The sequence below is a fragment of the Macaca fascicularis genome, chromosome 6 (assembly GCF_037993035.2).
Source record: "Macaca fascicularis isolate 582-1 chromosome 6, T2T-MFA8v1.1".
Classification (NCBI taxonomy): Eukaryota; Metazoa; Chordata; class Mammalia; order Primates; family Cercopithecidae; genus Macaca; species Macaca fascicularis.
The window spans coordinates 82,233,521-82,477,313 of record NC_088380.1 but is presented as its reverse complement, the minus strand read 5'-3'; the positions used below and the strand labels follow the sequence as shown (position 1 = coordinate 82,477,313).

General features: G+C 38.6%; 2 protein-coding genes and 1 non-coding gene across 9 annotated transcripts in view; 2 read left to right on the top strand and 1 right to left on the bottom strand.

Moving 5' to 3' along the window:
- Positions 1 to 884: 884 nt before the first annotated feature.
- SCAMP1 (secretory carrier membrane protein 1) lies at positions 885 to 123,733 on the bottom strand. 3 transcript variants are annotated; one of them, XM_065546396.1, is made up of 9 exons: positions 123,535 to 123,733; positions 92,144 to 92,326; positions 68,378 to 68,476; positions 67,051 to 67,159; positions 64,773 to 64,901; positions 60,147 to 60,306; positions 23,722 to 23,823; positions 20,429 to 20,546; positions 885 to 5,800 (listed from the first exon to the last, which is right to left on the bottom strand). In XM_065546396.1, exons 3-9 carry the CDS (start codon positions 68,453 to 68,455, stop codon positions 5,636 to 5,638), a joined length of 861 nt encoding a protein of 286 aa, XP_065402468.1. In that variant the 5' UTR covers positions 68,456 to 68,476; positions 92,144 to 92,326; positions 123,535 to 123,733; the 3' UTR covers positions 885 to 5,635. The 3 variants fall into 3 exon arrangements, with proteins under 3 accessions (XP_065402468.1, XP_005557284.1, XP_005557285.1); XM_005557227.4 differs by having other exon boundaries at positions 92,144 to 92,221; XM_005557228.4 differs by lacking the exon at positions 92,144 to 92,326.
- Positions 123,734 to 190,214: 66,481 nt separating this feature from the next.
- Positions 190,215 to 190,324, top strand: LOC123574205 (U6 spliceosomal RNA). Its single transcript, XR_006699100.2, has one exon. It is a non-coding gene; the product is annotated as a U6 spliceosomal RNA (small nuclear RNA).
- A 23,393-nt stretch (positions 190,325 to 213,717) lies between these two features.
- The window catches only part of AP3B1 (adaptor related protein complex 3 subunit beta 1), a 297,879-nt gene continuing 267,803 nt past the window's right edge, over positions 213,718 to 243,793 (top strand). For all 5 annotated transcript variants that reach the window (XM_073993667.1, XM_045393910.2, XM_045393911.3 and 2 more), the window contains exon 1: positions 213,718 to 213,964. Coding sequence is in view for 4 of the 5 variants with exons in the window: in XM_045393910.2 (XP_045249845.2) it covers positions 213,837 to 213,964 (128 nt within the window). In the remaining variant the exon portion in view is untranslated. The remainder of the gene's footprint in view (positions 213,965 to 243,793) is intronic.

Genomic DNA, 243,793 nt, shown 5'->3' with positions numbered 1-243,793 from the left:
AGCTATACTAAATGTTACAGAAATATATTCAGGGATATTAAAATTGTCAATACATATTTATATCATAACTGAAATAAGATAAACTGTTGTGTTAGTTAAGATCCTCCAGTTAAAAGTAATAAGAAACCAATTCAAGATAGCTGAGGGAGAAAAAGCGGTAAGATTATGAGGATAATGGGATAAGGGTGAGCAGTAGGGCTCTGTAAAGGAAAAGGAAAGCCACTAGATCTTTTCTATGTCATTCATTTTACATCTCCTGTTATGTCGATTTCATTCTTCACTTTCATTGCAGACCAGCTTTCTTGGTGATTCCTTCCTCATGGCAGAAAATGGCTACCTCTTATGTTCCATATCCAACAGATACGTCTGCAACAGTAGCGTTCTAGACATATCTACATTCAGAATAAAAAACTGATGAGCCAGGAATGAGTCCACTATGGCCAGATGACATCCAGTACCAGTGTGGACTTTGAGGACCCAAAGAAATGTGGCTTTTGAGAACTAGGTAAATATCCCTAAAGGATGTACAAGGATGTACGGGGTCATCTCATTTTTAATATTAGGAAGTTTTCTTCCTAGAAAAATTAATAGAAAGATATAAACCAGATTTTAATAGAAGTTATTCATGGATGTAAAATTATGAGAATTTTAGTTATTTCTTTTGCTTATAAATATTTTCTATAATTTATACTGAAATGTATATTGATTTTATAAATTAGGTTAATTTAAAAAACTAAACTATCAGGCCATTATGACATAAAGCTAAGTGAGGGGAAAATAAGGTTTTTAAAAATCCATATTGCTTATATATCTTAACTCTACAAAATATATATGCATAGAAAAAGATTAGAAGACAATAAAATATTAGCAGAGGTACCCCAAGATGACAGAATTAAGGATTTATTTTTATTTTCGCATTTATCACTTTCTGAATTTTTAATTGTTCTACAACACATATGTATTGCTTTTATACTAGAAAAAAAATGTGAGGGATGCATAGGCCCAGTGGGTTCAGTTTTTGTGCAGGAGACTAGAATACTGTAGACACCAAAGTGATCACCAGATAAAAGACACTGATTTTTGGTGTTTTCCCCCATCCCCAAATACCTGAATATTACGACAAACTGCCAACAGTAACAACTACTACAACCATGATTTATCTTGAGAATCACTGGCATACAAAATATTAAAAGTTGTGGAGGAATTCTAGAATTACATTTAAGTAAGCACTGAAAATAACTCGAAATTAAAAATAAAACTTGTATGGTATAGAACTGTTTTAATGTATAGAAGATAATATTCAGAGTAATTTTATATTACTAGGTGGTGATTAACTATTTTCTGCTCCTATTAGAGAAAAGATTAAATGGCTTTTAGTGTTAGGAGCGTTTCAGCTACACCATCAGCCATGTCAAGCCCAGAAAGATATGAACTGGAAAATAAATCAGGATTTGGACAAACACAAAGTTTAACACTCACTACATTGCCACATGACAGTTCCCATGTTCCCTTGCCATTTGAAACATGGCCAGTACTAATCAAAATTATATACATTAAATGTCTTACCCAAACCCCAAAGTTAAATTGCAAATATAAAACCCACGGCGGGGGCAGGGGGGGTTGGGGTGAGAAAACTGGAGAGCAGTCTTTTCCCTATTTTCCTACAACCTTCAAGTAAGAGAGATCTGCTTATATAAGATAGATTAGTGGCAATACCTGGCTTAGAAAGTTTCTAGATTTATTTCTAGCTCTCTACATACTGTGACAAAGTCCTAAAGTTGAAAAATACCCACCAATATTACAGGCATGCTGCTTTATAAAATGTGCCCTAAAATTCTAGCCAAAATACTTCACTTTCTGTAATACTTAATATGTGAGATAAAACTTTTTAGCTTAATAAAAAAGTATTTAAAACAACTCATGTTTTAAACACATTATTCTACTCTAAATAAATGTATACTATTGTACTTTAAAATGTATCAAAGTAAGGTGTTTTCTATTTTTTAACCATCCTCAATTTTTTAAAATTAACCAATCTTTTTTCACCTCTAAAGGGCTTAATCACATGAAATGAACAAATTCCTCTGGACATTTTCCTTAAGGAAAAACTGAAAGGAGATATAGTGAAATGGTATATGACAGCCATGGTAATTCTAAGGTATACATAAGCAGGGGGAAAAAATGCTCAAAATATAACAAAATTCTGTATATAAACAGTCATGCTAAACACAGATTTGTACCAATAAGGGTACCAAATCAGATGTTAACAACAGTGTTTTCAGAAAAAGATACAGTAATGAGTAAAAAGCGCTATTACAAATGATTTACAGAAACGACTAATTAACCTAACATAAATCCCCTTAAAATGCAAACCATACATTATCTTAACATGAATTACAGAATATTTTCCAAGTAAATTAGGTGTAAAAATCCAAACTCGCTTTTTAAAATACAACAACCAGAAAATAATACCGTTCCTTTTTTAACATGTATTTCTCAAAAGAAGATTCACCATGAACATTATTTTAGATATTTTTACATCTTCTTTAGCTAACCAAGTGAAAAATCCAATATACACAAATAAGTACTTTCATCAGTACATAAAACAGCAATAGGTAGCAAAGTTAGAAATCAGAATACAATTGAATAAATACAATACTAGTACAGAGACACCCATTTTTAATCCACAATGAAATATCTGAGCCACGAATAGGTTTTCCATTTTGAATCTAACTTCTAGATGATCTGTATTTTGACCTTAAAGGGGCCAAACTATTTAATATGGATGAAACTCCTGTTCTACTACCTGTAAAGGTCTAATGCAACAGAAAAATGGTCATTTTATGTTGCTCAGAGTTTTTAACTAGGTCTTTCATATTATTTTGTTTAGCACATGACAGACTTATACACATATTTTTAAAAAATCAAACATGGAATTTCTATATACATCAAACCTTTAACAATGTCTGTCTCTGAATTGCTATTATAATGTTCAAAATTATACAAACAAACATCCAGTAAACAGCATTTTATTTTATGACACTCTGTGTTAATACAATAAATATACAAAACTTCTAACCCACTGAAACATGCAACATTAGAGGGACACATGGAGGGCATTTCTGTAGAACCATGACAGTCACCATGATGGCAGCGCAATATTAGTTACTGACAAAATATACAAACATCTCTAGATAAATAATCCAAGTCCCAAATTACAAATCACTGAGTAATGATTTTCCAGTGTTCAAACTTTAGTTTGAAATAAAATTGCCATAATTTAATATTACAAACTGAAAAATAACACGGATGACTACTATGTGAAGACCATTTATGACTATGATTTCATGACTGTGATTTTAGTATTAAATATAAAACACTAACAAATGCCAATCTTTTGCTGAGTGAAAATTTAACAATTTACTGATAGAGAAAAGTAAATATAAGAATTTAAAGCTCCTTTCATACTTGATCATACTATAAGCATTGCCATCATTTCAATGCATATGTATATTTTTAAAAAACAATTTTCTCTCTCAAACTGGTATTAAATAACTGAATTTTAAAACATTTTCTCCATCCACACAAAAAAAGATGTGGGTTCTAATTATTCTTTGCTATTTAATAATGCTACCTTTGAGGATTTCTATGTAATATAAACATTCCAATTCTGAAGCAAAGTATTTCAGCATTTTTCTAAAGTTTCTAATATATCTTTTGTTTGTAGTGTGTAGAAAAAAATGGACTTGGGATGTAAGTTAATAGTGAATATAGGGGCTCTTGCTGTATTCTGTGGTTAATGTTTTGAATGTGTGCAAAATCTACACTCAATAAAGCATACTGATAAAAAAGATTTCCAATAACACTACAAGCTCTAAAAAACAAACTGGCTAAGTTGGTTGAGAATGTAGGTAGAAATTATCGCTGATTCGAAATATTTACAAAAACAGCTTTAAATTCATATGCTGAAGAGTAAAAGAAATGTCTTCCAAGTATACCTGATGTCAATAAGATCCCAAATAAATCAAATGTAAACACCATCTGGATGGATCTGCGTTACCTAGTAACACACAGCGCTGCTTCATGGATAGTGAGAACTTGGCATCCCACCTCTAGCATGAAACTTTTTCTGTAACTCCAGGTTTGGGGAGAATGAAAGCAATTTAACTATTTATGCCTATCCGATTTTTTAAAAAATAAGGATTTCCAGCCTCTAATATCACAATCCTTACTTAAAATCTAATTGAAAAATCACCATCTATCATTCTGCAATCTTAAATTAGCTAGACTTTCAAAACACAGTAGCATGACTTACAAATGTCTTTGAGTCACTTAATCAGTGTTAAAATTGATTCAAAGTTTGAACCCAAGAATACTATAAGAACGAAGTTCTGTGCTGCATAGTAACAATTTTAATGTGATTATCTTAATGCATTTAACTGTATTTATATTTTCTTGCTTGGTGCAAGTTAAATGCTTTTTTTTTTTTCTATTGCTGGAAATTTTAGGTATATTCAGTCTGTCTCAAAAAGTGAAAGACAGGTGCATTTAGGGATTCAAGTATATGAAAAAATGCCAGGGTCTTTTTAGGTTTAATGCCACTGGAGATTAAAAGCTAAAAGGAAAATCCCTTAAATACTGTACATTCTTTTTAGACAACAGTTAGACTAGCCTTTAATACCTCTGTTAAAAATCACACACACACATCCCCCAAAAAGAGCTGCCAGACACAATCTTAGTTGTAACCACAGAATATACCAAAGTTTTCATATAGCAAAATGTTACTATATGACTACCGAAATTTTTTTTTTAAAAGGAATTATTACCACTACTTTCTACTGCATTAACTACCTTCTCTTTTGGATAATGTACTGCATATTATATAAAATTCTTATATTGCACCCCCAAACTTTTCATTTAAAAGAAACTTGCAGAAAACCATTTCTGTGATTCCATTAACCCCTGAATCCTACAACCACAAGCAGTACAGAAGCCAAAATACTAATTCTCTTAATATAAGAAATGTAGTGCCCATGCAAATCAGAGATTGTTATCAAAATATCAGCTACTCTAAAAAAAAAAAAAAAGAAAAGAAAAAGATGACAAATACTACATTATCTACTACAAAATGCAAATAGGCTCTTCACTGGTGACTGAAACAGCTAAAAAGCAAGCCAATTTAAAATCCCTAAGTCTCTGCTGGCCTATTTCTTTCAATATAAATAGGGAAAAAGGAATGAAACATAGTTTACTTTTCCAATGCGCAATCCTTATCTCTAAAGATTCTTGAAAGAACTACTGCAGTTAGTATTAAATGTGTTTTTAATCATAAGTACCATTATTAATTTTCAGTGGGTCACCACTGAAATAATTCACTGAACATCATCCCCCAAAAAATATGGAGAATATTTATTTAGCATGTAATATTTTTTCTGCAAGGGGCACTGAAATATTAAGAAACTATTAGGTAAAGTAATAAGACAAGGAAGTTTTCCTGGTTTTAGCCCATGCACAAGTGAACAGGAAATATCCATGCTGTCTGTACTCTGTGTTTCGAACATAAAAATATTTGTAGAATACAGTAACTGGAGAAAAAAGTACAGTCAAAAGGTAACAATGTATTGTTTGAAGATTCTTAAATTTGGTTACCCTTGAAAGCATTCTGAGCTGCACTAGATGCTGCAGTTGAAGCTGCATTTGCAGCTGCGGTCTGGACAGTTTTGTTGGACATCACACCTGTTGCAAACTCTTGTTGGGCCTTCTCAAAACTCGCACCTGTTGTGCGATATAGTCCATGTACCTACAGAGGCACAAAAAAGTGGGAGAAGGTAAGTAGCAACCTACACATTCATTTCCAGCAGCTCTTAATCTCAACATTAATCAAACAAAAAAGACTAGATTGTGGTCATGTTTCCTAAGATCAAGAATATTAGCCACCAAACTGACACACAATAATTGTATTTAAACATTTTTCTTAAAACAGGTTTTCCTTTTCTTCTCCAAGCTGAAGAGATAATTATGCTAATTCAAACCAAAAATAAAGAACTTCTTAGCTAACTGCAAAAAGTTGTATTTTCCTCTGCACCCAATTAGTCAAGTGAAATTATTACAGCATTACAATGAAATGGTATAAACATAGTAACAAGAAACAATACATTAATTTATTACCCCAAACTATTCAGAGAGAACATTACCTTATCTATATCCATTTTAGCTATATATACACCACAGGCTCTGTTATAATCAAATGAGATCATTTTATCATTTAATGTACCAAGCACTATTTACGTCCTTCAACATATTGCTGCTATGCACTCTGTATACAATTTAACATTTTGTGTATGGTCAAGTCCTAAAGAATGCACAAAGAAACACTTCTGGGAATTGTTTTGCCATACTGATTCATCACTCAAATCTTGGAATTTATTTTCAGGAGTAGGGTTCAAAATTTTTCTATCAATATATGCTTTAAAAGCTGCATAATTAAACTATGAGTCCATCAATACATAACATCAGCCACTTATTTTAACACAAATTTGAAGAAGGAAATAACAAACCAACATTTATTAATTATATGCCCACAAACTTCACACAGTGGGGAGAGAAAGATACTGGTAATTACACTGCACTGTGACTGGATCTAAATTAGAAGCTTGACTGAAATGCAATCAAAGCAGGCTTAGGGAAGGGGCCAATGCATCCAAGTCAGTCTTTTTTCCAAACCTGGATAGGAATTGGTAACTGTGGAGTAAGAAAAAGGATAATGAGTCAAAGACTCTCAAAGCAAGCTTGTATTTGGGGAAGTAGTTTCAAGAAGAGAGAAAAGAGAGGATAGCTGGTTTGGGGAGAAGAGAGAATGGAGAAGATAAGTTCTAAACATTTTTTCATTCGTTCCAGATAGTAAGTTCTAAACATTTGTTCATTCATTCCAAGGCTATTGACAACCTACTCTAGGCCTGCCACAACAGGCAGGTAAAGGTTTGATTCAAAGCTTGGGAGAGGAATGGGCTAAAGACATGGACTTGGAAACCAGTGGCATATGTTATGGACTGAATGTTTATGTTCCCTCCACAAATTCTTATGTTAAAATCCCAACCATCAATATGATGGTATTAGCAGGTGGGCCTTTTGGGGGGTGATTTTGCCATGAAGGTGAAGTTTTCATTAATGGAATAAATGCCCTTATAAAAGAGACCCCAAGGCCCAGTGTGGTGGCACACACCTATGGTCCCAGACTTCCACTCTAATCTGGGCAATATACGTCTCTAAAAAAAACTTTTTTTTTTTTTTTTAAGAGATGCCAGAGAGCTCTCTGACAACCTTCCATCACATAAGGACACAGAAACTGTCTAAGAACCAGGAAGTTGCCCCCCGCCTCCGAGACACTGAATTTATCAGTGCCTTATCTTGGACTTCCCAGCCTCGAGAACTGTGAGAAATCATTATCTGTTGTTTAAGCTACCTAATCTATGGTATTTTTGTTATAGCAGCCCTAAGGGACTAAAACAACATATAAATGATAGCTGAAACCTTGGCATTTATGAAACTGTCTATGGAGAACCCAGAGTAGAAAGAGAAGAAAATCAAGTACACAACCTAATTAATGCAGAAACAGAAAACCAAGTATCACATGTTCTCACTTATAAGTGGGAGCTAAACACTGGGTACACATGGCCATAAAGATGGCAACGATAGACACCGGGGATATAAACATAGGGGAGGGTGGGAGGGGGAGAAGAGCTGAAAAACTACCAATTGGGTACTATGCTCACTACCTGGATGACAGGCTCAACTGTTCCCCAAACCTCAGCATCACATAATATACCCTTATAACAAACCTGCACATGTATCCCCTGAATCTGAAATGAAAATTGCAATTGTTTTAAAAAGACACTATTTAAGAGGCATCCACAAGAAGAAGGAATGACTGGGAGAGGAATGGGAAGAACCAGATACAGATACTTCTCACTGATGCCAAGAGAAGAGAGCATGTTAACACATGAAAAGCTATCAGAAAAGCTATCAAGAAAGCATGTTAATGCATGAAAATCTATCAGGATACAAGATAAAAATAACCCAGACAGCCCTGAGTGCTTCTGATATAGTGGTAAAAGCAAACGCCACATTACTACTGATCAAAGTGTCAAATGGTCAAGAATAAAAAGAGAGCACTGACAAATACATATACTGGTAAATCCGAAGATTCCTTTTTCCTAGTACCTTAGCACTACCATAAGTATAAAAGTAATTATTTTTATTCCCTTTTAAAACCAAGTTTTCTATGGAAAATTAAAGATACAGATAAATCACTACTCCTATGTTCTAGACACTTATCTCACAGTGAGTACAAATGATTGGATCCTAGAAAATGAAGTGTATTATAGAAATCTTATCAACCTTTACTTACTAGGCCCAATCAGAGCAATGCAATTACAGATTCACTTGTCTCTCTCTTCCCCCAACTTTGTGAGCATGTAATAAATAAATGTTAATTATTATTTGCTTTATTATTTCCTTTTTCAAACTTGCACTAAATTGAGTGGCTGATACTATGTGTTCACGGGCTTCACAGTTTACTAAAATGTAATTAACAGTCCCACAGAACACAGAAGCAAAATAAAGGTAGGAATAGCCACATTTCTCAACAGTTTGTATCTATACAGACCCAGAGAGCCACCTAGAGGGAAAAGACCACATACATATATACAGTGCACAATGCTCAAATACTGTATCAAATCCATTATATCCATGTGAAAAGGGTGAATTCTTGATTTCAGGGCCCCGTGAAAGACAGGCTAATCATCAGGATCTTTAAAAGCTTATTACTTCCCTCCAGGGTTTCAGATGGTATCTACTGATAATTCACACTGCTGATATCAGGGAGAAGATTTTGACACCAAGTACTATAATTTTTTTAAAAAATTACACAACTTGGGAGTGGGGGGCAAGGGGAGGGATCGCATTAGGAGAAATACCTAATGTAGATGATGGGTTGATGGGTGCAGCAAACCACCATGGCACATGTATACCCATGTAACAAACCTGCATGTTCTGCACATGTATCCCAGAACTTAAAGTATCAAAAAAAAAAAAAAAAAAAAAAAAGATTTCCATTTTGATAAAATACAATTTATCTTAAAAAAAAAAAAAATGTACCAGTTGATGGTTTGCTTAAATGGAGCACAATTATCACCAAGTTGCACAGCCTTTTTATCTGTACTGTCACTTTAGGAAATCTCACTGTGTATGTGACCTGAATGCATATTACCTAGTGGAAAATTCCATAAATGCAGAATAGTCTAGAGAATTAAAAAAAAATTAAGCAACTTAAATACTATCTTTTCTACTTATGGGAACTGCATTACTCCTAAAATAATACTTCGTTCTAGGAAAATCACAGAAAAGGCACTAAATTTGGTTTCTACTAATTCCAGCTGGCTGGCTACCACTCAAAACTTCAAGTCTGCTTCCCATAAAACAAGAATATTTGTTACCCTATGTGCTCCTCAGAGTTTTCCTAAAGATCAAATCGGAATGTATATAAATGAGTTACACTAACATAAATTAATTTTTAAGTATCTGCAGAATGTAGATGTGATTTCATCAAGGAGTCCTGCCTCCTTAATGCAGCTTCAGAGACAGTACATGCTGTGGTGGTGTATGACACAGAAAAACTATATCATATGGGAAGTAAAGAATAATGGCCCTTTATTTAAATAATCCAAACATATGTCTTCATTAAAACATACAGAATACCATTTCAAGAAACTGTGCTTTTATTAAGATCCCTGTCAGGCCAAAATTATTTCAACTTTTATAAAAGCTGGGAAAATAAAAACAAATGAATTTTTTAAATATATATTTTTTAAATTCTTGTTTTGAGTTTTTAAAAAAGTATGGACCTCTAAGCCTAACATTTTCAGTTTGAAATTTCTGGAAACCCTCTACTAACCCTCCTGCCCACAGATGGGTCAGATATCCCTTCTGTAAGCCCTTGAATTGACGCTCTAGTTTCACCATGTTGAAATCACGCACCCTTTAAGCACTCTCTCAAATAATGCTCTGTCCGCTCTTTTGTGCCTGAACTAGCCATGGCTTTCCCTATTGAGAGTACCTCCAATCCTTTGTACATCTGGGGAGGCACGTATGTACTTCTTCTTTTATAGGGTTTATGTCCATGTCGTATTATATCCCACCTGCTTTTACTTGCCTAAGGGCAACAACTAATTCTACTCATTGTTACACCCCCTAAAAGACACAGCTTAGTAATCTGCAGTAGAAGCCACTGAATAATTATTTGTCTACCTGCTGGGGATTAAGTGTTCCAAAACTGTCCTCATTAATAATAATTTTTACCAAATAAGTACAATACGGCTTAAGGAGACTACACCTGTGTTACAAAGTAAAATGCTTAGTTTGCAGTCACCTCAGAGGTTAAATGTTTTAAAAGCAGACATACTACTTCACACCTGCTAGGATGGCTGGAATGAGAAAAATGGGAAATCACAAGTGTTGGCAAGGATGTAGAGAAAGTGCTGGTGGGAATGTAAAATGATACAGTCCTTGCAGAAAAGAGTTTGGAGGTGCCTCAAAAAGCTAAACATAGAATTACTATAAGACTACATAGGAATTCCACACCTGGGTATATATGTACACAAGAGAGGTGAAAACAAAGACTCAAACAGATACCTGTATACCAATGTTCACGGCAGCACTATTCACAATAGCCAAAAGGTGGGAAAATCTCAAGTGCCCATCAACAGATAAACACAATGTGGTATACAGATACAATGGAATATTATTCAGTCTTAAAAAGGAATGCATTTCTGATACATGCTGCAACATGGATGAACCTTGAAAACATTATGGTAATGAAATAAGCCAGGTACAGAAGGAAAATATTGTATAACTCCATTTATATGAAATATCTAAAACAGGCAATTCATAGCAAATCAGAGGCTGCCAGAGGCTGAGAATAGGGAGGAATAAAATTATTGCTTAATGACTAGAGTTTCTGTTTGGGGTGATACAAAGTTCTGGAAACAGACGTTAGTGATGGTTGCGCAACACTGTGACTGTAATTGATGCCACTGAATTGTACACCTAAATATAATTAAAACGACAAAGTTTATGTTATACATATTTTTCCACAATTAAAACAAATACAATACACCAAAAGCCATTAAAGTGTATACTTTAGGGTTTTTTTTTTTTTCAATTATTTTGTATTTTTTAGAGACAAGGTCTCACTCAGTTGCCCAGGCTGGAGTGTAGTGGTATGCAATCACAGCTCACTGCAGCCTCAAACTCCTGGGTTCAAGTGATCCTCCCACCTCAGTCTCTCCAACAGCTAGGACAATGAACTCACACCACCATGTCTGGATAAGTTTTTTTTTTTAAATGTCTTGTAAGGGGTTGGAGGGTGGTCTCATTATGTTGCCCAGGCTGATCTCAAACTCCTCGGCCTCCCAAAGCTTCCCAAAGTGCTAGAATTACAGGTGTGAACCACCATGCATGGTCTAAACTGTATATTTTAAATGGATGAATTGTATGCTAATTATATTTCAATAAAGCTGATAAAAAAATGCAAAGATTACTTAGATGAAAGTGCCATATTTACAGCATTATAAATACTCACCAATCTACCAAATCTACCAAATTTGAAGATGCCTAAGATAATAATAATTTAGTTACAGTAACCTAGATTTGGGATCTACTAAGTAGCTAGCTTAGTACTTACTGAAAAAGATAACAAAATAAAAATTGGGGGTAAAGTTTTTTTTTAGGTGAATAAACTAAGAGTATCAACCGAGGACAGGATATAAACAATCTGCTCAAGAGTGCCATTTTTTTCTAGGAATTCAAAAGTACTACTCTATCTGTGTCCCTTAGAAGAAGGTGACAAGTAAATGGATGAGCATTTTAATAGACGATGTGAACCATCCAGAATTGATTCCTAGTCAGCAAAGACGACAGTGCTGAATGGTTCTGACAGAGAAGTAGCATGCCTATCTGTGACTACAGAAAAACAGCACAGTGGAATTATCAGCTTTCTATCCTAGGTCATAAATAAAGTCACAAAGTGGGAGAGACAAGGGGGAGAGGTGAACGATAGCAATGCTTTCAAAGAAAGTACAGATGATGATCCTTGAACGGGGCAGGTCCACTTATAATATGTGATTTTTTTTCCCAACCAAACTCAGAAAGAAAATACAGTATTCATGGGATTTAAAACCCGAGTACACGGAAGCCTTTTTATATACATGGGTTCCGCAGGGTTGACTCCAAGACTTGGGTATGCATAGATTTGGTATATGGATGGGTGGGTTCTGAAACCAATCCCCTGCATGTAGAGGGATAACTCTAAGAGTCACTTTTCACCTAAGAAAAATATCGCTTTATATATAATAGGATATCTTCACAAAGCATTTACCATAAAACACCAATTAGTGAGACTTAATCACAGCGTTCTGTATCACAGACCCAATTCAATGCTCCCACAAAAATGAGTATCTGCAGAATAGATATTGTAGTAAATAAACAAAATTTGAAACACTTCAGAAAACTTGTCTTTTAAAGAGGTAAAATAACTTTTTTCTAAAATTCTTTCAAAATCCAAAAAATTCACTATTAAAAACTATTTAACATGAACATGACAGTCTATCAACAAATTTCATGGAAGTGATAATCATGCAAAACCAGGTCCCAAAAGGAATACAAATGATATATTATCTATTAATTACTTCCATATTAAGTTATTCTAGCTCTTATACCAATTGACAGAAGGAAAAAATTTTGGATTCCCCTGATCCATAGTCTCCTGTGATGCATTCATTTACTGTTATTTGACACATTTATAACATCTCCCCGCTTAGCCCAAAACCATTACTCAATTCTTTCTAATAGTTCTAATAGAAAGAGGACCTTTTGAAAAAACACCATTTGGAAATAATCTGAGAGAAAACAAGAAATCTATTTGTGAAACGTCAGGACTAAACTAGACTCTTCTCCATGTAGATGTACAGAAGACATATATTCTTTCAATATTTGAAATGTGGAGTATAAAACGACACTGTAGGGGAAACCAACAGCACAATCTCATATTGGGCACTGCAGCACCAATGATGACCTACTTCAGTTATGCGAGACAACAGAAAGCCAACGAAATTACCAAAATCCTATTCACTTCAATGAGGATAAATATATAGAACAGAGCACATTTACCTTAAGAGAAGAACAGCTTAATAAAACCCAACAATTCTAGAGTCAAAACTGTGCATAGAGTACAGTTACAGGGCATTAACTGTTCTTGAAAAGCCTGACCCCTAGTGGTTATAAATACTGCTACATACCTGCAAAGGATTTTTTGTCATTAAACTGCCAGTTTTGATCAAGTGTGAAACAGAAAATTAAAAAAGAAAAATTAGGTTTTTAAAATTGGATCTTAATTTCTATTACAGAAAGAGAAATGCCTGCTATTAAAATATGAAAGCTGGTGCAAATTATATTTTAGCTTACAGTATCCCTATTGTACTTCATAAAATCATACAGAAAATCATCTCATCTAAACTTCTTATTTCACAGATAAAGAATCTGAGACTCAGAGAAGTTTAGGAACTTGTGAACACATAGAAAGAGAGGTTCTGGTAACTTTTTTATGAGGTAAAAAACAACAACAACAACAAAATATCAGAGTATGCTGCATGATATCCATATCAATGCTTTTATTTTATTTGAGAAAGTCATATTTCTTTTCAATGCCTGGCATATGAGCACCGTTCTATAACTTTTCCTTTGTGTGGTGGATCCTGAAAAACTGTATACCTGGAAAATGGAAAGGAAAAAAACTGATGGTCAAAGAATTCAGAGCGTGCACAGGGTAGTCCATCATGGAACAGCTACAGAATAAACACTTCCTCCACACCCTGGCTCTAGTGACCATCTGTGCCACACATTCCCCAACCACGGCCAGTGCTGGTTAAAGTTCGCTTCATACTCCACCCACAGCAGAGTCTTCATTGTTGTGAGTATTCTCCTCAAGGCCCTCTTCTAACTCCACACACTTTCTAGGCTTCACTCACTTCAATAAGTCAATACTTTCCAGTCTAGAAATCCAGCCTAAAGCTCTTCCCTTGCTCCTGACTTGTATATACAAAAGCCTACTCAATATTTATATTTTAATGCACCACCAGTTAATTTAAACTCCCCAAATTCAACATCAATGTGGAAAACATCTTGATCCCCAAACCATTTTTCTTGTACTCTCTTCCTGAATGGTCCATCATCTAAAAACCTGGGCGTCATCCTTGAGTCTCACCTTGTCCCCTACTTCCAGGCCCAAGTTGGATTAATCGTTACCTGCTCATTTTCTCTTTACTACATTTTCTTCACATTTCCTTAGTTCAGGCCACCATCATTACTAATCAGCTTCCTAGCCTGTCTCCTAAGTGTTTCCAAGTACCACTGCTCGGCCCCACAAATCCCAAATGTATTTCGGAATAACGCTTCTAAAATTTAAATCTAATCAATTCAATTACTCTTCTCCTTAAAACTCTTCTATGGCTCACTACCACTTTTTGGAGAAGATATAAACTTCTTAACAAGACACTGTAGGATATAAGTATGCTTATGTGTTCAATTTCATCTTCCAATACCAACACCATACAATTCTCCTAGCCCCAGCTCACACAACATGTTTTATCTCCCATCCATTCTGAGCTACATTTAATTCCCTGAATTTGCCATGTTATTTCCTACAACTAGATGTGAACGTGGTATTCCCACTCTCTGGTACCTACTTATCCCTCTTATCCTCTTCCCTGTCCCTTATTCTTTTGCTTAGATAACTATAATGATGAGCAGCCATCATTATATCTCAGCTGAAGCAATACTTTAAAAGACCTCCAAAACTTGATTAGGTGTCCCTCTGCTCCCTATACTTACCTCTATCATGGCCATTAAATCACTGAATTGGGAGGCCCACCAATTTATTTCTCTTCCTCACCAACAGGTGATCTCTCTGAGCTCATGCACAGGTCAGTGCCTGGCACATAATATATGCTCAATAACAGCTCTTTAACAAATGAGTGAAAACTGCCACACACCACAAAACCCTCTACTATACTCTAAATGTATTACATTTCTAGTTCTATAGAACACCCTCAGTGATACATGTGAAATAATAAAGGAATTCTCCAACACTGACTGTAATGGTCAGTGTTATGTGTTAATTTGGCTAGGCCATAGTCTCCACTTATTCAATCAAACACTAACCTAGGTGTTGTTGTGAAGGTATTTTGTAGATGTAATAGGCATCTACCATCAGTTGACTTTAAGAAGTGTTCTAAATTATCTGGGTATGCCCCATCCAATCTGTTGAAAGGCCTTAAGAACAGAACTGGAGTTCCTCTGAGGAAGAAGAAATCTCACTTGTGGACTAGAGTTTCAGCTTCTGCCTGAGAGTTCCGGCCTGCCCTCTTGATATCAGACTGACCTCACCAGCCAATTCCCTGCAATTAACCTCATCATTCTTTCTGTTTCTGATAGCATGCTGACTTGATAAAGGCATTTACTAAACAAAAGTAGACACTAAACCAGACCCTGAATATAAAATGATAAAGAGGTCAAGATTAGAAAGGAAAACTATTAACTGAGAAGGCCCTGTTCTGTGCAGTTTACATTCACTGTTTCATTTAACGCTCACACCAACCCTATAAAAATGGTTACTCTTCCCATTCCTCCTTTTATTCAACAAATATCTGAGTGCATATCACATGCTAATCACTGCATGTCACTGTTCCAGATGTGAGGAATACAACCTGAAAGCATACAGAACAGGCCTCCACTCTCACGCAGCTTGGAGTACAGTTCAGGACACTAAACCTGAGTGGTTACAGAAGCCTGTCTCAGGTCACACAGCTGTAAGTGAAGTTGCCAAAATTTCAACCTGAGTTGTATGGTTCCAAAGCAAAACTCTTGCTCTTCTCATCTAATTCCAATGCTAAAAGACTTGTTCACGCTGGGGGTGCTTAACAGGTGGGTACCCAGAATACATGCACCATAAGGCATATAAACTGGCTTATGCCTAGGTCCCACAGTGAGCAATATAGACAGTTAAATTTCCCCAAGAAAATAGAGAATGACATGGTCCCTAAGATACAAGGCAACAAAAAACATTCTGGGAGACACAGCAAGATCAGAGCTGGGTCTTGAAAGAACACTAATAGGTCTTCAACTAGCCGAGAAGACGAATTAATGCATGGATTTAAAAACATCATATAAACAAAATCTGGAACAAAGGAATGTACATGATGTATCTGAAGAAACTGAGCAGTACAGTTTGACTAGGAAAAAAGTGTTAATCACGGAGCTGTGAGATGTCACCACTAGCCCTTCTTCCCACCACCACTATAATGCCAACCTGGGATTCCTTGAGAGGACAAAATGGCATAATACTGGTAAAGTGTTCTGTGTAGGGCCCAGAGTATCGCTGAGCACAATAAAAGTGATTTCATCATTAGGTTATTAAGGCCCATTTGCTGACTAAATTTATGGCATGTAGTGTGTTTTTACAACCTTAGCGATGCTGGTGTTTCTGAATGTAGCCCTTCTTCGCACTGCCACCAAAATCCCATTCCCAATCCCAGATCCACATCAAAAACCTGCAGAGTGATTTTTGGGGTTTTTTTTAAGGTTAATATGGTAATTATATATTAAATATATAAGGTAATTATATATTAACCTTTTTTAAGGTTAATATGGTAATTATATATTAAATGAACTGCGAGAAGGATGAGGGAATGTAAGTAACCTGTAAAAACAAATTTCGGGATTAGCTGAGGTTGGAAATGGAAAAGAAGAGAAAGATGGAAAAGATACTAAAAAGGGATCTAAGAAAGTGAATTAAAAAGTAATGGAAGCAGCTGGGCATGGTGGCTCATGCCTATAATCCCAGTAGGTGGATCATGAGGTCAGGAGATCAAGACCATCCTGGCCAACATGGTAAAACCCTGTCTCAACTAAAAATACAAAAATTAGCTGGGCATGGTGGCGCACGCCTGTAATTCCAGCTACTCAGGAGGCTGAGGCAGGAGAATTGCTTGAACCAGGGAGCTGGAGGTTGCAGTGAGCAGAGATCGTGCCACTGCACTTCAGCCTGGTGACAGAGCAAGACTCCATTTCAAAAAAAAAAAAAAAAAGCTAAGTGTGGTGGTGCATGCCTGTAATCCCAGCTACTTGGGAGGCTGAGTCAGGAGAATTGCTTGAACCTGGGAGGCAGGGGCTGCAGTGAGCCGAGATCACGCCATTGCACTTCAGCCTGGCGACAGAGCAAGATTCTGCCTCAAAAAAAAAAAAAAAAGGTAATGGAAGCACTGACAGAAGCAATCACAGCACTGACAAAAATGTTCAATGGAATTACATAAAGTGCTTATTGCCATCTCATTCATAGTAGGTATTCAATAAGTGTTTCTTAAAAAAAAAAAAAAAAAAAAGCTTCAGTAAGATAAAATCTGTATACTATGCAATTTACCCTTTAAAGTGTATAATTCAATGATTTTTAGTATAGTCATAGAGTTGTGACTATAACATCTACACAACCTAATTTTAGAATACTTTCATTACCCCCACTCCCCACCCCACCCATAAGCCACAGTCAAGCTGTAATATATTTTCTGTCTCTATATATTTGCCCATTTTAGATATTTCATAATAACTGAATCTATACAATATATGGTCTTAATAAACGCTTCTTGAATATTAATCAGAACATTCAAAAGGAACATCTAGCACTAAGAAACTGAAGAGTTTATGATGCATTACTGTGAAAAGATGACATCAATCAACAACTGGAGATGAAAATGACAAACTGAAGATGCAACTAAAGGTTTATGCAAAGCATTATCTTTTCCAATTCCAAGATTCTAGGTCACCTAGGTAGAGAAGAAACTGAAAAAAATAAGGGAAGATGAAATTCCCAAAGAAAATGACTGCACAGCACAAAGAGCCGATTACATTTAAGACCTTATTATGAACTGGATAAAGACATGGATGAGAAAGAATAGCCACAGAGGCAGGAGAATTAGAACATCATTGCAAAGTCTTAGCAGAGGAGCCACCTGTGGTATAGAAAGCTACAGAGGTTAAGGAGGAGGAAAACTGGAAAAGGAAACTGGAAAAGGAAAACTGGAAAAGTAACATTAGAAAGCTGAGTGTCAATGGTATGTGTGTTTGGTGCAGAAGAGAAGTTAAAAATTTCAAATGGAGAAAATATGGAAGAACAGACACGGTTTAACCTTCATAGGGTTTTGAGAAGGATAAAAGGCAAATATCTGAGTAAAGTACTGAAAGAGTACAAAGTGGTTTTAAATATAAGGTAAAATTATTTCTATGCATTTCTCATACATATCCTCAAGAAATAAAATAGTAAAAAAATTATAAGTACTTATTTTCTTTAAAGTGAGAACTATCAAAAAGTCTTTATCATTTAAAACATAGGTGTTATTCCCAAGGTCTCAATATCATGTTTGAATACGTATAAAATATATCAAAATTATATATATGCAAGACAAAACAAAACTTTAAATAAACAAATAAAAACACTAATGATTTTTTTATTTAAGGATGTGAAAATAGACTTGGGAATTCTCCAGGAAGAAGTGTAGCTAAAACAACTGGGCAGTTACAAATCCTAACGATTCCTCCAAATGACTCCTAAACCTGATAAATAACTTGAGTAAAGTTTCAAGATATAGGCCGGGTGCGGTGGCTCACGCCTGTACTCCCAAACTTTGGGAAGCCAAGGCAAGTGGATCACTTCAGGTCAGGAGTTAGAGACTAGACTGGCCAACATGGCAAAATCATCTCTATAACAAATACAAAAAAATTAGCCGGGTGCCACACCTGTAATCCCAGCTACTCAGGAGGCTAAAACGTGAGAACTGCTTGAACCCAGGAGGCAGAGGCTGCAGTGAGCCAACATCACACCACTACACTCCAGCCTAGGCAACAGAAAGAAAGACAGGAAGACAGAGACAGAGGAAAGACAGAAAGAAAGAAAGAAAGAAAGAAAGAGCGAGAATAAACAGAGTAAACAGACAATCTAAAGAATGGGAGAAAATATGTGCAAACTATGCATCTGACAAAGGACTAACAATCAGAATTTATAAAGGACTTAAATCAACAAGAAAAAAAACAACCCCATTAAAAAGTAGGCAAAGGACATCAACAGACGATTCTTGAATAAAGACATACAAACAGCCAACAAACATAAGAAATCTCAACATCACCAATCAGAGAAATGCAAATCAAAACCACAATAATTACCATTTCACACCAGTCAAAATGGCTATTATTAAAAAGTCAAAAAATAGCAGATGTTGGCAAGGATGCAGAGAAAATGGAATGCTTATATACCATTGATGGGAATGTACATTTCTTCAACTTCTATGGAAAACAGTATGGAGATTTCTCAAAGAAGTAAAAATAGAACTTCCACTCAACCCAGCAATCCCCCTACTGGGTATCTAACCAAAGGAAAAGAAATCCTTTTATCAAAAAGACACCTGCACTCATATGCTTATTGCAGCACTATTCACAATAGCAAAGTCATAGAATCAACCAAAGTGTCCATAAATAGTAGACTGAATAAAGAAAATGTGATACATATACACCATGAAATACTATACCACATAAAAAAATGAAATTACGTCCTTCATAGCAACATAGATGCAGCTGGAGGCCATTATCCTAAGTGAATTAACACATAAACAGAAAATCAAATACTGCATGTTCTCACTCAGAAGCGGGAGCTAAACAAAGGGTTCACACAGACATAAAGATGGATACAACAGACACTGGGGACTCCAAAAGGGAGGGAGAAGAGCAAAGCTTGAAAAACTATCAGGTACTATGTTCACTATTTGGGTGATGGGTTCAATAGAAGCCCAAACCCCAGCATTATGCAACATAACCATGTAACAAACTTGCACGTTTCCTCTGAATTTATAATAAAAAATTTTAAAAAACCAAAAAAACCAAACCTAAGAAGTATATATGAATGAACAGTACACACCATATAACAGTTTTGCTTCTATTCATTAATCAGGCTAATATGCTTCATATTAAAAAAAAGAAATTTAGCATATATTTAAAAATCCAAATTTTAAAAATGAGGCTGACTCTTTAACTCATGAAAGCTTTCAGTTAAAATGATTTTAAAATACTCCCTTTTTACTGAAGTTTAAAAAGTGATGCAATTTTCTAAAATGTACCTATGTATAACTTTTAATTGTAAAAAGTAATCCTCAGAAAGCAAGCTTGTACAATAACGATAAAATGGCTTCAGGTTACACCAAATTACAGCAAAATGGGAAAATGAAAACTTTACATCAGGTTCACTATAAAAATTTAGACATAACATTTCACTTACTTTTTTGAACATAACTAGTGAGATGACTGCTGACGCTGTGAAAAGTGCTGCTATGATTATCATCATGATTCCAACAGGAATATTTTGGTTGAGACCAGTAAGGGATGAAATCCAACCACTACAAAGTAATAAAAAGTGTAATTAGGCAAAAGTTAATGTAAACTTTTTAAAAATAGCATAATATCTAACACATATTCAACACTTACCAGTCAAGCAATGTTCAAGTTCTTTATGTGTATTAGCGCATTTAACTCTCACAACCCACCCAATAGGACAGATGCGTTTTAAATCCCTAATTTTACAAATGAGGAACTGAGATATTCAGTAACTTGCCTGAAGTCATACAGCTTATAAATGGCATAGTCTGAATTCGAAAGCAAACCAAACTCCAGAGGCTCAAGTGTTTAATTCCAGACTGTACATTTTTTAAGCTGTACATTTTTTAAGCTTACGAGTTTTGAGTTTATTACTTTTTTTGAGACAAAGTCTCGCTCTGTCGCCTAAGCTAGAGTGTAGTGGCATGATCTCGGCTCACTGTAACCTCCACCTCCTGGGTTCAAGCGATTCTCCTGCCTTAGCCTCCTGAGTTGCTGGGATTACAGGTGTGCGCCACCACGCCTGGCTACTTTTTGTATTTTTAGTAGAGATGGGGTTTCGCCATGTTGGTCAGACTGGTCTCAAACTCCTGACCTCATGATCCACCTGACTTGGCCTCCCAAAGCACTGGGATTACAGGCGTGAGCCACCGTGCCTGGCCTACTACTACATTTTTAAAAATGTTTATTTTCAATTCTGCTGAATTATGGAAGAAGGTATTTACAAACCATATATCCAACAACGGATTCACATCTAGAATATACATAACTTTCAAAGCTCAACAGAACAAAAAAATTATTAAGAAAATGGATAAAAGACATGAAGAGACATTTTAGCAAGAGGACATAAAGACAACAAATAAGCACATGAAAAGATGTTCAAAACCACAATGAGATATCACCTATTAGGATGGCTAAAAGAAAAAGTTATAACCACCAAATGCTGGTGAGGAAGTGGAGACTAAATTGCTCATACTTGTTGGTAGGAGTGTAAAATAGTACAGCCACTCTAGAAAACAGTTTGTTTCTTTAAAAAACTAAATATACAACGTCCATATAACCCAATAATTACACTCTTGGCATGTATCACAGAGAAATGAAAATTATGTTCACACAAAAATCTATTCACAAATTTCGTGGCAGCTTTATTTGTAATAGTCCAAAACTGGACACAATACTGATGTCCTTCAACTGGTGAACCGTTAAATAACCTGTGATACATCCGTATCATAGAACACTACTCAAAAATAAAAAGGAGCCCAGACATGGTAGGTCATGCTTGTAATCCCAGCATTTTGGATGGCTGAGGTGGGCAGATCACATGAGGCCAGGAGTTCAAGACCTAACTGGCAACATGGTGAAATCCTGTCTCTACTAAAAACAGAAAACTTAGCTGGGCTGGGTGGGAGGTGCCTGTAATCCCAGCTAGTAACTGGGAGGCTGAGGCATGAGAATCACTTGAACCGAGGAGGTGGAGGCAGTGAGCTGAGATCACCCCACTGCACTACAGCCTGGGTGACAGGGTGAGACTCTGTCTCAACCAACCAACCAATTGGAATAAACTACAGATACACATAACAACCTGGATAAATCTCCAGAAAATAACACTGAGTGAAAAAAGCCAAAGGCTATAGACTATGATTCCACATCTATAACCTTCTTGAAATGACAAAACAACAGAAATGAAGAACACATTAGGGATTGCCAGGGGTTAAGGAGTGAGGGGGAAAAGGGAGGTTTTGAGTGTGGCTATGAAAAAGCGACATGAGGAATCCGCTGGTGATGAAAATGTGCTGTATCTTTACTATCAACGTCAAGATCTTGGTTTTTATATTTTACCATAGTTCTGCAAGATTAGTACCATTGGGAGAAACTAGATAAAGGGTACCTGAGATCTCTGCATTATTTCTTACGATTGTATGTGAATCTACAATTACCTAAAAGTAAAAAGTTTAACCTAAAAAATCTGAATTACATGTGGGTCTATCTTAAAACAGGTCAATTCTATATGCACCCTCATTAGCAGACTCTTTGTACGCTATTTAGTCACATACATGCTGTTATGCTCAATTTTAGCATTTTCCCTATGTCTGTGCTAAAAAGCAAAAGAAATTACCTCAATTTCGCAAGAATAAAAAAAACCTTGTACTGTTAAAGTAAGCAGTATATTTTTAATTAAACATTTAAAACACTTCCTTTCCCTAAAATACCAAAAACTAGATACTATTTAAAATAATAATAAAAACTACTTTTTCTGAGAACTGATTTAAAATATCTATATAAATTCTCTGCATATATTTATGACCATTAGGAGCTCTGCAGAACTGCTAAGAGTTGTCTGACTGCCAATCACTACTCCACTTCAGTAGCAGCATACTAAATTTAAGTCCTCAACACACTCTAATTAAACGCTAATTTCAATTTTGGTTTATGTACACAGTGGAACAAAGTTGCATCACATATGCTTCTGGCATGTAAGAATACAGCTGAATGCAAGTCAGTATAAAAGAAAGAAAAGAGGAACAGATACTTTTAGAGATGTGTACTCTTCCACTCACCATTTCACTCAAGGAATGTTTGCATCAGAGTGTAAAGAGAGACCTAAATCTGCTATTACCTCCTAGCCTGGGTCCAGATAGTCTCCATTTCTGAGGGTCCCCCACTGAATGAGCCATGAGAATGATTCGATTGTTTAAAGATGTATGTATATACGTATGTGCAGTGATTCTACCTTTCAAAGACAAGTGTCCATGTATACTCATATATAAAAAGATATCTGTTTGTACACCTAAAATAGGGCTTTACACATAATAGGTATCCTTTTCCTTAAAATCCCTGAAATTCTTTCCTGCCCCTTCTACATTCCTTGGTCCCTCTATCTCTCTGACCACCTCAGTCTCTTCTGCAGTCTTCCTCTTAGTGCCCCTTACATACATATATTTATTTAAACTAGATAAAATGTGCTGTTTTTAAAGATGGGAACATAATCTTCAAAGAGACAAGCTTGTCCAAAGTTTATGCCTTATGACATTTTAAAATTGCATTTTTAAAACAATTTTTGCTTTTATTTTTTCTAATCTGGTTTTTCTGTGTTAACTAGGTTAGGAAGCCAAAAATTATAATACAATATTAAAGCTGAAAACTAGTAAAAAAAAAAAAAAAAAGAAAAAGAAAAAGAAAAACAAAAAAACAACTTACCAATTGCCCCAATTATGAAATCCTGCAGCTTGGAGTACATGTACAGCAAACTGACAAATATAGACGAAGAAGAATACAAAGAATCTAAATGAACTGTCACTCCTTTAAAAAAAAAAAAAAAAGAAAGAAAAAAGGGGGTTAGAAAGAAAAAAGGAAATGTCATTCCCAAAAAAGGGAAAATGTCATTTTTCTCATTATCTTTACACTCACCTGCAGAATGACATTCAAACCTTAAAAGCATAAACAAAAAAAAAAAGTGGCAACAACCTGAGGCCTCAAGTTAACAATATGGTAATAACTTGTGTGAACTCGTCATACTAACATTAGATATCGTTATTCTAACCTCACTTTGTCCTTTCAATTTCCAACTGCACCACAATCCCTCTTGACAAAAAAACTTATTCATTTTCTTCTTTTATTAAACAGCATTTAGAATTATAATCAACATACAATGAATTGTAAATGTTTAAAATATCGCTTTAATAAGTTTTGACACGTTTATATACCTGATTCCCCAATCACTACGGTGAGCATATCCCCAAAGTTCCTTGAAACCCTTGGTAGCCCTACCCTACCCACTCCTTTTCTGTTACCATAGTTTGACTATTTTAGAGTTTTATATAAATGGGATCATATATTATATAGTCTTTTTTTCTTGTCTGGCTCATTTTACTCAGTACCACTATTCTGAGATTCACCCAGTTTTGTGGCATGTATCAAAAGTTCATTCCTTTTCATTGTTGAGTAGTATTCCATTGTGTAAATATACCACAGTTTATTCATTCACTGTTGGACATTTAGGTTGTTTCTAGTTTTTTATTATTACAAATAAAGTTATTATTGTTATTATTGATAATAAAGCTATTATTAATAGTCATGTACAAGTCTTCCCATGAACATATATTTCCTTCTTCTCTTAGGTAAATACCTACAAGTGGGAAAGGCTGGAACATATCATAGGTATAACTTTTTAAGAAACAGCCAAACTGTTTTACAAACAGGTTGTTCTATTTTTCTTCTTTTTTTTTTTTTGAGATGGAGTTTTGCTCTTGTTGCCCAGGCTGGAGTGCAATGGCGTGATCTCGGCTCACCGCAACCGCCTCCCAGGTTCAAGCGATTCTCCTGTCTCAGCCTCCCGAGTAGCTGGGATTACAGGCGTGGGCCACCATGCCCAGCTAATTTTGTACTTTTAGTACAGACAGGGTTTGTCCATGCTGGTCAGGCTGGTCTCGAACTCCTAACCTCAAGTGATCTGCCCACCTCAGCCTCCCAAAGTGCTGGGATTACCGGTGTGAGCCACCGCGCCCGGCCTAGTTGTTCTATTTTTCATCCCCACTGGCAGTACATGAGTATTTCAGCTTCTCCACATCTCACTAACACTTGTTATGGTCTTCTTAATTCTAGCTATTCTAATAGATGTATAGTGATATCTTATGTGGTTTTAATTTGCATCTTCCTAATAAGTAATATTGTTGAGCATCTTTTTATGTGCTTTTTGTCATATACAGATCTTCTTTCATGAACTAGTGAAAATCTTTTTCTGATGTTGTAATTAGATTGCTTTTTCCCTTATCATTGAGTTGTGACAGTTTTTAATACTATATTCTAGAAGTACAAGTCCTCTTTCAGATATACGCTTGACAAAGGAGTCTGTTGCTTGTCTTTTCATTCTTTTAAGAGTGTCTTTTGGGAGCTGGCGTAATGGCTCACACCTGTAATCTCAGCTATTCAGGCCCTGAGGCAAGAGGATTGCTTGAGGCCAGGAGTTTGACACCAGCCTGGGCAACATAGCAGACACCCATCTTCATTTAAAAAAGGGGGGGGGGGGGGAGAGGAAGAGGAGAAAGAGGAGGAAGAGGAAGAAGAAGTAGTAGTAGTAGTATTGGACGAGGAGGGAGAGGAGGGAGGAAGGAGAAGAGGGAGGAGGGGGAGGAGGTAGGGGGAGAGGGGAGGAGGGAGGAAGGGGAGGAGGGAGGAGGGGGAGGAGGTAGGGGGAGAGGGAAGGAGGGGGACAGGGAGAGGGGGGAGGGGAAGAGAGGGGGAGGGGAAGAGAGGGAGAGGGGAGGAGGAGAGGAGTGGAAGGAGGGAGGAAGAGGAGGAGGGAGGAAGAGGAGGAGGGGAAGGAGGGAGGAGGAGGAGGGAGGAAGAGGAGAAAGGAGGAAGAGGAGGAGGGAGGAAGAGGAGGAGGACAAGGGGGGAAGAGGGAGGAATGAGAGGAGGGGAAGGAGGGGGGAAGAGGGAGGAGGGGAAGGAGGAGGGAAGAGGGAGGAATGGGAGGAGTGGAAGAGCGAGGAATAGGAGGAGGGGAAGAGGGAGGAATGGGAGGAGGGGAAGAGGGAGAAATGGGAGGAGGGGAAGAGGGAGAAATGGGAGGAGGGGGGAAGCGAGAGAAACAGGAGGAGGGGAAGGGGGGGAGGAGGAAGAAGAAAGTTTCTTTGAAGAGGAGTTTTGCCTTTTTATGAACTACAGTATATTCACACTTGTTCTTTTATATATCTTGATTTTACTGTTATTTCTGAGAAAGCTGCCAAGCCAAGGATGTAAAGATTTTTTTTTCCTCTTTTTTTCTAGTTTTCTATTTTCAGTTTTACATTCAAGTCTATGTTCTTTTTTGAGCTAATTTTTTAAAATATCACATCAAGTATGAAGTTCTTTTTTGGTTATCCAATTGTTCTAACATCATTTCTTAAAAAGACTGTCCTTTCTGTATTGCATTCCCTTTGTACCTTTCTCAAAATTAGTAGTTTGTCTATGGGTGGGTTTATTTCTGGGCTCGCCATTCTCTCCCACTCTTCTATTTGTCTACCTTTTCGTCAATATTATACTATTTTGATTTTGAAGTTTTCTAGTAAGACTTCTAATTAGATAGTGTTAGTCCATCAACTTTATTGTTCTTTTTCAAAGTTGTCTTGACTATTTTAAGTTTTTTACATTTCTATAACCAGTGTACAAACATGGCAATGAGTTAACATGAATACAGTAAAGCAGCGGTCCCCAGCCTTTTTGGCACCAGGGACCTGTTTCGTGGAAAACAATTTTTCTATGTATGGTGGGGTGGGATGGTTTCAGGATGAAACTGTCTCAGATCATCAGCATTAGATTCTCATAAGGAGCCTGCAACCTAGATCCCTTGTACACACAGTTCACAATAGGGTTTGTGCTCCTATGAGAATCTAATGCCACTGCTGATCTGACAGGAGGCGGAGACCGGGTGGTAAGGCTAGCTAGCTGCTCACTTCCTGCTATGTGGCCTGGTTCCTAACAGGCCACGGACCAGTACAAGCCTGCAGCCCAGGGGTTGGAGACCCCTGCTCTAGAATCAGCCATTTCCCCCAAGGTACAAAAGAGCAAATTTTAATGGTTCATTAATAATGTTTTCTATGTCAGTCAGATTTAAATTAAATGGTTCCACATCTTATAGTAATTGTATCAGTACTATATTACACCAAAGTTGGTATTAATGACCATACGGCTGAGAAAAATTATTAATGAAAAATAACCAACATCAAAATCTACAATTTAAAATGCTATTTTTATAATATTGAATAGAAATCCTATGTATGACTCATCTCTCTAGGGTCACTATACAAAACATCACTTCTAATAATCATTTTTCTTTTACTATTTTGAAACAGACACTTCTAAAGTATATTTCTATTTCCCTGTCCCTCTGGCAAAGAATGAAGAATATAACTTAATATTCTGTTTGTTTCACTTAGAGTTTTTACTTCTATTTTGTGTGCCAAGAAACCAGACTATTAAAATGTTTTACATTATAAATATATAAAATATGTGCTCTAAAAAGGGGTTGAATAATGTCTACAGGCTTCACAACAGCTATGTCCACTCCCTTGGTTCCAAATTCATAGACACATTCTAGAAGCTAAAAATGCCTAATTATAATTTCTAGTTAGGAAATCTATTAGAAGATACTGAATACGTTTTAAAAATTAAGAAGTCCTACTCAAAAACTATTTCTAAAACATTGCTTTCAAATACAAATGGAACTATGTTAAAACTAGTCCACCTTCCTCTATCTGTATCTATAGTTAGTACAAACAAATGCACAGTGTACAAAACTGATCAAATGAAAACCTCAAAGTCTACTTTTGTCTAGTTTTACTTTAAATGAAGCTAAATGCAGGTTAAATATCATTCTCAATAGATTTTATTTACTTCATTTTACCAACTTTTCTATTTCTGAATAAGGAGACAATAAAACTCATTTTATTGTACACTGACCATGAATATGAATGATTATTTTAAAACACTTCAAAGCTCTCTAAGACATAAACTCCATATCCCAGCACTTACTTAACTACCTAGATTCTCATCTCCAAGAGAGCACAAATCTTCCCTTACCTAAGCTGTCCAAACTACTGCAAATGCAAAATCAGTCAAATTCAAAACAATCTGAAGCAATACAATCATCATGTGAATATCAAGTTCCTTTCAGATGCTTGAGGGAAGGGCAAGGAAAAGCTGAGGAGCTCTGGAAGAGACAGAAGACCCCCAGGAGGGCTGTACCTTAGCCAGAATCAGAAAAGGTCCGGGGGGGGGGGGGGAAATCATCAGGGGAAGAAGAACTTCTATTGGCATTCAGAACCTAAGGTGGTCTTGTGGGCAGGAACAGATTAGAAAGCAGACTGTTTAAATCAGCTTGAACATAGCTATTTTAAACCAAACAAAGAACAGAAATATAGATTTTTTTAAAAAAACACTATACACTGATTTAAGCTATGTGGCTTAAATTGTAATCAGCCTCAGTTTATGATAAAGTATTTATGGTATCATGGATATTTATTCATAATAAATCCACCTAAGTAATGTATTTCCTCATCAGAATACATAAATAAAAGCTCTCTACTACTTGCCATCCTGGCTCTTTCAGATCAAAGCCTACTGGAAAACTGAACTTCAAATAAGCAAGTAGTTTTTGGTTTAATGACTTCTACAGCCAAGTTGCAGCACAATTTTAATAGAAAAGTTCTTCCCTAAAGTATGATAATAAATTTCAGAAAATAAGCTTATTTGATCTTATAAAGTTTATTTCACATGCCAAATCAATACCAGAGATATTAATTACAACTACCATTTGGTGTGACAGGAAAAGAGAAAGTATTTCATTATTTCAAAGGGCTAAGATGTGGAGACACAAGTTAACTAAAGCACAGCACTAAATGTCTTTAACTCTGGCAACTCCACATAGCAGATATGAGAACACAAATTTACACACTTGGGTTTGAATCCAGACTCTCCCACTTAAAGTTGTGTGACTTTGGGCAAAGTATTAAGCCTGAGATTTTCCATTTGCTAAATGGGGTAATAGTGAAACATGCTTTTATACAAATAAAATAATGCAGGTAAAGTGCTTAGCTGGGAATGCATAGGCACATAGAAAGCAACTGATAAATATTACTTGTTGATACCTCTATTACACTCTAGTAGTACTGTATCAAAATAAACTGTTTTGCTCACAGAAGTAATATCCTACTCTCAGAAGTGGCATTAGGCAGTGATAAGACACTGAAAATTTCTCGAACATGGTTGCTAACAATCACGACTACTAGAATCAAGTAATACAAGAAATTATTGATGGTATACAGGCATTAGAATAAAAAGAAACTGACATGGTTTGGCTGTGTCCCCACTCAAATCTCATCTTGAATTGCAGCTCCCATAATCCTCACATGTCATGGGAGGGACCTAGTGGCAGGTAAATGAATCAAGGGGGCAGGTTTTCCTGCGCTATTCTTACGAAAGTGAGTAAGTCTCACAAGATTGGATGGTTTTATAAAGGGCAGTTTCCCTGCACACACTCTCTTGCCTGCCGCCATGTAAGACATACCTTTGCTCCTCCTTCACCTTCTGCCATGATTGTGAGGCCTCCCCAGCCATGTGGAACTGTGAGTCCATTAAACATCTTTTTCTTTATAAGTTACCCAGTCTTGAGCATTTCTTCATAACGGTATGAAAATGGACTAATACAGAAACCTAACAACTACAGGTGCTTTTCTTGTCTTATTTGGGGGCTCCAAGACTGTCTAAACCAGCCCCATACTCCCTCTTTAGTAACTTTATGCTGAAATGAATTCTTTCTCCAGAACAGGGAGTCTATAAGTAGGCTTGAAAGGCAGCACCATGAACTGTCCCTCACCACAATAGTGCAAAAAAATTTGCATATGTGTTTCTATGGGAGAAGATTCAAAGATTTTAAACTTACAATAGAGTCTATCTCTTAAAATCTATTAAGAGCTGGGCACAGTGGTTGATGCCTGTAATCCTAGAACTTTGGGAGTCAAGGTGGGAAGATTGCTTGAGCTCAGGAGTTGAAGAACAGCCTGGGCAATACAGTAAGACCTCATCTCTATTAAAAATAAAAAAAGTTAGGTGCAGTGGCACATGCCTGTCGTCCTGCCTATCTGGGAGGCTGAGGCAGGAGGATCATTTGAGCCCGGAAAATAAAGCAGCAATGAACAATGGTCATGCTATTGCATTCCAGCCTGGGTGACAAAGTGAGATCCTATCTCTGGGAAAAAAAAAAAAAAGCAACCCACTTGCTAGTCTGGCTAAAAAAGCACAGAACTGGAATGAAAGAGACTCTGAACCCTCTTCTTCCCACCTATGTTCTGTCAAAAGCAGAGGGGACAATGAAAAAGCTCATATTAAATGAAGTTTCAAACCTGAATAATATCAAACCTAGACCACAACCTTGGTGTAAACTCTGAATCCTTTATACTTAACTGACTTAATAATAGCTAACATTTGTTGAACATTATTCGCCAAGGACTATATCAAACACATGTATTGCCCATTCAATCCTTACAACACCCCCATGAGGCACAATAATATTGACTCTATTTTACTGATGTGCAAACAGATTTAAAGAGGTCAAATAATCCAAATACACAGCTGGTAACACAAAAGATGCAACCTATCTGTGCATCTATTAAGCTAAAATTCTTTTTTTATTTTTTATTTTTTGAGACGGAGTCTAGATCTGTCACCCAGGCTGGAGTGCAGTGGTGTGATCTTGGCTCACTGCAAGCTCTGCCTCCGGGGTTCATACCATTCTCCTGCCTCAGCCTCCCGAGTAGCTGGGACCACAGGCACCCACCACCACACCTGGCTAATTGTTTTGTTTTTGTATTTTTAGCAGAGATGGGGTTTCACCGTGTTAGCCAGGATGGTCTCGAACTCTTGACCTCATGATCCACCCACCTCAGCCTCCCAAAGTGCTGGGATTACAGGCGTGAGTCACAGCGCCCGGCCTTAAGCTAAAATTCTTAACCAAGTGATAAAACTACCTCTAAGATATTATTTCAATTCCATGATCTCCAAGAAATTTAATTATCAAGGAATAGAACACCACTAGCTAAAGTAAATTAACCCTAAATGCTCAATGCAGTGTTTCTTATATACAGGAGAATATAAAGACTAAAATCTCACATATGTATTGATACTCAATGTAGAAAGCTTAAACAGCTTAAAAGCTTTAAAGCTTAAAAAGACAAAATCAGCCAGTAGCTAACCATTTTCAAATTACCTCTGAACAATAAAACTAATTTAAAGGAAAACAGAAGTCAACATTGATTAGATCCTAGGTCACAAATGGACTGTTTTCAAGCTATTACACAGGCTACGCTCTTATAAAACAGAAAACTCGGCCAGGCGCGCGGCTCACACCTGTAATCCCAGCCCTTTGGGAGGCAAAGCTGGGCAGATCACCTGAGGTCAGGAGTTCGAGGCCAGCCTGACCAACATGGTGAAACTCTGCCTCTACTAAAAATATAAAAATTAACCAGGCATGGTGGTGGGCACCCGTAATCTCAGCTACTCGGGAGGCTGAGACAGGAGAATCGCTTGAACCCAGGAGGCGGAGGTTGCAGTGAGCAGAGATCCTAGCTTGGGCAACAAAGTGAGACTCTGTCTCAAAAAAAAACAAAAACAAAAAACACAAAAACTCAAACATTTTTCTGCAAATAAGCTCCATGACACCTATATGAACAGAGAATACTAAAGAGTAAAAGTTTGAGTTTTGAAACATCTAGAATACCACATCATGAAACTATTTATCATACCTTTTTTTTTCCTTTTTGCTTTTGCCGAGAGGATCTTACTGTGTCACCCAGTCTAGAGTGCAGCAGCATGATCACAGCTCACTGCAGCCTCAACCTCTTGGGCTCAATCAATCCTTCCACCTCAGCCTCCCAAGTAGCTGGGACTAAAGGCACATGCCATGACAACTGACTAATTTTTGTATTTTTTGTAGAGATGAGGTTTCACCATGTTGCCCAGACTGGTCTCGAGCCCTGAGCTCAAGCAATCCTCTCCTCTCGGCCTCCCAAAATGCTGGGATTATACACATGAGCCACCACACCCAGTCACCGTTTTTCTTTGAGACGGAGCCTCACTCTGTCACCCAGGCTGGAGTGCAGTGGCTCAAACTTGGCTCACTGATCTCGGCTCACTCCGCCTCCCAGGTTCAGGCAATTCTCTTGCCTCAGTCTCCCGAGTAGCTGGGATTACAGGCACATGCCACCATGCCTGGCTAATTTCTTTTTTTTTGTTTTTTGGTTTTTTGTACTTTTAGTAGAGACGGGGTTTTGCCACATTGGTCAGACTGGTCTCAAACTCCTGACATCAGGTAATCTGCCTGCCTTGGCCTCCTGAAGTGCTGGGATTATGGGCATGAGCCACCATGCCCTGCCCCAGCCACCTTTTTACTTATGCCACTTGAAAAGTTTAATATTAATTCTCTTGATGGTCCTATCACTCTTACACTTGAAATTTCCTATTTTAATCATATGCTTTGAAACATCATTTTCCCCACTAAACTCTTCACTGAAGTATTAACAAACTTCAAACCCTAAATCAACTATCAAAACTTTATATTGATCCATTCCAAGATGGCCAAATAGGAACGGCTCCAGTCTGCAACTCCCAATGTGATCAACACAGAAGATGGGTGATTTCTGCATTTCCAACTGAGGTACCTGGTTTTTCTCACTGGGACTGGTTGGACAGTGGGTGCAGCCCATGAAGGGTAAGCTGAAGCAGGGTGGGGAGTCACCTCACCTGGGAAGTGCAAGGGGTTGGGGGATTTCCTTTTCCTAGCCAAGGGAAGCCGGGACAGACTTTACCTGGAAAAACGGGACACTCCTGCCTAAATACTGTGCTTTTCCCAAGGTCTTAGCAACAGCAGACAAGGAGATTCTCTCCTGTGCCTGGCTCCAGGGAGTCCCACGCCCACAGAGCCTTGCTAGCGCAGCAGTCTGAGATCAAACTGCAAGGTGGCAACCTGGCTCGGGGAGCAGTGTCCACCGTTGCTTAAGCTTGAGGAGGTAAACAAAGTGGCCTGGAAGCTCGAACTGGGCGGAGCCCACCACAGCTCAGCACAGTCTACTGCCTGTATAGACTCTACCTCTGTGGGCAGGGCATAGCTGAACAAAAGAGAGCAACTGCTACAAACTTAAACATTCCTGTCTGACGGCTTTGAAGAGAGCAGTGGTTACCCCAGCATGGCGGTTGAGCTCTGAAAACAGACAGACTGCCTCCTCAAGTGGGTACCTGACCCCCATGTGTCCTAACAGGGAGACACCTCCTAGCAGGGGCCCACAGACGCCTCATATAGGCAGGCAGCTGCCCGTCTGGGATGAAGCTTCCAGAGGAAGGATAAGGCAGTAATATTTGCTCTTCTGCAATACTTGCTGTTCTACAGCCTCCGCTGGTGATACCCAGGCAAACAGGGTCTAGAGTGGAACTCCAGCAAACTTCAACAGACTTGCAGTTGAGGGACCTGTTAGAAGGAAAACTAACAAACAGGAAGGAACAGCACCCACATCAACAAAAAAAAAATCTACACCAAAACCCCACATATAGGTCACCAACATCAAAGACCAAAGGTAGATAAAACCACAAAGATGGGGAGAAACCAGAGCAGAAAAGCTGAAAATTCCAAAAACTACAGTGCCTCTTCTCCTCTGAAGGATTGCAGCTCCTCACCAGCAATGGAACAAAGTTGGATGGAGAATGACTTCCATGAGTTGACAGAGTAGGCTTCAGAAGCTCAGTAATAACGAACTTCTCTGAGTTAAAGGACTATGTTTGAACCCATTGCAAGAAGCTAAAAACCTTGAAAAAAGGTTAGACGAATGGCTAACTAGAATAAACAATGCAGAGAAGACCTTAAATGACCTGATGGAGCTGAGAAACATGGCACGAGGGAGGTTCCAAGATGGCCCAATAAGAACAGCTCCAGTCTACAGCTCGCAGTGTGAGCGACGCAGAAGACAAGCGATTTCTGCATTTCCAACTGAGGTACCAGGTTACCCTCACTAGGGCTTGTTGGACAGTGTGTGCAGTCTGTGGAGCATGAGCCAAAGCAGGGCGGGGCATCGCCTAACCCAGGAAGTGCAAGGGGTAGGGGAATTCCCTTTCCTAGCCAAGGGAAGCCGTGACAGAAGGTACCTGGACAATCAGGACACTCCCACCCTAATACTGAGCTTTTCCCAACAGTCTTACCAAATGGCACACCAGGAGATTATATCCTGCACCTGGCTCGTAAGGTATCACGCCCATGGAGCCTCACTCACCACTAGCACAGCAGTCTGAGATCGAAATGCAGGGCGGCAGCGAGGCTGGGAGAGGGGCGTCAGCCATTGCTGAGGCTTGAGTAGGTAAACAAAGCGGTCGGGAAGGTCGAACAGGGTGGAGCCCACCACAGCTCAAGGACGCCTGCCTGCCTCAGTAGACTACACCTCTGGGGGCAGGACATAGCTGAACAAAGGGCAGCAGAAACTTCTGCAGACTTAAACGTCCCTGTCTGACAGCTTTGAAGAGAGTAGTGGTTCTCCTAGCATGGAGTTTGAGATCTGAGAATAGACACACTGCCTCCTCAAGTGGGTCCCTGACCACTGAGTAGCCTAACTGGGAGGCACCTCCCAGTAAGGGCCGAATGACACCTCATATGGTCAGGTGCCCCTCTGAGACGAAGCTTCCAGAGGAAGGATCAGGCAGCAACATTAGCCATTCTGCAATATTTGCTGTTCTGCAGCCTCCGCTGCTGATATCCAGGCAAACAGGGTCTGGAGTGGACCTCCAGCAAACTCCAACAGACCTGCAACTGTGGGTCCTGACTGTTAGAAGAAAAACTAACAAACAGAAAGGACACCCACACCACAATACCATCTGTATGTCACCATCACCAAAGACTAAAGGTAGATAAAACCACAAAGATGGGGAGAAACCAGAGAAGGAAAGCTGAAAATTCTAAAAATCAGAGCACTTCTTCTCCGCCAAAGGAACGCAGCTCCTTGACAGCAACAGAACAAAGCTAGACAGAGAATGACTTTGACGAATTGAGAGAAGAAGACGTCAGACGATAGGTAATAACAAACTTCTCTGAGCTAAAGGAGGATGTTGAAACCTATCGCAAAGAAGCTAAAAACCTTGAAAACTGATTAGACAAATGGCTCACCAGAATAAACAGCATAGAGAAGACCTTCAATGACCTGGTGGAACTGAACCATCAACTGACCATGGCACAAGAACTATATGATGCACGCACAAGTTTCAGTAGCCGATTCGATCAGGTGGAAGAAAGGGTATCAGTGATTGAAGATTAAATTAATGAAATGAAGCAAGAAGAGAAGTTTAGAGAAAAAAAGAGTAAAAATAAATGAACAAAGCCTCCAAGAAATATGGGACTATGTGAAGAGACCAAATCTACATCTGACTGGTGTACCTGAAAGTGATGGGGAGAATGGAATCAAACTGGAAAACACTATGCAGGATATTCCAGGAGAACTTCCCCAACCTACCAAGGCAGGCCAACATTCAAATTCAGAAAATACCACAAAGATACTCCTCGACAAGAGCAACCCCAAGACACATAATTGTCAGATTGACCAAGGTTGAAATGAAGAAAAAATATGTTAAAGGCAGCCAGAGAGAAAGGTCGGTTTACACACAAAGGGAAGCCCATCAAACTAACAGCAGATCTCTCGGCAGAAACTCTACAAGCCAGAAGAGAGTGGGGGCCAATACTCAACATTCTTAAAGGAAACAATTTTCAACCCAGAATTTCATATCCAGCCAAACTAAGCTTCATAAGTGAAACAGAAATAAAATCCCTTACAGACAAGAAAATGCTGACAGATTTTGTCACCACTAGGCCTGTCTTAGAAGAGTTCCTGAAAGAAGCACTAAACATGGAAAGAAACAACCAGTACCAGCCACTGCAAAAACAGACCAAATTGTAAAGACCATTGAAGCTATGAAGAAACTGCATCAATTAATGGGCAAAATAACCAGCTAACATCATAATGACAGGATCAAATTCACACATAACAATATTAATATTAAATGTAAATGGACTAAATGTCCCAATTAAAAGACACAGACTGGCAAATAGGATAAAGAATCAAGACCCATCAACGTGCTGTATTCAGGAGATCCATCTCACCTGCAGAGACACACACAGGCTCAAAATAAAGGGATGGAGGAAGATCTACCAAATAAATTGAAAGCAAAAAAAAAGAAAAAAGCAGGGGTTGCAATCCTAGTTTCTGATAAAATAGACTTCAAATCAACAAAGATCAGGAGAGAAAGAAGGCCATTACCTAATGGTAAAGGGATCAATTCAACAAGAAGAGCTAACTATCCTAAATATATATGCACCTAATCTAGGAGTACCGAGATTCATAAAGCAAGTCCTTAGAGACCTACAAAGAGACTCAGACTCCCACACAATAGTAATGAGAGACTTTAATACCCCATTGTCATTATCAGACAGATCGAGACAGAAGGTTAACAAGGATATCCAGGACTTGAACTCAGCTCTGCACCAAGCAGACCAGATAGACATCTACAGAACTCTCCACCCCAAATCAACAGAATATACATTCTTCTCAGGACCACATCGCACTTATTCTAAAATTGACCACATAATTAGAACTAAAGCAGTCCTCGGCAAATGTAAAAGAACAGATATCACAACAAACGGTCTCTCAGACCACCATGCAATCAAATTAGAACTCAGGATTAAGAAACTCATTCAAAACCACACAACTTCATGGAAACGGAACAACCTGCTCCTGAATGACTGCTGGGTACATAATGAAGTGAAGGCTGAAATAAAGACGTTCTTTGAAACCAGTGAGAACAAAGACATAACATACCAGAATCTCTGGGACACATTGTTTAAAGCAGAGTGTAGAGGGAAATTTACAGCACTAAATGCCCACAAGAGAAAGCAGGAGAGATCTAAAATTGACACCCTAACATCACAATTAAAAGAACTAGAGAAGCAAGAGCAAACACATTCAAAAGCTAGCAGAAGGCAAGAAATAACAAAGATCAGAGCAGAACTGAAGGAGACAGAGACACAAAAAACCCTTCAAAAAAATCAATGAATCCAGGAGCTGATATTTTGAAAAGATCAACAAAATTGATAGATCGCTAGCAAGACTGATAAAGAAAAGAGAGAAGAATCAAATAGACACAATAAGAAAATTATAAAGGGGATATTACCACCGATCCCATAGAAATACAAACTACCATCAGAGAATACTATAAATACCTCTAGGCAAATAAACTATAAAATCTAGAAGAAGTGGATAAATAGCTAGACACATACACACTCCCAAGACTAAACCAGGAAGAAGCCGAATGTCTGAATAGACCAATAACAGGCTATGAAATTGAGGCAATAATTAACAGCCTATCAACCAAATAAAGTCCAGGACCTGACGAATTCACAGCAGAATTCTACCAGAGGTACAAAGAGGAGCTAGTACCATTCCCTCTGAAACTATTCCTATTAGTAGAAAGAGAGGGAATCACCCCTAACTCATTTTATGAGGCCAGAATCATCCTGATACCAAAGCCTGGCAGAGACACAACAACAAAAAAGATAATTTTAGACCAATATCCTTGATGAACATCAATGCAAAAATCCTCAATAAAATATTGGCAAACCGAATCCAGAAGAACATCAAAAAGCTTATCCACCATGATCAAGATGGCTTCATCCCTGGGATGCAACACTGGTTCAACATGTGCAAATCAATAAATGTAATCTATCACATAAATAGAATCAAAGACAAAAACCACATGATTATCATGATTATCTCAATAGATGCAGAAAAGACCTTTGACAAAATTCAACAGCCTTCATGGTAAAAACTCTCAATAAACTAGGTATTCATGGAACATATTTCAAAATAATAAGAGCTATTTATCACAAACCCACAGCCAATATCATAATGAATGGACAAAAACTAGAAGTATTTCCTCTGAAAACTGGCACAAAACAAGGATGCCCTCTCTCACCACTCCTATTCAACGTAGTGTTGGAAGTTCTGACCAGGGCAATCAGGCAAGAGAAAGAAAGAAACGGTATTCAATTAGGAAAAGAGGAAGTCAAATTGTCCCTGTTTGCAGATGACATGATTGTATATTTAGAAAACCCCATGGTCTCAGCCCAAAATCTCCTGAAGCTGATAAGCAAATTCAGCAAAGTCTCAGGATACAAAATCAAGGTGCAAAAATCACAGGCATTCCTCTACACCAATAACAGACAGAGAGCCAAATAATGAGTGAACTCCCATTCACAACTGCTACAAAGAGAATAAAATACCTAGGAATCCAACTTACAAGGGATGTGAAGGACCTCTTCAAGGAGAACTACAAACCACTGCTCAACGAAATAAAAGAGGGCACAAACAAATGGAAGAACATTCCATGCTCATGGATAGGAAGAAAAGGTAATGTATAGATTCAATGCCATCCCCATCAAGCTACCAATGACTCTTCACAGAATTGGAAAAAGCTACTGTAAAGTTCATATGCAACCAAAAAAGAGCCCGCGTTGCCAAGACAATCCTAAGTCAAAAGAACAAAGCTGGAGGCATCATGCTACCTGACTTCAAACTATACTACAAGGCTACAGTAACCAAAACAGCATGGTACTGATACCAAAACAGATATACAGACCAATGGAACAGAACAGAGGTCTCAGAAATAACACCACACATCTACAACCACCTGATCTTTGACAAACCTGACAAAAACAAGAAATGGGGAAAGGATTCCCTATTTAAAAAATGGTGATGGGAAAACTGGCTAGCCATATGTAGAAAGTTGAAACTGGATCCCTTCCTTACAACTTCTACAAAAATTAATTCGAGAGGGATTAAAGACTTAAATGTTAGACCTAAAATTATAAAAACCCTAGAAGAAAACCTAGGTAATTCAGGACATAGGCATGGGCAAGGACTTCATGACTAAAACACCAACAGCAGTAGCAATGAAAGCCAAAATAGACAAATGGGATCTCATTAAACTAAAGAGCTTCTGCACAGCAAAAGAAACTACCATCAGAGTGAACAGGCAACCTACAGAATGGGAGAAAAGTTTTGCAATTTACCAATCTAACAAAGGGCTAATATCCAGAATCTACAAAAATCTCAAACAAATTCACAAGAAAAAAACAACCCCATCAAAAAGTGGGCAAAGGATATGAACAGACACTTCTCAAAAGAAGACATTTATGCAGCCAACAGACACATGAAAAAAATGCTCATCAATGGTCATCAGAGAAATGCAAATCAAAACCATAATGAGATACCATCTGACACCAGTTAGAATGGCAATCATTCAAAAGTCAGGAAACAACAGATGCTGGAGAGGATGTGGAGAAATAAGAACACTTTTATACTGTTGATGGGAGTGTAAATTAGTTCAACCATTGTGGAAGACAGTGTGGCAATTCCTCAAGGATCTAGATCCAGAAATACCATTTGACCCAGTGATCCCTTACTGAGTGTATACCCAGAGGATTATAAATCATGCTACTATAAAGACACATGCACTCGTATGTTTATTGCGGCACTATTCACAATAGTAAAGACTTGGAACACACCCAAATGTCCATCAATGATAGACTGGATTAAGAAAATGTGGCACATTCAGCAAACTATCGCAAGAACAGAAAACCAAACACCGCATGTTCTCACTCATAGGTGGGAACTGAACAATGAGATCACTTGGACTGGGGAAGGGGAACATCACACACCGGGGCCTATTATGGGGAGTGGGGAAGGGGGAGGGATTGCATTCTGAGTTTTACCTGATGTAAATGACGAGTTGATGGGTGCTGATGAGTTGATGGGTACAGCACACCAACATAGCACAAGTATACATATGTAACAAACCTGCACGTTATGCACATGTACCCTAGAACTTAAAGTATAATAATAACAATAAATAAATAAAAAGAAAATGTGGCACATATACACCATGGAATACTATGCAGCCATAAAAAAAGGATGAGTTCATGTCCTTTGCAGGGACATGGATGCAGCTGGAAACCATTATTCTCAGAAACTATCACAAAGACAGAAAACCAAACACCATATGTTCTCTCTCACAGGTGGGAACTGAACAATGAGAACCCCTGGACACAGGGCAGGGAACATCACACACCAATGCCTGTCAGGGGGTGGGGGGCTGGAGGAGGGATAGCATTAGGAGAAATACCTAATGTAAATGATGAGTTGATGGGTGCAGCAAACCAACAGGGCACATGTATACCTATGTATCAAACCTGCACATTGTACACATGTACCCTAGAACTTAAAGTATAATAAAAAATAAAAAACAACTTTATACTGTAGGTCATGTTAATAAGCCTGCAGGCTGTAGTCCTTTGTAAGAAATAAAGCTCTCCTTTTCTATATTTATAGGTCTCAGGATTTAAGTCAACACTATGTGTATTACTTATATTTACATATGTATAAAATAAGTAAACATGTTTCATTCTGCTCTGTTCTACCTGTAAACTACTTTTAGATACACCATACATAAATGTTTCTTACATACCTACTTTTGCTGTTCTAGAATAATGCTACTGTTTATCCATATTTCCTTTTAAAATCAGATGTGTACAAAATAGCCAGCTAACAGAATACATACAGAATCCAGAACTGATTCATCAAAAGGTATTTTTTAAAAAGGTAATCTTATTACTCCTATGTTATTTTTGTATTTATTACAAACCTCAAATATTTTAACAGTAACAGGGATTTTCAAACTGGAAGCTAACACCTCCTTCCACATCTCAGTTTTTAAGGAGATATTTGACAGTAGTGATTTACTCTCAAGTACAAATGATGCCATATAGCACAAGAGGATTATCTTTACAAACAGGTTTACTTTTAAAAAGAAAAGCTCATAGATGTAAAAACAAAATGTTAAAAAAAATTTTAAAAACTTTGTAGATTGTAAAAACAAAAACTAAAGTGCTTTTCAAACTTCTGAAGGCGGAGGAGAAGGAAGGAAGAAAGAAGAAGGAAGGGAGGAGGAGGAGGAGGAGGAAGAAGAGGAGGACCAAGTAAATGTATCTGTGTCTAAGAACCAACTTTCCTGTATCTCTCAGATGTAGTAGGGGAAGGCTTCAGCTTAGGATGTAGAAAAGTGGAAAAGACCACTGTTCCTCTCACAACAAACATTCATCGGCAAAATCACAGCTGTACTTAACACCCATCAAAGGGCAAACAACCCCAAAAATAACTCAAAGAGAGATAAAAGACTAGCACTTGTTTACCTGGAACAGACAAGCAAGAAAGAATTCAGCTGAAGCTTGTGATGAATTGCTGTAAGACTAAAGGTTGGTTGGAAAGAGAATACAGAACCCCCAGAAGCCAAAGCTACATGGGTATCATCACCCACTCACAGGCCCTTCTCCACAGATCTCACCAGGCACTCAGAAAAAAGACAGGAGGCCAGCCTCATTCAGGGTACAGGTCTGGGGGCAGCAAACAGCAGCCACCAAAACTCACCTTTATCTCTTCCAAACAAAAGCCTTAAGTGGGAGGTAAAATGGGATAGCAAAGCCCATCTTCCTCAGGACACAGCTAAAGACCCACTGCAGCTGGAGAAAGGGCACAGGAAAAAAAATCCTCTAACCCTGAAGGTGGGACAGGAATATATCTATTATAGAGACCTTAGGCAGTGGTGGGGCAGGATCACTGAGAAAGGCAGATCTCTCCACTCCAGAGACACAGCCTGCCTCAGGCTGAAGCTGAACCAGAACACGAATATCTCCCCAATATGCCCACCATGCTCCAAGTATAAAGTAATAAGTAACAGCACTCTACTCCTGGGTGAAGAGTGTGTGAAGAGAAGCCCTCTCTGAGGGGCAGGCACAAAGGAGAAACCTGAAGCTAATGGAACAAACACCAAGAAAAAGCATCTGGAAAAGCAGGCCTCACCCTAAACATAAGATAACAACAAAGGAATTTGAAGTCTCTGAGGTACTGAGGGCAGTCATGGCGAGCAAAAACCCAAACCCAGATCAATTTCTGACTGAATTACCTGACACCTGCCCCCCAACACCAGCACACCACCCATACACTAAAAGCCTAGTGCAACAGAAAAGCCATGTCCAGTGAGTCTTCAGCTGTGCCCTGAGGAGGATGGGCTTTGCTATCCTATCTTACCTCCTACTTAAGGCACAACACCTATTTATCTCAGTCTCTACTGTCTTCAAAAGATGTCTAGTTTTTAACAAGAAATTATGAGGCATAAAAAGAAACAAGAAAAAAAAAGACATTGTCAAGTATGTTGAGACAAAGCAATCAAGAAAACCATATTCACATATAACTAAGGTGTTGGCATTATCAGACAAGAAACTTAAAATAACTGACTAATATGTTGTTAGACTCTAGTCAAAAAGAAGGCCAACATGCATGAAGAGATGGGGCATCTTAGCATATACATATACATATGATATAGGAAATTACCAAATGGATATGCTAGAAATGAAAAATATAACAGAGACGACGAGTACCTTTGAGAAGCTCACCAATATACTAAGCAAAACTGAGGGTGGGAAAGAATCAGTGAAATTGAAAATAGAAATTATATATACTGAAATGTAAAAGTAAAAAAAAATGGAAATAAAGAATAGAACATCTAAGAGACGTGGGGCGGTATCAAAAAGTCTGACACATATGTAATAAAAATTACAGAAAGAGATGATAAAGAAGTTACAAAAGAAATATATAAAGAGACAATGAATAACTAAGAATTTTCCAAAATTAATGAAGACTCTAAACCACAGATCCAAGAACATTAGACAACACTAAGGATAAACAGAAACACACACATATACATAACACACATCACACACATGTACTTAACACATCATATTCAAACAGCCCAAAACAAGAAATACAGAAAAAATATTGAAGACAGCCAGAGAAAACAAGACACACTAAATACAGAAGAACAAGGATAAGAATTATAGCAGACTTCTAGCCAGAAACTTTGCAAGCCAGAACGGATGAAAATGATGTGTTTAAAGTGCGAAAGAAAGTAAAAACAATAAAAACACCTGTGAACCCATATTATACTTATTGATAATATCTCTCAAAGATGAATGAAAAATAAACTCTTTTTCAGACAAAAATCAGAGAACTGATTATCAGCAGACCTGTCCTATCAAAAATACTAAAGAAAAATTTTCTGGCAAAAAGATTATATGATACAAAAACATGGATTTCCACATACACACCCACACACACAAATGAAAAGTGCTGAAATGGTATTAATAAAGGCCAATGTAAAATTCATTTTTCCTTATTTTAATTCTTTTAAAATTAAAAGCAAATTAAAATTAAAATCTAAAGCAAAAGTAGTGACACATGGAGACAGAAGAAGGATGGTGACCAGAGGGCGGGAAGGGTAGTGGGCAGAAGCCAGGACACCGGAGAGGTAGAGATGGTTAATTAATACAAAAATTATTAGAAAGAATGAATAACTTTGTATTTGACAGCACAACAGGGTGACTATAGTCAAAATAATTGTAGATTTTAAAATAACTAAAAAAGTATAACTAAATTGTAACACAAAGGATAAATGCTTGAGGGGATGACCACCCCATTTTCCATAGTGTAATTATTACACAATGCATGCCTGTATCAAAATATCTCATATATCCTATAAATATACACACCTACTATGTACCCATTACAATTTAAAAAAATTTTTTAAGGTAATGTTCTGTGTGTTTCTAGCATATATAAAAATAAAATACATTTAAAAATTGTAGAGGGGCAGAGCAGGATGGCTGAATAGGAACAGTTCCAGTCTCCAGATCCCAGCACAGTGACACAAAAGACAGGTGATTTCTGCATTTTCAACTGAGGTACTGGGTTCATCTCACTAGGAAGTGTGGGACAATCGGTGCTGGTCAGCTGCTGCAGCCTGACCAGCGAGAGCTGAAGCAGGGCGAGGCATAGCCTCACCTGGGAAGCACAAGGGGGAAGGGAATCCCTTTTCCTAGCCAGGGGAACTGAGACACACAACACCTGGAAAATCGGGTAACTCCCACCCCAATACTGCACTTTACCAAGGATCTTAGCAAACAGGCACACCAGGAGATTATATCCCACACCTGGCTGGGAGGGTCCCACGCCCACGGAGCCTCCCTCATTGCTAGCACAGCAGTTTGCGATCTAACCGCGAGGCAGCAGCGAGGCTGGGGGAGGGGCGCCCGCCATTGCTGAGGCTTAAGTAGGTAAACAAAGCCGCAGGGAAGCTCAACTGGGTGGAGCTCAGAGCAGCTCAAGAAGGCCTGCCTGTCTCTGTAGACTCCACCTCTGGGGACAGGGCACAGCTAAACAACAACAACAAAAAGCAGCAGAAACCTCTCCAGACGCAAACGACTCTGTCTGACAGCTTTGAAGAGAGCAGTGGATCTCCCAACACGGAGGTTGAGATCTGAGAACGGACAGACTGCCTGCTCAAGTGGGTCCCTGACCCCTGAGTAGCCTAACTGGGAGACATCCCCCACTAGGGGCAGTCTGACACCCCACACCTCACACGGTGGAGTACACCCCTGAGAGGAAGCTTCCAAAGCAAGAATCAGACAGGTACACTCGCTGTTCAGCAATATTCTATCTTCTGCAGCTTCTGCTGCTGATACCCAGACAAACAGGGTCTGGAGTGGACCTCAAGCAATCTCCAACAGACCTACAGCTGAGGGTCCTGACTGTTAGAAGGACAACTAACAAACAGGAAGGACACCCACACCAAAACCCCATCAGTATGTCACCATCATCAAAGACCAGAGGCAGATAAAACCACAAAGATGGGGAAAAAGCAGAGCAGAAAAGCTGGAAATTCAAAAAATAAGAGCGCATCTCCCCCTGCCAAGGAACGCAGCTCATCACCAGCAACGGATCAAAGCTGGACGGAGAATGACTTTGACGAGATGAGAGAAGAAGGCTTCAGTCCATCAAATTTCTCAGAGCTAAAGAAGGAATTATGTACCCAGTGCAAAGAAACTAAAAATCTTGAAAAAAGAGTGGAGAATTGATAACTAGAATAATTAACGCAGAGAAGGCCATAAACGAACTGACAGAGATGAAAACCATGACACAAGAAATACGTGACAAATGCACAAGCCTCAGTAACTGACTCGATCAACTGGAAGAAAGAGTATCAGCGATTGAGGATCAAATGAATGAAATGAAGCGAGAAGAGAAATCTAAAAAGAAACGAACAAAGCCTGCAAGAAGTATGGGATTATGTAAAAAGACCAAATCTACATCTGATTGGGGTGCCTGAAAGTGAGGGGGAAAATGGAACCAAGTTGGAAAATACTCTTCAGGATATCATCCAGGAGAATTTCCCCAACCTAGTAGGGCAGGCCAACATTCAAATTCAGGAAATACAGAGAACGCCACAAGGATCCTCCTCGAGAAGAGCAACTCCAAGACACATAACTGCCAGATTCACCAAAGTTGAAATGAAGGAAAAAATCTTAAGGGCAGCCGGAGAGAAAGGTCGGGTTACACACAAAGGGAAGCCCATCAGACTAACAGCAGATTTCACGGCAAAAACTCTACAAGCCAGAAGAGAGTGGGGGCCAATATTCAACATTCTTAAGGAAAAGAATTTTAAACCCAGAATTTCATATCCAGCCAAACTAAGTTTCATAAGTGAAGGAGAAATAAAATCCTTTACAGATAAGCAAATGCTTAGAGATTTTGTCACCACCAGGCCTGCCTTACAAGAGACCCTGAAGGAAGCACTAAACATGGAAAGGAACAACCAGTACCAGCCATTGCAAAAACATGCCAAAACGTGAATACCATCGAGGCTAGGAAGAAACTGCATCAACTAACGAGCAAAATAACCAGCTAATATCCTAATGGCAGGATCAAGTTCACACATAACAATATTAACCTTAAATGTCAATGGACTAAATGCTCCAATTAAAAGACATAGACTGGCAAACTGGATAAAGAGTCAAAACCCATCAGTCTGCTGTATTCAGAAGACCCATCTCACATGCAGAGACATACATAGGCTCAAAATAAAGGGATGGAGGAAGATCTACCAAGCAAATGGAGAACAAAAAAACCCAGGGGTTGCAATACTAGTCTCTGATAAAACAGACTTTAAACCATCAAAGATCAAAAGAGACAAAGAAGGCCATTACATAATGGTAAAGGGATCAATTCAACAGGAAGAGCTAACTATCCTAAATATATATGCACCCAATACAGGAGCACCCAGATTCATCAAGCAAGTCCTTAGAGACTTACAAAGAGACTTAGACTCCCATACAATAATAATGGGAGACTTCAACACTCCACTGTCAACATTAGACAGATCAACGAGACAGAAAGTTAACAAGGATATCCAGGAATTGAACTCATCTCTGCAGCAAGCAGACCTAATAGACATCTACAGAACTCTCCACCCCAAATCAACAGAATATACATTCTTCTCAGCACCACATCACACTTATTCCAAAATTGACCACATAATTGGAAGTAAAGCACTCCTCAGCAAATGTACAAGAACAGAAATTATAACAAACTATCTCTCAGACCACAGTGCAATCAAACTAGAACTCAGGACTAAGAAACTCAATCAAAACCGCTCAACTACATGGAAACTGAATAACCTGCTCCTGAATGACTACTGGGTACATAATGAAATGAAGACAGAAATAAAGATGTTCTTTGAAACCAATGAGAACAAAGATACAACATACCAGAATCTCTGGGACACATTTAAAGCAGTGTGTAGAGGGAAATTTACAGCACTAAATGCCCACTAGAGAAAGCTGGAAAGATCTAAAATTGACACTCTAAAATCACAATTAAAAGAACTAGAGAAGCAAGAGCAAACACATTCAAAAGCTAGCAGACGGCAAGAAATAACTAAGATCAGAGCAGAACTGAAGGAGATAGAGACACAAAAAACCCTCCAAAAAATCAATGAATCCAGGAGTTGGTTTTTTGAAAAGATCAACAAAATTGATAGACCGCTAGCAAGACTAATAAAGAAGAAAAGAGAAGAATCAAATAGACGCAATAAAAAATGATAAAGGGGATATCAGCACTGACCTCACAGAAATACAAACTACCATCAGAGAATACTATAAACACCTCTATGCAAATAAACTAGAAAATCTAGAAGAAATGGATAATTTCCTGGACACTTACACTCTCCCAAAACTAAACCAGGAAGAAGTTGAATCCCTGAATAGACCAATAGCAGGCTCTGAAATTGAGGCAATAATTAATAGCCTACCAACCAAAAAAAGTCCAGGACCAGATGGATTCACAGCTGAATTCTACCAGAGGTACAAGGAGGAGCTGGTACCATTCCTTCTGAAACTATTCCAATCAATAGAAAAAGAGAGAATCCTCCCTAACTCATTTTATGAGGCCAACATCATCCTGATACCAAAGCCTGGCAGAGACACAACAAAAAAAGAGAATTTTAGACCAATATCCCTGATGAACATCGATGCAAAAATCCTCAATAAAATACTGGCAAACCAGATCCAGCAGCACATCAAAAAGCTTATTCACCATGATCAAGTTGGATTCATCCCTGGGATGCAAGGCTGGTTCAACATACACAAATCAATAAACGTAATCCAGCATATAAACAGAATCAAAGACAAAAACCACATGATTATCTCAATAGATGCAGAAAAGGCCTTTGACAAAATTCAACAGCACTTCATGCTAAAAACGCTCAATAAATTTGGTATTGATGGAACATATCTCAAAATAATAAGAGCTATTTATGACAAACCCACAGCCAATATCATACTAAATGGGCAAAAACTGGAAAAATTCCCTTTGAAAACTGGCACAAGACAGGGATGCCCTCTGTCACCACTCCTGTTCAACATAGTGTTGGAAGTTCTGGCCAGGACAATCAGGCAAGAGAAAGAAATAAAGGGTATTCAGTTAGGAAAAGAAGTCAAATTGTCCCTGTTTGCAGATGACATGATTGTATATTTAGAAAACCCCATTGTCTCAGCCCAAAATCTCCTTAAACTGATAAGAAACTTCAGCAAAGTCTCAGGATACAAAATTAATGTGCAAAAATCACAAGCATTCTTATACACCAGTAACAGACAAACAGAGAGCCAAATCATGAAAGAACTTCCATTCACAATTGCTTCAAAGAGAATAAAATTCCTAGGAATCCAACTTACAAGGGATGTAAAAGACCTCTTCAAGGAGAACTACAAACCACTGCTCAGTGAAATAAAAGAGGACACAAACAAATGGAAGAACATACCATGCTCATGGATAGGAAGAATCAATATCGTGAAAATGGCCATACTGCCCAAGGTAATTTATAGATTCAATGCCATCCCCATCAAGCTACCAATGACTCTCTTCACAGAATTGGAAAAAACTGCTTTAAAGTTCATATGGAACCAAAAAAGAGCCCGCACTGCCAAGACAATCCTAAGTCAAAAGAACAAAGCTGGAGGCATCACGCTACCTGACTTCAAACTGTACTACAAGGCTACAGTAACCAAAACAGCATGGTATTGGTACCAAAACAGAGATATAGACCAATGGAACAGAACAGAGTCCTCAGAAATAATACCACACATCTACAGCCATCTGATCTTTGACAAACCTGACAAAAACAAGAAGTGGGGAAAGGATTCTCTATTTAATAAATGGTGCTGGGAAAATTGGGTAGCCATAAGTAGAAAGCTGAAACTGGATCCTTTCCTTACTCCTTATACGAAAATTAATTCAAGATGGATTAGAGACTGAAATATTAGACCTAAAACCATAAAAACCCTAGAAGAAAACCTAGGTAATACCATTCAGGACATAGGCATGGGCAAGGACTTCATGTCTAAAACACCAAAAGCAACGGCAACAAAAGCCAAAATTGACAAATGGGATCTAATTAAACTAAAGAACTTCTGCACAGCAAAAGAAACTACCATCAGAGTGAACAGGCAACCTACAGAATGGGAGAACATTTTTGCAATCTACTCATCTGACAAAGGGCTAATATCCAGAATCTACAAAGAACTCAAACAAATTTACAAGAAAAAAACCAAACAACCCCATCAAAAAGTGGGCAAAGGATATGAACAGACGTTTTTCAAAAGAAGACATTCATACAGCCAACAGACACATGAAAAAATGCTCATCATCACTGGCCATCAGAGTAATGCAAATCAAAACCACAATGAGATACCATCTCACACCAGTTAGAATGGCGATCATTAAAAAGTCAGGAAACAACAGATGCTGGAGAGGATGTGGAGAAATAGGAACACTTTTACACTGTTGGTGGGATTGTAAACTAGTTCAACCATTATGGAAAACAGTATGGTGATTCCTCAAGGATCTAGAACTAGAAGTACCATATGACCTAGCCATCCCATTACTGGATATATACCCAAAGGATTATAAATTATGCTGCTATAAAGACATATGCACATGTATGTTCATTGTGGCACTATTCACAATAGCAAAGACTTGGAATCAACCCAAATGTCCATCAGTGACAGACTGGATTAAGAAAATGTGGCACATATACACCATGGAATACTATGCAGCCATAAAAAAGGATGAGTTTGTGTCCTTTGTAGGGACATGGATGCAGCTGGAAACCATCATTCTCAGCAAACTATTGCAAGAACAGAAAACCAAACACCACATGTTCTCACTCATAGGTGGGAACTGAACAATTAGATCACTTGGACTCGGGAAGGGGAACATCACACACCGGGGCCTATCATGGGGAGGGGGGAGGGGGGAGGGATTGCATTGGGAGTTATACCTGATGTAAATGACGAGTTGATGGGTGCAGCACACCAACATGGCACAAGTATACATATATAACAAACCTGCACGTTATGCACATGTACCCTAGAACTTAATGTATAATAATAATAATAAAAAAAGAAGACGTATAAATGGCAAAGAGGTATAAGAAAAAAAAAGAAAAAGAAAGAAAATCAGTGTATCAAAGAGATTCCCATGTTTGTTGCAGCCCTGTGGACAATAGCCCAGATTTGGAAGCAACCCTAGTGTGCATCAACAGAAGAATGGATAAAGAAAAAAAAAATGTGGTACACATACACAATGGAGTACTAGTCAGGCATGAAAAAGAATAAGATTCAGTCATTTGCAATAACATGGATGGCACTAGAGGTCATTATGTTAAGTGAAGTAAGTCTGGCACCGAAAGGCAAACTTTGCATGTTCTCACTTATTTGTGACAGCTAAAAATCAAAACAATTAAACTCCTGGAGATAGAGAATAGAAGGATGGTTGCTAGACGCTGGAAGGGTAGCAGCGGGGTTCGAGAGAAGTGGGGATGGTTAACAGGTTAAAAAATAGAAAAAAATTAGAATCTGATAGCACAACAGGGCAACTATAGTCAATAACAATTTAGTTATGTGTTTTAAAATAACTAAAACAGTATAATTGGATTTTTTGTAACACAAAGGATGCATGCTTGAGGGGATGAATATCCCATTTTCCATGATGTGATTATTACACCTTGCATGGCTGTGTCAAAGTATCTCATGTACCCAATAAATATATATACTTGCTATGTACTCACAAAAATTAAAAATAAAAAAATTTAAAAAGAAAAAAAAAATTGTATTAAGGTTGGGAGGGGGGAACTGAAAGTACTCTGCTGGGAGGTCTTTACAGAACACATGAAGCAGAGTAATATTATTTGAATACAGACTATGATTAATTAGAGACATATATTGTAAAAACTAGGGCATCACTAAAAAACATTTTTGAGAGATATAAATAACGATGAAATAGGGGAGAAGACAGAGTCATTAACAGATACTCAACTGATCCAAAAAAAAAAGGCGAAAAGAAAGGAAAAGAAACAAAGAATAGTTGTAATAAACAGAAAATAGATGGTAAAATGACAGATTTTAATCCAAGGAGATCAGTAATTATATTAAATATAAATGGCATAAGCACATTAATTAAAAGAGACTGTCAACTTAATATATAGACGTCAACTTCATATATAAAATAGATTTTTTGGTTGGCAACCTATAGTTCGGTCTGCAAAAGCATTTTGAACATTTTACAAAATGGTAAAAAAAAAAAAAAAAAAAAAAAAGTACAAAAGCATTTTGAACATTTTGAAGCATTTTAGAACATTTTACCCAATAATGGCAGGTTATATATTCTTTCAAGTGCATGCAGGAGTGTTAATTTCAGAGTTTTAAAATTTCTAGCAACGTTATATCTATATGGTTTCTTAAATCTGTATCTGCACTCAATCTTTTATACAATACGTTGTTCTGGTTGAAAATGAAGAAATCTGCTTCACACGGTATGCTGTTAGAAAAGGGAGGAACTTAAGCTCTCTGAAAGGAAGGCCCCAAGAGTCCTTAGAAAAAGTATTAGGAAATAAGCTGCATACAAAGTTAACAAGCTATTTATCTTCTCCACATTCTCAACACTCAGTGGGCAGAGAACTTTATAACAAATACTAACTACATTGGTTACAGAGCTAGTCAAGAAACAAACACTGTTAGTAAATATTCCAGAGTAAGTTAACTTATTGTGTGGAAATCACTGATGTACCTGGATTCACTGCAAACTAAATGATAATGTAAATATAATAAAGTAGAAAAGAACATAACATCCTAAGCTTCTAGTCTGAAGATCTGGGTTAAAACCTCAGTTCCTAATAATTTGCCCAAAAGACTGTAAAGATTAAATAATACAAAGTACTGAACATGATTTGTAGACTCTAAAGCAGTATATATTATATGTACATGTAAGAGAATCTGATAAGCACTAGCTTCTTCTGGTAGTTATAGAAAGAATATTACCTTTCCTCATGAAGAGTTTGAGATTTTGCTTTGGGGAAAAAAAAATCTCTTTTTCTGGTTATATAAACAGAAAGGATGAACCAAAGTTTTTCAATTTTGCCAGAAAATATGGAAAGAATCAGAAGGGAAGGAAGGAGTGTGTATGTGTGTAAAATGAAGCAACAGAGTAAATAAGGCAATTATCTACTGTAGCAATACAACTGTACAAAAAAAAATAATCACAATATACTAGAAAGTGTAGCTGTAAATACTATTTACATAGTAATAAATAAAGAACTCCAAATACTAGTCTAACCTAAAATCATTGTTACATGTAACAGAAGGACTGTGGGGAGAAAGGAAGTATGTGTGTTGGGGAAAAGGGACAACACAAGCTTTAGAAAAGCTGAAGCTTTATTCTCCATAGCAGCAAATGAGTAGAAGACAACAAAAACTTAAAAATCAAGAAATGGAAATTCACTTCCAGCATGACAGAATGAGGAAGTCAACAAATCCACTTCTCAAAGTACCATAAATATGGATCAAACTCAAACAACCATTTCAGTATTCTGACCAAAGGCACACAACATAACAAACTGAGAAACATCTATTCATGGAAACTACTGAACTCTGGTAAGAACAGCATGAGTCTGTGGCATTCTTGATTCGAACTGCTCTCATTCCCCACAACTCTCTCGGCAACGTATTTCAACCAAGGTAGGGCAAATCATAAAAATTGGCACCCTCACTGCAACTCCCAGAAGGAACTCAAAATGACCAAGTGGAAAGTATGCCAGAAATGCAGGGTTGGTTTACAAAAGTCAATCAATGTAACTCACCATATTAACAGAGTAAGAGGACAAAGATCACATGATTATCTCCAGAGATCATGGCAACAGAAAAGCATCTGGAAAAATCCAACACTATTCATGATTTAAAAAAAAAAAAAACCTCTCAACAAACTGGAAACAGAAGAGAAGTTCCTCAGATCAACAAAGGGTATCTACAAAAAAAAACCTACAGTCAATATCATCCTTAATGGTGAATGCTTTCTCTTAAAATTGGGAATAAGGCATGGATGTTACTCTTTGTACTTCTATTCTCACTATCCTAGAAGCTGTAGCCAGTTTAATAAAGCAAAAGGAGGAAAAATGAAGGTGGATTGTTTAAAGATAACTACTTTGGAAGGAACAAGCAAACATTTTTATTTGCAGAAGACATTGTCATAATGTATATGGAATCCCAAGGAACCTGAGTATGCATGTGCACCAGCACGTGTACACACACAAGCTACTAGAATTAGTGAAGGAGGTTACCAAGGTAGAATGATACAAGATCAATATATGAAAGACAACTTTATTTCTAACTACGAGCAACAAACAATCCAAAGAGGAAATTAAAATAATTCCACCTAAAATAACATAAAAAGGATAAAATACTGAGTAACAAATTTAATAACAGAAGTGTAAGATTTGTGCAATTAAAACTGAAGAACATGGCTGAGAGAAATTATAAAAATCTAAATAAATGGAGAAAAATCCATATTCACAAAATCAATGCTGTTATTCTCCCCAAACAGGCTTACAATGTTAACGCAATCCTTATCAAAATCACAGCAGGGTTTTATTTTAATTTTTTATTTTTTGTAGAAACAGGCTGAGTCCAAAATCTAAATAAAATGCAAAGGACTCTGAATAGCCAAAACAATTCTGAAAAAGAAGACAGTCAAAAGACTGATTCATTATAAAGCAACATTAGTCAAGAAAGGCATATTGGTATAAAGACAGGTATATAGTTCAACATATCAGAATTGAGTCCAAAAATAAATTCTACATCACTGGTCAGTAGCTTTGCAAGAAAAGTGTCCAAAGAATTCAATGGGAAAAGTATAAAAATAGACCTATCCATATATGGCCAAGTGATTTTTCAACAAAAGTACAAAAAGATAATTTACAAAATATAGTCTTTTTAACAAATAGTGGAGGAATATTTGGATACCCATAGCAAAAAGATGCATTTAGACCTTCACACAAAATAAAGATCAATAATCATACACAATAAACAAACATTAATTCAAAATGTATTACACAGCTAAACACAAGAGATAAACCACAAACATCTAGAAGAAAATATAAGAGAAAATCTTTATGGCCATGGGTTATGCAAAAGGATCTTAGACATGATAGTAACAGGACAAGACCAAAAAAATTAATATATCAGACCCTTAAAATTGAATGTTTTTGTGCTTAAGGCACCACTAAGAAGCCACACACTGGGATAAAATATCTGCAAATTGTTAAGCAAGAAAACAAAACAACTTCTATCTCCAATACAGAACTCTTACAACAAAATATATTTTAAAAATAAACTTAGTAGTAAGAAGTCAACAACCAAATTTTTAAAATAGATAACTTGAACAAACATTTCACCAAAAAAGACACATGTGTCTAATAAGCAAATAAAAAGGTGCTCAAACTTCATCAGTAACTAGGGAAATGCAAATTAAAGCCACAATAAGATACTACTACTACATACCCACTAAAATGGCAATAATCAAAAGACAAAAGATGAGTGTTAGTGAGGATACAGAGAAACTAGAACCTTCAGACATTGTTGATGGGAATGTGAAATGGCACAGCCACTTTAGAAATGCTGATGGGAATGTGAAATGGCACAGCCACTTTAGAAAACAGCTTGGCAGTTTCTTAAAAATTTAGACATGTTTAAAAAAAAAAAGTTTCATCCCAGTAAGGCTACTTCTAGGAATATTGTTATGGTAACTCTTAAAAATATAATCAAGAGAAATGAATATCTGACCATAGACAGACTTGTACATGCTGTTACAGCTTGGATATTTGACCCCCCAAACCTCACACTGAAATCTGATCCCCAATGTTGGAAGTGGGGCCTAGCAGGAGGTGTTTGTGTTATAAGGGTAGATCCCTCATGAATGGCCTGGTGCAGTCCTCACGATAAGGATTAAGTTCTCTACTAGTTTCCAAAAGAGCTGGCTATTAAAAAGAGGCTGGCACCTCTCCCCCAACTGGGTTCTTCTTTCTCGCCAAGTGATCTCTGCTCACATCTGCTCCCGTTTGCTTTCTACCACAAGGAGAAACAATCTGAGGGCCTCACTAGAAGCAAATGCTGGGGCCATGGTTCTTGTACACTCTGCAGAACCATAAGCCAAGCAAATCTCTAAATTACCCAGCCTCAGGTGTTCCTTTGGAGCAACATAAATGAACTAAGACACATGCATATTCATGGTATTATCTAAAAACCCAAAAGTTGAAAAAACCCAAATGTCCATTAACTGGTGAATGCATAAATAAAATGTAATGTAGCAATACAATGGAAAACTAACAATTAAAAAGAAATGAATTACTAACACATTTTGCAGCCCAAATAAACCTCAAAAACATTAAGTAAAAGAAAACAGCAAGACTGTTCTATGATTCCATTTACATGAAATGCTCAGAAAAGAGAAATTTTTAGACACAGGCAACAGATCAGTGGTTTCCTGGAGCTAGGGGGAAGGAATGAGAATTGTGTGCAAATGAATCCAGGAAAATTTTGGGAAAGATGGAAAAGTTCTAAAACTGATTGTAGTAATGACTGTGCAACTCGATTAATGTACTTAAAAATCACTGAATTGGGTGAAGGATATGAATAGACACTTCTCAAAATAAATTTATGCAGCCAACATGAAAAAAAGCCATCATCACTGGTCATTAGAGAAATGCAAATTAAAACCACAATGAGATACTATCTATCTCATGCCAGTTAAAATGGTAATTATTAAAAAGTCAGGAAACAACAGATGCTGGCAAGGCTATGGAGAAATAGGAACGCTTTAACACTGTTGGTGGGAGTGTAAATTAATTCAACCATTGTGGAAGACAGTGTGGTGATTCCTGAAGGATCTAGAACGAGAAATACCATTTGACCAGCAATTCTATTACTGGGTATATAACCAAAGGAATATAAATCATTCTGCCATAAAGACACATACAAACATATGTTTACTGCAGCACTATTCACAACAGCAAAAACTTGGAACCAACCCAAATGCCCATCAATGATAGACTGGATAAAGAAAACGTAGCACATATATACCATGGAATACTACGCAGCCGTAAAAAAGAAATGAGTTCATGTCCTTCACAGGGACATGGATGAAGCTGGAAGTCATCATTCTCAGCAGACTAACACAGGAACAGAAAACCAAACACCTCATGTTCTCACTCGTAAATGGGAGTTGAACAATGAGAAGACATGGACACAGGGAGGTGAACATCACAAACTAGGGCCTGTCAGGGGGTGGGGGGCAAGGGGAGGGAGAGCATCAGGACAAATACCTAATGTGCATGGGGCTTAAAACCTAAATGATGGGTTGACATGTGCAGCAAACCACCATGGCACATGTACACCTACGTAACAGACCTGCACGTTCTGCACATGTGTCCCAGAACTTAAAGTTAAAAAAAAAAAAAAAGAAAAAAGAAATCATTTAATTTTTCCATAAGAATGGATGAATTTTATAGTATGTACAATATATCCTAATAAGGCTACTTAAACAAAACCAAGGAATGGCAGTATATGATCATTATTTAAAATATAAAGGTAAATGCCCACATAAGTCAGGGGCAAGAACTGTTGGTAGAAAATGATTAAAATGGGGTCATTATTTTACCAAAAAAATCTTTGTACAGTTACTTAAAACTGTATATAAAATAACCTGTATACAAAGATGTATCACTTTTATAAATATTAAAATACTTTTAAAAATATTCTCTACAAGCTAAAAAAAGGTTTGGGGGTCCAAACACATATGATAAAACTAAAATTATAGCTAGAGAATGACAAAGATTATCAAAATTCAACCTAATGACTACCTATGGAGCAGGGAAATGGAAACATACCAGTGCTTCAGCAGTATTGATAATGTTTCATTTCTTTAAATTGACCAGTGGGCTCACAGTTCGTAGATGACTCATTATTATGCCTTTTAACTTGTGTTTCAAGTATTCTTTGGTATGCGTTAAATATATCATAATTAAAAAGTGGGAGAAAGTACTATTTTGAAAATTGTCTTCAAAGCTACAAATAATGGCTCTATAAAATATAATCTATAACAAATCACAGTTCACTTATAGATCATAAAATGTAAATGATAAAATCTAAGAGGGTCCAAAAAAAGTTAAAAATTAATTACAACTACCATTTATTCACCATCTATAATGCAAAACTTGCATACATTATCTCTAACCCTCCTTTCAACTCTACAAACATCCCTCATTTAAACCTAACAAACTGAGGCTCTGAGTTTTACTGCATGTGCTCAGAACCACACAGCTTTTTAAGTGGGGAAGCCAGGATCACCAAGCACTATGCAAATATTCATTCTCAGTCTGTTTCTAATAGTTACTCAACAACATTCAACAATAATGCTGCCTTGTTAATAATTACCTAGTATTTTGATGTATTTGCACAAAGACTAGTGATTTGTGGAAGTACAAAATTCAGGACCAAGTTGGGGTTTTTTTTGTTCTTTTTTTTTTTTTTTTTGAGACAGTATCTCACTCTGTCGCCCAGGCTGGAGTGCAGTGGCATGATCTTGGCTCACTGCAACCTCTGCCTCCCTGGGATTCTCCTGCCTCAAGCTGGGATTACAGGCACATGCCATCACACTCAGCTAATTTTTTGTATTTTTAGTAGAGATGGGGTTTCGCCATGTTAGCCAGGCTGGTCTCGAACGCCTGACCTCATGTGATCCGCCAGCCTCTGCCTCCCAAAGTGCTGGGATTACAGACATGAGCCACCACACCCAGCCCCAAGTTACAATTTTGTAAACTACATAAATAACAAAATGACAACTTCATGTCCTGATACCTAATAAACTTAACTTTAAAAAACACATACATTTGAAATTTCACTATATAATTTTCCTTCAGATTTTTACAATGAGATTACCTTATGGAGAACAAAGTCCTGTAAATATACCGATATAAGGAAATGCCAGAGATACATAACAGGAAGGTATATTAATGATTATAAATACTTTAATTCATCTTTCCCCACAAAAAGTATTCCGCTCGGGGTTGGGCACAGTGGCTCATGTTGGTAATCCCAGCACTTTGCAGGGGCTGATGTGGGTGGAGGCCGAGGTGGGCGGATCACCTGAGGTCAGGAGTTCAAGACCAGCCTGACCAAAAAGGTTAAACCCCGTCTCTACTAAAATTACAAAATTAGCCAGGCATGGTGGTGCACGCCTGTAATCCCAGCTACCTGGGAGGCTGAGGCAGAAGAACTGCTTGAACTCAGGAGGCAAAGGTTGCAGTGAGCCGAGGTCAAGCCACTGCGCTCCAGCCTGGGCAACAAGAGCGAAACTCCATCTCAAAAAAAAGAAAAAAAAAGTATTCCTCTCAGTTCTACTCTGCACAGTGAAAACCAGATTATTAATATATATTTATATACTCTAAAAGACTGAGATGCAACAAGAACTCAGCCTAGGGATCAATAATGCCAGAAGTAAAAATGTTCAATCGAGTATTTTTATTTCAACTGCCAAAATGGGGGAAAACAATAAATACCAAGTGACTTCAGGAAATAAAAGGCAGAAAGTTGGCTTTTAGTCATTTATTTTGGCTACATAAATCACAGAAGGTTTAAAATCCAAATTCCCTAGTCTCAGGTCACTTTTTAAAAAAAGTTTCATAAAGATATCCTCACTCCTACCAGCCAGCATCATCACAGATCGGTAACATATTGGTAATGTGATGGAGGTCATTAGGCAGAGGTTAGACGTCAAAAATAAATAGAAAAAGCCTTGTGAGCCACGCTTAGATAATGAAGAAAATAACAGCAATAACTCAGATCATGCAAGGAGTAAATACGTCCCTTTCATTCCTCTGCAACCCATGTCTACAGGAGAAGCTCTTTCTGTTCCTTGGCAACCAATCTCCCATATTTTAATGTATCCAAAGGTTCTTTTCTCCTTTCCCTTCTCCCATTTCTTCCCTTCACTCCTCCTCTCATCATTTCTTCTCTTTATGCCATATCTAAGTAATAATTTACTTCTTCATTGTCTGACACCTTTTCTCTCCAAATTCCCTAATGTTCTCCCATCTCCTGTTCTCTTCTGGTTTTCCCCCATCTGTTTACAGATCTGGGTTTCTAACTGTGTGTGTGTGTGTGTGTGTGTGTGTGTGTGTGTGTGTGTTTGTGTGTGTGTGTGTGTGTGTTACACATTCTGGTTAACTAAAGAGATTTTAGGTTGCAATGGAAAAATATATTGAACACTTAAATGTGGCCCTCTAATTTCCCTAATGTATCTTTAAACAACACAAGCATATATCCTAGTAATGTTACTCCTTATTCATGAGAGTTGAAAGGGTTTGTTATTCACAAATGAGTTTACTCAAATAAAAATGAGTTAAAAAACTATTAAATATATGAACCCTTATAGGACTATCATTTCCATCAGTATTTCCCAATACTTCTTAAAGCAAGAGTTCAACAAATAATGGTTGCATGGTCAAGTCATAAAGCACAAATCATACTAGGTACTTAAAGAGTGTAAGAAATCCTGAAATGAAGACACTTGCTTAACCACATTATCCAGCTGTTTCCAAATTTACTAAGCTTATGAGCTCTTTTTTTTTCCCAGCACCTATTAATATCCCATAGAACATGCACTTAGGAAATGTTAACCCTAACCACTGATTAAAATATACTATGTAAAGCATCATACTTAACCTAGTAGCATAAATGGTCTTCGAAATGTTGCTGCCTTTGAAAAAACCTAAAATGAATCTATAAAGAAAATAATCCAATTTGTTAGGTACAAATGGCTCGTTTTAAATATTGCATGTATATTTACCTTTCCTAGGTTAATTTAAAAATTAAAACTGTAAGCACCAATTGGGATTTTGAAGGTGGGGGTGGGGTGGGCAAAGAGCAAAATTTTCCTTAAAGTATAACATATGGAAGAGAATATTTTACAAATACTGACTTCTAAGACGGTTCTTATTTTTCCATCAATTTTCATGTTTGGTCTTTTTGTCAAATGGGAGAAAAAAATGGAATTTTATGACTTACAAAATCCAATAAATACACAGGCATGCTATATTGAACTTTCCTGAATGTATGTTATACAACAATACAAGAATTTTTTAATGAAAATGCGTCAATTTTCCCTTTAATGTGTACTACGAATTATTTACTTCACAGGTTTTAAAGAGTGTATTTTAAAGTACACACATTTTACCTGAAAGCTCCATAAAGTGGTCTGTACCAACAGACGAATGAACAAGGAGTAAAAAGCAAGAACCACAGGATACTCAATCCAAAATCAACCGCTCTTGCAGAATCAACACAAAACCAAGCCAAGCATCCGAAGATATTTAGAAACAGTGTTACTGCATGGACTGTAGAATCAGAAAACAAAATAGAAAAAGAAATGTTTACATTCAATTTATGAACTCATCCAACAAAAAACTGTAAATAAAAAAATACTTCCTAAGAGCAAATGTCTTCTACCCCATGTTTCCAGTTATATTTTTCAAAACACTGCTATATCTTATGTATTTGATTTGAAAACAGAGTATACACAGGAAAGCAAGTCTTAATACATGTAATGTTTGGCAAAAATTCTGTTGGCCCTCGCCTCCTCACAATGACGTAGCTAAACCAGAGGCACACTACCTTAAGGGCTTCTTCCCAAAAAGGAAACATACGATGTCTCTTGATCTGAAGCCCAAGAAAAAACGCAGTGCCTGCCAGGAAAAGACGCAGGACTTAGGAGGAAAAACTGTATCTTTACAGAATGGCGCTGCAGACTAAAAACTGGACTAAAAATACTAATACAGTAGCAATTTCTAGTGACTGTATAGTCAATGCATAACGATTATTCATTCATCTTCATAGAGCTGTCCATTTGTAAAATCCTGAAAAGAAACTTGCGTTTTGGTAGAGGATTAAATTTATTAAGTCCCCTCTTCATTCCCCCACACTACATGATGCATTTTAGTTACTGTGGCAGGCTTTTCTTTTGGTTAACACAAATAGATGTTGACAAATTCATCATATGCTGTTAATAATTACTTTCCCTGACAGACCAAAAACAAAAAAATCTGAGTAACACCTAATTATACCATGATCCTAAAGAACTACTTTGACCCACTGTAATTAATAACTGTTTCAAAGGATTTTTAAAAAATTTATTCACAGGCTGAACTTATTATAGTAAGTACATTCTTACATAAGTTAAAAGAATGTTAGATGTTAATTATCAAATCAACAAAAATACGCCAACTCTTGAATTACAATTAACAATTGGGAAAACGTATTGGATCTAGTTTTTTTAAATCTCAAACTTTAAGATTTCTTTACAAATCAAATAAATTAATAAAACAGATATACACACATTCTGGGATGCCTAAATTTGCTCTTACCTCACCCACCAGATAGGTAAACAAGCTCTAGAGCTTAAAAAAAAAAAAAAAAAAAGCTCTTAGATTAAGCCAATCGTTTAACCTCTGTAAGCTTCAATTTTTCAGCTTTTCTAACTTTAAAATTCCATTCAATTCTATCACAAAAGAGACACTCTCACTCATTACTCTAGTCCCATTAGAATTTTTAACTCTCAGGAATGTTTGCTCATAATAAATTTACTCAAAACCCTTGGCCTCAAAATAAGGGTGGTTAAGATCTTAAAAACAGAATTGAAAAGATTATAAAATAGAAAATTATTACTAGGCAGCATTAAATAGCATCCAGCTGCCTTAAAAAGTTTTAGACCTGAAGAACATTCTAACTAAATGTTAATTTTCAAATTAGGTTATTTCCTAATCCACTGAAAGATAAAATATATGTATAATTATGCTTTAAAGTTCATGAAAATTCTTCCAAGTATAGATGAAAATATCAATCTAATTTTGTGTAATAAAAATGTTTTTCTAAATGTTTTCTATGAAACATGATCAATAAATCATTTACTTATATCCCAACAAAGACTAAAATGTCCAAGGCTAATTACTGAACAATCTGTCCACTTTTGCAGAGTTCAAAAAACATATAGAAAGGTAAGGTAAATGTAAAATATATGTTTCTATACTGCTAATTTCAATCCAATTTGAGTGAGTGATGAATCAATGCTGGTAGACTCCAAGAGTAGGCAGAACACTAAAGAAATCTTTGGGCCATTTTGTTTATGTGATTTACAAGTTGAACAACTCTCCTTCACATAAAATTTCAGTTTGCTTCATTAAGCACTCAAATCTGGTATTAGTTGATCTAAATTTGCAACATTATAATATTCTTCTTGGTAAGTTCTGAATTACAATATAGATGCCTAACGTAAATAGCTTTATAACAGTATATTATCTTCACCAAATGGTCTTTAATGTAGATGGCTTGTTTTTATTTTTCCTTTTTAATTCAAGAGTACACTCAAAGAGGTGGAAATTCATTTCACAATATTTCTATTTGCTTCAGTTCATTTATAGTTTAAATTATTTGCTTCAAATAAAGTAGCTTTGAAAGCATATCTTCTTCACATTCAGCTTAAAATGTAAATTACCTCTTCATTTTGGTTCTTTGTTCTTTGTAAGTGGCAGAAGCTGGAAATCTAGACTCTGAGCTCTACAGTCAAGCTATACACCTCCTTCCTTATTTATGTAATGTTGAACAAGTTACTCAAATTCTCTAAGCTTTAGTTTTCCTATCTATAAAACCAAATAATATAGTACTTCCTTCGAGGTGTGGTTAGGATTTAATATAGTAAGATAATATATATAAAGTGATTAGCACTGTGCCTGACACAAAGTAAATCCTCAATAAATATTAGCTCTCATTGTAATTATTATTACAGTGTGAAAGCATTAGTCAACCCCCAAATCAAGAGGTTAATATGTTCTAAAAATAATTTATTAAAACAGGCAATATTCTATAAAATGTAGGCACATTACTAAGCTGGTAATAGATCTTACTTTGTTTCAGGGAATCTGCTTCTTCAAAACAGAACCCTAACTAGAATCGTAAGCCCTTTGAATACAGTTGACAGACATGCCAACTGAACAAGGCTGGAGAAAAATACAGTCAACTACGTTATTTCTGTGACACTCAGAAGGTGATATATTTCTAAGACAAAACAGATCTATTCTGAAACAATCGGCATTGATAATTAATCATTTAGTTAAAATTAACCATCTCTCCCATTTAATCTCTATTTACTAAATTCCTTGTATAATTTTCTTCCAACACCCATTTCCTCCACCAAAAAATATTTTCCTAGTTCTAGCTACTCAGGAGACTGGAGTAGGAGTATCCCTTGAGCCAGGAGTTCAAGTCCGGCCTGGGCAACACAGCAAGACCCCATCTCAAAAAATATATTTTTATATTTTTTTCACTAGGTCAAAGAACATACATGTAAAATACTAGGCTGGCTGGATATGGTGGCTCATGCCCGTAATCCCAGCATTTTGGGAGGCCAAGGTGGGCGCGCTGCTTGAGGCCAGGAGTTTGAGACCAGCCTGGGCAACATGGTGACACCCATCTCTACTAAAAACACAAAAATTGGCCAGGCATGGTGGCATGTGCCTGTAGTCCCAGCTACTCAGGAGGCTGAGGCACGAGAATCACCTGAACCCAGGAGGCAGAGGTTGCAGTGAGCCAAGATGGTGCAATTGCACTCCAGCCTAGGTGACAGAGCAAGACTGTCTCAAAATAAATAAATAAATAAATAAAATGCTAGGACAATTTCTGCCCATTTTAAAAAATAAACATATATAAAATATAAATGCCTATATTATACTGATTAAATAAGAGTTGGTCAGCATGTACATAATACATGGAATCATTTAATATTAAAAATATATACTACTGACACTGAGGATTCAGCAAAAGATATTAGATCAAGAATATCTCAAAAAATACTAAAAACGAAGAGTTAAAAATAGACTATCCATTAGGAATCACTTCTCATATTCCAAAACAACTTGACATACATGAAGAATGCTCCTAAAAGATTTGGAGGAAAATTATCTCATCCATTAAGGTAGGGGCGGTAGTCTCATTAATCATAAAGTAAAAACAAATTCTCCATCAAGAATGTACCCTACAAATTATCCATTAACCCAGATGTTGTGCATGTGAGAACCCTCAATAGCTACCTCCCCTTCTGACATGATATCAAAATGAGGCTGAGACTACTGTTTGGAATAAAAATGAAACTGAGAGTAAGTGGGAGGTCTGTGCACACACAGTAAAACTGTTAACCGCTTGACATTTTGTTTTAGTATTCCATGAGTTATTATACTCAAAGTGATGTGTGCATCAGAGCCCCAAATGTATATTCTAATGTTCTGTTCAACAAAATGTCCCATATTAATTAAGCTTTTTCAATAATAAAAGTATCGCAAATGAAAACAAAAAGTAAACTGTACTCAAAGCTATAAAAAGAACAATTAGTTTATGTAATTTATGCCTTTTTAAAAATAGCTGTAACACCTATATTTAACAGAACTCTTTTAAATGACTTTCCTCTGCATAAAATTAGTATAAATTATTTTTTCCAAGCAAATCATGCCTAGATAACATCTTTCAAAGAAAAAGAACTTACAAAATTTTACCCACATGACAGAGAAGTTGTATTTTCCTCAAAAGAATGCCAGTTCTCAATATACAGGTTTTTCTCAGCCAAGGACTTACATTGTCACATATAGTACAATTCTGAAGTACCTAAATATGATATGTTTCACTCTGAAATCGTGATTATTAAGCTTTATCTACAGAAAAAGAAGACTGGTTTGCTATATTATCCTTGAAATAAAAAGTGGATTTTGACAATAAAAATATAAATTCTAAGCAAAGATATAAATTGTTGTATACTCACACATCCACAAGTAGTACATAAGCTTTACTGTCTTTTGGAATTCTACAGGAATGTCTACAGAAAAATCCTGATAGAAACAAGGTCCAACAGGAAAATTGCTAGGAAGAGGTGGCCAATTATTTTTTCTACCTGTGAATTTTTTTTAAAAAAGAAAAGGTTATTTATATTATAACAAATGTGATATTCTTATTTTTTGTTTCACAATAAAGAAAAACTCCATTATTTTAATAAAAGTTTAGAAAAACTGTAGTACCATATCTCTGTATTCCTAGAAAGATAAGCTTTAGATTTTTAAAAAATTTTCTCAGAATATCATCACCTTAGAGCACATTAGATAGTAAAATAATTTTCCAGTGTCATATCATATCACATTCAGCAGGAACCATTTATGTATAGAAAAAACAAGAAATAAAAAGAAAGCACATATCCAGTGCTTCTGCCCTAAAACAGATTTATTTCACAGTCCCGAGTCTGGCTGGCATGAAAAGGCCATCCAGTTTTTAAACTTCAATTTTCTCCTCAGCATCTTAAATCTTCAAATATAATTCTGTTATAATTCCTATCCCATGTGGACAGAGACCAGCTTCTAATTTTTTCAAGTTTTCTGTTAAGTCCAAGATTAAACCAATACCAAAGAAACAAATTAAGAATATTCAAAATCTGGGAAAAAATAATATCCAAACGACAAATGTACGAAAACCCTACAACAAAGAAAACATGAAACAGTCATGATAAGGAAGCTAAGGAATTATAGAACCTTTAAAAACGCAGAGAAAAACAAATTCAAACTGTAAAGGGAAAAAAAATGTCTCTATATAAAGAAACCAGATAAAAAATAAGACGAGAAATGGTGGGGGAAATAAAAAATTAAAGAAGTCAAAACATGAAAATAGAGGGTAAAAACAGCACCTAAGGCCATTTCCCAATTTTAGATGTTATATCCCACAAATTTTTTAAAATTCAATTTTACATACTTTTTCCAGACCAGGGTAATTTTTATAGTAGAAAGAACAATAACCTATTTCTGATTCTCCCCAATGAGTTTCCTGTGTTCCATTTATCATACTACTCAAATTTCCTATAGTTCATTTATCATACCAATCTCATACTATTTGAGAAGCGGCACTGAATACTTGTAAAGAAGAGAAGCTCTGGAACCATAAGTAGCTAGCCACTTACTGGCAAGGTCACCTTGGGCAACTTACTCTCCCCTCCAAGCCTTAGTTTCCATATCTGTAAAATGAGAATAAAAACTGTACCACCCCTCATGGGATTGTACTGATGATTTAAGTATGAGTTAAGAGGGGAAAAGTACTCAAATGTGCTAACATACTGCAGTCTAACTGTTAATTTCCTACTCTTTGTTACTGTCTTTACTAACATATCTCTCATAGAAATAGTTTGTATTTGCCAGTACTGAAGAAATAAGATAGATTTTAGTTACAGGTACTTCAGAAACATTGGTCTCAGTTCAACTTTTAGTTTCTCCTTCTATAGATGCTACCTCTGATGCTGCAAGCAAGAAAATGACTCAGGATAAATGTGTTCTCACAAAGCCCTAGACTTACACATTCTAAGATAAAAAGAAATAGTTTTGTATATTGTTATTGTTCTAGCTTTGCATTGCATCAAAGCTAGACATCCTAACAATGACTTATCTAGCTCATCCCAGACATCCTAACAGTGACTTATCTAGATCTTTTATCTCTTCTTACTCAGAGACTGCTAGCCTTCCCTAAGAGACTCCTTTGAGGTGCTTTGGCAGGCACAAACTGAATAGAATTCACTGCAAACAATTCACCACTTATTTCTTTGGCATCATATGAATACCTTAGGCTTCCAATTTTTCTAACGTGATTTGACAAAATACTTGTGAGGACTGGGGCAGATAATCTGAAACTGACCTGAATAAATCAGGTAGGAGTCAAATGTAGGGTAAATGCAAATGTACTCACAAAGATTCAATAGAATCAAGGAGGGCCTAACTGCAGAATCAAAGGCTCCTGGCCTCAGAGTAAGCAAAAATTATCATATTCACATTCATTTTGTGTGTGATGAGGCTAACACTGTTCTAATCTATCAACAAAAGACCACGCAAATCAGCCAAGATTAGAAGGCTACAGAGTATCAAGGAGGCAATCTGCTGTGTCTGATCTCCTTGTTAGAACAGGAATACAGGGTAGGGTTTTATGCACAGGCTAAATAACCTAGGAGTTAGTATAGACATAATGTAAAGTGTTTAAAAGTTATTTTTATTTCAAACTTCTTTGGATACTACCATGTTGACTGAGGTTTTGCATTTCTCGTTCCCGACGATCTAATTCTGCGGCTTTTCTTTCTAGTTCTTCCTGGCGCTTAAGAAGCTCAGCTTGGGCCAATGCATGTTCCTAAATAAAAAATATCAATATGTGAACAGATTGTCAGAAGTATAAAATACTTTAACATTTATATGCTAACTCCTACTTCTCTATTATGAGAGAAACCTAATTCAAACACACTTCCAAAGTACAGGAATTTTACTGAAGATCATAGTTACAGAAAATATTACAGGGATATTTGGTTCATTTGGTCTTTGGGTTCTGAAAACCCTCAGTGGGAATGTTGGGTCCATTAGGACAGGAAAATTTCTCTTAGTAAAAGTAGCCAGAATCCTTAGGTAATCTGGAAAATGAAATTAAGATGACCTCTATGCCTAAATGAATGAAGAACAGAGGCAATGGGAACAGTTGAGGAAAATGAACAATAGAAAAAAGGGCAACAATAGAAAAAAGGGCAACAAAAAGAATTGGCTCCTATAAATCAGATTAAATGATATATAAGGCCACCAATGCAAGAATATTTTCTAATATCTTAAATGTTATAGGAGAATGAGGTCAAAAGAAATTCTTTATAACTCAATTTGCCCTTACATGTTATCAGGCATCTTATTAATCTTTCTTCTCAGATTTTTGCCATCTTCTACCTCCTAACACTATTACTTTAGCATTATAACACTCTCCCAATAATATTTATTATTCCATCATTTTTACCTTAATGGTAGTATGCATTAAAAAGTGAGACCATGTAATCCCAGCACTTTGGGAGGCCGAGACGGGTGGATCACGAGGTCAGGAGATCGAGACCATCCTGGCTAACACCGTGAAACCCCGTCTCTACTAAAAATACAAAAAACTAGCCGGGCGAGGTGGCGGGCGCCTGTAGTCCCAGCTACTCCGGAGGCTGAGGCAGGAGAATGGCCTAAACCCGGGAGGCGGAGCTTGCAGTGAGCTGAGATCTGGCCACTGCACTCCAGCCCGGGCTACAGAGCAAGACTCCGTCTCAAAAAAAAAAAAAAAAAAAAAAGTGAGACCAAAGGCAATAAAAATGTATACACCAAGATGATACACAAATTCAATAATTCCTAATAATAGAATAAAACAAATGGTATAAGCTGACAAAGAGGAACGAATATTTGAAGGGTGACAAGACAGCAAATTCAGACTTGAAAGTGAGTTAAAAATTAAGCAACAGAAATGTAACCATATAAAGAATTATTTTGCTCTGAAAGTAAATGTTATTGATATTATAACTGCCAATACGAATTTATACAACTAACATGAACTAACCTTTGCAATCTGTGTATAAGCTGGATGTTCCTCTGTTGGTTTCATTATTGCTGGTTGTGTATTGGGTACATTAGGCATCTTCACACTGCCTGGTGGAGGCTAGGAGGATTAAGAGACGGACAAATTATGTAACACAGATACCCAACTTTAACTTCTTTCAAAAAGTGTAACACCAATAAAATGAAAAATCCCAAAATCTGCATCTCTTCATTCCCTGCCCTCTCATAGTCAAGTGTGTTGCAAAGAGCTGCTTAAATTCTCCATGTCCATTTTCTCCAACTCATTCATTTTTCAACTCTACAATCAGGCTGCTACTTTTAACACTACATAACAAACACTCTCCTCCAGGATACCATACGGTAATAGAGGCTGGGCATGGCGGCTCACGCCTGTAATCCCAGCACTTTGGGAGGCCAAGGCAGGTGCATCACCTCAAGTTAGGAGTTCAAGACCAGCCTGGCCAATACAGTGAAACCCCATCTCTACTAAAAATACAAAAATTAGCCAGGCGGGGTGGCCGGCACCTGTAATCCCAGCTACTCAGGAGGCTGAGACAGGAGAATGGCTTGAACCCAGGAGGCGGAGGTTCCAGTGAGCCAAGATTGCACCACTGCACTCCAGCCTGGGCAACAGAGCAAGACTCCATCTCAAAAAAAAAAAAAAAAACTTTGAGTTTTTGTGGGTTTTTTAACAGTAAAATACAGATAGAACCAGACAAAAGAACTACACCAAGGTTTACTGCCAACTCTTCCCTCTTGAGAAAGCTACATGCCAGTGCTCTGAAGAACATATAGGAAAGTTCTTGATAGAACCCCACTAAATTGAAAAGAGTGAAAGGGAAGGCCTAAGGAGAGAGAAAATAAATTACCCAATTTCCACTATGCCAGTGAGGATCAGCAGTGTCTGAAAGCTGCAAGATCAGGAAGTAGACATCTACAAGTCCATCAATGGGGGACCGGTTAAATTACTGTATATACATACAATGCAGCCATGAGAAGAAATTAGCTATAGAAGAATGTCTTTTAAAATACTAAATAAAATAAAGCAAGCTGGCCAGGCGCAGTGATCCCAATACTTTGGGAGGCCGAGGCGGGTGGATCGCATGGTCAGGAGTTTGAGACCAGCCTGGCCAATATGGTAAAATCCCCTCTCTACTAAAAATACAAAAATTAGCCAGGCGTGGTGGCAGCAGGCGCCTGCAGTCCCAGCTACTCAGGAGGCTGAGGCAGGAGAATCACTTGAACCCAGGAGGCAGAGGTTGCAGTGAGCCAAGATCGCACCACTGCACTCCAGCCTGGGTGACAGAGCGAGACTCCATCTCAAAAAATAATAATAATAATAAAATAAAAATTAAATTAAAAAAATAAGGCAAGCTACAGAACAGTCTGCATATGACCTTTTCTTCAATAGACACAGATTTATACATGCCCCCATAAAATATCTGGGAAGTCTCAGCCAACTGATATCAGAGGGACTTGCACCTGTTGTTTTACACGCTTCTTTATTATTTGCTTCCCTCGACGCATGCACAATATACTACTTTAATAAAAATATATTTTTAAAGTACTCTTTAGAATGACCATAAGAAAAAAGAAGAAACAAGGATGGGAACATGAAAAGAACAATAGAAACAAAAACAGTAACAGAAAAGAAGAAAGGAAAAAAAGAAAGAGAAGAGGGAGGGAAAGAGGAGGTCATGAATAAGAAAAATGTAAGAAAGAAAGAAACCGCACTAGGAGGTTCAAGCATCCTAAGAACTGTTAATACCAGAAGACACAACCAATATACAGCAGGATTTCACTCTGACACAGCTAACAGCAGCCCTGAAAAGGAAGCCATGCATAACCAAAGATGTAACTGTAGTTCAGCTGATTTTAAAATGCATATACAACAGGCAAGAACTGACCGGGCACAGAGGCTCACATCTGTAATCCCAGCCCTTTGGGAGGCCAGGGTGGGTAGATCACCTGAGCTCAGAAGTTCGAGACCACCCTGGGCAACATGGTGAAACCTCGTCTCTACTAAAATACAAGAAATTAGACAGGCATGGTGGTGTGCGCCTGTAGTCCCAGCTACTGGGGAGGCTGAGGCAAGAGAATCGCTTGAGCCTAGGAGGCAGAGGTTGCAGTGAGCCCAGATTACACCACTGCACCCCAGCTTGGGCTACAGAGTGAGATCCATCTCAAAACAAAAACAAAACAAAAAAAAAACGGCAAGAACTAAAAACAGGTCAAACAATTTTGAAAAAATATAAATGATGAAGACCTATGATATCAAGGCTTATTATAGAACCATAGTAATTAAGAGTGTAATACAGATGCAAGGACAGAGAAATGTACCAATAAACAAAATAGACACAGAAACAAACCCACACTAATGCAGAAACTTGATACCTAACAGAGGTGTCACTACAAAGCAGTGAAGAAACAATATGTTAATCAATAAACGGTACTTGGATAACTGGTTACTCGTACTTCACATCCTACAAAAAATGAATTCTAGGTAGATTAATGATCTAAAACTGAAAAAGCAAAATTTAAACACTCAGGAAAAATACATGTGAATATTTTTATGAATATTTCTTGAGCTTCTAGAATGTGAACTCTAGAAATATTGTGTATTTTGTTTACGACCTATCCCAAGTACCCAAAATAGTCCCTGAAACATAGTAGATGCTCAGTAAGTATCTGTCAAATTAAGACTGGAAAACACACAAACCATATAAAATTGACAAATTTAATTACATTGAAATTTACAAAAAGTAAAAAGTCAAATCACAGACTAGGAAAAAATAGTTGTAATGCATATAATAGAAAACTGCTACCCAGAATATATAAAGAATTGTTACAAATTCATGAAAATACAAACTAACTGAAAAACTAGCAAAAGATCTGAACAAGCAATAGAAAGAGGTCAATAAACATGTGAAAAGATGTGTTACAGCCTTAGTAATCAAGAAGTGCAAAAACAATCATATATCATTTCAAAACCATGAGACAGAAAAACAAACTCTGACAATACCAAAATTGGGATTTACACAATATATACAATGGTGGTGCATATCAAAATTAAAGCATTGATCAAGATAGCATTTCAAGTCAGTTGAAATAGAAAGAACTGTCAGTAAATGCTGTTGGGAGAATTATTTAAATTGGGGCAGGAAAAACAAAATCCCTGTATCTCCACAGAATTCCAAATGGATTAAAACTTGAATATTAAAAAAAGACAAGACAAAAAACAACTATAAAGACACTAAAATACACTCTATAGACTATAGGGCATTATCTGATCTTGGCATGAAGAAAAGTCACTCGAAACATTCAGAAAAGTTGAGGGGAGAGAAATCATAATGAAAAGGTAATATATTTGACGACATAAAAATTTAGAAATTTGATTATATAAAGCATTCATAATCAAGATTAGATGGCAAAATCTAATAAGCAACATATACAACTATTAGTTAATATATTTCACCAGGTACAAATCAATACAAAATTATCAGATAAACATGTTACTGAAAAGAAACTGCATTTTTAAAATCTCTGAACAGGCAGCTTATAACATACAAAAGAAAAATAAACATACAAAAAATCTCAACCTCATTAGTAATCAAAGAAATGCATATTTTACCTAATTATTTTTAAAATGATTATTATCATAGGATTACCACATTTTGAAAAAGATGTGGTAAAATAGATATTCTCACACACTGAAAAGTGGGGATTATAAACTAGTACATATAGCAATCCTGCAGCACAGTTTGGCATTATGTTTCAAGAGCCACAGAAGTATTTATACCCCATGTACTATGAATATCTGGTTTTTTAAAATATCCTATGGAAATAATCCAAGATATCTGCAAATGTATATATGCCAAGAATGCTCACTACAGCTTTATTTACAAAAGCAAAGGGTTACAAATAACCCCAAATGTCCAACACAACAGAGGAAATGGTTAAACTGATACAGCTGTAGGAGAGTATACACTACAGCTATTTAAAAGTTCTAAAAGAATATGTAATGAGGAAGCTAAGACAAGTGATAAAAACAAGTTATGAAACAAAACTGTATATACAATATAACACGAACTTCCTATTTTAAAATAAGATGAAAATATATCAAAATGTTAATAGGGATTATTTCTGCACAGAGGGATTAAGAGCATTTTCTTGTATTTTTAAAATCTCCATTATAATCTTTTGTCACTAAAATAATCACAAATTCTCTTTTCCAAATGCTTGTTCCCCCATGCCCAATATCTCATATTAATGGGCAGAAAAACTAAAGTCAATCAATCCTAACTTCTCCAATTAGAAAAGTATGGTCCTTTAAATGTAAAACCCAAAACTATAAAAACTGTAGAAGAAAACCTAGGCAATACCATTCAGGGTATAGGCACGGGCAAAGATTTCATGACAAAAACTACAAAAGCAATTGCAACAAAAACAAAAATTGACAAATGAGATCTAATTAAACTAAAGAGCTTCTGCACAGCAAAAGAAACTATCCGCAGAGTGAACAGACAACCTACAAAATGGGAGAAAATTTTTGCAATCTCTCCATCTGACAGAAGTCTACAAGGAACTTAAACTAATTTACAAGAAAAAACAATGTCATTAAAAAGTAGGCAAAGGACATGAACAGACATTTCTCAAAAGAAGACATTCATGGGGCCAACATATGAAAAAAAGCTCAACATCACTGGTCATTAGAAAAATGCAAATCAAAACCACAATGAGACACCGTCTCACACCAGTCAGAACGGTGACTATTAAAAAGAAAACAACAGATGCTGGCGAGGTTATGGAGAAAAAGGAACGCTTTTATACTGCTGGTGGGAGTTAAATTAGTTCAACCACTGTGGAAGACAGTGTGGTGATTCCTCAAAGATCTAGAGGCAGAAATACAATTTGACACAGCAATCCCATTACTGTGTATATATCTAAAGGAATATAAATCATTCTACTACAAAGACACATGCACACATATGTTTACTACGGCACTATTCACAATAGCAAAGACATGGAATTAACCTAAATGCCCATCAATCGTAGACTGGATAAAGAAAATGTGGTACATATACACCATGGCATACCATGCAGCCATAAAAAGGAATGTGATCATATCCTTAGCAGGGACATGGATGGAGCTGGAAGCCAGCATCCTCAGCAAACTAATGCAGGAACAGAAAACCAAACACCGCATGTTCTCACTCATAAGTGGGAGCTGAACATTGAGAACACATGGATACATGGTGGGGAACAACACACACTGGGGCCTGTCCGGAGATGGGGACGGGGATGGGGGGGTGCAAAGGGAGAGTATCAGGATAAACAGTTAGTGGATGCTGGGTTTAATACTTAGGTAATGGGTTGATCTGTGTAACAAACCACTATGGCACACGTTTGCCTATGTAACAAACCTGCACATCCTGTACATGTACCCCAGAACTTAAAAAGTTGAAAAAAAAAGGAAAAGGAAAAGAAAAAGAGCTCCTGGCACCTTAAGTGAGATAATAATTCTTACATATATTGTCCCAAATTCACATGGCATTTAGAATTCCTATCTTGATCAATAATAAAGATCTTCCCCTAGCAAAAAAAAAGAAAAGCATGGCCCTAAAGTCCTGTCTTCTTGGTGTAATAAGCAGCAACAATAAAACAATGACCGAATATTAATAAAATGCCTGGCAAAGTTAGCCTGGCACCAGCATATTTCCGGAAAAACACAGAATAAATTACCCAAGAATGCACCCAGCTGAAATCTTGCTATAAATGCTGTATTACTTTAAATAACAAAGGAAGTATTAAGTATAATAAACTAGTAGATAAGGATGAAGGTAGGGTTAGAGCTAGTAATGTGATATACTTAAGGCCATAGTTGCTTGTGGTAAAGCAATGATGAGAAATGTTGGAGAGCCACAAATCTCTAATAGCACTGATATAAATCTAATAGCGGCCGGGCGTGGTGGCTCAAGCCTGTGGTCCCAGCACTTTGGGAGGCCGAGACGGGCGGATCACGAGGTCAGGAGATCGAGACCATCCTGGCTAACACAATGAAACCCCGTCTCTACTAAAAATACAAAAAAATTAGCCGGGCGAGGTGGCGGGCGCCTGTAGTCTCAGCTATTCGGGAGGCTGAGGCAGGAGAATGGCGTAAACCCGGGAGGCGGAGCTTGCAGTGAGCCGAGATAGCGCCACTGCACTCCAACCTGGGCGACAGAGCGAGACTCCGTCTCAAAAAAAAAAAAAAAAAAAAAAAAAATCTAATAGCTATTATCCTGATAATTTCTTCACATCTGTAGATGTTAAAGACCCAGTATTTTCTTCACCCACATACTGGATTAGCCAACTCAAGCCAAGTAGAATTCTGGAGGACGACCTCTTTTCATCACTACTAAATACCTATTGTGATGACGGTTCTTAGTTCATTTCCAACTTTTCACTTTGGCACAGATGAGCATCTATGCATGCGTGTGTGTGTGTGTGTGTGTGTGTGTGTGTGTGTCTATATGTGTCTCTGTCTCTATCTATCTATATAAAACAAGCCACTCACGACTATCATTTCTTAAAATACAGCAGATCATCCATATGTAGAGATCCCCTTCTAGTACATAATACCTAAAATACTGGACCAAATTTTATTTAAATAATATTGTAAATACACAGCTAATGCAACAAGAAATCCTGGGAGGCAAGAAAGCAGGAACTACTAAATCCAAAGAAAGAAGAGCCTTGATACCAAACCATTCACCAAATTACTAGTGATCCATCTGTACTAGTAAACTAGCGGCAAAGCTTTGGAGCTGGTACAAGGATGGTAAGTGATGGACAGGATCCCTGCATAAAGCCAGGAGTCTCTAAAAAATGACAGTTTCAGTGGATGAATAAGAAAAGGGCAGTTTCACAGAAAAAAAAAAAAAAATGATGGGAATACCTCCATGTCTTGTCCTTAGTTCTGGATGTAGAAGGGGGAAAAAAGGGAAATCTTCCCTGAGAATTCCTAGTCATAAACGTACCAATGGCCAGGCATGGTGGTTCACACCTGTAATCTCAGCACTTTGGGAGGCTGAGGTGGGAGGGTCACTCGAGGCCAGGAGATTGAGACCAGCCTGGGCAATATAGTGAGACCTCAGCTCTACACAAAAATTTAAAAATTTACCAAGCGTGGTGGCACATGCCTGGAGTCCCAGCTACTTAGGAGGCTGAGGCAGGAGGACAGCTTGAGCCCAGAGGCAGAGGTTGCAATGAGCCAAGATCACGCCACTACACTCCAGCCTGGGCAACAGAGCAAGATCCTGTCTCAAAAAAAAACAAAACAAAAAACAAAAACCTACCAACTTGCAGATCTCAGGTCAGAATTCTACTACGCACATAGACAAGATAATCCAACCTCCAATTTTCATTGAAAAGGATCTCAGGCTGATAATGGACTCAGGCATTTGGCAAAAGTAGAGGAACAAACATTAAAACTACGTGATACGGGTTTGGCTGTGTCTGCACCCAAATCTCATCTTCAACTGTAGCTCCCATAATTCCCACGTGTCATGGGAGGGGCCTGGTGGGAGGTAACTGAATCATGGGAGTGGGTCTTTCCTATGCTGTTCTCATGACAGTGAATAAATCTCATGATATCTGATGGTTTTATAAAGGGGAGTTCTCCTACATATGCTCTCTTGCCTGCCTGCCTGCCACGTAACACGTGCCTTTGCTTGTCCTTCACCTCCCACCATGATTGTGAGGCCTCCTCAGCCATGTGGAACTGCAAGTCCATTAAACTTCTTTTTCTTTATAAATTACTTTATTAAATAAAGTATGTCTTTATTAGCAGCGTGAGAACTGACTAATACACCAGGCTTCAAGAAATTAACACAGATAAAGTTCCAAGTAACTTTGGCTTATGATTTAAATGTGTGAGGAAACAAGCCACAAGGGTCCACAGAAATAGCAAATTACAAAATAAGAACTGAATATATTTGAAGTATCAGACATAAAACAGGTGTGTTTAATAAAGAAATAAGAGGATAATAAAAGTTTGACTAACAACAGACTATCAGAATTGGCCAAACAGCTTCTTAAATGATACATATGCAACTTCTAAAATTGAAAACTTTAATAATGATTTTTAAATTATAAATTTAATAGACAAGTTGAACAGCAAACTACACAAAGATGAAATAATGAAGGAATGGAAGTGAATCTAAAGAAAACTACAGTTTTCTGTGTGACACAGCACAGAGACCTAAAAAATGGAAAATATGAGAAATTACAAGACATGATGATTGAGAAGGTCTAATATACAATTAAGAGGTCCAGAGGAGGAAAAAAAATAGGATGAGTGACAGTCAATGTTTAAACAGAATATGAAGACACTAATTCTCAGATTCAAAACTCTAAAACACAAACCGAATTTAAAAAATAATAACACTCAGATATATCACAAAGAAAGAGCACCTTAAAAACTGCAAGAAAAAAAAAAAGGATAATTCCCACACAAAGGAAAGTCACCTATAAACCACGGTGTATCCTTTCACCTACGATCCTAAGACTGAGCTAGCTTCTCAATACCAATAATGCAAGCTCAAGTATAAGGTGCTAAATGGCTGAAAGAAAATAACTGATAACATAGAACTCTAAATCCAGTCAGATTAGCTGTTTGAGAACCAAGATGAAATAATAACAATGAACACAAAAAAATTCTACCAATAGACCCTCACTAAAAGAACTACTTTAGGAATAACAACAACAAAAAAATGATAGAAGAAAAATCTGAGATCCAAAAAGGAAGACCTCTGTATCTCACTGGACACTCCATAGTATATCATCTTCATTTTACATTGACCAAAACTCCAAATACAGAAGGAAAGTCAACCTATTGGCAGGGAAAAAGAAAACATTCTACTGCAACCAAATGTACTACGGTAAGCTCCTCTCCTGACAAACCTAGAACTGTGTCTGCTACTACTTTGGCTGTACCTGGGAAAAACCTGAAGTACTGAGAAAAGCAGAGGGTGCAGAGTTGGAGACAAAGTACAAAACTGGAACAGACCAGGGAGAGACTGAGAGAACTGACTCTGGAGGCAGAATCAAAAACAAAGTCTGGCCGAGCAAGGCTGTATATCCTCATCCCATGGATGGAGGAAATTTCACAAACTGGGAATATGTTTAAATATCTCTCAGAAAAATAAGGGGGTTATAATTATTTTATATTTTAACACGAATCACCTTACTACATTTGCCTCTTCGGTTTGGCTTTAGAGAATTCAGCTAGGACCAACAGATAAAAATTATAGAAAAATACATTGGCTCAAGAGAATTAAGAACATAATAATAATCATGATTATACAATAGTGGATGGACTGCTCTATAATATAGTGAGGTCTCTGCACTGGAAATTCCAAGGGTGATTAATTTTAAATAAATGACTACCCAAGGTCTCTTCAAGGCACAGGAAGTTCATGAGTTGTCTTTGTTATGCATAAGCAAATATATTTTCTCCTTCCAGGTTTTCTTCCATATTCTAAACACCAATTCCAGAAAATTTCTTCTTGCTTTCTCCAGCTCTTTCTCTTCCATCTCTGAACCAAAAGAATATCCTAAGTGTATGTAGGGTCTAAAAGAATGTTACTTAATTTATATTCATGGACGTCCAGCATCAGACACCCCAGGTACTTACTGAAAATGCAAACTCTGGGCCCTTCTATGAACCTATTGATTCAGAACCTCAAGGATTAGGAGAAAGAATTTGTACTTTTAACAAGCTACCATTTTTAACAAACTCCCCATGGTGATTCTCAGACACCTTAAAATTTGAGAACTCCCCTCTAAGGCAACAAAGTTTACAGCTTCTATAAAACACTGTTTTATTTCTTTCACTTAAACTGCCAAAAGAATCCTGAAACTTTTTGCAGCTTTCACTCACTTTAACAGCCTCTTATTCAGCAGAGAAGAAATGACTGTGGCTATGCTTAATATAGATTCCCTTGTTATTATGAGTGCTGAAAGTTATACATACCAATCTCAGAACCAGGACAAACAGACATAATAGACTAATCACTTAGTATTTTTTTCAAAAATAAGGTTTTTGAAGATTAGGATAATTGTCTGTGGAAGGAGGTGTGTAATAGGAAAGAAGAAATATACCAGTATGGGAGTTTCCAAATAGATAAAGGAACATAAAAGAACAAATGTGACCATACACATTCATTCATACATTCATCAAACATTCATTGGTCAACTACAATGGACCACAAACATATACAGGAATTGGGATACATTAATGAACAAAATAAGCAAACACCCCTACTCCCATAAAGCTACATTCTAGCAACAGAAGATAAACAATACACATATTAAACAAACACATTCTAGAGCATCTGAAAAGGCAATCAATTCTACAGGACGACAATAAAAAGACCAGAGTGGAGGTCCCGAATACTGGCTGACGGGATAAGTTTACATAGGTGATTAGGGAGGTCAATATTTGAACAAAGACTTCAAGGAGGTGAGAAAGTAAGCCTTGCAGATTATCTGTCTAGGGGAAGACCATTTTAAACAGAGGTGACAACCAATGCAAAGTCAGGAGAATGCATGGAATATGTGAGGAATCAGTGTGCTAGACAGGAATATACAGGGAGAGGGTGTGACAAGATGAAGAACAAAAAATATTAAGGATCGGATTAAAGCCTATTTTAAAGACCCATGGTTTTTACTCTGAAAAAAATTAAAGCAAGTAAAGGGGACTTTCAGTTTCCAGTTTCATGTATAAGGAGTTTAGAATTTACCACTCCATCCTAACAACAAGTGAAAAGATGAACAAACTGAAAAATCAGTAATTCATTCTAGATCATTAAGAGATGTTGAGGACACAGGGCAAACTGCTGCCCCATGACTGGAGAAATAGGTCAATTCAAGGAGTAACAACTTGCCAGAGCAAAAGCTCTCTAGCAGAAACCACTGCAAGAACCATTACCGGGACAGAAAAATCTTCATTGTAATTAAGAAATTGCTGGAAGCTCAGCATAGACAATACCGAGAGTTAAAATCTACAGGTGGTGAGTCCCCTTGCACTTTCGTTTTATCTCCAGGAACTCAACCATAGTACACGGGGAAAAAATTCCCTCCTTCTTCTAGTAAGTGGAGTGGGGAAATGAACCGTTTTTGAAAAACACCAGAGCACTCTGTTCTTAACAAGGCCTCCCTTCAGGAGAAACTATTTAACCAGCACCTAACCTGTTAGGGCTTATCAGAGCCTAACTCACCTGGGGGAGGGGAAATACCCAACTGCAGCCCACTCTAGCCATTCTGTCCCACCTAAGAAGGAAGAAAACAACTTCGTAACATTTGTGAAGTCCATAGTATCAATAAAAGACTGAGACATAATCATAGGACTATAGAGTGCTTCTCAACACCTTACCACCACACAACTAAAGACCTAATTACGGCAATTTCTTTTACCCACTACATCATGTCAGACTAGCAAAAAAAAAAAAAAAAAAAAAACTGTAAGGCTGGGCACAGTGGCTCACACCTGTAATCCCAGCACTTTGGGAGGCTGAGGGAAGAGGATTGTTTGAGCCCAGGCATTTGAGACCAGCCTGGGCAATACAGTGAGACCCTGTCTCGAGAAAAATAAAAAAATTAGCATTGGTAGCACACGCCTGTAGTCCCATCATCCTGGGAGGTCAAGGCTGCAGTGAAATATTAAATATTTTTAAATATATACTTTTTAAGTTCTGATTAAGTTCTGAGAGGATAAGAATAATATAGGTCAGAAACTTGGATCCACATAAAGAAAGCATGAGCATGCAAGAAATAGATGAAGTTTAAAACCTTTTTTTTTTTTTTTGAGACAGGGTCTCTGTCACTCAGGTTGGAGCACAGTAGCATGATCATAGCAAATTGTAGCCTCAAACTCCTGAGCTCAAGCAATCCTTCTGCCTCTGCCTCCTGAATGAGTAGCTAATACAACAGGCGTGCCCATTATGCCTGGCTAATTTTTTTTTTTTTTTGAGACAGAGTCTCACTGTCACCTAGGCATGATCTTGGCTCATTGCAGCCTCTACCTCCTAGGTTCAAACAATTCTCCTGCCTCAGCCTCCCAAGTAGCTGGGACTACAGGCACACGACACCACACCCAGGTAATTTTGTATTTTTGGTAGAGACAGGGTTTCACTATGTTGGCCAGGCTGGTCTCAAACTCCTGACTTCAAGTGATTCGCCTGCCTCAGCCTCCCGAAATGCTGGGATTAAAGGCGTAAGCCACCACGCCAGGCCAATGCGTGGCTAATTTTTGTGGGGGTTTTTTTGTTTTTTGTTTTGTAGAGACAGGATCCCAATGGGATATCACTACATTGCCTAGGCTGGTTTTGAATCCCTGGCCTCAAGTAATCCTCCTACCTTGGCCTCCCAAAGCTGATTATATGCATGAGACACCACATCTTGTTTTTCTTATTCTCAAATGGTCTAACAGAAAACAGTTGGTTCAAAATAATAACAGCAACAATGTATTCAATTATGGGTTCTTCTGCAAATATCTTGTGTGTGCATATATATACATATATGTGTTTGTATATGTTTATATATCAGCAAAATGAATGACAGCAATGATACAAAGATGAGAGGGAGGAATCAGATTGTTATTAAAAGGCACTCACACTACCTGTGAAACAGTATAGTTATTTGTATGTAGGTTTCGATTTGTTATAAATGTATATTGCAAACTCTAGGGCAACCACTAACTGATATAATAAGAAAGGAGATAAATTATAATCATATAAAATGTTCTACTAAACTCACCAAGAGGGCTGGGCACAATGGCTCATGCCTGTAATCCCAGCACTTTGGGAGGACAAGGCAGGCAGATCACTTGAGGCCAGGACTTTGAGACCAGCATGCCAACATGGTGAAACCCTGCCTCTATGAAAAATACAAAAATTAGCCAGGTGTGATGGCAGGTGCCTGTAATCCCAGCTACTCAGAAGGCTGAAACAGGAGAATTGCTTGAATCTGGAAGGGGGAGGTTGCAGTGAGTTGAGATCTGGAGACTGAGCCACTGCACTCCAGCCTGGGTGACAGAGTGAAACACTGTCTCAAAACAAAACAAACCACCAAGAGTAGAAGACAAAGAGAACAAGGGCAACAAACAGAAAATAGCAGTCAATGTGGTAGATATTAATCCAACTAAACCAATAATCACTTTGAACGTCAATGGTCTCAAGGCACTAATTAAAAGACAGATTATGAGATGATCAAAAAACAAGACCCAACTATATATTGTCTATAAGAAACCCATTTTAAATATAAACATATAGATTAGAAGTAAACAGAAAAATATACCATGCTAACACTAATAAAAAATTTCAGAAAAAGCAGACTCAAAGCAAAGAAAGTCATTAGAGATAAAGAAGGGCATTACATAATGATACATGGGTCAATTCTCCAAAACATAGCATTCCTTAATATATATGCACCTAATGACAGCATCAAACTACAAGAGGCAAAAACTAATGGAACTGCAAGGAGAAAGATGAAACTACTATTATAGTTGTAGACTCCAACACCCCTCAAATCAGAAATGGACCAATCTAACAGGCAAAAAATCATTAAGAACACAGCTGAATTCAACAATACCATCCATTGACTGGATATAATTAACACCTATCAACCCCACTTTATCCAACAGCAGAAACACATTCTTCTCAAGTTCACCTGGAACATTCACCAAGACAGAAGACATTCTGTAACATAAAACACATCTTAACAATTTTTAAAAAATAGAAATATAGTATTTACTCTCAAACAACAAGGGAATTAAATGAGAAATCAGTAACACGAAGAAAACTGAAACATCCCAAAATATATGGAAATTTAAAAAGACACTTCTAAATAAAACAAGTCAAAGAAGAAATCTCAAGGGAAATTTTAAAGTATTTTGAGCTAAGTGGAAAAAAATGTATATCTTATCGAAATTTGTGGGATGCAGTGAAAGCAGGGTTTAGAGGACAACGTATAGCATTGACTGCATATATTAGATAAGAAAGATCTAAAATCCATACTCCAATTTTCCATCTTAGGAAACCAGAAAAAGAAGAGCAAATCAAATCCAAAATAAGCAGAAGAAAAGAAATAAGAGCAGAAATCAATGAAATTAAAAACAGGAAATCAATAGAAAAAAATTAACAAAATGAAAACCTGGCTTTTGCAAAAGACCAATAAATTCAATAAGCCTCTAGTCAGGCTCCCTAAGGAGGAACAAAAGGGAGGACACAAATTACTAATATCAGAAATGAAGGAAGAGACATCCACTGAGGTCCCATAGACATTAAAAGGATAACCAAGACATACTATGAATAACTCTATGCCCACAAATCTGATAACCTACAAGAAATGCACCAGTGCCTTGGAAAATGCAATCTGTGAAAACTTACAGAAGAAAAAACAGGCTATCTAAATAGGCCTATATTTATTAAAGATATTGACTCAATAAGCAATAACCTTCCAAAATAGAAAGTAACAGGCCCAGATGGATCCACTGGTGAATCATTTAAGGTAGAAATTTTATTAACTCCATACAGTCTCAATTGGAGGAAAGAAGCAAAAGGAAGACTTCCTAATTCATCCTATGAGGCTAGAAATACCCTCATATCAAACCAGACAAAGACACTACAAAAAAACTATAGATCAATATTCTCTGATGAACACGGATGCAAAAATCTTCAACAAAATATTAGCAGATTGAATCCAACCATATATGAAACAAATCATATATAAAACCAAGTGGGATTTTTTCCAGGTATCCTAGGCTGGTTCAACATTCAAAATTCAATTAATGTAATCCATTATGTCAACAGGCTAAAAAAGAAAAATCATATGACCGTATCAGTAGATACAGAAAAAGCATTTCACAAAATCCAACACCCATTCATAATAGAACCATTCAGCAAACTAGGAATAGAGGGGAACTTCCTCAATTTGATAAAGAACACCTACAAAAAGCCCAATGCTAACATCAACTTAATGGTAAGAAACTAGAAGCTTTCCAGCTAAGATCAGGAACAAGGCAAGGATATCCCCTCTCACCACTCCTTTTCAACACTGTACTAGAAGTCATAACTAATATAATAAGACCCAAAAAAAGGTATGAAGATTATTAAGAAGAAAGAAATAAGACTGTCTTTGTTCACAGATAACAAGATCATCTATATGGAAAATTCAATGGTACTGACAAAAGCCTCCTAGAACTAATAAATGAATTATACTAAGGTTGTTCAATACAAAGTTAATATATAAAAGTCAATCACTGTCATACGTAACAGCAATGAACAAGTAGAATTTCAAATTAAACCCATACCATTTATATCAACATCCCCCAAAGTAAAACAGACATAAATCTAATGAAATATGTACACATTCTATATGTGAAAAACTATAAAACTGATGAAAGAAATCAAAGAATAAAAGATATTCCATGATCATGGATAGGAAGACTCAATACTATTAAGATGTCAGGTTTTCCCAATTTGATCTACAGATTCAATGCAATCCCAATCAAAATCCCAGCAAGTTATTTTGTGGATATTGACAAACTAATGTTAAAGTTTATATGGAAAGGAAAAAAAAACCAAAACAGTCAACACAATATTGAAAAAGAAGAATAAAGTTGGAAGACTGACACTACTAGAGTTCACTTACTATAAAGAAACAGTCATCCAGACAGTATGGTATTGACAAAAGATTAGAAAAACAGACCAACAGGACAGAATGGAGAGCCCAAAAATAGACCCACATAACTACAGTCAACTGATCTCGGACAATGGAGCAAAGGCAGTACAATGGAACGGTCTTTTCAACAAATGGTGCTAGAGCAAAATTAATTCAGAATGGATCACAGAAGCCAAGCATATGCCTATAGTCCCAGCTACTAGGGAGGCCAAGGCAGAAGAATTCCTTGAGCTTAAGAGTTCAAGACCAGCCTGAGCAACATGGCAAAACCCTGTCACTAAAATAAATAAATAAATATTTTAAAATGGATCATAGGCCTAAATATAAAATGCAAAACAATAAAACTTTTTGAAGATAACACAGGAGAAAACTTAATTGACCCAAGGTGATGACTTTTTAGAGAGAGCAACAATGGCATGATCCCTGAAAGAAATAATTGAAAAGCTGGACTTCCTTAATATTAATGCTCTGCAAAAGACAATGTCAAGAGAATGAGAACACAAACCACAGACTGGGAGAAAATATTTTCATCTGATAAAGAACTATTATCCAAAAGATACAAGAACCCTTAAAATTCAACAATAACAAACCAATTAAGAAATGGACAGAAGACCTTAACAGACACTTCATCAAAAGGAGATATAAAGATGACAAGTGAGCATATAAAAAGGTGCTCCACATCATATATCATCAGGGAAATGCAAACTAAAACAATGACATACCACTACATACCAATTAAAATGGCCAAAATCCAAAACACTGATAACACCAAATGTTGGGAGAGGATGTAGAGCAACAGAAACTCTCATTCATTGCTGGATGGAGTGCAAAATGGTACAGACTTTGAAAGATCGTTTGGCAGTTTCTTACAAAACTAAACATACTGTTACCATATGGTCCAGTAATTCTATTCCTTGGTATTTATCCAAAGGAACTGAAAACTTACATCCATACAAAAAACCCACATACAGTTATTTATAGCAGCTTTATTCATTACTGCCAAAATTTGGTGGTAATCAAGATGTCCTTGAGTTTGTGGATGGCTAAATAAGCTGTGGTACATCCAGACAATAGTATGTTACTCAGCACTAAAAGGAAATGAGCTAAGAAGCCATGAAAAGACATGGAGGAACCTTATTATGCATACTACTAAGAGAAAGAAGCCAATCTGAAAGGCTACATTATATATGATTCCAACTATATGACACTGTGGAAAAGGTAAAACTATGGAGATAGTAAAAAGATCAGTAGTTGCCAGGGTCTGTGAAGGGGCAGGAAGATGAATAAGTATAGCACAGAGGATTTTTAAGGCAATGAAAGTACTCTGTGTGACGTTATAATGATGGATATATGTCATTATACATTTGTCCAAACCCACAGAATGTACAACATCAAGAATGAACCCTGGGGCCAGGGGTAGTGGCTCACGCCTGTAATCCCAACACTTTCGGAGGCTGAGGCGGGTGGATCACTTGAAGCTAGGAGTTTGAGACCAGCCTGGCCAACATGGTGAAACCCCATCTCTACTAAAAATACAAAAAAGTAGATGGGTGCGGGTGGCGCAAACCTGTAATCCCAGCTACTCAGGAGGCTGAGGCAGGAGAATCACTTGAACCCAGGAGGTGGATGTTGCAGTGAGCCAAGATCGTACTCCAGCCTGGGTGACAGAGCAAGACTCTGTCTCAAAAAAAAGAAAAAAAAAAGCGAACCTGGGCCAGGAACAGTGGCTTACGCCTGTAATCCTAGGATTTTGGGAGGCCAAGGTGGGAAGACTGTTTGAGCCCAGGAGTTTGAGGTTACAGTAAGCTACAATCATGCCACTTCACTGAAGCCTGAGCAACAGAGTGAGACCCTGCCTCAAAAAAAAAAAAGAAGGGAACCCGAACATAATCTATAGACTCTGGGTGATTATGATGTGTCAATATAGATTCACCAATTGTAACAAATGTCTACTCTGGTGGAGGATGCTGATAATGGTGAAGGCATAATGTTTTCAAAGTTCAATTATGTTGTAGTAACTACTTCATTTATTTTTATGCTAGGTTTTACTTATCCATTCATCGGTTGATAGGAACATAGGTTATTTCCAATTTTTGGCTGAATTTGTGTGCTGGTTTTTATGTGGACGTATGTTTTCACTTCTCTTGGGCATATACCTAAGAGTGGAATTACAGGGTCATATGGTAACTCTATGTTTGGTCATATGGTAACTCTATGTTTAACAAATGCCTAGAGCTAGCAAACTGTTTTCCAAAGCAGCTGCACCATTTTACATTCCCATCATCAGTATGTGAAGGTTCCAATTCTCCACATCCGTGCCAATACTCGCTATTGCCTCTTTGATTATAGACATCCTAGTAGATGTGAAGTGGTAACCTCCTTGTGGTTTTCATTTGCATCTTGACAGCTAACAATGTTGAACATTTTTTCACGTGCTGATCGGCCATTTATCTTCTTAGGAGAAACGTCTATTCAAAATTTCTATCCCATTATAAACTGGGTTGTCTTTTTTTGTGGGGGGGGTGGGGGGCGGGGCGGGACAAAGTCTTCAAGTCTTCCTCTGTCTCCCAGGATGGAATGCAGTGGCACCATCTTGGAACACTGCCACCTCCCTCTCCCAGGTTCAAGTGATTCTCCTGCTTCACCCTCCTGAGTAGCTGGGACTCAGGCATGTATTCCAGGCATGTGGACTCACCACACCTGGTTAATTTGTGTATTTTTGGTAGAGATGGGGTTTTGCCATGTTGGTCAGGCTGTTCTCAAACGCCTGACCTCAAATGATCCACCCACCTCAGCTTCCCAAGGTGCTGGGATTACAAACATGAGCCACCACACCTAGCCTGGTTGTCTTTTTAATATTGAACTGTAAGAATTTAATATATATTCTGGATACAAGTCCCTTATCAAATATGTGATCTGCAAACATTTTCCCATTCTGTGAGATGTCTTTTCACTTTCTTGATAGTGTTCTTGGACAAAAAGTTTTAAATTTTGATGTCCAAATTGCCTGTTTTCTCTTTTGTTGTTTGTATTTTCAATGTCACATCTAAGAAACCATGGCCTAACTAAAGGTAATGAAGATTTACTCCTATGTATAGTTTCAGTGCTTACCTTTAGGTCTTATGATCGGGTTAATTTTTATGTATGGGATGAGGTAGGAGTCCAACTTCATTCTACTGTATGTGGACATCCAGTTATTCCAGCACCATTTACTGAAAAGATTATTCTTTCCCACTGGATTATCTTGACAATCTTGTCAAAAATCAGTTGATCATAAATGTAAGTGTTTATTTCTGGGCTGTCAGTTCCACTGATTTGCATGTTTATGCCAGTACCATACTGTCTTCATTACTGTAACTCTGTAACAAAACTTTATCTTAACCTCCTTTCCCTTTCCAGCCCCCATTTCTCTCATCCTCTCCCCTAAAAACAACTCTCTGCTCTCCACTGCTGCAAAAATCCTGCAGCAACAGAAAATGGATATATCCAGTGTGAAGTATTCATCTGGATCCACTGAAAACCTACAGAAGTCACGCTTTATGATCACCCACAGTCTCTTTTGACTCTATACAATGGGGAGATGGTCTCAATAGGGTCAGGGGCTCATGAGTTAATTAGACTTTGGCTGGAGCAAATGGCACATTAGAAGATAAGAGTAAAAAGATAGTCTGGAGAAAACAAACTGGTACTCTGTACTTTCTGCTCAATTGTTCTGAAAGCCTAAAAAAATAGTCCATGAAAACAAAATTAAAATAAAAACAAAAAGTCTGAAGTCAAACCACGTATGGTCTCACATGCCAAACTACTGAGTAGGCAATGCATAATCATTTCTAAGGAGGGCAGATGACCTACTCTGACCTCTGCTTTAGGAAAATCAGTCCAGTCACAGTATAAAAAGGGATTTGAAGAGGCTGGAAGTAGATAACTAGATAGGTCATTCTATCATTTCACATGAGTGCCTGAATTAGGCCAGGTAAGAAAGAATGAAAAGAACAGACAGGTCATATCTCCAGCAGGGATAAGTGACAGGATGCAGCAACTGATTAGATTTAGGAAAAGAAGCTGTTAGTGCCAAAGACAACTCGGGTGTTTCTAGCCAATGATACTAGGATATAACTCAACAGTATCATTAAATGAGACTGGAAACAAAGTGGTTCCAGAAGGGACAGATAATGAGCTCCAAGAATGACAAAACAGTGAGAAGCAGAAGGGAAAGAAAAAGAGAAAAAAGAAGTGCACAGCGAGAGAAAATAAAGACAGGTGTTAACTATACAGAATGCTTTCACAGTATTAAAGATGAGTAAACTACCATGTACAATTATATCCAGTCAGTCCCTGTAGCTAAATGCTTTAGTCTTAATTTTCAAGAGACACTAATACTAAATTATTTAACTCAGCTAGGCATGGTGGTTCATGCCTGTAATCCCAACACTTTGGGAGGACAAGGCAGAAGGATCGTTTGAGTCCAGGAGTTTGAGACCAGCCTGGGCAACAAAGCAAGAACCTGTGTCTATAAAAAAATAAAATTATTTAACTCAACATTTTCCTCCCTGCCTTCACTGTAAAAAAAAAAAAAAAAAAAAAAAAAAAAAAAAATATATATATATATATATATATATATATAGATTTCCAAAGAGGTTATATGGTTTGCCTAAAGTTACCAACTGCATAGTGGTAGGGCCTAGGTTAAAATGCAGGTCCTCTTTGTACTCAGAAAGTAAGTACAAAAGAAAACAATTTTAATAAAAAAGAAGAAGAGGGCAGGAACTTTCTAAATCTTAGCAAGATTATACACTCAGGCATTCTGCTAGAAGATCTTCCTTCTTGACCTCACGTAGCTCACTATACCCTGATACAGCAATCAAAAAGCTTCAGTTTCACAAACACTGTCCTATGATAAAAATATGAATACTACCAATTAACTAAAACAGGACCAAGGTCTAAAGCTAATGTACCACTTAAATCAATTATCTAAGTACACCTAATGTCTTTGGAAAATAATCACAGCCACAAAAATGGACAAATTTGTGAAATCACATCATATAATAAAGGAATATTTAATATTTAAACTGTGTTTTCCATCATGTTAACAGTGCAGAGGAAAATACACCCAATTCTCATAACAATTTTCCTGGTTCTGACACCATATCACTGTTCATCAAATCTAAGGGAAGCATTTCATTGTAAAGTGGCTTCTCATTATTGCCTAGCTCCCTGCTCAAGATTATTCACTTTCAGAAAATCTTTCTGTAACCATAAAGTCTCAACATTCAGAATCATTATTTATATTTTGTTTGATTTGTTCTGGATATATCTTCTTTGTGTCTGTGTAATTTTTAATTACACCAATTAGGTGAGAAATCTTTCAAAGACCAGGACTATTTTTTCTACTTCTTAAGTAACTATCTCCAAAGACAGCACTAGCAAAATGAAAAAGGCAAAAACTTTACAGATAACACATGAGTTAACAAGCCAGTTCTGCCACTTTACTTGCTAGCTGACCTGTGTCTCAGATTCTTTATTAGTCAAATGGAAATTTAAAATATCAATTTTGAATGTTATCAGAATTTAATAATACAGGCAAAGCACATGGCACAAAGTAGACAGCTTGATGAAGAATACTACAACAGATAAGAGTAATCTAAAGCTGCTAACTATATAAAAATGCTAAACATATTTCTTGCTAGTAAAGTTTTCCAAACATTTATATAAAAATTTTTCATTCTTTATCGACAAACTTTAAAAATGGTCTTGTTCCCATCTCCACCTCCTAGAAATCAAGTTAAAAGAACTACATATAGAGGAATATAATTTGCCAGCTCTTCTTTTTTTCCCTTCAACAACTACTACCCAAATTGCACTCTCACATACTCACAGCACTAATTCATTAAAAGGTTGAATCATATGACACCACCATTTTTATATACCAAAACTGGTCAGCTTATTGGCTATTTCACATGTTTTAACCTGTAATTTACATGCTCAAAAAGCACTTCAGTGATCCCAACCTGGGATTAATTTGCTATATATAAGCAAAGGCTGTTAAATGAGGGCTTTGAAATAAAGAGAAATTTAAAAGTTCATTCTTATTTTAATGCTTTTACTTTTGGACTGTTTTTACCAACAATACTATTGACATCGAATATGTGGGGTTTTTCCCCCCACACCAACCAATTCTCCAACTCTTTGGACACCGTCTAGATGTCCTACAATTCAGTTCAATTCTGATACTACCTACCTGGATTATCACAGATCCCACAGGTTAAGAGCTCATTTCACCAGTCACAAGTCACACATTGCCACCCATACTGACTAACTTGCTATAAGCTGGGGGTTTCCATGACCCTCTCCTCGGGTTTGATAATTTTCTAGAAGGGCTCTCAGAACTCAAGGAAACAGTTTACTTACTGTTAGCAGCTTATTAAAGGACACAACTCAGGAACAGCCAAATAGAAGAGATGCACAGGGCAAGGTAACAAAGTATTGGAGGGGGACCCAAATACAGGAGATGAAATTATTTGCCACAGAAATTCTGGGGATAATTTTCAACAGAATATACCTCAACAGTTTCCAAATCCAGGTTGCAATAAAATAATCAAAAGAACTTAAAAAAAAAAGTCCTAACTCTAAGAGATTAGGGCCATAAGGAGTAGTGTAATAAAGTCCCCCAGATGCTTCTAATATACATCTAGAGTAGCAAACCATTGTTTTATGAGGATTTTTTAATACTTGTACTTTTTTTTTTTTTTTTTTTTGAGACGGAGTCTGGCTCTGTCACCCAGGCTGGAGTGCAGTGGCGCGATCTCGGCTCACTGCAAGCTCCGCCTCCCGGGTTTACGCCATTCTACTGCCTCAGCCTCCCGAGTAGCTGGGACTACAGGCGCCCGCCACCTCGCCCGGCTAGTTTTTTGTATTTTTTAGTAGAGACGGGGTTTCACCATGTTAGCCAGGATGGTCTCGATCTCCTGACCTCGTGATCTGCCCGTCTCGGCCTCCCAAAGTGCTGGGATTACAGGCTTGAGCCACCGCGCCCGGCCAATACTTGTACATTTTATAAATCAAGACTAAATTTTGGCCGGGCGCGGTGGCTCACGCCTGTAATCCCAGCACTTTGGGAGGCCGAGGCGGGCGGATCACAAGGTCAGGAGATCCAGACCACGGTGAAACCCCGTCTCTACTAAAAATACAAAAAATTAGCCGGGCGCGGTTGTGGGCGCCTGTAGTCCCAGCTACTCGGGAGGCTGAGGCAGGAGAATGGCGTGAACCCGGGAGGCGGAGCTTGCAGTGAGCCGAGATCGCGCCACTGCACTCCAGCCAGGGCTGGGCGACAGAGCGAGACTCCGTCTCAAAAAAAAAAAAAAAAAAAAAAGACTAAATTTTGAGGCCAGGTGCCATGGCTCACGTCTGTAGTTGCAGCACTTTGGGAGGCTGAGGTGGGAGGATGGCTTGAGACCAGGAGTTCAAGACCAGCCTGGGAAACATAGAAGACCCTGCCTCTACAATAAATAAATTTTTAAAAGAAAAAAAAAAAAAACTAAATTTTGAGGGCAAAAATATGCTTTCCTAGCCTGGGTAAAGTTCCAAAGAGTCTACTCTGCCAGAACAGAAGGCTAGTACTATTCAGAATAATCTAATTCAAATGACAATCATACAAACATTCATGTTACAGTTCCACACAGTTTCCACGTAAAAAAAAAAAAGTCACCCCACATTATCAGGCAGACAACATGTACACCAAGAAATATTTCTCTAATTCCTAGTATTTCAAGTAGTGTAGAAAAGTTTACATTTTAGAAAGATTATTGTGATTTAATTTGTAAAACATAAAAGAAAATTTGAAGTATTTCACTAGGATCATCATGGTAATCTTCAATTACTACTAATATTTCTACATATTTAAAAAAAAAGCCAAGCTTGCTGAATACTAAATAAAATATTAACAATTTGTTTTAAGTTTAACCAATCCAACAAAAAAGAAACCATAGTTGAAATATAATTCCTATTGAATTTCATTTTAAACATTTAAAAGCAAGAATAATCTTACTGTTCTAGAATCCGAGAATGGATTATATTCGTCAAGTCCTGGTGGAACATTTCTTGTCACTTGTGTAACTGATGGATCCTAGAATAAAATTCAAAGGAGAAAAAAAAGATGACTTACCTTTAAAAAAAAATTTTGATATTTACATACCATTTGCTTTTCTATACTTGTGGTCACCCAGCAAAGCTATCAGAGGAAAATAAAAGAAGATTCTCAGATTTACTGTCTCATTTCAACAATGGTGAAATTTAAACCCATACAACCTTCACATTCTCAAAGGAAAACAAAAACTGAGCGAGATTCAAATCAGCTGCAAGCTATTACATCAAGATAAAAAGTAAACCACCTCTTAATAGCTGCGTGGAACTGACTACACAAGAGCATCTTAACAAATCTCAGGCAGACCCACTATCATTTCCTTTGGCCTCAACAAAGAATTCATGTTCCCCCTTTTTATAACAGTTTCAATTTCTCCCACTGAAGATTTCATACTACATTACAAATCAATGTCATATACGGCCAACATCTAGAGCATTCAATATTAAATACCTCTTACTTGTTTTATTCTACTCCAATATCTCTACTTTACTGTAGTTTATTTCACCACATGATCGTAGACTGTCTTCCCTTTTCCAAGTATAACACATGATCACACCATTCCAACTTTTCAAATCTTTTAATATTAGACTTTCATAAAAATAACCAAATCACATGGTGAGAGGGAAAAATGGCAGATAGGAGGCAATACTAACTTACAGCTCCCACTCAATGGACAGAGCATCACATGGAGACCTACATCGCGCATTCTCGCTCCAAAAACTATGCAGGAACATACCAGGAAAGCCAAGAGAATCCAGACCCTTTGAAGAAGATGGATTGCTGCTGCAGGCTCCTGAGACAGCCAAGGAACTCCAAAGACAAAGGACACAATCTCTTGGGAGCTCTATGGTCCCGCCCATCGCCTGGTCTTCCTCTACTACTGCAGCTAATGTGCTCTTTAAAGTGCCACCTCCTGGCTGGAGGCCAATGAACATAAAACCAGCATTCTTAAAAATACAACCAAGGACCCTCAGAGTCCACTTCACTCTGCTGCTACCTCCATGGAAGCAGGTGCTGGTATCCACGGCTGACAGACCTGAAGATGGATCACATCACAGGACTCTTTGCAGACAGTCCCCAGTACCATCCCAGAGCCCAGTAGCTCCACTGGGCTAGATCCAGAAGAGAAATAACAATTACTGTAGTTCAGCTCTCGGGACGCCCCATCCCTATAGGAAAGCGGGGAGCACCACATCAAGAGAGTACCCCGTGTGACAAAAGATACTGAACAGCAGCCCTTGAGTTCCAGATCTTCCCTCCAATATAGTCTACTAAAATGAGAAGGAACCAAAAAAAAACAATTCCAGTAACATGACAAAACAAGGTTCTTCAACACCCCAAAAAGATCACACTAACTTACCAGCAATGAATCCAAACCAACACAAAACCTCTAACATGCCAGAAAAAAAATACAGGTCAACTTTTAAACCGATCAAGGCAGCACCAGAGAAAGGTAAAGTCGAACTTAAAGAATTTTTTTAAAAAAATGAATACAGGATACGAATGGAAAAATTTTCAGTGAAATAGCATAAATAAAAAACAATCTCAACTTCTGGAAACCAAGGACACACTTAGAGAAATGAAAAATGTACTGGAAAGTCTCAGCAATAAAATCGAACTAGTAGAAGAAAGAACTTCAGAGCTCAAAGACAAGGCTTTCGAATTAACCCAATCCAACAAAGACAAAGAAAAAAAGAATTTTGAAAAATGAAAAAAGCCTCCAAGAAGTTTGGGATTATGTTTAACAACCAAACCTAAGAATAATTGTTCTTGAGGAAGAAGAGAAATCTAAAAGTTTGGAAAACATATTTGAGAGAATAATTGAGGAAAACTTCTCCGGCCTTGCTAGAGATCTAGACATCTAAATACAAGAAGCTCAAAGAACACCTGGGAAATTCATCATAAAAAGATCATCACCTAGGCACAGTCATCAGGTTGTCTAAAGTCAAGACAAAGGAAAGAATCTAAAGAGCTGTGAGGCAAAAGCATCAGGTAACCTATAAAGAAAAATCTATCAGATTAACAGCAGGTTTCTCAGCAGAAATCCTACAAGCTAGAAGAGCTGAAGTCCTACGTTTAATCTCCTTAAATAAAACAATTATCAGCCAAGAATTCTGTATCCTCCAAAACTAAGCTTTATAAATGAACAATACGGACTTTTTCAGACAAACAAACGCTGAGAGAATATGAAAACGAGCTCTAAATCTTGAAATAAATCCTCAAAATACACCAAAATAAAATCTCCTTAAAGCATAAATCTCACAGCCCCTATAAAACACCACCACAACAGAAAAAAAAAAAAAGAAGAAGAAAAAGGTATTCAGGCAACAAATAGGACAATGAATAGAACAGTACCTCACATCTCAATAACATTGTTTGTAAATGGCTTAAATGCTCCACTTAAAGGATACAGAATGGCAGAATGGATAAGAATTTACCAACTATCTGCTGTCTTCAAGAGACTCACCTGACACGTAAGCACTCACATAAACTTAAGGTAAAGGACTAGAAAAAGATATTTCATGCAAATGGACACCAAAAGCAAAAGTAGTTTTTATATCAGACAAAACAAACTTTAAAGCAACAGTACTTAAAAAAGACAAAGAGGGACATTATACAATGATAAAAGGACAAGTGCAACAGGAAAATATCAAAATCCTAAATACATATGCACCTAACACTGGAGCTCCCAAATTTATAAAACAATTACTACTAGACCTATGAAATGAGATAGACAGCAACACAATAATAGTGGGGGACTTCAGTACTCTACTGACAGCACTAGACAGGTCATCAAGACAAAAAGTCAACAAAGAAACAATGGACTTAAACTATACCCTAGGACAACTGGACTTAACATTTACAGAATATTCTACCCAACAACTGCAGAATATACATTGTCTTCATCAGCACATGAAACATCCCCCAAGACAGGCCACATCATAGGGCACAAAACAAGTCTCAACAAATATAAGGAAATCAAAATTATATCAAGTATTCTTTCAGATCACAGTGGAATAAAATTGGAAATCAACTCCAAAAGGAACCCTTAAAACCATAAAAATACATGGAAATTAAATAACCTGCTCCTGAATGATGATTGGATCAACATTAAAATCAAGATGGGAATTTAAAAAGTATTTGAACTGAACAATAATAGTGACACAACCTATCAAAACCTCTGGGAAACAGCAAAAGTGGTGCTAAAAGGAAAGTTTATAGTATTAAATGCTTACATCAAAAAGTCTGAAAGAGCACAGACAGACAATCTAAGGTCACACCTCAAGGAAACAGAGAAACAAGAACAAACCAAACCCAAACCCAAAAGAAGAAGTAACCAAGATCAGAACAGAACTAAATGAAATAGAAACAAACAAACACAAAAGATAAAAGAAACAAAAAGTTGGTTTTTTGAAATGAGAAATAGACCATTAGCAAGATTAACCAAGAAAAAAAGAGAGAAGATCCAAATAAGCATAATTAGAAATGAAGCAGGAGATATTACAACCAATACCACAGAAATACAAAGATTATTCAAGGCTACTACGAACACCATTATACAAATAAACTAGAAAACCTAGAGGAGATGGATAAATTCCTGGAAATATACAACCCTTGTAGATTAAACTAGGAAGAAATACAAACTCTGAACAGACTAGTAACAAGCAGTGAGATTGAAGTGGTGATTAAAAAGTTACCAACAAAAAAAAGTCCATGGTCAGATGGATTCACAGCTGAATTCCATCAGACATTCAAAGAAGAATTGGTATCAATCCTAATGACACTATCACAAAAGAGAAAGAGGGAATCCCCCCAAATCATTCTATGAAGCCAACATCACCCTAATACCAAAACCAGGAAAGGACATAACAAAAAAAAACTACAGGCCAACATCCCTGATGAACAGAGATGCAAAAATCCTCAACCAAATACTAGTTAATCAAATCCAACAGCATATCAAAACGATAATCCACCATAATCAAGTGATTTCATAAGAGGGATGCAGGCATGGCTTAACATCCACAAATCAATAAATGTGATACACCACATAAACAGAATTAAAAACAAGAATCACCTGATCATCTCAATAGACGTAGAAAAAGCATTTGACAAAATCCAATATCCCTTTATGAAAAAGCCTCAGCAAAATCGGCATAAAAGGGACATATCTTAAGGTAATAAAAGTCATCTATGACAAACCCACAGCCAACATTATACTGAATGGGGAAAAGTTGAAAGCATTCCCCTTACGAACTGGAACAAGACAAGGATGCCAACTTTCACCACTTCTATTCTACACAGTACTGGAAGTCCTAGCCAGAGCAATCAGACAAGAAAAAGAAATAAAGGCATCCAAATTGGTAAAGAGGAAGTCGAACTATTGCTATTTGCTGATGATATGATTGTATACGTAGAAAACCCTAAAAATTCATCCAAAAAGCTCCTAAAACTGGTAAATGAATTCAGCAAAGTTTCAGGAAACTGAAACATTTGTGTACAACATTAATGTACATACATCAGCAGCCATGCTATATACCAACAGCAACCAATCTGAGAATCAAATCAAGAACTCCACACCTTTACAATAGCTGCAAAAAAAAAAAAAAAAAAAAAAAAAAAAAAAAAACTACTTAGGAATATACCTAACCAAGGAGGTGAAAGACCTCTACAAGGAAAAGTACAGAACACTGCTGAAAGAAATCACAGATGACACAAAGAAATGAAAACACATCCCATGCTCATGGATGGGTAGAATCAATATTGTGAAAATGACCACACTGCCAAAAGCAATCTACAAATTCAATGCAATTAACATCAAAATGCCATCATCATTCTTCACAGAACTAGAAAAACAATCCTGAAATTCATACGGAACCAAAAAAGAGCCCACATAGCCAAAGCAAGTCTAAGTAAAAAGGACAAATCTGGAGGCATTACATTACCGGACTTCAAATTAAACCATAAGGCCATAGTCACCAAAAGAGCATGGTACTGGTATAAAAATAGGCACACAGACCAATGGAACGGAATAGAGAACCCAGAAATAAACCCAAATACTTACTGTCAGCTGATCTTCAACAATGCAAACAAAAACATAAGGTGGAGAAAGGACACCCTATTCAACAAATGGTGCTGGGATCATTGGCAAGCCACATGTAGAGAAGAATGAAACTGGACCCTCATCTCTCACCTTATACAAAAATCAACTCAAGATGGATCAAAGACTTAAATCTAAGACCTGAAATCATAAAAATTCTAGAACATAACATTGAAAAAATCTTTCTTGACATTGGCGTAGGCAGAGACTTTATGACCAAGAACCCAAAAGCAAACACAACAACAAAAAAGGATAACAGATGGGACTTAATTAAACTAAAAAGCTTGTGCATAGCAAAAGAAATAATCAGGAAACAGACAACCCACAGAGTAGGAGAAAATCTTCGCAATCTATGCATTTGACAAAGGACTAATACCCAGAGTCTACAAGGAACTCAAACAAATCAGCAAGAAAAAAACAAACAATCCCATCAAAAAGTAGGCTAAGGACATGAATAGACAATTCTTAAAAGAAGATGTACAAAAGGCCCACAAACATGAAAAAATGCTCAACAATCACTAATTATCAGAGAAATGCAAAGCAAAACCACAATGTGATACCAACTTAGTCCTGAAAAAATGGCCATAATCAAAAAATAACAGAAGTTGGTGTGGATGTGGTAAAAAGGGAACACTTTTACACTGTTAGTGAAAATGTAAACTAGTACAAACACTAAGGAAAACAGTGTGGAAATTCCTTAAAGAACTAAAAGCAGATCTACCCTTTGATCCAGCAATCCCACTCCTGGGTATCAATCCAAAGGAAAGTAAGTCATTATACGAAAAAGATATTTACACATGCATGTTTATAGCAGCACAATTTGCAACTGCAGAACCAGCCTAAATTCCTATCAATCAATGAGTGGATAAAGAAAATGTGGCATATATATATATTTATACCATGGAATACTACTCAGTCGTGAAAAGGAATGAAATAGTGGCATTTACAGCAATCTGGATGGAATTGGAGATATTACTCTAAGTGAAGTAACTGAGGACTGGAAAACCAAACACTGTATGTTCTCACAAGTAGGAGCTAAGTTATGAGGACACAAAGGCATGAGAATGATACAATGAACTTCGGGGACCCATGGAAAATGGTGGGAGTGGGGTGAAGGATAAAAGACTTCACACTGGGTGCAGTGTACACTGCTCGGGTGACAGGTGCACCAAAATCTCAGAAATCACCAGTGAGAAACTTATTCACATAACTAAACACCACCTGTTCCCCAAAAACCTACCGAAATTTTTAAAAAACCTGAATCACAAAATTGTAGTATATGTATGTGTGTGTGTATTAAGTGTGTGTGTATAAATATATATAAAAAATGAACATCTCAACACAACTATGTAATTCATGCGAAAAGCATTTATAATGAACATCTCAGCATAATGAACATCAACAAAAGTCAACTACATAATTCACATGAAAAGCATTTCCCAAACTGTCGTGTAGGCTAACTTCGAATTTCTAGTCTCAAACTTTAGTGTGCATCAAAATCAAATAAGACACAGAGTGTTGCACCCAACCCCCAGAATTTCTCATTCAGTAGGTCTGGGATGGGGTCTGAAAACCTGTATTTCTAACAGGTTCTCAGGTGATACTGCTTCTGCTGGTCTGGAGACCTCTCCTCTCTAGTCTATACTGTACCTTCTCCAATTCACCTTCCTCAAGACAGTCATTCTTTACCTCTCAAAAATGCAAAGCTAATTTTGCCATTCCCTTCCTCCAACCTCTTTCCTCTGTCCTTTATCCATTTCAGATGTTTAAAGGCTCTACACAAACTATAAAACAAAACACAAATTCCTCAAAATGAGATACAAGACTTCTAACCATCTAGCCTGCCTATCTTTCCAGCCTTATAAATTCATATGAGAAAGATCTTTCTCCCTTAACCAAATGAAACAAGCTACTGAATAAGGAGGCTCAAATTTGGCATAAAGGAAGTAGTAAGGATAAATTAAAAGTATGACACAGACAAAATATAAAGGCTTTAGGCTTGCTCAACAGTAAAATGGGAAGGAGGGAATGAAATCACTTGACTTACTTCCCCAGGGTTCCCCTCCAAAGTTCACCCAAAAGTGTAAGGACCAAGAAGATTATCAAGAGACAAAGCATGTGTCAATCAGAAAATTGAGAAAACAGAAACATGACATTTTAATCAAAATTTTCAACTTGGCATTGCTAAAGTTAATCTAATTTAGAAATGTGTTTAGGGTCAACAAGCACCTTCATCAAATCTCGATGGTCCAGCTGTAGTCTCAATGCCTAACTTCACCATCATCTACAAAACCAGTAACCAGTGAGTCCTCAAACATCAGTCATACTCTTCCTTTGCATTGCTTCCCCTAGTTGGAATAGTTACCCCAGCAGGGTCAGCCTAGCAATCTCTTCCTCTTCCTTATAAGCTCATTCTAAATATTACCTCATATGCTAAGCAATGATCTTCTGATACCTTCCCTGTACCCAAGTCTCTCCACTCCAGGCTCAATGCTCCCACAGCACTTATGAGAGCTCCATCAACATCTATTTCTCTGAACGATGATAATCTTCATGCAAGTCTTTTCTCCCCCAATTGGACTGTGAACTCTTTGAAACAAGAAAAAGACTTTTTTTTTTTTTTTGAGATGGAGTCTCGCTGTTGCCCAGGCTGGTGAAGTGCTGTGGCATGATCTCAGCTCACCACAACCTCCATCTCCAGGGTTCAAGCGATTCTCCTGCCTCAGTTTCCCAAGTAGCTGGGATTACAAGCATGCGCCACCACGCCTGGCTAATTTTTGTATTTTTAGTAGAGACAGGGTTTCACCATGTTGGCCAGGCAGGCCTCGAACTCCTGGCCTCAAGTGATCCACCTGCCTCAACCTCCCAAAGTGCTGAGATTACAAGCAAGAGCCACTACACCCAGCCTTCAAATGTTTTCATTTTATCTGTTGTGGTGATCTGTGATCAGTGATCTTTTTTTTTTTTTTCTTAAATCATACACGCCTGGTGATACTCTGTTTCTTCAACGAGTATTACTACCATCCCTGTGGGGAAATACCCAAAGAGTAATTCTTCAAGATAATAGCAGCAGTAGTAACCAATAAATACTTCTTGAAAAAAACTGAGCATAAAGATAGTTCCAAAAGTGTAAATAAAAAGATGTTTAATCTCATTGATAAGAGAAACACTAATTAAAACTACACTGATGTAATCATTTCTCACCTATCAAATTAGCAAAAAAATCTAAAAGTCTGACATACTCTACTGACAAAGCTGTAAGGAAGCAGGGATTCTCATGCATTGCTAATGGGAATAAAGAGTGTTACAACCTTTATGTAGGGCAAGTAGGCAATGCCTAGCAAAATAACATCTGTATTTATCCTTTGACCCACAGTCTCACTTCTAGGAATCTACTCCAAAGAAATATCGGCAAAATTCTATTTATAACCATATGGAAGCACCACACTACTTAATCGACTGGAAGCAACCTAAATATCTATAAATAGAAGATGACTAAACAAACTATGACAATCTACATGATAAAGTACTATGCAGCTGAGTATCATTATGCAGTTGTAAAATGGTATAACGAGATATACAAGTGCTATGGGCTGAGTGAAAAAAGCAAGGTGCAGAGGAGTGTAAACAAACGTTAACCTTTGGTGCAAAAGGAAAGATAAAAATGAATGTGTGTTTATGTTTTTTAAAAGGAAGAATCCAAAAATGAATAAAAATGATTCTCTATAGGGGAAGGAAAGGAACAATAAAGACAGAGGATAGACTTCAAAGCTAGACTTAATTGTATACTGTTTTATAGCCTTTACTTCAGAAACATGAAAATGTTTTCATAATTACAAAACAAAATTAATTCGAAAAGAAAAAAGGAGGGAGACACAATGTAGGATCAGAAAGATGAATCCTGCTTAGCCAACATTCATGCTATCAACGTCATTCTCTCAGTGCCACAGAAGTACGAGTCCAACTCTCACTTTACAAATAAACACATCCAATTATCTTGAGTGTGTTAAAATTCACCTTAAATACTTTGAAAAGCTAATAAATAAGGTATAACTTAGTTCCAAAGAGACCCAGAATAAAATTATTCTTCCAATTTTCTACTTTCAACTACAGTGACTAAAGTGCACTTGTTTCCTTCTAGATTCCAGAAATTTAATCCAGGCTAGAAGTTAACAGGCAATTTGATAAAATCATTTTCTCAAGTGAACTGAGTTCACTCTCCTAATGCAGTATTAGATGACAAAGCATTAGAGTATGTACACAATATACCAAGAATAACACTAGATTTAGGAAGGTAAAGAACTGATATCTCTGAATTATCACATAATTAATGTTTCAAATTAGCTTTAGCAACTGTAAATAGTGTTGAGGAAGCCATACCCTCTAAACTGGGAGAAGACAACAAAATTGAAAAAGAATTAAGTAACGATAAATGATATTGTAATGCCTATTAAGTATTTAGCACTTACATTTATTTCCAATCCTTGCTATAATCTTTCCTGGTAGACTGTATCGTTCCATTTTTCAGAGAAAGAAGCTGTGGCCTTAAACAAGGTCAGGAAACTTCCTTAAGGTCAATTAGTGCATGTCTGAGACAAAAATTAAACTAAGACTTCCCAATTCCTAATTAATAATTCCAAAACTGTGGCAGGAAAATGTTATTCTTCTCCAACATAATCAAAATGAAATTCTTTCAACTGATAATTTGGTTTCTTCTTTGGCTGTGGTTCTCAAACTTCAGCACACATTGGGGTCACCTGGAGGGCTTATTAAATACAGATTGCTGAGTGTCACTCTGAACGTACCTTCTGATTCAATAGGTCTAGGATGATGCCTGAGAATTTATATTTCTAATAAGGAAAAGATTCTCAGATAGTCTTATTTTGTTGACTTAGAGGATCATACTAGGCTTCTGTATTTCATTAACTTTTAAGCAGCAAGTAAAGATATTCTTCAGTTTAATTTAAATATCAGTGGATCTGACTATGCATAGACATTAGAGTTATATCTTTACGTCATTAGTTAAGCCAAGGCTATTCTGTCAGTCCTTTAGTAATGCCACTTAACTTCACCGTTATTACTTCACAGTGTTTACTTCATATTTCACTAAACTATCAAGATGGATATGAAAACAAATTTTTCCAAACGAAGAAAAGTTTACATCTAGCACAATTAGTTTGCATATTTAATACTAGGTTTCTCTACCAAATTCTCCAGAGGAATGAACCTTCACTGTATTCCAAATGCTCTCCTATACCATGCATTGAACTGGATATTTCTTAATCACTGCCACATATAACCTGAAAGATTCAACCTGGGAGACAGTGCTTTCACCTGCTGGAAATAAGGAGATTGACTCAATCAACTTATGTGACTAATGAAACTCAGTCTCCTGTTTACTTTTCTCTGTACATATGTCATTTTTAAGCTAAATAGTAGTCTAATAACATAAAAATCTACATGGATGATTATTATACGGCTATATATTATGTATCCACTTACTATGATAGCTGCTAACACAGGTTTGGGTTTCATGATTAGTATGCAAAACCTTCTATGTCTTGGGTACTTATTCTGTAGTAGAAAAAAGCACTAGTCTAGGAATCAGAAACTGAGCACCTGGCAATGACCAATTCTGTGACATCAGACAAGTCACCTAAACTCTCTCTCGATTTTCTCATCTTTAAAATTAAGGGGAAATTTGATAATCACCCTGGTCAACCATAGTTCAGAAATGTTATGCTACGGATTGCTGGCTGCCTCATTCAAATTACAGTTCCATTACTAAGAAGCAATAAACTTTGAACAAGTCACTTCATATTTCACTGTACCTCAGTTTTTTCATCAGTAAAATGTATCATATAAGTCATGAGTTACTACATGTAAAGTGCTTAATATAGTTCCCATACATAGGAAATACTCAAATAAGTGACAGGTGAGGCTGCTATCATCATTACCACCAACAGTAAGTTAAGGATCAAGCAAAAAAGCTCTCCACCTATGGCTGAGAATTGTAAAAAATATAGCACATCCTAGGTAATGAATAGGACAAAAAACACCCGCCGTGTTTCCTTAAAACACCTTCTAAGGAAAGCAACCAGAAGCAGTTCTTTGCCCAATCTTTGCGTCATGTGACCCCATTAACTTGGTTACATTTCTAAGAATAAGAAACTGGCCTCTGTGCCAAAGGTAACTATCTTTAGAACTGGACATGAGCAAACCTGGCAGTCCCCAACAGAAGCAACTCGATTCTGGCTAATTGCTAACCAATCCAATTCTATTCCCATTTTTGAGGAGCCTGAATATGAGACATAAAATTGGGAACTATAATAGCAGCAGAAGTTGACAACAGCCACGGTAGAAAGAGTGACAAGTTATAAGAAGGTGGCCAGAAAAGGGAGCACAGAGCAGCAGGTAAAGCATCTGAGGGGAACAGCAATTACTAGAGTTGCCAATCAGTCACCAAAGCAAAAACAGTTACTGTTATTTTAACTGGTGAGGAATGACTTTGTGTTACAGAAGTTTTCACAATGTCCTGCAGATCATCAGAAAGGCCTCAGCCTTTTTTTTCCTTACCTCCCACATCGTCTAGAGGTTAGGGGGGAAAAAGGAGGGAAAAAAGGAAAAGGGAAGCAAAAAAGAGGAGGGAAGGAAAAGCAAGAAGGAAGCCTTTCCCCCAAGGTGGGGGGAAATTCTCTTCATATCTAAGCTTCATCTCTCCCTACCTTTTCTTAGGATCACCCTGTCAATTATTCTTTTCTCTCATATGTTCAACTGCTTCTTCCCAGCAAGATACCTCACATTTCAAGTATTGATCATCTTTAAAATGCACACAAGCAAAACAAAAAACAAATAAACAAACAAATCCCTCCTCAGCCCGAGATCAATCTGCCAGTTATTTCTCATGGGTCAACGACAATGACCTCCTTACTGGTCTCCCTCCCTATCCTCTGACCCCATCCCAATCTATTCTTCATAATAAGCCAGAATCAGCTTTTCAAAATACAAACCTTTTCATGTCCTTCTTACAGATATAATTAATGTGAAGTACATATATTTGAGGTCTTTGAAAATTTTAAATACTTGGGAATGGACAATGAAAACTGGTGAAATCATTTGTTGAACAGATTTGCAACGATAGGTAAATTCTCACCGTTAAATGACTGCTAAGAACTGGAGACAAACTTTAGACTGGCAATGATAAATGATGTTCTTTTATCACACATATCCTACAGTGTGCAAAAGCCATCTACTGTTGTAGTAATGCATTTTATAGATGTGCTATACACCTGTGCTACCGTAGCCACCAGCCACATGTAGCTCTTAAAATGTAATTAGTTCAACTGAGATATGCTACAAGTATAAAATACATTAGATTTTCAATTTCAAAGATTTAGCAAAACAATATAAACTATCTCTAATTTTTATACGATTATGTGTTGATATAAGATTGTTTATATGGAGTGAAATAAAATGTCTTACAATTAAGTTCACTTGGTTTTTCTTTTTTTCTAACATGGCTACTAGAAAATTTTAAATTGCATATGTGGCAGAAATTGTATTTCTATTGGACAGTACTGATCCAGGCACTACAACTTATTCAAAACTGGCTCACAGAATAACTTCACTTTCATCCATTTGGACAAATTCAATTATGTTAGCAAAAAGAAATATGACAAACTAGACTTAAATTTCCTCTAAGTTTTTCAAAATTACAAAGGATGACAAGAGACATGATTAGAATCTTTCTAGTCCAGTATTTTTATATAACATAGTAGCAGATTTTCACCATTACTTCCTTCACACTTTTTCATGAGGTTTAAGAAGGTAATATTTTGAATGTATTAAACGTTTATAAGAAAATGCACATTTACAGTTCTATCAAGGAAGCCAATGGGAAATTGAAGGCTACAGATTCAAAGAGAGAAAAAATTCATCTAGGTTAGCATGATACCAGACTCTTAATTATTTCATGTAATCCTCAGAAGAGCTTTATGACTTAGGTTCTATATCCTTTCTTTCACTGCTGAGAATACTGATTCGGAGATGTTTTAGTAATTTGCCCAAAGTCATATAGCTAATAAGTGACATGGTCAGGATTCAAATCCAAATCTAAATCCAAAGACCAAGTTGTTGGAAGAAAATGCAATAAAGAAAATAAGTTTATGTTCAAAACTATATTTCCTCAGAAGAAAAAGAGTATCGGGCTGCTCTATAAAACTTAATTAAAATATTCTTCAATAGCTCTGCTTGGTTCAATCAAGATTATACACTACACTAGACAACTTGATTAAATAAGAAAGGCCTCAAGCTGAGAGGCCCTCCCCTCAGTGAGTTCAATTTTTCCCCTACTTTATAATTCTCAGAGTTACTACAATCATATGAACTTAATAAATACTAAGAAAGTCACTCACCTGGAACAGTACTACATATTTCTAAATGCCCAATCATTTTTTTAAAAAGGAACTAGGAAAAGCCATTAAAAATTCTGAACGAGACTCTAAGACAACAATGTATTTAGCAAAACTTTTACAACCATGATATGTGCTTAATAATCACTAGGAATTATTCAATACATCGTGATTTTGAAAAATTCATATCATGGCAAGGGTCATAACAGTCTTACTCAAATCTAAAAGAGACTCACTTATTTTTTATAGACCCAAATCAGTCCTTAGTAAATTAGAAACTTAACTAAAGCAATCATGCCCAAGTCAACTTACCTCCTAATTAGGCATCTGAAAGACAGTGCAACTTGGAAGTAAAACAAATCACCTTAAGTTGCACTATCTGTCCACATTAACATTATATGCACCTCCCCCTCAAAAAATAATTTCATTATCGAGTACACTCTATAGATTCTAGAGAAATATTTGGAAACAAAACAGAATTTGTGAATATAATTTGGCAAAAATTCCCTGCTGATTAACGATATGTGTAATGAACCTAAATAATATAGAAAGCAAGAAATTCTAGTTTCTTAGCCTACAGCCAAAATGACATTGAGAGGGTCTGGTCCTTTCCTTGTTTCATTTTATATTGCCAGGAGTCCTGGGTTTTATTTTGGTTTTTTGTTTTTTTTTTTTTGAGACAGAGTCTGGCTCTGTCGCCCAGGATGGAGTGCAGTGGGGCGATCTCAGCTCACTTCTAGCTCCGCCTCCCGAGTTCACGCCATCCTCCTGCCTCAGCCTCCCAAGTAGCCGGGACTACAGGCGCCCACCACCATGCCCGACTAATTTTTTGTATTTTTAGTAGAGACGGGGTTTCACTGTGTTAGCCAGGATGGTCTTGATCTCCTGACCTCGTGATCCGCCCGCCTTGGCCTCCCAAAGCATTGGTATTACAGGTGTGAGCCACCGCGCCCAGCCACCAGCAGCTCTTTTAAGCAATTGCTATGAGAAATTATTTCTCACAACATTATCCTCACCCTTATTAAAGCAATTCCATGAAACAATTTTAGTGCAAGTCCTGTCATTCCTGAGTAAACTTAGAAAAATTAACCTCTGTGTCTGAATTTCCCTACCTATAAAATGAGAGAAGTGAAGTATAACAACACATATGCCTTCTGCCTCATATTCTGCATTTACGGGAACTGAGGTAAAATAGTTCAGGCCTCATCTTCTCAGGAAGTTCTGTTTCTGCAATATGAAGAACATGCTATTCTTGTTTCTTTAGCATCAAAGCATTTATCACATGTTGTATCTCCCAACCAAAGTGTGCATTATTTGACATCTGAAACTTCTCTTTATCTTGTATCCCAAGTAACTATCACGGTGTCTGATTTTTGGGAGTTTCATATACATTACTAAATAACCTACTCTTATTCCATCTTCAACAGTAACAATCTCTTGGACACAATTGAGTTTTATCCTCTTTAATCTCCAATGTAGTCACAGTAATTATATAAAATTTTAAATAACCATAAAGACCTATTAAACTGGCAAGATCTCCATTTTAAATATAATGGCTGATAAAGACTGAGAATATGTTTTGTTTGTTTTTCAAATTATACCACTAGGTCCACTCAAAGTCGTATTAATCATCTAACCAAAATAATAGAAATTAGATGGTCCACTGGCAAAAGAATTAGATACCAAATGCTATCAGATACCACGGAGGTAAAGACAGTCCTGCTAGTCCAAATTTCACATTCTATTTTGTAGCACCATATCTGAGCAATAGGAAGTACATGAAAACATGTTTTGACTGAACTATAGTCAAAAAAAGATAATATGCCTAAAGATAGAGCAGTGGCAAGAAACCAAATTACTTCTTAAAGCAATCAGTAGGGCAAAGCACTGAACATTTAGAGAATATAAACGTGTCTTACATGGATAGTAAATCCTTAAGAAAGACTTAAAAAATAAAGGTGCAATTTTATCCCCACATGGCAACTTTCCTAGAGCTAGGGATGCTTGTTTGAGTTAGTCAGTCTTGTGGTTTTTTATCGGGTGAAGCAAGCCTAAGGTAAGTAGCATACTGCAAAAATGCAAATTAATGTATCCCCAAAGCTTGAAAGTAGTAATATATGCTTTTTCTATTTAATATAAACATTTTTAATGGAAGTTTATAGCTGAATCTCAGGGGAACTTAACCACCACTTAGAGTTGAGTTCATAAGAAAAAGTTCTATAAACTATACGTATTGCAGGCAAACATTTCTGTGTTCTTAGCCTGGTGTTAGGGAGATTAGAGGAAGGAGTACGTGAAATTTGCAGAGGTCTGTATTCCACTAGTAGAGGGGAGTAGGTAAGAAAGTGGGCTCTGGAACCACATAGCTTAAGGTTTGCTTCTCTACCTCCTAGCTAGGTGACCATAGGCAAATTAATTTTTCTAACTTCAGTATTTAATTGTTGTTGTTGTTGTTGTTGTTGTTATGTTTCTTATATAAATAGTTCCAGGAGTTTTCCTTTTGAATCAGAATAAAGACAGGAATATTTTTAAATAACATATAAAGAAAATAAATAATAATGCAAGATTATCTTTTGTTGCAACATGTAATTATTATTTATTTTACCCCTAAGTTGCCTGTATTTTCTAAAGCAGGCTCTAATTTTTTATTAACTTTCACACTTTTTGGTATTAACAGAAATAGAAACAAAAACAAGACATGCAAATTACTAGTTGCCTTACCAAGCTCAGGGACTTTAGAAGCTATTATATATCATGACTTGAAGTGAGGATAACAGTAAAAAGAACTCCTTTTTATTGTTATGACAAATCACCTTGTGATGTAGGTTTCATATAAATGTTGGAGAGTTGTGCACTTGCTTGGAGATTTTTGAAAAAGACATCTAATGTTCTTTTTTGTATATCTGAGCTATTAGTTTTTAAGGTTATGATTACTTTTCAACATCATGGGAGGCTAGCAGGGGATGAATCCCTGATCTCACAAATGAACCTTCCCCCTCTTTGGGTATATTACTGTGGAGAATGCTTGGGTTTGGTGCTACATACTACGATTCTAAGCACTGGCCTGGGAAGCTTAACCACCATTTAGAATTTGTTTTTAAGAAAAAGTGCCAAATCGTGGTAAAATTACACCTAGTTTACCAACTCCTGGCCATAACTGGCCGATACTCCTGATGCTCTTTTCCCATTACCTACCACTTTAACAGTGCTCTCCATATATCCCAAATTATCATATAAGAATTCTAACCACCACTGGAGGATTTCCATGGATTAAATGGCTGCCATTAGCATGTATATAACTCGGCCATTGCTTATTTCTCTTGAAGAAAGTGGGAACTTACAGTGTTTGCCATGTACAGAATGCTTCCAGAATATGCATTGTTTTCACTGTTTGAGAAGCAAAATTCTTTAATAGCTACATATACTAAATTATTTGCATTCAAATGTTTCATTTTCTTCTATTATCAATCAAATTATTATTAATGTATAACTATCACAAATCTCTCCTTCCTAATTTGATTTCAGCAATACTCAAAATGCATAACGCTTTACACTATACCTTATCCTTTGCTTTAAGAGTTTAAGGTGTTTCAATATTTCTGCTTATATGCAAAAATGTATTATGTAATTCAACTGTATTCTGTAAAATAAATGGAAGTATTTCTTTTAAGGAAGCATTTATTTTTTAAAAAAAGGAAAAGTATCAAGTTGCTAATACAATGTGTTCATAATTACATTCTAAAACCAAGTGTAAAACCTGCTATTAAATTTGTTTTTAAGCATTAAAGTATGCAAAGACTTAGAAGCAGTTGCAAAAGTAGTTCTAGCAATTTTAGAAGCTGGGCAAGTTAATATATACTCTGAAAACCTGGTGACTACCAGGTATTTGCAAGCCATTTTTGCATGAAATATGAGGGCTTTTTCAGATAAAATACTTCATCTCCTTTGCACGAACACAAATTAAGAATATTGAGATTTTTGACAAGTGTGCCAAGATCATTCAATGGGGAATGAACAATCTTTTCAACAAATGGTGCTGGAACAACCATTATAACCACATGCAAAACAACAAAGTTGACCTTACCTCATACCAAATACAAAAATTAACTCAAAAGGAATCATAGACCTAAATGCAAGAGCTAAAACTATAAAACTCTGAAGAAAACACAGGGATAAACCTTCTTTACCTCAGATTTGGCGAAGGATTCTTAGACGTGACATTAAAATACAAACAACAAAAAAATACGTAATTTGAACTTAACAAAAGTAAAAGCTTTTGTGCTTCAAAAGATGTTATCAAGAAAGCAGACAACCCAGAAAATGGGGGGGGGGGAGTCACAAATCACATACCTGACAAAGGTGTGTATCCAGGATATATAAAAACTCTTAAAACTCAATAATAAAAAAGACAAATAACCCCATCTAAAAATAGCCAAAGGATCTGAACAGACATCAAAGAAAATACACAAATGCCAATAAGTAAATGAAAAGATCCTCAACATCGTTAGTTATTAGCAGACTGCAAATCAAAACTACAAGACACCACTTCGCCCCTACTAGGATGACTAGAATAAAAAACAGGTAATAGCAAGTGTTAACAAAGATGCAGAGAAATCTACACACTTATACACTGCAAGCAGGAATACAAAATAGTGCAGCCACTTTGGAAAAGGGTCTGGAAGTTCCTCCATGATTAAACAGAGTTACCATACGACTAAGAAATTCCACTTGTAGGTATATATCCCCAAAAGAATTTAAAACAGGTGATCAAACAAAACACTTGTACAGGAATGTTTATAGACACATTACCTGTAATAGCCAAAAAACAGAAACAACTTAAGTGTCCAGCAACTGATAAAGTAACATTACTAATTCTGAAAAGCACCCAAAGCCAAATGCCAAGGAGAAGGGGATTACTGTATTGCTCTCTGGGTATAGATCTGCAAGGCTTCTGCACAGAAAGGAGAACAGGGGCTTCAACACTAGTCTACTATATGAAGTCAAAAGCTGCAGGACATTACAGACTGCCTCAGTAGGAACAAGTGAACTGAAATGAAAGTTGTAAGGAGACTTGTTACAAGGTTAAACCTAACCAAACTCCATGTCACCTTTTTATATCCTACACCTGGTGAAAGTAGGGAAATTCTCCGTTGTGATTTAAAAACATCTTACAATATTTGCAAATGTATTACTCCGTTATACCACCAAAAACTGTAGGTCTAAATACAGGCTTAACTCTATCATAGTTTTGGCAAGAAAATGTTACTTTACACTTACTGTTTAGCAATTCTCGTTGAAACAGACAGACTCACTCAGGTCACCCCAAATGCTGGGAGCAGGAAAATATTTTAAAGATACATACAGAAAGTAGAATGCCAGGTTTCACAGAGATTGAAATTCTTCATGACATGGCACATCCCTTCTAGTTAAAAAGCAGCTCTGATGAGGGACAGGAATTCTTGAAAATGGCCTTCAAAAGCCTAGTGAGATGACTGCTATTCCACTGCTTTCGACAAGTACCTTTGTTAAGATCAGCCAGCTGAGGCCAGGGTGGCAAGGGTCACATCCTAGAGGACATGATCACAAATGTGTAAGCTACCATGAGGGCTGCTCCCTCAGCAGAAGCTGAGGCTCAGAGTATAGCTGGTCTCTGAACACAAAGCATCCTCTCTAGCTGAAATGATCACACTCAAGTCCAATATCCAATACAGTCGATATATTAGAACACAGAAAATGCAGGAATACCTAGTTTCATTGTACTTCATAGATACTGCCTTTTTTAAAAAAATTAATTGAAGGTTTGTGGCAACCCTGCATCAAGCAAGTCTTGCAGCACCATCTTCCCAACAACAGATGTGCTCACTTCACGTCTCTAGTGTCACACTATGGTAATACTCACAATATTTCAAACTTTTTCATTATCATTATGTCTGCTATGGTGATCTGTGATCAGTGATACTTGTTGTTACTATTTGTAATTGTCTTGGGGTGCCACAAACCATGCCTATAATACTGCAAACTTGATAAATGTTGTGTGTCTTGGCCGGGCACGATGGCTCACGCTTGTAATCCCAGGACTTTGGGAGGCCATGGTGGCTGGATCACCTGAGGTCAGGAGTTCAAGACCAGCCTGGCCAACATGATGAAACTCCATCTCTACTAAAAATACAAAAATTAACCGGGTGTGGTGGTGCATACCTATAGTCCCAGCTACTCAGGAGGCTAAGGCAGGAAAATCGCTTGAATCTGCGAGGCAGAGGTTGCAATGAGCCGAGATCATGCCATTGCACTCCAGCCTTGGAGACAGAGAGAGACTCTGTCTCAAAAAAAAAAAAAAAAATTGTGTGTCCTGACTATTTCACCAACCAGCTGTTCCCCTCTGTCCCTCTTCTTGGGTCTCCCCATTCCCTGAGACATAACAATGTTGAAATTAGGCCAATTAACAACCCTACAATGGCCTCTAAGTGTCCAAGTGAAAGGAAGAGTCAAGCATCTCTCATTTTAAAATCAAAATGTAGAAATGATTAAGTTCTGTAAGGAAGACAAGCTGCAAGCCAAGATAGGCCAAAGCTAGGCTTCTTTGGGCCAAAGAGTTGTGAATGCAAAAGAAAAGTTCTCGAAGAAAATTAAAAGTGCTACTCCAGTAAACACATAAATGATAAGAAAACGAAACAGCCTTCTTGTAGTATGAAGCAAGGTTGAGCAGTCTGGATAGAAGATTAACCACAACATTCCCCTAAACCAAAGCCTAATCCAGACCAAGACCCTAACTCTCTTCAACTCTATGAAAGCTCGGAGAGGTAACCAAGCTGCAGAAGAAGAGGTGGAAGCCAGCAGAGGTTGGTTACGAGGTTTAAGGAAAGAAGCTGTCTCCATAACATGAAAGTGCAAGGTGCAGTGGCACGATCTCAGCTCACTGCAACCTCCACCTCGCTGGTTCAAGCAATTCTCCTGCAGAGTCTCCCGAGCAGCTGGGACTACAGGCACCTGCCATCACACCCAGCTAATTTTTGTATTTTTAGTAGAGACAGGGTTTCACCATGTTGGCCAGGCTGGTCTCAAACTCCTGACCTCAGGTGAACTACCTGCTTCGACCTCTCAAAGTGCTGGGATTACAGGCGTGAGCCACCACGCCCAGCCTAAACAACTGATTTTGAAAAGGAGGTGAAACAGTCTTAAATTGGAAGAAGATGCCATCTAAGACTTTCTGAACTAGAGGCAGGACACGTCAATGCCTGGCTTCAAAGCTTCAAAGGACAGGTTTACTCCCTTATCAGGGGAAAATGCAGCTGGTGACTCTAAGTTGAAGCCAATGTTCATGTACCACTCCAAAAATCCTAAGGCCCTTAAGAATTATGTTAAATCTACTTTGCCTGTGCTTTAGAAATGGAACTACAAAGCTTGGATGAGAGCACATTCGTTTGCAGCATGGTATACTGAATATTTTAAGCCCACTGTTGAGACCTACTGCTCAGCAAAAGATTCCTTTCAAAATATTACTGCTCAATGACAGTGCACCTCGCCACCCAAGAGTACTGATGGAGATGTACAAAGAGATTAATATCGTTTTCAGGCATGCTAACATAACATCCCTTCCGCAACCCACAGATCAAGGAGTCATTTCAACTTAGTATTTAAGAAATAAATTTCATAAGGCTATGGCTACCATAGATAGTGATTCCTCTGATGGATCTGGAAAAAGTCAATAGAAAATCTTCTAGAAAGGATTCACTATTCTAGATGTCATTAAGAACATTCATGATTCATGGGAGGAGGTCAAAATGTCAACATTAACAGGAGTTTGAAAGAAGTTGATGCAAACCCTTTAGGGATGACTCAGAAGGGTTCAAGACTTCAGGGGTGGAAGTAACTGCAGATATGGTAGAAACACTGAAAGAACTAGAATTAGAAGTGGAATCTAAAGATGTGACTAAATTGCTGCAATCTCATGATTAAAATTAAACAGATAAGGAGTTGCTTCTTATGGATGAGCAAAGAAAGTGTTGTATTGAGATGTAATCTACTCCTGGTGTTAAATCTATAAATTACACCTTGGGCGGTATGGCCATTTTCAAGATATTGATTCTTACTATCCACGAGCATGGAATGTTCTTCCATTTGTTTGTGTCCTCTTTTATTTCATTGAGCAGTGGTTTGTAGTTCTCCTTGAAGAGGTCCTTCACATCCCTTGTAAGTTGAATTCCAAGGTATTTTATTCTCTTTGTAGCAATTGTGAATGGGAGTTCACTCATGATTTGGCTCTGTTTGTGTTATTGGTGTATAGGAATGTTTGTGATTTTTGCACACTGATTTTGTATCCTGAGACTTTGCTGAAGTTGCTTATCAGCTTAAGGAGATGTTGCAAGGATCTAGAACTAGAAATACCATTTGACCCAGCCATTCCATTACTGGGTATATACCCAAAGGATTATAAATCATGCTACTATAAAGACACATGCACACGTATGTTTATTGCGGCACTATTCACAATAGCAAAGACTTGGAACAAAACCAAATGTCCATCAGTGATAGAAATAAGAAAATGTGGCACATATACACCAAGGAATACTATGCAGCCATAAAAAAGGATGAGTTCATGTCCTTTGCAGGGACATGGATGAAGCTAGAAACCATCATTCTGTGCAAACTATCACAAGGACAGAAAATACAAACACTGCATGTTCTCACTCACAGGTGGGAACTGAACAATAAGAACACTTGGACACAGGGTGGGGAACATCACACGCCAGGGCCTGTCGTGGGGTGGGGGAGGGGAGGGATAGCATTAGGAGGAATACCTCATGTAAATGACGAGTTAATGGGTGCAGGACACCAACATGGCACATGTATACATAAGCAACAAACCTGAACATTGTGCACATGTACCCTAGAACTTAAAGTATAATAATAATTTTTTTTTAAAAAAGAAAGAAATCTACTCCCGGTGAAGATGCTTGTGAATATTGTTGAAATGACAGCAAACAATTGAGAACAGCACATAAAATTAGTTGATAAAGCAGTGGCAGGGTTTGAGAGGACTGACTTCAACTTTGAAAGAAGTTCTACTGTGGGTAAAATGCTACCAAACAGCACAGCATGCTACAGGTAGATCTTCCATGAAAGGAAGAGTACACTAAGGTGGTAAACTCCATCACTGTCTTATTTTAAGAAACTGCCACAGCTACCCCAAACTTCAGCAACCACCACCCTGATCAGTCAGCAACCATCAACAATAAGGAAAGATGCTCTAACAACAAAAAGATTATGAGTCGCTGACGGTTCTGATGATCGTTAGCATTTTTTCGCATTATTGTTAAATTAAGGTATATACACTTTTTAGACATGTTACTGCATACTTAATACACTACAGTATACTATAAACATAACTTTTACGTGCACTGGGAAACAGCAAATTCACGTAACTTGCTTTATTGCGGTATTCACTTTATTAAGGTGATCTGGAACCAAACCTGCAGTATCTCTGAGGTATGTCTGTATGCATCTCTATAGGTTATTCAACTTCTGCTTGAATTTCCTGCAAGTGAAGAATGCCCTACCAAAAGACCATTGTCAGGCCATGCTAGCAGATTTTTAAATATCTATTTGGACAAAATTTACCTTCAAGTAAACTTTGCCAGTTAACCTTAGATTCTTTTTCTAAAGCAACAAATAACAAGTTTATTCACATAACTAAGAACCCTTTAGGTATCTGATGGGAGCTCTCCTATTTCCCTTTAGCCCTCTGTAGACTAAATCTGCTGAGTAATTGAAACTTAAATTGTTCTTCCTATAACTTGATTCCAGTCCCATGACCATTTTGACTGTCCTCTTTGGGCATATCCTAGTATTTTCACAGCACTCTTTAAATATGCACTTGCAATTAAGAACAATACCCAGCTATTAGACCAGAATACTGTAGGATTATTAATTTTAAGGAACTGATCACTAATTTCATTAAGCCAATATATATTTTTCAGCAACTGTATCACACTGGTGGTTCATATTAAGGAAACAACCAATAAATTATTTGGATCTGCATTTATCACTATTAAATATTAATTGTATCCCCAAAAAACTTTTGGTAATATCAGCATAAGAACAGTTTAGTTTCAAAAATTTCATAATCGTCATCATCTCATATGACTGTAGTTAAAGCTACAGGGCCAAAATAAAACTGTGTTCAAAGCCTAGTTTTGTCACATGGCACAGCAGCCTCCTACGGCAGCAGTCTTCCACTGGCCATATGAGATGCTCAACCCAGACAAAAAGTTTTCTAAATATCTTAAGAATATTGACCATGGCAACTGACACTTCACCCTAAATAAAGATTGTCTCAAAAAGAATGATGAATGTGGTTTTTAAGGCATGGTTTGAACTCTGGTAAGATTAAAAAGAAACTGTTAAGAGAGTTGTGCCAGCCTGGACTAAAAAAACAGTTCAAAATAAATAGAAACTTCGGGGCTCCGAATTTTTAATGGGCAAGAAGCAGGCCAAAAATGCTACTCAGATGCAACAGGGCTCATTATTAAAGAAAAAAAATAAATAAAGGACCTCTCAGAGGGTGGAGCCAAAAGCAGAAGAAAATAACAGGTGAAGGAACCAATACCAGGTAGCAGAACTGGGCCCTAATCAAGAAACACTCATTGTCCCCAATGTAGGGGACCCTAACAACATGTGCCTGGCTAGATTTCAGAATCGCTACAGATCAGCAGCTGCTACATGCCTCCCACTCTTTCCCTATTTGAATGGGAGTGTCTACTGAAGTTATCCTATGACTGCCTTGCCATTTTATGCTGGGTGTATCTTCAGTTCATAGATCTGTCTCCAGTCAAGAAGTGGGGCCTATTGCTTGTCACTCCTTTTAAAATCTAGGCTGAACTTGTGCCTTGTTTTGACCAACAGAATACAGCAGAAGTGGCATATAACTCAAGAAGCCTTGTAACTTCAGCTCTTGCCTTCTGGGAGCACTGCTGCTACTATGCACAAAGCCCAATTATTACTAGTAGAGAGGCTACATGAAAGACAGCCAATTGCTATGCCCACTGACATCTCCAGGTAACCAGCAGGCACTTGGGTAAGGACATCTGAAACCATAAACCAGGTGACTGAAGCCACTTAAGTAACTCCAGAAAAGAATATTAAAAAATAGAAAAAACCTGCCCAGCTAAGTCTAGCTCAAATAACAGAATCTTGAGCAAATAATTGTTATTGTAAGCCATTATATTTTGGGATTCTTACATAGCAACAGATAAGTGAGGCAGTGGTAAATAAGATAATGATGTATCTTACAAAGGATGGCATCTTAAGTTTATGAAATAAAACAGCAGCTCGATATGTGCTTTTTAAAAATATTAACATGAGGAAAAATGAGCAGGAATTCATGCAGTTGATATGAACGTAAAATAACACATGCCCACAAACTACAACCACTATGTTCTGGATTAACGTTAAAAGATAGTTTTCAAAGTGTGACAATCACAAAGGAAATCCTCAGAATACTTTCCTAGTGCTAGCCAATCTCGCAACTCAAAATTGTTTATCTTTTTTGTTTGTTTGTTTTTGGGGTTTGTTTTTCTTTTTGAGACAAGGTCTCACTCTGTTGCCCTCCAGCCTCAGTCTCCCAAGTATCTTAAACTACAGGTGTGCACCACCACACCCGGCTAACTTTGAAATTTTAGTAGAGATGGGAGTCTCACTATATTGCCCAGGCTGGTCTCAAATTCTTGGGTTCAAGCAATCCTCCTGCCTTGGCTTCCCAAAGCACTGGGATTACAAGCATGAGCCATCATGTCCAGCCTCAAAATTTTAAACAGATAAGGGAGGAGTGAAATCAACTTGTAAGTATCATTGTCAATGTAAATGAAATCGATGGATGACATTCTTGATGTTACAAAATGAAAATTAAGGTCTGAATGTTTGTGTTTCCTTAAAAATCACATGCTGAAACCTATTACCAACGTGATGGTATTAGAAGATGAAGCCTTTGGGAGGTGATCAGGTCAGCAGTGCTCTGCTCTCAAGAATGGGATTAATATCCCTATTTTTTAAAAAAGGCCCCAGAGGCCACGTGTGGTGGCACACATCTGTAATCCCAGCACTTTGGGAGGCTGAGGTAGGTGGATCACTTGAGGCCAAGAGTTCAAGGCCAGCCTGGCCAATATAGTGAAACCCCGTCTCTACTAAAAATACAAAAATTAGCTGAGCATGGTGGCACACACCTGTAATCCCAGCTACTCAGGAGGCTGATGCACGGGAATTGCTGGAGGTGGAGGTTGCGGTGAGCCAAGATCGCACCACTGCACTCCAGCCTAGGCAACACAGTGAGAGACTCCATCTCAAAAAAAAAAAAAAAAAGGCAAGGCATGGTGGCTCACGCCTGTAATCCCAGCACTTTGGAAGGCCAAGGCGGGTGGATCACAAGGGCAAGAGATCAAGACCATCCTGGTCAACATGGCAAAATCCCATCTCTACTAAAACACAAAAAATTAGCCGGGCATGGTGGTGCACGCCTGTAGTCCCAGCTACTCAGGAGGCTGAGGCAGGGGAATTGCTTGAACCCAGGAGACGGAGATTGCAGTGAGCCGAGATTACACCACTGCACTCCAGCCTAGTCAACAGAGCAAGACTCCATCTCAAAAAGAAAAGAAAAGAGGGGAGGGGAGGGGAGGGGAGGGGAGGGGAGGGGAGGGGAGGGGAGGGGAGGGGAGGGGAGAAAAAAAGGGCCCCAGAGAGCTGCCATCCCCTTCTGCCATGTGAGAACACAAAGAAGATGCAATCAATGAGGAAGAGGCCTTCACCATACACTGAATCTGCTGGGACCTTGATTCTGGACTTCATGGCCTCCAGAGTTCTGGGCAATAAATTTCTGTTGTTTATAAATTACCCACTGTGAGGTACTATATTTTGTTATAGCAGCCCAAACAGACTAAGACAAAAGAATAACACACTTGAATTATAGGTCTTTTTCAATTTTCAACTTCGACTCTTAGAATGTCACTAGATTACTGTAACTTAAAAGATAACCTAAGTGAGAATGCTGAATTTTTAGGCCATTTCTAAAAAAAAAAAAAATTTCAATAGACTAAAATTAATTTTTTTGAGGCCAAAACAAAATGGACACTATGCTCAATTTTAATATGGAGACATTTTGTTAGGGAGGAACTATGTGTCATGAAAAAGCACCAGAATTCAGACAACCTTGGTCTAGTCCAGCAGGCTGACATAGGCAAAGCACTTAATTACTTTTAGCTTTGATTCCTTGACTATGATCAGTCAAACAGTTACTACCAGCACTCCAGAAGAGCCAAAAGGAACATAAATTTCACCGAAATCATAGCTAAGCATACAGAGATTATTAAACATAATTTTTTTTTTTTTTTTTTTTTGAGACGGAGTCTCGCTCTGTCGCCCAAGCTGGAGTGCAGTGGCCGGATCTCAGCTCACTGCAAGCTCCGCCGCCCGAGTTTACGCCATTCTCCTGCCTCAGCCTCCCGAGTAGCTGGGACTACAGGCGCCCACCACCTCGCCCGGCTAGTTTTTTGTATTTTTTAGTAGAGACGGGGTTTCACCGTGTTAGCCAGGATAGTCTTGATCTCCTGACCTCGTGATCCGCCCGTCTCGGCCTCCCAAAGTGCTGGGATTACAGGCTTGAGCCACCGCGCCCAGCCAATTTTTTTTTTTTTTGAGACGAGTCTCACACTGTCACCCAGGCTGGAGTGCAGTGGCGTGATCTTGGCTCACTGCAGCCTCCACCTCCCGGGTTCAAGCAATTCTCCTGCCTCAGCCTCCCAAGTAGCTGGGATTACAGGTGCCCGCCACCACGCCCAGCTAATTTTTTGTATTGTTGGTAGAGATGGGGTCTCTTATGTTGGCCAGGCTGATCTCGAACTCCTAACCTCGTGATTCGCCCGCCTCGGCCTCCCAAAGTGCTGGGATTACAGGTGTGAGCCACCGCGCCCAGCCATTAAACAGCTACTTAAATTACTACGTAAATTTTAAATTACTACTAATACTAAATATTAGTACCTAATTAAAACCACCATACATTAAGCTCTTATTATATGCTAAATGTATGTTCATCTAATCCTATTTACAATCCTATAATGTACTATTACCCTATTTTACAAAATTGTAAACTGAGTCTTAAAGAGGTTAAGTAACTTTCCAAGGTCTCACAACCAGTTAGCGACAAAGCCAGGATCAAGCCCAGATCTTTTCAAATTCTTGAGCCAAAACTTTTTAATCCTATCCTCTGCTGCCTCCCAACAAGAGCCTCAACTCTAACCTCCAAATACAAAACAAGAATTTTGGTATCAAAAATACAACCAGGGAGCACAGCGTCACCAGCAATGGACTAGAAATCAGGAGACCTAAATTCTAATGCCAGTTCCATACTACCTACACATGGGCATAAGACAATGAGCAAGTGTGCCTCTGTGGGCTTCGTTTTTTAATCTTTGAGATCTGACTGAATATATTTCAAGAATTTGCCTTCCTAGCTATGAAATTCTAATTCTCCTCATAATTTAAAAATTACATTAATTTAAATGTTATTTCCATAATGAACTATCCTATTCAATCAATTATCATATGTTAATATGCAAAAGCATATTAGAAAGCATGAAGATTTTCTGACCACTTACTAATTTCTCCCTCCTATGAACAAACTGCACTTGTTCTGGCACTTAACCATACACTCTTATGCTGACTTGTAAGAGCCTATATTGCTGACCTCTCCTGGTTATTAAACTCTCCCCTTTTATTCATTTTCCAAGCATATTTGTCTCACTGTTAGACTAATAGCCATAAGGACAGAGATATTTCTTCAGTATTTGTTGAATGAATAAATAAACTCAACAGAAAACAAAGGACATACAGCAATTCTTCCATAATTACATGTTGACTATATAGAAAATATTTTTCCCTCTCTAGCTTTAAAACCCCATTTTAACAGCTCAAGAGTGGATCTTCAGAAACTTCTACATACTTAATCATCTATTTTATTTTGGACCACTAAGATTTCCAGTTATTCCAAGTTTCTTGATGTGTAATGAAAACCATTCAAATTTCATAAAACCATTCACTGAGCCTAGCACAACCACTAGAATATAAAGCAGGGGCTCAACCAAAAAAAAAAAAAAAGAATTGAGTCCAGCAAATAACCTTACAACAACCAATAAATCAAGTAAACCACTATGGTTATATTATATAAGGAAAACAGACTCAAACTACTTTCATGATATGGCTCAAACAAAGATGCTTGCAAAAGTATTCCTAACATAAAAGTGAAGGAAAAGAAATGTTAAAAAATGAAAAAGGCAATGGAAACCAAATAGGATTTAATGAAAAAGAAATCAGCATAGTTCCCAAATGAGAAATATCATATACTTGAAAATAAGAGCTTTATCTTCAAATACTGAAAATAAAAAGATTTGAAAAATGATCGGCCAGGCACGGTGGCTCACGCCTGTAATCCCAATACTTTGGGAGGCCGAGGTGGGCAGATCACAAGGTCAGGAGTTCAAGATCAGCCTGGCCAACACAGTGAAACCCCAACTCTTATAAAAATACAAAAAGCCAGGCGTGGTGGCAGGCACCTGTAATCCCAGCTACTAGGGAGGCTGATCATAAAGTAACACAAATGAGTCTGGGAACATTTCAGATTTAAGTAGAGTATCGGAAATGTTATTTCAAAAATCACTTTTACATAAATATAAGAAAAAGTAAAAAGACAAAATATAGATATTAAACTATACTTTTGAGAGGAGGAGGGGCAGGTGAATATAAATGGAAATGGAAAAATAAAGGGTCAGACACACTGACAGTGCTGTAACAGTCACCAAAATCAGAGAAAGATCATAAGCAGAAATGTGTGTACAACCAAGTCTCCCTTAGACCTAAATGATGTCCCTGAAGCATTTTTCAAACTTGAATAATCATTGTCCTGAGTCCATCCACTTATAAAGATTTATAATGTTATGCCACAATGAATATTTAAAACAACTCCTAGGTTTAGAATTACTACAGCAACTTTATGAATGTCACAAGAGGAAAAGTGTCATGGCAATAATAGATGTCACAAAAGGACAGTCTGGGCTAAGATGAAGACAATGTCTTCCCCTAACAAGAAAGCCAGTTAATATGAAATGAACCATGAAATGGAATGACCAAGTAGAAAATACACTGCCAAATCATCAGATGCTGAATAAACAGTGTCAATGAATTATCTGAATTAAGAAAGGCTAAAAGGTTCTTGATGTTTCATCTTCAAAATATTTTAAAATAACACCCATTTAACAATTTATGAACGGTCTCTTTAAAAAGTCTACCATTTAAGAATAACCCGATTTTCCACAACATGGAAGCAAGTCCAATACTAATTGAAACAAAACTGCCAGGGGAAAAAAAATGTCTTAAAATGCAACCATGTCACTGAAAGGTACAGGACAGTTGTACTGAATTTTCTTAAGTGGCATTAGGGACAATGAAACAGTGACTGAGTCTAATTCTACACTGCTACAAAGTGAGTGGAGTTGTCAATAATAATCAGGATCATTTCATTAAAATAATCCTCCTTGGAATTATCAGGCATTTAATAATCAGAGCAGAAATATTTTTCCTCTTCCAGGATTCTTAATGAAAGATAAAATCAGGAGTAAAAAGATGTAAACTCAACAAGCCAGAAGTGACACCTGTGTGACCACAAATTAAGAGTTAGTTTTATTCTGTGTGATTGCAAATTAAAGTTACTATTGCACACGGCCGGGGGGGGGGGGGGGATTGAGAAACAACTTCAACCAACAGTTGGAAACAAATTACACGTGCTAACAGTTACACTCATTAGGAAATCCAGAATACTTTCAAAGAGAGTTATTTAGATGTTGCATTCATTTAAACGCAGGCTACGAACATCTCAGCCGCCTTCCTTTGCAGGATTCTGTGCCAAGCCCTTCCGAAGCTGGGGTTGATAAGGTCGACTCCAAGAAGAAAAGCAGCTCAAGTGGGAAATGGTATCCTCATATGGCCCAGAGAACCGGTGACGCACTAGGTGCTTGGAAAATATCCCATCGTTTACCTTGCTAGAAGCAGCTGGGTAGGGAAGAGGTCGTCCACGTGCACTATTGTTTTCCAGATATGTTTATTTATTTTTAACTTCTGCTTTGGTATCAATATCCTCAACCTCAGCCTAACGAGGAGAGGGGGGATGGCAGCGCCACTGGTGGTATTTGGGTGCAACACAAGTTTAAAAAATGAAAACACAACCTTTTTTTTTTTTTTTAATTGCAGTATACTCGGTGCCCTCACCTCTCTCCTCCTCCACACCTCTGCCATCACCCCACGCAGCTCTCCGCCGCCGCCACCTCGGGTCCCCATGACAACCCCACCCCAGGGCGGGCCCCCCTCCGCCGCCTCCCGGCCCTGCCAGCGACACTTGCCTGGCAAGGGGCGACTCCACCTGCCCTTGGCTCTCACTCTCCCCGCTCCTGAGAGGCGGACCAGGACCCCTCCAGGCGCGCGGGCCCAGTCCCGGCTGCAGGCACGACCCTCACCAGTCGGGGACGTGTGGAAGGGCGGCCGGGCACGAGCTGAGGAGGTTCCACCTCCAAAGCCCAAAACCCAAACGAGTGACGCGGGGCCGCGGGCCAAATGGGGTACTGCGGCCCCGCGCACCTCTCTGGGCTGCCAAGGGGAGCCGAGGGGCAGGCGCAGTGGGCGAGACGGAACTCGTCCGTTTTCACAAACAACGACGCGTCGCGGCGGCAGGAGATGCTGGGGCCGAAGCTCACCTTGAAGGGATTGTTGAGATCCGGGTCGGCAAACGGGTTACTATCGAAATCCGACATCTCTCTGGCTCTCGGCGTCACCCACCCGACCCAGGCGCTGAGAGAGAGACGAGGCGAGGCCGCCGCCCCCCTGCGCGCTCACGTCGCCGCCGCCGAGCAGATCCGGGTGCAGCTCGCGGGCCACCCAGCCGGCCGCGCCACTGAGCATGCCCGGTGCGGCGGGCTCCCGGCCGCGGCGCCGCTCGCGTTCGCCGTCCGGTTCCTCCAGGTCCGGATCGCACGCTCCGGGCTTTGGCTGCGACCGAGTAGGGAGTTGGGGCGTAGGAACCGGGAACTGAGAGCGGATGAAAAGCGTCCCACACGCCACGAGCCCGCGGGATTCTCGGAGAGTATGGGACGCTTCCCCTCCGCTCTCAGCCGGAGGCCGGCTGCGTCCGGCCCTGCTCGGTCTTCTGAAGACCAATTTCAAATCAGCTCCCCGGGGCCCAGCGTGACTTAGGGAAGTGGTGGCATTTTGTGGGAAGGACGCACACTTGCCAGGTTGGGGGAGGCAGCCCGAGTCGCGGGTCGCGCACCCCGGGAGCAGTGCCGTTAGACCATCGGACGCGGGCACTGGAGAGGCCACTGCACCGCCAGCCGCAGATCACCTCCCCGGGGCGGGGACGCGGCCGCTGCTACGGGTTTTTGAGCACTCGTGACCCCACCTGAGAATCCCGGCCTCCCATCTTCCGGTCTCTCTGACTTTTAAGTTGCTGCTAAATCACGGAGAGCAGCCTTGGCGCTGCCGGTCCCAGCTTGATCCAAGGAGCCTGGAGAATGAGATGAGATTCAGTCCGAAGGGCCGGCCCTGGCTGCCATCCTCCGGAATCTGCAAAATGGCTACTTCTTCAGAAATAATGGGAGAGGGATGGTAAGAGGCCAGAGATCAAGGCCCTCGAGTATTAACTCTAGCATTTGGGCACCAAATAGACACTTTTGGATTTTCCCTAGTCTTTTCCAACACCAAGGACGAGATGATCAAAAGATGTGTTAAGAAATTCATTTGTACTGGCCGGGCGCGGTGGCTGACGCCTGTAATCCCAGCACTTTGGGAGGCCGAGGCGGGCGGATCACAAGGTCAGGAGTTCGAGACCAGCCTGGCCAATATGATGAAACCCCGTCTCTACTAAAAATACAAAAATTATCCGGGGGTGGTGGCGGACGCCCGTAGTCCCAGCTACTCAGGAGGCTGAGGCAGGAGAATCGCTTGAACCCGGGAGGCGGAGGTTGTAGTGAGCCGAGATCGGGCCACTGCATTCCAGCCTGGAAGACAGAGCGAGACTCCGTCTCAAAAAAAAAAATCAGTACCATTCCTTCCCCCCACCCCGCCCCACCACCAAACTTATTGAAAGAGCATCGCTTTCCTCACTTTTCCTTCTGCCCTAACAGAAAAGCACTTAGATGAAGCTACAGGAAGCCAGAATTCTTTTGACTTGGTGGGTACCGGAAGATTGGAAGAATCTAGATTGAGTATTCCTTGGCCTTTGGGGAGCTTGCTCTATGCAAAGTCACCTAGGAAATGATACTTCCCCCACTGTGAAACACTAGCTAGAGATGACAGACAAAAAGCACATTTGTTGTAATCTCCCTTTGACGGGATCTAGGTTGGAATAGATGTCGAAGCAGCTGCTTCTAGGTAGTCAACGAAGATGTCAACTAGTAAATGACAGCAGACAAGGAGGATCACAGCAGAGTTGTAAGATTCTAGATATCAAAAAGTGCAAGCAGTCTATTGTACTCACCATTGCATCCTCAGCTGCCCAGTGCCCGGTTTTAACTTGCTGCTCAGTGTATGTGTCAGGTTTTAATCCCAATTCTGATACTACCTGTGCTATTCTTTTCATCTCTCTGAGTCTGTAAAGGATTATTTAAGAATTAACATAAACAAGATACAGAAAAGTGTCCTGCATATATACGTAGTGCCTAAGAAATATTGGTTGAATGTCAAAAGTGGCAAGGAGGCTCAGTATGTTCTTACACGCTTTGCCACTTTTCTCCCAAGCAAGGATGTCCTTGCCCAGCTCATCTGCTCCTCTCACCACTTTTGCCCTCACTCCCTCCACCTGTCCTCCAAATGACTCAAAATAATCAGCACTATTTTTTATGCATCTACTGTGTTCCAAGACAATGAGGATCAACTGAGCCTGCATTGCAGAATGGAAATTTCCAACTATGTTGTGTTTACAGCTAATGATATTTGCACCTAACGCAAAGGTTTGCAGACTTTACTGTTATAGAATAATTTGGAATACCTGTTGAAGATGCAGACATCTACCTCACCATACCTCCTAAGATTCCGCTTGAAAGGATCTGAGATAGGGGCTCTGGATCTGCATTTTTTATTTTTTACATCTCTATACATTATTTTACATAAATGTATAAATGGAGTCATGACATACATATTGAATTTTTCACTTAAAAATTTTTTTATTCCTTGTATTCCCTCTTCTCTTCCCCTACATTAACAACCTAGTACATTTCTTTAAATATTCTTATAATAGTGTATATCTATACTTACATAAAATAACATGTAATTGTATAAAAACATAATACATATCCATGCAGATATGCATGCACTCTAATACTGAGCTTTGGCATTGTCTTGAAAAAGTGAGATATGCATATTTTTCTGCAGCTGTTTTTCTCAATACTTATGGCAGAGTTTCTCAGCAAGATGTGCATTGGCAGACAAACAATCTTAAGGTTTCTTCCTCTAGTATGCCACATACGCATAAAAATATTACCACTTTTTATGTGTAGCATGCCCATAGAGTGAAAAGGGAAGCATGGCCTAATGGAAACCATACATCTAATTCATTATTCTTAACAACTGCAAAAATCAGCATATGTAAAGGATCTCAGGTGATTTTTTTTTTTTTTTTAGACCAAGTCTTACTCTGTCACCCAGGCTGGAGTGCTGTGGCACAATCTTGGCTCACTACAACCTCCACCTCCCTGGTTTAAGCAATTCTCCTGCCTCAGCCTCCCGAATAGTTGGGATTACAGGCATGCACTACCACACCCGGCTAATTTTTGTATTTTTAGTAGAGACAGGGTTTCACTATGTTGGCCAGGCTGGTCTTGAACTCCTGACCTCAAATGATCCAGGCCGCCTCTGCCTCCCAAAGTGCTGGGATTACAGGCATGAGCCACCATGCATGGCCGACCTCAGATGATTTAGATGGTAGTCACCACACTTAGGGAACCACACTTTAGATGACCACACTTTGGGAACACTAATATGAGGACATGCAGACATATGGTCCATGGGTAAGGGTCTTAATCTGTTTGTGTTGCTATAAAGGAATACGGGAGGCTGGATAATGTATGAAGAAAAGAGGTTTATTTGATTCATGGTTCTGCAGGCTATCAGCTTCAGATGAGGGCCTTATGCTGCTTCCACTCATGGCAGAAGGCAAAGGGGAGCCTTCGTGCAGAGATCACATGGCTAGAGTGCAAGATGGGGCATCAGGGGAGAGAAAGGGAGAAGATGATGCTAGGCTTTTTTCAACAACCTGTTCTCAAGGGTGATAATTCACTCTCAGGAGAATAGCACCAAGCCATTTGTGAGGAATTCACTCATATGGCCCAAACACCTCCCATCAGGCCCCAACTCCAGCACTGGGACTCATATTTCAACATGACACTTTGCAGGTCCAAAGCCATACCCAAACCATAGCAGGGAGCTTATTAATTTATTAGCCTCCATGAAATTTAGAATTATAGAATGTGAGAGCTGAGAAGGAACCTCAGCCTGTCTCGTGATTGAAGAAACGAGTTTGGACAGGTTAAGTAATTTGTCTCAGACACCAAGGAAGTGAATGGGGAAATGTGGAACAGAACTCAGGTCTCTTGACTCATGTTTTAGACATTAAATGAATAGGTTATTAAATGAATTATTCCATATGAATAATTTCATGTAGAAGGAAGAAATGCTATGTGCAAGGTAGACAGAAAGTACACAAGAAGCCTCATTTGGTGCAGGAGTTCATTTTATGGAAGCTACCTCCTAAATTTAGTAGAACAAAACCAGTCTATGCCCCCTCTCCTGCAAACCAACGGTTTGATCTTGATCATGTCAACTCACCTTTCTAACCAGAGTTTCTACTCTAGTACATCATTCAAGTATTTCTTGAGCAACTAAAACAGTGATGTTGTGGATAAAGCAGTAAACCAGATACAAGGGTAAGGCCTGCTCCAGAAAACTTCCTACAAGGCCTAGAACATGGCTAAATGATATCTCAGATCCTTTGGACAGTTCTAACATTCTATTAATCTGGAACAGTGGCTCACTCCTCCCTAACCCTATTTCTTTTTCCCTCAGAGTGTGCCTCACACCATCATCATGCTGCTTCTACTCAGTCTGACACATTTCATTGGTGAACCTATTAAGCAGGGTCTAGAGTCTGAATTCCTTGTTTTCTAAACTGCCTAGCTTATAGCTGGGGAATGCTAGGAAAATGCCAAGTTAGATGTTTACGTTTCTTGCCTCAAAAGGTTCACTGGATTCTGAGTTTGCTGATGGGTTAGAACTGAAATCCCTCATCTCTTGCAGTGGGTCTAGTCTCTAGATTCGCTGCTGTGTCAGCTGATACCCTCAATGCCCCAGCACCAGCCCATCTGGCTCCCTATTCTGCCACTGGCTACATTTTCAGGAGATAACAGAGGAGATGCAGGCATTGTGTGGTAGGCCAAATAATCCCCCCCTCCCCCAAAGATGTCCATGCTATAATCCCTAGAATCTGTAAATATGTTATCTTACATGGCAAAAGAGACTTTGCAGGTGTAATTAAGGTTAAGAACCTTGAGAGGAGAGGATTATCCTGGATTATTCAAGTAGGCCCAGTGTAATCACGAGTCCTTAAAAGTGGAAGAGGAAGGCAGAAGAGTTGCTGACTTTGAAGATTGAGGAAGGGGTTCATGAACTAGGGCGTGTGAGTGGCTTCTAGAAGCTGGAAAGAACCCTCAGCTGACCGCCAACAAGGAAATGGAGATTTCAGTCTTACAGACTCAAGGAACAAAATTCTGCCAATGATCAATGTACAAGAAAATAGATTTTTCCCTTGAGCCTCCAGAAAGGAACCTAGCCTTGCTGACACTTTGATTTTAGACTGGTGAAATTCATGCTGAACTTATGACCTACAGAGTTGTAAAAAAAAATAAATTTCTTAGTTGTACAGATTATTTTGTTAGAAAAAGAAAAAAACCAAATTTTTGTATTAAGATGCTAAATTGGTAGTAATTTGTTACAGCAGACAAAATCTAATACAGATGCTTCTTGATTTACAATGGAGCTATACCCTGATAATCCCCATCATAAGGTGAAAATGCATTTAATACCCCAATAAACCCATTGTAGAGTTGAAAAATCATATATCAAACCATTGCAAGTCAGGAACCACCTGTCCACCTGGCGTGTGGAAAGTAGAAGAAAGAAAAGGGACACACACTCAGTTTCCTGGTGTGCCAAGAGACTTCCAAGCAGCAGAACCAAGTGAAAAATGCAAAGGGTGTTGATGAAAAGAAAGTGAATGTCATTTGACTTGTCCTGAGTGAAGACCCTCAGTTATGCCCAACTTTTAACTATGTAAATAGCATAGAGACAGTATTCTTTTTAAAAAGGAATATACAAACCAACTGTATTTGGTTTTGGAGTCAAAGTTTATTATTAATAAAGGGAAAAAGCAGATTTTTCCACTCTTCCTCTTCACCAAATTCTGCAATACTCTCAGAATGTGTGTTACTCTGTCCTATAATTGATGTCATCATCATATATCTTGCAATTGGCCATAGTACCTTGAAGGCAGGGTTTGTATGTTTTTCAACATTGTCACTCCAGCATCTGACATGGTGTTGGCACATAATTAGTGCATGAGTGAATAAATGCCATAGCTTCCATTTGAGGCTTAACATCTTTGCTTCCATTACTAAAATACTATTTGAATGACTCTTCCCTCACTGCAAATGCTATCTTCTTCAACGCCTTTATTAAGTACTCCTTTGCCTAAAAACTTTCATGATCTCCTTGTCAGCTATAGGAGAAACACTAAATTCAGTATCGTATCACTCACGGTCCTTCCTCACATGGCCTCATTAGCCTCACATTAGCCAGGTGTGGTGGCGCCTGCCTGTAATCCTAGCTACTTGGGAGGCTGAGGCAGGAGAATCACTTGAACCTGGGAGGCAGAGGTTATGGTGAGCCGAGATCGTGCCATTGCACTCCAGCCTGGGCAACAAGAGCAAAAAAGGTATGCTTTCAGCTGTACCTTTCCCCCACTGGCTCTCTACATGCATTTATTTATGTATCTGCTTCCTCTTCTCCTTTTTTTTTTTTTTTTCAAATTTTAGGTCTTATAGTGCAACCCACTAGTGGGTCATAAACTCAATTTAGAAGGCTATGACCAGCACATTTTAAAAGAGAACAGAAAATATCCAAGTATGTGGCACACAATAAACAGAAGCTGCACAAAACCTTTGTTTCAGTTGCAAGTGCGTGTCAACTTAAAATTTATGTATTGTGGTCATGGCTCTAAACTGAGAATTCCTCAAGGACAGATTATGTTTTATTTTATTATGATTGTTGGCTTTCATTATTCCCAGTCCTTATCACAGTGGCTGGTAAAACAGTTATAACTTTGTTTATTTGTCGAATGAACCAGACTGAACTAAGGGTATTTTGGAGTTAAAGACTGTCGGGCTATGCCAACAGCACAAAGTCAAGTACTGTGGCTTTCCTCGAGGGATCAAGGCAGTCTGCCTGTCTCCACAGGACTCCCTCAGTTCTCCCACATTATCACAGCATATGCACTTGGGGCCCAACAGCAACTCCACTGCCGCCTCCCAATCAATTCACAAACTGCTATGGAACATCTCTGGGGTAGGGTTCTGACCTTGACACTAGAAGAAACCTGAAATATAGAGGCTTAGTCCTGGAACCAGGATGAGGGTGAGGCCACAGAGGCTTCTAGGGCACCAATTTTAAGGAGACATTCACTCTCAGGGTCGAGCAAGTAGCAACACTGCATTCAGTCCTTTCTCTATCTTCTAACCAAGTTGGCGAAATCACACAAGCACAAAGAAGCACCAGGGCCTTTGCAGGAAGGCCAGCCTGGGTTCAGATTTCTGATGTGCTGCGTTCTGGGTTGCGCAACTCTTCAGGCAAATTGCTTATCCTCCCTAATCCTCACGTTCCTCTCACCTCCTTCATTACCACACTAATTCAAGCCATCAACCTCTCTCACCTGGATCACTGCCATAGTCTCTTAACTAGCCTCCCTGCCTCCACCCTTTCCTCCTACAATTTATTCTCCACGCAGTGCCAAACTGATTTTTTTTTTTTTGAGATTACAAAACTGATTATTTTAAAATGTTAGTGAGGCCGGGCGTGGTGGCTCACGCCTGTAATCCCAGCACTTTGGGATGCCTAGGTGGGCAGATGATCATCAGAGGTCGGGAGTTCGAGACCAGCCTGACCAACATGGAGAAACCCCATCTCTACTAAAAATACAAAATTAGCCAGGTGTGGTGGCACCTTGGGGGGCTGAGGCTGGAGAATCACTTGAACCCAGGAGGCAGAGGTTACGGTGAGCCGAGATCGTGCCGTTGCACTCCAGCCTGGGCAACAAGAGCAAAACTCCGTCCCAAAAAAAAAAAACAAAAAACAAAAAAAACAGAAAAAAGTAAATGAGAGCATGGCCCTCATCCACTCAAAGCCCTCTAATAATTTCCCAGCTGTATCAGGGTAAAAGATTGGGCCTTGCAAGTCCCTATGGATTCCGGCCCCTATTGCCGCTCTAACTTTATTTCCTATTCCTCTCCTTCACATTATCTTGGTGAGGAGGCCAGGGGGCCTGAAACATTTCACATGTCCCCCAGGCATGCTCCCACCACAGAGCTTTTTTCCTTCTGTTTCCTCTGCCTGGGTGCAGTTCCCGCCTCTGACTGAGTGGCTCACACATTCTCTCATCTCCTACAAGTCTTTGCTCAACTGTTACTTTCTCAGTAAGGCCCTTCCTAACCTCCCTTTAAAAAATATTAGCCCTCTACTCTCTAGCACTTCCTCCTTCACTGCTGTATTTTGCTCTAAAATGCCTTGCACCACTTGACATACTCTGCTCCCAATAGAATATAAGTTCCTTGAGGATAAGAATTTTTGTCAGTTTTGATCACAGAGATCTCAATGGCTAAGACCTAAGAATAGGAGCTCAAAACTATTGAATGAATGAATCAATCAATCAAATAGGGATAATAATAGCCCCCCCTAGAATTATGAGACTTAGATTAGAGGATGCTCAATATATGGTAACTATTATGATTAAGGGACAATTAAGAACTCAAGACATTAGTTAAAGAATAACTAAAAAAAGGTTAAAAAGTGCAAAAGCCGTTTAAGATGAGCAAAGGCAATAGGCACAGTAGAGGCATTCAGAGGGGAGTGGGGTGGTTGTGCCTGGAGTGGGCTGTGGAAGCTTCAGAGAAAAGGAAGGATTTTACTCGGGCCTTGAAGGCCTGATGATACTGCTATCAGCATAAAGCATGGAAAGGACAAAAGAGCACACCCATTGGGGCAAAAAGCTTGCACACAAGCACATATGTGAGAGAGCACAAAATAGAGGCACTTTCACCATCTCACATTCACTGTGGGAGAGACGTCAGGAGAAAAGGTAGCAAGAGAAGAGGTGCTCTCCTTTCTCCGCAGGTGCTTTCGTATATTTATCAGTTATCTTCGATGTAATGGGTTGACCACTAGCAAGCGGTAGATGCACACCACCACCCATTATCCAGCTGGCTGCCTTCCAAGCTCACTGCCTAAGCCAAGCCCAGTCCAACCAGCTGTCTACAGTAACCCACCCTTTCCCATGTGATTATATGTTGTTCAAGAGAATGAGTGGTCTGAGTATACCCCAACTAATTACAAAGGAATCATAGTGGCATTCCTTTATGATTCATTGTATTAAAGTATTCTATATCACAGGAACACAATAGACATAACAAAAATAGATATATTTTTTAGTCTCAGTTTACGTATACGTGCACATAATCTCCTCTACCAATAATGCCCTTCTGTCACTCAATTTCCACATGTCAAAGTCCAGTCAATGCCTCATGGCCAATTTCAAATGATACATGCTATAGAAATTCTTACTAGATATCCATAATCCAAATTTGTCTCTCCTGTCCCTATAGTATACAAAACAATTTGTTATAGAATTCATAGTAGACCCATCTCCTATGAATATAAAGTTATTACTACATGCCAGTGATTATGGTGAGCTCTCCATAAATATTTGTGAATGAATGAATGAATGCATCTGTCTCTCTATCTCCATTATATGAGCTTCTGAAGGCAGGAAGAAATTTCATTTTTTTGGCATAGCTTCTGTATTCCTCTGTTCTCACATTGCTATAAAGAACTACCTGAGACTGGATACTTTATAAAGAAAAAAGATTTAATTGGTCCATGATTGGGGAGGCCTCAGGAAACTTACAATCATGGTGAAAAGTGAAAGGGAAGCAGGTACATCCTACATGGCTGGAGCAGGAGGCAGAGCGAGAAGGGGGAGATGCTACACACTTTTAAACAACCAGGACTCATTAGAACTCACTCACTATCAAAAGAACAGAAAGGGGGAAGTCAGCCCCCATGATCCAATTACCTCCCACCAGGGCTCCTCCAACACTAGGAATTAAAATCCAACATGAGATTTAGGCAGGGACACAAATTCAAACCATATCAGCATCCTACTCATATTAGGTGCTGAATAAATAATTGCACCTTTGCCTATAAAAGGGATTGCCACTTAAAATCTTTGGTCAGAATAAGCTTAAAGATAAGATTAAGAGCAACTATTTTATTTATTTTTTAGAGACACGGTCTCAGTCTCTTGCCCAGCCTAGAGTGCAGTGGCAAAATCACAGCTCACTGTGGCCTCAAACTCCTGGACTCAAGTAATCCTCCTGCCTCCGCCTCCCAAGTAGCTAGGACTACAGGCACCCACCACCATGCTTGGCTAACTTTTTAAAATAATTTTGTAGAGATAGGGTCTTTTTATGTTGCCCTGGCTGGTCTGGAGCTCTCAGCCTCAAGAAATGCTCCCACCTGGGCCTCTTAAAGCATGGGATTACAGGTATGAGACACTATGCCTGGCCAAGAGAGCAACCATTGTGGTAATCAATACAAACAGAATTGTGCAGTTATGATAATAACTCCAGGACAGAAATTCTGAATTCTAAATGATGATTTCATAGAAACACCATGGAAGCATTTCAAATGGTATGGGTCAATGAAATGCAAAAACTAACTCTCTTGGCACATTCAGCTGCTATTAAAAAATACCTTAGATGGGTAGTTCATAAGCATAAACGTATTTCTCACAGTTCTGGAGAGTGCGAAGTTCAAGACCAAGTATCGGGAGAACCCACTCCTGATGGTTACGTGAGTTCTTTTCCATTTCCTAAGTGTCTCGGCTGGTTTGAGAAATAAAGGGAAAGAGCACAAGAGAGAGAAATTTAAAGCTGAGTGTCCGGGGGAGACATCACATGTCAGCAGGATCTGTGATGTTCTCCGAGCCGTAAAACCAGCAAGTTTTTATTAGCAATTTTCATAAGGGGAGGGAGTGCACAAATAGGGTATGGGTCCCAGAGATCACATACTTTACAAGGTAATAAAATATCACAAAGCAAGTGGAGGCAGGGCGAGATCACAGGACCACAGGATGGGGTGAAATTAAAATTGCTAATGCAGTTTTGGGCACTTGTCATTGATAACATCTCATCAGGAAACATGGTTTGAGAGCAGACAACCTGTCTGACCAAAATTTATTAGGCAGGAATTTTCCTCATCCTAATAAGCCTGGGAGCGAGCACTACAGGAGACCGGGGCTTATTTCATCCCTTCAGCTTCAACCATAAAAGACTGCTCGCTTCTAAGGGGGCCGTTCATAGGCCTGCCCTCAGGGGCGCATTCTCTTTCTCGGGGGATGTTCCTTGCTGAGAAAAAGAATTCAGTGATATTTCTCCCATTTGCTTTTGAAAGAGGAGAAATATGGCTCTGTTCCGTCCGGCTCACTGGTGGGCAGTTCAAAGTTACCTCCCTTGTTCCCCAAACATCGCTGTTATCCTGTTCTTTTTTCAAGATCCCCAGATTTCATATTGTTCAAACACACATGCTCTATAAACAATTTGTGCAGTTGACACAATCATCACAGGGTCCTGAGGTGACATTCATCCTCCCCATCTTATGAAGAAGGTGACGGGATTAAGAGATTAAACTAAAGACAGGCATAGGAAATCACAAGGGTATTGACTGGGGAAGTGATAAGTGTCCATGAAATCTTCACAATTTATGTTCAGAGATTACAGTAAAGACAGGCGTAAGAAATTATAAAAGTATTAATTTGGGGAACTAATAAATGCCCATGAAATCTTCACAATTTATGTTCTTTTGCCATGGCTTCAGCCGGTCCCTCCGTTTGGGGTCCCTGACTTCCCGCAACAACCAAGGCACTAACCCATTTAGCATCTGGTGAGGGCTTGCTCTTTGCTTCATAGATGGCACTTTCTTGTTGCATCCTTATATGGTGGAAGGGTTGAACAAGCTCCCTTAGGCCTCTTTTCTAAGGCCACTAATTCCATTCATGAGAGCTCCGCCCTCATGACCTCATTGCCTCTTAAAGTCCACATCTCTTTTATTGATTGACTGACTGATTGAGACGGAGTCTCACTCTGTCACCCTGGCTGGAGTGCAGTGGCACAATCTCAGCTCACTGAAACCTCTGCCTCCTGGGTTCAAGTTATTCTCCTGTCTCAGTCTCCCAAGTAGCTGGAACTATAGGCCCATGCTGCCACACCTGGCTAATTTTTTGTATTTTAGTAGAGACAGGGTTTCACTGTGTTGCCCAGGCTGGTCGAGAACTCCTAAGCTCAGGCAATCCACCTGCCTCGGCCTCCCAAAGTTCTGGGATTACGGGCATGAGCCACGGCGCCCGGCCAAATCCACGTCTCTTAAAACTATTACACTGGAAATTGGGTTTCAGCATATCTGTTTGGAAGGGACACAAATATTCACAAAATAGCACTAACTATAAAGCTCTTTTTATTTCCTAGAATGATCTCCATAAGAATTTTATGGTGAAATTATTCTCATTTTATAAGATAGACATTATTACATATATGTGTGTACATGATTATATACATATACACCTAAATATTAAGGAGGCATTTATCAGTGATCATATTTAACACACTGTAAGTTTAAGTAAGTATTACAGTCCTGTGACTACTTTGTTTTTTGTTTTTTTGTTTTTTGTTTTTTGTTTTTTGAGACGGAGTCTCGCTCTGTTGCCCAGGCTGGAGGGCAGTGGCCAGATCTCAGCTCACTGCAAGCTCCGCCTCCCGGGTTTACGCCATTCTCCTGCCTCAGTCTCCCGAGTAGCTGGGACTAAACTAGCCCGCCACCTTGCCTGGCTAGTTTTTTGTACTTGTTAGTAGAGATGGGGTTTCACCGTGTTAGCCAGGGTGATCTCGATCTCCTGACCTCGTGATCTGCCCGTCTTGGCCTCCCAAAGTGCTGGGATTACAGGCTTGAGCCACTGCGCCCGGCCTGTGACTACTTTGAATACTCAATTTTATATGTATGTGAAGACTAAGAAAGAGGACTACTTTTATTTTTATCTGGGTATATTTATTTTTATCTGGGTATATTTATTTTGTTCATGAACCTTAAATTTTATCATCATACTTGCTATCACCTAATGTCTATGCAACTTCACAAAAGTCCTCATAAAAGTAAAGACAGTTTACAATTCTTAAATTGCCTATTAGCCATAAATCTTCAAGGGACTCTTGTAAGAGAGAAAATAATCCTGGTAATCTAACCTACTTTCTGATCTCCCCAAAGAAATACCCCCAAATCAGATTATGAAGCCTTTAAGGAAAGAAATGTTACTTCCTGGTTCTCCCTTTCTGCTTTAAAGCTGAGAGTTTTCAAAAAAAGAAATCAGGTTTATTTACAATGCTATTGTCTTCCCTGCCTTATGTGAGGAGAGAGTAGAAACAGCTGAAATTTCTTGAACACTTGGCATAAGTCAGGCGCTGAGATGCTGGAGGTGAAAGAGATATTTTCTTGTATAACATATTTTTGGGAGGTTAAGTATCATTATCTTCATTTTACAAATATGAACAATGGGAATTTGGAAAAGTGAAGTAAATATGAGGGTTATTTTAAGAATTATTATGCAAAATAAAGGCCTCATATTTGGGGTTTTATATTGTCTTCGTATTCTATAGTAGGCTTTTATTATTCTGCCCAAGTAGAGAATTCCATGTTTTTTTTGTTTTTAGAGAAGTGACACAATTTTGTTTACTTATTAAGCACACCGCTTTTAACTCATGTTTCCCCAATGTGCAACTACAAGAGAACTGGGGAGAAACAGTGACAGAGATGTGGATAATTATACTCATAATCTCCAGTTCTCTCGCCTGCCTCCACTGCATCACCTCCCTTCATCTGACCAGTCCCTGGGGTTTCCCTCCATCTGTGGCCTCAGGAACCTTGATCGTTCTGCCTGCCACTTGGCATGGTTTTAGGATCTGGACCTGAGAGCAGACATTGTTCCCTCCATTAACACCAGCGTGGACCTGCTCATACCTCATATTCTCCAGGGGTCTTAGCCAAGACATTAGGCTCTGCTAGAAAATTGGTCTTCCACAGGGAGGCCTTTATTATTTTAGTTTTTTACAATGCTTTGATGAATCATAACTTTTCCTTTTGATGTTCCCTTTAAATTTTCAGTCCTTCTCTCATGTAATTTGGCAGAAGTTCCTTTGGAAGCTTGGTTAGAAGACAGTAAAAAGCCACCATGCTGTGTCACAAGCAAACTGTCCTTTCATCCCTCATCACAACCATTATCACTAAGCCAAGCCTGGGCACCTTGACATTCTCCTGCTTAAAAGCATCCTCCCTGATCAAGAAATGGTTTCAGAAGTGAAAGCATAGACCTGTTCCTATTTTTTGTTCTAAAAACTGCTTAGTCCTAGGACTGGGCATTAACTCCAACTTGTTAATGACTGACTGACTCATCTAGAAGCCCCAGAAGGCCTCAGGCAGATATAACTAATCCGAATAACAAGAGATATGCAAATTAGCCTCCTCTATATTACCCCGTGGCTATGGTTAATATCTCATCTTGAGCTATAGTTAAATAAATTGGAAGATCTTATTTGTCAATGATCAATTTCAAATTTCTCCCTTTCTCTGGCTCCTGCAATTGGCCTATGGTCTTTCCTGGCAATTCTTACCCCGGAAATTAATTATCAGAGAACTCTGCTTATATCTTTATCATCTATAGAGAGTATTTTCCAGCCTGGGCAACATGGTGAAACCCCATCGCTATAAAAAAAAAAAATACAAAAATTAGCTAGGCGTGATGGCTTGTGCCTGTATTCCCAGCTACTTGTGAGGCTGAGGTGGGAGGATTGCCTGCATCCTAGAGGTGGAGGTTGCAGTGAGCTGTGTTTGCTCCACTGTATTCCAGCCTGGGTGATGAGACCCTGTCTCAAAAAAAAAAAAAAAAAAAAAAAAGACCCAGCGCGGTGGCTCACGCCTGTAATCCCAGCACTTTGGGAGGCCAAGGTGGGTGGATCACAAGGTCAGGAGTTGGAGACCATCCAGGCTAACACACTGAAACCCCTTCTCTACTAAAAAAATACAAAAATTAGCCAGGTATGGTGGTGGGCGCCTGTAGTCCCAGATACTCAGGAGGCTGAGGCAGGAGAATGGTGTGAACCTGGGAGGCAGTGAGCCGAGATCCGGACACTGCACTCCAGCCTGGGTGACAAAGCAAGCCTCCGTTTCGAGAAAAAAAAAAAAATTTCTTCTAGTACTAATCTTATAAGTGGGTTCTGCCCAAAAGCAGGACCTTGGGTGCAAGTGACAAGAGATTTGGGTACAAATCACTAATTGGGATGATGTTCCCAGGAAGCCAGAGTGAGAGAGAGTGGAGAATGAGACAGGTAACAGGGAAAGACAATAAAAGCTGAATTTTTTTTTTTTTTTTTTTTTGGAGACGGAGTCTCGCTCTGTCGCCCAGGCTGGAGTGCAGTGGCCGGATCTCAGCTCACTGCAAGCTCCGCCTCCCGGGTCTACGCCATTCTCCTGCCTCAGCCTCCCGAGTAGCTGGGACTACAGGCGCCCGCCACCTCGCCCGGCTAGTTTTTTGTATTTTTTAGTAGAGACGGGGTTTCACTGTGTTAGCCAGGATGGTCTCGATCTGCTGACCTCGTGATCCGCCCGTCTCGGCCTCCCAAAGTGCTGGGATTACAGGCTTGAGCCACCGCGCCCGGCCAAAAGCTGAATTATTAAGCGGGTTACAACTGCGGGGTGAGCGAGGCTCAGTCCCAGGGGGATCTGCTGAGGAACCATGTAGAGTGTTTCTTAGAATTGGCCTTTGAAACATGAGGAACCAGGGGCATTTATACCAACTCTTGTCCTCATTGGCTTAGTTCCCCCGACCCTGGGGTGTAAATTACACACACACACACACACACACACACACACACACACACACACACACACACACACACACACACACACGGCAATCAAGTAGCTTCAGGGAAAGCCCTGAAGCAGAAAAGCTGAGTAACTCGAAGTGCCCTAGCAAGAAGAAGCCATCACTATGTACCATTACCATCTACTGCAGCTGTGGCCTAAGTCAGAGCTTGCCAAAGGAATGTGATGTGGGGCACAAATGGTGTTTCTACAACACCTCTTAACACATCTCTGTCCGCCTTTAGATGATATATACCTCTGGGGCACACATCATGCCTGAATCATTTTCATATCCTTGACACCTAGCACAGCATCTGATATAAGGTAGAAGCTGAATGACTGCAGGGATGGATGGATGAAAGGATGGAATTAAAACTAAATAAATTTGGCAGGGCATGGTGGCTCACTCCTGTAATCCCAACAGTTTGGGAGGCTGAGGTGGGCGGATTACTTGAGGTCAGGAGTTCAAGACCAGTCTGGCCAACATGCTGAAACCCTGTCTCTACTGAAAAAATACAAAAATTAGCTGGGCATGGTGGCGCATGCCTGTAATCCCATCTACTCAGGAGGCTGAGATACAAGAATCGCTTGAACTCCAGAGGCGGAGGTTGCAGTGAGCCAAGATTGCACCACTGCACTCCAGCCTGGGTGACAGAGCAAGATTCCATCTAAAAAAAAATTTTTTTTTAATTTTAAAAATAAATGAAACTAAATAAATTTTTTCACATCAGATTTGCACTCACTTAACAGCATTTTTTTCCTAAACTCTTTTTATGACTTGCTCTGTTAACACAGTTTTTATCATATGTTCTGAATTTTTGCCATGATCCTATATTTGATCATAGTACATAAAAGTTTCTTAAGAGATTTCTTAAGAAAAGTAAAACTTGTGTATTCAAAGATACAACTACAAAAGAATTGTTTTCGCTCTGCCTACTTTATGACTGCCTTTTCACCATAAAAGACACTGGAAGATCAGAGATTATAAAATAAGAGCAGAAAACATTTATTTTGTTGGGCAAGGTTCTGAAGAAATTAATCACATTAAATCACTCAATGGAGATTTAACGGTGTGAAATTTTAAAAATTAATATTAACACAAAAATAATCAAGTTCAGTAATTTCCAAATAAATGGAGTGAGAGTCCCAGAACATTAGCTCAAGCTGAGAAGTTGAGAACTGAGACAAGTCTAAACACGTCAAGGTAGCCTGTAGACAGCCTCACTCACAGCGCAACTTTAAGACAGCCAACGACTGTCTCAGGAGAGACAGTGAGAGACGTCAGCCAGCCTCTAGGAAGTAGCCCTGAAACCACTGGGGAACAGAAACTCACTCCTCATCCCCTCACAGGCAGTGAGAGAGAAAGAGTTCAGCCCCAGAGGAGAGGATGGAGAGCCAGACTTGGTCTGTGGACAGAGGCTGAGATCTGAGAGGGAGGACAGTTCTGAATGCAGAGTGATAATGCATCACTCAGATTGCCTTCCTGTCCAGCCCTCAGAAACTCGAGCCAAATTCCCAGGGAGAGAAAAGCCCTAATAGAGAGGAAACTAAATAAAGAGCTATCATCACTAGAAGCACATGAGGAACTGAGAAGAAATAGCTCTGCCCCATGTGGGCAAAGAAATACCTCACTTCAGAATGAGTAACTCTCAATATTGGGAGAATGGAGACAAGGGGTTAGGCTGAGCAGCAGTAGGAGCAGCATTAAGCACTTCTAGGTGGAAGAAGAGGGTGGTCAAAAAGGATTCTACAGAGAAAAGTAGTAACATCGAGAGGAGAAAGTGGAGGGGTACAGGCCACCAGCTAGCAGGCAAAGCTGACATTAAAGTAGCACAGCGCGGTGGCTCACACCTGTAATCCCAGCACTTTGGGAGGCTGAGGTGGGTGGATTACCTGAGGTCAGGAGTTCGAGATCATTCTGGCCAACATGGTGAAAGTCCATCTCTACTAAAAATACAAAAATTAGCCGAGTGTGGTGGCAGATGCCTGTAATCCCACTACTTCAGACGCTGAGGCAGGAGAATTGCTTGAACCTTGAAAGCGGAGGTTGCTGTGAGCTGAAATTGTGCCATTGCACTCCAGCCTGGGTGACAAGAGTGAAACTCCATCTCAAAAATAAAAATAAATATAAATATAAAATAGCACAATAGGGTGACTATCGTTAATAATAATTTTTTATATATTTCAAAATAACTTTGTGCTGTTCCCAGCACAAAGAAATGATGAATGTTTAAGGTGATGGGTAGATGGGTACCCTAGTTACCCTGATTTGATCATTACACATTGTATGCATGTATCAAAATATCACATGTACCCCATAACTATGTACAATTATTATGTATCAATTTTTTTTAATTTAGAGACAGAGTCTCACTGTGTTTCCCAGGCTGGAGTGCAGTGGCACCATCTTGGCTCACTGCAACTTCCACTTCCTGGCTTCAAGTGATTTTTGTGCCTCCACCTCCTGAATAGCTGGGATTACAGGCACGCACCACCACACCTAATTTTTCCTATTTTCAGTAGAGACAGGATTTCACCATGTTGTCCAGGCTGGTCTCCCACTCCTGAGCTCAGGCAATCCGCCCACCCCTCGGCCTCCCAAAGTGTGTATCAATTTTTTAAAACATGAAAAAGAAGGAAAAAAACATACTTCATACTTTCTGGGTAGCAGACTCATAGAGGGCACCCTCTAATTCTCTAACCATGTGACTGCCCACCACAAGCCACAACATACTAAGACAAGTTTCACTGACCCTAGACAACACAGATTTTTGTTTCTTTCACAAGTGCAATGTTTCTGGAAAGTTGGTTCCATTAAACATACATAGGAGACTATTAGTTAAGGTTCTCCAGAGAGATAGAACCAAAAGGAATATAAGGTAGATAGATAGATAGATAGATAGATAGATAGATAGATAGATAGATAGATAGATAGATACATAGATAGATACATAGATAGATACATAGATAGATGGATGGATGGATGGATGGATGGATGGATGGATGGATGGATGGATGGATGGATGAGAGGGTTTATTACAAGAATTGGCTCACACAATTATGGTGACTTAGATATCTCACAATAGTCCATCTGCAAGCTGGAGAACTAGAGAAACCAGTAACGTGGCTCAGTCCAAATCAGAAGGCCTGAGAACTGAGGAACCTGAAGGAATAACTCTCAGTCCAAGGCCAAAGGCCCAAAAGCCCTGGGAAGCCAGTGGTGCAAGTCCTGGCATCCAAAGGCTGAGGAACCTGGAGTTCTGATGTCCAAGGGCAGGAGAAGGATATTTCCACTCCACAAGAGAGAAAGAGAGAGAATGAGAGAATTTGCCTTTCACCTTTTTGTTCCATCTGGACCTCTTGCACATATTAAAGGTGAATCTTCCCCACTCAGTTCACCAACTCACACGCCAATCTCTTACAAAAAAAAAATCCCTATAGAGATACCCAGAAACAATGATTTAATGCTTTATCAGCCATCCAGGCATCCCTCAATCCAGTCAAGTTGACATCTAAAATTAACCATCACAGAGGTGTAGTATTAAATATTTCTTAGTATTTGTCAAGATAAAGAAAAGTATAAATGAAAAAGCTTATTTGACTTGATAATTAAATTTCATTTATATGTGAATGCATGTGTTTTGTCATAATAGCAGCTGACATCTGTTAGACGATGGGTTCTGGATTACCTTATCAGCTTGCATCAATTTGAGAAAAAGATTTTGGAATGACATTCTGATGTATTACCCCAACAAAAAACAAAAAACATTATTTCAGAAAAACAGAAAACTAAAGTCAAATGGTTAAATCAATAATGCAAAATTCATGCATGGACTATCACATAACTATTTAAACGATGTTTAAAAAGAATCTGTAATAATATGAAAAAACAAATAAGATAATGAACAGAAAAAGGTACAATAAATAGTGTAAAGAGATATGGCTTCATTCTCTAAATTTCCATTTTATGCTTTTTCTTTTGTATATTTTAATTCCCCTTTAATATTTTCAAGTAAAATTTTAAGTCCTGCTGTCGACTGTTATCTAAGTTGTGTAGCTCTAAGGAATGGGCCTGTATTCATAGCTAAAACAGAGTCATGTAGGAGTGTGAGTTTCCCCCATTCTCCCCTCTCTCCTGAAGTCAAGTTGGTAGCAGTTGTCAGAAAATGGAGTGGGCATCATGGCTGAGTGGGGAGTATTCGTCCACACAGGTATATGGCTTCATTTTAAAAAGCTAAAATTAAAAGATAGATGAGACAATGGGCCAGGTTTTTTGTTTGTTTGTTTGTTTTGCTTTAATTTCTACTTATTTGCTAACCATTCATTACTTTTACAGCTAAAAAATAAGTTTAGGAGAAAGAATATGGCTTAGTTTTGACTTAATTGGTATGTAAAGAAAACAAAATTTTCATTGGGCTTAGAGCTGAAAAACTTGGCTTTATGGATCTAGAATAAGCTGTTTTGACTGAAATAATTCTGTGCCTTGGCTTGTAAATCATCTTTTTTCTCCCTTGTGGTCTGAAACAGATACAAGAAAGATTGGAGACCTGTGTGCCTGGCAATTGCCTTGTTGAAAGGAAGCCCTCAGCAAAAGTTGGTTGATGGTATGCTAAACCCATTACTACTGGCTCTTTTCCCAAAATAAAACAGAACAAACAAAATTAGAGGTTTAAATCCAACCCTACCAAGGAGAGTCTCTAAATATCATCCTTGTTCCTTACCAGTAGTATTTGCTCTTGAATGTCATAGGACTAAACATTGGTAGTGGCATTAATTATATTAAATCTGTGATTAATTTATTTTTAATCAACAGATACAAAATGCTTCTAGAAGGTCATCTCTGTAAAAGTTTTCACATTTGGAACTTTCTCAGACAGTGTCCTTTTTGTCTCTTCCTTTGGCTAATTTTCATTTGCATTATTTCTCTGTGATAAACTGTAACCATAAGTATAACAGCTTTCAGTGATTTCTACGAATCCTTCCAGCAAATTATCAAACTTGAAGGTGGTTGTGGAACCTCCCGAACTTTCAGTTAGTGTTGGAAGTGGGAGCACTCCTGGGGACTGTGCCCTCAAACTTTGTAGTTTGACTAACTCCAGGCACATAGATAATTTGAATGTGGCCAAATTTGGCCCTCAGGCCATAGTTTGCCAAGCCTGTTCTAGCTCATTAAAATAGCCATACGACATCAATGTACATATAATTTGTTGTGACTCATGTAAAATTCATAATTGTGTGCAAACAAGCTGTAATATTCTACCACTCTGCAATTGTCAAAATGTGCAGATACTGTGTGTTTATATATATATATGTGTGTGTGTATATATATATGTGTATATATATATGGAGTAGTGGAACTGCAACATACAAAAATGTCACAAAAGACAAAGCTGATGCTGAACAATATATATTCTAATATTATATAAGTTATATATATTATATTTTAATATCATATATAATATATATTTTATGTATGTGTATTTGTAATATATATAGTGTGTGCACTCCCTTCTTTGTGTCCATCTCTAATTATGTTTCTAAAACATGCCTTTGAAGAACTACAGTACTTTGTAAATCAAATTGTTTCCCACAGTGCTGTTGTAGTAAGCAAATAATCCCCTCAGCATGTGTTTAGGAGTATTAAGCAACATAATAGGAATCCTGACATGCCAAAAAAATCACAGAAAGCACTGGGTTATTAACAATCTTGAGTGTTCTCAAATTTTCCTAGGAAACAGGAGGACTTTGTACCTTTGATCCATAAATGGAGACTCCAAACATCTGCTTTTGACATTTAAACATTAGTCTATATGTCTTGATGGCCAGCAAGTCCCTCCAATCTTGTCAAATACATTATAGGAAAAAATCGTATGGGGAGCAGGCTGCATTCATTTTAAATGTAGTTTTCTTTTGATGTAGCAAAAGTCAATGTTCTGTTCTTGTCATATTCTTTCTCAATATTAGACATTTTCAAAAAGGTAATAATCTTATAATTTTATTATAGTTATCAACCATGGGTAATTTATTCCCTCAAATGAATTTTCTATGGCATTAATAAGTCTAAAGTACTGCAAGCTACTACCATTTAATTGCCAAGTTATTCTAGCCGGCATGAGTGACTCTTTCTATGTGACTGACTTACTCTAACTAAAATATCTACTGGACAGATAATCAATCCCTTCTATAATATTAGAATATCTGCCCAGCCCTTAACCAATTTCCTCTCCTTGGAATATTATGGAGAAGCTGTTTCCCACTGACAATAACATCCACTTGCACGTTAGCTATTGCCTGGCGTGTGAAAAACACTCTCCACTCAGCCGTGATGCCCACTCAGTCTTCTGACAACTGCTACCAACTTGACTTCAGAGGAGAGGGAAGAATGGGGGAAACTCACACTCCTACATGACTCTGTTTTAACTATGAGTACAGGCCCATTCCTCAGAGCTACACAATTTAGATAACAACGGAGAGCAGGACTTAAAATTTTACTTGAAAATGTTAAAAGGGAATTAAAACATACAAAAGAAAAAATATAAAATGGAAATTTAGATATTTGTCCTAGAGTCGATCAGCCATTGTCTTGCACTGAGATCCCCTGCAGCCATTTCTCTCTTTTGCCTTTAGTATGTCACAAGTGACCAAGGCCATCTTATCTTTCATGGTCACGAATCATTATCATGTCCTTCTTACCCTGTCAGGCCCCACTGCCACCAACCAAGAGAAAGGGTGAAGTCCTCTCTTCTCCTAGTCCAAGGCCTTCTTTATTTCTTTCTCCAAAAAATTGACAAAGGGTCTACCATTTTCTGAGAGATTTCCCCATCTTCGTTCGTAGGGATCCTTTGTTCCCCATAACCTATATAAAGTAAACCTGGTAGTCGATAGTACTTTTCCCAAACTTGGGCTCATTCAATTATAAATGGCATCATATGTGAGACATTAACCATCCAGCCTGTGGTAAGCGGCCATGGTCCAGTGCAGTTTCATTTCAGTCTTTCTTTCAGTATGCAGTGAGCAGGAAATTAAACCTATATGTTCCCTCTGGCATGGTCCTAGTCTCATGATTTCCTGTGAGGAAATAACTGAATAAAAAGGCACTCGTCTCTCAGAAACAATTATTTTTGAATTAGTAGAAAGATTTTTTTCCCTTTAACTCTGTAGTGCCCTCATTCTAGAAAGACATAATGCAATTTATTGGTTAAACAAAGTTTAATAACTCAATCAGAAACATCTGCTTTCCATTTGATGTGTCCATAAGAAAAATGGCAAGGTACTTGTTTAAAACAATATGATTTTAAAAGTTCACCAAAGTACCCAGACTCAGGAAAAAGACAAGGGTGATTCCAGATTCAAGCACAAATTTAAACTTCTATGGATGCAGAAGCTGCTTACCGCCTTCCCACCCGGTTTTCAAGTTTCAGCAGTTTCCCTGAGCCACCAGTTACACTGCTGTGTGATTATGTGCCTGCTGAGCCTTGGTTGGAGGAATTCTCCAGTAGCTCAGTTGTCCAGAAGATCAGTTAGTGATACAGAGAATCCAAAGTCCAGAAACCGTAGTTATAGTGAGGAACATGTTTATGTTTTCTATTTCAAATAGTACGTACTTCTTTCCTAACAATATTCTGTTTAATTTATTCTGCTTAAAAATGCTCACGACACACTTTCACCATAGAGATGGCTGAAAAAATAGAACCACATTGTTATTGTATGGATTATTCAAACAACATATGTGTAAATGAAGCAGAAATATTATTAAGTGGAAACTACTGAAAATTAAGCACTATTATATTTGGAGAGCAATTATAGTAGTGTAGACTATGTAAGGCCCTCAATGTGGTCCAATTTGTCTGTGAAAGAGCTTCTTGGACCATAATACGTCTATTTTTTTAGTCATTATAAAGAAACATTGTCAAGACCAAAACCGTAAAATGTATTTTTTTAAAAAGCACTTTTGGGGGTTTATAGATTAGTTTTCTCTTTTCTAATTCATTTAGGTCTACACCTTTTATTACTTTTATTTTTTCTTTTTTGAGACAGGGTCTCACTCCTTTGCCCAGGCTGGAGTGCAGTGGTATGATCACAGCTCACTGCAGCCTCAACTTCCCAGATTCAGGTGATTCTCCCACCTCAGCCTGCCAGGTAGTTGGGACTACAGGTGTGTGCCACCATACCTGGCTAATTTTCTGTGTCTTTTGTAGAGATGCGGTTTTGCCATACTGCCCAGGCTGGGCTTGAACTCCTGGGCAGTGCTGGGATTACAGGCACAAGCCACACTGTCTGGCCTAATTTTTTTAATTTTGCAATTTTTTTCACATTCTTAAGATGATGCTTAATTTTAATTTTTTTAATAATAAAAGCATTTGCATCTGTAAATTGGCCTCTAAATATAAGAACACTTTCATGTATTTTATTATCATTAATGTTCAAATGATCTGTAATTTCCAGTTTAATTTTCTTTTTTTGACCCAATAGTTATTTAAAAGAGTGTTTTTTTTTTTATTTTAAAGTGGTAAATTTAGTGCATTTTGTGATCTGAAAATGTAGCTGATATAACTTATACCTTCTACAATATTTTGTTTTTGGCTTACAATACAATTTTTTTGGAAACCTTCACATCAATGTGAAAAAGATAATTATTCACTGCTTACATGGTACATATATGATTTTTAAAAAAAGAAAAGTGTATTACTCATGCTCAATGGGCTCAACACAGATTTGAATTGGTAGAGGAAAGAAGAATTGATCAGTGAATTGAAGGAATGAATCAATTGAGATTACCCAGTCTAAGGAATGAAAAAAAGAGAGAGAAAAGGAAGTAAAACAAACAGATCCTAAGATACCTATGGACACCATCAAACATACCAACTTATACTTAATGAGAGCCTTTATAAGATAGAAAAAAAGAAATAAAAAAAATAACAAAAATCTAACCAAATTTGTTGAAAAACATTGATCTACACACCCAAGAAGTACAATAAACTCCAAGTAGAATAAGCTCAAAGAGATCAAAATCTAGACACATCATAGGCAAATTGTCCAAAGACAAAGAGAGAATCCAGAAAGCAGCAAGGGAAAAACTGACTCATCAAGTCCAAGGAATACTCAGTGTGATGTACCGTTTACTTCTCATCAGAAACAATGGAGGCCTGAAGGCAGTGGGATGACATATTCAAGATGCTGAAAGACAGACTGTCAAACAAGAATTCCAGTGGCTCATGCCTGTAATCCCAGCACTTTAGGAGGCCAAGGATGGTGGATCGCTTGAAGTCAGGAGTTCGAGGCCAGCCTGGCCAACATCGTGAAACCCGATCTCTACTAAAAATACAAAAATTAGCTGGGCATGGTGGCAGGCACCTGTAATCCCAGCTACTTGAGAGGCTGAGGCACAAGAATCACTTAAACCTGGGAGGTAGAGGTTGCAGTGAGCTGAGATCGCACCACTGCACTCTAGCACCACTGCACTCCAACCTGCATGATAGAGCAAGACTCCATCTCAAAAACAAACAAACAAACAAAAAACAAACAACAACAAAAAGGAAAGACTGTTGACCAAGAATTCTATGTCCAGCAAAACTACTCTTTAAAAATGAGGGCCAGGCATGGTGGCTCATGCCTGTAATCCCAGCATTTTGGGAGGCCAAGGTGGGCAGATGACAAGGTCAAGAGATTGAAACCATCCTGGCCAATATGGTAGAACTCTGTCTCAACTAAAAATATAAAAATTACCTGGGCATGATGGTTCATGCCTGTAGTCCCAGCTACTCGGGAGGCTGAGGCAGGAGAATCGCTTGAACCCAGGAGGCAGAGGTTGCAGTGAGCCAAGATCGTGCCACTGCATTCCAGCCTGGTGAAGAGTGAGACTCTGTCAAAAAAAAAAAAAAAAAAAAAAACAGCAGATTTCTCATTAGCATACCTCCCCTCTAAAAAACAGAAAGTGGAGTTCATGATGAAACAAAGGGCACTAGATAGTAACTCAAATTCACCCAAATAAATTAATAGCACCAGGAAAGGTAACTATATAGGTTAATATGCAAGAGTTTATGTAACTCTTTTCCTTTCCTATCTTATTTAAAAGATAATTGCATAAAGCAATAACTACAAAACTGTGTTTATGGGCTTATAATGTATAAATATGTAATCTGTATGACAATAATAGCACAAAGAAAGAAGATCAGAATAGAGCTGTATTGGGGCAAAGTTTTTGTATACTATTAAAATTAAGTTGCTGTTGATCCAAATTAGATTGTTGTAAGTTATTATATTAATTGTAATTCCCAGGGCCACCATTTTTAAAAACTCAAAAAAAAAAAAAAAAGATATCGTGAAAGAAACAAGGCATGAAATGATGCTCACCATTAGTTATTAGGGAAATGCAAACCAAAACCACAATGACATACCACTTCAGACCCACTAGGAAGGCTATAATCAAAAGGATGGATAATACTAGTGTTGACAAGGATGTAGAGAAACTGGAACCCTCATATATTGCTTGTGGGAATGTAAAATTGTGCAGTCCCTCTAGAAAACAGTTTGGCAGTTCTGCAAATAGCTAAATATAGTGCTGCTGTATAATCCAGCAATTCCACTCACGGGTATACACCCATGATATCTAAAAACATATGTTCACACAAAAACTTGTACATGAATATTTGTAGCAGCATTATACTTAGTGGCCCCAAACAAGGAAATGCTGCATATAGTTTGTGAAATTTACTTCCATTATAAGCCCTGGATATTGCTTTATATATGAAGCTACTTAATAGTTTTATGTATAATTTAGTTAGTAAATGAAAAATGGAGAAAGTAAGAAGCATAATGGAAGAAGGCAGAACAGAAGATGCATGTTAACAAGGTAGGGAAAGTGGGTGAGGAAACAGAGAAGGAAAGCAAAAGATGTCCACATATTTCTCCATCATGATATCTGTGTCCCACAGTCTTTTCTTCTCTCCATCAAAAGAGATACTTCTGGCCTGGCGCAGTGGCTCATGCCTGTAATCCCAGGACTTTGGGAGGCCAAGGTGGGCGGCTCCCTTGAGAGCAGGAGTTTGAGACCAGCCTGGCCAACATGGTGAAATGCTGTCTCTACCAAAAATACAAAAATTAGCTGGGCATGGTGGTGTGTGCCTGTAGTCCCAGCTACTTGTGAGGCTGAGGCAGGAGAATCGCTTGAACCCAGGAGGTGGAGGTTGCAGTAAGCCAAGATTGCACCATTGCACTCCAGCCTGGGTGACAAGAGTGAAACTCCATCTCAAAAAAAAGGGATATTTCTATATACAAAAAGGGAAAACAGAATAAAAAGGATGAAATTAACTTGCTTATTGGCTCTATGGCTGTTTTTCTCCAAGTTACTCCATCACTGATATTAACTTATGTAAGACAAATTTTCAGACTTTTTGTTTTCTTAAGACATTTAGCTCTCTGTGGTAGATATGAAGATTCCCTGCTCAGATGCCTCTTCAAGAAGGAATTGATGGCCAGCAATGGGCAGGCAGTCAGCAGATGTCTTTAGTGACGAGCTTTTTCCAGAGAGCTACTTTGCCCGAAGCCTTCCTCTTCCTATGGCTGTGTGCATCTGATGACTATGTGAGGGTATAATAAAGTCTTGGCCACTTGATACTATTCTCTCAGCATTCTGTGCCAGATCAGATGAGGCTTTTTGAATCTGCATAGCAACTCTACTTCTCCCTCCACCCAGTCCCACATCCTTCCCTTCCCTTTCTCTTTTCCTTCCTTGTTTCCTTCCTTCCTTCCTTCCTTCCTTCCTTCCTTTTCTTTCTCTCTCTCTCTGCTTGCTTGCTTGCTTTCTCTCTCTCCTTTCTTTCTTTCTTTTTTCTTTTGACAGTGTCTCGCTGTGTCGCCCAAGAGGAAGTACAGTGGCGTGATCTCAGTTTGCTGCAACCTCTGCCTCCCAGGCTCAAGTGATCCTCCTACCTCAGCCTCTCAAATAGCTGGGACTACAGGTGCCCACCACCATACCTGGCATATATATATATATATATATATATATGTTTGTTTGTTTGTTTTGTAGAGACAGGGTTTCATCATGTTGCCCAGGCTGGTCTCGAACTCCTGGACTCAGGCAATCAGCCTGCCTTGGCTTCCCAAAGTGCTAGAATTACAGGTGTGAGCCACCGCACCTGGCCCCTTCCCTTACTTTTCATAAGTGTTGATTCCTAATAAAACATCTAGCTTCCAAAGCTCCGCCTTGCTCCTTGCTTCTAGAGAACTAAACCTATGACACAACCATTGCTTTTTACCTTCACGTGCAAGGGGAAGACTGAAGATCAATAATCCTGTTCTGTTCAACAAAGAAAATTTATAAGTATTTATGTCTTCCAGAAAACGGGAATGTCAATTTAAGTTTTTGTTACCAGGTGAATACATTATTAGGTATGAGAACCAGTTTACAACCTGTAAAGGACTAGGAATTGCTTTCACAGGCCATAGCAACAATCTCTGATATCCAGATGTCTAACAGGGAGTGTAGCCAACTAGAATCAGCAACCGACTGCCCAGCCCAGCCTCTTGTTTTATAAATACAGCTTTACTGGAACACAGCTATCCCCATTGGTACACATACTGTCTGTGTCTGCTTTCACACTACAACACCAGAGCTGAGTAGTCTCAGTAGAGACCATACAGCCTGCAAGCCAAAAATATCTACTATCTGATCCTTTAAGAAAAAAGTTACATTGTGTCTTTCTAGAATGAGGGCACTAAAGAGTTAAAGGGAAAAAAATCTTTCTACTAATTCAAAAATAGTTTATTCATTTCTTTCTTCAGCTAATAGTTACTACAGGCAAATCACAGCTTAACGTTTGGCACAAGACCTTTGAAATATTTAAAAATAATACACATAGCTGCTGGGCGTGGTGGCTCACACCTGTAATCCTAGCACTTTGGGAGGCCGAGGCGGGTGGATCACAAGGTCAGGAGATCGAGACCATCCTGGCTAACACAGTGAAACCCCGTCTCTACTGAAAATAGAAAAATTAGCCAGGCATGGCAGCGGGCGCTTGTAGTCCCAGCTGCTCAGGAGGCTGAGGCAGGAGAATGGCGTGAACCTGGGAGGCAGAGCTTGCAGTGAGCTGAGATCACACCACTGCACCTCCAGCCTGGGTGACACAGCCAGACTCCGTCTCAAAAAATAAATAAATAAAATAAAAACAATACATATAGCTGTTTTTAACAGTTTGCCTGTACCTACTAGTAGTGACTGAGCTTTTAGTCTGGGCAAAGCAGATTGCCATATACCATTCTCAAGAGTATATGCTTTCCATGAAACGGGGTTAGAAAATATGTGAAGTCATTGATGTGTGACCATGCTGCTTCAGTCCTATGTCACATCTCCCCAGCATTGTTATCTTTGGATCTTTGGGAAAGTGCTAATCCACCATATATAATGATCATACTTTCTCTTTTCCTTTCTCCCCCCGACCCCACACCTTTTTTTTTTTTTTTTTTTTTGAGACAGAGTCTCCCTCTGTCACCCAGGCTGGAGTGCAGTGGTGCAATCTCAGCTCACTGCAACCTCTGCCTCCCCAGCTCAAGCAATTCTCCTGCCTCGGCCTCCCAAGTAGCTGGAACCACAGGCGCCCACCACCACACCTGGTTAATTTTTGTATTTTTAGTAGAGACAGGATTTTACCATGTTGGCCAGGTTGATCTTGAACACCTGACCTCAAGTGATCCACCCACCTCAGCCTCCCAAAGTGCTGGGATTACAGGCATGAGTCACCGCACCCAGCCAATGATCATACTTTTTCATGTTATACCTTCTTTTCCCAAAACCTATTTATATACTGGTAAATCTAACTGTGCTATGACACTGCTTTGTCATTTGATTCTGATTCTACATAATAATTTCCCATTTGAAACAACAATTATTTTATCAAGAAGAAACAGCTGCAAACACAGCAGTTCCTCTGAACTACCATTAACTGAATGTTCCCTGCTGTCAAGCCAGATGCTTAGCTGTAAGTACTGAGCTTTCTCTTTAAATGTGCAGGAAGCAGGGAGATGAGCCGGCTGGCTGCACTGCCCTGTGGTGGGAGTCCAGGGCCCAGCCCTCTGCCGTGCACTGCAGAACTAGAGATAGAATGCCCTTCCCATCACTCTCTGCCTTTGACCCTATTCTCCCTGGATCTCCTGCCCCAACTTCAGTAAGTTCTCAGAAGCCAGTTGCATCATCTGAGTTCTATTGTCCGTATCTATTATTCCAGAAAATTGTAGTGTTATAAAAAGTGAACAGGGTCAAAATTATTAATGCCTCTGTGTTCACAGCTGCTTTCCCTCTCCCTTCAAGCTAAGTGAAATTATGGAGTTGCTCATCCTCTAGGTATTTTTCCATTTACCTTTCTCATGGGCCTTAATAGAGAGACAGGGGCAGGGGAAGAAAGTCCTGAGCAGCCAACACTGGGTTGTGGTGGCAGTTTTAGGTTAGCAGTTGACAGTGAGGAAAGGGACTTTTCAGGACTAACTACATCCCTATAAAAATAATTGAGAATGCAGAGGTTGTAGACAGAGGATTTTTCAATACGTTAGCTGTGCCTGCAAAAAATAATGAGATTTATGAAGATAAAAATAACAGGTAAATGTTTTGAACTAGGGGAGGAAGGAGATGGAGAGATGAGTAGGAGTGTGAGGATGTTAATGCTCTCATCTTTCAAAGTAAGGAGTCATTGATGATATATACTATCAAAACGTCGCTTTATAAAAAGTGCAACAATGCAGTCTTTTCATATTTTGGAGTATTTAGAATTCTTCAGGAAATAATGTATCTTGCGGTGATAGAGGAATATTTATTTGAAGTTCAACCATTCCTTCAATTTCTCTTCTATTAAATTCAAGTAAGTTTAATTTTAAGATGTTTATATAAATGGCATGACCCCATGCTTATACAGGTATTCTTTCTATCTGTATGTATGCTTAGAAGAATGTGTAGATATACACAATATAAAGCTAATGTATATTATTCTAAAGCTAATCATGGTCATTTCTGGGTGGTAGATTTGAGGGGATTTTCGAACTTTTATTTTTGTGCAATTTTGTTGTTTGAATTCCTGTAAGTCAGACAATAAACTAAGTTTTCTTTTGAAAATGTGAAAAATATGCCAATATAATAATAGTGGTTTATTTTAGATGGTGTGAATACGGATGATAATGGTTATGATGTTGATGATTTTTGAGACAGGGTCTCACTATGTTGCCCAGGCTGGAGTGCAGTGGCTAATCACAAGCTTTGCCACGGCACACTACAGCCTGAAATTCCTTGGCTCAAGTGAGCCTCCTGCCTCTTCTTCCTGAATAGCTGGAACTACAGGCACATGGCAATTATTATTTTTCTTTGTGCTTTTCTGTATTTTCTAACTTTCTAATAATAAAAATTATAAAGTAAAATAATACAAATATACAACATCTCTATTACGCTTTCCATGTTAATATTTATTTATTCCATGGCAGCTTTATGAACATATTAATAGTAAAGCATGTTTTTTCATAGAATGTTTCAACCAAAACTATTTTTTACAGACATGCATAAAAAGTACCATGGACAAGGATAAATCATTATTTGTCTAAAGATTAGCATAGGCAGACTTAAATAGCAGCAATAATTGCTGTGTCTAAGAAAAAAACTCTAAGGAGGGCGCACTTGGTCCAGTTAGGATGAAGTTAGGGGATTTCAGAACACTCATGAAAATTACCCAGCAATGAAAGAAAGGATGAATAATAAACGACTAACAGAATCAAATATCTAACGTGTAATATGTACAAGTAACCATTTTCAAGCCTCAGGACTCTATTCTATAAAATAGACATAATGATTTCTTTCTAGATTAAGTAACATTAGGAGGTTAAGAGCATGCTGCATGGTGAAATTCAGGTTCTCAAGATAGGTGTGCTGTTATTCAAGAACAGTACTGTTATGAGCAGTGGACACTTTGAGATCTTTATCAAACATAGTTCAGGATCTACTGTCTTCTGTGAATTAACATTCTGTATTGTCAATATATTATTTCCAAAATGTAATGTGAATGTATGCAAAAGGAAATATAAATACATAAATAGAAAAAAACCCTCAGTTTTTAAAATATTCTCCTCTACTCTTTTTTCTTTCTTTACTCATTAAAAAATCTTTCTCAGCACGGGCAAGGTGGTTCATGACTGTAATCCCAGCACTTTGGGAGGCCAAGATGGGCAGATCACAAGGTCAGCAGTTCGAGACTAGCCTGGCCAACGTGGTGAAACCCTGTCTCTACTAAGGATAAAAAAAATTAGCCGGGCATGGTGGCATGTGCCTATAATCCCAGCTACTCAGGAGGCTGAGGCAAGAGAATTGCTTGAACCTGGGAGGCAGAGGTTGCAGTGAGCTGAGAACATCCCATTGCACTCCAGCCTAGGTGACAGGGCAAGACTCCGTCTCAAAAAATAAATAAAATAAATAAAAAAATAAAAATCTTTCTCTTTTCTCATTTTTCCATTATTTTTTCCTTGTAGATTCATTTATTTCTAGCTCTTTTTTTTTTTTTTTTTTTTTTTTTTTGAGACAGAGTCTTGCTCTGTCACCTAGGCTGGAGTACAATGGCATGATCTCCACTCACCACAACCTCCACTTTCTGCATTCAAGCAATTCTCCTGCCTCAGCCTCCCGAGTAGCTGGGATTACAGGCACGTGCCACCACACCTGGCTAATTTTTTTTAGTAGAGAGGGGTTTCACCTTGTTGACCAGGCTGGTTTCAAACTCCTGACCTTGTGATCCACCCTCCTTGGCCCCCCAAAGTGATGGGATTATAGGCATAAGCCACTGCGCCCGGCCTTATTTCTAGCTCTTTTTAACTAGTATCTTTCTCTTAAGTAAATGTGCACTTTTTTCTGATTTTCTTTTAAATATCCATCTCTGTAGAAACTTCATTAAAATTAAACATAACTAGTTTAAATGCAACCTCTGTGTAACATTCTTTGCTAGAGTGAGAGATTCCTGGAAAACCATCCACTCCAATACTGTCTAGACGGAAAACCGACTCTCAGATTGGCTTTCTACCCTCCACTCCTCACAATCTACAAGTGGTGCTGTGGCTTCTGTCTCCCTCCCCTCTTTCATAGCCTCCTCCTTAAACACACACCCAGTACCACTGCCCTCCTTCAGTGAACTGCTGTTCTTGCAAATGTGCTCTCTTCTTGCCCAGTCTCTGTGCTCTCTCACAGTTGCGAGATTAAGTTTTTCAAAAGCTAATCTGGCCTTTTTGCAGCCTTGTTTTAAAATCCTTGAATCCCATTATCTACAGGATAAAGTCCAAGCAACTGGCACAGTAAGTTCTTTATTATGGGACACCTATCTATTTCTCTAAGCCCCATTAGTCTTGAAATCGCCCTCTCATCCCCTATACTAAGTAATTTCAGTCCCCCTATAACACTCTGGCACTGTGCAATTAACAGATCTAGGTCTTTGCTTATACTTTTCCCTCTGCCGATCACTAATTCATATTTTAAGTTTAGTTTTAGGCTGGGCGTGGTGGCTTATGCCTGTAATCCCAGCCCTTTGGGAGCCAGAGGCAGGCAGATCACCTCAGGGTCAGGAGTACGAGACCAGGCTGACCAACATGGTGAAACCCCATCTCTAATAAAAATACAAAAATTAGCCAGGTGTGGTGGCACACACCTGTAATCCCAGCTACTTGAGAGACTGAAGCAGGAGAATCACTTGAACCCAGGAGGTGGAGGTTGCAGTGAGCCAAGATCATGCCACTGCACTCCAGCCTGGGCAACACAGTAAGACCCTTAAAAAAAAAAAAGATAGTTTCAAAGGAATATATGAAGGATGTTTCATGTCACCAGAAGTAAGGGAAGTAGAAACTAAAACTAAATTTTCCACTATCTGACCATCAAAATGTTCAACAACTGACAACATTCTCACCAGGTAAAAGTGTAGAGAAACAGGTACTCTTCTACCAAATTGGTGGAAGTTCATATCGCTACATGGGTTTTGGAAGACAGTGTGACAGTATTTATCATAATTTTATTTAATAATTCCACTTGGGTATATACATGTACATAAATATGTCTGTAGATGTTCATTTCAGTATTTATAAGAGTGCAAATTTGGGAGAAAATTCTAAATTTTTATCCACAGGGAATCGGCCAAAAAAAAATGATATTTCCAACTCCTGGATTTTGATATAGAAGAACTGTAATGAAACTATCCCTACGATAAACTGTTAAGTGAAATAAAAAATTGAAAACAGTATTATTTTATGGTTTGTATAAAATTGAATATACATACATAAATACACAAAGGCATATATATGAGCACAGGTAGATGTACAGAAAAAGTTCTGCATACATACAAAGGGCTAAAAGTACTACCTCAAAGTAGAAAAACAACAGGAGCAGGGTAAAGAAAGACTTCTACTATTTATGTACTTCTGTATTTCAATATTTTACATAATTAAGATGCATTCATATGTAACTGGTTAAGAAAATATGTACATCATTTATTATTATTATTATTATTATTATTATTTTTGAGACAGAGTCTTGCTCTGTCACCCAGGCTGGAGTGCAAAGGTATGATCTCGGCTCACTGCAACCTCTGCCTCCTGGGTTCAAGTGATTCTCCTGCCTCAGCCTCTGAGTAGCTGGGATTATAGGCACCTGCCATCACGCCCAGCTAATTTTTGTATTTTTAGTAGAGACAGGGTTTCACCATGTTGGCCAGGGTGGTCTTGAACTCCTGACCTCAAGTGATCTGCCCGCCTCAGCTTCCCAAAGTGCAGGGGTTGCAGGCTATACACCACTTTTTAAAGTTTTGAACAAGGTTTAGCCCAAAGAAGAAGTGAGAGAAGGGTGTTGTAGGAAGCGGGAACAGAATGAATAAAGGAGACAAAAGGACAAAGCTCCAGCATTTCCTCCTCTGTAGACCTTCCTCCCCATGCTCAATCATTCCTCCATTCATGGCTACTGCCCTGGGTCCCACCAACTCCTGTAGGTACTCCTAATGCAGAAGCCATAACAATTAATGGCACTTACCTATTTACAAATATGACTCCTTCAACCAGACTGTAAGCTACTTGTAACCCTAGCTTCCAGGACACTGCCATGCAAAGAAAAGGCGGGCATCCAGGAAATTGATAAATGAGCAAATAAATTAATGGATGTATAGTAGATGGATGGATATAGAGTCTTCATTAGAAAAGTTTGATTGTTAAAGTGCAAAATAATTACAATATACAGCACTTTTCCCCCCTTGCGTTGGGGGTAATGATAAATAGCATAGTTTTCAATGACTTGGCAGTCAAAAATATTCTGGGCTAACACCAGCCTAAACCTCTGTAATATTTAGTCACGCAAATTCAAAAGGAGCAACACTCTAATGAAGACTCAAATATGACATTAAACACAAGCACTGATGACGTACTAAAACAGAGTATGGACTTGTGAATTCATGTAGCCTTTAATATGCTTTTTACATTGTTTATTGCTGCTTCCACCACTCCATTACAGGGAGAACGATTCTCTAAATTGCACTTACACGTTCTCAAAGCTATACTGAAATTGTAGTACAAATGCTTTAATATCAAACATCTGAAATTTTATTTTCTAAAAGTGTTTTTTGCTCACTTAATTAGTTTAACCAGTGAGGCTAATTACCACTTGATTTTCATTATAATCTTGATAATTATTGTCCCGAAGTTTTCCTCCCAGGCACATAGTATGTGCTGGTTTCATTATTCATTTCCTAATACCCCTTGAGATAAATTTACAAATGATTTACATCTGGAAATCCCATATGTACCTTTTAACAAGTGATAGTTTTTTAACCCCTAAACCTCAAGAAAACCACCTCAGAAAGATCTTTACTGCTACATGCTGTGCTTCTCTAAGAGCTATTGTCACCATAATGGGGTAAGTATTTCACATGCTATTAAGCGAAAAAACAGACATAGGATTTGTATGCTAAAACAGTCCCACCTCTCTTCTAATTGTGAAACTTTGTTGTGTGGAAAGATGATATTTTACGGAATTATGTTGTAGTCAAGATGAGTCAGCATGTTTTGGTTGTTACCATTTATGGGGCAACTGTGAGTCTTGGCAGCGGCTTGTGGCCTCGCTTGGTGCTTTATCTGGGAGTGTTCAGGCAACTGGGAAGACTAGATTCAAATACAACTTTGTTCGCAAGAGAATTACCTCCACTTGAAAGCTGTTCACTGATTTTGAATGTTAGGTATTTTTGTTAGGAGTGATTTTTGGGAAATTCCCCCCAGGGTGAGCTCCAGGGCAGACATCGGGGGTGGAGTGGGTTAGGAACAGTTGGTCAGCTCAAGGGCCAGTCTCAAAGGGGCTCAGGACCCAACAAATTGCATATGTATAGGAATTCTCTGATTTTGTGAGAATCACACCATTGCAACCACACCATTGCACTCCAGGCTGGGTGACAGAGCGAGACTCTGTCTCAAAAATGATGATATAATAGTAATAAATGGTGTACATATTTTCTTAACTAGTTATGTATGAATGCATCTTAATTATATAAAATATTGAAATACAAAAGTATATAAATAGTAGAAGTCTTTCTTTACCCTGCTCCCGTTGTTCTTCTACTTCAAGGTAGTACTCCAGCCTGCAATGCTGGAACCGTTTTATTTGCACTGTTCAGATATGGTAATCCCTAGCCACATGTGGCCACTGAGCACTTGAAATATGGCCTGTGTTGGGAACACCACCCGAAATGTGGCCATAAACTGGCCCCAAAGCTGGCCATAAACAAAATCTCTGCAGCACTGTGACATGTTCGTGATGGCCATGACATCCATGCTGGAAGGTTGTGGGTCTACCGGAATGAGGGCAAGGAATACCTGGCCCACCCAGGGCAGAAAACCACTTAAAGGCGTTCTTAAACCACAAACAATAGCATGAACGATCTATGCCTTAAGGACATGCTCCTGCTGCAGATAACTAGCCAAACCCATCCTTTATTTTGGCCCATCCCTCTGTTTCCTATAAGGAATACTTTTAGTTAATCTATAATCTATAGAAACAATGCTTATCACTGGCTTGCTGTTAATAAATACAGGGGTAAATCTCTGTTCGAGGCTCTCAGCTCTGAAGGCTGTGAGACCCCCGATTTCCCACTCCACACCTCTATATTTCTGTGTGTGTGTCTTTAATTCCTGTAGCACCACTGGGTTAGGGTCTCCCCAACCTAGCTGGTCTCGGCAGCCTGTAATTGAGGAACTAAACTTTATTTCATTTTCATTGAAATTGCCACATGTGGTTAGTAGGACCATATTCAACAGTAGCACCAAATAGATTATAAATTGTTTTGGGTAATTTAGTCAATCTCACTGTTATTCAGGTTTTGTCGTCTATAAAATGGTGTAATAATAGTACCTACCTCCCAGGGTTATTTTGAGAATTAAATTAGTTATCCTGTCTAAAGTTCTCATAATACCTGGTATATAATAATTGTTAGCTTTAATATTTATTATTATAAACATAGCCCAGTTTTTTTTGTTTGTTTTTTTTTTTTTTGCAAGTATTTGCTCCTCTGATAAAAATCCAGCAAGTTATGGTAATTTGACATTGTCAAAGACTGGTTCAGGCCGGGTGCCATGGCTCATACCTGTAATCCCACCACTTTGGGAAGCTGAGGTAGGTGGATCACTTGAGGTCAGGAGTTCAAGACCAGCCTGGCCAACATGGTGAAACCCCATCTCTATTAAAAATATAAAGATTAGCGGGCATGATGGCATGTGTGTGTAATCCCAGTTACTCAGGAGACTGAGGCAGAAGAATCACCTGAACCTGGGAGATGGAGGTTGCAGTGAGCCTAGATTGCGCCACTGCACTCCAGTCTGGTGACAGAGCCAGACTCCACCTCAAAAAAAAAAAAAAAAAAAAAAAAAAAAAAAAAAAAAAGACTGGTTCAGCCATGGGTATAAGCCGAGGTCGGCTAGAGGTTTCAGGAAAGGTTTTTGAGACTCTTGGTAAAGTATAAATAATTCAAATGATACAGAAATGGATAAAATAAGAAATAAAAGTACCGTTAAGACACACATTTAACATTTTACCTTTTAGTGTACATAGGGTCACTAGATAAAATACAAGGCACTTCATTAAATTTGAATTTCAGATAAACAATGAATAATTTCTTAGCATAAATTTGTCCCAAATATTGCATGGAACATATTTATACTAATGAATTATTCATTAATTATCTGAAATTCAAATATAATTGTGTGTCCTATATTTTTATTTATTAAATTGGACAAGCCTAGATATATGGCTTCCAAAACCAATTATATTGTCATTTCTCTGAACTCAGCCAGCCTGGGCTAATTCATAATCCATGTAAAGTTTGACAGAGGAAGATTATTGTCCCATTCTCCCTTACATAATATTATACCAGGAACAGAGAGCACTTAACTTCTCTGGGCCTCAGGCAGTTTGTTTATGAAACAGGTGTTTAATCAGATTGCCCCGGAGGTTTAATATAGAGTAGCAGTTAGGAACACAGGCAGTAGAATCAGACTTTCTAGGTTGAAATCTGAACCCTGTTACCAACTGGGTGACCTCAGGCAAGGTGCTTTTGTTTCTTCCTCGGTATAAAGGGAAATAATTATAACCTATATCACATATGCTGTTGTAAAAGGTAAAGATTTAACATAACTGAAAGTTCTAGAACAGAGCGTGGCACACAGCAAGTTCTCCAGAAATCTTAGCTGTCATTATTATTCCAGTTCTGATTCAGTTGTTTCTATGCTCTTCAACAGCTTCTCTAAGACTCAAGAGACAAGAGCTCAGATCTGGGGAGGAAAAATGCTGTTAAGAGAACCACTGGGTGTGAAGCACAAGTAAACTATTGAGTTATGTATCTGCTAAAAAATAAATTTAGTTGGGAATACCTAAGAGACTAGACTTAAAACATCTGCTTTGAAATTGTAGGGTCTAAAGTATTGCTACTGAAAATCAGACTAGCCATGTGTTCTTGGCAGGCAGCCTTGCAATTAATCTCAACTTGGAGTTCTTATCAGAATCTGCTTTTCTACCCTGAAAATGGGCATGTTTGTGATCCAAGTTATCATACTAATGGAGGAATAATCTTCACTGATGGAAAGAGCTATGCAAATAAATGTATTTAGGGAATGACTAGTGTTTATAAGGTCTATTTTTCTTACAAGAAGAAAGAGCTACAACTCATTAACTTAACCCTGGGGGTGGGAAAAAATCGAATGTCAGGATTCAGAGACTATTGTGTAATCAGTAATTTGGACAGGTTGCAACCTTTTGTTTGGTTTTCAAAAGCTCAGATTCAAAGGCTGAAATGTCAGCTTTTATTTTCCTTTTATGGCAGTTGGTTCATTTTCTGCAGAGGTTCAATTTGTTGCCAAAGAGAATCATCTCTAATTTGAATAATTATATACTAAACTGTAGGGTAGAACTGAAATTGGGGTTGACTGAGAGGCCCGGAAGCAGCAAACTCCTCCCTGGCATAAAAATTGCAGATTCCTATGTAACAAAACATGGCACTAAAAACAAGCATTTCCAACGAATTAAATTTGTTTTGTAGGAAATACGCAAAAAGAAAAAAACTCAATTTCACCCATAATGAGACAGCAGCAAATTAAAACTATACCCAGATGCCATTTTTTTGTTTTGTTTTGTTTATTTATTTATACTTTAAGTTCTAGGGTACATGTGCACAACATGCAGGTTTCTTACATAGGTACACGTGTGCCGTGGTGGTTTGCTGCAGCCATCAACTCGTCATTTACATTAGGTATTTCTCCTAATGCTATCCCTCCCCCAGCCCTCGACCCCCGACAGGCCCCGGTGTGTGATGTTTCCCTCCCTGTGTCCATGTGTTCTCATTGTTCAATTCCCACCTATGAGTGAGAACATGTGGTGTTTGGTTTTCTGTCCTTCTGATAGTTTGCTGAGAATGATGGTTTCCAGCTTCATCCATGTCCCTGCAAAGGACATGAACTCATCCTTTTTTATGGCTGCATAGTATTCCATAGAGTATATGTGCCACATTTTCTTAATCCAGTCTATCATCGACAGACATTTGGGTGGGTTCCAAGTCTTTGATATTGTGAATAGTGCTGCAATAAATATACGTGTGCATATGTCTTTATAGTAGCATCATTTATAATCCTTTAGGTATATACCCAGTAATGGGATCACTGGGTCAACTGGTATTTCTCATTCTAGATCCTTGAGGAATCACCACACTATCTTCCACAATGGTTGAACTAATTTACACTCCCACCAACAGTGTAAAAGCATTCTATTTCTCCACATCCTCTCCAGCACCTGTTGTTTCCTGACTTTTGAATGATCGCCATTCTAACTGGCGTTGGATGGTATCTCATTGTGGTTTTGATTTGCATTTCTCTGATGACCAGTGATGATAAGCATTTTTTCATGTGTCTGTTGGCTGCATAAATGTCTTTTTTTGAGAAGCGTCTGCTCATATCCTTTGCCCACTTTTTGATGCGGTTGTTTTTTTTTTCTTACAAATTTGTTTAACTTCTTTGTAGATTTTGGATATTAGCCCTTTGTCAGATGGGTAGATTGCAAAAATTTTCTCCCATTCTGTAGGTTGCCTGTTCACTCTGATGGTAGTTTCTTTTGCTATGTGGAAGCTCTTTAGTTTAATTAGATCCTATTTGTCAATTTTGGCTTTTGTTGCCATTGCTTTTGGTGTTTTAGTCATGAAGTCCTTGCCAATGCCTATGTCCTGAATGGTATTGCCTAGGTTTTCTTCTAGGGTTTTTATAATTTTAGGTCTGACATTGAAGTCTTTAATCCATCTTGAATTAATTTTTGTAGAAGTTGTAAGGAAGGGATCCAGTTTTAGCTTTCTACTTATGGCTAGCCAATTTTCCTAGCACCATTTATTAAATAGGGAATCCTTTCCCCATTTCTTGTTTTTGTCAGGTTTGTCAAAGATCAGATGGTTGTAGATGTGCGGTGTTATTTCTGAGGCCTCTGTTCTGTTCCATTCGTCTATATCTCTGTTTTGGTACCAGTACCATGCTGTTTTGGTTACTGTAGCCTTGTAGTACAGTTTGAAGTCAGGTAGTGTGATTCCTCCAACTTTGTTCTTTTGGCTTAGGATTGTCTTGGCAACGTGGGCTCTTTTTTGGTTGCATATGAACTTTACAGTAGTTTTTCCAATTCGATGAAGAAGGTCATTGGTAGCTTGATGGGGATGGCATTGAATCTATAAATTACCTTGGGCAGTATGGCCATTTTCATGATATTGATTCTTCTTATCCATGAGCATGCAATGTTCTTCTATTTGTTTGTGTCCTCTTTTATTTCCTTGAGCAGTGGTTTGTAGTTCTCCTTGAAGAGGTCCTTCACATCCCTTGTAAGTTGGATTCCTAGGTATTTTATTCTCTTTTTGTAGCAGTTGTGAATGGGAGTTCACTCATGATTTGTCTCTCTGTTATTTTTGTGTAGGAATGCTTGTGATTTTTGCACATTGATTTTGTATCCTGAGACTTTGCTGAAGTTGCTTATCAACTTCAGGAGATTTGGGGCTGAGACGATGGGGTTTTCTAAATATACAATCATATCATCTGCAAACAGCAACAATTTGACTTCCTCTTTTCCTAATTGAACACTCTTTATTTCTTTCTCTTGCCTGATTGGCCCGGCCAGAACTTCCAACACTATGTTGAATAGGAGTGGTGAGAGAGGACATCCTTGTCTCATGCCAGTTTTCAAAGGGAATGCTTCCAGTATTTGCTCATTCAGTATGATATTGGCTGTGGGTTTGTCACAAACAGCTCTTATTATTTTGAGATGCATTCCATCAATACCTAGTTTATTGAGAGTTTTTAGCATGAAGGGTTGTTGAATTCATCTATTGAGATAATCGTGTGGTTTTTGTCATTGGTTCTGTTTATATGATAGATCATGTTTGTTGATTTGCATATGTCGAACCAGCCTTGCATTCCAGGGATGAACTCAACTTGATCATGGTGGATAACCTTTTTGATGTGCATCTGGATTCAGTTTGCCAGTATTTTATTGAGGATTTTTGCATTGATGTTCATCAGGGATATTGGTCTAAAATTCTCTCTTTTTTGTGTGTGTCTCTGCCAGGCTTTGGCATCAGAATGATGCTAGCCTCATGAAATGAGTTTGAGAGGAGTCCCTCTTCTTCTATTGATTGGAATAGTTTCAGAAGGAATGGTACCAGCTCCTCCTTGTACCTCTCGTAGAATTCGGCAGTGAATGCAACTGGTCCTGGACTTTATTCGGTTATTAGCCTATTAATTATTGCCTCAATTTCATAGCCTGTTATTGGTCTATTCGGAGATTCAACTTCTTCCTGGTTTAGTCTTGGGAGGGTGTATGTGTCCAGGAATTTATCCATTTCTTCTAGATTTTGTAGTTTATTTGGGTAGAGGTATTTATAGTATTCTCTAATGGTAGTTTGTATTTCTGTGGGATCGGTGGTGATATCCCCTTTATCATTTTGTGTTGCATCTATTTGATTCTTCTCTCTTTTCTTCTTTATTAGTCTTGCTAGTGGTCTATCAATTTTGTTGATCTTTTCAAAAAAACCAGCTCCTGGATTCATTTATTTTTTTGGAGGGTTTTCTGTGTCTCTATCTCCTTCAGTTCTGCTCTGATCTTAGTTATTTCTTGCCTTATGCTAGCTTTTGAATGTGTTTGCTCTTGCTTCTCTAGTTCTTTTAATTGTGATGTTAGGGTGTTGATTTTCGATCTTTCCTGCTTTCTCTTGGGGGCATTTAGTGCTATAAATTTCCCTCTACACACTGCTTTAAATGTGTCCCAGAGATTCTGGTATGTTGTATCTTTGTTCTCATTGGTTTCAAAGAACATATTTATTTCAGCCTTCATTTCGTTATGTACCCAGTAGTCATTCAGGAGCAAGTTGTTCAGTTTCCATGTAGTTGAGCGGTTTTGAGTGAGTTTCTTAATCCTGAGTTCTAATTTGATTGCACTGTGGTCTGAGAGACCGTTTGTTGTGATTTCTGTTTTTTACATTTGCTGAGAAGTGCTTTACTTCCAATTATGTGGTCAATTTTAGAATAAGTACGATGTGGTCGTGAGAAAAATGTATATTTTGTTGATATGGGGTGATGAGTTCTGTAGATGTCTATCTGGTCTGCTTGGTGCAGAGCTGAGTTCAATTCCTGGATATCCTTGTTAATCTTCTGTCTCGTTGATCTGTCTAATAGTGACAGTGGGATGTTAAAGTCTCCCATTATTATTGTGTGGGAGTCTAAGTCTCTTTGTAGGTCTCTAAGGACTTGCTTTATGAATCTGGGTGCTCCTGTATTGGGTGCATATATATTTAGGATAATTAGCTCTTCTTGTTGAATTGATCCCTTTATCATTATATAATGGCCTTCTTTGTCTCTTTTGGTTTAAAGTCTGTTTTATCAGAGACTAGGATTGCGATTGCAACCCCTCCTTTTTTTTTTCCTTTCCATTTGCTTGGTAGATCTTCCTCCATCCCTTTATTTTGAGCCTATGTGTGTCTCTGCACATGAGATGGGTCTCAGCACACTGATGGGTCTTGACTCTTTATCCAATTTGCCAGTCTGTGTCTTTTAATTGGGGCATTTAGCGCATTTACATTTAATGTTAATATTGTTATGTGTGAATTTGATCCTGTCATTATGATGTTAGCTGGTTATTTTGCAGGTTACTTGATGCAGTTTCTTCATAGCATTGATGGTTTTTACAATTTGGTCTGTTTTTGCAGTGGCTGTACCAGTTGTTTCTTTTCATGTTTAGTGCTTCCTTCAAGAGCTCTTGTAAGGCAGGCCTGGTGGTGACAAAATCTCTCAGCATTTGCTTGTCTGTAAAGGATTTTATTTCTCCTTCACTTACGAAGCTTAGTTTGGTTGAATATGAAATTCTGGGTTGAAAATTGTTTCCTTTAAGAATGTTGAATATTGGCCTATACTCTCTTTTGGCTTGTAGAGTTTCTGTGAGAGATCTGCTGTTAGTCTGATGGGCTTCCCTTTGTGGGTAACCCAACTTTTCTCTCTGACTGCCCTTAACATTTTTTCCTTCATTTCAACCTTGGTGAATCTGACAATTATGTGTCTTGGGGTTGCTCTTCTCAAGGAGTATCTTTGTGGCGGTCTCTGTATTTCCTGAATTTGAATGTTGGCCTTCCTTGCTAGGTTGGGGAAGTTCTCCTGGATAATATCCTGCATAGTGTTTTCCAATTTGGTTCCATTTTCCCCATCACTTTCAGGTACACCAGTCAGATGTAGATTTGGTGTCTTCACATAGTCCCATATTTCTTGGAGGCTTTGTTCATTTATTTTTACTCTCTTTTCTCTAAACTTCTCTGCTCACTTAATTTCATTAATTTGATCTTTAATCACCGATATCCTTCCTTCCACTTGATTGAACTGGCTATTGGAGCTTGTGCATGTGTCACAAAGTTCTTGTGCCGTGGTTTTTAGCCCCATCAGGTCATTTAAACTCTTCTCTACCCTGTTTATTCTACTTAGCCATTCGTCTAACCTTTTTTCAAGGTTTTTACCTACCTTGTGATGGGTTAGAACATGCTCCTTTAGCTCAGAGAAGTTTGTTAATACCGATCTTCTGAAGCCTACTTCTGTCAACTCATCAAAGTCATTCTCTGTCCAGCTTTGTTCCACTGTTGGTGAGGAGCTGCAATCCTTTGGAGGAGAAGAGGCGAGCTGGTTTTTCGCATTTTCAGCTTTTCTGCTCTGGTTTCTCCCCATCTTTGTGTTTTTATCTACCTTTGGTCTTTGATGTTGGTGACCTACAGATGGGGTTTTGATGTGGATGTCCTTTTTGTTGATGTTGATGTTATTCCTTTCTGTTTGTTAGTTTTCCTTCTAACAGTCAGGTCCCTCAGCTACAGGTCTGTTGAAGTTTGCTGGATATCCACTCCAGACCCTGTTTGCCTGGGTCTCACCGGTGGAGGCTGCAGAACAGTAAATATTACAGAACAGCAAATATTGCTGCCCGATCCTTCCTCTGGGAGCTTCGTCCCAGTGGGGCACCTGCCTGTATGAGGTGTCTGTCGGTCCCTACTGGGAGGTGTGTCCCAGTTAGACTATATGGGGGTCAGGGACCCACTTGAGGAGGCAGTCTGTCCGTTCTCAGAGCTCAAACACTGAGGTGGGAGAACCACTGCTGTCTTCAGAGCTGTCAGACAGAGACATTTAAGTCTGCAGAAGTTTCTGTTGCCTTTTGTTCAGCTATGCCCTGCCCACAGAGGTGGAGTCTATAAAGGCAGTAGGCCTTGCTGAGCAGCATTGGGCTCCACCCAGTTTGAGCTTCTCTGCTGCTTTGTTCACTTACTCAAGCTTCAGCAATGGTGAACACCCCTCCCCCCAGCAGGCTGTAGCATTGCAGGTCAATCTCAGACTGCTGCGCTAGCAGTGAGCAAGGCTGCATGGGCATGGGACCTGCCAGTTGCTAAGACCATGGGAAAAGTGCAGTATTTGGGTGTAAGTGTCCCATTTTTCCAGGTACAGTCTGTCATGGCTTCCCTTGTCTAGGAGAGGGAAATCCCTGACCCCTTGCACTTCCTGGGTGAGGCGACGCCTCGCTCTGCTTCAGCTTTCCCTATGTGGGCTGTACCCACTGTCCAACCAGTCCCAGTGACATGAACCAGGCACCTCAGTTGGAAATGCAGAAACTACCCATCTTCTGCGTCCATCACACTGGGAGCTGCAGATCAGAGCTGTTCCTATTTGGCCATCTTGGAACACAAAACACACAAACAACAACAACAACAAAACAGATACTATTTTTTAATCTATCAGTTTGACAAAATTCTGAAAGTTTGACAATGCATGCTACTGGCAAGGCTGTTGGGAAACAAGTCCTCTCATACTTGTTAATGACATAAATTGGTACCCAGTCTGTGGGAAAATTCAGCAAAATCTATCAAAATTACATATTAAAACATAAGACCTTTGATCCAGCAATCGCACTTATAGAGTTTTATCCTAAAAAATGCCTGTGCTTCTATAAAATAACATACACAGTGTTTTCAAAAAAATTGAAAACAATTCACATGCCACAGAATTCACCATTTTAAAGTATACAATTCAGTGATTTATAGTATATTCACAAGGTTATGAAGCCATCACCACTATCTAATTTCAGAACATTTCATAATTCCCACCCCTAATCCTAAGGAACCACTAATTTACTTTCCATCTCTATGGATTTGCCTATTCTGGACATTCTATACAAATGAAATTATATAATATGTAGCCTTTTATGTCTGGCTTATTTCACCTACCATAATGTTTTCAAGGCTCATCTGCATTGTAAGATATGTCAATACTTCATTCTTTTTATGGCTGATTGATATTCAATTGTATAGATATACCACTTTTTGTTTATCTACTCATCAGCTAATGAACATTTAAATTGATTCCACTTTGTGACTACTGTGAACAATGCTAATTTGTGAACATTTGTGCACAAGCTTTGTGAGAACATGTTCTCAATTTTCTTGAGTGTATGCCCAGGAGAAGAATTTTGGGGTCACATGGTAAATCTGTTTAACCAAAAAGCTATTTCTTTTTCTTTCTTTTTTTTTTTTTGAGATGTTTTCTTGCTCTGTCATCCAGGCTGGAGTGAAGTGGCATAATCTCGGCTCACTGAAACCTCTGCCTCCTGGGTTCAAGCAATTCTCCTGCCTCAGCCTCCTGAGTAGCTGGGATTACAGGAGTACACCACCATGCCCAGCTCATTTTTGTATTTTTAGTAGAGACAGGGTTTTACCATGTTAGCCAAGCTGGTCTCAAACTCCTGACCTCCTGTGATCCACCCACCTCAGCCTCCCAAAGTGCTGGGATTACAGGCATGAGCCACCATGCCCAGCTCCAAAAGGCTATTCCTTGTCGCATAATTTATAACAGTAAAACCACATTGGAACAACCAACGCATTCATCAATACAGGACTGCTTAAATAAACTATGACACATCCACACAATGGAATACTGGATGCCCTTAAAATCAAGAGAACAATTTCTATGCACTGATCAAGATTTTCAAGATATATTAACTTAAAAAAAAAAAATAAAACAAGGTGCAGAAGAGTTTGTATCCAGTTTTAGCTTTTGTATAAGACAAACATAAAGGAACCTTTACAGGATGCACAAAAAACTATGAGAATTATTAGAAAAAAGGGCAAAAAGTGGATGCGTTATATCTGATATTAATATATATCTTTTAATTTTGTTTTTAAATCAGGTAAATATATTGTCCATTCAAAATAAAATTTTAAAAATTTGTATAGAATATGCAGTGATGAGAGTTACTATTTGTTTGAGGTGATTCCAAGCCGGGGCTGATCTGGGAATACTACCCCACAGTGCTTCAGATTAAGAGGGCATTATTTGGCTGGGTGTATCACGCCTATAATCCCAGCAGTTTGGGAGGCCAAAGCAGGAGAATTGCTTGAATCCAAGGATTCAAGAACAACCTGGGCAACATAGGGAGATCCCATCTCTACAAAAAATAAAAAATCAGCTGGGTGTGGTAGTGTGTGCCTGTAGTCCCAGCTATTCACGGGGGTTGGGGTGGGAGGATTGCTTGAACCCAAGATTTCGAGGCTGCAGTGAGCCATGATCACACCACTGCACTCAGCCTGGGTGACAGAGTGAGACTCTATCTCAATTTAAAAGAAAGGAGGCACTGTTTTAAGTTAGCAATGAAAAGATATTGTATAGTTAGTTATAGATATGATTTGTAGATATGTTTTAAATTTTTCAAAAATTTAATCAAATTCAATTATTCAACCAAAGACTAAGACCATAAGAAAAAGATTAATCAGTTTCTAAGAGAGTTTCTAAGAGTTTTGAAATACGTAACATCAACATTAGAATGTTTTGGAGTATTTGCTAAAAACAAAGACCTCTCAGACCAACTGAGTCAGACTTTCTAGATCTTGAGCCCAGGATTCAGCATTTTAAAGTCCCCAGATTATTCTTCTGCACTTAAAAATATGAGAACCTTTGGCCTATTAAAATACACAAAACGATTGTTTTAAGGTAACAGTTAATACCTAGTGTACTTCATGTTAGTTACATTATCTCCTGAATTTTGTCCATGAGATAATTCCACAGACTGGTTATCTTTTTAAAAACATGTGAGTTTAAGCCAGATGTGGTGGCATATACTGGTAGTCTCAGCTACTTAGGAGGCTGAGGCAAGAGGATTGCTTGAGCTCAGGAGTTCAAGTCCAGCCTTGGCAACATAGCAAAACCCCATCACTATAAGCAAAAACGTATGAGTTTAACCTGACGTTGAGGGAAACTGTGTGGAAACAACTTCAGGACTCCTATATCCATGAAAATAAGGACTGGGTCTATCAGGCTCAGAAGCATTTCCCAAGCATCAAGGTCAGTTCCTGTGTCTTAGGCATCATCTAAAATATTTTACCAATTCTCTTCATCTCACGTACGTGCTAATGGTTAATTTAGCTTTAGACTAACAAAAGATGGTGGTGGTATATGAAAAGGTTCTGAGAACAAGAAGGGGAAGGAAACACCTCACTAGAGTTCTCTACAGCAATATTAAAAGCCAGTTATCTTTTCTTGACTTTAATCATAAAATAACATTAATATACAGAAAACTAGGTAGAACCATACAATGTAAAATCTGAAAACCACAATAGAAATTAGTTAGGCTGAAACTTCTGTTTTACAAATGAGATCAAGTGACTGGCACAAGTTTATAAATGTCGAATTCGTGGAACTGGGATCTCTGAAGTTTTTCTCTGGTTGGCAGTGTCCAAAATTCAAACATGAATCATGAAATAAATCACAGAGAAGTCCAAGTCTCTCATCTTATCAGTGAGGAGGTGAAGGCCCAGGAAAGTAAAGTGGTCGAGTTAGGACGTGAAAGTAGTTCTTTTGACTTTAATCCCTGTTTGTCTCTTGACATCACCCTATCTCTATCTAGTCACCAACACGAGCATTTTCCAAAAGAGTCACTCTCACACTTCAAACCTTCAAACTGGTCCACGCCCAGTTGGGCTTACGAGAGCCAACTTTCATAATGTCCTACCTAATCTAACATTTTTTGTATCATTAAGATAAATAATATAAATTATTTGCATATATATTGTAATGTATAAAATAATAGAAAAATTCCCCAAAATTTAAAAATTGGCTATTTGTAGGAGCCCCCCCCTTATTTATTTATTTATTTTTTGAGACGGAGTGTTGCTCTGTCACCCAGGTTGGAGTGCAGTGGCATGATCTCAGCTCACTGCAGCCTTTGCCTCCCGGGTTGAAGCAATTCTGCCTCAGCCTCCTGAGTAGCTGGGACTATAGGTGCATGCCACCACGACTGGCAAATTTTTTGTATTTTCAGTAGAGACAGGGTTTCACCATGTTGGCCAGGATGGTCTTGATCTCCTGACCTCATTATCTGCCTGCCTTAGCCTCCCAAAGTGCTGGAATTAAAGGCGTGAACCACCGTGCCAGGAGGAGGCCCACTCTTAATCTGAGCTCAGCACTGCGGAAAGACGCACATGGAAGAGTGAGGATGGGAGCCCAGCCCATGAAGTCAAGTCAACCTTTATGACTCATAGAGAAACATTCTTTGTCAGACGTGTTTCATTATATTATTTTATGTTTGTGTATGTTTGGAATTTTTCATAATAAAAGGCTTTTTAAAAAAGAGATCATTGTGAAACCTGGTAACTTATTTGAAGTTCACCACAGCGAAATTGGTGGTCAGAGAAAGCTTTGTAGAGAAATTGAAATTTAAGCTAGGTTTTAAAGGAAGGAGACTGGAGAAGAGGCATTAGGGAGTATCAGGTAGTAGTAATCAAATTCAATTCCATGAAAAGATACTGAGCATGATACGCCATGTATAACAGGAGTAAATTTAGCTGGCTTCAAAGAGTGGAAGTTTGTTTCTCACTCATGCAAAAGAAGTCTGGAAGTGGGTGGAAAGGAATTGACATGCCATCTCCATAGTGTCCCCAGGGAACCTCAGGATGTGCTTTCATCTCCAGCCTTGCCGTCCATCCTCAAGATCATCTGAAGGGGCAAGATGGCTGCTAAAGCTACAGGCATCACTCTACATTTCATGAAGTGAGGGTGAGGTTGGAAGGGGAAAAGTTTCACAAAGCATTTCCATTTACACATTACATGTTTTACATACCACCTAATCACAGGCACATCCTTAGCTGCAAGACAGGCTGAAAAACAGCCTCTGCTGAGAACATACTCAGCTAAAATTCAGGATTCTGTTATAAGGAAGAAGGAGAGAATGAGTATTTGGTAGGCAAAACCAATCCCTGCCACATTATGCTTTGTAGGAAGTATAAAATGGTAGGTAAGAGCGCTGGATGGGGTAACAGAAGCCAGATGTGGAATGCAGACCCTGCCACTTATTTGTTATGTGACCTCAGAAAAGTTGTAACTAAAACTCTCTAAGCATCAGATTCTTCATCTGCAAATAAAAAGGGATTTGCTAATAAGAGAAAATAAGGTGTGTAAGGTAACTGGCACAAAGGAGGTGCTCAGTGAACCCCTGTTATTTTACTCATGATATGTTAGAGATTTAGAGATTAAGAAAAAGATTTTCTCTGCCTATAAGTAATTAGCAAAAATATTGTATTGGAGAAAATAGGGCACTGATAAAAGCTGATGGAATTACTAACTCATTATTTTTTCAGTTTTATTAATGGATGAGTTATATCACGGTCTGCAATATTATCTTCAAATATGAAACAAAATGGACTTCATTGCAGTACTTATTCTTTTCTGCAATGCCTTCAATACATAATCTACAGACTTTAACAAGTGTTAAATAAAACCCCATTCCCTCTCAATTCACCTGCGCAGAGTAGAAATAGATATATTTCCCATGGGTTTAAGAAGGAGATTTCCAAGATTTGGTCTTTTGAGAAGCCATAAAATAAATCCTGAGGGATCACAACATTCTAGATTAAAATAAACGTGGAAAAGGAGCTACCTCTAATTTATTTTTTCTTTTTTTGATGGAAGTGAGGGCAAATAGTGGTGGTGCCAATAACATGAATTCAACTTTTTCTATTAGGAAGTTTAAAAGGGAGGAGAAACTGAGATGTGTGAGAAATTCAGGTTGTAATGAGTTTTCACACTTGTCTCAACTCGATGAGTTTACTAGTCAAAGCGCTTGCCTTTTCCATGATATTTTCACCTCTACTGCTCTCCTTTATAGATTTGCTTCATACAAATTCATTTCTGAAAATGAAAGAGGACAGGGGAAAAAAAAGCGAATGTTAAAGCAATGACAAAATTTTTGTACTTTCACTGGATTTAACTTACCATAAGCCAGATTTAATTTTCTCTTCTGGGACTATGATGACTATCGTGGTTATTTTTATTAGGGTAAGAATTAATCTTAGAGTCCCCTAAGTAGCCTCAAACATTATATTGTCTAACTGTCCTTGTGATGTTTGCGATTGTCTCCCTGTGATTACTTCCTCCCTCGTATCACCCCCCATGCCCAGCTCATGACCACAGACTTCAAGTGCCAGGGGATTCGCTGTTTGTCAAGACAAGCCACTCCTGCTATGATGATTAGAAAGCTCTGAATCTATCTTATCTCTTCCTCTCTCAAATTCCCATTTACTTGTCCTGATTCTCCCTACTGTAGCCATGCAGAAAAAGCCTAATCCCTTTTCTACTTGAAAACCTTTTAAAATATTGAAAGACATACAATTATTACATTACCCAATACCTTATCTCCTCCAGACGTACCTACTTCCTTTAACTGTTCCTACAAACTCTGCTTTTGAGCCTGTCACTTTCCACATAGCTCTTCTAAGGGAACTCTGGTTTGTCTACCCACACAGACTTGTCAGAATTCTCTGCCACATATTTAGAGGGCTTCTTACCACACATAAAATGGGTCCTAGGCTTAAGGATTTCAGGTAGACCCAGAGATGTACCACCCAGATCCCCCTTCAAGAAATGGGTTGTTACTCCTGCTCCTGGGAGCACAGTCAGCAAAAAGGCTCGAGCAGTCAGCCATTGAAAGATTGCTTCAGCTGCAGAGAGCTACCATGGCCAAGGTCCTGCCCTTCCCAGGAAGGATCACATCCAGTGACTGATCAAGGTGGGGTATAGATACTTGGCCATTTCTGCCCCATGCAGGACAACTTTTACAGGTGATTTTTACTCCAAAGTTCCTGATACAGAAGTCTGAGTCTGTCTGGCTGAGTCTGCCATTGGTCCTGCAATGTAACTCAACTTCTCCCGCTGCCTAATCCTGCTTCCTCCCCCTCCCTTCCATGGTAGTTGATCACAAGGCACTCCATAACAAACACAGAATTCTCAGTCTGCTTGCTGAGGAACTCAACATGCAATAGGACCTCTAGTTCCTCCATCACATAGAATAAAGCATTTTATTTCAACTCGCGTCTCAATACCATACGGCAATCCTATTATTTGTCCTTGGGTCATTAATTTATTTGCAAACTGGGTTTTCATTGTCTTCTCCTTTCCTCCCCTCTGAAAGAGTTGCTTCTGCTAATCTGCAAACCTATGGGGGCAACCAGAAAAGTAGGTCTTACTAGCACAAGTTTGATTTTTCTAGCATAGGCCTTTGTCTGAAATAGCTTCCATTTGTCTCCCCAGATTCATTCTTCACCCTGCCCTCTGCCTCAGGAAGATCATCTTTTTGGACTCTATCATTTAACTCATGTGCCCTCTGGCTTCCTGTAGGATGTGGCCAACAAGGAGTCCCAGCAAGAGAAGGAAGAACACAGGAAAGTGAGGTCAGAGTATTCTTTTCTCCAGCTCCCTCTCTAGTTTGTCTTGGACTGAGTGTTTCACTTGACTAACCGGTATGTTCCTCTTCTTCGAGGTTCTAGTCATCTCTCCCTCATCTTATCCCTTCAGTCTTCAGGTTCTTGCAATTTACATGTGGTTCTTCTATAACTCAACTTCTTCCTTGCTAATAAACCCCCTTTGAATGATTTTATCTTAGTTTAAGAGTACAATCTCTTTCCTATTGGTACCCTGACTAATACAATCTTCCCTGGACTTAGATGTTTACAGTGAATTATCTCCATGGACTCGCTCTTTCTCTTTTTGATTTGGCTATGTTGACGTCTGCTTCTTCATAGCACTTTTTTCAAGCGTCTCAATCTAACACCACTTACCTCTCCCTCAGGAAAACTCTATCCCATTCCATAGGAGAGGGTTTTACTGCTTTATTCCTTCTGCTGACTTAACAAAATCACATGAGGACTTCAGGACAAACAAGGCTTAGGAAACTGTGCCATGTACTATGGGAGCTCAAAGGAGAATTTCTGAACCTAAGCCAAGCAAGAGGATAATGAGAAAAGTTTTGGAAGCAGTTCTACCTAAACTGAGTTTGGATAGACAAGTAGGCAATAGCCAGAAGTCAGCCAGGATGGAGAGGGGGAGGATGTCCCAGGGAGACGGGACAGCATTCTCAGAAGCCTATGAAAAAGAGGAATTCAGTGTGTCTGAAGAACAGAGTAAACATCTTTGCAGGATGGGGCGCAGAAGGAATATCATAGTTGATGTGGTCACTGTATTTATAACTCCACCCAACTCAACAGCTGATCTTTGTACTGTTTAACCAACAAAATACAACTGTGAATCATCTCCATTTTCTGCTCACACTCACAAAGTCATCTATGTTTTTACTCATCCTTCCTTTCTTCCCTCTTATTCAAAGCTATCACCTTCACCCATGTCTCAATTTTAGAAGGAAAGGTAGAAAGAGGGAGACTAGTCAAGGGCTGTGCAGTCATCCAGGTCAGGAGTTGGCAAACTATGGCCTGCTGGCCAAATCTGGCCCAATGCCTGTTTTTGTAAATCAAGATTTGCTGGAACACAGCCACACCTATTCATTTAAGTATTGTCTATGGCTGCTTCAGGCCTTCAAGAACAGAGTTGAGTGTTTGCAACAGAGACTTTACAGTCTGCAAAGCCTAAAATATTTACTATCTGGCCCTTTATGGATAAAACTTGCTGGCTCTGATCCAGATGAGTAACCCAGGTGAGAGAAGATGGCAAATTGTATTTGATTCGTAGTGGCAGTGGGGTGAGGAGTGATCAAATTCCAACAAATGTTGTAAGAAAGGTCTACTGGATTTGCTAATGGATTGGACATGAAACACAAAGGAAGGAGAGGACACAAGAATGACTGAGGTTTTGGCCTGAGCAACTGGGAAGAATAGATTTTGTCATTTGCTACCATGAGAAAAGGCTGTAGAAAAAAGTTGATTGAGGTAGTAGGTAATAAAGTGTTTAGTTTTGTACATGTTTGGGCATAAATTTGAGATGCCTATTTAGACATTTACATGGAGATGTCAAATAGGTAGCTGGATATATAAAAGAAGATTTCAAGGGAGGTGTCAGGGCTAGAAACATCAATTTGAAAGTTGTCAGTTTATAGATGTTATTTACAACCATGTGATGGGATGAGATAATTTAATAATGGACCGCAATGACAGAAGACTGAAGACTGAGCTTGAGGTACTTGGGAATTCAGATGTTGGGGATATAAGGAGGAACTAGGAAAGGAGACCAAGTAAGTAAGTGAGTCAGGTGAAAAACCAAGAGAGATAGTGAGCCAGATGCCAAGTGAAGAAAGTGTGTCAAAGAGGAAAGAGTGATGAACTCTCTAAGTTGATCAAAGGGCTTATGGGAACAATAAATGTTTCATGGCCACTCTCAGGAGGATGGTGAAGAGGAAAGGCTAACACAGTCCTTGAAGTGGTCTTCAGACAGAGTCAGGCAATGCCAATGAAAGGTTGGGTAACCAAAGTGAGGTGAAGGGAGGTGACAGGTTTCCGGTGGACATACCGCTTTGTCCTGCCAAAAGTGGTAAAACCAGAAGAAGACCAGAGTGTGACCTTTTTCTCCAACTAAGGACAATACTCTGTTTTTGTGTGTATTGGGGCCTATTTCCAGGCTTTCTGGTTTATTTTATTCGTATTTTTCTTTTCATATTCTAGAACTATATTATTTTGGTTACTGTAACTATAAAATGTTTTAATATTTGTTAGAGCCAGACTCCCCTCACCACCCTTTCTTCTTCAGAGCAATGACCTCTTAATTTTACAGACGCTTTTAACATCACTAACATGTATTCTTAGCAGCTGTGTAATGATTTCATTTGACTTTCACGGTAATTCTGGATGATAGATATTATTACAGTTCTTATGATGAAAAAACTCAAGTTCAGAAAAGTTAAAAATTGTGTTCAGGCTGGGCATAGTGGCTCACGCTTGTTATCCCAGCACTTTGGGAGACTGAGGCAGGCAGATTGCTTGAGGCCAGGAGTTCAAGACCAGCCTGGGCAATATGGCGAAACCCCGGCTCTACAAAAAATACACAAATTAGCGAGGAGCGGTGGTGCATGCTGTAGTCCCAGCTATTAAGGATGCTGAGGTGGGAGGATCACTTGAGCCTAGGAGGTCTAGCCTGCAGTGAGCTTTGAGTGTGCCACTGTGCTTCAGCCTGGGTGACAGAGTGAGACCCTGTCTCAAAAACCAACAAAAAAAATTGTTTCAGTCACCCATCTAGTAAATGGCACATCTAATATTTCAACTAAAGTCTGACTCCAAACTCTCCATGTTATAGTGATCTTCATAACTCAATTAGACTTCCCTTATTTTACTTCAGTATCTGTCATATTAGAAGTCTAGGGTTAGGAAATGTGTATAAAGGGTATTATAAAGGACATTGGGTTCATGAACCCAAGAACAGTAAGGTATATTGTTCTGATAGTGTGGATGAGAAGGAGCTGAGGAACATAATAAGCTCAAGTATGTCCAGCAGAATATAAACTCCGTGACAGTAAGATGTTGCCTGTCTTATTTACAATACTATCCCTGGTATCTCTACCAGAGCTCCACACATTTTTGGCATTCAGTAAATATTTGGCACAGAGAAAATTATGAGATCGTATCCCTGTTATCCAGGAATTTATCATCTAGATGGGAGGCAAGATACAGACACCTAAAATTTAATTTATAATACAAGATAAAAAATTTTGTTCAAGGAACAAGAGAAAAATAGAATAAGATAATGCTATAAATAAAACCATTAACTTGATGATTTACTGATGTAGATAAAAAATGGTCCTTTGGGAGTCTGTGTGTATGTGTGTGTGTTTTTGAGACAGCGTCTCACTTTTTCACCAGGCTGGACTACAGTGGCACGATCTCGGTTCACTGCAACCTCTGCCTCCTAGGTTCAAGTGATTCTCCTGCCTCAGCCTCTGGAGTAACTGGGACTACAGGCATGCACCACCACACTCAGCTAATTTTTGTATTATTGCTAGAGACAGGGTTTCACCATGTTGGCCAGGATGGTCTCCCTCTCTTAACCTCGTGATCCGCCCGCCTTGGCCTCCCAAAGTGCTGGGATTACAGGCGTGAACCACCACACCCAGCCCCTTTGGGAGTTTTATGGAGGTGATGATTACTTCTGTTTGGTAAAATCATGGAAGATTGAATGGGGAAGTTGGGATTTGATCCAGGTGTGAGAGGTCAGTAGGTTGATATAAATAGAGACATAGATCAATTGTATTTTAGCCAGGGTGAATGGCGTACAACAAAGCATGAGGTTAGGAAAGCCCAATGTATTCTGAAGAAAGTTACTAAATCGGAGTATTTTTTATTTTCAGGAGACTAAAAGATTTGGAAAAAATGTTTAGTGTAGATAATTACGAGGGTATATTGGAGGCAAGATCAGCAATGATTCGCTTTGTGTGTAGTAGCTCATATATCCAATTTACCAAATATTATTAAGCTCCTACACTGTGCCCAGTGAATAAGTTTCACCTTCATTTAATGTTCCATTTGACTTCTACAGTATTTGTTACTACTTATCTCTCTCCTTCTCTCTTGGACACTACCCCGGTAACTCCCTTGGCCTTGCTCTCCTTACTCTCCTCTTCCCTGCTGACAAGTTGGTTGTAGCTCCTTTCCTTGTCCCTCTGCCTACTCCTTAAGCCTCTTCTCTCTTTATTCTATCCTTCTTTGTGGTCGATCTTATCAATGTGGATGGCCTCACATTTTTTACCAATGATTTCCAAATTTCTATCCCTATCTCAGACTTCAGTTCTGATCCTCAGATTATTATATCCTGCTGCCTTGGGGACATTTTATCTGAATGTCCCAATGGTGCTTCTAACTTAACATAATTAAAGTTTAACCATGTCTCTCACCAACCTTTCTCTGCTTCGTGAATAACCTACTCTGGTTAAGGGTCACTCTCTATTCTGTTTCCCAAGTCAGAGGCAGGTGATTTATTCTCTGTGACTTCTTCACTCTCACCTTGGAATTGGTCGTTAAATCCTATAACCTCCATATCCTATATATCTCACTAGTCTGACATCTTTTTTTTTTTTTTTTTTTAAATCCTCATTACCACTGCCTTAATTCAAGGTCTTATTTTCTCAGATCTGGATATCATATTCCTCTTTCTTGTTTCTCTGCTTCAAGTCTAACTTTTCCAAGTCACCTATAGTTTCAAATACCTTTTAAAAATAAATTCTGAGGCCCATTTCTGTGGCTTATGCCTGTAATCCCAGCACTTTGGGAGGCCAAGACGAGAATCATTTGAGCCCACTAGTTCAAAACCAGCCTGGGCAACATAACAAGACCTCATCTCTACAAAATTAAAAAAAAAAAAAATTAGCCAGGTATAGTGGCTCATGACTGTGGTTCCAGTTACTCAGCTACTCAGGAGGCTGAGGCGGGAGGATTGCTTGAGCCCCAGAGGTCAAGGCTGCAGTGAGCCATGATTTCACCACTGCATGGTAGCCTGGGTGACAGTGAGACCCTGTTCCCCCCCCCAAAAAAAAGAAAAGGCTAATCATATTATCCTCTTTTTAAAGTCTTTGCTGACTCTCCATCCTCTGCAGCAGTGGTTTTCACATTTTTTAAACATAATACACTCTTTTTTTAGTTGAAATATTAAATTTGAATTATCTTCAATGAGCATTTAACAAAGCAAAGAGAAATAATAAATCTATATTGATTGAAAAATCATTTAAAGTGTATTGGTTTTCTATTATGTAACAGTTACTATACTTAACACAGTGGATATAAACAAAAATAGCAGCTTCTAAATATTTACTGATTACCCTTTGCCAAACACCATTCTAAGTTTTTTTGGCATGCATCAACCCATTTAATCTTTACAATATTGCAAATATGAATAAGGCATGGTTCCATCTCTTAAAGAAATGTCATTATGTGTGTGTGCTTGGTTATGTGTGTGTGTGTGTGTATTTTACCCTGATGATTAACATTTTATTTCGCTGATGGCTCTTCTAAGGAATCCTCAAATCTTTGTTGGCCATTGATCTAAGCTGGCTAGCAAGTTTCCAGGAGCCTCACCAAATGGATTAGTCTGTGTCCTGGGAGCTTGGAGCCAATGTTAATCATCCCAAGGGCAATTAAGGCAAGAGGCCTAGCAAAGTCATCTTAGTTACAAAACAAGAAGATAGCGTTAGTCTCTCTACCCCATCCTCTGCCTTGCCAACAGAGCATTCTCAACTCCTTTTCTGCAAAATATTGCTTGTCAGCCAGACTTGTCTAATATCTTAGCAACACAAACAAAACCCAGGGAAAGCCAAGCATTGCAGTTTGGTTGTTTGTGATTTGGTTGGTACCATGATTTAGTAAATTACTTTTTCTGAGGGTTCTTTTTTGGCTTGTTTAAAGCCAAGGACCAAATGTAGCAATAAAAATTTAAATTACCTTGGCTCTTTGCTGAAATGCTCAATATTCCAATCTTTGTGCTTTGCTGTAGTGCCAGGGAGAAGAGAAAAAACAGGCGACAATGATTCTGCATTACTGATTCACTCTACTCATTAGATTATATTGAAATGTTATGACTTGCTGGGCTCAGAGAGTTATTCAGTTTTTGCCTTCAGCCATTTCAAAGTAATTTTTGTTCCTACATAACACGCTACAATATTATTTGGAGTAAGACTTTCTAATTGGAAATAATAATTTTTAGATAGCAAATTAAGCCCTTTACCAAATAATGTTAAATTATCATCAAGATTACATTTTCATGAATAATTAATCAATACCACTTCAGCTGTTTAGCTATTTAGTATTGTTGAACTCTAGTAATTATTAGGTTTAATTGTATTCTCTTGAGTTCAACAGCAAAAATAAAATCAGGTCATACATTTGTACTGTAAAATATTACCTATCTTGTCAGACAAAAAAAAAAATTCACTGAATGAAAATGACCCAGAAGGCATGTTTTTGGTAAGCCTATTCCAAAATGTTATAGTTATGTTAGCACTTGCTACTTCAATTTTGGTAGAAATCTTTTACTTTAATCAAGGTAAAACAAAGGTGTTCTTTAATATAGCTTTTGTGTTGTAATTCCAGAGATTTTTCTGTATTAATTTTTAACTGAGTGCAGGATCAGTATAACAGAAACACTTTTTGGTTCAATTATTTATTTTGTCCCTCTATTTAAAAAGGGTAAAAACAATGGAGTATTCTTACTGATTTGCCTAGGGTTTCAAACATATGAAAGGGGGCACATACTCATATCTACTTCAGTGAAGTAAAAATGTTACAGTTCATCATAGACATGATAAAAACAATCAATGGCCTAGTTTAATAGGATCCTATCACCATCTCGTGCCTCTTCGGCAATGTCTTAAAATGATTTTTACCATAATCAAAGTACTTGGAATTACTTGTTCTCTCATAAAAATCAGATTATATTTTTAGTAGAATTTTATTCTAATGAGTGTAGGCCCTTTCTATTAACCTTAACAGTCAAGAAACGTGAAACAATGGGAGAATATATCATTTGATGACTTCAGACTAACTGTTTATGCTAATGTGACAGGAATGACTGCTTGAGGACGATTTTATTATATCAATTGCAATTCTTACATAGGAGAAAAATGAAATATGTTAAATAGCTATTGTCATTTCTGCCTTTACTCTCAGGGTATCAGTTAAATTATTCCTTTATCAATATTTGAGTGCTTTGCTATGCAATATCTCCAATTTTTGTTTTTAGCAGCTGAACTTGATGAAAGTAGGGTACTTGATGGGAAATGAGCCTTGGGGTGTTAACGATTCTCAGAGTAGCAGTAGGGGTTAAGGAGCAGATCAGGGCAAAGGGATATAAGTTAAATAGAAAAACATTATCTCACAGATAAGCTTTGAAGTCAGCAAAGTAGCAGCCACAACGATCATTGGCATCAACCTAGTATTATCATTTCTGTTTGTTATACTCCCTTGCGAAGTCTGGATATTCCTAGAATGTCTAGATATTTCAGTTAGTGGATGTGCTGCTGGGAGATGCTCAGAAAAAGGAAAAGAACTAATACTTATTTATCACCTGTAAGTGCCAGGCACAGTAGCAATACTTTCATGTTCCAGATCTCATTGGGTCACCACTCTAATCCTCCAAAATTCATACGATTATTTTCATTTTTCTTTACTACTGGAGATACTAAGGATGAGAGTAGTTAAGCAGTTCACCCCGAGGCCCACTGATTATGTGACAAACAGCTAATTGGTCTAGCAGCCATGTTAGTGGGAGAAGAAAGGGACCAAATAGGTCAACATGGATATTTGGTGCTTGTCCTTTTGAACATGAACACTAAAGATTAATCTCAGAACACCGTGGCACTAAGATAGTCACATGAAAGGATTTGGAATTAAATAGTTTTAAGAGGTGAATGTTTTGAATTCATTATCCACAAGCTCTTGGTTTAAACCTCTTATCCTGGGGTAAACATGTGTTCATCTTTATTTTTCCCATACCACCTCCCACAGTATTTTCTACATCATGATTATTCAACATTCAATTTGTAATCTTCTTACAGGAGCAAGAAAAAAAACCGTCATTTTGTAAAATGGTAAAATTGTAATGGTGTCCACCCCGGGATATTTATGCTTGTCATAGTAATTGGGGACTCAATTGTAGAGTTAAAAAGTGAGTAAACAAAAAGTAATCAACAGTGTTGACCTACATAGCAAAACATAATTTGCTAAAGAAAGGGCAAAAGGAGAGAGAGAGAAAGGAATTGTAATATAAAAGATCAATAATATATAAGATTTTAACATTTGAAATTAAAATTAGGAGAGAAACTCACATGAATAATTAGTATCTCATGTTTCCTGTGAAAACAACTACCTCTGCTGCCTACAACTGGAATTACCACGTATAGCAGACAAGAACTTCTTTCCCTAATTGGGTCAGATTATATTTTTAGTACGATTTTATTCTAATGAATGTAGGCCCTTTCTATTAACCTTAACAGTCAAGAAACATGAGACAATGGGAAAATATATCATTTGAGACTTCAAACTCACTGTTTATGCTAATGTGACAGCAATGACTGCTTGAGGACAATTTTATCATATCGATTGCAATGATGAAGGGAAAATAAAATCTTCTCAAGTATTCTTCACTCTCTCCGAGTTAATTAAATTTTATAACCTTTGCTAAACTCTTCAAACAACAGACTCTTATTGAGGAAATATTTTTTAAAACTATAAAAAAACTATTGTCTTCCCAAAATTCTGTTGGGTTGCTGGATTTAGCAGTTCTCTTTATTTCCATGGCAGGAAGTGATTATCAACATTATCATTATTTTAAACATCATCACTAATATATTTTATCAAATCTGTAGGGCACTGTGCTGGGGAGAGAGACATCAAGAGGTGTAAGATATAGTCCCTGCCCTTGAGAAATATGTAATCTAAACGAAGACATTTACTACCTTCGTTAAAATTGGTCCAGAATAATTTGTTCAGCGCTGTGATTTATTAGAATCATTCAGTGGGAACACATATGGGAATGATATTGGAGTTAGATATTTTAAAATAAAGCCTATCTCCTACCTTTGCTAAGAGATACACATTATGGTTTAAAAGATGATGCAGATGGCATTCATTTCCTTTCGGCAGGCAGAAGGAAATGCATTGATTCCTAGAGGATAAAACACATATTCTCTGAGCATTTTTATTTGAGTGACTTGAGAAAACAGTTCAAGTCCCATCTCTGCAACTAATTGGCAGTGTGACTACTGCCTCTTGTAGTATTATACATTATTGTGCCAGCAGCTATTCTGAAGTAGGAGCTCTCAATGTCTTTGACTCAAGAGATATCCTATATAATTGGCTAGGATGGCATATCTGCACCAGTCAAGCATAGTGTCTTGCCTTTCTCTTTCATAACTAAACTGGTTGACAAATAATGCTGAAATTGTAATGAACTCTGTGCCTCTGGTGTACTTACAAATTGGTCTTACATGTGAAAACCTATTTAACATTTCCATGACGTAGACATCATGTACAAAAATGTTTTCTGCCACACTACGTAATAATGCTCATCACATGCTAATTCCTTATCATGACATCTTTTACACTGATTTTCAGTGCTTGAATTTGGGAGAAGTGAGGGGAGATAATTTTTTCTACTGAAACTGGAGATATGAAAATAAGTCATGGGGATAATTGGGCAAGTGCCTTTCCTGAAAATATCCTGTATTTTTCTGGTTTATTTTGTTTGCTTGATAATCAGTCCTTACATGATTACCAAATTTCCTTTATTATCACATTTAATTGAAAGTGAATAATCTATTTCCTTTATCAATGAATGTTTTGTTTTTACAAAATAATGTGCAGCAGTTGCACAGATCAGTTGATGTGGGTGAATGAGGTCATCTGAGGCTTTCTGCTTTCATACTACAGTCTATTCTTCATTAGAAACATTGAAGAAGTTGCTTAGAACTTCAAGAGACTTTACAACCTTGATATTACAGGTGTGTTTTTGGTTTGTTTCAAAAGTAAATTTTCAAACCCATAGAAAAGTTGGAAGAAGAAAACAATGAATACATGTATACTCTTCACCTAGATCCATCAAATATTTGTATTTTGCATCAACTTTTCTACTTGATAAACTTTTTATATTTTAATTTTTCACTTATAATTTATCCGTTTTTAACTTTTACTTTAGGTTTGGAGATACATGTGCAGGTTTGTTATAGAAGTAAACTTGTGTCATGGGGATTTGTTGTACAGATTGTTTCATTACCCAGGTATTAAGCCTAGTACCCATTAGTTATTTTTTCTACTCTTCTCTGTCCTCCCACCCTCCACCCTCAAGGAGGCCTCAGTGTCTGTTGTTACCGTCTTTGTATTCATAAGTTCTCCATCATTTAGCTCCTATTTCTAAGTGAGAGCATATGGTATTTGGCTTTCTGTTACTGCATTAATTTGCTAAGGATAATGGCCTCTAGCTCCATCCATGTTCCCACAAAAGAAATGATATCATTCCTTTTTATGGCTGCATAGTATTCCATGGTGGATACACATATTTTTAAGGAGAGTTTTAATTCAATGTCATCTAATATACAGTCTATATTCACATTTCCCTAATTGTCACAAGTTACTTTTCTTGCTTTTTAAAAACTTCATTGAAAATTAATATATGTGCATGTTAGAAATGCAAAAAGTAAAAAAGGTTATCTCATGGAGCTTAGACTATATTCTGTCTCTGACCCCATCATGCAAATATTGTGAATCATTTCACAGGTATGGTCTTAGAAATTTTAGATGGATGGAAACATTCTATAATAGAAGGTATTTTCATATAAACACATATAAATATCCTCTTTTCATATGAGCACATATAAGTTCTACTCACTGATGTTTTCTTAATAACCTTTATTTTTAGAACACTTTTAGGTTCATAGCAAAATTGAGCAGAAAGTATAGAGAGTTCATATATGCTCCCTGTCCCCACAGACACACAACCTCCCCTACCATGGACATCCGGCACCAAAGTGGTACATTTATTACAACTGATGAATCTACATCGACACATCATTACCACCTAAAGTCCATAGTTTACATTAGGGTGCTCACCCCCGGTGCCTGGGGTAACAGGGGCTGGAGTCTCCTAGGGTTGGCTTATATCCTGGGTTTGCTGGAGCATGGAGTTCTGGGGGCCAGCCTGGAGACTGGGGCAGCAGGGACTGGCCTGGTTCTGGGTGGCTTGGAGCCTATATCTGTGGGGACTGGCCTGGAGCCTGGAGTTGTGGGGGATAGTCTGCCACTGGGGCAGGCCTGGAAACTTAGTCTGCAGGTACCAGCTTGGAGACTAGGGGTGTGGAAGCCAGCCTGGCACTGAGTTTCACTGGAGCAACACTGGTCCGCCGGGCCTGTGGCAAAGTCTGGGACTCACTTTACTCTCCTTCCCCCACTTGGAGGATATCTCTCTTTCTGTTGTGTTGCCTGGTTTGGAGAGGTGATGTGATGCAGAAAATGTGAAACTGTTCTTCCTACTTTCTTCAGTGGGTCCTTTTGTAATTCTCTGCTACACACAGGTGCTATAATCTCTCAAATGAATTCCTTAGCTCTTATGAAGATATTTTCATGCATGGAGAGTTGTTCAAATAGAAGTTTTTATGAGGCGATAAGTGCTGGAAAGTCCTATTCCACCACCTTGCTGATGTCACGATCCAAGATCCACACTTCCTCTTTCTCTTTCTTTTCTTTTCTGTCTTTCTCTCTTTCTTTCTTTCTTTCTTTCTTTCTTTCTTTCTTTCTTTCTTTCTTTCTTTCTTTCTTTCTTTCTTTCTTTTTCTTTCTTTCTTTCATTCTTTCTTTCTTTTTCTTTCTTTCTTTTCCTCTCTCCTTTCTTTCTTTCAAGGCTAGTCAAGTGAAGCAATGGAAGTAGAGAGAGAACAAATAAATCTGTAACCAGTTATGATCAATTAGTTTTAAATAGCACTGCACTCCAACCAGCCCTCACTATATTTTGATTAGTGGTAGCATAGTATATCTTTCTCCATCCCTTTACTTTTAATCTATATGTGTCTATGTTTTAAAAGGGTTTCTTGTAGACAATATATAGCTGGGTCTTATTTTTTTATCCACTCTGGCAATCTGTCTTTTAATTGGAGTATTTAGACAGCTGACATTTAAAGTGATTATTAATATTATTGGATTAATATCTGTGATATTTGTGATTATTTTCTATTTGTTGCCCTTGCTATTTGTTCCTATTTTTGTCTTCCATACTTCTTCTGACTTTTGAGGTATTAATGGAGCATTTTATTATGATGTAGTTATATAATGATATATATATGATATATTATATATCATATATTATAGAATGATATTATAACATATTATTCCATTTAGTCTTCTTTCTTTTTTTTTTTTTTTTTTTTTTTGTTGAGACAGAGTCTCGCTTTGTCACCCAGACTAGAGTGCAGTGGCCAGATCTCAGCTCACTGCAAGCTCCACCTCCCGGGTTCACGCCATTCTCCTGCCTCAGCCTCCCGAGTAGCTGGGACTACAGGCGCCCGCCACCTCGCCTGGTTAGGTTTTTGTATTTTTTAGTAGAGACGGGGTTTCACCGTGTTAGCCAGGATGGTCTCGATCTCCTGACCTCGTGATCCGCCCGTCTCGGCCTCCCAAAGTGCTGGGATTACAGGCTTGAGCCACCGCGCCCGGCCGAGTCTTCTTTCTTAGTATATCAATTATGCCACTTCATTTTTTTTTTTTTTTTAAGGTGGAGTCTCACTCTGTAGCCCAGGCTGGAGTGCCGTGGTATGATCACGGCTCACTGCAGCCTCAAACTCCTGGGCTCAAGTGATTCTCCTGCTCCAGCCTCCAGAATGGCTTAGACTATAGGCGCACACCACTGTGCCTGGCTAATTTTTAATTTTCTTGTAGAGACAGGGTCTCACTATGTTGCCTAGATTGGTCTTGAACTCCTGGGCTCAAGCAGTCCTCCTCCCTTCACTTCTCAAAGTGTCAGGATTACAGGTGTGATTCAGTGCACCTGGTCACTTATGCTTCTTCTTATAATCTTTAAAGTGGTTGCCCTAGAATTTGCAATATACATTTACAATGAATTCAAGTCCACTTTCGAATACAGGCATACCTTGCTTAATTGCACTCTGTGAGTACTGTGCTTTTTACAAATTGGAGGTTTGTGGCAACCCTGCATCAAGTAAATTTATTGGTACCATTTTTCCAACAGCATTTGCTCACTTTGTGTCTCTGTGTCACATTTTGGTAATTCTCACAATATGTTAAATATGTATCTATATCTATTTATATAGATATTTATATCTATATCTATTTATATAGATATACGGATATAGATATATAGGTTTTTTTTGTTTTTTGTTTTTTGTTTTTTTTTGAGATGGAGTCTTGCTCTGTCGCCCAGGCTGGAGTGCAGTGGCATGATCTCAGTTCACTGCAACCTCTGCCTCCCAAGTTCCAGAGGTTATCCTGCCTCAGCCTCCCAGGTAGCTGGGACTACAGATGCGTGTGACCACGTTGGCTAATTTTCGTATTTTTAGTAGAGATGGGGTTTCACCATGTTGGCCAGGCCAGTCTCGAATTCCTGACCTCAGGTGACCTGCCCACCTCAGCCTCCCAAAGTGCTGGGATTACAGGCGTGAACCACTGCACCCAGCCTCTCACTTTAAATCAAATGCCAGAAATAATTACGGTTAATGAGGAAGGTGTTTTGAAAGTCTGTATAGACCAAAAGCTAGATGTCTTGTGGCTAACAGTTAGTCAAGTTCTGAATGCAAAGGAAGAGTTATTGGAGGAAATTAAAAGTGTGCTCCAGTAAATGCACAATGCTAAGAAAGTAAAACAACTTTATTGCTGATATGGAGTGAGTTTTACTGGTCTGGGTAGAAGATCAAACCAGCCACATATTCCTTTATCCAAAGCCTAATCCAAGCAAAGGCCCTAACTGTTCAAGTCCGTGAAGGCTGAGATAGGGAAGAAAACTGCAGAAGAAAAGTTGGAAGCTAGCAGAGGCTGATTCATTAGGTCTAAGAAAAGAAGCCATCTCCAGAACATAAAAATGTAAGGGGAAGCAGCAGGTGCTGATGCAGAAGCTGCAGCAAGTTGTCCAGAAGAGCTACTCAAGATAATTGATGACAGGTGGCAATCATTACAACAGATTTTCAGTTGGGGGGGCGGGGGGGGAAATGTTATGTTGGAAGAAGATGTTATCTAGGACCTTTACAGTTACAGAGAAAAAGACAGTGCTGGCTTCGAAACTTCAAAGGGTGCTGACTTTGGCAGCACATATACTAAAAAAACTGGGATGATACAGAGAAGATTAGCATGGCCCCTGCACAAGGATGACATGCAAATTAGTGAAGCATTCCATAAAACGAACAAACAAACAAACAAAAACTTCAAAGGACAGATTGATTCTCTTGTTAGGGGCTAATGCAGATGGTGATTTTAAGTTGAAGCCAGTGTTCATGTACCACTCCAAAAATCCTAGGGCCCTTAAGAATTATGTTAAATCTACTCTTGGTGTGCTCTAGAAATGGAACTACAAAGCTTGGCTGACAGCACATCTGTTTATAGCATGGTATGCTGAATATTTTAAGCCCACTGTTGAGATCTACAGCTCAAAAAAAAAAAAAAAAAAAGGATTCCTTTCAAATTATTACTGCTCAATGACAATGCACCCAGCCACCCAAGAGTACTGATGGAGATGTACAAGGATATTAATATTGTTTTCAGGCATGCTAGCACAACATCCCTTTGCAACTCACAGATCAAGGAGTCATTGCAACTTTCAAGTATTAGTATTTAAGAAATAAATTTCATAAGGCTATTGCTACCATAGATAGTGATTCCTCTGATGGATCTGGAAAAATTAATTGAAAATCTTCTGGAAAACATTCACTATTCTAGATGATGCCATTAAGAACATTCATGATTCATGGGAGGATATCAAAATATGAACATTCACGGGAGTTTGAAAGAAGTTGATGCTAATCCCTTCACAGATGACTTGAAGGGGTTCAAGAGTTCTGTGGAAAAAGTAACTGCAGATGTTGTGGAAATAGCAAGAGAACTAGATGTGGAACCTGAAGATGGGACTGAATTGCTGCAATCTCACTATCAAACTTGAAAAGATGAGGAGTTGCTTCTTATGGATGAACAAAGCAAGTGGTTTCTTGATAAGGAATCTTCTCCTGGGGAAGATGTTGTGAACATTGTTGAAATGACAACAACTGATATAGAGTATTACAGAAACTTAGTCAATAAAGCAGTGATATAGTTTGAGAGGATTGGCTCCAATTTTGAAAGAAATTCTACTGTAGGTCAAATGCTATCAAATAGTATTGCATGCTACAGGTAAGTCTTCCATCAAAGAAAGAGTCCATTGATGCAGCAAACTTCACTGTTGTCTTATTTTAAGAAATTGCCACAGCTACCCCAACCTTCAGCAACCACTACCTTGATCAGTCAGCAGCCATCAACAATGAGGCAAGACCCTCTACCAGAAAAAAGATTATAATTTGCTGAAGGATCTGATGATCATTAACATTTTCTAGCATTAACATATTTTTAACTTAAGGTAGGTGTTTTTTTCTTTTTTCTTTTTTTTTTTTTTTTTGAGACGGAGTTTTGCTTTTGTTGCCTAGGCTGGAGTGCAATGGTGCAATCTCGACTCACTGCAACCTCCGCCTCCCAGGTTCAAGCGATTCTCCTGCCTCAGCCTCCCGAGTAGCTGGGATTACAGGCATGTGCCACCACGCCTGGCTAATTTTGGTATTTTTAGTAGAGACAGGGTTTCTCCATGTTGGTCAGGCTGGTCTCGAACTCCCTACCTCAGGTGATCTGCTTGCCTCAGCCTCCCACAAGGTGCTGGGATTACAGGTGTGAGCCACTGTGCCCAGACTTTTTTTTTTTTTTTTTTGCAGTGGAGTTTGGCTCTTGTTGTTCAGGCTGGAGTGCAATGGGGCGATCCCCATTTATTACAATCTCCACCTCCCAGGTTCAAGTGATTCTCCTGCCTCAGCCTCCTGAGTAGCTGTGATTACAGGTGCTCGCCACTATGCCTGGCTAATTTTTTGTGTTTTTAGTAGAGATAGGGTTTCACCATGTTGGCCAGGCTGGTCTTGAACTCCTGATCTCAGGTGATACACCTGCCTCAGCCTCCCAGAGTGCTGGGATTACAGGCGTGAGCCACTGCACCCAGGTGGTACATCATTTTTTATGACATAATGTAACTGCACACTTAATGAACTACAGTATAGGGTAAATATAGCTTTTATATGCACTGGAAGACAAAAAATTCACATATTTCAATTTATTGCAATATTTGCTTTATTGTGGTGGTCTGGAGCCAAACACACAATATCCCCCTGGTATCCTTGTAACGCTATACTGCTCTGTGAAGAGTGCAAGTATCTTATAATTACAAAACATTCCTAATTCCTTCCTCCCATTCCTTGTATCATTGCTGTCATTCCTTTCATTTACACATAAGCACATTGTTGCTATTACTATTTTGAACAAACTGTTTAAATACATTGTTGCTGTTGCTACTATTTTGAACAAGCTGTCTACTGTCAGACCAATTAAAAATGAGAAAAATAAAAGTTTTTATTTTACCTTTACTTATTCCTTCTCTGATGCTCTTCTTTTTCTTCATGTAGATCCATGTCTCTGACCTACATTATTTTCCTTCTCTTTGAAAAACTTCTTTTTACATTTCTTGCAAGGCAGATCTACTGGCAAAAAATGTGCTCAATTTTTTACATGAAAGAGTCTTTACTTTTCCTTACTTTTGAAAGATGATTTCACTGGGTGCAGAGTTCTAGGCCGGTGTGTTCTTTTTTTTTTTTTTTGGCGAGGGGGATGTAGTCTCGCTCTGTCGCCCAGGCTGGAGTGCAGTGGCTTGATCTCCGCTCACTGCAAGTTCCGCCTCCCGGGTTCACGCCATTCTCCTGCCGCAGCCTCCCGAGTAGCTGAGACTACAGGCGCCCGCCACATCGCCCGGCTAATTTTTTTTGTATATTTAGTAGAGACGGGGTTTCACCATGTTGGCCAGGCTGGTCTTGAACTCCTGATCTCAGGTGATACACCTGCCTCAGCCTCCCAGAGTGCTGGGATTACAGGCGTGAGCCACTGCACCCAGGTGGTACATCATTTTTTATGACATAATGTAACTGCACACTTAATGAACTACAGTATAGGGTAAATATATCTTTTATATGCACTGGAGACAAAAAAATTCACATAATTCAATTTATTGCAATATTTGCTTTATTGTGGTGGTCTGGAGCCAAACACACAATATCCCCCTGGTATCCTTGTAACGCTATACTGCTCTGTGAAGAGTGCAAGTATCTTATAAATTACAAAACATTCCTAATTCCTTCCTCCCATTCCTTGTATCATTGCTGTCATTCCTTTCATTTACACATAAGCACATTGTTGCTATTACTATTTTGAACAAACTGTTTAAATACATTGTTGCTGTTGCTACTACTATTTTGAACAAGCTGTCTACTGTCAGACCAATTAAAAATGAGAAAAATAAAAGTTTTTATTTTACCTTTACTTATTCCTTCTCTGATGCTCTTCTTTTTCTTCATGTAGATCCATGTCTCTGACATAGATTATTTTCCTTCTCTCTGAAAAACTTCTTTTTACATTTCTTGCAAGGCAGATCTACTGGCAAAAAATGTGCTCAATTTTTTACATGAATTTTTTTTTTTTTTTTTTTTGGCGGGGGGGATGTAGTCTCGCTCTGTCGCCCAGACTGGCGTGCAGTGGCGCGATCTCAGCTCACTGCAAGCTCCGCCTCCTGGGTTCACGCCATTCTCCTGCCGCAGCCACCCGAGTAGCTGAGACTACAGGCGCCCGCCACCACACCTGGCTAATTTTTTTTTGTATATTTAGTAGAGATGGGGTTTCACCATGTTAGCCAGGATGGTCTCGATCCGCTGACCTCGTGATCTGCCCACCTCAGCCTCCCAAAGTGCTGGGATTACAGGCGTGAGCCACCGCGCCCGGCGCCGGTGGTTTTTTTCTGTCATCATTGTAACTATTTTACTCTGCTGTCTTCTTGCTTACACAGTTTCTGAGACGTCAGATGTAATTCTTATCTTTGCTCCTCTATAGGTAAAGTTTGTTTTCCTCTGGCTTCCTTCAGGATTTTTCTTTTATCTTTAGTTTTCTGGCATTTGAATATGATGTGCCTAAGTGTCATTTTTTGGGCATTTATCCTACTCAGTGTTCTCTGAGCTTTCTGGATCTGTTGTTTGGTGTCTGACATTAATTTGGGGAAAATTCTCAATTATTATTGCAAAAAATATTGCTCCTCTTCCTTCTATTTCTTTTCCTTCTAGTATTCCCATTATTGTATGTTACACATACAATAGCTGTCTCATGTTTCTTAGATATTCTCTTCTGTTTTTTTTTCTTCCAATCTTTTCCGTCTTTGCTTTTCAGTTTGGGAGGTTTCCATTGTCATATCCTCAAGCTCAGAGATTCCTCCCTCAGCCACATCCAGTCTGCTAAGAAGTCCATCAAAGGCATTCTTCATTTCCGTTACAGTATTTTGATCTCTAGCATTGTCCATGATTGTGTCTTAGAATTTCCATCATTCTGCTCACATTATCCACCTGCTCTTGCATGTTTTCCCTTTAAAATCCTTAGCATAGTAATCATAGTTGTAAAAATTCCTGGCTTAGTAATTCTAACTTTCCTGCCATATCAGACTCTGGTTTTGATGTTTTAGTCTTTTCAAATTGTGGGGTTTTTTTTTTTCTCCTTTCAGTGTTTTTTGTAAATTTTTGTTGAAAGGTGGACATGCTGTACTAGATACAAGAAACTGCCTTGGTAATGGAGTGGTGAAATGTGGGGGACAGGAAATGTCTATCACCCTATGATTAGGTCTCTGTCTTTTGGTAGTCTGCGCCTCTGGTCTGTGAGCTGTCCCTGCGCTGCTTCAGGTTTTTTTCCCCTTAGGCGGGACAGGATGGATACAGTAGGCTGGAGTTAACAAATTTTCCTTTTCTCAAGTAGGTTAGATTTTGATAAAACCCCAGCTGGGCAGACTCTGAAAAATAGTTCCTCCTGAGAGCAGACCTTGTTCAGAACAGAGTGCTCTGGTTTGATTCAAAATCGTTCCTTGCCTCCTCCCCCTGCAGGAAGCATGAAGGGGGTTTTTCTCCAAAATTCACTGTAAGAACCAGGTCAGGCGCCTGGAAGTAAAGCTTCCCAAAGTGTGGGGGCCCCCAAGACTGGGTCACCTGGAGACTTAAACTCACATTTGTCTATACCTAGTTTCCAGCAGTTTGTGAATTACAGTTCCCCTTTTCCTACCCCAGCACTAGTTCCTGGGGTGGTTTCTGCTCTGCTAAGTTGTGATTCTCTGCATTTACCTGTCTGTCTCTTCAGTTTTGGGGGCAGCACTTAGCCCTTTGACTTCACCTCTGTAATAGATCTAAAAAAAGATGTTGTTTTTTTCAGTTTGTTCAGCCTTTTACTTGTTAGGACAGAGTAGCATCTTCTAAGCTCCTTAGGCGCTAGACTGGAGAGTCAGTTTTTTTGATGTCTCTTTAATTTGCTTTATTCCAAGCCAGTTCCCCTGCCCATTTATACACATAACAGATAATTTTTAAGAGAGTTCATATCTGTGTATTCTTTCTTAATTAAAAAAGAATTGAAAGTTTGATAGAAGAGCACTGAAAAATGGACAATGTTACTTTTTTCTGTTGTCTATGCCTCAAAAAAGTCTAACAATGGGGCCTGAAGTTTTTAAACTGGCACTGTAACTTATGCCAAAAATGTTGATAAAAAACAGATGTCCTATACTGTGTCCATGACAGCACAGAATGCCACGATTTAAAACCAGCCATGAGGGCCGGTTGTGGTGGCTCATGCCTGTAATCCCAGCACTCTGGGAGGCCAAGAAAGGAGGATTGCTTGAGCTGAGGAGTTCAAGACTAGCCTGGGCAACACAGCGAGATGCAGTCTCCATGTTAAAAAGAATAAAGATAGCCATGAGCACATACAGCATTAAAACTTAATTTTTTCCTAAGTCTGCTTGACTATCCAAGACCATGTCATAGAAGTTTTGAACTGAAAGAACCTCAGAAGCAGGCTAACTCCATTCCCTATATTACCAGGGAGGAAACTGACTCCCAAAGAATCTGTGGCTTGTCGAGGTGACACTGGCAGTCAATTGTAGAGATGGGAGTAGAAATAAGGTATCTTCACTTTCAATTATCTTTATGTCTGATTCTTTCATCATCTTCTCTCCCATAGCCTTCTATCCCTTTATTTCATTTCTTTTCCATTTCTTCCTTCCCCTCCTTCCCTCCTTTCCTTCTAATAAGCAAATGAGCAGACTCCAGATTTTTTTTTTTTTGATAATTTAAAACATGATCTTACTCTGTTGCCCAGGCTAAAGCGCAGTGGTGCAATCACAGCTCACTACAGCCTGGAACTCCTGGGCTCAAACAATCCTCATGCCTAGTCCTGAGCAGGTAGGACTACAGGTATGCATGACCATGCCCAGCCAACAACAGATCTTTTTTAAGGAAAACAAATCACCCTGTTACCCTCCTGCCAAGATTTGTCCATAGTGGCATTATTGACGTTTAGGCTAGATAATTCTTTTTTCTTGGGGGCTCTTCTGTACATTGTAAGGTGTTTAGCAGCATCACCGCATCCTAGCCATTAGATGCAAGTAGTCAATATGAATTCAAAATTTTATGTAGCTCAGGTGACAGGAGATGGTGGTACCAGAAGAAGTCAAGGGTTGGGGTGATAACAAGGCCTCTCAAGGTCGAGGTCTGCTTCATGGTGACTCAGCAGGAGACTCTGTGACTTGACTGCTGGGAAACCCTTTGGGAGACCTGACCTGGGGCCAAAGTAAAGTTATCCTGAGTTGTGAACCTATGCTATTTAAGGAAAAAAAAAAAAAAACCCAAAACCCAAGAAAAAAAACAAAAAAGCAACAAAATTTTACGTAGTTGTAGCAATAGCCTAGACACAATTTCTTTTCTTTTCTTTTTTTCCTTTTGAGATGGAATCTCATTCTGTCACCCAGGCTAGAGTGCAGTGGCATGATCACCGGTCACTGCAACCTCCGCCTCCCAGGTTGAAGCAATTCTCCTGCCTCAGCCTCCCAAGCAGCTGGGACTACAGGTGCGTGCCACCATACGTGGCTAATTTTTGTATTTCTAGTGGAGATGGGGTTTCACCATGTTGGCTAGGCTGGTCTCAAACTCTTGACCTCAGGTGATCCACCTACCTTGGCCTCCCAAAATGCTGGGATTACATAAAAAGGATGCCTCAAACCCTAACTTAACAAAAAATAAATGGAAAAAAAAAAAAAGGGTGTGGGAGAAGGGATGTATTAACTTTCTTAACACTAAAGACAAGGGTTGTTGTATTGCTCTGAGTTGAATAGGTCTGGGAAGTCAAATGATAACACCAGGATTTTCTCTCCTTGTCTCAGATCTGCTTTCTGCTATGTTGGCTTCATTTTCATGAACTGCAGACAAACTGAGGATATAGCTGCAGGGAGTTTCAACCTTATGATCCACAGTTTACCAACCCAAATCAAATAGAGGCTTTCTTCTAGCAGTTTCCCAGGAAAATGCTCTGATTGGCCCAACTTGCGTCATGTGACTAACACTCAGCCTAATCACTGTGGCTGTGGAGACAGATTATTAAGAGTGGTCAGGCCTAGGTCACTTGCCTACACCTTTCACAGAGGAAAGTACCCTAGAAATTAAATGATTAGGGTAAAGGAGACACAGTTCCACAATAGACAAAGGGATGCTGTCACTGGAAAGGAAAGCAGGGATGCTAGGTAGACAAAAATACCAGATGTCCATGTCATCTGTTTACAATATTCAATGACTCGTTTCCTCAAGTTGTAGTGCTATGATTTCCTTAAGTGTTCTGCTACCATTGAACTTTAAGGTGATTTGAAATATTTTTCCATTACAAAAGCAGTGTTCTTTTTCAGTGCCTTCTGAATGACGTCTACTAAATTTCCCATCGGTTTTCTCAAACGGGCCTTTGGTTTGAATTCGGAACTACAAGATTGAAAATGGAATGATTTACCACCTAATTTAAGGCCATTCAGTTTTGCTTTATCCCCTTTTGCTTTTATACTTCCATTATAATCCTTCCATCTGTGATTATACCAACGGTTGTGGCAGTATCTGCTCCAGCTGCATGGGTACATTTGAATACATTAGTGTGCTATGTCAGTGGTTTAGGAAATGTTTTATGGTAGCATGAAGATTTATTTCTAACTCTTGTAGGACCTGCTTTATTATTTCTTTTAACTATTAACCTCAAAAACAATATTGTTCAATTTTAAGCCTTTAGACCTGTACATGCACTTAAAATACAGGATCACTCTAGTATCCTAATGTCTATGAAATATGCCTCTGGTTGTTTTATTACTATGAAATCTATCTACCTCATTTACCTGTATAAATTTACTTCTCCATATTTTAAGGCCTAGCTCAAATGTTACTCCCTTTTACATGATTTAGTCAGACAATATTAATCAAATGAATGTTCAATAGTAAAAGTGAAATTACATGAAAAGCCCCACATTTTGCATATTTAAACTGTTTTTTATTGTCTTACATGGTGTTGAAGGTGGGACCCACTCTTGAATCTTCTTTTAGTGGTGGAATGAGGTACATATTGTTCATTAGTGTCACTCATATTGAATTTATGATTTGTCGAGGTGAATTTACAAACAGTAGGTAGTCCTGTTGCTGGAGGGTCATCTGTGAATGAAGCCAATCATACCATTTGACGGGTTCCGTGTCTCCGTCCACATCCCATAATGTGGATTTTTGCCACTTATTTCAGCGGTATATACAAAAACTGCTTGTTGCCTTCATAATATTTGTTTCTCTATTTGTCTTTCCCTACTGTGAGCCCCCAAAATCTAAGATAGGTCTCAGTCAATTTAGGAAGTTTATCTTGCCAAAGTTAAGGATGCGCACCCGTGACACAGCCTCAGGAGGTCCTGATGACATATGCCCAAGGGGGTCCAAGCACAGCTTGCTTTTATACATTTTAGGGAGACATGAGACATCAATGAGTACATCTAAGACAAACATTGGTTCGGTCTGGAAAGGCAGGACACCTCAGAAGTAGTGCGGGGGCTTCCAGGTCACAGGTAGATAAGAGACAAACGGTTGCATTCTTTTGAGTTTCTGATTGGCCTCTCCAAAGGAGGCAATCAAATGTGCATTTATCTCAATGAGCAGAGAGATGATGTTGAATAGAATGGGAGGCAGGTTTGCCCAAGCAGTTCCCAGCTTGACTTTTCACTTGGCTTAGTGATTTTGGGGCCTCAAGATTTATTTTCCTTTCGTATAACATACCAACTTTCACATTTTGCCCGAAGAAAATCTGTAGAGAGGCCGGGCGGGGTGGTTCACGCCTATAATCCCAGCACTTTGGGAGGCCAAGGCAGGCAGATCACAAAGTCAGGAGTTTGAGACCAGCCTGGCCAACATGGTGAAACCCATCTCCACTAAAAATACAAAAATTAGCCAGACATGGTGGCACATGCCTGTAGTCCCAGCTACTCAGGAGGCCGAGGCAGGAGAATCACTTGAACCCGGGAGGAGTAGGTTGCAGTGAGCCGAGATCTGTCACTGCACTCCAGCCTGGGCAACAGAGCAAGATTCCATTTCAATAAATAAATAAATAAATAAATAAAATCTGTAGAGAGCCGCAGATGTGGCCATAACCTGTTGTAGTCCATGCTTCAGGACCTGCAAGAACTTCATCTTGTCCCAAAAGATGCGATTTCTTTCTTTTTTTTTTTTTTTTAAGATGGAAACCCTGTCTCTATGAAAAATATAAAACTTAGCTGGATGCGGTGGTGCACATCCCAGCTACTGGGGATGCAGAGGTGGGAGGATTGCTTGAACCTGGAAAGTCGAGGCTGTAATGAGCCATGATCATTCCACTGTACTCCAGGCTAGGCAGCACAGCAAGACACTGTCTCGAAAAAAAAAAAAAAAGAAAAGAAAAGAAAAGAAAAGAAGCAAATAAAAGATTTGTCATTAGGAGATATTTTAATGAATTATAATATTGTCATACAATGGAATACTTTGCAGCTTTAAAAACAAATAAGTTTTTATATGTTGATATGGTACAACTTCCAAGATATATAGGCGCTATAGCAGAATAATTAAAAGTTTGGACCCTGGAGACTGACTCTGTAGATTCAAAGACTAGCTCTGCTAATTATTAGCTGTGTAAACTTGAACAAATTTTTCAAGCTCAGTTCCTTAGTTTTTTCATCTGTGAAATAAGGATGCCAATGGCAACTACCCCGCAAGATTGTTTTGAGGTGCAAATGAGTTGCTACGTACCATACACTTAGAACAGTGTCTCACACGTAGTAAAATAATTGAACCACAGCAGTGAGATGTGAGCGAATGATTTTTGAAATGTAATATAATTCATAAAAAATGAAAACTGAATCTTTGAAAAATTCATTGCCATGAAACATTTTCACCGTTTCTGCCTTGGGTTGTAGTATTGTACATTTTCACGGCCAGGAATATCTCCTCTTTTATAGTCTTCTATTATTATAATCTCTTTGAGGACGAGGCCTGGGTTTTCCTCAGTTTGTAGACCTGCATGGCCTCTGGCTTCTGCCATGTTCAGGGCAAATTCCTTATGTATTTGTTGACTAACTAAATAAAATATTCAGATTCCTGTCTGCATATAAGTATAATTGCAGAGCCCTGACATTTAGAGAGTAGTTTTAGGCCCTGTTAGGAGGCTGATCCTGTAATTTCAACATTAAGGACAAGTGTGTAGATTTTTTTTTTAATGTAGGAGGAAGTTTATATCTAGCTGGAGCAATATTCTGAGAGGTTTCATCACTAGTGAGATGTCTTTATCACTAGTTAGATGTATAAGGGCAGGCCAGCTCTTAACCTTTCTGAGACTCAGAGGTTCTAAAAATTATTAGTCCTGGTCCTCATTTAAAAATAAAATTCTGCCGGGCGCGGTGGCTCAAGCCTGTAATCCCAGCACTTTGGGAGGCCGAGGCGGGCGGATCACGAGGTCAGGAGATCGAGACCATCCTGGCGAACACGGTGAAACCCCGTCTCTACTAAAAAATACAAAAAAAAAAACTAGCCGGGCGAGGTGGCGGGCGCCTGTAGTCCCAGCTACTCGGGAGGCTGAGGCAGGAGAATGGCATAAACCCGGGAGGCAGAGCTTGCAGTGAGCTGAGATCCGGCCACTGCACTCCAGCCTGGGCGACAGAGCAAGACTCCGTCTCAAAAAAAAAAAATAAATAAATAAAAAAAAATAAAAAAAAATTCTTAGAAAACAATGGAAAGTTGCAGTGAGCCAAGAACACGCCACTGCACTCTAGCTGGGAGACAGAGATGCTGTCTGAAAAAAAAAAAAAAATGGTGTCGAATCTGTATATAATGTACACGCACCCACCTGTTAAATCATCTCTAGATTACTGATAATTCCTAATACAATGTAAATGATATGTAAGTAATTGTTATACTATATTATTATTATTATTTTATTTTATTTTTTGAGATGGAGTTTTGCTGTTGTTGCCCGGGCTGGAGTGCAATGGCCGATCTTGGCTCACTGCAACCTCTGCCTCCTGGGTTCAAGTGATTCTTCTGCCTCAGCCTCCCGAGTAGCTGGGATTACAGGCATGCACCACCACACCCAGCTAAATTTGTATTTTTAGTAGAGACAGGGTTTCTCCATGTTGGTCAGGCTGGTCTCGAACTCCCAACCTCAGGTGATCTGCCCGCCTCGGCCTCCCAAAGTGCCAGGATTACGGGCATAAGCCACCACACCCAGCCTATATTTTTAGATGTATGTCATGTTTTATTGCCTTTTTTTTTTTTTTTTTCTAATGTTTTCCAAATACTTTTGATCTGCTCTTGGTTGAATCTGTGTATGTGGAAGGCTTGGATGTGGAGGGCCAACTCTGCTTCACTATGAGTATATTACCTAGATATTTAAACTTCTTAAAAAACCTGTGGATGAATAAAAACATTCAATGTATGAGGAATATGAGGAAAAGTATAACAAGATCATTTCGTCTAACTTCTTTTTTTTTCTTTTTGAGACAGAGTCTCACTCTGTCAGCCAGGCTGGAGTGCAGTGGTGTGATCTTGGCTCACTGCAGCCTTGACCTCCTGGACTCAGATGATCCTCACACCTCAGCCTCCCAGGTAGCTGGGACTACAAGCATGCACCATCACACCCGGCTAATATTTGTGGTTTTTGTAGAGATGGGGTTTCACCATGTAGCCCAGGCTGGTCTTGAACTCCTGGGCTCGAGCAATCCATCCACCTCAGTCTCCCAAAGTGCTGTGACTACAGGCGTGAGCCACTGTGCCTGGCCATTTTGTATAACTTAAGCCTTTGCCTCTGAGATTAAGGTCACCTAAAATTCTTAAATAAAATAAGGCCTAAAATGTTTCCTTTGTGATATTTAGTGATATGGTTTCTCTACATTCCTAAATCATTAAATAAATGTCAGTTATTATCTCATGTAGGGTTGATCGTGTCGCCTTTTTCCAGAGTAATTTTACTATAAAATATAATAATGAAAATGAAGCATTTTCTTTTTCTCTTTTTCTTTTTTTTGAGTTTTTTAGAGATTTTTGAGTTTCGCGTTTTCCCTCAGGCTGGAGTGTAATGGTGTGATCTTGGCTGCAACCTCTGCCTCCCAGGTTCAAGCAGTTCTCCTGCCTCAGCCTCCTGAGGAGCTGGGATTACAGGCACCTGCCACCATGCCCAATTAACTTTTATTTTTTTAGTAGAGACGATATTTCAGCATGTTGACCAGGCTGGTCTCAAACTCCTGACCTCAGGTGATCCACCCACCTCGGCCTCCCAAAGTGCTAGGATTATAGGCATGAGCCATCGCGCCTTGCCAGTCATAGCATTTTCAAGGCACAAGTTTATAGGTGTGTACTGTTTTGGAAAGCCTTAAGTATGAAAATCCCCAAATGCTTAGTAAATTGGAGGATTGCATATATTCAATTAGAGAAGAATTCTTCATGTTCCAAAATAATAAATCATAGAATTTCTCTAAACAGCAGGGCATGACAACTCACGTGCATTTGGTAAGAGAAACTTCAGAGTCTACCTGGGAAAATTGTCCTATGTAACCCAGCACAAAGCTTCCAGAGTAATATGTATCAGAGACCAATGCATAGCTAGCTAAACAGATCAGCTGTCTAAATCAATTATGTAACCAGGGGTTTGGGGATCAGATGGAAGAGCCACATTAGACTGGATGGTGAGAGATCTCTCTGAAGAGGTGATATTTGAGATAAAACCTGAATAGAATAAAGCCTGAACAAAGCTGAAGGAACCAACCTTTTGGAAGATCCACCAATAGGTCTTCAAAAGGCTAGGTCCTTCAGAAGAGCCCAGCCAATAAGGTCTCTCAGGTCAGAACAAGGTTGGTGGATCAAAGAACAGAAAGGCCAGATTGCCTGGAGTATAAGGGGTGTGTAAGCTAGGAAGAGTGGTTCTACAATTAAGTTAAGAGAGATACACAAGGACCAGATTGATGGAATCTGAAGAAACCATGAAGGAACCATGGTAAGTGCATGTAAATTACCTCACTTGGAGCTTGAAAATTTTTAAAAATGCAGTAAGTGGAAACTCCTTTTTTTTTTTTTTTTTTTTTTTTTGAGACAGAGTCTCGCTTAGTCGCCCAGGCTGGAGTGCAATGGCGCGATCTCGGCTCACTGCAAGCTCCGCCTCCCGGGTTCACGCCATTCTCCTGCCTCAGCCTCCCGAGTAGCTGGGACTACAGGCGCCCGCCGCCTCGCCCGGCTAATTTTTTGCATTTTTAGTAGAGACGGGGTTTCACCGTGTTAGCCAGGATGGTCTCGATTTCCCGACATCATGTTATTCTTTTCTCCATAATCCTAATGTAAATGTTTTTTTAAAAATAGGGGTAATTTTACTCCTTATTATACATGCAAATAAACATTTAGAAATTACTTGTGAAATTTGAACCTCATGTCTTCACTAACCTTGTTAAATTTAAATTCTACTAAAAAACATAAGAAATCTGGGAGTAGTGGCTCACACCTGTAATCCCAGCACTTTGGGAGGCTGAGGTGGGAGAATCACTTGAGCCCAGGAATTTGAGACCAGCCCAGCCAACAAAGTGAAACCTTGTCTCTACCAAAAAATAAAAAAATAAAAAAATAGCCAGGCATGGTGGTGTGTACCTGTGGTCCCAACTACTCAGTAGGCTGAGACGGGAGGATCGCTTGAGCCCAGGAGTTGGAGGATTAGGAGAGCTATGATCATGCCACTGCACTCCAGCCTGGGTGACAGAATGAGACCCTGTCTCAAATAAATAAATAAATAAATAAAATAAAAGACATAAGATGAATTTCCTAATCAAAAGGCAATAAAACTGGGTATTCATATCATACTCACTGGTTTACAAATTTTTAAAATTGTTTCTTGCCTAGATTTATGCTGAAAGGCTCTCTCCATTTCTCAACCATGAGACTCCTCAGTCAGGAAAGTATTTTCCTAAAATTCGATCAGTTTTTTGAGAACACATGGACATAGAAGGGGGAACAACACACACTGGAGCCTTTTGGAGGATGGAAGGCGGGAAGAGGGAGAGGATCAGGAAAAATAACTAAATAACTAATAGATACTAGGCTTAATACCTGAGTGATTGAAATAATCTGTACAACAAACTCCCATGACACAAGTTTACCTGTGTAACGAACCAGCACTGGCACCACTGACCTTAAAATAAAAGTAAAAAAAAAATCCAGTTTTTGTAGTTTAATCAATCTGGGATTTATTTTAGGCATTATGTAGGCTAGAGATTACAGTAGGCTGAATAATAGCTCCCAAATATGTCCAAATTCTAATCCCTGAAAAATGTGAATGTTACTTTATGTGGCAAAAGTGACTTTACAGATACAATTAAGTTACGGGTGCTAAGATGGGGAGATTATCCTGGGTTAACTGGGTGGGCCTTAAATGTCATCACAAGTGTCCTTAAAAGAGGAAGGCAGAAGGAGATTTGACAAAGAAGAGGAAGAGGCCATGTGAAGACAGAGCAGAGAGAGAAACTTGAAGATGTTACGCTGCGGTCCTGGAGATGGAGGAAGGGGCCTGGAGCCAAGGAGTGCAAGAAATGCAGCCCTAAAAGCTAGAAAGGGCAAAGAAGAATTTCCCCCTAGAGCTTCTGGTGGGAGGGTCCTGCCCATACCTTAGACTGTATTCCTTGATTTTGAGCCTCTGGGCTCCAGAACTGTAGGAATAAACTTATGTTGTTTCAAACTGTCTAGTTTGTGGTAATTTGTAGCAGCAGTAATGGGAAATTAACACAGAGATGGAACCCAATTTTTACCACATAGTTAACTAATTGTCCCAGTACCATTTATTGTATACTACATTATTTCCTAACGGGTCAGGAATATTAACTTTTTCATAATGTCAATGCCCACATATAACTGAGTCTGTTTCTATTCTATGCTACCAGTCAATTTATTTACACTTGGGTCAATATCAGACTTTTAAACAACAATTTTATAGTATATTTAAATGAGTGGTAGGGTGAGTCCAATATTCTTTTTTTTTCCAAAAAATTTCTTACTTTCAGCTGCATTTATTCTTCTAGATGAACTTTAGCATCAGTTGGCCTAGTAAAACATTTTGAATTTTGATTGAAACTGCATTAAATATCTAGATTCATTCAAATATTTTTATTCAGAAACATAGACTCCCTTTTAGGTCTCTACCCCAACCCCTAACCCTTCGGTAAAATTTTATATTTTTATCACTTAGGACTTGTATGTTTTTAAAGGTTGATTTCTTAAGGCTTACTTCTTTATTGCTATGTGGAACAGGGTCTTTTTGAAGTTACATTCCTTTTTTTTTTGAGACAGGGTTTCACTCTGTCGCTCAGACTGGAGTGCAGTGGCATGATCTTGGCTCACCGCAGCCTCCACCTCCCAGGCTCAAGCGATTCTCCTGCCTCAGCCTCCCAAGTAGCTGGGATTACAGGAATGTGCCACAACTGCCCAGCTAATTTTAGTACTTTTAGTAGAGATGGGGTTTTACCATGTTGGCCAGGCTGGTCTTGAACTCCTGACCTCAAGTGATCCACCCATCTTGGCCTCCCAAAGTGCTGGGATTACAGGCATGAGCCACCACACCTGGCAGAAGTTACATTTCTAATTAGATGCTATTGGCATGTAGGAATGCTATTGGATTTTGAATTTGACCACTCTGCTGAATCCACTTAACGTCTCTCAGATTTTCTAGTGAGACAATATCATTTATACATATTATAATCTTTTCTCCTTTTTACTGTTTATTTTTCTTATTTGTTTTTCTTGTTTTATTGCATTAGTTAGAATCTACAGAACAGTGTTAAATGATGATGGTGTTAATAGGCATATTTACCTTTTTTCTGACTTTAGTTGGAATGCCTTTGATGTTTCACTATTAAATATGATGCATGTTTTACTTTGTATATTTTGTGGAGGTATTTTAACATAATCTATCTATTTATCTATACCTGTATTAATTCATTTTCACACTGCTACAAAGACACTACCTGAGACTGGGTAATTTATAAAGAAAAGAGGTTTAAGTGACTCACAAGTCTGTATGGGTGGTGAGGCCTCAGGAAGCTTACAATCATGGCTGAAGGGGAAGCAGGCACCTTATTCACAAGGTGGCAAGAGAGAGAGAAAGAGAGACAGAGAGAGACAGTGAAGGAGGAAGAGCCCTTTATAAAACCATCAGATCTTGTGAGAACTCACTCACTATCATTGGAACAGCATGGAGGAAACTACCCCAATGGTCCAATCACCTCTCACCAGTTCCCTCTCTCGACACATGGAGATTATGGGGATTACAATTCAAGATGAGATTTGGGTGGGGACACAGAGCCAAACCATATCATTGCAGCCCTGACCCTTCCCAAATCTTATGTCTTTTTTACATTTCAAACCAGTCATGCCTTCCTGAGAGTTCACCAAAGTCTTAACTCATTTCAGCATTAACTCCAAAAGTCCAAGTCCAAAGTCTTACCTGAGACAAGGCAAGTTCCTTCTGCCTATGAGCCTGTAAAATAAAAAACAAAGGGACTAGAGGCCCCATGTGAGTTCAACATTCAGTGGGGCAGCCATTAAATCTTAAAGCTCTAAAATAATCTCCTTTGACTCCAAATCTCACATCCAGGGCGTGCTGATGCAAGGAGTGGGTTCCCATGGCCTTGGGAAGCTCTTTCATCAACTGGCATTGAGTGCCTGAAGATTTTCCAGGTGCACGGTGCAAGCTGTAGGTGGATCTATCACTCTGGGGTCTGGAGGATGGTAGCTGTCTTCTCAAAGCTCCACTAGGCAGTGCCCCAGTGGGTATTCTGTGTGTAGGTTCCAACCCCACATTTCCCTTCTGTACTGCCCTAGCTGAAGTTCTCCATGAGGGCTCTGCCTCTGCAGCAGACTTCTGTATAGACGTTCAAGCATTTCCATACATCCTCTGAAGTCTAGGCAGGGGTTCCAAAGCCTCAGTTCTTGTCTTCTGTGCACCCACAAGCCCAACACCACATGGAAGTTGCCAAGGCTTAGGGCTTACTTCCTTTGAAGAAACAGCCCAAACTGTACCTGGGCCCCTTTTAGCCATGGCTAGAGCTGGAGTGGCTGGGAAGCAGGGCCCCAAGTCCTGAAGCTTCACAGAGCAGTGGGGCCATTTTTTCCCCCTAGGCCTCAGAGCCTGTGATGGGAGGAGCTGCTGTGAAGACCTCTGACATGCCCTGGAAACATTTTCCACAGTGTCTTAACAATTAACATTTTGGCCCCTTGTTACTTATGCAAATTTCTGCAGCAGCTTGAATTATTCCCCAGAAAATTGGTTTTTCTTTTTTACCACACGGTGAGGCTGCAAGTTTTCCAAACTTTAACATTCTGTCACTTCTTGAACACTTTGCTGCTTAGAAATTTCTTCTGCCAGTTACCCTAATCATCTCTCTCAAGTTCAAAGTTTCACACATCTCTATGGCAGGGGCAGAATGCCGCTGGTCTCTTTGCTAAAGCATGGTAAGAGTGACTTTTGCTCTAGTTTCCAATAAATTCCTGATGTGGTTTGGCTCTGTGTCTCCACCCAAATCTCACCTTGAATTATAATAATCCCCATGTGTTGTGGGAGGGACCCAGTGGGAGGTAATTGAATCATGGGGGTAGGTTTTTCCTGTGCTGTTGTGGTGATAGTGGATAAATCTCAAGAGATCCGATGGTTTTATAAGGGGGAGTTCCCCTGCAGAAGCTTTCTTTTGTCTACTACCATGTAAGATGTCCTTTTGCTCTTCCTTCATCTTCTGCCTTGAATGTGATGCCTCTCAAGCTATGTGGAACTGTGAGTTCATTAAACACCTTTTCTTTATAAATTACCCAGTTTCAGGTATGTTTTTATTAGCAGCATGAGAACAGACTAATACAGTTACTTATCTACATCTGAGACCACTTCACCCTGGACTTCATAGTCCATATCACTATCAGCATTTTGGTCAAAACCATTTGACAAATCTCTAGGAAGTTCCAAACTTTCCCATATCTTCCTGTCTTCTTCTGAGCCCTCCAAACTGTTCCAACCTCTACCTGTTACCCAGTTTCAAAGTTGCTTCCACATTTTTCAGGTTGTTTTTACAGCAGTACCCCACTCTACTGGTACCAATTTACTGTACTATTCTGTTTTCACACTGCTACAAAGATACTACCCTAGACTGGGTAATTTATAAAGAAAAGAGGTTTAATTGACTCACAGTTCTGAGACTGTGGCTTGGGAGGCCTCAGGGAACTTACAATCATGGTGGAGGGGGAAGAAGACACCTTCTTCACAAGGTGGCAGGAGAGAGAAGGGGGAAGAGCCCCTTATAAAACCATCAGATCTCATGAGAACTCACTCATTATCATGAGAACAGCATAGGGGAAACCACCTCCATGATCCAGTGACCTCCTACCAGATCCCTCCCAAGACACTTGGATATTATGGGGTTTATGGAGTTTAAAATTTGAGATGAGATTTCAATGGGGACACAGAGCCAAACTATATCAATACCTATTTACATATACGTAATAATAATAAGAATATTTACTCTTATTTCTAGATTATTAATTTTTTCTTTAAATCAGAAGTGCCGATAAAATATTATTAAATGATTTACAAACCTATCATTATAAGTTTATTAATGTTCATTCTTTTATCATATAACAAAACCTATTGTATTATTTTATGTTTTTCATTTAGCATTTGTTTAGTATTTAAATAGTCTGTTGTTCTTTTTTGTATTTAATAAAATCAGACCTACAAAATGAATTTGGAAGTGCTTTGTCTTTTTCTTTGCTAAAGTTTAAAAACAGTTTAAAATAACAGAAATAGCAAACTCCTTATAGGCCAATAGAACTATATTAGTCTAGTCCCTTTTTGGTGGTAGATTTTTGGCAACGTTTCCAATTCTCTTCTATAGTTATTTAGTTTATTCAGGTTTCCTACAACTTTTGAATCAATTTTTATTTTTTTTTGAGACAGAGTCTCGCTTCTTTGCCCAGGCTGGAGTGCAATGGCACCATCTCGGCTCACTGCAACCTCCGCCTCCCAGGTTCGAGCAATTCTCCTGCCTCAGCCTCCCCAGTAGCTGGGATTACAGGCATGTACCACTACACCAGGCTAATTTTTGTATTTTTAGTAGAGATGGAGTTTCACCATGTTGACCAGGCTGGTGTTGAACTCCCGACCTCAAGTGATCCACCCACCTTGGCCTCCCAAAGTGCTGGGATTACAGGTGTGAGCCATGGTGCCCGGCCTTGAATTGATTTTTGTACACATTCTAGATAATAATGAGAAAATGTTAACATTCAGTATCTATAAAGTATGCCTGCAAATCAATAAGATAAAAGATCCACTTAAAAATAAGCAAGTGACAAATGTGCAAAATTAATAGAAGAAAAATTCAAATAGCCATTTGATGTGTGCTTTAAATCTGTTATATTTACGGTAACCATATATACCTATTTCCCTGGCAGAGTCCTGGTTTACATGTATTTGTCCAGTCAAATTATGACTAGTATCACTTTTTGTCTCGAAAACTTCCTATTTGGGGCTGGGTGTGGTGGCTTACGTCTGTAATCCCAGCACTTTGGGAGGCTGAGGAGGGTGGATCACTTGAGGTCAGAAGTTCGAGACCAGACTGAATAACATGGTGAAACTCCATCTCTACTAAAAGTATAAAATTAGCTGGGCATGGTAGCGCATGCCTGTAATCCCAGCTACTTGGGAGACCAAGGCAGGGGAATCACTTGATCCCAGGAGACGGAGGTTTCAGTGAGCTGAGATCACGCCATGATACTCCAGCCTGGACAACAAGAGCAAAACTTGTCTCAAACAAACAAACAAACAAAAAGAAACAAAAAGAAAACTTCCTATTTGGACTATAAATTTTACTGTCTCTACTTAGAATAAATGAGATGCAAGTGTAAATGACAGTAAAGATTTTATTATTATTACCAATCAGATTAGCAAACATTAAAAAGATTTATAATATACATTGCTGGAAAGGGTGTGTTGAAACGGAAAAATATTGGTGAAAGTGTTGGTATTCTCTTTTCAGGTTAGAAATTTGGCTATATCTACTAAAATTTCAATTGCGCATATCATTTGTTCTAGCTATTGGACTTTTGGAATCTTAACTAATGGGAATAGTGGTGGCATGGTGCAAAGACATGCATTGACAAAGTTGTTATAATAGTCCAAAATTGGAAACAATTTACATGTGTATCAGCAGGCTATTGGTTAAATAAATAAAGATGCACCTATGAAAGGAAATACTATGTAGATCTTTAAAACAGTGAGATGTAGTAACATGCAGAATGATATTATGGTTTTAACTGGTATTTGGAGAAATATGCACATCTATCATTTATTTTTCTACGCTTAGAGAAAAAAGCTTGAAAATATATACAACACATTTAACATCTATATCATGAAGGTTAGATGAACAGAAACGGAAACAGAAAATTTGATAAAGGTTTTATTAAGTATTAGGGGGAAAATAGTTTTTGAAAAAAAATATCCAACTTATTTGGCAGTAATACAAGACACTACATATGCTGGAAGGAAACAGAAAATCTGGTTTGGCTTGGTAACAGGTGTCAGAGAGTAATCTTCTAGTTCTGTTAATGTTTCTTCTGGTTGGAAGTGTGATTTTTTTCCTCTGTCAGAAAGCTTCATGGCTATATAAAAGATTTTTCAATTCTAGAGATATGGGAATGCTAGACCACAGCCCATGGAGTTATTATTTTTTATCTTTCTGTAAGAATATACAGTCTTAGAATTTTAAGGCAGTAAGGGCCTCAAGTCCCTTCTTGTCAATGCTCTCATTTTTTTTTTTTTTTTTTTTTTTTTAGTGATAAAAAGAAAGTTTTATCTATTTCATCCAGGAATATATGCTCTGTATCTTACACATAATATTCCAGAGAAAAAGTTACCTATACCTGTTTTTTGAAGAATAGATATTCTTAATATCCACACCATTCAAGGACAATGTAAAAACAAAACAAAACCCCAAAAAACAAACCCCCAAAACCCAAAACCCCAATATTGTAGGTCAGTCTCCTACCTGAGTCTGTGTGAAAAAATAAAAATATTACAAAGTAAAATCAAGCAGTTAATTAAAAATAACAGACTCAAGGACAAAGAACTCTTCAAGTCCATCAGAAAAACTACTCAGTGTAAAAGTGGATAAATAGGTTCATATGCAATTCCCAGGAAATAAAATGCAAATGGAGTAACCACATAAAATATTCTCAAGTTCATTATGACCATGAAAATGAAAATTAATTACCATACAAATAATATTCCTTCATATCATATTGATGACAATAAAACATTTTTAGAAAGCTAAACGTTTGTGAGAATGTGAAGAAAGAAGATTACACACTGCTAAAATTATGCTGGAAAAAAATTTAGGATATCTGGTAAAAGTGCACAAACTCTAAAACCAAGAAATTCTATAATCAGGTATGTGTCAGATATTTTCCAGGCTATGTGTATATCAATGTTCTCCTTTTACAAATAAAGTAACCAAAGCCTAACTCTTTTTACTATTAATATATATAAAATTACTTAGAATAGTTTGTGGTATATATTAAGGATTATATAATAATATATAGTTATCTATGATCATCCTCATCTTCATTATCAATAGTCAGTTGTAGATGAAATGTTATTAATTAACATCATTAATATTGACAAACACATTTTAGGTGATCATCATTGGATCTCCGGAGCAGTATTCTAACAGTCGAATTAAAAACCTGCCAATATTTAACCAGACGATGAAGTTTGGAGGACATTCCTTCTTCTCCCACCCAGAGCCACGCTCGTGCGTGCTTCCACAGTGACAGTCTGACCTTTTGAAACTTGGAGATCATACTTTGATCCTTGAAAACGCCCCACCGCCTTCCCAGAGGCTGCCGGTCTCCACGTTCGCGTTCTACCTGGTAGAATCCCTTGACAGTTTCAGTACCTGGCCGCCAAGGCTTTGGGAGTTAACGCCTACCTGGACGGGAGGCACTGGGGAGAAGAGAGGGAAGGCTCTGAAACCCAACCGAGAAGGCGGGCTGGGGGAAGTCACTCCTGGAAAGAGGTTTTCTCGGGTGCCAGCACCCGGAGAGAGCTACTCCGGGGCCAGGCAAGCATCCCGCCTAGGCTCCCTAGTGCATATTAGTGAGTGACACGACGGCGACAGGACACAGAAGTGTCAGATGACAGCTGCGCCTGGCGCGCAAGGTGGTCCATTTTATTTTTGGTAGCTAGACGCCAGTAGGACGCACCACTTCAGCTCTAAACTGGAACTGGTGGTCCCAAGATGTTTTCTGTTCTTTTTAATTTTTTTGAGACAGGGTCTCGCTCTGTCGCCCAGGCTGGAGTGCAAAGGCGCGATCTCAACTCATCGCTACCCCCTCCTCCTGGGTTTGAGTGAACCTCCCACCTCAGGCTCAGTAGCTGGGACCACAGGCGCGAGCCACCACGCCGGCTAATTTTTATATTTTTTGCAGAGACAGGGTCTCGCTATTTTGCCAAGGCTGGTCTCGAACTCTTGGCCTCAAGTGATCCGCCCGCCTCGGCTTCCCGAAGTGCCCTACTGGCGTGAGCCACCGCGCCGGTCTGCCTCCAAGATTTTCGTTGCAAGGATGGAATGGTCGCTTCTGTGCGGATCCTCCAAACCATCGTTGGGAGAGGCCTCCTTAAAGTCTGGGAGAAAAGTTGTTTCGGGTGGATATGAAAGTAAGGCAAAGCCGGAAAGAGGAGAGTAGCCGAAACAAGCAAAGTGATCGCGATGGGTTTAGGAAAGGTGATCTGGCGTGCTAAATGGCGTTTCCGGAGAAATCCGAAAACTATTGCTTTACAAAAGTATACTAAAGAGCTGCCCTGGGTCTGGAAACCCCTTAAGGGATCAAAATGGATGCAATGGGTATCCTTCTCCAATGACACCCCTCACGGGCCGGGAGCCTGGCAGTTCGCCACCCGCTGCCTCCCTTTCCGCAGCCAGGCTCGCAGCCGCTCAGCTACCTCTAAAGCCCGGAGCAGGGAAATCCGCGCAGGCCTGGACGGCCCGGGTGGTATCCTGCCTTCCCGCACACTGCGCATGCGCAGGGGGTGGACTGCTAGGTCGGCTCAGGGAGCGGTGACGAGTCCGGAAGCGCCTGCGCGCGCTCCTCGGTACGCGAACTAGTTTTGTTCGGTGCCCTCTGGACTGGAACCTTTCGGAGAGAACCCCCGGCAGGACCAACCCCGCACCCGCCAGCACCGCGGCAATGTCCAGCAACAGTTTTTCTTACAATGAGCAGTCCGGAGGAGGGGAGGCGACGGAGCTGGGTCAGGAGGCGACCTCAACCATTTCCCCCTCGGGGGCCTTCGGCCTCTTTAGCAGCGATTTGAAGAAGTGAGGAGAAAGGTTTGGGGTACGGGGATGGGAGGGAGGAGCTGGGGACTCGGAGGAGTGGGCGCCGGGTGGGCTCCCTGGAGTGGAGCGGGGTCGCCCTGAGATCTGAGCAGAGCTGGGCGGTAACGTGTCCCACGGGTGGGTGGGTGGGGTTGGTTGGCGGTGGTGGGAGTTGGGGGAGTTTGGGGCGTGTGTGTGTAGGGGTCTCTAGTAGTTTTCAAACTTTAGTGAAAAGGAAACCGCTTGGTGAGCTTAGATCCCACCCCTGAAGACACTGATTGAATTGGACTTGGTCTGGGCTCAGGAATCTGAATTTTGAGCATAGTCTTCTAAGTTTATTTATCGTTCGCCGGATCAGACTTTGATACATTCCCTGATTAGGGTGAAACGAGTGTTTTGGTCAAGGTGAGAGTGCGAGTGTTGCTTGTGGGAAGTTATTTTGTGACCCCGGAGTGTAGGAGGAGAGAGGTGGGTTTAGGCTGTTTGAATGGACAAATTGGTTTATACCAGTATCAGTGTTCTTGGATTATATCCTTTGCACTACAGACAAAAACACCAATCCAAAATAAGCATATGAATAGAAAATATTTTAAGAGTGTTACTATGAACAAATCCTAAACTTTTACAAATTAATAATGTGAAGTTTAAAAACGAATGTTAAGATACACTTAGTTTTGTAAAAAGTATCACCGAGAAATGGAAAGAAATCCCAAGTTGTTTGTTTGGGGGGTGGGATGGTGGTATTGGGGTGGTGGTAGTGGTTAAATTTACCACAATTATCATTTTTACGTTTCTCTTATTTTAAATCTTTCATTACTAAGCAATATGGTCACATAATAGTCTGTCGCTAAATTCACGCTAAATTAAGGTAGAATAGCTGTGCTGGTAGCTTTGCAGATATGTTAGAGGGTATAATTAAAATTTAAATTAAACGTTACTAACAATATTGGGTAGTCTAGAAAGTGCTACTACTTGAAATTGGGATTACATTTTGGCTGTATTGAGGATCAAAATCATATAGATAGTATGTACGATACAATATTTTCGTTTCCTTTTTCCCAGGTTAGAAAAGTTTAAAAGTAAGGTAACTTTTCATTTTCATTTCATATAATTTTTCATTATATGCATTTGGTGATCCATTGTTCTAGAGCAAGTACGGAGCTTGTTGCCTTTACTGTTAGCAAAATGTTTAGACTGAATTAACCTGTAAATTGGCATCAATCTGTTTTGCAAATTAATTTACTTTTATGGTTTGTGAACACCCCGTGAGGGGTGTCATTGGAGAAGGATACCCATTGCATCCATTTTGATCCCTTAAGGGGTTTCCAGACCCAGGGCAGCTCTTTAGTATACTTCTGTAAAGCAATAGTTTTCGGATTTCTCCGGAAACGCCATTTAGCACGCCAGATCGCCTTCCTAAACCCATCGCGATCACTTTGCTTGTTTCGGCTACTCTCCTCTTTCCGGCTTTTCTCTTATATTTTTGTCAGATTTGGGGCCAGGCACGGCAGCTCTCGGCTGTAATCTCAGCACTTTGGGAGGCCAAGGCGGGCGGATCACTTGAGGCCAGGAGTTCGATACCAGCCTGGCCAACATGGTGAAACCGCGTCTCTACTAAAAATACAAAAATTAGCCGGGCGTGGTGCCTCGTGCTTGTAATCCCAGCTGGAGGCTGAGGCAGGAGAATCGCTTGAACCTGGGAGGTGGAAGCTGCAGTGAGCCGAGATCGCGCCACAGCACTCTAACTTTAGTGGGTGACAGAGTGAGACTCCGTCTCAAAAAAAGAAAAAAAAAAGGAAAAAGATTTTTGTCAAATTTTGACCTGATTTGGAAAAAAAAACCCAAAAAACTTATGGCCATTGACTCTGTGACCAGTGCTCTTGAGGTGACCTAATAGGTTGGATTTAAAATAAAAGTAGCTAATTGATTAGAGGTGGTATGTAATATATGCAAATAACCATGGTTGAATTGTGTTCCCCAAAAGATATTTATTGAGTGTTTGTGGCACCACTTTACATTTATTATCTCATTCAGTTTTCTTAACAACCCTGCAGGTTATTACCAGCTGCTCCCACTTTACACGTGAGGAAATTGGAGCGTGATCGTTAACTTGGGAAAGGCCGCAAAGCTAGAACATTGAACTGCCTGAATTTGAACTCAGAGGCTCTAATATTAGAGCCCATTCTCTCAAAAGTTTCGATGTCTACTTACTACTTGATGAAATGTATGGTATTTTTATTAGTGAGCGCATACAACTCACGAAAGCTTTAAAACTTTAAATAGCTCTAAGTAGTACCACCAGAGAAGCTTCCAGGGATTAGAAACATTTGGCTGTTGACCTGCAATCTAATGGAATTGTACAGAAACAAGGAGACCCCTGTTCTGGAAATGGTCATTAAATCTCTCTTGAGTCCACATTTTCTCATTTATAAAACTGTAATATTACTTGCCTTTTAAAAAAATCGAATGACATAATTTATGTAAAAAACTTGAAGCTCACCCTGTTTCCTCAGCTCTGGTTTTTAATGGTTTACTCTGATGAAATAGTTTCAAGTTTACAAAAAAGTTGCAACAATAGCACTGAGAGCAACCCTTTTGCAGATTTACCAATTAAAAAAATTGCTACATTGCTTGCCTACTGTCTCTGTCACTCACTCTCCCCATGCATATTCAGGCACATATACGTATTCATGTTATGTGTCTTCTGAACCATAGGAGACTCGGTTGTACACATCATGTTCTTTTTTTTTTTTGAGACGAGTCTCGCTCTGTCCCCCAGGCTGGAGTGCAGTGGTGCAATCTCGGCTCACTGCAAGCTCCGCCTCCTGGGTTCACGCCATTCTCCTGCCTCAGCCTCCCAGGTAGCTGGGACTACAGGCGCCCGCCACCACGCCCGGCTAATTTTTTGTATTTTCAGAAGAGACGGGGTTTCACCGTGTTAACCAGGATGGTCTCAATCTGCTGACCTTGTGATCTGCCCGCCTCGGCCTCCCAAAGTGCTGGGATTACAGGTGTGAGCCACCACGCCCGGCCCCTACATCATGTTCTTTTAAACTTAAAATCTCAATGTGTAACTTTTAAGAACAAAGATAGTCTCTTACGCAACTTACAGTGTTGATGGATTCAGGAAATTTAATGTGTGTACAATCTATAGTATGTAATCTAATTTTATCGTTTGTTCCAATAAAGGTGTTTTCTTTTTTCCCAAGAATTTTTTTCCTCAAGTACAGGATCCAGTCCAAGATAATATATTTAATTTAGTTGCCATGTCTCTTTAGTCTTCTTTAATCTGGAGTAGTTCTTGAGCCTTTTTTGTCTTTCACGACCTTGACATATCTAAGGATTGCAAGCCTATTATTTTATTTTATGTTAATCAATTTTTGGGTTTGTTGGTGTTTCCTCATGTTTAGATTCAGGTTATGTATCCTTGGCCGGAATACTACCATAGGTGATGCGTGCTTCTCAAACTATTACATTTGGAGGCGTAGGGTGTCCATCTTCATGATGTTAATTTTCCTAGTCACAGGGTTGTCCAGTTTCTCTATTGTATCATTTCTATTTTTTTTTTAATCAAATTATCTGTGGGGAGACACTGAGACCATGCAGATGTCTTGCTCTTTTTTAAATTGACCACTTCTACATTTAACAACCATTGATCAATCTCCTGAACCTGTCTTCCTCAATGGCTGCAAAATGGTAATGTTTCAGCTGCAACTCCCTCTACTGTTGTGCTCTTTGGCTTCTTGGCCTAGAGCTCTGTGTTCTCTGATCCTTCACTAACCATCTCAATGATGCCTAGGTACTTCCTAGTCATAGTATTAGATTTTTGTTTTATGAATTTAATCTTATTTATCAGTATTATTTATCCTCTCCTCCCTTCAAACAGAACCAGAACTAGATGACTTTATGAAAGTAGATCCTATACCTCATTTATTGACTAAAAAGGCCTGTGTATTAGATTATTTGCTTCAAGATTTTTAATGTCTTTATTTAAAATGTAAAGAACTTATTTTTGTACTCTCATTTTTTATTTTTTGAGACATGTCTTACTCTGTTGCCTAGGCTGAAGTGCAGTGGTGCAATCATGGCTCACCGCATCCTCAACCTCCCGGGCTCAAGTGATCCTTCGCACCTCAGGCTTCTGAGTGGCTCAGACTACAGGTTCATGCCACCATGCCCAGCTAATGTTTGTATTTACTGTAGAGATTGGGTCTTGCCATGTTGCCCAGGCTAGTCTTGAACTCCTGGGCTCAAGCAATCCGCCTGCCTCATCCTCCAAAAGTGCTGGAATTACAGGCGTGCACCACTGTGCCTGGCCCCTTCCTTCTTTTTGAAATGTTCTCAACTTCTATTGTTTCTGTTTTTTTCTAAGTTATTTTTCTTCATTAAAAAAAAACAAACTTCTTTTATCTTAACCAATTTGGGTATGTGTGCGTATAATTAAAAGTAATTTTAATAATTCTATTACTGGATTAAACATTTAATTAGGAATTAATTTCTAGAAACAAACAGACAAGACTAGTTAATTTTTCTTAATTTCAATAGTAAAGCTACTAAAGTTGTAAATCTCTTTTCTTTTAAGAGCATCATGGTGTATTAGAAAGGACATGAGGCTGGGAGTGGTGGCCCCTGCCTGTAATCTTAGCATTTTGGGAGGCCCAGGCAGGTGGATTGCTTGAACCCAGGAGTTCCAGACCAGCCTGGGCAACATAGTGAGACCTTGTCTCTATAAATAAAAACGGGGAAAAAAACCAAAAAACATTGGGCCCAGAGTCAGAAGACCTGGATTTAAGTTGATGTTTTCCACTTGTAGTAGTGCTTCCTTGTTCAAGTTGCTGATCTCTTCAAACTTCGGTTTCCTCATTTCTAGACAGGATGTGATAATACTTGCCTCTTTTGTGAGGATCTCATAAGATGGTGTACTTCAAAGTGATTTCTAAACTAGGGTATTAACTAACAGTATTTGGGAAAGTTGGTGAAGACTTCACTGAGGTAGTGACATTTTAGATCTTGAAGCCTGAGGTTTTTGCCAGGTGGAGGAAAGATGGATCCTTTAGCTAAGCAGAGTATGTAGAAACCAGAAGATTTGCAAAAGAAAAAGCATGTTCAGATGAGGTGGATATTTAGACATCACAATTTTGAATAGTAGGCAGTAAAGTATGGGAATGGATGAAATCACCCAGGGAAGACTTCTTTTTTTTTTTTTTTTTTTTTTGAGACAGAGTCTCGCTCTGTCACCCAGGCTGGAGTGCAGTGGCCGGATCTCAGCTCACTGCAAGCTCCGCCTCCCGGGTTCACGCCATTCTCCTGCCTCAGCCTCCCGAGTAGCTGGGACTACAGGCGCCTGCCACCTCGCCCGGCTAAGTTTTTGTATTTTTAGTAGAGACGGGGTTTCACTGTGTTAGCCAGAATGGTCTCGATCTCCTGACCTTGTGATCCGCCCGTCTCGGCCTCCCAAAGTGCTGGGATTACAGGCTTGAGCCACCGCGCCCGGCCAAGGGAAGACTTCTTGTTAGATGAGAAGGCAGTTTAGACAAAACCTAGGGGACACCAGGATATAAAATATGAATGGAAGAACTAGAAAAAGAGACAGAGCTCACAGGGATGGGAAACTATGGAAAGGTTTAAAAAAGAGGATGCTAACAGGAAAATTAAAAGAAGGAAATGTTCAGCTATGTCAGGAGTTGTAGAGTAAGGACAAATAGAATGAAGGCTGAAAGGAGGCCTTTGGGTTTAACAATTGAAAGGTGACTTTAGCGGCCAGTAACTTAGCAATGCAGTACCTCCCGAACACCTTGAAAGGTAGCATTTTTACTCCCTGTTGAAATTGGGGTGGGCTTTTCATTTGTTTAGATTCAAAGAGCTAATTTAGATCCAAGCAAAGGACTGCATGCTTTCCTGTAGTCAGTAATATAACTCAGTGTATTTGGATTGCATCAGTAAAGCCTGACTTATTTTTTAACTTAAATCTTATTCATTGTCAACTTTATAATATCAAACATGAAAACTCTATCATATTCCTTCTTAACCTTTAATATCAGTGATTCTCAGGAGAGTCCAGTAGGAAGATTACATGTGTCTGTGGTTTGTATGCAATTATAGCAACTCTGACTTTATCTCCACTACTTTTTGTGTCTTTCAGGAAGGCATATAGAAATGCAGCTGAGTGAGATTCATTTACTTAGGGTGATGTTATTGAATATACCTTATTAAAAATACAATTTTATTAATAGTAACACATTATATTTGACATACCTCAAAAAGTCATTGTGTCTCTCTATGGGGTTCTAAACTTATTTGTGTTTAAGTCCATTTTTTATTAATAATTTAACTAGTGTCTGTATCATATTTTTGGGTGTTTTTTTTTTCATTTAACATTTTTTCACAGTCTAGTTGTTTAGTGCTTGCTCCACTTTCTTTTTGCTTATCCTAGTATTTCTCATTTAAACCTTTATCTCATTCTGTATTTTCAGTTTATGTAGTTGCTCAGTGAATATTTCTTAAATATTTATGTACATAAATCGTTCACACATTCTGCTCATATTAAAGACTATGATTTGTGTGAAGGTGCCTAGCAAAGTGTCTGGCTCGTAATTTTGCTTAATTAAATATTTTCAGATCCTTTTACTCAATTCAGTGATTTAGATTCCATTAACATTTGCTCTCTCATTAGCCAGTGTTGTTAAAAAATGAAGCACGACTGATTCAGTGGACCCTATGCAGAAGGAAATCCTCATCTGGTATTTCCATTGTTTTGTATTACAGCATCACCCTGGAGCTAATTGTGTGTAGGTTCAGAACAACCATTTTCTCCATGGGATTGCTTGGGTCTTTGCTGTGGTTAGAGTTAACTGACTAGGAATTGTCATGTAGGTATGGAATGAACCTTACAATCAGGATTTTTATTTAGTCTTTATCCCCGTCTTCAAAGGCATCTTTACCTCCAAATCTTGGATCATTCCACATGTATGGTTCATTCCTCTGTGTTTTCACCATAAAAATACATAACAATTATAAGATCTTTATCTTGTTTTTAAGAAACTTAGACTTTATTTGGAGACATAAGGTTAATGTGAACTGTCAGTAATTCAAGTATACAATTAATGTTAAATTGTGTAATTCAACTTTTCAGTGTGACATACCTTTTGAAAATTATTTGTTATAAGCCTTTGTTTGTGTAAACAGTGATTTACCGAAGAAAATGGGAATGCTGGAATTTTGAAATGTTAAGGATGTTTTAGTATGAGATGTTGAAAATGTTGGTGCCCTGAGTCATAAGCATGACATGAAGAGGCACGGGCTCCTTCCTCATTGTAAATTCCTTTCTCTTGTGCTCAGGAGTTCAGGGTTGCTGCTATGAAAATGTGCTTCAGTCATGATTTTTTTAGCATACTGTTATACATCTGATCATCTTTAAGTTCTGAAGATTTAAATACCTTGTGTTCTAATAATTCCAGTTTTGATAACTGATCTGTCTTGTTAATTATGTTTAGCTAATTGAAATTTATGGTCATTAGATCTGGTGTTAGAGCTGTTAACATAGTTGCTTGCTATATATGTAAACTGGATCCTACTTTTTTTTTTTAAAACAAGGGGTACATTAAGTTATTAGGAAATTTTAGTATTTTATTTATTTTTCACTAAGGTAAATTTCAGCATTTGTTCCAAGGTGACTAAAAACAAAAGAAGAAACTGTATACTAGTATCTGCAGTGCATTCCTAGCAGCTAAACTAGTTGTTTTTGTCTTCATAAAGACCATTAGTTTTACAAAGGGCCAACTATTCAAATTAAGGATTGTCATTTCAGTGGTGCAGTGGGGTTCCATTTATAATATAATTTAATTCCTGAAATATATTTCAAATTAAATAAGATTTTACTACATTGAATAGAAATTTGATGAAATACTGCCTGTAAACAGAGTCTTACTTTCCAACAGATAATAAAACCTTTGATCTTATTTTGCTTTGCTTGCATATCTCCTTGAAGGAGAGCCGGTTCTGACTTTTACATTTTGTCTTAATAAATATTCAAGAAAATATTCTTTCTTGACAGTAGGATATGTTACTTTTAAAATCACTGATCTGGTAAAATTTGAGGAGAAAAATCTGAAAATTAAATTTCAAACTTTACCATTAAATCATAAGATGTGAGATTTTATGTTATTTTAAATAATATTTAGTATTTGGAACAACATTACCAGAGCTGAATGATTAAAGCACACGAAAAAGGCAGACAGATGGTTGGTTGAAATGTTCTTTTTTGCTGCATGAAAAGTTATAAATGCCCATGGAATGACAAATGTATTATAGTGAAATAATTTGACAGTATTGCACTCGTGTATATAAATGAACTACTGACAAAAACAAATTGCCTGCAGTCCAAATTCAAAATTTAAAATGAAGAGCTTAAAGTGGAATAATCAAGAAGGAAATGATTTTCCTCTATTTCATATTATTATGAATAACGTTGGTTCGTGTATTTAGAGAAGGCTTATTTAGCATATCAGCTGGAAAGACTTAATAGATCTACAAAAGTGAACAGTTTATAGCCAATATCTGTTTATTGATGGACTGATTATTTATATTGCTGATAGGAACCAACCTAATTAGAAGTCTAGTGTCCTTAATTCAGCTGAGTGAGTTGGCATGGTAGCTGGACTAATGAGAGAACGAATAAGGCCCTGTCTCTGTTTTGTGCTGCTGTAACAAAAAACCTGAGACTGGGTAATTTGTAAAGAAGAGAATTTTATTTCTCACATTTTTGGAGGCCAGGAAATCCAAGATTGAGTCACAGGCAGGTTTAGTTTCCTGGTGAGGGCTGCTCTTTGCTTCTAAGATGGCCCTTTATTGCTGCATCCTCTGGAGAGGAGTAATGCTGTGTCCTCACTGGGCAGAAGGTGGAAGGGCGAGAGGATGGAAGACTGTGAAGCCTCTTTTGCAAGGACCTGAATCTCATTCATGAAGGGAGGAGCCCTCATGACTAAATCTTAAAGGCCCCACCTCTTAATGCCATCACATTGGCCATTAAGTTTGAACATCTGAATTTTGGAGGGGACACATTGAAACCATAGTAGGGTGTCTCCAAAATCATAGGTTGGCAGAGCTAGGCATCACCCAACTTTATTCTTGGAATGGGGTTTCTGCAAGTTTTTTAAAGCCTAGGTTGAGAATGTGGTCAAGAAGGATGTGGGGGAAATTAATTAGTAAAATATGAGGGCAGAGAGATAAGGGGCAGAGTGGAAGATGGAGACCTGATTGTGTAGGGCCTTGAAAAATCATTGTAAGGTCTTTGATTTTACTCTGAGTGAGAAGGAATGCCATTTGGAGAATTTTGAGCAGAGGGGTGAAATGATTGTTTACCCTTTAAAGGGACATTTTGCCTCTTGAACTAGGAGTAGACTGCAGATTTGAGGCGAGGAGACCAGCAAGGAGACTGTTACAGTAATTCAGGCAAGAGAAGGTGATCAGATTGGTGGTAGTGGAGAGAAGTGGGTAAGTTATGGATATATTTGAAAGGTAGAGCCAATGAGATTTGCTGATAGTTTGGAATAGCTGTCAACTAAAATGAAGAATATTGTGCAAAGAGAAGTTTTTTGTTTTTGTTTTTAAAGGGGGGAGGGGACCAAGAGCTTGTGCATGTTAAGTTTGAGATGCGATTAGGCATCCATGTGGAGATACTAAATAGGCAGTTGGAAATCAGAGTCTGGAGCTTAGAGGAGGAGTCAGGCTAGAAGTATAAATTTGGGTGTCATCAGGTATCATGGGATTGGATGAGACACCGAGGAAGTGAGTGTAGAAGGAGGTCAGAGTCAGTCAGTCCTGGGACATTCCTGGAGTAATTGTGTCAAATAATGCACACAGGCCAAGTAAGATGATTACTGAGAAGGGAGTTTTGGATTTGTCACTGGGCAGAACTTTGGTGACCTTGACAGGCAGTTTAGGTGCACTGGTGGGGCTGAAAACCTCATGAGTGGGCTTAAGAGAGAAGGGAGAAGAAGAATTGTAATTGGTATGGTTATTATTATTATTATTTTTTTTTGAGATGGAGTCTTGCTCTGTCGCCCAGGCTGAAGTGCAGTGGTGCGATCTCTGCTTACTGCAAGCTCCGCCTCCCGGATTCACACCAATCTCCTGCCTCAGCCTCCTGAGTAGCTGGGGCTACAGGCGCCCGCCATCACGCCTGGCTAACTTTTTTTGTATTTTTGTTAGAGATGGGGTTTCACCGTGTTAGCCAGGATGGTCTCGATTTCCTGACCTCGTGAACCGCCCGCCGCGGCCTCCCAAAGTGTTGGGATTACAGGCGTGAGCCGCCGCACCTGGCCGTTAGTTTGCTTTTAAGTATAGAGGAGCAGAGAAATGGAGCAGCACTTGGAGAGGAATGTTATGTCAAGGAATTTTTCTTTAAGGTAGGATAAACTGTATTATCTTGTTTGCTGATGGAACCAACTGATGTAGAGGAGGAAAAATAGATGATGCAGTAGAGAGAAGGAAAATTGCTGGAGAATTGCTGATATCCCCTTTTCCTTCTAGAAAACTTAGCAGATACATGTTAGCTGAAAAATAACAACCCTGATTTCAACATCCAGAAGAAATTGGTTAATATTGTATAATCTTTTAGCCTTTTTTCTCTTACATATATATTTATATGTATGTGTGTGTATATCATATGTTTTTAGAGTAAAGCTATATGCTTTTATAATATGACATTATAATTTACTTGTTTCATTTACCAATGCATGGAGCCTGGTCATTTCTTAAAATGATAGTCCTTTTAGGACAAATTGTAGTTAAACTACTATCTATTAGCTATTAGGAAAGTAAACAACTAAGGTATACAAATGAGGTTATGTAGCTAGCTCCTCTAAAGGATTTAAATAGTATCTTATATAGAATGGACCGTATTAATTATTAACTACATAAATAGAATAACCTTGCAAAAGAATGAATACTAATGATGTTAGATAGTAGCACTGATGAGGACTTTCCACACATACCTGTGTATACCAGGCAGAAAGAATAGCATATACCTAGGTTTAGAGCTGTAATGTTCAATATGGTAGCCACTAGCCAAAAGTAGCTATTTAAATTTAATTTAATTAAAAAATTCAGTTTCTCAGCCACTCTAGCCACATTTCATGTATGTGATGTAGCTAGCAGTTACTATATTGGTTAATGCAGATAAGTGATTATTTCTGTTATCACAGAACATTCTATTGGATACTGCTGGTTTAGAGGCAAGGATTTATGGCTTATTTAGGGAACAGGAAACAATTCAGTATGGCAAGAGCACATAGTTGGGAGGAAATGAGGGACTGACTGATGAAAGATGGTTAGGAGGTAATCAGAGTCTGTATTATGAAGAGTTTTGCATACCATGCTCAGAAATTTGGATTTTATCATGAAGGTTTGCACACTTAGGAGTGCTAAAGTATAGGAGCAACATAAAACGATTTATTTTTTAAAAAAGATCACATTGGCTGCACCAGTGTTTTTGGACTGGACAAGTATGTGAATGATGCTAGAATTCTGTGATACTGGAAACACGGATGGATAGAGTAAGTTTGGAGTGAGGAGGGAACCTGTTGAGGTCTATTTTGGATCTGCTGAATTTGAATTGATAGTTAGGCATTCATTGAGCGGTTAGATACATAGATAAGGTATTCAGGACAGATACCTGGGCTGGTGACGTAGATTTGGGAGTCATTAGTTGAGGACATTGTAGTTGGAGCTGTTGAGTGGAAAGTGTGTGTGTGGCATGTGAGGAGAAGGCCAGCGAGGAATCTTAGTAAAGTCTACATTGAAGAGAGTAGGAGAATTGGAACTTACTTAGAAAACTAAGAAGGGAGAATTCAGTTTGGGGAAACCATGAAAGTTGATTGTTTAAGTTTTTTAATTGTGTTTAAGGTGTAAGGAAAGGGCGAAACTTACTTCCTACTTCTTTAGGAGGAAGATGGCAGATAAATGGTTTATTGTGTGGTTTGTTGAGAGAGTGTGGTGTGATGGTTAGACACACTCACTCTGGAACTACTCATGGGTGTGAAAATGTGGCACAGAGTTAGTAAGTGGTACTTGGACAGATTATTTTACAACTCTCTGCCCTTGGTTTTCTTATCTGTAAAATGGGGATGAGGATGATAATGTACCTACACTCATTGAGTAGTTGTGAGGATTAAAAGATTTAACATATATAAATAGTGCCTGGTACATAATAAACATAGTAATTATGATTACCATTGTAACACCATTAAAGTCATTTAAAGTTTTTTTTTCCATTTTTGTTTTTTGATTTTAAGAGACACAATCTCTTTCTGTGCCCCAAGCTGGAGTGCAGTGACCCTAGCATATCTTACTCCTGGGCACAAGTGATCCTCCTGCCTCAGCCTTCTGAATAGCTGGGACTGCAGACATGTATCACCATGCCTATCTTTTTTTTTTTTTTTTTTTGGTAGAGACAGAGTCTTACTGTGTTGCCCACGCTGGTCTTGAACTCCTGGGCTCAAGCCATCCTCCTGCCTCGGCCTCCCAAAGTGCTCGGAGTACAGGCAGGGCTACCATGCCTGGCCTGTTTATTTTTAATACAATGTACTTTTTTTAAGCTATTATCATTTTAGAATTATTGTTAATTTTCACATTAACCATTGCTTTGTTTTTAATTTTTAAATTTTCATCAAACTTCAGTTTTTCTGAATTGTATTTCACAAGTGTTTGAAACAACTAAATATATTTACTTTTAATGGCAAAAACCTCTATTACTTTTGCACCAGCCTAATACAAAGTGCCTTTAATGTGCACCACATAAAAATACATGAAATTAATAAGCACTAAGTAATTCTTCTGTGTGATTATCAAGGATTTGGGAACAATTATTATAGTACAAGGGAGTAAAAAGTGTATTTGTTTTAAACTTTTTAAATTTTCAATCTTCTTTTGTATCCTATGGCTTTGAAGCTGTTCTTGAAGAAGCATCCTATTTCTTGTTTTTCCTAAAAGAAGACAGGCTTATATATGTTTTGCTTTAACAGAAATAAAAAGAGGAGGGGCTAAGTTGTCAGCAGTGCCAGCTACTTGTGTGGAATCAAGTAAAATGGTACGGCAGTTTGGTGATAAGGCAGTTGTTGGTGACCTTGGTGGTGGTGACAGCAGTGTCAAGGGATGTTGAGTGTGGAAGTCAGATGGCAGTGGATTGGTGGATGGGTGAGGAGTGAGTGAAAGAAGATCACTTCTCTGAAAAACTTTGGCTTTCAGGTGGAGAAAGGATGATTATTACAGGGAGACATGGAGCCTAAGGAGCTTTTTTTTTCTTTTAGAGTAGTTTCTTTATTTTATTTTTAATTATGGTAAAATACACCTGAATAACTTTATCATCCTAACCATTTTTTCTCCTATTTGACAAGATATCAAGCAACCTAACCATTGTTAAGTGCACAGTTCAGTGGCATTAAATATATTCATATTGTTAGGCAATTGTTACCACCATCCCTCTCCAGAACTCTTTTTATACTGCACCACTGAAACTCTGTACCCATTAAATAAATCCCTGTTTTCTCCTCTCTCCTATTCCTTTACACTGTAGCTGCTAGAAAACTGAGAGGAAACTTTATGACCTGCAACTAGCAAGTATATAGAACTTTGCTGCATGTATTTGGGTATTTACCTTATCTTTGCTTCTTTGTAATTTTTTTCCTTTTCCCCTTTAAAACTTTGCAGTCTCAATCTATGTTATAAATAGTTGACTGCCCCAAACCCCCTTAAAGGTGGGGAACAGGACAGGACATAAATAAATATGCCTAGGTAATTGTTGGAGACAAGAACAGTTAATTTTGTCATTTATCGCTGCCACTTCCATACCACCATCTCCATAATTGTCAAACATATTAAGTGGCTACTCAGTGTAGCCTTTGTTCTTGGTGTGGGGGATACAAACCGGCATTATAATTGTAATAATAACAATAATACCATATATATATATATATTTGTTTACTTTTTATTTTTTGAGACCAAGTCTTGCTCTGTCACCCAGGCTGGAGTGCAGTGGTGCGATCTCGGCTCACTGCAAGCTCTGCCTCCCGGGTTCACACCATTCTCCTGCCTCAGCCTCCCAAGTAGCTGGGAGTACAGGTGCCCACCACCCTGCTTGGCTAATTTTTTATATTTTTAGTAGAGACGGGGTTTCATTGTGTTAGCCAGGATGGTCTTGATCTCCTGACCTTGTGATCCATCCACCTCAACCTCCCAAAGTGCTGGGATTACAGGCGTGAGCCACTGCGCCTGGCCCAATAATACCTTATATTTATATAGTACTTTTATTTTCTATGATTTTCTGGCATTCTCTCCATATGCCTCAAGAACTTATAAGTCCCCACTGGTCTTCCTTAATGTTCTAATCCTGTTTTCTCTCCTGCCTACTGAACATTGACGGTAGAATCAAGGCTAAATTCTGTCTGTTCAAAACCACGTTTTTCCTAGACTTAGGAGCTTCTTTTCTCCCTTCGTTAATCCCATTCTCTATAGCTCTCCAGGGCCCACCTAACCCAAGCCACTATTGGCTCAATTATTTGCACTAAATGCATTTAAAACTCTTCTGTTCACGAACTAGTGTTATGGATATGGGTCCCAGTTATTTAACCAGAAACCATTTCTGGATTTGGATTTATCAGAATCACATTAGCTGTAAATGTCTTCTTATATGGGTGGCCTCTTCACGCCATCTAACTTTGTATCCGATTACTCTCCCATCCAAATATTCTTAGGTTCACTCTGTATGGATCACACTTTCAATTTTTATAGGACACCATGCCCACCTACTTTTAGTATTTCCCCACTTTTTGAGTCCTCAGCGTAATCCGGGATGTGCGATTGCCTGAGAGTTGCTTAGTTTCCCAAACAGAGAACTATTTCCCATGTTTTCTGGGCTTATGGGGGCTCTTCCCTCATGCTTCCCTGACTTTGGACCTCCTGGACTTCTGTATTTGTTCTTTGAAAACAGTTTTCTATGGGTCAGGTGTCCATGTCTCAGTTTGCGGAGCACTTTCATAAACTTTTTCTTTAGTTGAGGCATCAGAACATTAACATAAAAAATGTGTTAATACTTGCATTGTGTCAAATGGAATAAGGAGTGCTATAGGATTTTGAAGGAGGGAATAATCATTGAAGGCTTAAGCTGCTGGAAAAGGTAGACTTGGATTTAGGCCTTGACACAAGGATTAAAAAAGGATGCAGAGTATTCTTCCCAGGGAACAACCAAGAATAAACGTAAAATATTCTGAAACAGTGAGTGAACCAGTTTGCAGAAAGAGGAGGCGCAATGAGATTTGAGAGGTAGTCATTAGTGTGTGAAGAAAATTGGACTTAAACTTCTAAGAACAAGAGTTGATTATTACAAATGAGTATTGCAGTGGTGTTTTGGGAAGATTAACATGACATTGTATAGAGAACAGATTGTAGGAAAGAAGTTGGAGATAGAGGAACCATAGAGGAAATAGAGGAAATTGGAGATAGAGGAAAAGTCTTGTTAGAAAAGTCTATGAGGGGCCAGGTGCGGCGGCTCAAGCCTGTAATCCCAACACTTTGGGAGGCCAAGATGGGCAGGTCACCTGAGGTCAGGAGTTTGAGACCAGCCTGGCCAACATGGTGAAACCCCATCTCTACTAAAAATACAGAAATTAGCCGGGCATTACATGCTTGTAGTCCCAGCTACTCAAGAGGCTGAGGCAGGAGAATTGCTTGAACCTGGGAGGCGGAGGTTGCAGTGAGCCAAGACTGCACCAGTGCACTCTAGCCTGGGTGATGGAGCAAGACTCCATCTCAAAAAAAGAAAGGAAAAAAAAAAAAAAAAAGAGGAAGAGAAAAGTCTATGAGCAATGTAGTGATGGTTTGGACTCTGTTTAGGTGGGTGTGAAGAGGAAGAAAAGTAAATTATGAAAGAGGGATTTATATGTAGGACTGAGTTACCCACTAGATTTGGGTGAGGAGAGGGGGAACAATCAGTACTTCAAGATTTCAAGCTTGAGGGGAAGACCATTCTGACTGAAATGAGTGGCTGAAAGGACATTTGGAAAGTGGGAAGCACATTTTCATTGGTGATGTTGAACTGTAATTACGAGGGGCAGAGCTGTAGACATATTTGAGAATGTATTGAGATGAGAGCAATATAGTTGCCTACAATTAAATAATTGCACTTTTCATTATATTGAATCAAATTCTGTCAAAGCTGTATTCTTGAGATGTGTGTGGTTATTGAAAAGGTCAATATTGAAAATACTTAGAAATAAAAAAAAATGAAAACATAGTATCTGAAGTACATTAACCCAAAATAATGTGAGCAGTTTTTACTATAAAAGGAATACAGTTGGCTACTGTGCTAATAATCAGAGGAATGCAAACATCCTTCCTATGTTCTGTTATGAAATAATGGTGATAATAGAGGGTAGTTTTTGTTATACACTCGTGCATCGTGGAGTGATGCAGATACATTCCGAGAAATGTGTCGTTAGCAGATTTCTTCCTTGTGTAAGCGTGGTAGAATGTACTTACACAAACCTGGATGATATAGCCTACTAAACACTGAGGCTACATGGTATAGGCTATTGCTCCTAGGCTATAAACCCGTAAGGGTGTTTACTGTACTCCATACCATAATTGTAACATGATGATAAGTATTGTAATTATAACACGGTGGTATTCCTGTATCTAAACATATTTATGCATAGGAAGAGAACAGTGAGAATGGGGTATTATAACTGTATGGAACCACCATCCTATATGTGGTCTGTCATTGACTGAAGTGTTGTTATGTTGTGCATAACTGTACTTTTATCTGGCAAAGTAAAAGTGGGCAACCCTGTGTTATTAGCTAGAATATTTGTTGAAATTTTACCTGGTCCCTAAAATCCAGAAGTCTAGGACACTCTTCTGAATATTTGAGCTTAGCACCTTTAGGGACAATACGAATTTTACAAATACTTTAATAGTATCAAAATAGGCAACTCATATTTAACATTACATATTATAGAAATGCTGTTAACATTTCTATAATGTTAATTATAAGAAATTAAATAAAGTTAGAAACATGTAGTTCTTATGAATAGCTTCTGCTTATTTGACAATATCAACCTTAAAAACAGATTGGTTTGCTCAAGGTCAGTAGCTTTTTTTTATTTTTTATTTTTAAAGAGAATATGTGGTTAAGTGCCTGAAAGGCAGGGTTTTTTGTGTGTGTGTGTAAGCACATATACACATACATACACACAGAGTCCCATCTATTTTGATATTTTGTATATTACTTAAATAATTTTGGATGATAGTGACTGCAAATGATTTTTTTCTTAGCATTCTTAGTATTGTAAAACTGTTTTTCATTCATGTAGCAAAACTATGTAAGTTTCAGTATAGTTTGGTCAATAGGATAAGTTTATGTTTCAAAAATGTAAAACAACACATGGAAATAAGTTAGTGTTTTAAAAATAAATTATAATGGGATAATTAACAATAGATTTTTTTTTTTTTTTTTTTTTGAGACGGAGTTTTGGTCTTATTGCCCAGGCTGGAGTGCAGTGGCACGATCTTGGTCCACTGCAACCTCCACCTCCTGGGTTCAAGCAATTCTCTTGCCTCAGCTTCCCGAGTAGGTGGGATTACAGGCATGTACCACCATGCCCGGCTAATTTTGTATTTTTAGTAGAGATAGGGTTTTGCCTTGTTGGTCAGGCTGGTCTCGAGCTCCCGACCTCAGGTGCTCCACCTGCCTTGGCCTCCCAAAATGCTAGGATTACAGGCACGAGCCAGTGTGCCTGGCCGATAATTGTTTTTCAGTGATAGCACACTTTAAAATAATCACATGAAACTTAAGTGATTTGCACTTTTAGATTCTATTCCTGTCAAGTACGAATTTGTAGGACTTTTTTTTCTGTTTCTGGTTCTACGTAGCCTTCATCAGGAAACTTGGTGGGACCATGTGACTTAAAAAACATTGTGGTAAAAAACACATAACATTAAATTTACTATCTTAACTATTTTTGAGTGTACAGTTTCAGTAGTGTTAAGTATATTCACATTGTCGTGCTACAGATATCTAGAACTGTTTCATCTGTAATACTGCCCTGTGACTTTTTAAAAACTAATTTTTTTTTACTGAGATTTCCAAGTGCTTCAGGGACAAAGCTTATCTAGGGTAGAGATTGCATATTGGTTTCCTGAATTCCCTATACAGAATGCTGATCCAAACTCATCAGATGGAAAACTTGCCTTCTGTGGCCCTGGAAAGTTGTTGTTGTTGTTGTTTTTTAAAGAATTTAAAAATTAATCTAGCTTTGAGTTGGCATATCTTATTAACACAGTTGTAGAAAAGTTATATTTCCTCTACAATAGTTTATGAATTTCTTGGAGGAAAATCTAATACTAATATTCAAACTTGATGCACAAACGGATTCTTTGGCATGTTTGTGTGTATGCCCATCTGTTACTGTGGCACCATGCCTATTATTACCGTGGCATGCCAATAGCAGTGAGCCATGTGAGCCAACAAAGATGAATTGTTTGGACGGAATACACTATTCTGTAATACTAATTAATTTTGAGCTGATGAATCTACATGAGATAATGTTAACCAAATACAGTCAAAGTAATGTCAGTGAAAATAAAATTTATTTTGACTTATACAGAAGTGTATCACAGATGTTTTAGACTACCATTGAGAATAATTAGGATCAGCGTTTACTATGGTTCTAGTGATCAGTTTTCTTTTCATAAAAATTTTGAGTTTAAAAGAAAAATTATTGTTGTGATTATAGGTTAAGTAGGAAGGGGGATGACACTCCAGGTTATGGATTTTATACCTTTTATAAGTGTTACTTTATAGTTCTTGAAATATATTCTTTTTTTTTTTTTTTTCTGAGACAGAGTCTCACCCTGTCACCCAGGCTGGAGTGCAGTGGCACGATCTCGGCTCACTGCAGCCTCAACCTCCTAGGCTGATCCTCCCACTTCAGCCTCCTGAGTAGCTGGGCCCACAGGTGTATACCACCATGCCTGGCTAATATATATATATATTTAAGTCCTATATATATATAAGTCATATATATACCTATATATACATGTATATAGGACTTAAATATATGTAATATATATAAATTTTATATAATATATATTTAAAAATACATGTTTTTCTTCTGTAGAGATGAGGTCTCCCTATGTTGCCCAGGCTGTTCTTGAACTCCTGGGCTTAAGCGATCCTCCTGCCTCTGCATCCCAAAGTCTTGGGATTGCAGGCATGAGCCACAGTGACCAGCCATTGAAATATATTCTTAATATAGTCAGCTTTATAGCAGAAATTGACAGTGCAGTATGGTGAATGGGAAGAATATTGAATTTTAAAACAAGATTGAAATTTAATTCCTTGCTTTGCCATTCCCTGGTTTTATGACGATATACATAAAAGGCATGTGATTTTAGAATTTCTCACATGTTGTGTAATCTTGTACTTATGTTACCTTTATATATTCTGAGCCTTGGTTTACTTATCTATTAAGTGGGAACAATAATAGCTACACACACTTCATGGAGACTTTGTGATACTAAAATAAGACAGTGTTATAAACTTCAGAAAATAATACCACTACCATGGAGCTCAGTAAGTTAATAATATGTTAAACGCAAGACATGTTAGTGGTAAATTAGTCAATGATGTGGAAAGGATATAACTTCCAATCCCATATCCCATACCTCCCATTCATATGTAACTACAAAGAACAAGTTCTTATGTGTCCTTTCAGAAAATTTTTTAAAAAATTAAATGATCCTATGTATACTATTCTCTATGTATCTTGCTTTTCACCTGGTATATTTTAAAGATCTTTCGTATCAACATATAATACTATTTTAATCTTTTAAACAAGCAATCCCCAAACCAGCAGTCCCCAGGGACCTGTTTCGTGGAAAACAGTTTTTCCACGGAAAGGAGTGGGGGTTGGTTTGGGGATGAGACTGTTCCATCTTAGATCAGGCATTAGATTCTCATAAGGAGCTTGCAACCTAGAATCCCTCGCATGCACAGTTTACAAGAGGGTTTGCACTCCTGTGAGAATCTAATGCCATTGCTAATCTGACCGGAGGCGGAGCTCAGGCAGTAATACTCCTCATCTGCCACTTGTCTGCTATGTGACATCCTGGTTTCTAACAGGCCTCAGATGGGTAATGGTCTGTGGCCTGGGGGTTGGGGACCCCTGTTTTAAACCTCTGTGTAATACATAGTTCCTCATAATTAATTAGTCCCCTTTTGGAGGGGCATTTGATTGATTTCACTTTTCATCACACATAAACAATATTTCAACATAAGTTTTTGCATACCTGTGTGAATTTATCTATTTGTAGGAAAAAAGTTTTACAGGAAATCTCATAGAGCCACTGACATAGTTGAGTTTATATATGTTGAGGCATAAAATTTGTAACAGGCAGAAAGTTCCTTTTCACTGTTTAAAAGCGCTGTAAACCAAAAACGCCACTTCGTATAGAAGATTAAGATTAGGGGAGTCTCAGAAGCAATAAAAGGAAACATTGACAAATATATTACTGAAGAGTCACATTCTAGAAGACATTCCTAATCTCCTGAGCAAAGGTAAAACATACTTCCTGCTGCCTACCAAGAGACCAAGTAGCTGAGGGCATTGATAAAGGTCATGGCAAATATGAAGATGTCCTGTGATGTATGTATGACATCATGGCTTTTAATCCGCATGTGAATGATATGAAGACATGGAAGATATATGCTTGGCTTTTAACTTTTATTGGGATCATGGATCCTTTTGAGACTTTACAGTGAAAGAGTTTTTCTGTATCTTTCTAAGAAACAAGTTTAGTATATAGCCTGCTTTCATTTGTTTTTTCAACTAATGTTTATTATGTATCTGTTATGGATTGGTAAGGAATGTAATCTGCTTCAGCCTACGTTTAGAGGCCCTTCATAGATCTTCTTTTGGGTTCTTTATAGCCACGTTTGTTCTTGCCCTGTTATGTTGTATAATTTCTTTGGTTGTCTCCTTGTACTTTGAGACCTCAGATCACTTATCCATGGAGGTCTTTTGTGATCATCCAGTCTTACTTTATTGCATTCCTTATTTTAATTGTGTACTACTTACCTGATCTTTCTTTATGTTTTTCTTCCTCCGTTTTCTTCCTTCTCTGCCTCCCTCTCTCCCTCTTTCCCTCCCTCCTTTCTCCTTTTTTCCTGTCATTCCCCTTAAACTCCCTTCCACTAATTCCTTGTTTGTTAAAATTGAAGTCCTACAATATCAGGGACTCCAATATTTAGAGCAGCTTCTGGCATATAATGGGTGTTGGATAAATAAATGTGCTAGGCCCAGGGATAAGTGCTTTATGATTTTATTAAGTCTTCATGACAACCTATTTGAAATAGACATCAGCTTTTAGTTTTGTCGATTTTTCTCTATTGTAGTTTTGTTTCATAGAGGCTTTGTGATGTTAAAATAAGATATAAGCTTCAGAAAATAATACCAGGTAGCTAAATAAGTTAATAATATACTATAAATGCAAAACATGTTAGTTTCTTATTAAATTCTTCTTGTATCTTTATTATTTTGTTACTTGTACTTTGAGTTCAATTTACTGTTTTTTTTCCTACCTTTCTGAGATAGAAACTTAGATCATTGATTTTTAATCTTTCTGATTTTGTATTGCAATTAGAAATATAAATTTGCTTCTTTTTTTTTTTCCTCAGGGACAGGGTTTTGCTCTGTCACTCGTGTTGAAGTGAAATGGTACGATCTTGGCTCACTGCTGCCTCAGCTTCCCAGACTCAAGTGGGCCTCCTACCTCAGCCTCCTGAGTAGCTGGCATTAAAGGCACATGCCACCATGCCTGACTAATTTTTTGATTTTTTTGTGTTAAAGGGTCTTGCTGTGTTGCCCAGGCTGGTCTTGAACTCCTGGACTCAAGCAATCCTCCCACCTCAGCCTCTTGAGTAACTAGGACTATAGGTGTGTGCCACCAAGCCCAACTAATTTTTGGATTTTTTTGGTGGAAGTAGTGTCTTGTTATGTTGCCTAGGCTGGTCTTGAACTGCTGAGCTGAAGCAATCCTCCTACCTTGGTCTCCCAAAATACTGGACTTACAGGCATGAGTCACCTCCCCCTGCCTAAATTTGCTTCTAAATATTGCTTTAGCTGCATCCCACAAGTTATGAAATTTTGGACTTTGTCAATTCACAAAGTATGCTGCAGGCTGGCATGATGACTCACACACTTGCAATCCCAGCATTTTGGGAGGCTGAGGTGGGAGGATTGCTTGAGTTCAGAAGTTCAAGATCAGCCTGGACAACATAGGGAGACCCTATCTCTACAAAAAATAAGGTAGCACATCCCTGTAGTCCCAGCTACTTGGGAGGCAAGGTAGCACATCCCTGTAGTCCCAGCTACTTGGGAGGCTGAGGTGGGAGGATCTCGTGAGCTTAGGAGTTTGAGGCTGCAGTGAGCTGTGATCATACCACTCCACTCCAGCCTGGGCAGTAGAGTGAGACCCTGTCTCAAAAAAAAAAAAAAAAAAAAAAAACCAATATGTGAGCTCTTTTTAGTTTTTATTTTTTTAATTATTGGTTTCTATTTAGATTCCGCATACTCTGATTCTTATACCTTTCAAATTTCCTGAAACCTTATCCAGCATATAGTCTGTTTTGGTAAATGTCCTATGTACAATTGAAAAGAATGTTTATTCTGCAGTTGTTGGATATACTATTCTATGCTTGTAAGTTTAAGTTGTTTAATTGTGTTGTTCAAATTTTGTACACCTTTATTGAATTTTTCGTCTGCTTGTTCGGCTAATTACTGAGAGGGTGTGTTAAAAGTGCCAACCATGGCCAGGCATGGTGGCTCAGGCCTGTTATCCCATCACTTTGGGAGGCCAAGGCAGGTGGATCACGAGGTCAGGAGATTGAGACCATCTTGGCCAACATGGTGAAACCTGTCTCTACTAAAACACAAAAAATTAGCTGGGCGTGGTGGCGCGTGCCTGTAATCCCAGGTACTTGGGAGGCTGAGGCAGGGGAATTGCTTGAACTCGGGAGGCAGAGGTTGCAGTGAGCTGAGATTGCGCCACTGCACTCCAGCCTGGTGACAGAGCAAGACTCTGTCTCAAAAAAAAAAAAAAAATTGCCAATCATGATTATGAATGTGTGTTTTTCTTCCATTAGTCTGTCAGCATTTGCTTTATATATGGAAATTGCAAATTTAGAATCCATATAAATTGCATATAAATGTAAAATTATTTTCGTTTTGAAATGATACCCTATATCCAGGCAGCAGATCTTCAGCTTTTATTTGTTTGAAAACCACTTCATTTCACCTTTAGTGAAATAAAGGATATTTTTAATATCCTGGGTATAGAATTCTATGTGGGCATTCTTTTCTCTTCCAGCCCTTTAAATATGTCATTCTGATATCTTTTGGCCTTTATAATGTCTGTTGAAATGTTATTCCTTTTAAGGTAGGGGCCAACAAACCACCTATCTGTTTATGTACATAAAGTTTTATTAGAATACAACCATGTCCATTTGTTTATATATTACCTATAGATGCTTTCATTGTACAATAGCAGAATTGAGTAGTTACATCAGAGATGGTATATGACTGGTAAAACTTAAAATATTTACTGTCTGGCCCTTTATGTTTGTTGACTCCTGTCTCAAGGTAATTTTCTGGATGCTTAAAAAAAAAAAAGAAAAGAAAAAAGAGATAGGGTCTCACCCAGGCTGAGTGCAGTGGTGTAATCATAGCTCACTGCAGCCTTGAACTCCTGGGCTCAAACAATCCTCCTGCCTCAGCCTTCTGAGTAGCTAGGACTATAGGTGCACACCATCATGCCCAGCTAATTTTTTAAAAAATATATTTTTTATAGAGACTGGGTCTCACTATGTTGTGCACAGGCTGGTCTTGAACTCCTGGCCTTAAGCAATCCTCTTGCCTTGGCCTCACAAAGTGCTCAATTATAGGCATGATCCACCTTGCTCAGCCTCTGGATGCTTTTAAGATTTTTCTCATTGTTTCTTGTTTTCAGCAGTTTGACTATGCTGTACCTGGTGTAGTTTTATGTTTGTCCTTTTTTTCTAAGATTTTTAAATATGTGGGTTTATGTCTTTCATAGGTTCAGAACAATTCTTAACCATTATCTCTTGAAATACTGCTTTTGTTTCATACTCTCTCTTTTCTCTTTGGGACTCTAATTAGAGGTATGTTAGAAATTTTAACTTTATCTCATATGCCTCTGATGCTCTTCTATTTTTTCCATTCTTTTATTTCTCTGTGCTTCAATTTGTATATTTTCTCTTGACCTGCCTTGAAGTTCAATAATCCTTTTTTTCTCCTATTTCCAGTTTGCCATTATACCTATCTAATGAGTTCTTAATTTCAGATACTGTATTTTCCAGTTCTGAATGTCCATTTGATTGTTTTGTATGGATTCTACTTCTTGTTGATTTCTGTATTGTTTCATCTGTTTTGTCTGTCTTTTCTACATTTTCCTGACCCTATTAGTTGTAATTATTTTAAAATCCCTGTGTGATAACTGGTATCTGAGTCACTCATGGATCGGCTCCTGTTTTTTTTTTTTTTTCTTTTTTGGGTGGGGGTAATTTCTTCCTGTTTTTAGTATGTCTTGTAAGTTTTGATCAGATGCTAAGTATTTAGGATAAAAATGATTGTTGAAGCTTTGGGTGATAGCTTCTTCCATACAAGGCTGGGTTTTTGTTTTTGTTTTTTTTTCCAGCCGAGCAAATAGAATGTAAGCAGATCATTCTGATCTTGTCAAAGCTCAGTTTTAGACTTGTTAAGGTCTTGTTTATGGAACTTCTTACGCTCCTCGGGCATCTTCCTTAGCACTCTTTGTGGCCCTTCAGTAATCTTAATGGAAAGTCCAAAGTCCAGGGCACTCACCAAATCCTGTCTTCTGAGGACAGACTTGATTTCTAGCTTCTCTTCCCAATAATGTGTGGTTGCTGAAATCTCTGCTTAGGTATTTCACCTCCCAGCTGCTGTTTTTTGCTGTGTTTCCTGGAATCTTGCCTTAAGAATTGTAGCCAGCATTTTGCACACAGATTTTTGTGTACCTTATCTCTGGTTCCCTCCTCTGTAATTTTGTCCTTCAAGTATCAGTCACTCTGGCAGCCCTGGACTTCAACATTTGTCTTCTCAAGTTATTAAGACTATGACTTCTCCTTGAGTTCTATTCTCCCACATGGCAATTTGGGAAATGTACTGGGGGAAAAAGCTGGTGTGAATGAGGAGCTCTTTTTAAAAAATTTTTTTCCCTTGAGAGAGACAGGGTCTTACTCTGTCACCCAGGCCGCAGAGCAGTGGCATCATCACGGTTCATTGCAGCCTCACCCTCTTGTGCTCAAGATTCTCCCACTGTGTCTTCTGAGCGCTGGGATTATAGGCGCATGCCACCACACCTGGCTCCTTTTTGTATTTTTAGTAGACATGGGATTTCACCATGTTGCCCAGGCTGGTCTCAAACTCCTGAGCTCAAGCTATCCACTAGCCTTGGCGTCCCAAACTGCTGGGATTATATTAATAGGTGTGAGCCACTTGTCCTGGCCTAGGAGCTCACTTTTTGTGCTTCTCTTCTTTCAAGGATCATGGCCCCTTAAGAGTACTTGTATGTGTGTATACGTATATGCACACATATACACACATATATGTGTGTATATATGTATGTATTTCAGCTTTTATAGTTATTTTCTGCGTCAGGTTTAGTTTTTTATAAGCTACAGTGTCATGGACAGATATGGAAGTTCCTACAGTATATTCTGAATGTAGCAGCCAGAATGATCCTGTTAAACAATAGATCATGACTCTCCTCTGTTCAAAACCTGCAGTTCTTTATTTATTCAGAGTTAACACCAAAAACCTTTAGAGTTATTTGACCTGCTTGTATTCTTTCACCTGAGTGCTTATCCTCCCTGCCCCACTTTGCTCCCCATGATATCTGCATAACTAACTCTTATTTGAAAATCTTTGTTCAGATGTCACTTTACTCAAACCATTCTATTAAAATTGCCTCCTTCTTTCCTTTCTGTATCCTCTTGCTCTGTATTTTTTTCCCCTATGTCACCCCATGATTTAAAAATGTCTTATGTATTATGTTTCTTGGTTCTTTTACTTAATAGAATGAAATCCCTATGAGGGCAAGGGTTTTTCCTATCATTTTTGTTCGTTGCTGTGTCGCAAATGCGAATGGAGAACCAGATGAGAATAGAGCTTCAGAAACTAAAGGAGGAGGGAATTTCAAGATGGAAGAGTAGTGGTCATATGTATCAGATGTCAACAGAAAGAGCCAAACTTTGTAAAATAATTGAAGAGGTTTATTCTGAGCCAAATATGAGTAACCATGACCTCAAGAGATCCTGAGAACATGTGCCCAAGGTGGTTGGGTTACAGCTTGATTTTATATGTTTTAAGGAGACATATGACATCGGTTAGTACATGTGAGGTATACATTGGCTCCGTTGGGAAAGGCATGACAGCTTGAAGCAGGGGGCTTACAGGTTATAGGTGGATTTAAAGATTGTCTGATTGGCAATTAGTTGAAAGAGTTAAGCTCTTATCGAAAAACCTGGGATCAAGAGAAAGGTGTGGCTGGGTTAGGATAAAGGACTGTAGAGACCAAGGTTCTTAGGAAGTCTCTTAGGTGGCTGCCCTTAGAGACAGTAGATGGCAAGTGTTTCTTATTCAGATCTTTAAAAGGTGCTGGACTCCCAGTTAATCTCTTTAGAATTGTTAGAGCCTGGAAGGGGAAACTGTGTTAATAGAGATTCTTTACAGATGCAGATTTTTTTCCACAAAAGGCTGCTTTGCAGGGCTGGTTCAAAAATATGGCAAAGAAGCATATTTTGGAGTAAAATATTTTGATTGCCTTCTTTATATGTCATGTGACGTTATGCTAGAGTCAGGTTGGAAAGTAAACCACATTATATGGGGTTAAATTAAAACCCATCTGATGAGAATTTATGGTTTGTAGGGCATGACTCCTCATGCCTCTTAGGAATTTGGGCAAGAGAGAAAAACGGTCAGTTTAGTCCTCACAAGTACAGAGGAATAATCTGAAACTATTCATGAGATTTTACCTTGGATTTTTAAATTAAGAGGTTATTTGTTACCCTGTATGACAGACATTTTAAATTAAGGGTAAATGAGATTACCAAGAGTTGAGGAAGTGTCTGTAGGCTTTTTTCTTTTTAATCTTGTGAACAGTATAGGAGGAATATTCATATTTATTTGGATAATTTATGATTCTGACTTTTAGAAAGTTTGTTTTTCGTTTTTTGAGATGCAGTTTCAGTCTTGTTGCCCAGGCTGGAGTGCAATGGCACCATCTCAGCTCACTGCAACCTCCGCCTCCCGGGTTCAAGCAGTTCTCCTGCCTCAGCCTCCCAAATAGCTGGGATTACAGGCATGTGCCACCATGTCTGGCTAATTTTGTATTTTTAGTAGAGATGGGGTTTCTCCAGGTTGGTCAGGCTGGTCTCAAACTCCCAACCTCAGGTGATCCTCCCACCTCAGCCCCTCAAAGTGCTGGGATTACAGGCGTGAGCTACTGTGCCCAGCCTAGAAAGTTAATAGATGAGTGAGGAGGTAAAGACACTAGCAATGGAGTTTTTTGTTTCTATTCACTGTTGCATTTATTAAGTGGATGCTTTGTGCCAAAAGTTTTCCTGCTGTATTACCTCATGATTTTAAAATTTCTTACTTATTATGTTTGCTGTTTCTTTTACTTAATAGAATGAAATCCCCGTGGGGGCAAGGGTTTTTCTGTCATTTTTGTTCATTGCTGTGTCACAAATGCGAATGGAGAACCAGATGAGAATAGAGCTACAGAATCTAAAGGAGGAGGGAATTTCAAGATGGAAGAGTAGTGGTCATGTGTGTCAGATGTCAACAGAAAGAGCCAAAGTTCTGAGCACTCTCCAGCTTAGATCCTAAGTGAACTGGAAATGTTCCTAAGCCTTAATGTTTTGCACAAAAACATTATGAGGGCCACTCCCTTTGGCTACATAGCACTGGGAAATGGTAAGTTCTGACTCTGTTTCCAGCGTTTTTTCCTGCACATCCATTCATATTTGCAGTGCACCACTTTGATAGTAGCATCTTTTATTGGAGTGGTTCTCTATGCTTAAAGAGGTACCTGTGTTTTGGAAATTTTTGGCAGGACTCCATAAAGGTCCAACCTTTTATACATCCTTTTTTGGGTATGTATCTCTGATTGGAAATTGCTATTCCTTATCAGTTTTCCAGTCCATCATTCCTGGATGTAAGTTTTAGGTGTTGCTTTCTATGGTACACAAATTTTGTGTACCATAATTTTGAGGAAAAAGAAGGTAACTTTGTAGTGTGGGGCTCTCAAATGGTAAAGGTTCTTTCTTTTTTCTTTTTAAAATTTCCAGTCCAATATAGATGGATACTTCTACAAAATACAATAAAAAATAAATTACTAGAAAAATAAAATGGACCAGGCATGGTGGCTCGTGCCTGTAATCATAGCACTTTGGGAGGCTGAGGTTGGCAGATGATCTGAGGTCAGGAGTTCGAGATAATCCTGGCCAACATGATGAAACGCCATCTCTACTTAAAATACACAATTAGCCGGCTGTGGTGATGCACACCTGTAATCCCAGCTACTCAGGAGGCTGAGGTAGGAGAATCACTTGAATCCAGGAGGCAGAGGTTGCGTGAGTCAAGATCACACTACTGCACTCCAGCCTGGTCGACAAACAAAAACATAATAAAATTAAAGAAAAATAAAATGAAAAAGGCACACAAAATAAAATACAAGCCCCCCACTTTTTAAATTAGATTCAATAAACATAAAATTACATTGTCAAATTGTTCCATCACGTTTCTCAATGTGCTTATTCTGAATTTTGGTACCTATCTCCTCATGGTTTAGTAACACAAATTTGTGAATTGGTAATGATTCTTGGACCAGACTTTCTCAGATGATACTTTGAGTAGCACTGATATAGTGTACAGTACTACATAGTCTTAATTTTCCCCTTAATTTATGTTGTCTTTAGAAAGAGTAGAAGGTTTTAATGAGTTATGGATTATAGATTTATTAAAAAGAGAGGTAATTTACACTACATAAAAACCCTAACACTTCCCTAGTTCTTATATATAACCGGTAAACTTTATTTTTCAGTTATAGTTACTAGTTCATTCTGGGGCTAAAATAAGAATGACTTTCCTGGTAATAGTAAGATTTGCCTTAACCCTTCAGTTATATATTCTCTGTCCTTTGAAACTTAAAACTGGCCTATTTTGAACATGAAAGGAAAAGTTATACCATTTAACACCACAAGATGTCACTTATGTAAAAATAAAGTTGGTATCCTAATACTCAAAGCTAGAAAGCCACAGGTAACTAGGTAAGTGAAGACACAGGTAAATTAAAAATGTATATATTTGAAACAACTATTGGTTTGCAGCAAAGAGTTGAGGAAAATATTGCTAATTCAGCATTATTTTGACTCAAATATTGATATTTAGCAAAACAATTGGTATCTAAGATTTATGCAGTAATACATGTTAACCGGTCATATTTGAATCTACGTAATGAAGAAGGTAGACCTAAAAGAACTTAATAAAAGTTAATATATTTTGAAGGTAAAGTAGGTGTTACGGTATTAACTTTTCTAAATCTTTACTGTTCTGGTGACAGGCAAAGAGGAATTTAGGAAGAAACATGTAATTTATATCAGAATTTTAAATAGATCCTTACGACATATGTGAGAAGTTCAACATTACATCAGGCTGAAACAGTGCCTAGGAT

Excerpts from the sequence above, each read along its gene's own strand:
- SCAMP1 (XM_005557227.4), bottom strand. The coding sequence starts at position 123,591 with ATGTCGGATTTCGATAGTAACCCGTTTGCCGACCCGGATCTCAACAAT. Across the intron at positions 64,902-67,050 it reads GCAAAACCTCAGTCAACATG|GTAGAAAAAATAATTGGCCA; the intron begins GTAGTATCCAAA and ends AAAAATTCACAG. Across the intron at positions 23,824-60,146 it reads CCACTTTATGGAGCTTTCAG|GAGTGACAGTTCATTTAGAT; the intron begins GTAAAATGTGTG and ends TTTTTTTTAAAG.